Source organism: Epinephelus lanceolatus, chromosome 21 (assembly GCF_041903045.1).
Source record: "Epinephelus lanceolatus isolate andai-2023 chromosome 21, ASM4190304v1, whole genome shotgun sequence".
NCBI classification, from domain to species: domain Eukaryota; kingdom Metazoa; phylum Chordata; class Actinopteri; order Perciformes; family Serranidae; genus Epinephelus; species Epinephelus lanceolatus.
In genome coordinates, this window is record NC_135754.1 from 34,002,136 (window position 1) to 34,240,701 (window position 238,566).

A 238,566-nucleotide genomic window follows, 5' to 3' on the forward strand; every position below is an offset into this window, starting at 1 on the left:
TCTGTTTTTCTGAGTATATTGTCTAGATTCAAATCATCACAGTAATTACGGAAAACAGATTTTACACATTAATTTTCTCATCATGGAGGGTACTACTCAAAACCGCTGTATGTCTTCCACTGCTCTGAGTTTGCTTGGCTTGAGACAGGAAGTCTGTGGAATAAACTGGAGGTGAAAGGTTTTAAAGACAAGGACATTTACTAGAGTGAAAGCAAAAGGTAGCTTCAGGGGAAGGGCAGGATTGAGTGTTTTTAGAGCTTAATAAATATTAGGGACTAATACCTCCACCTCTGCTGCTTTGACCATTTTATTTGTGAATTCCCCAACTCTATGAAAATGTAATACTAATCTAATTCTCTGGAAAGCCCCTTTACCAATTGAGTAATCACCCGACTTTAACACTATGCCTCATAAATCACAACATGCTTTGCATAGCACATTTGCGTGATGAAAACACTGGAAACTGGAAGAAAAGATCGAATTCGGAGATGTTTTTATCAGATGTACTGTAAATGGTTCAGCTTCCTTGCAGCCAGTTTGAAAATAGCAACCACTGCTTTCTTGAAAACTCAGAGATTCATTGAAATGCCTGAAAGTCATAGTGAAAGTTTTGACACACGTAACATTTAATAACCCAGTCTCTGGTAACTCAAATGCTACATCATGAGTCAGACCTGTGCAGGCTCACATACCACTGTAGAAAATGCAGGTTGTAACTTTTGGGTGTTATGTCACTGTGCATTAATCACATATTATCACTGTATCTGACTGACTGCTGGATATGAGTGCATGTAGAGGAAGAGGATATCAGAAAGTGGCAGAGGAAACACGGTGCAACCGCCTGTCTGACAGGAACAAAGACACTCCTGTAAGATAATCTTTAAGATAGGTTTATTGCTGGCGTCAAAGGTAGTTCACCCCGACAAAAATGTATACAGGAAGTGCTCTCCTCCCTGGGCTCTCTATGGTCCCACAAAATGTTTTCTATCAGATGGCATCAATGAGAGCAGAGCACCCAAAAAATGGAAACAGACTTCAATGGAGGCTGAACTAAAGACAGAAAAAAAGGTTGTAAATCATCAGAAAAACTTTTCCTTTTCGGCTTTATCCAAGTGCCTTGTCAACCTGGTCTCACTCCCAACTTCTCACACCCACACACAGAGACACCCTTTAGCACCAGTACGAAACGTCCTAGACAGTGGCATTTGTTGATGCTCCAAGCGACTACGGTGGTGTAAAGAGCAAGAAAATCTGGAATATGGCTCTGGATTTTCACCAGGGGCCTGCTGTTCATGTCTTGTGTGAAACCAAAAATCTACCCACATACAAGGAAGTAAACCTAACTAGTTCAAGTTCAAGTTCATTGTCATTTCCTCGTACAGCGAACATGGGAACGAAATTGCGCTTTCTCACAACACCGAGGTGCCATTGACACGTACAAGTATAAAAATCTGAAGATAAAAAGTTAAAAAAATATATACACATCACACATATATACATACATGTGTACATATATACATATTCATAAAAAAACACATGTAGAATGTAAAATATAAGACGGGACATTTACAGTGGAGCCCTGGACTAAGAGGCATGTGGTAAGTAGGTAAGTAGTTCTGAGTTTATTTTGAAAAACACTAAGCATTTAACAAGCAGAAATTGTACATTCCTGGTGTAAATTGAAATTTATTTTGAAAAGAGCTGCTGCAGGTAACGTGCTTAAATTGACACGCTGGGAGTTGGGAGTGAGAATATGTTGGTCTTGTATCCTGTATCCTGTATCCTGTATTCATGGGCTCCTGGAAATCCAAACACACAACACAACAACTGTCGCTAAACTATTGATACACAAAACATTTCCTGTTAAAGAATTTGTTGTGCATGTGTGCACATTTCTTTCGTTTAGTTTCTGTCAAAGCATGTTTGCACTGATATGCTTTCATTTTTTGGGAGCTCTGCTCTCCTCAAGGCTTTAAGAAAAAACTTATTCTGGGTCCATAGAGAACAGTTGCTGAGACAGTTTGGAGGAGGTGCACATCCAAAATGCTCTGCAAATGTGAAAAACACAAGTGCAATAGCAGAAAACACAAATGTAAAAGCTAAAACGCAAGTGAGCGTGAAACAGGAAGCTATTATTTCTATGTTGTTCATGTCTTTATATTTTCAGATTTAGTGTTTTGGATATGCAGTTCCTTCGAACCATCTCAGCCACTATAATAGAGAGCATCTACAGTTGAAATTGGTTTGGGGTGAACCAAGATGCCGAATCTGCCGACCTCTGCTGCAAAAAGAAAATTATCAGTCACTTGAGGAAACCAGAATTTAAAATTCAATCAGATGATAGGAGCTCAAAGTGATGAGAGCTATGAATTGACCATGAAAATTCAGCTAATTGAAGGAATGTGACGTTAAGTCAGGTTTGATCTGTTTGATATTTTCAGGCTGAAAGGTCACATGTGTGTCAGTGGAGCGTCAGTGCCTGAGAGCTGCTGCTTGTTGCCTTAAGCTTACACATACCCTCTCTGTGTTTATAGGGGTTAGCGAGGGTTCATAGGCCAACAAGAGAGTGCACACTGCCCCATTACTCTCCCACCACAACACCACAACACTCCCCTCTCTTAAACAAGCTCTTGGAGAAAGTGGCAAATGTCTGACGGAGTCACACCGCAACATGTGCCAAAGGAGATGTCTACGGACTCCTCTGGGGATCAGGGAGGTGGCGTCACACCAAAGGGGATTTTGGGCTGTTTCTGAAGTTTTGCAAAATATCCTTAAAAGTTCACGTAAGAACAAACAGCTTCGTATCCTTACTTGAACTTGCATCACAATTGTACATATGTGCATCCTGTTTCCATGTTTTTTCAGGCAGCCGCAATAAGCAAGGAAGACTTTCCGAAAACATGGCTTAATGTTCTTTATGTTGGATTGTCATCTGAGAGCTCAGAGTACAGCTGCCGGTCTAGTGTTGCCCCACGATGGCTGGGGATGTCTGACAGGACAGAAACCCACCCAGCATTGATTACCAGCTAATTATAGGCTGAGGAAGTGGCAGCTTGTTTGTTTCTGGGTTGCTGAGGAATACATTTGCACTTCACCAGGAGTTCATGAGCTATCAAGTGCGAATTCCGCTGAGCACTAAGTGCTATCTTTTCCACCTCACTCTATCTGGAGCTCACAACATTTCTCCATTCTCTTTCCTTACTTAATTCCACCACCCTCTGTTTTCACAGCCTCTGTGGGTGGTGCCTCCTGAAGCCCTCTTTCACACCCGTGTGGAGATTTGAATAAACATATGTTGCGTTAATTACGAACCAGTGGCATGGTGCGCCTCAGACAGGAAGACGTTCTTCAGGAGCCACTTTGGAGAGCCCGAGCTCCAGCTAAGTCGCTTTAATGAGAACGTTTACATAGTGATTATGAGGAACTACAACCAGGCTTCATCACATTTTCACCATCGTCTTAATAAACTTGTCAACGCCTTTGCACAGTGTAGCATCAGAACATCCTCTAGGAATGCAGCCTTATAGTATATGTTGGGTTTTCAGTGTAATTTCTTTGTATGATTCAGGTACCAATAAAGTACTTAGAGGTTCCTACTGGTACTTAAAGGTCCAGTGTGTAGGATTCAGGGGCATTTATTGGCAGAAATGCAATATAACATTGATAACCATGTTTTTTTTAGTGTATAATCACCTAAAAAATGAGATTGCTGTTTTCGTTACCTTAGAATGAGCCATTTCTATCTTTACAGAACAGGTCCTCGTCCATGGAGTCTGCCATGTTGTGCTACAGTATCCCTGAATGGACAAACCAAATACTGGCTCTTGTAACATGTTCTCATCCCAAGTCTTCACATATCGCCACCTTGTCAGTGGACTTTCTCGTCTACATATTACTTGCTAGGCATCCTCTTGCATCTGCTGTTGACGTTCCAGGACAATGTACCCAATGCTTGGACATCAACAAAAGCACATGGTTAAGTTTAGGCAAGAAAAGCACATGTGAGGTTGAAAAAATGGTCCCCCCCAAAGACTGGCCCTCTGGGTGAAAGTCCAGGTTTGTTTGACCACCCCTCCCAACCGCACATACAGACTTTTCAGCTTTTTATTTTACGATGTGCCCAGTAGCATTTCAATCTGGTACTGTCCTGTGGCGTATCATACCGCTACGACAGGTGCCACTGAGCCGTGTTATATACTTATGCTGCCAGTCTGTGTATCATACTGCCACAAAAGGTGCCGTCCGGCCAACCTGCAGTGTTTTGTAACACTGCAAAAGGTTCCGTCTGGCCATGTTACAAACTGACGCTGCCGGACCGCTTATCATACCACCATGAAAAGTGGCTTTGGCATCGGTGTCTGACGCTGAAATCACTTGCAAAGTGGCGATATTTAATGACATCAGAATGAGAACGAGCTGGCTCTAGATAGGGCCATTCACGTCTTGGCATTGGCCCTTGTAGTTATTCACATTTGGTACATGGGAGAATCAGCTGCAACATCACTGCTAAATCCTACACACTGGGCCTTTAAATGTAGACGCAGTGGAGCAAAACAAGACTGTGGGGAACAAGGAGTAAAAAAGTGAAAACTATTTCTCTAATTTTCTTTTTTCTTTTCTTTTCTGTTAAATCCTGGATAGTTCTACATCGTTGTGCCTCTAAAAAATATTTAAATGTGAAGGGTACATCTCGCAGACATGCCAGTGACAACAAGCCAAAAGGTTTGGGAACAACTGCATGACAACATCAGATTTTTGAGTCTGTGCTGTAGTTCATCAGGATCGGCAGCAACTTCTTCCTTTTCAGAAGTTTTACTATGATACCAGGACTGCTGAGTCGTTCTCACGTTTAAGTAAGTGATAAATCTCCCAGTCCATCTGATGATAGCGTCATATTTTTTAATTAGTCCGCTTGCTATGAGCACCAAACTGGTGTTCAAGTGAAACAAATGCCACAGCTCAGCCTGTGCATTGGGTTGATTTGTGTACTGTCTGTCAGACATGCCATGCCCACCCAAGACGCAGATATTTATGGCCGAGGGGTTATGCACCCAAAAGGCACATTTGACTTTAAAATGAGCAAGGAGGATAACAGAAAAATGACTTAAAAACACCACAGTAATTATTATTTTGATGCTAGAAGGAGGTTTCATGATAGATGCGCGTAGCTGACATACAGAACATAGGAAGTGCATATTAACGGCAAGCATATATGAGTTTGACATAGTGAACATTGTGGTCATGAGTTAGAGCAACATGTAGCCTCCTCAGGTTTCACATGGGGGCTGGTGGACCTTTCCAGTGCAGAATCAGCGGGAACAAGCTGTAAGCTAAGCAGTGTCAACCTGAAAACTTTATACCTGCCTGAAGGGCTCAGTGTGTGGCACAAGAACGAAGTCTCACCCAAAGACGTCTAAAAGGAGAAAGTGTTCAGACGAGACCGTCCTCACAAGAAAAACGAGAGCATCAGAACATGTCCCAAAACAATTTGTTCACGTTGAAACAATGTCCTTTAGCTGCAATAGAAATTATAATCCTTGTCTGTCTAGACAAAGGAGGAAGTTAGGTGACGTTATAGAGCCACATAGTCTGAAGAAGGAGGACTTCAACGGGATGGAGGGGTCAATAAAGCTTTGAATTTTAATGCAGGAGGCTACTCTTTCTTTCCTCTTTCCAACCAAAAGTAAATACTAAGTCGGTATATCTATGAAAAGTAATGCACCAAAATTGGTATATAACCCACATATCATGAGCCAGTAATTTTTGTATAACCCATTGATCAGGAAGGCTGCAATCATATGACCAATGTGCTGTCAGGAGTAAAGAAGGAAGTAGTATAAAAAGCAAAAGCCTCCATAACCAGGAAGGCTGGGATGGTGGTCAAACAAACACAGGACTTTCCACCAAGAGACCAGCATGTGAAACCTTGAGTGATTTTAAGGTAGGTCCTCACCATGTTTCTTTTCCTAAATCTAAACTACGTAACTTTATATTAAGTACATAACATGACGACACCCAACCATATTTCTTTTCATAAACCTAACCTATGTAGCTCTACATGTAAGTACATACATTACATTAATGTATATAATGTTACAACAATCATGTGGTGCTAATTTGTTAGATATAATTCGAACCACCCCTGTATTCGATCCTTCTTATTCCCAGATATACAAAAAAACTGACCATTTTGTGTGGTTTTGCTCACAGCCAACCACCACAATCATTCTTTGATTTCATGCAATGCGTGATTGGGTCGTTACTGCAGCAGCTGCAACCCATTCAGTCTGTGACGAACAATGTGTTTGACACAGTTAGCAGTTCAGCGTGCTGCGATGCCGCACACTACACGGCTGTGACGTCTGGCAGCCTTTTACGCAACTGAATGCTCCATTCAAATGATGGGTATCAAATGAAGTAGTTTATTGTATTGGTACCACTTTAAGGGGACAGTTATTGGTACTGATATCGCCATATTTTAAAACGATACCCAGTCTCAGCAGACTTTTTTTTATAATTAAACCAGACCATGATGCTTCCTTAACCCCAACCAAGTGTTGCCAGAAAACCTGCACCCACCAATACCCATAAAGCTCAGTTCCAGAACTGACCCGTTATCCGTCATTATGTCTAAGTCAAAGCCGTAACCGTTCATAAAAGTCCCGCACCTGTGATTAAACACACGCAGGCTACAGTCACTCACATTAAGCTGGGTTCTCTGTTCTTGAATTACAAATCCAGCAGAGGAAAAGTTTCTTCCAGTGGCTGGGCTTGATGCCCAGATGGCGAAAACATTCCACGCAATCACTGCCAGGTCACGAAACATTTTAACATGCTCCTTCCCCACCATAACACCTCAAAAGGATCCTCCTCAGGCTTCAAAGTTTCATCGCTGGAGTCCTCCATGTCAGTGACGAATGTATAACTTCAACTTATATCACTGACTTTCAAAATAAAAGAACTGCGGCTTGATAAGTGATTTAGATGTCAAAATATTCCACATACACTGCACATCTTTTTAATTTGTTTTATTCTCAAAAATAAATATATATTTATGTTCTCACCTGCTGCCCAGCCACATGTAGGTTATTTTTACCTGTGCCCCTGAATTTATGTATATTCATATTTTTACCCATTACACAGCTTTTTGCGGGTTACCCTTTGGGTACCCGTGCACACCCAACCTGGTACAGGACTCTGCCTCATCATAACCATTCTAGTTCAGTATATGCATGAATGGTGCATGAGAACAGCCTGTAATGTTTCATAACCCTGTAGATTTTTACAAACAAATACTGGTGGGAAAAAACTAAATATATTGTAAGTGATATCATGTTCAGTTTCCACAGTTTGAGATAAAAATCCAGGCTGATTTATGGTTGCGGTAAGACAGGCTTGCAGTGGCAGTTGTGTAGTGTAAAGAACACAAAACAAGAGCTTGAGAGAAATGTTCAAACCCTGCCTTTTTATTCTCACCTCCGAACATCTGGAATACCACTGCCTGAATCAGGTGTTGTTGTCGATTGACAGCTTTTGAAAGCTACAAAACTTATCCCCAACTCCAGCACCAGAGAGGTGTTTGGGGAGGGGTTCTGCCATCTGACAAGCCCTTCGTCTGAAGCCCACTGAGGCCTTTTAAGGTCAGCCAAGAATCCACAGTGTCATCCAATACGGATCCAATAAAACTTCTGTTTTATTTTTAACCAGCTAATGACTCCAACAATCTGTTAATCATCGCCACGTCCTCCTTTCCATGGCCATCCGTTTTAATTGAGCGGTCGCGGTGATACTGTTAATGAAGACATGTTAAGACATCCGCTGATGTGCCCGTCTATCACGTCTAAATCTGTCAGCCCACAGAAGCCGTGTACGAGCCAACCGCACTCGCTTTTACTACATTCTTTTACAGCCGTCGAGATTTTACATCCGTGTCCAGTTGCTTCTCGTGTCTATAGGAGGGGGATATAACTCAGGATGTGTTCACCCATATAGACAGGCAGCAGCACAGAGTTTGGTGCTTCATTAAAAATGTGTTCTCCTGTTTGGAATATTTAAATGTCCAGCATGTTTCCCTCATGTGTGTGCACGCCAGAGCCAGCTGACCTGCTAATAACACTTCCAGCAGAAAATGAAAGCTGATTGTGCTTCACAAGGTGATGGCCCCGAGCTGTTGCCGGAAGCAGGGAGAGCAGAGTAGAGGAAGTGGTGAGTCCAGCCGGAGGTGGTGGGGGTTGGGGTGGACACGCCTGGCTGGCCGAGGCGGCGGCAGTGTCGCTCACACCGTTGCCCTCCCGCCACCGGTGTCAGCTCTGATGACTTCAGCGTGTGCCCTTATGAGCTCACCTTGCTAGGAGAGACACAGGAAGTGGGATTAGAGCAGTGACAGTGTCAGGGGGATAAAACTGTGTCATACCTGCACTGGAGGGGGGTTTCATCTATTAATGTGTGTGTGGTCACACGCATGCAGCTGCTAATACCTCGGGGTTATCTCTTTCACCTGTGTTTGTGGAGCAGATTCTCTGTCCATGCTGGCTGACCAGTGACGGCAGAAATAAGTCACTAAAAGGTCTTAAAGAGCAGAGAAAGCTGCCGTGTGACAAAACACTTTCAGGTTCATCCAGCCTACATGATGTGTGATTGGCTACGAGCCGTGTGACGCTCTGACAACTACGTTTGTGAAAGTGAATTTTGCATATATGAGTGGGAGTGAAACCGTACCTGGTGCGTTCTGAGGTGTTCTGCTGCCACAAATGGCAACTTGTTCAACACCAAGATGATCAAAGTCATCTATATTTATATCTCACTGTTATTTTAATCATAGAGAATTATTCTCAGTTCAACAGTAAGACCAGTTTAAACATATTTATTGCTTGTGTCAGGAACATTTCAAGCCTTAAAAAGGTACATTCTGGTATTTTTCTGCCTGGATCTTTTTCTCATGTCTATTAACCATGGTGCTTTGTACCAAGGCAGTGTTTATAGCATATATACTGCGGGGACACATACTCCCAAATATTCAGATACAACATATTCTCCCAGCTCATCACAATTCCCTGCTTGTTCAGTGGACTTTTGGCATCTACATATGATGCGCTGCATATCCTGTGTGTGTCTGTCGCACGTTCTGGAACGCTGTTTCAATTTCCACCTTTTCAAGACACACTTTCGTTTTCACAGGAAATAAACAGTTAATGCTGGTTAGAGTCATAGTCTCCTTCAAAATAAACACCTCATATTTACGTTTATTTCCTTGTGCAACAAACACACATGGCTCAACATTGACATGGGGAGTGAACACTAAGCTCACGAGTGAAAGTCCTGTGTCTGTTGGACCACCACTCCCACCCACCGTATAAGGAACTTTCCAGCTCCTTAAGTTATGTTGTTCTCCAGCTGTGTTTCAAACTGATAAATCTTACCACCATGAAAGGATAGCTTTTCTCATTAGTGTCTGATATGGAAATTACTGACCTAGTGGCGGTAAAATTAACATTGGTAAAACACCTCGTATTACTGTATATTTTACGTTTAGTTTACTTTGTGCAACAAACGCACATGGCTCAACATTGATGCCTGAAGTGAACACCGGGCTGCTTGGTGAAAGTCAAACTGACACCATACAGCAGCGTATCACACCATTGTTAAAGGATAGCTTTTCTCGATAGTGTCTGATGCGGTAATCACTGATCAAGCGGTGCTATTTGATGACTTCAGAATGAGAACAGGTTGTAAAAAAGGGCCCTGAATAGATAGATAAAAACGGCAATTTCGCCGTCTATTGTGATAGTTTTCGTAAAGTGTTATTTACGTTATGTTTTTCTTAATGGTTAACGTCTCACAATGTTGTGCTAAATTCCTGTCTGAGCTAGCTAGCGTGCATACATTCCTCACATTCTGAGCATATTGCACTTATTGTGCTTTGAGTCAAGTTGGGATCTGTTAAACATTCCCATCAACTGTTGATGGGAAACTTATTTTTGTAACACCAAACCAGTGACACTTCACTTCAGTCATGCATGTAAAGGTAATGTTAATGTCAACAAGTCATTTGGCACCGGAACTAATTTATATATTTTATAAATATTTTTTATTTATATTTTTTTTCATTTGTTTCTGAACCACAACAAACAAGATTTATTATAGTTAAAAAAAAGTTCATTCACATTCACCCAGCAACCAACAATAGTGTTCATGGATGTTTATAACTAATGTTAATGTCTTTATTATGTTATTTGTCAGATAGCGCATGTGAAGTCTGAGTAAAGTCTCAACATTTTCTCTGTGTTGTGGTGCATGTGTCATTTATGTACACAGCAGTCACTTTCATTTTCTAACCCTGTATATGTGCATGGTGTACTGAACTTGCTGATGGATAAATACTATAACAAAATAGGAAATTAGTTTCCAAATTTATTTTATTTTACTTATTTTTCTTGTGGTGGTTGGGAGGTGGTTGACCCAGTGCCCAAATTTCTCCAGCAGATTTTGTCCCCCCAGTGTTGACTAAATGGTTATGGCCCTGCTTTGTATGCATTAAAAAACTTATATGAACCTCTGTTTAACATGTGTATGTCTGTTTTGTTTGCACACGACTTAGACACACACTCCTGTATTGTATTAAGACTATAATCTGACATGAATCTCTGCACAAGGTGGTTATCATTGACAAATAAAAGAAAGCAAGAAATATATTAAGAGTTACTGTAAATGGATTTCACTTTTTCATGATTTGAACACTTTAAGAAATTCAGTAAAAATAAATAAATAAATAAGTTGAGATTGCGCTTTGTTTCCTAAAGAGATATTTATAAATTTATTTTTGGTTCATTTCCATTTGACTTTACGTTCAACAATTGTAATAACCTAATAAGAAAATTTAGGCCATTTAATATTAACCTCAAACACCCTCATATGTCGGTAACAGGCGTATTAAAATCTTAAAAAAAAATCAGTTTGTAATTATGAAATTGAAAATGAAAATCGGGTTGATGACGCAACCTGTCACCTAGATTTCAGCTAAACTAACAGCTGATTTCATGAAAACGCTCTTTAAATACCCTGCGACGTTTTATTTCATTCATTATTTAAAAAATTGTCATATTTTATTATCGAATACGTGTCAAACTGTGTTTGCAGACGCGCTGCGAGGCAGTGAGGAGTCATTTAGCGAAAATAAAAAGCCATAATTAATCAGTTTTCTTAATAATTACAATATAAAGTGATCGGAAAATCTGTCTGAACACAAAGCGCAACATTCTGCTGTGGCGTTAAATTATATCCTAAAATAAATTAAATATATTAAACAAAATTAGTCAGATTATTTGCCTAATTAATTATGGTTTGAATTCATCTAATTGCAGATTAATTTACTGACTCACCAATAAATTATTATAATAAACAACATAATAACATTAATTATTTCTGTGGGCACATGACCCCTTGAGAAAAATGCAGAAAAATATTCCTAATATGGATTTTGCGGCGTTTAATTGTAATTTTACAGCTGATATTTTTTTGCAAATGTTGTGTTTGTATTTTAAATAATATTCCCCTAAAATGTATTTAATCAATTACAGTGCCTGTTTTTTTTTTTTTTTTTTAAAGGGCAGTGTGTGTGTGATTTGTGCTGCGTTAGTGTGTGATGAGTGGGTGGCTCTTTCATATCTGGAGCCTATCAACGTCCTGCCTCTGCATCAGACACTCCTCCAATATGACCACTTGCAAAATGTATATATCATAAGTTAGAAACCTGAGCATGTGTTTGAGTCACTAGGAGAGACTCCACACGTCAAAAAAGACACCTGCTCGGGTAATAAAAAAAAAAGTTTATATTTAAAGTGTTTAATGAGGCGGTGTGAGGGATGTTTTATATTTTACATTCCAGGCTGTGACAGACTGAGACAGCGAGTTTTAAAGTTTGTAGCATGTCAGCGCGCTGTGAGTGACAGGTGAGGAGAACAGTCCGCGCTGTGCCGTTTTGTGATTTCTTTTTATTGTACATGCTCTTACTGACCTGGACGCACGAGCGGAGCCTTATGACATTGCGCACAGACCGGGAGCGGGGCTGCAAATGGGCGGCATAGGTGGCAACCTCTACCTCAGCATGTTGAATGGGACTGAAACGCAAACTTTCGGAAAGAACCCCGACATCAGCAGTCACCTCCACCGCGGCGGCAAGGATCTAGCCGAGTTTAAAATGGGGATTCAGGACGCGAGGTTTTACTACCCGGACTCTGTTCCGAGCGGGCAGGACACTCTGGCTCTGCCGTACCACTCGGACCAGGCGGTGGGAGGGTACGGAGCGCAGCCCGGCAGGTTTTACGCACAGACCCTGAGCAGTTGCCCGTACGGCGGCGTGCGGTCGCCGCCAAGAAGCGGAGCCGGGCAGGGTTATATCCCAGCGGCTGGAGACGGGTTTCCCACAGGGGGTAAAGACTTGTACTCTCCTTCTCCGGAGGCTTACCCAGCGAGCTTTCAGCACGGCTACCAGCGGCCGCCTCTCTACCCTTTACCTGGGCTACAGGTGTGCGGGAAGACTCAGGCTCTGCTCAATAACTACCCGCTGTGGGCCAAGTTCCACAAGTTCCAAACCGAGATGATAATCACCAAGCAAGGGAGGTGAGTCTAACAGACAACTCCAATTATTCTTATTTTTCCACACTCACAAAAATGCCCTCTCTTCGGGTCACATCTGGGTACAAAGGTTACAGAAACTACAAATTACGCACCGCTGTCCTTTTGGTTTTAAGCGCTTTCTTCTGAACCCACCACCGTCTTATCTCCATGATAAGCACCCACCGCTACATCTCACTCACTTCCTCCAATTTAACTTGAAAGATATTTTTTTCCAGAGAACTAAACAACACTTTACAGCCTCGTCATGCCGATCATCCAGAGGTCAGAGTTTACTCATCTTTTAGCGTCTGTTTACTTTGGAGGCATCACTGCCACACCACCTGTCAGGTGACGGAGGTGCCGGCATGCAGCTTTGTGGGTTTTTTTTGAGTTGATGGGAATGACCTCTGAAAATGTTTAACGCTTTGCTGCTTTTGCGCAAAATTGGTCAGAGCTGAGTCATAATTAGAGCAATAGAGACGAATCTGGGAAATGTGCTTACAGTAAGTTATTTAAAATGCATCTCATGGCTGGTGATGTAGGATTTAAAATACTTGAGTTAATAAAACAAACACTGTTTTTCTTTTTGCAAATTAAGTGGAGCAAGTCAATAATTTGCTTTGGGCCAAAGTTGTTGAGGAGCCAGAGAAAATATGAAGTGGAGCTGATATCAGTTGCAGGCTGAGTTGCTGGAAAACATTTTGACACCTCTGCTTGACCTCTAAAGACACCAGTCCCAACCAAGAGGGAATTCAAAGTCTAAAAGGAGGGAAAGCATTTTAAATTCACCTCTTTGTGGCGATAAAAGTGGACTTTTAGGCAGCATTTTGCAACACTGGCAGTTAAATTACTTTTCTTAAATTATTTATCGTCAAACATCTGTTAAAGCACCCTCCCTTTGTGTGATTTTAATATCAATAAAAGCGAAAAAAATCAAACTTTTAATGTCTTATCTCTACTCACACTGAGAGGGCTTAAGCAAACTTTTTCATAGTTACACCTCAACGCGATATCTGGGGTAGGCGGCTGTGGAAACGATGGCACTGAAATCGAGATTAAAACACGTCGAGCGTTTGGTGAGATCTTCTCGGAGCTGCTGACCGGAGAGCAGAGAGGAGGAGACGGCGCTGCCGGGCCCCTCTGACGGGTCACCGAGCATTAAGACGCAGTCATGTCGATGAGGATTAATTCACTAATACGCGACACTTGTGTTTGACAGAAGGTTTCGGGCCATCGCTTTCTCATGAGCCGGATCTGCGCACAGAACAAGCGCGCTGTCACATAATAGGACACTGATATTTCCACTTGCGACACGTCTTATTTGAATTTAAATTCTAATTAGAAATAATCTCATATTTAAACTTATTTTTGTGGTTGTTTTTACGCATTTTGAGTGCGTGTTTTTCTGGTGTTAAAACCGAGGGGATTCACAGTTTTAAACCAAGAATTTCAATTTGCCAGCTGCAGGTCACAGTCTTGCAAATGACTCCCCTTTGACCTGCTTGTTTCTTTACTTTCTGGTTGACTCCTGCAGGTACACCTGCTGTCAGGGTTATTCTAGGTGCACTTAAATTGTCTGTTGGCCTCTTTGAAGTTCAGTTTGTTGACATTTCTCTTTCCTTTTCTTTTAAACCTGAACACAAGAATTGCAAGTTGCTCTGTTTGCATGCATCACCTTACGGCATGATCATTTTAATCACGTGGATTATTTATGAAATTGACATTTTTGCACGAAGCACGTTTACTGGAAATTTTTGTGTGTGTGTAGTTTTTGTGAAACCAGAGAAAGTTTCAGGTAGTTTGTGCTGCAAATTGGTGTTTCCTTGTTATTTTTCTCCAAGTGTGTGTGTGTGTGTGTGTGTGTGTGTGTGTGTGTGTGTGTGTGTGTGTGTGTTTGACATAACTACGTCTGGCAGTTTGCTGTCCAGAAACACAGGTAATTAAAACACATGACATACTTTTATTTTAGAACATGTTGTTTCAGCTTTCTCTCTCTCTCTCTCTCTCTCTCTCTCTCTCTCTCTCTCTCTCTCTCTCTCTCTCTCTCTCCTCTCTCTCTCTCTCTCTCTCTCTCTCTCTCTCTCTCTCTCTCTCTCTCTCTCGTCTCTCCTCTCTCTCCTCTCTCTCTCTCTCTCTCTCTCTCTCACACTCTCTCTCTCTCTCTCTCTCTCTCTCCTCTCTCTCTCTCTCTCTCTCTCTCTCTCTCTCTCATCTCTCTCTCTCTCTCTCTCTCTCTCTCTCTCTCTCTCTCTCTCTCTCTCACACACACACACACACACACACACATTAACACACACACACACACACACACACACACATTAACACACACACCACACACACACACACACACACACACACACATTAACACACACACTTGTCAGACTTTTTTTGCACAAAAGTGTAAAAACTACCTGCAGTAACAAAAGGAATGGGCGCGGAGGTGTCATCCTTCCACATGTGACAAAGAGGCAAATTTTTCATGTTGTGCAAAAACCACAAACCTCACAAATTTCAAAATGCTTTCCCTCCTTTTATCTGAACCCTCACATGCAGAAGTGCAGATATCCAGCACATTAAGTGATGGAAGACTTTCTTTAAAAACAACAAAAAACTCCTGCAAGATTTTGGAGTTCAGCAGAGAAGCAGTACCAAGAATTTTTTCAATATCAGAGGCGATATCCTTCTTAAATTTTCATCTTGGGTTCAGGCTGCTACAATAATTTCGCTGTGATTTTAGAGAGAAGTCTGAGGTCTGCAATGTTAATCAAAACCTTGGTATCTATGGGAGAAAAAGGTGAAAGAAGCTCTAGAGGAAAAGTATAGAGAAGGGTCAAACACCACTGAGTCTTTAGATGGCCACGCTGAGAAGGTGAGGCACCTTTGAAGTTCAGGAAGTAAAAGACTAGATTCTCTTTTTTTTTTTTTGCTGCTTTCTTCAGCCTGCACTAGACACCGGGTGCACAGCCCTGACAGATCTCTCAGAAGTTTTGCTCACATACCACACCTGGGGCTTTGAAATCTAGAGACATTTTCATGGCCTGTGGCAAAGGGGGGCCGAATTCATCTGCACTTCTCATGAGCTAAATTCGGATCACCACACTGGTTGGGGCCATTTCAGGCTCTGCTGTTTGACTCATGCACCAAGGCAAAGTTCATTGAGGCTGCACACAGCAGGGCATCCAAGTCGATATAAACACTGTGTCAAAAGGCGTGGGTTTACTTTCAACACCTGGGGGGACACATATGAAACTGGGGTTTGGGGTTCTCCCCCAGGAAATTTTGAGTGTCGAACACTTAAAGCAGTAGTTCATATTTTTTTAAGTGGGGTTGTGCGAGGTACAGGTGTTACATACAGTAGATGTCAATCAGCATGTCCCCAGTTCTACTGCTGTGGAGGGGTCGGCGGTAGACCAACAGCTCCTGTGTTCAGCGAGCTAGAATTACTGACTCAACTCAATGGAGTCTGGTGACTTTGACAAGAGCATTGATAAGGAAATGAAGCAGTTAACAGCTCTCCCGTTGGAACGGACTGTCTGACGCAAAGGTACAGCAGTGAAAATACTCCTAACATGGCATACACATAAACTTTTTTTAGGTGGCTAAAATATGTTTTGTTGCTGACCCCCACCCACAGCTGTACGCTGCTTAGCTTCCGTGTCAGACTCCAGCCTGCTTTCCCCAAACTGGGGCGTGCTGACTAAACGTCTCTGCTGTATCTAATACACTGACTGTTGATAAGCACCTCATAGCCTACAACCCCACTTCAAAAAAAATCCAAACTATCCCTTTAATCTCCTGCAATGTGGTGAATTTGTATGCAACAGTTTTTTGCTTTTCCCGCATCAGTGTATAGTGGTTTTTAATTCTGTCAAAATAAAAATCTAAGCCTGCGCACGGGCGCATTTTCTGTTGTCAAAGAAGCTGAACAAATTAAAATGAAAACAGCCAAAAGATGCTTTAGATGGGATTTTTTGATAAAGTGAAAAAGGAAATAAAGTGACTAAGATTGAAAAGAGAAAGTGAAGCTTTTTTCCTCATTCATTTGTTTTACCAATAAGCTGATCCCACACCTGGGCTGTGTGCAGTCTGGATATGAGTCAAGAGGACAAACTTTTCCCTTCCATTGTTTCGAAGAAGCACATTCATACAAAGGGGACTTTTTCTGGAATTAAAAACAGTTGAATATTTTATTGCTGCCATAAAGACACATTTGTATTTGTACACCTGACATGTGCCTGAATGTGAGGAGATCTAAAGGCAGTTAATAACTCCCAAGTCATGCTCACAGAGTTCTGCATGATCATACTGTGCACTCTGTGTTCGAGGAAGGAGATAAGACTGACTAAGTTCTCACCACGCGGACACCCTTCAGAGAAATAATGCAGAGTAAAATTTGGACTCAGAGGAATCATGCTCATCTGCTTGCTCTGCTCCACTGAGTCCAAACTGTGACATGTATCAGTCTGATGTCTGGTAGTGTTTTTTAGAGAGGAAATAATCCTTCTGATTTATGTTGGCTCTGAAGAACTGAAGGTAGTTATTTACAGAGTTCTGCTATGAGTACAAGTTTAGCAGAAAAGCAGAATTGTTCACATAAATGGGGGATTTTATGTGGAACATATATTAAGCACTTTAATCTCATAAAATAATTTAAATTAGGATGTAGTATTTTAAAATGTACCACAGCTGCTAAGTTAAGCCTACATGTATAGTCACTGAATATTTCTTTCCAAAGTAGGCATGTCATATTTTGGAAATTATCACCTTACACCACCAAGGGAAATATAGTGGGCGTCTTCTGTTGTGCCAGGCTGCAGACATCTCAGTACAGTGTAAAGCAGTAATGTGAGACACGTCAGTGAACAACTTTAAGGAGGATATTTCTTATCAAAGCACCACAAGTAGTAGTAGTTCTAAGGAATATATGGAAGCTTTGTGAATTAATTCTCGTTCTCTGTGTATCTGAAAGCAGAAGTGGGACTATTTCAAGGTTTTAAGAATATGACTTGTCACTTCCTGTTCAGCTGTTTATGTGTGCATATAGACAGCTTTTCGCAGAAACATCTAGTGCCAATATTTTCTGATAGCTAAACTTGTCCTTCCCCCTTCCTGTGCAAATAGCCTCTTCTAATAATTGATTGGTGAAGTCCACCGCTGCTTGAGCCATAGGCCAGACTCTCTATATTTGGTTTCAGAGAGGGTTAATAAAAACACTGAGGCTGAGAGGACCGAAAAACACACTGCTAATTTGTTGTGTGATTATTGACATGCCTTTGTTCCCACACATGAGATTAGTCTTTTAACTTTTGCCAACAAGTTCCATCAAAATACCAAGACAGACTGAATGTGTGTGTCTCTGTTTCTCTTTGCCATAGAGCTCCACTCTCATCCAAAAATGATTTTTCAAAGTTGATATTTGCACATCCAACTGTCTAAAATGTAACTGTGTGTTAGGGAGTATCTTGAGAAAAGACGATCCTGCGCATTGCTCTTGCTCAGCATCACAGTTCATTGGTTATACTAACATTTCGGATCCTCTGGACCTTCCTAAAGAATATTTTGTCAAATGATTAGTCAAATACTCCAGACGAAGATCCAGAGGGACCGAAATGTTAGTATAACCAATGAACTGTGATGCTGAGCAAGAGGCAGTGTGCAGGATCTTCTCATGTCCAAAAACCTATTAAAACACATTAATGAACCACACTGTTGCACCGGGCGACATGTTCCTTCATTACCATGAACACACACACACCGCGACAAACACTAACCCTGTCTCCCAGAAATGACGTTTGTAATGTAAACTAAACTGCTTTCTGAATTAGGATGTTGTGGCAACGTAATAGCTACTTGGATCATGTTCTGAGAAAACGTGTCTTTCAGGAAACACTACGTTCATGTACCGTGTAGACTTCACAAGGAAGATGGTTGGCACACAAAGTGCAGGATCTTGACACTAGAACCATGGGTTTGCGTCCACACTCCTGTCTTAGGTTTAGGTAACAAATGCACTTTGGTTAAGGTTCGCAAAATATCGCGATTTCAGTTACACTGTAACATAAAAAAATGGACAAAGACTCTTGTCTTAAGGCCCAGACACACCAAACTGACATCAAAGAACTAGTGGCGACGAAGGCCAACTGTTGCAATCAACAACACATCGCCTGTGTCTTGGCCAAAAAGTCGCACCTGCAAAGACTACAGCTAACAGCCAGCCAGCACGTCTGTTCTGTGCCTGCACGACAGGAAATAACTCTCCATACCACCAGACGACGGTAGTCTGTACTCATCATTGAAAAAGGGGAAACCAGAGGAGCGGCAGGATGGATTCAAGATGCTAGTTAGCCAGTTAGCACATTAATACCACAACTAGTTGTAAGAGCAAATGATATTTATTGTGTTTTTTGATCTCACTCCATCTGACTTTAGCCATTTGTTTACTTTCCTCACTTCCATTTCTCGTGTTGTGAATGAAGTTGAACCACTGAGTTGCCAGCTCAGATGCCGATTCAACATGCTGAATCGGCCACACAAAAAGCCAACAAGGGCCGAAGAGGACCCACGGTGGGTGACAGATGCTCACCAATGACTGACCATCAGCTTGGTGTGTCAGGGCCTTTAGGTTTAGGCAACTAATGCACTTTAGTTAACTTTGGGGAAAGATCGTGGATACCGCATTGCAAGATTGTCAACTGACAATTGAACTACAACTGAACTACAACTGAAATACATTGTCAGAGAACATTTTGCTGATATGTTCAGTATCCTCAATTTTGTGTCACAAATCGACGTTTGGTCATGGACTTTCCACGTTGAGATATGACGTGCAAGGTACCCTGGGTGTGTCGGTTATTGGCGTTCTGGGACACCGTGTCAACTTCAGCCTGCTACATGTATTGTCCGTTTTCACAGAAAATGTACAGTTTGCATTCAGTCTCTCTTTCAAAATAAAAGCACTACAATGGCACAACACTGCAAATTGGTGTTTTTTCCTTCAACAACAAACGCACATGTTTACATTGTGCTTACACATGGGAAGCAAACACCGGCCTCCTGGGTGAAGGTTGGTGGCTGTTGGACACATCCACCTCCCCTCTCACCCACCATAACTCAGACTTTTGCCGTTTAACTTTCATCGTTGTCCCGCCGTATTTCCCAACACCGCTGGGCGCTGTTAAACAATAATGGCTTTTTTTGTCTTTGTCTCACGCCAGCAGTCACTGACCGACGAATCTGGAGTGACAGCACTTTGGTATTTGACAAGAGTTGTTTCAAATTGTTGTATATAGACTACAAATACTCACTAGAACAGAATGTAGATTAATCCGCTGCCAGAATAGTTACCAATAAATGCACAATTTCCTCCTGTTTGAGTAACGTTTCATAAAAACTACAGTGCCCAGCTGCTTCAGGAAAATACTGAGCCTTTTTGTTTTAAATTAAATTATATAATTGTGACCTATTTTAAAAGATTTACATTTACATTACATCTTGATGTGAAAGTCTGAAAGCATTGATTGACGTGTTGTTGGTTTTGGTCTTTTCATAGTATTTGTAGATAAGAAAAATAAAGAATCACAGCAGTCATTCTTTATGAGGTATGAAGCAATCAATCAACACTATCAGATGACAAACTGCACTACACAACAGTAATTTCAACACGTCTAGTCACTGAATTCCTCTGCAATAAGCCAGAGTGTCTGTGTTAAAGACTGCTTGTGTCCGGCAGCAGCTGTAGACTGGCATGTTTTCGTCACAGATGATCAAGCGTACGCACGGTGACAAAAACTGGACCTGAACTCCTGTCCAGATGAATCAGCGGGTGCGCTCATGTAGAAAAGTCCTCTCCCTGGTGAATATCCAGTTCCTCTTCTCCTCTCAAGCCTCTGCCGTGCATCCCCAGGACAAACCCTCCACCCCTCCCTCCCTTCACTCCACCCTCTGCTCTTTCCTTTTCCCTTTCTCTAACCTCTGTTTCCCCCCCGCGGTTTCCCCTCCTGCGCCCTCTGTCTACCCAACCCCCCTCCTCTTCCTCTCTCTCCAACATCCACACAGTTTATTTTGATTTTTTTCTTTTTCTTTTTTTTTTTTTTTTAAATGTCACCACTGGTGGTACTGTCTCTGTATTACTGGCTGGTTCACCACGCTCATCTGTTTCTACCGTATTGTGTCTGAATAAAAACTACAGTTATGAGTATTCATGTGCGTATACACCTGGATCAGGCTGAGGGAGAGCCAGCCGCTTGTCGTTACTGTCAAGTTTCCAGTGAATCAGAGTGGCACATTGGCAGGTTGGTTAGGGAGTCTGTCTGGTAGCTGTAGAGCTGCAGGTTTGATTCCCACTGGTGTTGGAGCAAGTCCATGTACCAGTGCTTCAGTCTACTGCCAACAGACAGAGCTGTTTTCCTCGTGAAAATAAAATCCTATGTGTCGAACTAGTACGAAAGCAGCAAAGCTACTGTGTGCTTCACGCCACCATAACTGCACGCCATCATGTGTTTTGTGTTTTTCAGCTTCTGTCTCTGAACTCGGCAACAAAAAAAAAAAAAAAGCCTGAGTGCCGCCCACGCATGCAAATACCCTCTGTGTTGTGTTTTCTATGGTTTCCCCCCTTGCCAAGTTCTGATTTCCTATAAAAGGCTCAGTATAAGTAAATTGACAATATCAGTGGAGCAAAAACGATAACTGCTCATCCACTTTCTAGATTACTCTCACACAGTGTAGGTGGGTTGATCCATTCATACGCCAAACAGCAGAGTTTCTGTTTTCACTTGTATTAAACAACAGCAATGGAAGAGGAGCCCTTTCACCTGTTCTTCGCGAGCCACTAAAGAGCTGCTGCCACGATTTTGTTTCACCGAGAACTATGATTGATTGTTAAACCAGACTCACCATGTAGCCAGAAAGACCCAACTGGGACCGCTTGTGGCTCATGGCTTGGTTTTGTCTTACTGCTGAAGGGTAGGAAGACTCTGTCTGTGTGTGTGTGTGTGTGTGTGTGTGTGTGTGTGTGTGTGCGCTCAGTCCACAGGCATAAAGAGCCATCATTCAAAAACACAATCCTGAATGTATTTGTCCATGTGAATGTTTCTTTGACTTTTAGATCTTTTTGGAAGAGCATGTGCAGAACAAATTCAAGAAAAATACATGCATAAGTTGACATTTTAAATCAATAAACCAAAGACATAGGGTAAATATTATTGTTTTTGATATATGGCAGTGTTAATATATTAGTATGTGCAGTGTCTGAGTTGTGTCAGGCTGAGTATTGCATAAATACTTGGGCCAATACGATATCTGAGTTTCAGTACTCAAGCGTTTTTGACCTCCTGAGACCCTGCGTCCTCATATCCTCCTGAGGCCCAACCTTTTGTTAGGTGTGCATTTTTAATTTCTCCTAGCTGTCTGGGATCAGTAGGGCCCGATAAGTATAAAAAACTAAACGTGTCAAGGATAATAAAGTCCCAGTGTCTTCAAACGAGTCCTTCCTACAGTATTTAACAGGGTCTTACTGTTGCTACAACTGGTCCAAACGTCCACTAGATGGCACAAAAAAGTGTCCACGAATGAGGACAACAAGTCTAACTTAAGTAGAATGAAATATAAGGTCAAGTAATAAGGACATTACATTTTGGGTTTGCCGCACCTTATACTTCATTTTGCTTAACTCAGACCTGTTGTCCTCGTTCATGGACACTTGTTTGTGCCATCTAGTGGTAGCAAAAGCACAATACACTAATTCATGTAAAAACAAGATGGCTGCCATCTCTGCCAAGTCAGTCTGCAGCCAACCCCGACACAAAAGTGGACAAGGTCCAAAACCTGATCACATTATGTGGTTGAAATTTGTTTATTTCTGCTTAACAATGTTTGTAGTTTGATATGGCACACATATTTTAGCAATTTTAGCAACAGAAACAAGCTAAGACGCTGTTAATTAGGAAGTACTCCTTTATTGGGACTTTGTGTTACTGGAGCATTTCACACAGGCCAGACAAAAAGGATGTTCCTTGCTTGGTGTATGGAGCAAGTAAAATTCATTCAGAGTTACAAATGAACAAGTCACAGACTTTTAGATGTGGTGTGTTTGCAATTTTGTTTTTGCACAGCCATGTTCAGGTGTTGAAATGAATAGTTGTGAACAGTTTGACTTGAATAGTGACACCCTAACCCACAGAGTTACATTTAAAGTTTTGTTTTTGCAGTACCATGCTCAACCACTGAAATAAACTGTTCTATACTTTATTACACACTTGTAACTATAAAAAAATAGGACATCATTTTTTACCCCAAACTAGTTACTGTTCAAAGATAGTGCATAGTTTTTTTATACATATCAGGTTCTTCTAATCCCAAATAGCTGGGAGAAATTAATATGCATACAAAACAAAAAATTGATGTCTCAAGATGTTAAAAAACAACTGGTTCAATGTAGTTTTTGTCCAATGTTACTGAACAGGAAGAAAAAGCTATTACTAACTATTTTCAGCAGACTATGGTAAGTCTAATAAGTATTTGGTGGCAGACATTTCTATTTTGTGGTGTAGTGTGTCATCTGATTCAGTTGATTTCATGTTTCATACCTCATAATGGACATGACTGACGTTATTCTACATTTTTATTATTAAGTCAAATAGAAAACAAATAAGTCGGCACACCAAGCAGCTCTGGTTTAGAAGGATTTTAATACAGAGTGATGCTTTGAGCCCACGGCTCTTCCTCAGACTTCTGATAAATAGAAGAAAGTCGGCATCTTAAATACCCATGTGACGTGGCACACTTGTTGCTTATATTAATAATAAAAATAAACCAAGAAATGCATGTGCACATTTTATCCCACATATAAATTATATTCTATTTAATACTAGTCCATACCCATTGGTAGCTTTGTCACCTTCTACCTATGCCAATCCTCAATGCCTATGTGCAGTTTCACATAGATTGATCATGTCAGTGAGTAGAAAAACGTGGGACAGACAGAATGACACACTGACAGTTTCCGTGATTATGTACAGCATACCATACCATGACTTAGTCATACCAAACATTAGAAACAAACAAACAAACATTGGTCCACAGGGGGAGCCACAGCGATCGGTCACATTTTAGCCATTTTGAAGCATTTTTCTGTTGTTATAGCGCCACCCAGTTGCCAATTAGAGTTAAATTTCTCCAGTCACCTTGAGGCGTCCTGTTCTACATATCTACCAAGTTTAGTAAAAATCCATATGGCGGTTAGGCCTAGATAAGAAATTAGCTCTCTAGCGCCCCCATTTTTTTTGATGGGGTCAATAATGGAGGGGTCCCCTCAGATTATGTGTGGTCATATGCCTACAAAGTTGCGTGGTGATGGGTGAAACCCTTGAGATGTTATACACCTTTATGTGATGAGCCACGCCCTCCACAATATTCATTGCCTTATAGAAGCTCAGTTTTAGTAAGTTTTCCAACTTTTGCCAAGAGGGAACTTTAGATATTGGTCCCTAGATTATGTTCACCCAGTTTCATGCAGATCGCTCAAACTTCCTAGGAAGAGATCCATTTGAAGTGTTTTTCAAAAAACTCAAAATGGCGGAAAATCTACATAACCGGAAGTTATGGGTTCTTGAGGCAAATGTGTTCCTCATGAGGAGAGGCATCTCTGTGCAAAGTTTCATGTCTCTACGACATACGGGGCATGAGATATGCCCATTCAAAGTTTGCAATTTCAATCGGTTGCTATAGCGCCCCCCTTTGGCCAATTGATGTAATATTGCTTCATTGGCATCCTCCCATGACCCTCTACCACTGTGCCAAATTTCACATGGACTGACCAAGTCAGTGAGGAGAAAAACGTGGAACACACGCACACAGACAGAGTTTTCATCATTATATAGTAAGATTACATGTTATTTTTCTACATTGCCAGACGTCTTTTTTGGGTCCAGCACCCACTCTATGCATTCTATCATTTTTCAAAACTTTCAGACTTTCCTACACTTTCTATGATGGCAATTTGTTCCTATGGTGAAGATGTAAATCTTAAATAAAATAGGTCACATATACAGTTTTTTTGTTTTTTGTTTGTTTTAATGGCTCAGTAAACAGTTGGTCACCATAGTTTTATCAACCGTAACTCAAAACAGAGCAAAATGTGCATTTGTTGGGCTCTATTTCCAGCGGTGGATTAATCTGCATTTTGTTGCTCTAGTGAGCATTTGTGGCAGCACCACGGTGTGTTTGAGTGAGCCAAAATAAACTACAGTGTGTGTTCATGGTAACAAAGGAACATGTCACCCAGTGCAACAGTGTGGCTCATTGTTGTGTTTTTAATGGTTTTGGGGCACCAGTGGAGCTCTAAGACACAGAGGAAGAAGCTATAGGCTGTCATGCACACGTACTACTTGTTGATAGATTTATTGTTAGTTTTGATCTTATTCTTGGGATCTGTTGACAATAAAAAATATTAAATAAAATGACCAGCAGCATCTTTTAAAAGCTGTCTTAAGAGAAGTACAAGAACTTAACCTAAATCAAATTGTCAAAAATTGGAAGCATTTTTATGTTGCCAATTTTGGACAATTTTAGTGAACGTCATGGAATAATGCCACCTTTCCATACTTGACGATCTTTAATATTTTCTGCCACGGACACATTTCAGTCTGAATGTATTAAAGTTTAATACCCAGTGTCAGAGTAATGTCACCATGGCCTCCTGCAGAAATAAAAAACAAAGCGATCCGTTACAGCAGCTGTCACTACTGCCTAACTTTATAAATTCATTGTGTTCGGGAAATATATTTTTAACCGACTCTTTCTGCTGTTTAAACGCATGCATGTACACACACACACACACACACACACACACACACACACACACACACACACACACACACAAAAATCATCAACACAGACGGACCCTCCAGGTTTTCCACTAGCCTGCTAACAGTAGCCTCGAAAGCATTATCTCTTTACACACCTCGCTTGTTTTTACACCACTAAATGACCACACAGCTGCAGGGAGGACACATGAATCTCCATCCAGACAAGATAACGTGTTTGTACTTTGCCTAAACAGCGCTGCAAACATGTAGTGTGCTTTACATGTTTCAGAATGAATTATTATTAGAAGTCTCACCCTTGTTTTTGACCAGCATCAGGAGATAAAATACTTTAGACATGATCTTATCTACTTGTTCCACCCACAGCAAAAGGCTTAGAAAAGAAAGACGAGGGCGTTTCTGAAAAGGAAGGTTGTTTTTTTTGTACAGTCTTTGCACTTGTACAATGACTAATTTAAGAAAACACAGTAAATCACCTTCTTGTTTCTGAACTCTTTCGATTCATTTGCAGTGACATAAAACAAATAACTTTAAAAGCATGTGATTGTGCTGCAAACATACTTCAGGCAGGATGTGTGGTTTAAAATAAAACTCACTCTTCACACTGGTCTCATCAAAGGGGGGTGGATAGCTGGGGGTGATTGCTGCCCATCACTCATTACAAATGCTCCATAGCCTCAGGTGCTATTAGCCAGTGCAAAACAGCTGGGCCAAAAGTCAAACATGTTGCCCTGATTTATTAACACCAACTACACGCTGGGGACCTCGTATAGACCCAGAGTGCAGTGCATGTTCATATGCAAGCACATAGCATGAATGAGAATGAAGCAAATGAATCGGTCCTCTCTCAGAGGTTTATTTAGAGTGTATTTCTCTTAAAAGAAATTGTGACGAACACTCATTTGTTTTCTTTCACAGAGTTAAATGAGAAGATCAGTACCACTCTAATGTCTCTACACTGTAAAGCCAAATCCATCAGACACAAAATTATCATGTGAAGTAGACACAAATGTCCCAGCTTGTCCAAATAACATAAAAACATTATGTTCAATTGACACAAAAACTCATCCCTTATGAGCTTGACATAATTTTTATGTTAAGCTAACAATTTTTGATATTTGAGTTCATTTGACTTAAGTTTATAAAGCTGATTAAGCCTATTCAATTTTAGGCTAATTAACAACACTATCACTGTGCACTTAATATATATGTTTATGGTTCAATTAAATTAAAAAATGGTTGTTAAAACATGTACTCAGTGTTTTTATGTTTATATGGCACAGACTTAAATGCTCAAACAACGCAAAAAAGTTTGTTAAAATGACATAAAATTTCTGTCAATTGTGTCTAGTCTTCTTAAAACATTTATGTCACTGTATTGTACTAAACTAAAAGTTTTGAGTGCAAGACATTTCCAAAAAAAATTTAAACTGAGTAAGTGAGTGGGGTTTACAGTGTATGTTAAATATAAAGCAGGCCAGGATACAGTTAGCTTAGCTTAGCATAAAGACTGGAAGCAGGGGGAAACAGTTAGCCTGTTCTGTCTCAGCACATAACCCTCACAACTTGTTGGTTTTAGACTTTTTAGAGTTTTTGTATGGATCAAACAAACAAGACATGGCTTAATTAGCAAGCTTTCGAGGTGCTGACAGGACAAAGTTGTCGAATACCGGCATTTGGACAGTGACTTCCAGCGTCAGACATCAACCACAAAAGCTGTCCTTTCACAACGGCATGATACGTGGCTGGTTGCCGTTATTGTGTAACAGGGGGAAATACAGTGGGACAACACTGTAAGTTAAGGGGGTGAAAATCTGAGTATTACGGTGGATGGGCCCAACAACCACTGACTTGTTTTTTTCTAAACCAAACCACATATTGACCAAATGTATCCACGTGCATTTGTTGTTGAAGAAAAAAACTTTGTGGTGTTGTATCAATGTAATACATTTCTTCTGAAAGAGACTGTATGCAAACCGTACATTTCCTGTGAAAACCAAGTGTATTTTGAAAACATACAACACATGTAACAGGCTGAAGTTGACACGGTGTCCCAGAACGTCAGTCAATGCAGCCAGGGCACCTTGCACGTCATATCAGAGTGAAAAGTCCATGACCAAATGTCGACATGTGACAAGATTGGAGTGAGAATGTGTTGGATAGGAATATTTTTTATTTAATTTATTGGGCCATGTTGATAGCAATAATGTGGTTTTGTACAGATATCCATGATTAATCTGACTGACTTTGGTGATCCGAGAGCCTTTCCTTTAGTACAAACAACAGGAGGAGTTTGGTGCATAAATTCATGGTCCCCAGAGAATGAATCCTAATGAATTACTTTTACTGCAGCACCACCATCAAAACAAAACTTTGATTTGTCCAATACTTTAGTTTTGTAGGTATTTGGTCACAAACTAAAGACAAGCCGATCCGCCTCAGCTGTATTTTGTGTTTAGTGCTGAATAGCAAATGTTTGCATGCTAACACTCTAAATCAAGATGGTGAAGGTTGTAAACTTACTAAACATCAGCATTTTTGTGTGTTGGCATTCAGCTCAAAGCATGACTGTACTTAAGTACAAACTCATAGCTGCACTTAACTGTAGACTTTTGGTCTCGTATACCTTTGGACAAAGCCAGACTACCGGTTTCCAGCCTTTATGCTAAGCTAAGCTAGCCGACGTCTAGCCGTAGCTTCATGTTTAGGCCTACCATACAGACATGAGCGTCATCAGTATTAGCGAGAGGGCGAATCTCTAAAATGTCGCTCTTGCAAAATGGTGCTACTTCGGGCCGTTTTCATTCCCGACTCGTCAAGTAGCACTGCTTTATCAGTGGACGTCCATGTGAGATACCGACGCACAAAGGCACTGTTCACGTCATCATGAAAAACACACTGACGACAGTTTGTTACACCGCTGGCAACAACGTAGTATAAAGAGCAAGAAAGTCCCTGTAGGGTGGGTGGGTCAAACAAACTGTGGACTTTCACCCGCGAGCCAGCTCTTTTTCAATGTAAAAGTCAGTGGAGTTATTTTAAGAACACAACAGTGTGCTAGTATGTGTAGCATGCCTCAGTGATGACGTATGTCACGTGACACGTCATGTGATGTTAAATGACTTAAGTAACAACCGTACGTATTTTAAGCCAAGCCATGATGGTTTATTTTAAACCTAACCACGTGCTTTTGTTGCCAAAACTGAAGGAAATGAACGTAAAAACAAGGGGTACCTAGCACGTCATATTTTAACGCTTACTTCCACTGAGAAAGTGGCAGTATTTGACAAGTTGGACTGAGAACATGTTGGCAACTCAGTGCAGAAAATGATTTTGTTTATTTTGCTCCAACATAAAATGGGAACACCCCAGCAGGGTTAGTAATCCTGCAGCACTAAGTGCTTCTATCAACACCTCATGTGCTCTGAACGTGTCGAGTATGCATGAATATGCTGCTGCAGACTGTCACAGCTGTCTGTGGCTTTTCAGAATTCGGTGTCCATGTCTTATATTTATGTGTGTGTCTTTTTTCCTCTTGGTTTAACCCAGCCTGTCCCTCTCCTTCCGTGGGCCGTGGTGCCCAGGGGACGCCCTGACCTCCCGGTTACCTCGTCTCACTGAAGCCCTCTGTGTTCAAACTAGTTCAACATGTAAAGCTCCAGCAATCAGTAGCAGCTTCTGAGGCATCTTTTATTAACAGCAGCATTAAATATTCACCTTCACTCGCCCTGTTACTACTGCTCCTGATTCTTCAGCTGCTGGAGTAAAGAACAGGAACAGGAATCTCCCCTCTGCCTGACTTCAATACATTACTATCCTTAAAGAGCTCATTGACATCATTATTTTTTGCATTTGATAATACATAAGACTTTGATTTTACCATATGGGAAGGACTTTTTGTCAAAATATGCAGTTGGTTGGGAGACTGCTCAAAAGAACCATTAGTGGCACAAATGATTTGTACAAACATGATTTGAAGGAGGTCATTATGAAAAACATGTCAGACTAGGAAAAGCTGACCAAAAGACTATCTGCCATGTTATTAGTTGCATGTTTTTTCCACCGTCAACAACATGGATCACTTTGCATTGAATAATTTGTCAGAGTGGATTTCTGTTACACTTCTTAGTCTTTCAAGGCAGAAAAAAATGGGGTTTTTTTGTTTGCAATTCCTAAATAATTTAGATTTATTCCAACACTGACTAATCATGCTTTTCCTTGTGTTTATGTTGTGTTTATCCAGGAGGATGTTCCCCTTCCTGAGCTTCAACATCAGTGTTCTGGATCCGTCTGCTCACTATAACGTCTACGTGGACGTGGTCCTGGCTGATCAGCACCACTGGAGGTATCAGGGCGGCAAGTGGGTCCAGTGTGGGAAAGCGGAGGGCAACATGCCAGGTAGGTTTCAAATCAGAACACATTCTTTTTCCTATATGTGCCATGTTTAAGACTGGGAACATTTTCATGATTAAAGAATATAAATTACAGTTATTAAAGATACATGAAAACACAACAAAAGGGTGCCACAAATTACTTTACTCCTGAGACCCGAACTTTTGTTTGGTATGCTTGTTTTATTTCTCCTAGCTATTTGGGATCAGTAGGGCCCAGTAAGTATAAGAAACTGTCAAAACTAAACACTGTCAACAATAATTAAGTCCCAGTGTCCTCCAACGAGATGATAATAAAGTCCTAATGTCTTCAAAGGAGTACCTCCTCATTAACAGTGCTTGTTACTGTTGCTAAACTTGGTCAAATTTGTTGCCATATCAAACTACAATCATTATTAATCACAAATAAACAAGTTTCAATCATAAAATGTGATCAGGCTTTGGACCTTGTCCACTTTTGTGTCGGGGTTGGCTGCAGACTGACTTGGCAGAGATGGCGGCCATCTTGTTTTTACATGGATTAGTGTATTGTGCTCTTACTACCACTAGATGGCACAAAACAAGTGTCCACGAACGAGGACAACAGGTCTAAGTAAAGTAGAAGTAGAAGGTCAAGTAAACCCAAATTGTGATGCCCTCATATGAGGACACAGGGTCTCTCTTAGCAACTTTCTGATATTTAAAAATAAGCTTAAACACTAATTGGCCTTCCCACAGGAGAAGATGGGGCATTGTTTTGACCAGTTACATACTTGGATGAGGTCACGATATGCAGTCTTGGAACCTATTAGCAATCGGCCTAATGACCATTTACCCACTGGGGGCAATGGCCATAATTTTGAGGGTTCCTTTGTAGTCACTAGCCAGCAGATATTTGGGCCAAGACTTGATCTTCCATGCCATTGTTGACAATTTGATCAGCAACGTGAGACTCTAGAATGGTGTTGAGAGACGACTGATCTCTATAAACAAATACATGTATCTGCATCTGAACAAAGCTGATAAATTTAAGGTAAAGGACAATCACTGACAATAGCTGATGGGTTCTGAGACTGCACTGAGCGTTCTGCCTCTTTCACTCTCCAAATTGACTTTTTATCTGCATGCAACCATAGCCTGCTCAAACTTGATTGGTCAAAACAGAAACCAGAACACTTACAAAACCAAAATTTTGTCCCGTAGCCTTTACATACTTTATTCATATGCAGATATCTGTTGATAGAGATTACATGACATGCAAGTCCCCGAAAGTCTTACGCCTCCAACTCTGAATGACCTTAGGATCGTTTTTATTGTATAAATCTGTTTCAATTAAATTATTGTCCTTTTATTCCATAAATTAGGTTTCCTGCCAAATGACTGTGTGAAAATCAAACCATATAGTCAGTGGATTCCTTAATTACTAATACCTGAAGGCTGGATGGTAACCATGTTATTAAGAGACAGATTACTAAGTGCTCAAGTAGTGTACTTTGAGCTACTTTTACCTAACTGGAATAATTCCAATTTATGCAACTTAATACTTCCACAAGTATTTTTCCTCAACACATGAGAGAAATATTGCACTTTGTACTTCACTAATTTTATTTAAAAAGTTTGGTAATTTTGCAGATTCATGTTAGGAATAGAAAATAAAAAAACGCAAATTATCTATCTATCAAAATAAATGATTAACTTTAATTAAAATTAGTCCCATGTTTACCAGCTCCAACAAAAAAGCGATGAACATATTGCGTCAATAATTATGTATTATTCTGAAATCTCCTGTATTTTAATGCATGACCTGTAACAGAGCTTTAAGCATCACATCATTTGGAATTTTATTTTGAAAGCTTTTCAGTCACATATTCTTGCCATTTTGAGCTGCGAACATGCCGTGTCACTCAGATTGTTTCTCAGTCTTTAACAGAATACTCCTCCCAAACACGATAACCTTCTTAAATCAGGCACTTACCCCAGTAAATATAAGTGATGGATTAAAAAAGTACATGCTCACATTTCTTCCTGGAGCTTTCAACAGAAGATACTGACACAAAGTAGATCGAACAGCAGCTAATGAGCATGAAACCCTGCATGTTGGTCAACAGACTTCAGCTCAGTGCGTGCAACATGGAGGATCTTGAGGAAGTGGTTCATTTAGCAATATCGTAGCAAACCTACATGCATACAGTAGGGAAACCAAAACGTGCGTCATGATGCACAAGTAGTCTGAGAGGTTTCTGTGGACATTTTTTTTTCTTTTTCTTTTTTGTAGTCAGCAGCTTCATCAGACATTCTGCAGGGAGTGAGTAAACAACACAAAGTATGCAATATTGGGTGACATATTCCTTTAGAGCTGTTGCAGACTGGCCACAATTCTGCAGAAGTTTAATCATGGAACTTAAGAACTTCTTCATGTCTTAGAAAAACATCTAATCTGGAACTACAAGTGCATTTATTTACATTTATCATAGATTATATCAGCCTTATCAAAAAGCATATTTTAATGTAACTTTGTTGTTCCATTTTCCAGCTAAGGAAACCATGAGTATCAAGGAACACAAATTTGGAAGAGAGGGTTATTTACTGTATGCATGTAGGTGACACAATGAGTGAATCCAGGCAACAAAAGGAGGACTCAACACAGACAGGTAGAAGACAGAGGGAAACTTACTCATGATGTTCAGGAACAGGCTTACAGCTTGGCATCAGATCCAAGAGGGGCACAACCGATCAGCTACAGGTTCACATGGCCGGAAAGCAAAGGCATACGTCAGCATCCTGTCAGGGAATGAGTGGAAATGAGCTGGTTGTGTACTGCAGGGCTGATGAGGGAAACTGGGAACAGGTGAGCAGGTGGATGAGAAAGTCAGGTGACTGGCACAGGTGGGAAGGTCTGAGGGCATCTGGTGGATGGATGGAGAATGGCAATGTGAGAGGACTAAAGGGAGGGACTGTAGACTCTGTGATAGATGGTGTCGTATCAGAAGGAAGAGACAGTTTTTAGAAAATCTTGTGCATGTTTAATGAGAGGGTAGGATGGATTAAATAACCTGTTAAATTAGTGCAAATGATATTTAATAAAGTTGATAAACTGGATGATGTTGTATGGAGGGAGGGTCAGGTTTCAAGAGCTAGACTGATAGATTGGCTAATATTAGCTTATTGCAGATAGAAGATACACTTTATTAATCTACGGGAAGAAATTCTTTTTTTTTTACTCTGTTGTCAAACACACAGGTCCGAAATACACACACATGCACAAATAAGACCTATATATGCATTAAATGGAGAGATGTCAGAGCAAGTTAACCAATTAACACTCCATATTTGGTCTGGGCGAAGACTTGAGAAGGCAAACTTCCAGTTCCTGACCCAAGTCCCTACGGACTGAGCTACTGCAGTCCCGATATATTGTAGTGGTGTACATGTGGGCTGATAAGTAACAAGATGGTAGGACAGAAACGCCAAACTAGGCTCAAGGTAATGTAAAAAGTGCTTCTGTTGCGTAGTTTGTTCACCACAGAGAACTGGCAAGTTGTCAACTGCACTGTAAAATGTTGAGTACTGTATGTATCGTGGTCACAGTTGCTTGAAATAGCAAATAAATGGGATGCGTTTAGAGATTGTTAGAAAAAGCATGTCATCCCCACTCTCTCCACCCCTTTCACTCTACATCTGTCATATCAAATAAAGGCAAGAAAAGCACCCCCAGAAATATCTTTAAAAAACACTGATCAGCCCATAAATCAACATGTGATTTCTAAGATTTCAAATATCGATATGAGCCTCCAGAATCCAGGATCTGTTGGGCTAGACTCAAAACCACCACATGGTCACTGTCCAATTCAAATCATGAATCTCCAATTTTGGATTATGCAGATAAACTTAAGGTTAAACTGTTTCTTTAAAGGTTGGAAGAAGTCCCCTATTTCATAAGCTAAATAAACTATAAACCTATTGGATGATCTGTCAAGCACAAACTGGTGAAGGACTCACAAAGCAGACTCACAGATAAAGGGTCTTTAATCAGACTCAGATCAGTACATGCTCAGGCTCAGTCACACAGGCAAAAGTATCCAATTTGATAGGCAAAAACGGTCAAAAACACACTCACAAGGAACATTAGGGAAACGCTGGAACTCTCTCTTAAAGGTAAAGACGACCCAAACAAGGGGAAGACAGGGACTTAAATAAACTAAGACGAGGGAGCCAATGAGACACAGGTGAAACACATTTGGGCGGGGCAAGTAATCACAAAGGAGGGAAACTTGCCAGGACGTGGGATCTGAAACGAGACGAGACAATGGTTACCAAAATAAAACAGGAAATATAGAGATGACAAATAAACATGAATTTAGGCAGCTTGACGGGTCATGACGTTATCTGTAAAGTGCATTGTCAGTAAGTTGAAATAGCTCGTTAAAAGCTGACATTTTGGAGACACGTGGTTTGTCCTTTGACGGACTGCATTGGGGTCATTGGGAATTCACTAAAGTAAATGTCTTTAAGGGACGTGAAAACATCTTTCTAATAGTTACCTGACTTTGGGCATGAAAATGAAGCTATCATTACCCACCTTGTCTTTGTCTGAACTGGTTGGACCCTACTTTTCCATCATCCATAATACCCAGAAGTATCTTCTTAGTACTTTTTCCCTACTTGAACTCCCTGTAAGTATTTAAATTGGTCACCAAATGGGCCTCCCTTCATGCTACCTCCCAGATATATTGTGATATATCAGTGTTAAGTTCAACCACTCATGATACACATTGGATTTGACCTGTCTGTCCTTATTTTCTATTCAGTTTTGTAAAGGACACAGATTTGGTTTTCATGTCTCCACATCTCATTCTCCTTGTTCTCTCATCCTCTGTTCAGTCATTATTTCTTCCTGTTCACACCTCAGATGAAAAAAAACCCCGATAGCAAGTCAACCAAGACGATATTTCTTGTGTGATTGATGATAGACAAACCACAATTATATAAATGAGAGACACTGTAAGGTGTTGTCACACATGTGCCAGGTGTTGTGGAAAGGTGACATGCTGATGTGCTATAGTTGTGGAAACTGTGGTGAAACAACAATACTCAATTAGATCTAATAGTGCACTTATGTGGTGTGCTGGTAGAAGGTTAGCGGGTCATTGTGGTGACGCTGTGAAAAATCATGGCGTCGAGACAGTATCCTGCAAGAAGAAGACATAGAATGTGAAAGGAAGGAAAACCATATTGTCCCTGTTAGCAGAAAATAGTCACTCTTTCCGACCAAAGAATTTTTTTATGTAAAATATTATGGAAATTTTTTATTACAGCAGTTTCTTGCCCTCACACTGAATAAACACACACATAAAAGTGATTTATTGTTTTGGACAAATTTTGGCAGCTCATGACATCCACAATATCTACTGCTGTTCACATTACATACTTGCATACACTGTGAAGAGTTAGTTGCAAAGAAATGTTTTAATGCAATAAATAGAATAATAAAAATAAATGAGACTGGTCTCTCTTTTCATATAAATAATATTAAGTACCAGCAGGGAGATTCATTCGTGTGCACAGTCTATAACATTTGAATGAAGTTGCAGGTTTGTAAATGTGGCTGATGTTAGATTCAAGTCACTGAATGCGTAAATAAAAGTGGTTTTAGTGGTTTTCTCCGCATGCAATACTTTCAGAATGTTATTAATGTTTCTCACGGTATGCTTTTGCACTCACAGGGAACAGGATGTACATGCACCCCGACTCTCCCAACACAGGAGCTCACTGGATGAGACAGGAAGTGTCTTTCAGCAAACTCAAGCTCACCAACAACAAGGGCAGCACCAATAATGTGGCACAGGTAACGTTTCCTGTTCTCTGCCTCCTCTAGCTTTTGTCTTTCCTCTAATACTTCCTTCTGTCTGTGCGTGCCTGTGTGCACCAATCAGCCGAAACAATAAAACCACAGGCAGGCTAAGTGAGTAACAATGATCATCTAGCTACAGTGCAGTGTTCTGCTTGGAAACCTTTGGTACTGGCAGTCATGTGGATGCTGCTTGATACGCTAAAAACCACCCAAACACTGTTGCAGACCATGTCCCGGCCCCTTCATGGCAACTTTCTGATGGCAGTGGCCCCTTAGCAGGACAATACACAATGCCACACTGCAAAAACTGCCTCAAGAATGGCCTGTGGAACATGACAAAGAGCTCAAGATGTCAACCTGGCCTCAAAGTTCCCAAGATCCCAATCTGATTGAGTATTCATGGGACATGCCGGTGCAAAAGAGGTACCCACAATCCATGGTAGAACCTCCTCGGATCTGACTTAGCTCTGACTTGTCAAGGCAAGGACACAGGACCTGTCATGGGTGTCCTGTAGTGTCTGGCACCAGGGCGTTCGCAGTGGATGCTTTGAGTCCTGTGGGTTGTGAGGTGAATGGATGCTCCATCAAACTGTGACCTGGGGAAGTTGGAGGCCAGATGAATGTTTCGAGCCCTTTGTCATGTTCCTCGGACCATGCCAGAGCAGTATGTGTGGCATGGTGCATTGTCTTGCCTGAGGGGCCATCAGGGAGTGCCGTTGCCATGACAGGGGGTACTTGGTCTGCAACAGTGTTCAGTGTTTTGGCTGATTGGTGTATATGCGTGTATATTCAGTGGCTGAAGCTATTCATCATTTTGACCACAAAATCCACGCATCACATTAAGAGCTTCTGAAACCACTTGTTTTGTATTTGTCGTTCTAAAATCTACGCAATAAATATGTGCTACATACACTGTTAATTTTCCATATCCTGCTTCTGACATACGCCAAGTCAAAGTGACTCACATTACTGGTTGTCACAGTGGAAAAGTGCTCCGAGACGCAAATAATGTTTCTGCAACGTCCCCAGTTTGAGTCCTGCCAAGGATCTCTCCTTCGCCCACACACTTCCTGTCTGAATCTCTTCTGTTTTCTATCAAATAATGGCAAAGATATCTGAAAAGTACCTGTGTCTCCTCTCCAGATGATCGTGCTCCAGTCGCTCCATAAGTACCAGCCTCGTCTTCACATCGTGGAGGTGAAGGAGGACGGCACTGAGGATGCCTTCCTGTCATCCAAAGCTCAGACCTTCATCTTCCCAGAGACTCAGTTCATTGCTGTCACTGCTTATCAGAACGCAGATGTAAGTCGCGCCAATCACAGCAAGGTTTAGTTTCGTGTGTGTACTTGTTTCTATGCAAGATACGATCAACCTCGGCTCAGTTTTCTTATCTTTCATCAACTTTGCTTTGGAAAAGGCCTCAGAAGAAAACAGACATCATATTCTAAAGTCCTGTTTTTCTTTTGTCTGTATGTTTGTCACATTTTGACAAACAAGAAGCGATCTTTTACTTAATTCAATTCAATGTACACTCTTGTCTATTGTTAGAACCACTGATTTCGTAACACTATACCAACATCTCTTACCCACCCTCTAAATGAGGTCTGGCATTCAATGATTCATGTAAGAGCAATGTTTAATGTGATAGAAGCTTTGGTTTATGCATGCACACATCAAAAATGCACACATACTAATTTACATGCCTACGCTCTACTATAAGCGTTAACGTCGGTTACTATACAAGTTCAACCAAGAGTCAGCTCACCTCAGCTGACCTAAGGACTGTAGCTCTTTGCTCCCCAGTATGTGTTGTATATAGTATATCTTTAACAGCTGTTCAAATACAATATGTAAGAGTTCCTGCGATGCAAAGCAACATACACTCGCCCTGTTTGTATGTTTATTCAATCATTATATTTGTGCGTGTGTGCTCACTCTCTGGCTCGAAGGATGAACTCTTTCCAACGACAAGAAAAGAAATTTCATGTCATCCTAATTAATTATTAGCCAGTGACCTCCTCTCTTTCTGCTCTCTTGTTTCTCTTACGTGGTTACTCACTCCTTCTCTTTTTCCTGTGCCTACATTCTCTCATTGCCCTCCTCCTATTCCTTACACAGATCACTCAGCTGAAAATAGACCATAACCCCTTCGCTAAAGGTTTCCGTGACAATTACGACACGTAAGTAAATTATTTTTAAAAAGCTGTATTTGTAAAAAGTGCTGTAAATGCTCTCCTTTTAGGGAGGACACAGCTTTATCTGAACGTTGAGTTTGCTCACCGTGAATAGTGAGACTGGGTTGTTGCTTGAATGTCTCTGTTTTAATATTGAAATAGATGCAATTACTGCGCAGCTCAAGCATGCTGCAGTGAAAGGGTGTGAGGGGCTGTGAGATGTTTGATAGATAGTTTGAGGTTTGGGCAGGAAATAACACCTTCTTTTTTTTTTTTTCTTCTCACACTCTCTTCTCTTCCCCTCCTCCTCACTCCTGCCTAGGCTGTACGCTCCTCCCGACTCTGATCGCCTCACCCCCTCCCCTACTGAGAGCCAGCAGCTGCTGCCAGGGAGCTGCTACCCCCAAGGCTACCTCTCTGAGCAGTACATGAGCCCCCTGCAGCAGAGCCGCTTCTACAGCCGCGAGCCTATCAGCATGGGCCAGCAGCACAAAGACCCGTCCTCGAGTCCTGGTCCTCACAGTCGCTGGTACCTGCCGCCTCAGCAGGGTGTGGCCCCAAATCGCCTTGACTTCACTTCCTCCTATGAGGGGGACTTCTCCGGAAACGGTTTCTACAAGCCTTTCCCCTTGCAGACATCCGCTCACCATCCCCTCAGCTACTACCCTGAACATCCTTTTGCATCTACCAGCGTGTCTGTATCAGGAGCCACCTCAGCGGGCTGGACCACCAGCCGGCCCACCCCTCAGTACCTCAGCCACCCGAGCAAGCCTGGCCCCAGTCTGGGCTGGTTCAGACCCATATCGTCCTCCTCATCCTCCTCATCATCTTCCACATCACCTGGCAACCCCCGGCTGCACCCGCCCTCGCTTCTAGAGCCTCTGCAGCCGCCTCTGCTGCAGGACAAGTCTAAAGACACTGTGGAGGTGGCTGGGGAAGACCCCTGGCTCGAACCTCCCTCTGTGAAATCAGCGGCCTCAGCCGACTCAGGCCTGTTTGAGGGTGGCGTGGGGGACAACAAGAAGAGGAGGGTGTCGCCATACACATCCAGCACTGAAAACTCCCCACCTCCGCGCAGTGGAGAGGTCTGCGAGAAGGACAGCAACAGCGATGCAGACTACTATGGCTATTACACCCACTGAAGACCTCACACATCACCACAGCCTCCCCCAGCATCCTCCCACACTGCTCTCATGGACATGCTTTTGTCTGTCCAGTCAGGTCATGATAAAGGGCTGGAACAGTCTCCATTTTTGCTGCAGACAAACACCAGAACATGCAGCTTCATCCACTGTCACATCGCAGTATGGCCAGCCTCTCTATAAAGTCCCCCTTCAAAGTGTCGAATGATTACAGGAGTAACTTTCAAGGTTACTGTCAAAGTTTGTGTTGAACACGAGTGGATGTGACTGGGAAACTGCCCCGCAGTCACATAAACACCACACAGACAAACAGACCTGTGACTTTAGCCTTCCAAACATCTGGAGATTTGAGAAAAAATGATCTGCATATCTGCTTGCTGACAGACGCCTGCAGGGATTGTCTGTTCTTTCTGCATCAAACACTCTGTCTGTCTGTTTTGCTCTGTCTTGTCTCTGTCTGTCTCTTCCTTCTCACCCTCAACCTTTCACACATACTCTCACAATATGCTCACGGTCATTTCCCCTGATGATTCTGAGCTGAAATTACATTTCACGCACAGTCTTCTCTCCAAATCCAGCTCAATATGTTTAGTGTAGCGCCGACCAGTGGCGACAGAGGAGCATTGCAGGGGCTCACGGTACACAGGCCAGAGTGTCTGAGGGAGCTGATGTCAGGAGGTTAAGAGGGTTTAACAAGCACATGTCCTGAAGCACGGCCGCTAATCTAATTCAACCCAGCTAGGACAGCCTCTCCTGTGTGTTGATGTTAAGTAAATCAACAACCGGTGCAGAAATAGCCAGTCCTTACAACTGGAGACAATCAAACACAATCTCACAGGTGTTAAAGAAGAGCTTTTATCTCTGAAGTTCCTATGAATTTCAATCTGGAATAACAATTTACAATTCATAGTAACCTGCTGCCCTTCTGGGTATTTATAGGGTGAAGCAAAATCTTCAGTCTGTTTGCACTGTAATGTGATTAGATCCTGCCACGACATGTCAAAACACAAAGATAGATAACATCAAAATGCTGATAAGCAGGATAAAATCTCACCTCAAACTTAACTAAAAAAAATTTGAGAGAGAAAAAAATCATATAGCTTCATGTGATTGGCAAGATTAGTCGATGAATTAATGACACACTTGACAAAGAGGTTAATCTACAAATATCTTGATAATCTGTTAATTATTTTAAGCAAAAATGCCCCAAATTTCCTGGTTACAGCCTCTAAAATGTGCGAATTTGCAGCTTTTTTAAATCATACGTGTAATTTAAGTGAAGATCTTCAGGTTTTTCTTGGTCGGACAAAAAGAAAAGACATTTGAAGTTATCACTTTGGTGAATTATAACAAGAATGTTCACTATTTCTAACATTTTATAGACAGAATAATTAATCGTCAATCAAGAAAATAGTCCGTAGATTCATTGAAAATTCGATAATAATTTGTTGCAGCCCTAAATTGGAAGAAACATCAACTTACTTGTTGTTTCCGAAGCTTTCCACCACATCTCATGGCCCTCTTCAGTGAATGGAGTTGCTGGTTGCCACAGAGATGATGTCGTTGTAATCAGGTGACCTCAGTGTGCAACTTCAGTCACATGATTACTTGGTCAAATACCCTCCCCCTCCTGTTTCACCCATGACACCTTATTTCAGAAAATATATGTACTCAGCAGTGAGAGACAAATACTTTTTTGATCCTGTTTAAAATGTGCCATGAATCCCACATATGATGTTTGTCAATTTAATAGATCCAATTTCAAGTCAAGATATTCTCAGTTTGTCGTAATAATGTTTAGTTTTGTGTGGAAATGCTCAGTGAACTACATCTCTCAACCTACACCAGCTAGCCAACTAGCTAGCTAACTTGGCTATTATCGTTGCAGAAATGTCACGATATCCTACCTGATGCGTTTTATCCAGCGACTCCTGGTCTTATCAGCCAGGAAGTCAAATAACGAGCAAGACCTGTTGGTCATGTGAGTTCATCCCGATACAAAGCACACAGGCGTCATAGATTCAGGTAGAGAGCAAGCTATCACCTATGCTACTTGTGTCGTCACTTCAACTAGGTATTTTCACAGTCTAATACTCCAACCGTATTTTGACAAATTGTAACTATCTTTACTTGCAAAATTGTCTTTTAAATTGACAAACATCATATGTGTAACTCATGGCATTTTTTTTTTCAAAAAAGGGTCCAACAGCAGGGGAGAGAGTTGGGATTCTTTGTTTAAAGACGATTTCTGGCATTAGATGCGAACATCCTCGCCAATCTTTCTCCGACTGTACGCTGACCCCTGGTTGACGAACTTTGACCTCTCCCCAGCCCATGCAGTGACTGGTTTTGGTTGCTCGTTCAGTCTCTTCTCCAGGGTCGTTGCCATTCCACAGATGCCGTCATATACCACCTTCGTTTTCCTGTCTTTAAGAGCTGAAAGCGTTGCTAACTCCTTGGCTCCCAGGATGCAACGTCGAAAGGCGTAGGGAGGAGGGAGAGGGTTTCCGAAGGTATTTGAAAACCTGGCAAGCAGTTCTGATGAAGCACACTGGCAGCTTTACAGCACGAACGTAGCACTTACTTTACAAACCCTTCGATGTGATGAGACTGCATCTTTGGATCAAGCCGTTTCAAACTGCCCCTCAATGGGACATCAACCGTCGGAAAAACTACAGATATTCATGATTGAACTTTTCTAATTCTGGGTCTGAATCAGGTCTGTAAACTGCTAGAAATGGTACTAGAATATGATATGTAAAGGGAGGGGACAGGAGCCTGCAAAACTACCAGTCACACAGTGAAGAATAATGGTCTTGGAGTGGAGGTGGATGTAGAGCAAAAGGTGTGAGCATCTGGTGGAAAAAGTCTGCCAATGTGTTTCAAGGACATCAAGAAGTCGCACCAATTTGTCACAAAAAAACAGAAAATGCTCAACCTCTCCTCGCATTTGCTTTAAAGTCATTTAAAGACCTGGATAATTAATATAAAACATTTGTACATCTTAGCACCAGGCATAAACAAGGCCAACTGGACACTGCTTGGTTTCATAGAGTGAAAAAAGGCCCCATCACAACAAACGCCCAGCCCCCAGCTGTAGTCAGTGGATGTGAAAACGCTCCTGTCACCACACACACACATAAACCCCACAATCAATACCATCGTCAATAAAGACGTAACTGGAAAACAGTATTGGCAGAGAGAAGTGTGACAGCTTAAAACACACAAACACAACCTGCACTGTACATGAACGCACAGTGTTCGCATTACACAGCAGGGGCAAAAAAGTGGGTCACTCACGATGGCTACATGCACCTGTAGGTAAACGGACGAGGCACTGTCACCCTCACAGCCACGATAAACAGGAAGCACAAAGTGACCAGACAGACACCCTGAATTTCCCCCCTCTAGTCTTCGAGCCTATCACGTCGTGACACCGGCTGACAAGAGTCCCGGCTCCCTGTCCTGGTGACAGAAATGAAGAGTGAGGCTGCAGTCGGCGCTGATCAGAGATCTGCTCCTCATTCCTCACCAGGTGTGCTAATGGCCTCAGACAACACTGGAGGCGACAGGCAGGCACTCGCTCGGTGCAGTGCAGGGTTACTTTAGTCTTTTCAAAGGGAGAGATGAAATTAAAACTAAATCTGCACTCCTGAAATGCCTAAAATGAGTTTACAAAAACTGCACCAGCAGCCTGCACTGTGTATACTACTGTATATCTGATTATAAGCTTTATCTGCTGTAGTGAAAACAACCACACAACAAAAGATAATACTACTAAAAGACAGTTTCACATGTTTGATTGATCCCACTCTTGTTTCTGTAACCAAAAACTGAGCTAGAGCCAGGATGCTGTTAGCTTATCTTAGCATAAAGACTTAAAGTAGGGGAATTTGCTGGCCTAGCTTGTCGAGAAACACACGTAACCCTTACTGAAAAGCACAAATTTTCATTTTCACACTTTAGTTTTTGTACAGAAGAAACAAAGAAGATATAAAGTGTTAATTTGTGATCTCTTGACAGAGTCAGGCCATCTGTTTCTCCCTGTTTCCAGTCCTTGTGTTAAGCTAACGAACCATCTCCTAGCTTTAGCTCGAAGTTAAACTCTCGGTAAAAAAGTGAATCATATTTCCCAAAATGTTGGACCAATCCTTCACAGTTAAAGACAAAGAAGATATGACGAAAGCACATATCAACTTGCCAAAAGTACCAGTGAGAAATTGAGGTCATGTCATCAGGACTGCTTCTGAGAATTTGGGGGTTTTAGGGACCAGGGGAAGTTATATGTGGGTGGTTCAAGTATTTATAGACTCTATATATTTAAGTTTTAGGCCAGCAAAAATAAAACTAATGAAGGAGTTCCCCTCCTGGCAGCGTGGGGACGACTTTGAACACACATTTAGACCTTCATGTTGGGAAATTAAATCTACAGAAACAGATAAAGGTTCAGTGTGTAAGATTTTCCGGGATTTTGTGGCTTCTAGTGATGAAACTTCTCCCAGTTTGGATTCCTTCAGTGTTCATTGTTCAGGAGGTTTTAATCAGGAGCTGAATTATCCATGGAGGTCTCTTTGTTTCCAAAACAAGCAGACATACTTAAACTGGTAGTAACACTGAGTAAAGCGGTTTTACATAATAAATCAGTGTTTCTAGTACACTGTACAGCATGATGTAGACAGGCCGCTAGCCCAAATGTGTGCTTTCTTTTTTCTGATCCAGACGTTCAGGAGGTTTTTACCAGGAGTCGAATTATCCGCAGAGGTCGCTTCCTCTTTAAAACAAACAGACCCGGTGATTTAAACTGGTTTAAACACTGAATAAAGCAGTTTCACTTTAATAATCAATGTTACCCGAAGCTCGTCAGAGACTGGCCGTTAGCTTAGCACTAGTGATGTGTCAGGAGGTTTTTACCGCAAGCCAATTTTTTTTTTTACAGAGGTCTCGTCCTCTCCGAAACAGACTTGGTTATTTAAACTGGTAAAAACACAGAATAAAGCAGTTTCACTTTAAAAATCTGTGTTTCCCGAAGCTGTTTGGCTCATCAGAGAGGGCCGTTAGCTTAGCACCTACTAATGTTTGCTCAGTTTTTTCTGATTCAGACATTCAGGAGGTTTTTACTGGGAGCTGAATTATCTGCAGAGGTCTCTCCCTCTATTAAACAAACAGACCCGGTGGTTTAAACCAGTTTAAACACTGAATAAAGCAGTTTCACTTCAATAATCAATGTCCCCCGAAGCTCGTCAGAGAATGGCCGTTAGCTTAGCACCTGCTAATGTGTGCTCATCTTTTTTCTCTACTTAAGATCCAGACATTCAGGAGGTTTTTACCAGGAGCTGAATTATCGGCAGAGGTCTCCTCACCTATAAGACAAACAGACCCGGTGATTTAAACCAGTCTAAACACTGAATAAAGCAGTTTAACTTTATAATTCAGTGTTTCTCTTATTCAGTTTGGCTCGTCAGAGAAAGGCCGTTAGCTTAGCACCTGCTAAAGTGTGCTCATCTTTTTTCTCTGCTGACTTAAGATCCAGACATTCAGGATTTTTTTACCAGGAGCCGAATTATCTCTCGGTCTCATCCTCTCCGAAACAAACAGACCCGGTGATTTAAAGTGGTAAAAACATTGAATAGTTTCAAGACGGCTGCTAACTATGGTGGCCAACGTGATTCTTATTTTCAGGTGATTATATACTGAAAATTATATTTAATTTCTGCCAATATTCCCAATAAATTTTACACACTTGATCTTTAACTGAATTGATAAAATGTGACAATCTAAATAATAAGCCAATTTATTTTTCAGCCTTTGTTTTTGGTGTGAGGTCATATTTCCGAAGGGGGTAGGGCTGTGCTGGGTGATTGGACTCAAGACTTAGTATTTCTATGTATTTTTAAAATCCTGGCTGCGGCGCTATTTGCCTTAAAAAGGTTTCACATGTGACACAAATTAAAGCTCCTGCCTGAACTGGTGTTACACAAGCATTGTCTAAACACTGGGACTGCAGCACTAGGCTAAATGGTCTTAAAGATGTTGATGCAAAAAGGACAAACTGTCTGACAGCTCAGTCCTTTATCTGAACATTTAAATAAAGTGAAATGGTAATGAAGTGTTAGTTTTATGCTGGAAACAGAACGGATATATTGTATGTAACATTTCCCAAAAAAAAAAGATGTGCTATTTAATGTTTATGTTGACATCTGTCAGAGGAAGAAGTGATGATGTACCTTGATGAAGGTGTACGATGGACAATTGTTGTTTTAAGTGCAATTAATAGAGAGTAGTTGAGAATTAATGACGGCACTGCAAAAACAATGAGAGCAAAGTTTTATGTGATCACTGGTGGACGATGTCAGTTATTTATTTTTATGTGCTGTGGTTTGGTCATGTGGTTCACTCCTGCACCTACATCACATCAAACAGCAGAAAAAAAACTGCCTCAGGAACGCCCCCTGCTGGATAACTCAGCTATTACAACCAACTTCAGCCAATCCCTGATGTTTAACCTCTAATACCTCCATTTCCCATGAGTCTGTGTTTCCCTTGAACTCACACTTCCCTCGGTACGAGCGTAAAACTGTGTGGGAACTGCATTTCCAGAGATTTTACTGTATAATATAGAAATAGAGGCGTGAAGAAGGGAGACCAGACAAGGTCAAGCATGTTATTTTTTTGTGTGTGATCCATGTGCACTGTAAACGTCGAGGGGGGAAATAATCCTCCTTTGACTCTTTAAGAGCTTATAAATTGCAAAAATAAGAGATGGAGATTTCTGAATGGGGAAAATTGTTATTTATTAAAAAGGTGGCATAATTGTGTATTGTATTGTTGTTTTTTTATTCATGAAATTAAAGCTTACACATGACAAATCTCTGCTGTTTTGGTGAGTTTGTTTTTATTTGATGCAGGTAGGATTTTTTTTAATCGACTGAACAAAGCAGCTTTTCAAAATGTTGCAAATCCAATTCATTAAAAAATGATATGTGAATTAATTTTAATCTTTTTCAAACAAGTCTTACTCACATCTGCAGCTAATAAACTGATCCCACTGAAAAATAAAAACACAGTTGTGATGTCAGCAGTTTAATTTACTGTATAAATACAGCGTGTATGTTTCCAACCAGCTGGATATTTTTCTTACCATAAATGACATAAAAATACGTACAATATCTTCTCTTGTAAATATGTGTATATACTGAGTGTTGGTTATTGTTATTTCTTAAATAATAAATGTTCAAAAATATCAAATAAATGTAGATGTTTCACCAGCATTTGATCGATGTTAGCAATGATCAAAGTATTTAGACAGATACTGTCTTAAATGTTATCATTACCTCGTCTCAGTAATGTGAAAGTCACAGATACCAAGTTTGAGTACTTCATATGCATTTCATCAGTACTGGTGCACCTCTAGATACGTAGTAAATATACTGTAGCTGTGGCTGGATCAGCCTGCAAGGGAGCTATTTCCTACCTGTAAGGAAATAATCTGGGAGAACACAAATTTGTTTAGGCATATGCACCAAGCAAGTTATTATTACTTTTGCTGGAAGATCTGTACTTCCTCCACCTTGGCATTAGCTTAAAAACATGTGTGAAGAGCCCTGAATTAAATTTGATTTCTCACGTGAAGAGCCGATCTCTGGAGCTATGACTCACCAGGCAATATCTTTTTGGCCGTTGTCCTTACAATGACGGGATTGTGGGTCATTTAGCTCAGGATATTCCTCAACCTCAACAACGTGCCTCTCCTCATCCAATTCTTTGTCACATAAAAATGTTTTAAAAAATGACAATTATAATTATAATCAATTATCAGAACAGCAGCCGCTTAATTTTCTGTCACTCGACTAGTTGTTGCAGCTCTTATCATTCATTTAGAGTCATGTTTGTGTCCACCTGATGGATGTAAGTCCAACATCCACTTTCTTTTAGCTCTGTTTTTGGTCTCCACCAACTCCTGAGGGAAAAATCTGTCCATTATGGTAAAAATATCTATAATAGCTGCTTTATCTTTATTGTAATTTAGGCCTAGTCCACACAGACCCGTGTACTTCTGAATGCGAAATTTTTCGGGCCCCGGTTTCACACGAGTGGTGTGATAAAAAATATGATATCCACACGAAGCCGCAAAAGCTGCTACCAAGTGATGTAATACACATGACAAAGCAGTAGGTGGCGATGTAAATTCGGTAAAATGGAAAGGCCATTTTAACCAATCAGAAGTCAGAGTCAATACCGAAATAGGGAAGTGCGGAAAATAAAAACAACCCGATCCACAAAAATAACGCGACCTAATTCAACAGCAGAGGCACCTGAACGACCAACTGCACTACCACGGAAGCAGCGACGGGCCTGCCAACGGAGGTCCAGATCCAGAACCTCCGTTGGCAGGCCCATCGCTGCTTTCGTGGTAGTGCAGTTGGGGTAGCTAGCAACAGGAGCTGCCTCCTTCGTTGGTCGTTAGGTCAAGCAGCTGGATATGCCATCCAAAGACAGCAGATAGCATGCTCACAAATAAAGTTAGCACCGGCATGTTTGTTTGGTCTGCCATTTCACTAGCTATTTACCGTCACTCTGACGTCAAACATTGGAGACACGTAATAAAATACTGTGGTTATCCTATCTACACACAACCACTGGCACCGGAGTCTTCCAAAAACTTCACCCTGGACTCCAGTTTCAAAGAAAGTTTCGGGGGCCCAAAAGTGCGGTTGCATGTGGCCAAACAGCCAGCTCACATAGAATAATACACAGTTTCAGAAGTACCTTAGTGGTGCATATTCCCAAACAAATCTTCAATAAATCAAATTACCACAAACCAACTGGCCCCCTCATGGGTCTGGGGCCCTGGGGCAGTTGCACCCTGACCGTAGCATTGACTTCAGTACGTTCCAACATTCAGTTGTTCTCATCATAAAATGCAGTAAACCGGTTGAGTAGGACATGATTTGATTGACTGTTTACATTTAACACACTAATATATACACTTTAAACGAGATTTCATTGTCATCTCAAGTCATTTTTTCATGTTAATGTCTGCAGAGTGTGCGTCACATGATCAGTCTTTTCTGCAGAAACAATTTTTCCATAGAAATTCCCAAAAATAGACAGATATATGCGGTTATTTAAGTAGCCTAAAAAATGTTTTAAATGCATTAGAAAATCCATCTTGATGAGAAAGTCTTTCTTCACCTGCACTGGATGCTGAGTGACTTCACTGGTCTGAAGGGACGGCCAGGTAGGGAGGTTTCCCATGAGCCAGTCATGGGCGCTCAGAAAGAATGAGAAGAGATCAGCAGCACTCTCTCCACTCTGCACATTTCCTAGAGCAGTTCATACACGCTGCTCAAATATCAATTACTGATATTTTTCAATCTCTCTCTCTCTCTCGTGTTTTTTTGTCTGGCATTGCTCGTCGCTGTCGTCTCATCACCACATAGCTGTGTTCTCAATATTAGCAAAACCTGGATTCTCTCTGAGCTTCCAGTATGTTCCGTTGGTCAACCACACGTCCCGTCCACAGGAATCTTTGGCTTTCCTACAGAAGGAGACAAAGAAGAGGAAGAAAAATAATAATAGTAAAGAAACTCTGATATTGCTGGTTCATGTATTTGCACAGGAACATGGTGAGAAAACAGAACATTTTTAACGTGAATCTGTAAGAATGTAAATATACTGAGTAATATGGGCAGGTGCTTGCTGAGGCAGTATTCATTGATTAACAATTTCAGTAATTTCTTAAGCAATAATGGCAGAAAATTGATGGTTCCAGGTTCTCTATTGTGAGAATCTGCTGCTTTTCTTGGTCTTAAATTATTTCGATTTTTATGTTGTTGGGTTTTGGACTGTTGGACAAAACTCCACATTGCATGAAGTCACGGGGATCAAGAACATTTTTCAAAGATTTCTACTGGTTCACACATTAAAACCTGGAGTTTCTTGGGCTGCTTTCAGATGCTTTTAGTAAACCTTTATTTATTTATTTATTTAAACCTTTGAACCGCAAGCAAATCGATATGATTTCTTTGAGAAACAAGGGGGTAAAAGGCAATGAGCAACTTGGTAAGAAATGTTCTAGAAACTACAAAAAAAATTTCTAGTTTTCTTGTTTGAATTTTGTCTTTTTATTAATTCATTGCCAATTTTTGGGTCATTTCTTCTGTCGTTGCTCCTTGCCTTCTTGCCAATTTGCTCAGGTTTAAAAGGTTAATTGAATAAATAATCTCTAGAATAATTGAAAACATAAATAATCCTACAATGCAGAACATGATTGTGGTCCACACCATATAGCAATAGGCTTCAGTCAATAAAGATGTAAAAATAAAATTTCAGTTGAACAGAGATGCTTGCAATCTTTCAGTTACAAAAAAAAAAAAAAAACGACAATTATTAAGAGTAGAGTTACAAGGTTCTTTTAAAATGAGCAAATAAATAATCCAGGCCCAGATAAAAATCCAACCAAGTAATTGAAATAAAGTGTAAAGATATTCATGCAACCAAACATTTAAGAATTAGCATTTAGTATTATTAATACAGACAATAAAGCATGACTATTTTTGGTCTTTATTATGCTTTTGGACAACTATCATTTTTAGTCAGATCAGCAGAAAAATGGAACTCAATTGTGATCCATATCGCTGTTTTTCAAGACTATATAATGAATATTTTGTATGTTGTTTAATATGTGTGGATGTGCAAACTGTTTTGTTTTTGTTTTGCTTTTAATTATTCATTTTGTACTGTCTGTATTGAACTGCCTTTTAATATTTTCATGCCCAGAGACCACAGGTGCAAATTAGCTTCATAGCTAACTCTGGCTCACCAGCTATGATGTGCATGGCTCCTAAGGTAAACGAAACTAAGCTAAGCTAAGCTAAGCTAAATTAAACTAAGCTAAGCAAAACTAAACTAAACTAGGGCTGACCTTCGAATCCATTTATGGACATTTGAAGCTTCGGAGCTCAGAACGAATTTAATTCGAAGCATTTGACGACGGGGGGGAATTTAACAACAACAAAAAATATGGCGAAAACGTAGTTTCTTCCAACACTAGAATTAAGATAAAAATATTCACAAACGAAAAAAAAAAACAAATGGTCGATGATAAATAGTGTTTAACTTTTGATTGAATGCTAAATTAAAACCCTCGGCGCACACTGCAGCACAATCAAACAGATGCAACTCAGAGCATCCGAAGTGGCTCTGACACCAGACTCAGAGCGGACCGGTGGAACTGGAAAATGCATATTAGGCCTACTAGTTACTACTTACGTTTTTCAAGTGATTTCCCAAATTTGTCGTTGAGTTGTGATATGCCAATTGCTTTTGGCAAATCTGGCACTCTGCTTTCTGGGGGTTGTCGGGGCATATTTTAAAGTGCAACCACACATCTGATGACCTCTTGGACATGTCTGCCAGCTCTGAGTGCGTTCGTTGTCAGTATCGGACTGGTGGGGGTCAGTGTTGCGTTTAAGGCCTCCCCCCAAAAAATGGGAAAAAAGCGCCAAAGCTTCAATTTTTTTTTTTTTTTTCCACAATCGAATCCCATGCCATCGAATGAAGCTTCGGAGCTTCGAATTTTTTGGGTCAGCCCTAAACTAAACTAAACTAAGCTAAACTAAACTAAGCTAAGCTAAGCTAAGCTAAACTAAACTAAACTAAACTAAACTAAGCTAAGCTACATTAAATTAAACTAAACTAAACTAAGCTAAGCTAAGCTACATTAAACTAAACTAAACTAAACTAAGCTAAACTACATTAAACTAAACTAAACTAAGCTAAACTAAACTAAACTAAGCTACATTAAACTAAACTAAACTAAACTAAGCTAAACTAAACTAAGCTGAGCTACATTAAACTAAACTAAACTAAACTAAGATAAGCTAAACTAAGTTAAGCTAAGCTAAATTAAACTAAACTAAGCTAAACTAAACTAAGCTACATTAAACTAAACTAAACTAAGCTAAGCTAAACTAAACTAAACTAAGCTAAGCTAAATTAAACTAAACTACACTAAACAAAACTAAGCTAAGCTAAACTAAGCGAAATTAAACAAAACAAAACAATTATTTCGTATCAAACAGATGTCACAGGACATAATTGTTTGTTGCTTACTTGAAAAAGCGTGGAACATGTTCTTCCCCTCTTTTGATGAGCTCTTTTCTTCGCTCCCTCTGAAACTCCTCTATGTCATCTTTCTTTTTGTCTGCTTCATCCACCTTTCCTTCCTCCAGCATCCTATTAAAGAAGGGAATAATTAAAGAGTAATTTAACCACAAGTCCACTTTCTTGGGTCATCAAATTCACTTCATTATATGTAGATATATAAAGGTTTCATTTCAAGCTCTGCTCACCTTTGGTCTGGGCGCAGGCGGCTGTCTGTAGGGGGCAGGAGAGGGAGCAGGTCTGGGGTGAGCTCATTCAGCTCCATGGCAAAAGTAGAGAAGCCATAGTACAGCTGGTAATCCTTTGGCTGGGGATCTGTGGGGTGACAGAAGCCTCTCAGGTGAGCTGCTGCGCAAACGTGATGTCTGGATTTACTCTGATTAGCAGTTTTAGAAACAGGGAGTGCTTGATCATTTCACGTCACGTCTACGTAAACCCTCAACCTCTACAGCAGAATCTCAGCAACACATGAAAACCTCAAGGACAAAGACGCGTGGTAAACACGTCCTAAGTCTTGTTTGCGATGGACTCACTTGGCTTCCAGACACATTGCGGCGTGGGCAGAGTGTCGCAGAAGATGCCTTCATGCCACAGACCTCCGAACCGGTGAATGACGCTCCCACTTTGGTCCAGCACCGTCCCCTGCACCTCATTCTTGTTCGTGTCTGAACCCCAGTAACGAGACTACAACAAAATACAAACTTCAGTCAGTCAAACCCTGAGAAACATCTTCAAACAGGAAAGGTCTGAGTGGTGCAGGAAGTCGTCTCACTCACCTTGACGAAGGTAATCTTGCAGGTGCAGATGTTACTTTTGAGGTTGCGAATAGTGACCTCTCCGTAGTGCTCCAGGTAGCGCTGCTGACTGAGCACGTTATGGATGCAGGTCACTACTTTGTTCCACTCATAGTGGTCTCCATACCTGGACACAGCACAGACATTCAGTGATTCATCAGGCAAGAACACCAAAGTGAGTTCCTTAAATATGAATGTTTGCTTAATTTCTCTGTTTTATATATAATTGTAAACTGAATATTTTCATCTATGGAATCATCTACACACTGACTATTTTAATATATTGGCTTTGTTTGCCTCCCTTGACAGTCCTCCTGTGTACTGAACCAACCTTTTGACCAGTAAAGACTGTTATTTCACCTGAACTGTCTCCAGAGTCGTGCGTTTGAGTCCACTCTCCCTGGTTCACCAGTTGTTACAAACTAATGCTCCTGTAATGTCCATGCCAAATTAAATAAACTAAATTAAACTACCTTTTGGTTTTGGACCATTGGTTGGACAAAATGAGCAATCAAAAGAAGTCAAGTAGGGTTTTGGGGAATTATGACGAGCATTTTTCATCATTTTCTGACATTTTTTAGACAAAAAAAGCTGATTAACAGACAAATCAATGAGGAAAAAGTGGCATTAATTAGACGCCCGGTAGCCCAATCAGATACATATTATGTAACTGCAAAGTCCCTAGTTCATTTCCAACCAGGGACATTTGTTGCACATCATACCCCACTCTGTCTTCCAGGTGTTGTCTGTCTCTCTTTTCAATTTTAAGTGTCAAATGAATGCAAAAATGTCAACGAAATACTCAATAAAAGAAAATTATCATAAATTTTAGGCAGAATTCAGTTAAATTTTCCGATTTTTAACACAATTTGGGTGAATTTTCTTTTAAGTAGCACAATATAAACATGACAACTTTCATCATGCATTAGTTAATTCATTGTTACGTATACATGGTCTAATGCTGTGGCACAAGCACAAGAAAAAAATATATATATATATTTTTAGGTTTGTCCTCACTGTTTCATTTTAAAACTGCAATATCCATGCAAAGTGTTTCATGTCTCATTGATCCCAACCAGTGGAGAGAACCCTCACTGTTTCACATCGAATATGATGTTCACCTACATCTAATGGCTCGTGTTTTGCCTCATCTAACAAAGGCATCGCAGTAAATTTGCAAACACAGATCACCAGGTGTGAACCGTTTACCTTGGGAGAGTGACATTCACCATTCCTGTCGGCAGAATCTCCAGTGACTTCCCCCAGAATTTATTTTTCCATCGCTGGTCTGCTCAGGAATATAAACAAAGACGTGCTGTTGAGACTTTACACGTGATCAGTTTTTCAAATGTATTTGAGGATAAAAATACATTTGATTAACGCCACTAACTGAAACATGAAAAAGAATCAAGTCTGGTAAAAGAAGAGGAGTCTCACCTTGCCAGAAGGAGAAGTTGTCTGAGTCTGCGTGGCAGGCAGAGATGGGGGGATGATGGCAGACCTGGTGACGTACGGAGATAAGTGTTGACTTGGAGACACAAACTCTTGCTGGCTTTCAATTGCCATTTTTGCTATTCATCTTTATCAAAGAGACGTGACACATTATATTGTGCCTCTAGCACTGGAATACCCTAATGCAAGACAGCTAATGTTTTTGGCTGCACCAATATTTCATTGTCAGTATCTTTCTGCCATGCCATTTTCAAGATCCATTTCTTTGTCGAGGACTGGCATTTAATCACTTTTCACCTGACTGCTGTCACGTCAAATTAAATGATTTGTGTTCATTTTTGATAACATGATTAGTAAGTGTGATTTATTAAAGCAATAAATCACTACGTGTTGACTTGTGCAGCTCTGTGTGTGTGTGTGTGTGTGTGTGTGTGTGAGCTGCTCAGTTACAGAAATGGGTGATTCATCTTGATTTTTTAAATCATGGGAGCTAAACAGGAATTCCCCATTGTCTCCTTTTCAATCTTAGAAGAAGGCCAGTTTACATTACTGGTCCCCTGTATTAGCCACTCAGAGATCTTAAAGATATTCTAGAACAGGATATCATCTAATAAACAGTCTCTCCTGAGATACCTGCTCGCTGATGAGGCGAAAGCCCCGGTCCTCTCTGATGCACTCGTAGGTCTCCCCCAGCACCGGGTTAAAGGGCTTGTAGCGGTTTCTGAACGTTGCGGTAGAGTAACCAGAGATGGCAAAGGCAGCAATGTAAATCTGTAAGACAGGAAATAACATGAATCATTTTTCTAATCTTTATTTCATCGTTTAGATTGGCGCAGGCCAGCCTGGTCGCCAGAGAAAAAAATTCTGGCATTGTACGTCTCTGCAAACCATGAATACGCCACATTTGTACGTTTCAACATTTCTTAAGTGAGCTGACTTTGTCATCAGGAGGTGCAGGGGATGGTGGATGGCGTGTCTACAAGGCGACACGCCTGCCAAGCTGCAGACCTCTGTTCAAGCCCAACAAACAAGAAAACAGGTTGCGTTTTGGTGAGTCATTGAAATGTTTCCAACAGCTTTTTAGGCACCAAATGTGGGTCTCTTGTAGCAACCTGTTGCTGCTTTTTTTGCTGGGATAGCACCACAATATGCGGTTGTTTTTTACAGAGACATTGCTGCTTTTCCAGCGGGTATTTTGCCCCAAAGTCTGGGTATTTTAAACCAAAACATGAAGTTATACCAGGTATATCTAGGTATACAGGAAACATCTGAGGTGTCATTATATTTTTAGGAAACGCTGTCAACAGGTGCAGATTCATCAGGGTGTCTACAACAACTCTAACTCTGTCACATTACTGTGTCAACATTGTTTCCCATCCATCTCATAGAGTATAATAGTCCTACCATCCTCTGGTAGGGGTCTGCTGTGTTGTTGGCAGTATCCAGCAGCTCACTGTACTCCAGCTCTTCACACAGTCTCTGCAGCAGGTTAACAGGCTCATTGAGAGGAGCAGGCATGGACACTCGAGCCAAGTCTTTACCTGAGAGCAAGAGAAAACATGCATGAGCTATGTGTCAGAAATAATGTCTGTATAATTGTAGTGTGTTGTGACTTAAATGTCTTGCCTATGTTATTGTAGAGGATGGCCATGAGGCCCACGTGGCTGTTGTCAGGACAGTGAGCAGGCAGCTTAGTTCGCCGGCCGGTGCTCTTGGGAACGACACTGTTAGGAGACTTGGAGATGCTAGCACGGTACTTCCTGGTGGCCGATGCTGTGATGTTGGGGAAAGGAAATAATGTCAGTCATAGCAAAAGGGCAATCTATTTCTATTCAGGTAATAACAAGAACCATGTTAGCTTGTTAGCATGCTGATATTTGCTAATTAGCAAACATTTTTGACCTGATAATGGTGGTAAAGGGACAATTAAGGGATCACTAAAGCTATTACAATTCATCCCCTGAGGAACATGAATGTCTGAACCAAATTTGATGGCAATTTATCCAATACTTGTTGCAATATTTCAGTAAAAATTACACTTTGACACACTGGGAGTGGTATTAATGCACAAAAAAGTGTCTTGCTTTATGAAGTTTAAAGTTTCCAGAGAAAAAAATCCACATACAAACTGATTCAACCCAGTCACTAAAACAAATGTTGGCAATGTACGTGTCTGCAAACACCTATATGTTACATCTAGACTAGGCCTATACATTATTATGTCATGAATATGTTGAAACTTTACATTTCTTTACATTTCAACAACGCTGTGGTTAATTTGCAGCCAGGAGGCGGCAACCTTTACTCTCAAACGAGCCTTTTTTGGCCAAAAAAAAAACTGTCTGAAGCCGCGAAACATATTTGACCTTCCTAATACAGTTAACACAGCCTTTTAGGGCCAAATTTTGCCGATCAACATTACTAACAGATCTAAATGAGCATTCATTAATATTTTTTAGCACAAGGTGGCTCCTCTGCAGTGGGCTATTTTCGATTATTTTGTACTTTAGCTTTGCAACTTTGACGATGAAAGCAAACAAATTTGTCCACACACCATATAATTCTCAATTCTTCCCTGAGACTATTCCCTTTTTAGATTTGGAATCCACAGCTAGCCTAGCTAGGGAGAGTCAAGACTAGTGTAGCCATCACTATTGATGATTTTAGTGGACAAGATGCCAGGCCACAGACGTATGACACACATTTTAGTTAACAAAATGTTTAACATTTTTTTTAGTCGATGTATAGGCTACACATTTCACAGTTGACGAATGTAAGAATCACAAGCTCGGTCTCACTCTGAAGTTGGGCAGTGACTTGTGGTGTCAGAGACCAACTAAAAAGGTGTCCATTAATGTTGGCATGATCCGCAGCCAGTTGCTGTTATAGGATAAGATTCTAAAACCAAACCCTGTTCTTTTGTTGTTGAAGGAAAAAAAAAAAGTCAGTTTGCGATGTTGTACAGACGTAGTGCGTTTATTTGTGAAAGAGACTGTATGTAAACAATACATTTCCTGTGAAAACAGAAGTGTATTTTGTGTGTCTTGATACGGTGTCCCAGAACGTCAACAACCAACACACCCAGGGGACCTTGCACGTCGTATGTGGACGTGGAAAGTCCATGACAAAACATCAATATGTGACGAGGTCGGAGCGAGAATGTGTTGGAATCACTTGAGGCCTAAAAAAATAATTGAAAATTTAAAAGCTTATTTAAAAAAATAACGGTTATTCATTTCCATATAATTTTCTGTCAAAAGCCACAGGCAGCCATTGAAGAGCTAAAGAGCCACAGGTTGCCTACCCCTGGTGTAGGTACAAAAAACACTTGGCTACGGTATGAAAAAATCATGCTATTGCTTCAAATAAGCAGTGCCACAATCACGGCTGGAGAAGCCACTATGTCTTGCTAAAAAACACCCAGTTTTGGCGCCACTGTTACTGCAGGAAATGCCACGATATCTCACTAAAAAACGTTCAGTTTTGGTGCCACATTCATAGCTGAAAATGACGTCAACGTCTCGCTAAAAAACACCTGCATTCATTGTTTGTAGGTCTCAAACAGTGGCCTCCACCTTCCAATGACAAAGTAAGCTCATATACAAGTAATCAGAACTACATCACTTTTAAAAACATTTATATGATATGTATGAAGTGTACAAATGCACTGTATCATGAAGAAATATACAAAGCCAGCTTTTTTTCTGCCGACTGGGCTAATGGAGAACAGCTCTCACAGTAAATAGCTCTTTGTGACCTTTCGTTTTCCTTTCCGTTAGCATACTGATGCCACTGGTAGTCTGAGCAGATGAAACTAATTAAAATGACATATTTTACTGAGTGCCTATATACCCTACATGCACTGCAAAGGGACATGTACCCACCATGTCCTTCCTCTGGCTCAGAGTTGGTGGTGCTTCCATCACTAAGTCCTGATTCATCAGACACCTCAGAAGAACTGCCACAAAGGATGTCATCGCTGGCGTCAAAATACTCCGCAGCCGAGTCTGCTACTGAGGGAGGCCCGTGGGATGAGCGCCTCACCACTGCAGGCTGTCGACGGAGAAAGAGAAAAAGGAACAAAGAAAGCCAGCCATCAAGAACCCACATGGGAATATGTGCCAGAGGATACAGATGACAGGTGCAGCATGAGTCTTACCTCAGCTAATGTGTTAGACTGGTGGATGTTGTTACTTTCCCAGACTTCCTGCATTTTCTGCCTCTCCTGGGACAGAGTTTCATGTACTGTCTTCAGGGAGGCAAGCACTGAAGACGAATGAGAGAAGAAGTTTCAGAGGAAGTTTGGATGCATATTCATTTCAGATTTATGTTGATATGGAAGTTTATATCTCTGTGGACCCTCTGATCTTGTCTTGGATTTTGCTCACCCACCTACGATTCTACCTTGTGAGAATCCTCTCTACCTGTGTGTATCATGCATGTGTCTGTTTTCCTCACCTCTTAGCGACATGGCGCAGATGTCCTGCTGGATTTTCTTGCCCTCAGGCGACGTGACAGTAGGAGGGGACAGCTGGGAGTAGACGTATTCAGGGATAGAGGGGACTGATGTACCCAGGTGAGGCGAGCTGTTCAGGTGACTGGAGGACAGCTATGAAGGGGAACAGAGGAGAACGGAAGATGGCTGATTCATTGGCTCATTTATTGATCCCCCTTGTTATCAGAGTCATCTTGGGTTTACGGGGGCAACAGGCGCAGTACCTTCGTGGAGCCCTGTTGTCACCATCAGCTGAGAAATACTCACAAACTTCTGCTTTTTACACTTCTATTTTTGTACGGACAAACAATCATGTCAGGGTTGCACCATAACATCGGTACATCATTGGTATCAGCTGATATTAGCTTTAAAATGAACTATCAGAATCAGCCAACATACTTTTTCTTATTTTGCATAATGAATGAATATTACATACATTATAAAGTATTCTATTTCATGTCTCCATCTGCTGGTGGGCCGTCACGGTAAGAGTATGCATGCATAATATGATGTTAATTCCACAACAAAAGAGACTTGATGATCACGAAAATCAGGTAAGGAAAAAAGTGGCTATATGGGTATCAGTATCGGTTATCGGTCAAATAAGTTGTTACACATCAGCATAAAACATATCGACAAAAAATCCAATATCATGCATCCCTAAATCATGTTATGACATGTTAAAGTGGAAACAAACAACCTTTCAAGCTCCATCAGCACCATTGTCATCGTTTCGCCCTGTTTAGGGAGTTAGCGCTGCTTCTAGCCGCTAGCTTAACCACCTCCACGTTGAGAACCTCGTCCAGATGACTCAAACACTCTGAATTTCACATCAAGCCCCTTTAAAGCAAAAAACCTGGCTGGTCCCACTTTGATTAGTGAGCTTTAGAGGAGCCGGTTGGCAGATTTTGCTGCATCTGAACAGAACCAGGCTAAATGTTTCCCTCTGTTTCCAGTCTTTATGCTAAGCTAAGCTAACTAGCTTCTGGCAGTAGCTTCATATTAACCGTACAAGCATGAGAGTTGCAGTCCTCTCATCTAACTCTTGACAATAGAGAGAAGAAGTTAATTTCCAAAAATGACAATAAAAAGTATGGTACATTTTGTATTGACAGGAAAAGTTGCACAGCGTACACTGACGGACATCTGTCATTACTTTCACATTAAAAATAGGATTTGTCAAACACAGGTGTAACTAATTTCATTGTACCATAACAATCTTGTTTTAGTGTTGTTGCAGTGTGTTGTGTTATTTTTGTGCCGAGAATTACCAGTTAAATTGAACTGATCAAAATAGAACAGATAAATTATGAATATTAATTAGTTGCACCTGTGATTTCCTGTAAAATCAATGCTGCACAGTACAAATAGATCAATATCATAATGGTTTTCTAATTAGGGACTTATTAACACTTGGAAGATCAAGGTAACTGCTTTATGCTAAGGCTCAAACCTGGACCTCTGGTGCCACAGCTCTGCAGGTTTTCTGTCCTACTAGCTAGTTAAAGGGACAGTCCACCCAATAATCATACATATATATTTTCCCTCTTAACTGTGGTGCTGTTTATCAGTCTAGATTGTTTTGGTGTGAGTTGCAAAGTGTTGGAGATATCAGCCATAGAGATGTCTGTCTTCTCTCACATATAATGGAACTAGATGACGTTCAGCAAGGTCTGTAACTTGTTGTGAGCAGTTTCATGTAGGAGCTGTTTTCTTTCTAGTGAACTATGTTGCAAGATGGAAATATTCAGCATTATAAACTTAATGAAAATGTCCTGGATAAGGCATTCTTATCATCCTTTCTGTCACTTGGTTGAACATTTTGTTCACTATTCTGCCTTAGTGTGAGCGATAAACGTCATGAAGGGGCACCTTTTTTCCTTCTTCTTCCTGTTCCTCTTTCTGGGGAACATGTTTCTTGTGTTACTATGTGAAACCCGAGCTGCTCTGGGCAAACTACTACAAAAAATATATATGTATACATAGTACTGGGGAGAATAAAGTTGAGAGAGTCCTCTCGACTTAAGAGTGCAACATCTACACCCACCAACTGTATGACAACACAGGAGGAAGTGTGCATCAACTGCTAGCTCACCTGGCACCACTGAGCTAGCTATTGTTACAGCTTAGCTGAGGAGGATGCCATTAATATTTACATCTGGCGCTGTCATGAGCATGAGTATGAGCCTCTCATCTATGAGTAGATGCACACTTCCTTCTGCATGGAGATACAGATGGCAGGTGTAGTTCAGTAGAGAGAAATTTCATGTATTCTTAATTTTGGGGTGAACTGTCCCTTTAACCTTTTTTTTTTTTTTTAATTTGAGGCATTTTGTGTTTAAATCAGATCCCTGTTGTCCGGTAAGAAAGAAAACTATCAGAGCTGTAGGACTACTGATCTAGCATCTAAACAATAGGCAGGTTTACATCACTCTGTACTTTACTCACTCTACAATCAAACATTTTAAATATTACTATGCTTTGTTTTGTGGGAAAAACAAGACACCTGATATATAAAATAATATAAATATTCAGTGTATTTAAAACACATTTACCATTTTAACCTGAAAAAAAACTTTTTAATGTCATTATTTATGCAGTCACAATTCATTTTCAGGAAATGGAGAACACAGAATAATCTTTATGAATCAAGATTTCTCCCCCCATTGCCAACTCACCGATTTAGTAATCCCACGAATAGGCTTTGGATTAAAGAAAAGCCCCAAAATGTTACAGAAGGGTCGGGATGTAAATAACTTAAACCCAATATGTTCTCAAACAAATTACCTTTAATCAGTCAATTAGTATTTTAAATCAGCTGAAACATTACTGTTAAATTATCTTGAATCAACTCACAAATGAATGTAAAGCAATAAAACAAATACTAATGGAGTTAGTATGTTAACTAAGTTACAGACCATTCTTACCATTCCCAGGGCCTCCACTCTGGATAATGTGCGAGAGTGGCCCCACATCTTCCCCGACCTCGACTTCTTCGGCTTCTCAAGCGACAGATTCTGGATCACAAGATGGAATATTATCATAAATAATTTTATTTTCCTGTGATGTTGCCCTGAAAGGAGCTGCTCCAAACTGCACACCAGTCTACCTGTGTGCTGATGATGCGCTTCAGGTCTCCGTTAGTGAAAGCCTGGCCGGCCTCCAGCAGCTGCAGCCTCTGGATTAAGCGGTTTAGCTCAGAAAGGTCCACACAGCAACGGTTCAGCTCTGGAAGAAAACACGAGAGGTATATTTATTTATTTATTTATTTATTGAGCTTCTGTGCATAATTAATCAGATATGATTTGTGTGGTCATGATCACATTTTACGCTAAAGAAGACTTTACAGAAACACCTGGAACACAGTTTGTTTACACATTTAGACCCCATGAATCTTTGCAGTTTAAATGGTGAGAATGATCTAATAGTAAGAAAGTAATAATTTCTCTTTGATTAGGGTTGATGGAGACAAACCCAACATTTATTACATATTAGGCTGATGAAAAACTACATGCTGTCATGCAGTTATCCAGAGAAGACAAAGTAAAATGTCATGAATAGAAACAAACGGCACATTTTCAGTAACTGTTTTGTCTTAAAGGAGTTCTATTCGATATTTATAGCAAATCTGTGATTCAGAAGTTGTCTGCACATGGCTCTCAACATGGCGGTGGCTGAGCTGGCAGCTAGCAGCTAATGGTGCTAACAGCACAAATAGGGCTAACATCAATAACTGTGCCGACAGAGCTAACTGTGAGGGGAGCTAGAGGATGGGTGCTATGCTTTCACAACCACTCCATCCCAGTATTATTGGTAACCACCATATGAGTGTAGTGCAGAGAGGCAGTGATTAGCTAGCCAGTGGAACACACACATGCACTAACATTAACACATGGCTGGACTGTCTACCACACTCCTTCTCAAACTATAGTAGATGGTGGAATAAAAAAGTTAAATATATAGATTTAAATATATATATAATGCTATCAAAATACCATATAATTTCAAAGGAAAACACTTAAACTTTAGCCATTTTTAAATAGGAGTTGTGCAAATTTGCAGGAAAGCCCAATCAGTCTTTTTTCAGCATTGGCAGTATCAAAACAAAATCGGGGAGTGCAGCAAAATGCCGCCTACCTACTTTTGTTTATACAGAATGTGCCTTTTTCGGGGCAATGGGGGGGCGTGAGCAAGTAACAAAACGTGTGGTTCAGCGTGTGACGTAACCAGTGACGTGGGAGGGAAGCCACAGCTGGTCAGTCCTTCGGCGATTCTCTCGTAAGTCGGCCTGCTCTTCACCGTCCCCGTCATCTGACGGTTAATGGCCTCTTCGTTTGAGAGGGCAAGGAGGGCGCACAATTCCTTGTCTCCCCAGTTGCTCATCTTTACAGTGTCTGTCAGGTTTGTGTTTCCTTCTTGCTACTAGCTGCTCGCTAATTCCTGCTATCAGCTGTTTCCTGTTTATCCACCACCAGTGGGTCGCACGTGAGGCGTCATCAACAGCTCCTCCCACAAGCCTTCAACAGCCCCTCCTGTTGTGGAAGGCCGCCTTAGTCTGTTTAAACCAAAAACGTTCCGGCAATATGTCTACCCTACGAGGGGGAAAATTGGGCACCTTGGATCAACTCGCCAATCCGGCTCTGTGTGTCTAAACGCTCGCAGCTTGCTGGCAAAACGGCCCAACGTTCATGGAAAATCTGGCAGTGTAAAAGGGGCTTGAGTGTAGGTGCTAACGGCCACTTAGGCAGTGCCAGTGAAATCTGCACAGTGCCTGACAAGGTAAGATTTTTCTTGAAATCCACGTTAAGGCTTTCTTGAATTAAAATCAGTTGCACAACACTTTATCTCCTTATCTTGGTCTTATACTTAAGGAATCCCTTAAAGTTAATTAAACCATTGCACAAAAGACTTTAGGTATCACAAGTTTAAGAACAAGCAAACAAATGGTAATCATGGAAAATGTAGTATTTTACCACTGTAGAATTTTTCAATGCAGTAAATGCCTTAACATTTTTACTTAACTAAGGAAACCTTATCCGGGGATTCTGTGCAACACCCTTAAGTAAGTACATCATCTTAGGAAAAATTATGTCTTAAGTGTCATTACTTAAGGAGAAAACTTAAGGTGCTGTGTTCGACTGGCTCCTGGTCCTTGCAGTGTGTGAGTTTTGGGGAGGAGTGCTAGTTCCCATGTTACCCCTTTGTTCAACATGGCTTTAGCTGACAGTCTGATATTTTCTGAGGCAACATGTGGTGTAAATTGTTTGAGAATCGTCTACCACGAAAACAAACTGTGAAGTTCAGATTACAACACACACAGAGGTAGAGTGACGCTCTCTGCTCAGGATGCCATTACTCCCTTAAATCTTTATTTAACAAATAGTTGTTTGCTTCTATATGAATGTTCTCAATGTCACACAGAGCTCAGTTAAGAGCACCTACAGATTTAGTATTGCTTTCCTAAAACACTGTCAGACTCAAAAGTATCACAATCAATGCAGCAGAACCAGAGATATCGTCTTTTTTATTCCACACATTCATCTCCCTTGTCCTGGCGGCTACATTACCCACAATGCAACTCACGTGAAACCCCTTGAGTACATTTATCAGCCACACTGCTCCCTCTGGAGCCACAAAAGCCTTTATCGCTCCTCTTTCAGGAACTCTTCCATAGATTATCCAGGCTTTATTCAAAATGTGTTTCTATATGATACAGTATATAATATTTATGACTCATACCTTGGACACAGGTGTCTGGGTCGTGACTTTGCTGCAGCCAGGCCGACACTTTGCTGTTCACAGCTGTGTTATCTGACGGCAGCACGAGTGCTGGAGCTCCTGCTGAATCCACCATGCCTGCAGAGCTCTGGTAACATGAATACAGAGGGAAGAGGATACGAGAGTTAGTCTGAGTCATCTGTAAAGATTGTTGTGTTTCGTTTGACTCTGTTAATTTGATAGTCACCAGATCTCCATTTCTCTGCTCATGTCCGGCCACAGTGCCTTGGGACAAAGTCTGGAGGAGGCTGCTGTGAACGTGAGCTGCCTCGTTCTTCTTGTACTGGCGGTGGGCTTGTAGTTTGGTCACCCAAATGTAGAAGAGTTCGTGGCTCTTTGCCTTGCAGAGACAAGAAGAGTCATATATGTGTCTTTTTAATCTAAAGACACACTGTTGATTTGTGTGATAAATAACTATGTTTACCTTCATGTGATAAAGAATGTCCCCTGCATCCAAATCAATCCGATTTGACTTCTTGTTTATCGACATGACTGCGAAGCTCAGATCTAGAGAGCCCTGGACTCGTCCTCTGGAGACCTTTAGTGGAAAAATGCACATACAAGTGTTTAAATCTACAGCGGTAAAATATTGTGTTATTAAATATATAGTTCACTTACATCATGTTGACTTTTGGAGTAACGCAAGTTCCCTGCTTCCAACACAAAGTATCGCTGAAAAAAGAGATCAATAATCTTTTAATAAACTTTATAAAGTCAACATGTGGAAATAAAAAACAACAGAGTGGACAGATTTCTCACCTTGTGCCAACCTTTCAGAGGCCACTTCCTCCTCTTGAGGAGATATCCTTCACAGATGCCTGGGGTGGTCATATCCTGAGGGTTGTCACCTCCTGCGTGCATTTCTGCCTGAGGGTCGTCAATCACTTCCCAGTCTTTGACGATCTATGGACAGCGTGAATGGGAAAAATCCTTTTAAGGAACACTTCACCCACAAAATGATTGTACTTTGTACATCAGTAAGGGGCTAATACACACTTACAAAACAATGCTGGGAAGAATCTGCTCTGCACTCAGAATTTAAGGTAAACAGGTTTTGATACTGTGCTAGTTATGGTCACTTAGCAACCTCGGACACAACCTGCCTCTGCACCCTTGAAAGTTGGCACAGAATAACACCCAGCAACTGGCCTCACGTCTACCAGGCGGTTATATATGCAGCGTGTGCACGGCCCCTTGCTCACCCTGTGTTACCTCAAATTTGTGAAGAAAACTCTGATTTCTCACATGCCTCCATGGTGAACGAAGAATCCAAAAATGTAGAAAATTCTTGATGAGTTGAAATAAAAGGGGTCAGCGTTTTTTTTTTTTTTTTTTTTTTTAAAAAGCAGAACTACATCAAAACATCCATTTACAAACTCTCACACAACTCATGCACTATAATCTAAGTGTCTTTTATCCAGCTGTGGCTCAGTACGTCCTAAATCCATCCCCCCCAAAAAAAGAAGAACGCTTCTGCACAAGCAACCTTATGCGTAGCAGATGCCCACCCACGGATGCTCAGCTACCTGTATATGGAAGTGTTTTAAAAAGTAAGGTTTAGCAAATTGCATATGTTTGGGAAGTACTGAGCATACCACTGGATAAATTAATATACTGCACAAGCTGTGTGAGAGTTAGTTTTGCTGTTGATAAACATGGACCCCTATGACTTTAATTCATCAAGAATTTCCTTTGTTTTTGGTTTCTTCGTTCATCTTGAAGGCATGCAAGAAAAAAAAACTTTTCTTCACAAGCTCAGCGTAACACATGGTGAGTAGTTGATATGCAAATTATCAGTTTGTGGTTGTGGTATTCCTTTAAGTTTAAGGTTACTTGGCTACCAATATGTTATTATTTTTAGTAACTGTATTGACCTCTAAGAAAAGCACAGCAGCAAACACAGCAGACTGTGTAAAGTGAGTCCTAATCTATTCTCTATTATACATACAGTACTATGGTGAATTAAAACTGTCAGTGTTTATTATGAAAAACATCTGGCTCACTAATCTCAGTGGTTTTATACTAAATAATGTCTTTAATTTAGAATAAAACAGAACATGTCAGATGTTGTTTTGGGCCTCAAATGAAAGAAGGATGTTGTATACTGTTTTTACAACAGTTTTGTTCTGGCAGCCTGTAGTGCTGTTATCTGATATATAAACATTAACTGATACGAATCCGAGTTCTGACCGGTGTCAGACCTTATAGGAAGAAAAACAATGCACATACATGTAATCCCCTTGTTCAGGTGAATGGTGACTCACCTGTCTGGAGTGGCGAGATGACAGAGTGCTGCTGCTCCTAGAGTGGGACGGTTTCCACGTTGGTGAAGACTTCTCCAGGCCGCTTGTCAGCGATTGGCTGCGATTGAGTGAAGATCCGTATGAATCCATTCCAGAGCGCTGACCTTAGATTCCCCTTCCCACTGTGATTGGCTGGTTGTTGAGAGAGATCCTCTGCAATCTGCCACAAGCCCCCTGTAGTGTCAGGATCAGAGGGGTTAGCCATCATTATTTTATTTTATGTTATGTTATGTTATGTTATGTTATTTTAAATACTACACACATTAAACACACATTAAACATGGCTTAATAGAGACAATTTCAAACACAAGTTCACAAATCAGCTTCACTATAACTCGCAGCATTCACAGACAAACACTTGTCTTTATCTGGACACATTTTCCCCACAAATACAACATGCTAACGTTACTAGCGCCAGCCTATGGCATTTTACATTGTATAAATTAGCCTAGCAGCTAGGGAACTTTTCCTCTACTCATATGAAGCCAGGGACAACAGCAACATTTAACAAAGGTAACGTTACAAAATTCAGCTCCATTACAACTCACAAGGTTCACTGACAAAACAACTGTCTTATAGTAAACACATTTTCCAAACAAATACAACATGCTAACATTATTAGCAAGAGCATATGGCGTTTTACATTGTATAAATTAGCCTAGCAGCTAGCTTCATATGAAGCCAGGATAAATCACACACAAGACTTAAAATGCTATTTTTGTGGAGGTTAGGTTTATTGTCTTCACAATTTATTGTTTATCTGTGAAATTAAAGTAAATAAAAGCTTTGTCTTCAGGTAAATATTCCATACATATGAACATTAGGAGCAGTTTCTAATATAGTGTATCATAAATTGAACTACCAAGCTGTGTGTGACGTGATTAAAATTAGCTCCACCTCGACCATCTACAACATTAAAGTACTGCTTAAATACATCAATGATAATGACCCAATGACACTGACAGGGGCCACTCTGCATAAAATCAACTTCAACATTTGATACTTTAAGTACATCTTGTCCTGTACTGCCACTGTACTGCTACTTTAACATATGTTAATGACGTGAATAGTACCTCCAATTTTGCTTGTTTTGACCGGCCAACAGCTCAAAATCCAAAGATATTCCGGTTAATGTCAATTTGAACACCTATGATCGCAGCGGATCCAACTCTGTCTGCTGATGGCGACCACGTGATATGATCGAAAGCTCCAGAATAGCTACTAAATAGACCTGTTGTAGTGAGATTGTTTTCTCAACAAAGACATTCAGTTTACAGTATTATACACCAGAGCAAAGCAGAAAATCATCACATTTGAGGAGCTGGAATCTTTTTCTGATGTACGTATGACTTTGGATGATTGATCCATTCAATCATCAGTCAGCAAATCAGTAAATCATCATATCTTAAACATCATGGCCTGAGTAGAATACAATGCGCATGAACTGGTGCAGTGTAAAGATTCTTCAACATCTTACTTTTGTCAAATGTTGTAGGCCTACATATTAAGTTTGATGCTGTTGTTTACAATGAGCTCTATAATGACCCATGAGGGCGAGACAGCTCCACGAGCAAGAAAGCAAAGTGAAAGTGTTAAACAGGCTCAGGAGACGAGATGGGACTCTGAGTAATCCAGTTACCTAACAGAGCTACCTGAGCGCACTTCGTACATCCCGGATCTTCATCTAGATCACACTGGATCTCAAAGTCACCCACGCTGAGCACAAAACTGAGTGCCAAATTCAGACAACAGACTTTTCAGACGGTATAACTCTAAACAAATACAGCTAAATTATAGTTTGCCTCCAGATCCTCTTGCACGAGCAACTGAAGTTTAAAAACCAGAATTATCTCTGCAATAAAAGTGAGACTATAGACACAATTGTCAAGCGTTTTCTTTGTAACGTGTTTGAGGTAAAAAGAGGAGCAGGTTGTGAAGATGTAGAGTCATTCTTGTGGTTACTGTGTCACAGAATAATCTGTTAATCTTAGAGCTTCTGAATGTGGGTGTGGCGCTTCAAAAAGATACAGATGTCCCATGACATGCAACAAACTATATTAAATACTACTGTATGATTTTAAAGGTTATAACTAAATTTGAGATCATATTTTGTGGTGCTGCAGTGCAACATATTGGCATTCTTGTTATCTCGAGTAGGAGAATTTGTTCAGCATTAAATATTTGCGATTTAAATACCACACATATTTTTTTATGCCATAATGATTGATTGATTAATTTAGGCTCTTGTTCTGCTGCATGATTTTGCCCACGCTGGTGTATCAGCCACTGAACAGTATGTGACGCCACGGCCAATACCACCTGCGAGGAGAGGATTACCACCCTCTGCTTAATTGGTTTTTCAGGGGATGTTTTTAGCCACTCGGACATGGAGGAGCACGAGGCAGAGAGCACTGACACAACATGAGAAGTGCAAAGATGATGACCACAGTCACAGCTTGACAACAGGGAGAAAAAATAGCATCAAGTACTTTGAAACTACTCACTGAGATGAATCTGAAATGATTGTAGCAATATGTGGTTTTCAAAAACAAGTTTACAGACATAAAAAGGGGATAAACTGAAGATTTTAGGCTTTTTTATGAGTATTTGCAACATTTTCTGGTGTGCATTTAGTTTGCAAAGCTACCTGTATTCACTCAAGTAGTGAAGTTACTGTATGGTTTGTATTTGTGACGTCAGCCTGCAGAGAATAATCACACTGCAGGCTTAAAGACAGTGAGAATATAGGCCATCTCAGTGGATCCAAAATGAATGGGACGTTACACCCAAACTGATATCCCTCTAAATCTGGGCAGAAGTGGCCCGGCCGGCTGTTACGTAAGGGCAGGAGAGGATGAGAGTAACTGACCTCAGTGATGACAGCATGTGGTGGAAACAGGATGAAAGGATTTGCAGGTTTCTGAGCTCGCTTACTCAAGGAGGAACACAAGAATATTCTACAAGTAGAAAAAGTGGTCTCACTGGATGGCGGCAAACGTTACGTTACACTTTCCACAAAGCTTTAAATAAGAGTGCAAAGGATACTTTAAGATTTAAAGCTTCTGCAAAACCTTTTAAAATCTAATTTATTATTTATAGTAAAGCATCTGAGTTTGATCCCTTTTAGGAACTGTAGCTCAATCCTGAATCAAAATTAAAATGCAATAAAGCTTTTAAAAGGCTTTTCACGCACACTAAGTATCGACAATGATTTATGTCCAAAATGCCACTTTTCCTTGTGTGTGTGTATCTGAGCTCATTATATGGAAATGGAAGCCAACAACACAAATCAAATGAGGTGAAGGATGCATCATGCCAGAGGATGGAGTTAAAATGCAGAGATTATGACGGCTGTAATCTCATTTTCTGGCATAAAAACTGCAGCCAATAAAAGATCACTTGAGGATAAGATATTTATGAATGAGTGTGGAGAGGACTCAGTATGTTTGTACTCCAAAATCAGAGCTGAGGAAATAATTTAGGTTAATTTATATCACCTGGAGAGAAGAACACTGACTTCCAGCAGCTCTAAAAGTGTGATTGTTTGCACTGACAAAGTGCAATCAGGACGCAGCTACACTGATATATCTAAGTGAAATTAATTCAGTGTGAGCAGCCAGTCTGATTCACATCCTTAGTTGATGTTACACAAGTCCTTTGGGGCACATGGGAACAATTCAGGGCTGCACAAGCTCTTATCTAAGGCTAATTAAGATGTCACTCAAGTGGAAGTTTGGACTATTTCAACCAAACGTTCTTCTGTTTTTTCAGGGGGCATTCAAGACAGAGATATCTGTATGTAACATTAATATAATATAAATTATATCAAATATTCTGGTGGCAACAGTTATCAGAATGAACCCAACTTCTACATTTTAGTTTCTTTCTGATCGAGCTAATATTTAAAATGTATAAATGAGTCTTACCTGAATTTCACCTCCGCCTCTCATCATCTCCCGCAGCCCTCTGCGCCTGATTTAAATCCAAGTGTCTCATTTGGCGTCAAACGACCTGCAGGACAATCAACATTTCCACCGAAAAGACAGCAAAAAAACCGATAAAACTACATGTTACATGCACAGATAATCACTGACTGTGATCACATAATCTCAGCCGCCGTGCCCTCTCTGCCGGTGGGTGACACGAGCTCCCTCCAAATCCCAAGGAGGGCTGTGCGTCGCAGGCGGCGCGCGCCGTGCGCAATGTGTCCCGGGCATTATCCGCATTAGTTGGAATTACACAGCGTCTAGCGGGGATGTAGTGGAGGGTAAATGCAGCCAGCCTGTACACACTACACACACCTAGTTGAATCTGTTGTAAAGCACAGGGTGGGGTCTTAATAGAGCCTTAATAAGTAACTTTAGAAATATATTTAAAGGTGAAAGTATGTTCCTGATTATTTGAAAAGCATCATGTTGAACATTCACTCCAAGTCATACTTTACCCTTTATTTAGCATCACTCCAACTCCAGATATTGCTCCAAACTGCACTCCAATCAACTGTAGTTTCTTCAGAGGTCAAATCTTCTTCCAATTTTCTGACTATTGGGAGCTCTCCCACACCAAGAGCATCTGTTGGCATCTCAGCCTCAAGAACATGTGCTCCAGTAAAGTGTGAGATGTTCATTTGAATAGAGACAGAGGGGTGGAGGGGTGTTGGTGAGGTCAGTCTGTGTATTGGGGGTGTGAAAGGGAGTGTTCACACCACTTGTTACCTTCTCTGTACCCATGACAACCTGTACTGAGTAAATGCTGTTAATAAAAAAGATCAAATTATTTTGATCTCTCAATAAAGTGCATGTTTACTTCTGAATCTCTGTGTTTTCAGTTTGGACACCCCCTCTCCTGCAGGGGAGTCTGGTGTTGGAGGGAGCGCCCGAGTCTGTCTCCCTCACAGAGGCGGGCCATAATAGACTAACTGACCCAGATTAACATGCTGTAATCCGCAGATTAACGTATCAGGATCTGTGACCACTTGTGTTTATTTTGGCTGGAGTGGTTTTCATGATGCCACTTTACAGCAATTCTGCCACTTCAGCTACTTTGGCAGAATTAAATGTAAAGGTTCTGCATTTAAAGGGAAACTTTCTTATTTTTCAACCTGATTTTTGATCTTTACATGAAGGTAACACAGCCTGTTGGGTCTAAATTAGCCTGTCAACATCATTAATAGGTCTAAATGAGCATTCATTAATTGTTTTACCACAAGGTGGCCACTCTGCAGTGGGCTCTTTAAGATTGTTCCATACCTTAACTTTGTAGAGTTGGCGGTAAAAGCAAACAAACCTGTCCATACTTTATTGAAGTCTTTATTTTCCTTCAAGACTTTCCCTTATATAGATTTGGAGTATTCACAGACACTTGTTTCCAGTGTCATGGCAGCGGCATGGAGAACATTGGCCTCCATCCTCCTTCAAACATTCAAAAAAAACCCTGCAACTGTGTGGTCAGCTTTTATATTATTACTACTTTAGTCAAAAGTGCAAGCAGATGCGGAGCAAAGGGAAACCTACTGCAGTTAAACAGCCTATGATGACTCAACTACACAAAGATCAGGAGGAGGTTATGGGGAAGTATTTCAAGGAGGAAGACAAGAAATTGGAATCCATAGTTAGCCTCGCTAGGTAGACTCAAGACGAACTACTTCTGCTGAGGTTTGGCAAAATTCAGAGGAAAAGGTGCGAGGCCGTAGATGTATGACGCACATTTTACTTGATGAAATGTTAAAACGTTTTACTTGTTAGGTGTATAGGCTGCACATTTTTACAGTTGGAGAATGTAATAACTTCTTGAGGTTTACAATGGTGATAAATGAAAATATGTACGTATAATTGTCATAGCCACATGGAGCCACTGCAGAGGGGCAAAGAGCCGCATGTGGCTCTGGAGCTGCAAGTTGCCGACCTTTGGACTAAGTGATTCAAGGGAAAAACAATTTTTGAAATTGGTCCAGTATTAAGCAAACTATAGTAAAAGCGAAACAGGCTGCAACACAATCACTCAGAAGTGTTTGCACCATCAACACACGTCCACTACAAGTGTTTGTTTTGCAACTGACAGGCGCACATTGTTATACTATGTGTCCCAAAACATTATGGAGAGGATCCCTACAGAGATAGACCTGTTTGTTATAGAGTAAGATCCATTTTGTTTAACCACAAACAGCCACGGGATCGTGATCTCCAAACACACCAGACTCCATTTAAATAAAGAGTAATTTTAGCGTGTATAGAGGCAGCATGTTTTCAAATCCACCTGGGTGAATTAAGGGTTTATTTTTCCAAACCAGAGCTGGTGATTGTCGGAGCAGTGGAAAAACGACGCAAGATGTTTTTTGCAAGTTTTATTTTGTTTCTGTCGACTTTGAATGAAGTGTGTTTTATGAAGATGAAAAAGATGTTTTTATAAATGGAGTCTGGTGGGTTTGGCGATGGAGATTTTGGGGCTTTTACTGGTTAAACAAAAAGGTGCATTTCTGTAGGGATCCTTTCCATAATGCTGCCAAAAATTATATTAACAATCTGAGCCTGGCCGTCACAAAAACAAGCACCTTTAGTGGACGTAAATTGACGGTGCGAACATGCCAAGTAGCTCAAACTAACATTAAAAATTCAAATGCGTCTTACAAATCTTGCAATTCCTAAATCCAAACAAATGAGACAGAGCAGCCGACTGTATTGAAATATTTTATTCATGTGTGACTATATCCTTAAATAAATGTATTGCTTGGGTGACACTGACATTTTCGCAGCACTGTCCATCCAAGACTTCCACTGACAGGTCGAGATGCACTAAAATCAGTCAAGTCTGCAGACTCCTTCGTTCACAGCAGCCTCACTGCTCCCACAGGTGGATGCACATTGAATGACTGAGTTGAATTTAGCTCCAGTCAAACTTTAAGATCGTGGCCACCAACTTTTTTTTAGGACGAATCTTAAAAGTTTGAAGTGGAACTTTGGTGCTGATTTACAACAAATTCTAAATATGCATCCAACCCATCCGTCCCTCGTAATTCCAAGCAGCTGGAAATCTGCAAGGTGAAGGTCCCAGTCATTCCCTCCGCAGCTCTACGAGGCCTCCTCTGCTTTAGACGCTTCCTCTGCGCCGCTCTCCGAGCTCTGCTGTTTGACATACTGCTGCAGGAGGGCGGACAGGTGGGCTGGCTGGCGGTGCAGCATGGAGGCTGTTTGGGAGGTCAGCATTGTCAACCCGCCGACCAGTTCGCCCTGGACGACGGTCATTGAGGATAGTTTGGAGTAGTTCACCACCCCCTGTGCACTCAGCAACGTGTTGTCTATACAGGCTCCTGTTGAGAGGGGAGCAATGGTTCAGTGGTCACTGTCTGTTCAATATGTTTTTCAGTTAAATGCAATGAGATTCAGATGTGTAAAATATGAATTTCATAATTTCATTTTAGTAATTATGTGAATGAATTTGTGTATAACTGCATTTTATTTTAAAGCTTTATTAGTTCTCTCTCTTAAACTGATGCAAACACACTTTTAGGACATGAAATTAAGTTCCTGTTTGTTAGTATTTTGTTACTACACTGCTAATAAATTGTCTTCAGCAAAAAAAAACCCAAATCACAATCAAAACCCAAATGAAATAAAGCATTTATAGACACACAATTTTTATGCAAGTTTGTAAGTTCCTGAGGCATCATGTCATGTATGTGCAATCTTAGTCTGCAGCAAACATTATAAAATGATCACTCTCCCTCACAAAGTTCTTCCTTGCATGCAGACACAGAGAATAAACGTACCCAGGAGTGTCATCTGTGGGCTGCCCCTCAGAGTCACCAGCATCTCCTTCACTTTTGTCTCTTTACTCACAAACAGAACTGTGGGACAGAGGAACAGAGGAGCCATGTTGGAGTAAACACTGTCTTTTAGGAAGGACCGCATCACCTGAAAGAAAGCACGATTAAAGATTAGGACAAACTAAGATAAAAAAAGAAACTAAGATTTCAGGGTTTCAGAGTTGTTTGGCATGATATGTGTTTTACGTAAAGGAAACAGATCTCAGTCACGTTCTTAGTGGCTGTTTTACTAATAAGCAGCAGCTACAGAGATGATGCATGTTTCACAGCCTGAAATTCATTTGTGGAAATAGATTAAGTGAGACTAAAGCCTAGTTCACATTACACGATTCTGACGTCGCAGAGGATCTTGAGAGCCACCTTGGGTCGGAGGTGAGTCGGCAGATAGTCTGCCACAACGAGTTCTCATGTTTGAACAAGCCTACGAGCAAGTCGCCCCCTCGTCTGTGACTGGGACTGGATATCTGGCATGCTAGAAAACTGGAGAAGTGTGACACGACTGACAAAGAGCATCAGCCAATGAGAGGCGGGATACGTCCCACATCAGCACGCAGTAGGACGGAAGAAATGTGAGGAGGACGAGTCAAGCCGGCAAGCAACAACAACAATGGCGGCGTCCACAGGATCACGGGGAGCGCGTAGTGTTTGGACCCAGGCCCTGGAGGCAGATCTGATGCAACACTGGGAAGAATTATCCATGCCTTTACGATGTGTCGTCTCCAAGTTAAAAAATGTAGTTTGGTGACGTCACCGCGTTATCTGGGGCTCAGTCGGCGAGGGCTCGGTGGAGAAATCTTGTGGTGTGCACACACAGGTCATAACGCAGTTGGGGAGACTCCCACTGACAGAAACACACGTCGCCAGGTATGAACACTTAAAAGATTACGATAGTCTCCGCGACACAAAATCAGGGTGGAAATCGTGTCATGTGAACTAGGCTTAAGGCAGGAGTTTAACCACTTAACGCCTAATTGCATGTAATATCTCCTGATAAACAAAACAATAACTAGTAACCAACAAGTCTTCTGATGGCAGAGAGTCCATCTGTTGGAAACAAACACATAAACACCACAGATGAAACAATTCTATTATTACCTGGTTGGGGAAGAACTTGACAGTGATGCCATGTTTATGAAGTCTGTGTCTGAGAATCATCATGTCCTCAGAGTTACTGCCGTTGTTCTGGACCACAGCGATCATCTTAGACTCCTGGAACACGGCTTTCACATTCCTCTTCATCATTAACATGAACGGACTATCCTGGAGGAATAAAAGAGTGTCTCATATGAAGTGGAGCTTCTAACCTACGGTCTGAGACAAGGAAAAACAATGGTCCCTCCTTCATTCTATTATCAGCCATGGTGTGAATACTGCTCCAATGAGTGCACAAGGTTTAAGGATGACGGCAATGTATTTAGTCTAAAGATATCATCAGAATTTCTGCTATATTAATGCCAATGTGATACCTGAGTTTTCATATTCATACCAGCAAAACTTTTTTACTTGTTGTGATACCTTAGTTTGAGGGGGAAAGCTGTAGACTCTAAATCCTGATGAAACTGGCAGGTATTATCAGGTCTCAAATCAATCTAACTCCAAGACAGTGTTACAGTCATAAACATGCAACTACTGAAAGAGTACGGTATTCATCAGACATTAGAGTTCCTGGATTATCTTTAATGAAAGAGTGTCTGAAAATTGAAGACTGGGAACTATCGCTATAGCAGCAGATTAATGTCCATGCTTTTGGAATAAAATGTTTTGGTGTCCATAAACTTGTAGTGAACACATGATATGCAGCACTGGCAATCCAACAACTCACTAGCAGCCTTATCCAATATATCAGCTCTTGGCTCTTTATGTGTGTCAGAGGAAAGATGAGAAGGGGATGAGTGTTACCTCCTGCATGTGTTTGCTCTTGGATGGATAGGCTCCTCGAGGAATGACCCGTTTGGGAGGAACGTACTGTGTGACAGCCATGAGCTTCTGTTTGAGGAAGTGCATTGGTCGCATGTGGCGTGTCACGGCTTTGGAGCCGTGCCGAACACTCTGTGTCAGGGGAAGCCATCCTGAAAGACACAACATGTGTTAAACACTCGCTGTACAGAGAATTCTTACCTACATACAAATTTGCAACCTCAAGGAATTTGCTGTAGCTTTTGATGCCATTGCAACAGGCAGCTTGTTGCTTTATAGGACTGTAGTTCGGCCTGCAGCAAAATACATGTCTTTCCTAGTCATACATTTCCACACTGACATGGGTTTATAAATGATATATATCAGAAGAAGGTTGGGAGGTATCCTTCAAAATTATTCATAAATGCTAACCTGCCACATATAAAAAAAGGACAAACATACACTTCTCTTTCTATGATGATATTCAGCAAGTTTTACACCTATTTTTACAGCTAGACATCTGGCAAGACCTTAGCAGATTTGTCTTTCATCTTATCTTTAAAGACTTGGTGATTGGTTTCTTCAAAAACTCAAGAAAAAAGCCCATTAAATTAAATAATGATGTTGGCAACTTTGTTCTTCTATAAATGTAACTTTAGCAATAAAATCGCTTATCTTATCGTTTTTATAAAGGATGTTCGGCAACATGAAAAACTACTTTAAAATTCGAGTAACAAACAAGCTAGCATGACTCTTAATATCGGTATGATTTATAATATTTTTGTCTGGTTTGATATATCCCTGGCTCTTTTGATATGGTTCTAATTGTATACTACCCCCCTGTATACGAAATATGTATTTTGTTATTTAGTTTATTTAACAGAAAAGACTAACATCTGCTAACATAACAGACAAGCCTGAGGCAGCCGTGCTAACACCGGCTAACTAAACACAGCTAGCTTATCTAAACCGCTGTTAAACTGAAGCGCAGCTAACACTGTTAGCTTTAAATAGTTCTATAAAAACAGGTAATAAAGTACTAACTCATTACAGACAGATAGCTAGCGTCAGAAATGCAGTATTAAATCTACATTACCCTGTTTCGGTAGTAATTTCACACACAAGGTCGCCGCCATTTCTAACAGGAAGATGTTGTTCAGGAAGTGACGAAGGCACAAGTGCTGCATTCACTGTCATCTCGGAAGAAACAGAATCATAATAGATAGTTGTGGAAATCGATCCATATCCAGTGGCGGAAGAAATGTTTCTTGACTTAGGTTAAAGAACTAATTATACTATATGAAAATATCCTGTTACAGTAAAAATACTTTATAGAAAATGTTATTTTATTAAAAGTGAACAATTATAATCAGGAAAATGTACTTAAAATCTTAAAAGTAGAAAAATGTCCCTGTTTCAAATAGGCCTACGATTAGTCTATAAATTACGTCATTATATTATTATTATCATTCTTATTGTTGTTATTGTTATTATTATTATAATTCATGCATTAATGTAAAACTACTGTTGTTTATTTGTGAAGCTGAAACCATTAAATGTTCTTACATAAAAAATGACTTAAACCATCAAAATACTTTATGTTTAAAGGGATAGTTTGGATTTTTTTGAAGTGGGGTTGTATGAGGTACTTACTCATGGTCAGTATATTACATACAGTTGATGTCGGTCAGCACATTCCTAGTTTGGAGAGGCAGGCATGTCTCCATGTCTGAGTCTGACATGAAAGCAAGGCAATGTACTGCTGTGGGTGGGAGGCAGCAACAAAATTAATTTAAGCCACCTGAAAAAAGTTCCACCTAATATTAGTGTTAGTGTATGCTATATTGGGAGTATTTTTTACCGATTTACCTTTCCATCAGACAGCCTGTCCCAATGGGGAAGCCATTAACAACTTCCCTGTCTATGCTCTCGTCAAAATCACCAAACTCCATTGACAAAAACAGCAATTTTAGCTCACTGAACACAAGAGCTGCTGGTCTACTGCTGCCGTGATCAGTTAGTTAGTTTGTTTTACTGTGTGACTTTGGTGGTGAATCCAAACTAAACCATTCAACCGCCAGAGTCACACAATAAGATAAATAAAATAACTGTTGGAGGCAGCAGTAGAGCAGCAGCTCCTGTGTTCAGCAATGTTAAATTACTGTTTTTCTCTATGGAGTCTGGTTTGGAAGAAAGCAAAATAATGACTTAATTTTCTTGTTGAAAATCACTGTCTGACAGTAAGATAAAGCAGTAAAAATATTCTGACTATAGCACACACTCAAACTGATGTGGATTTTTTCAGGTGAGATTTTTTTTGAGTAGATAAAATGTGTTTTTGCTGACCCCACTCACAGCAGTGCATTGCTAAGCTTCTGTGTTGGACTCCAGCCTGCTTCTCCAAACTAGGGGCATAGCAACTGACATCTACTGTATGTAATACACTGACTATGAATGAGTACCCCATACAACCCCACTTCAAAAAAATCTGAACTATCCCTTTAATTTTCTGTCAGTCAACTAACTGTTTCAACTGTACTTGTATAAACTGTAGCTTAATTTGTTCAAAAAACATAATATTTTAAAACCTCTTCATATGTTTTGTATGTGAAAATCTTAATTTGTAACTCTAGTGAAGTAAAAAAAAAAAAACATTCCCCCTGAAATGTGGTGGAGTATAAGTATAAAGAGGGTGTTATTTATTTTCATCTTATTTTGTTAGTTTGCTTTCTTTTGGTTGCTTTGCTTTTTAAATATTTTATTGTCTTGTGTCTGCGTGGTTCCAGTTTTGTCATGTGAAGCACTTTGGGCTGATGTTTGTATGAAAGGTGCTATATACATAAAGTTGAGTTGAAATTTAGACTTTTTTTCCCTTTATTTCACTCCATGCATGTCCAGTATTTACACACCTAACATAAATAAACAAACAAGACAAACAAACAAAGAACTATGCATATATACACATATGTACATGAGGGGTTTCAGTTCATAACTGTCACACAGAGGTTTTCAGTGTCCTATATATGTCCAATGTTCTTTGAGCTTTGGTGTAGTGTTTGAATATAGTGGTGAATTTCTATTTTTGTATCCTTGGTTTCCTTTGAGACCATTTACATTTGTGAACATAATATTTTCCATACAAAATCAACAAATTCATAAAGAAGTTTCCCTTGCCATTAAAGGGATAGTGCACCCAAAAGTGAAAATTCAGCCATTATCTACTCACCCATATGCCGAGGGAAGCTCAGGTGAAGTTTTAGAGTCCTCGCAACACTTGTGGAGATCCAAGGGGAGAGGAGGTAGCAACACAACTCCACCTAATGGAGGCTGACGGCGCCCCAGATTCAAACGTCCAAAAACACATAATTGAAACCACAAAATATCTCCATACTGCTCGTCCGTAGTGATCCAAGTGTCCTGAAGCCCCGACATAAAAAGTTGTTTGGAAAAACCTCATTTGAACTCTGTTTTTAGCCTCATTGTAGCCTGTAGCTCTAACTGCCTCTCTGTGCACCGTGCTCACGCATGCGCGCGAAAGCACGTGAACACACATGAAGGCGGTGCCCATGTCTCATGGTCTTGCACAAGCTTGTTTAGATGCGTATCTAGAAGTATTGCGTCGGAAAATTATGATGGAAACGCCAAAATTCGAATTAAAATCCCCTGATTCGCACAAACTAAAATACGCTCGCTTTAGCCGGGTTTTGGTTGATTTAAAAAAATGTTGATTCGCAAAACGGGGGATGGAAACAGTTATGTTTGAATTAAGTCTGATGTAGCGCACCTCTCTCCATGGTGATATCCACACTCCGGGTCAGGAAGGCGGTAATGCATTTACAAGCTGGTTGTCAACCGCCAGAAAAAGTAGAAGAAGAATGCGAGACTTGTTTTGTTTCCGGTTCTGCGGAAAACTCGTGCAAGTTCGTAGTTTTCCCGAAAGTCCGTACATTTAATGGAAACACTACGAACTTGCGTGAGTTTTCCGCAGAACCAGAAACAAAACAAGTCTCGCATTCTTCTTCTTCTACATTTTCTGGCGGTTGGCACAATAAGAGAATACCCCACACTTGGTACATTCAAAACTCATCTCAAAAACTGGCTTAAAACCAATCAACATTGTAATCATCACTAATCTGTACAGTTATGTGGTGCGTGTCTGTATGAGTGCAGACCTGCACCACATTTCTCTTCAATTATCATACACTCATCCCTTTTGTATTTTGTGTCCTGAATGTTTTCTGCCTTGTCAAATTTGATTGTATTGTATGTTTGGTTTTCTTATACGGTACTGATTAGCAGAACCCCAGTGGCTTGGCCTATTCCAGGCGACAGGAATGGACTGACCCAACTGGGCGAACAGATTTATTTATATAGTATACTACTTCATATTACGCACTTTAAATAGGCAACCATGCACTTTAAAAAACTGATACTGTAAATTGGCACTTTGCACTTCATAGACCCATTAGCTGCTATGTTTGAATGTGAAATCCCCTGTTTTTTATTGTTGTTACTTCCTACTTAAATTGTGTATTTTTGTTACCTGCCAAGGGACTCCGAATGTGAATTAGCGTTGTGCTAACGTCGGCACATTTACACTGTTTTTACTGATGTTCATTAATGTGCATTGTCCCTTTTAAATAAATTTTAAAATTTTTTTTTAAAAAAACCAAAAAAAAACTGATTAACAGGGTAAATTAAATGTATGAAACTGAGACTTGCAGCACTTGAGTAAATGTACTTGGTCACATTCCTTTGGGATCAGAAAAGTACAAATAAAGTACAGTTGATCTAGTGTACATGTGGTATTGATTTATCAGCTGTGTGTATGAATGCAGAGAGGACCGCTCCGTTGAGCCAGTCCGCCGTTTGCTCACACTGTGCAGCAACAGATCTACACATCACACACGCGCAGCTCCACTGTATCAGGTTACCTTCATGAGTCAATCCACATGGTTTGAGATCAGTGAAGCTGCGCGGCCCACTGGAGTGCACTTTGTTCTTCTTCTCTGCTTCCAGACAAAGGGGCGGAAACGATACAGTTGAGTGTAGTCAAGCTAGCGGCTCTGTGTTTACCTACAAATCAAGGCAAACAGCGACGTTATCGATACACAATCACGACGCAAAGACCACCGTGTTGTTTTATATCACTTCGGGTGGAAGTTTAGAAAAAATATATTAAATTGTAAGTCACCGGTGAGTTTTAATTTTTGTCTTCCCTCCTCCCTCCAAACGTGTCTCGGTAACGTTTGGATGTGCACGAGTCTTGACGTTAGCTAGCCGTTAATGTGCATGTTTTCAATGGGGACGGACACTAGTTAGCTCAGGAGTCACGTTTCACACCGGACAGCATCATTGTTATAGCCGACAGACGTCCACAGGAGTGTGTGAGGGGCAGGAGGTGCTGCTAACGCCAAGGCAATATGGAGGAGACACAGCTAGCTGCAAACTGAGGCTCCCTCCGAGGCTTTGTCGTGCCGTGTGTTCTTCTGGGTCTTCTTTAACACCCCTGAATGGGATGTATGTTGCATCACAACTATGTGATTTTAAACTATGTTAAAGCATAGCATATGATATGAACATGAGCTGTACATTGACTCACTGATAAAGTATAGTAAGCTGCCGCCAGGTGCTGCAAACGTCCTGTGCACTGTTGTTGATGCTGGCACCGCCATGGCACCGTCTGCCACCGCTGGATTATCAATTAGTAAAGTCATAAAAATGTCATTTATTTACTCTTTGATGAGGACAATGCACATGTATTAACATGGCTGTGAATGTGCCAGTGTTAGCTGGCTGGTTAACTTGCAACTTTGGTGGCTAGGAGATGTTTTGAAAGCAGAGCAACAGAAGAAATGCAGAATGCATGCAGAAATGAAGCATCAACACACATTTATGAAATATGCAGACATGCACAGCAGCAGTAGGCGATAAGACTCAATGGAGATCTTGATAAAAATGTGAGAAGATGCAGCTACATGTAAGTAAAATGGTGATATGACACTATAAACCGTGCATCACAGAGTTGTAAGACACACCTACAAAAGAAAATATCATTATATATGTACTTTAGGCCACATTTTTATACTTGTAACACCCCCCCCCCCCCCCCCCTCTAAGAGATCCAGTGAGCTTACACCATGTCATAAGGTGATGGTACGTGGGTAACTTCAGGCAATGCAGATCAGGCAGTCTTTGACACAACCATCATGCACACAGTGGGTTTTTAAAAGTACCAGCGCAACACTCAGATTGCTGGTAATCTCCATTGCCTCACATTGTTACCCTTGTATCCTAAATAAACCCAATGCTGTTCTCTCCTCTCCACCACGTTGGTTCTCGCATGCTTCCACGATGCAACAATCTTGACGTTGACCAGGAACCTGCTGGTCCCCAGGTCTACCTGATGAGTATGAGCCTGACTACAGAGCCCCCTAACGATGTTCCCGCTGTTACAGAAGGTTTAATATAATCATTATTTCTCTAACATAAATGTCTCTGTATCACTCTGTCCGTGTGTCAAGAGTCGAGGAGTGAGTCAAGTAATGTGTGGCACTGTAAATGTTTGTAACCCATTTGAAACGGCACTCGACAAGTGTCCAAAACACATGTGAACGTCTTAAACTCTCAGTATTAACAGTTTTAAATTTACAAGGTTCAGCAGCCATTAAAAGGGTGGGTGTCTCCAGGACCAGTAACTCTCTGCTCATTATTTCTAACCCATCAGAGAGCAAAATGACCACAGCCGAGAAGAAGGACAAGAAGCCAGATGAAGTGGCAGAGGAAGAGGAGGAGGAGGAGGAATACGTGGTGGAAAAGGTCCTGAATCGGCGAGTGGTGAAAGGAAGAGTAGAGTATCTTCTCAAGTGGAAAGGCTTCTCTGAGTGAGTGTTTTTGGGGGAAACTCATCACTCATCCACTCCATCTTTTCCTGTCATTATCCAATTTAGACGTTCCTCTAAATCAGAGATTGCATCAAAATTATAACCGGTATTTTTTACAGGTGACTATGATATTAATTAACTGCATTTTCATGCACTTGTGTCGGCAGGGAAGATAACACATGGGAGCCAGAAGACAATCTGGACTGTCCAGATTTGATTGCAGAATTCCTGCAGTCCCAGAAATCAGCACACGACGGAAAGAGGAAGGCAGCCGGGGATGCAGATGGAGACGAGAGTCGAACGAAGAAGAAAAAAGACGATGTAAGTCACAATTCTTTGTTTCTGTTAAGAGTCCAAAAATGGTCTGTCATTCATAAATGATATTGGGGTTAATTAAAGAATACTTGACCCGCAAAATTACCATCTGTATATCAGTTACTCACTGTGTGTTACCTTGAATTTGTGTATAAAACTTTTTCTCAAACGAAGAATCTAAAAAGGGCAAAAATAGTTCATGACCTAAAGTAAATGGAAACCACATTTAACAACAGCAAAACTATACTAAAACATCTCTTTGCAAACACTCGCACAACTCCTGCAGTGTAATCCAAGTCTTATTTATCTAGTCATACGCCCAGTTTTTGCATTTTTGGGAAGTGTTTGGGAAGTACTGAACATACGACCAGATAAATGAGACTTGGATTATACTGCACGAGATGTGTGAGAGCTTGTGAGCAGATGTTTTAATCAGTTTTGTTGTTTTTAAACGCTTTCCCCGTTTACTTAAATTCATGAAGAATGTTCAACTTTTTTGGATTCTCCGCCCACAGTGGAGGGGTGCAAGAAAAACAAAGTTCTCTTCGTGATTTAAACGCAACTTTGGCTGCGTAATTTACATACAAATTGTCATTTTGCAGGTGAAGTATTCTTTTAAGGAACCATATTTTCTGTTAAAAGTTTCTACTGAACACCACAAAGACGACAGCCAAAGGTCTGCTGATCACCAACATGCATGTACGTTTTACATCTGCACGAGGACACAACTAATCTGTGTCTGTTGACCAACTGTGGAAACCAAACCAAGTAGTCTAATATTTTTTGACACCACTGTAAATCAGATTCAGCCTCGTCAGTGATAACGTGTAATATGTAATAATATGTCTAATAAAAAAGTTGTACCCGTCACTGTTGAGCTGTTTTCTTTGCTTCGCTCTGCTGCTTGTTGAAGAACAAAAGAAAAGGCAGAGGCACAAAATAAAACCCTTTTTGATCCACACAGCGTGAGATGGACATTTTTGTGGGCAGAGCAGTCGCAAACATTGCCAGGAAAGAACAGTAAAACACAAACCAGCCACAGTGAGTCGGTTAGATGAAGAGTTGCAGGCGACAGGTGTTTATTGTAGTTTAGGCAACTGTAAACCACATCAAGGCTCGCCACATCACGGGTTCGTGATAAAGCAGGATGCTGGTTTCCCGACCATATGGGAGTTCAGGTGCACACTTTGAGAGCGCCTTTCTTTGGGATAAGTCAACCAATAACAGACTCCCTCCTCCACATGTAGGATACCCTTTGTGTGGTCACACACCCACTATACAGTACAGGCAGCTCTCAGGATGAATCCTGAATGGCTGGACTTTACAACAGTCACGCAAGCAGACCAGGAAGTCTTGAAATTGGTCCAGTATTGAGACACTGCTCCAGCTGCAGCAGCAAAACAGGCAGCAATGTAAACTCTACGGGCAATTGTGCACCATTAATTTACATCCACTGGAAGTGCTTGTTTGGCCACTGATTGCTCGGATTGTTTTTAGAAGTATCTGACTACATTATGGAAAAGACTTTGCAGAGGAATTAAGTCCACCTTTCCAACCAAGTCTCGCTCAATGAGAAGTCTTGTTCTGAAATCTTGCGAGAGGTGGAGTAGACAGCATAGCTTAGTGTTATCTATGAGGCTTTGTGTATCATGGCTGAATATTAACCTGATTTTGGTGATGTGGAAAATTTTGCAAGATTTTAGAACAAGACTTTAACGGATCAGCGAAAGGTGAGGAAAAAGTATTTACTTTCTCTGTTGGGTCTTTTCTGTAATGTCAGACTATTGAAATAACAATCTGAGCCCATCGGTAGCAGCAAGAACTTTTAGTTGACAGTACACAATTACCTGTAAAAACTGACCCTTAACTAAGTCCTGCTACTGGACACAGTCCAATCGTAAAGTAGCATCAGGCCGGCTCAGACCAGGGTCCGACAACAACCCAGCTGTGCTCCATTGACTCTAATGCAGTCGCTTCAGATTTCCTTCATTTTCAGGCTGGTTTTGTGGATTAGAGCTAAATGTTGTGCCTGGGGCACGTCGTGTATTAATGATACTCGTTACCTGGAGAGGTTGGAAAAAGATATACGTTTCTTCCCTGTTCCAAAACCAAAATTAAACCCTAAAAAGTGTAGGGTTAGCTAGCTAGCTACTGAAGATATAGCCTGCTGAATATATACACATGCTGCTTTTGCTTTTTAATGATTACAACAGTGAAACAAAGACCGACCCTGCTGTACAGGAACTGGTGAAGGGAAGCAGGGACACTTTGCTCATATTCAACCAGCTGTGTGTCGTCACATGGAAGCCAAACACTGTTCATCTGCACACACCATGATGCCACACAACTGGTTCAATATCAGCAAAGTTTCCCTTTATGTTCATTGTCTTGTGTGGCGATCAGCAGTGATGTGGTGGTTCACTTTTACACTGTGATCTGTAGCCTATAGTTCGGCTTTAGCTTCTAACTATCTTTGTCTTTTTAACCTGTTGTTGCTGCTGAGTCAGTTTGACATCCTGGATATATCCTTCAAACACAGACTGCAGACCCCTCTGTCTGCTTCTCTCTGGAATCACTCTTTCATTTGTCCAAAAATATGTAATATTTCTTCAGGGAGTGCAGTTAGTGACAGTGTGGGCTCCATGCTTACTCTGACAGCTTGTCGGACCATCACAAAGGGGCGGGGCTTAGCAAAAAGGCAGCCTGTGTCGCCACTGTAGCTGCAGCAGTCTCTCAATACTGGACCAGTTACAAAAATGTTGTCTCCACTGATCACTTTGACACAAAAACATGGGTAAAAGAGTCCAGGTTAAAAATATCAATAGTTCCCTTTAACCTCAACTATTTTGATGATTTTAGTCATTGCCAAACATTGTTCACCATCTTCTCAAACGTGAGGGTTTGATGCTTTTCTTTGTCATACACTACAGTAAACTGAATGTCGTCAGGGTTTTAGACAGTTGGTTTTAAGAAGGAAGACGTGGAGACATCACTTTGGGTTGTCAGTTTCTAACAGACATTTTTCAGTATTTTCCGACATTTTACTGACAAAACAACAATCAAAAACATAAAGTACTCATTGCAGCCCTACAAATATGTAGAAGGAAAAAGCTGCACACAACCATATGAAATCTTCAAACATTTGCTCCACATGCATTCAACCACAAGTTCAATATGTCTCCTTCATTTTCTATTCTCTCAGCAGTTTCCAAAGCTGTTTGTGATTGAAGTTGTATTCTGTCATTTGATCCTCAGACAGAGAAGCTAAGGGGCTTTGCTCGAGGACTGGATCCAGAAAGGATTATTGGTGCCACAGATTCCACAGGAGAGCTCATGTTCCTCATGAAATGGTTTGTATGCGCCGCGCGGCACACTATCTGCCGGGCAGCTGTTGAAACAGGAACGTTAGCGACTGGATAACTGCCTCGACTGTTGGGGAAATAAAATGCTGCTATAAAATATTTGTCTGTGTGCGCCAGATGCAAGTCAGTTTGATGTGTGTGTTTGTGTTGTTCGCCCATGCAGGAAAAACTCTGATGAAGCTGACCTGGTGCCGGCGAAGGAGGCCAACGTCAAGTGTCCGCAGGTGGTCATCTCGTTCTATGAAGAGAGACTCACTTGGCACTCGTATCCCACCGAAGACGAGAAAAAGGATGACAAAAACTAACACAAGGGGCAGGGGAGAGAAAGAAACTGTAGTTTTGAACTTCATTGTACTTTTGATGGGATTTGGGAGGTTGGGGGGGGAGGGGGGACAAGCAAGACATCATCGGACTCATTTGTCTTATGGTGCAGTATCACTCATTTGATTATACTTTTATCTGGATATAATCTACCTGTAAATATGCTTCAGATTTGCTTGACAGCTGAAATGTTAAACACAGTGTTAATTTACAGTATTGACTTGAGTTTTGAGAAAGCCTGTCGGTCGTTTCAGTATCCTTTTCACACGGCATTCGGTCCAGTGCTCATCATCTTGCTATGACAATGTATCAGTGAGGTGATGTTTTTATTTCATTAGTGCGCCATTTTTTTTATACTTGGTTCATTAGTGCTTTCGACGGCAAAGCTGTGTCCATTAGCTGTTTCCTTAGGACTTGTTTGATGTACGGTTATCAGCTTTTCAGTGATTGATCTGGCTATTGGTAATCTTTGTAGTGTTTTTCATGACTATGTCTTGCTTGTCAGTTTTGGACAATAAACCACTTTTTGTTAACTCTGTTTCAACTGGGATCACTTTAAACGTGACAGGATTATTACGCAGCAGGGCTGCAACTAACGATTCGTTTTAGACTCATCATATTGTCAATAAAACATATGGAAATAGTGAAAAATGCGCATCACAGTAGCCAAACTGATGTTGTAAAAAACTGACAGAAATAAGTGAGAAAACCATTGCCTGTATCTGTGCTGTGGATGTGCGGGGCTTAATGAGGTTGGGCGGGGCTTAAACAGGATGGGCGGAGTTTAAAGCAAAAGTTGAAATTTAAACCTCAATTTGATGTTGGGTTGATCGAAACTTGCTATATTTATGTTTTATTAGAAAGCTATTTACGGAGCAATCTCAGTATTGAGCTTCAGATCATTTTTCATTACAAGAGTACGAGTCCAAACACAGCCGAATACTAAAAGTATTAAACAGAGTGCTGCAGGGATGATGTCTGTTTGTAGGCTAACACGGAATTAAACAAAGCCCCACTTCCTTTGACAAGAGCCTATCGTATTTTTCCATTAGATTTTGGATCATTGCAGATACTAAGCTCTGTGGCAAACAAAAGTCTGACACCAGTTCTGCTCAGCGAGATAAAGTTCACAAATAAACACCACTTTATCATTTTTGAAGTGTAAATGCAATCATGAAAAGTAAAAAGCCAAAGTTGGGCTATAATTGAACTACACCACGGTCACGTGACCTAACGTGGCCACCACAACAAGATTGCAAAGCCATGTTTGGCGTGATGAAGTTCTGTTGTTCAGCTACTTGTTAGCAACCGTCATTTTCTAACACACCTAAAGGCTTCAAGATTATCACCTGGAGCATTTACTGACAGTGTTGCACGGTATACCGGTACTAAAATAGTACTGCGGTACTAGAGTATTCCAAACGGTACTATACTGCATTTGGAAAATACCGGTACTTTGAAATTGATTCAGTTTATTAATTTAGTGAATTTATTTTACTCATTTATGCACACAAACGCCTTTCTTGTTCCTATTGGAGCACAGATTGAACAAGTGGTGTGTATGACAACACCTGTATCAACATTCGCAGCTGGCGCATGTGAAAAAAGACAAGAAAAAGTCTGCCTCGCAAAGGGAGACAACACGAGACAACACAAACTTGGTGGGACATTTGAGCAACCAAACCGTGACGTCCGTACCGAGGTACTTACCGAACCATGATATTTTGGTACCGTTACACCCCTACTATTTATTGTTCTAAAGGTTTGTATCCAAAAGGACTTTTCCTTAGGAAAAGTACCAAAGAGTATCGAAATTCATATTGGTATTGGTACCGAAACAAAGATTTTGGTATCGTGACAACACTATACTGACATACTTCATGTTGTAGGACAAAAGAAAGTCTCTCATGCTGGTGTTAACCACAGACCTTATTTCAGACATCTAACCAAAACCCTTTATAAAGACCCACTGACTTCAAGGTGAGTCAACTGGAGTGCAAAAATGCTAACTCATCTCCAGGTTTTAGGAGTCATTCCTGCAGTACTCTATTTACTGTAAGGCAAGAACGTCATCACATCTTTTGCGTTGAGCTCCAAAGACAGTCGTGCTCCTCTGAATTTTTGTAACTAGGCCCCCAACATTTCAGGTCAATATGGCCACCTTTAAGGGGAGACTGGCTGAACAGGTTAGCCCATACTGACATCTCTACGACTCTTCACTGACAGACCATGGGGAGAGTCAAATGCCCTTAAATTCTTGTAAAGAAATAGCCCACCACACTGGGGAAAGAAGACGCCTTCTGCCGCAGGGTGTGGAAGATAATGTTCTTCATTGACATTAGTTTTTCTTATAGTATAGAAAACTTAGTTTGTTCAACCCCTTGCAGTTCGAAGCTTGTTGCAATGAACACACTGAGCGTAAACGCCTCTGAGGATGCTTCTAGCTTGTGCATCATCTACTGAGGTTGACACGAGTATAAACTAGCAATCATCAAATGTTTGGTTTTTCTTTTTTTGAGAAAGTACTTAAACATTTGATCGATTATCAAAATTGCTGACCTTTTTCTGCTGACCAACAACTTGATTAATTGACGTATCGTTTACAGTCCTGAAGCCCTTTCCAACAAGCAGGTCTTTCAAGTCATCAGGATAACTTTGCAGATTGAAACCTGGAGCCCCCCAAAATCCAGATAACTATAGACACCTACTTTTTGACCCGTATTGTACAGTATAACATATGCAACTAGAACACAAGAGTCACAGGTGAAAATAAAAACACTTTATTAATCAATAAAAACAATTTTTGATTGCCGGCAAATATCTCAAAACAGAGGGAACTACATCCAAACTGAAATTAGAGGGTTGAGACTGTTATGGAGACATTTGACAAAGTACATAAATCATGACAAACACAAACATGAAAATATTTACATAACAAGACAGACAAAAAAAGTGCACTAAGTAGTAGCAATACTAAATAGTTGGTGTCGCACTGGGTTACACTGAAGTGAATGTTAACCAGAGTTTCATGCCTGAATATCACATTTAATGAGGACATTTCTCCTTTCAAAAACAATTGTCTGGACATCATCTTAACGTTGCGACTTCAGTTCAGCCTCATGTAAATACTCTAGCCTAACCGCTATCTCAGCTGCAACCTATCTCAGCTACCTATTTTTCTTTTTTTGTTTTTAAAACAGGGCGATGTGACATGTACTGACAAAACTTCATTCAAATAGACAAGTAATAGCACTTCTACTTTGAGAACGTTTCCCTCCAGTTCTCAAAACATTTAAAGTGAGAGAGAATGAGATTGTGAAAGAAAGGCATTCAAATCAAAGTGGCCGTAACGCACACCGTCATTGCACGCGTTCAAATAACTTCTATCTCATGTAACGACTCGGCTCACTTTGTCATCAACACAAAAAACTTAAAAACACAGGACTCGTAATATTCAAGCCAACACCTCGGCTTTACAGCAGTTTAAAAAAATTACCTCAAGTGGCTTTCAGTTGGCAAATAAGTTACTTGAAAGGGATATCGCTACACCACAGCGACAACTGAGCCGGTTTTAAGTTAGTGCTTAAAACAAGGCATCCAAGAGCAAAGAAAACATCAACAAATGATCCATAAATCTGATCTGTGATAGCCTGGAGTTGGTGGTAATCATACAGTACTCTCTGGAGCTGAATGCCCACCACAGTATCTTCAGTTCCTCCCGTTTACCGGCTGTGTGAAGTTTTAAAATCAACAAAAAAAAGAGTGTAGACTTGTACATAAAGCTGATGTGGCTAGACCTATAACCTTGCTTATACTACAGATTATGAACAGTTAATAAGAGCCTTCCTAAACGCAGCTCCCGTATTTAAACCTGCAGCGAAGGAATAGCGACAGACACGGCAAAATGCATATAGCCAAGCCTTTTAAAGACAAATTACAGTGCTATGTATAATTTATAAGGAAGTTGATACATTTTGCAATGCAGTGTGCCTCCTCCCTAAAACCTCCGTCTGCTCCTCTTGCAGGACTTCACCTCCAGGCCCCTTTTAGCAGTGGCCAGCCCAGGAACACAGCCTCTGACTCTCTTCTTGTCTCAACATCCTCCTTCCACACATCAATCCCTTCAGGGCCTTCTAAACTTAGATGCCGCCGACAAACTGACTCAAAAACTGGAATTTGCGATACACAAACCAACAGAATTGGAGTGCAGTGTTTTAGCATTTAAGATGTATTCAGATCAAGTGATGTGCACCATACAACCTTTGGTTAGGATCGGTGTTAATGGCATCCTAAAATGATGGACTTCCTTTAGCCTTTGGTATCTAAACTCTCCAACAACCATAGATGCTGTTCTTTGCCTGAAGATTTGCAACTCAAAAGCCTCAGTGACAAAAATCACTAAAAGTCTCCAGGGGTGGGGTGTGATCTGTCCTTTAAAACCTTCGGTGCATAGGTATTCCAACCATCCTCGCTGACAGTGTTCTTTTACTCCCACTTGTCTCGACACCAGTCCCTCGTTTCACCCTACACATCTTCTCCATCCTCAGTGGTTTGATGCAAAAGGATCAAGAGCAGCTAAAATTTTTCTAATAGCTCATTTTATGTCCTTTTATATCCCTCGTCTCCTTGCTTATTGTTTTCCCCCGTCTAAATAATGAAATATCAGTACTCAAACGAAGAGCTACTTCTGCTTCAAAGTTGTTTCCAGGAAAAAAAATGTAGGAACAGATTGAAAAGGGAGAAACTAATGCAGGAAGAGTAGTCAACAATGCCATTTTTCTACTCACCAGAATCTTCTTAAAGGAAAAAAGGACATCTCTCTTGCATCTGCAGAAATCTTTCTTATTGATTTAGCAAAGTGATAGAATAAACAGCAGTTTGCCCCCCTCACTTCTTTTTGTCCTTCTGTTTTTTCTCGGGCTTTCGGTTCTGCTCAGCAGTTGTCACGCCACGGGGCATGATCAGCACGCTGCCGTCAGCGCTGTACTGGAGCGAGTACTCGCTGGGAGGATAGGGCCGGCCCTCCTCATCTCGTAGCTGAGTGAACACCTCCTGGTACAGACTGTGCATCTTCTGCTTCATCTGTCGGATGGAACGGATGAACTCCATCTTCTCCTTCAGCAGGCGGGACTTGTCGCGCCTCAGGTCTTGGACGCCCTGCTCCAGGTTTATGATGGTGTCCAGCTTGCGCTTGCGGCAGTTCTGGGCCGCCATCTTGTTCTTGCCGCGCCTGCGGATGTCGCGGATGAGGGCAAGCTGGCCTTCACTTAGGTGGTGCTTGGCTAGAAGCTCGTTGAACTCTTCCACAGGCAGGTTGATGATCTTCTCGTTGGAGAAGGGGATTTTCATGGCCCGGGCTCGGCGTTCGTCACGACTTGAGTGCTTGTCGAGCAAGTCCTGAGGAGGCTGAAGCTTGTTGTGTTTGTCCCGGACAGTCTTCTTCCCAGCTGAAATGGGGAGCTCTGGGTGCTCGGTGAACGCAGAGGAAAGCGGCAGGTTGTAAGTATGATTGTGGCTGATGCTGTCGAGCTGAGGGAGGCTGTGGAACTGGGAGGGGTCCTGATAGCTCATACGGCAGAGCTTACTGTACTCAGGCTGATAACCACCAACAGCACCTTCCTCTGTCTCCGCAGTAGCAACCTCAGAGTCGGTGCTGTACCCCACAGCTCCCTCCTCGGAGAAGGTGGCAGACGTTGAAGACGAAGACGCTGCCGAAGAGCAGGATGTCTCAGAGCTGCTTGGGGAGGCGGGGCTGTGGCTGGAGTCCAGGGAAAGACCAGAATCTGAGTCGAGCTCTTCCTCCAACTGGGAAGCTTGGGCCTGGCTGAAGCCCTCCTCCATGGCAAGATCCAGCAAGCTGATCTCATCGAGCATGGACTCTTCCAGCAGGTTGCTGAATGGATCGGGCAGAATGGGCGTGGATGTAATGTTGGTACTAGAACTATTAATGTGTGGAAGAAAGATCCCGGTCAGGTTAGTGGCTCCAAACGTGGAGTTGATGTTGCTGGAGTTGCTGGAAGAAAATCTGAGCATGGTGGTTCTTGGAGTGATGCTAATAGAGTCCAACTGGGGGTTGAAAATCTGGGGGAAGTCTTGGCTGCAGCTGGGGAGGGACGCCTGGTGAAGGCTGACGTCCTGGTTCACCGGTGTTGAGGGAGTAGAGAGTCCAAAGTTTCCCGCGGTGTTTGAGTCAGTCGTCCCACTTGTGCCGCTGTCAGTGCTGGAGTTGCTGTGGGGCGAAGTGCTGTTCACTTCCATTGCCTTGAACAGAAAGATTTCATTAAGTACATACAGGTTTCTCAAATTATAAAGCACATTTTCGTGCTAAATAATTATGAGACAGAATAATAATTTCTATGGTTACATTTTTTCACACTCTGACACAGTAAAGAAGCGGCAAGTTTCATACTTCCAGATGTGCTTTTTCCTCATCATTTTCACTGTTTCGTTTTGGACTTACCTCAACAAATACAACACAAATACAACAAACAAATACATCTCACATGTTAAAAAGCAATTTATTTAAAAAGGGGACGTACCTGTAGCTCCATGATGGCCATAATGTCTTGCCACTGCTGCTCCAGGTCTAACTGTGGCTCCGCCGGGGGCAGCTGTGGTGCCAGAGGAAGGCCCTGAGACGTGGAGGGAACTTCTCCATTGGGAACTATTTCTGAGGTGCCAACCGGGGCTGGAAACTGTTTGGACACATTACAAAAACATTGAACTCACTTGTAGTTTTTTCACACCAATGAAAAAAGCAATACTGTGCAATGCATTAGAAACAACGAGTTTTATGTTTTTACTTCAGATTCTTCTCCAAAAGGGAAAGTGGCCTCCAACAGCCTCAAGCACTCTTGTAGGGACAGTGAAGTCTGTGAGCCAAGACCTGGGAGCTAGGCAACAACAACAGAAGAGATACCAATACAGTCAAAACTATTTATTGTTGTAGGGCACTTGTAGCTCAGTTTATCTGGTCTGGTCCAATAGAAGATGAAGCTGTGTATTCGTCTTCTCTGGTGTCACAAAGAAATAACTGATTGTGAGTGCAACTGGACCTCATATATCATAAACAGCAACAAAAGAGGCATTCCATAGCAAACTATTATAGGAGGATACTTACTGTGTGTGATCACTACTTTACACTCACTGTGTATTGACTCCCAAACCTCTGTTTTAAATCTGCTTCTGATTGTTTGGGCAAAGTCTCTAGCCTGACATCACCAAACCAAGTTGCAAATGCCAGTTAGTTGGGAACCTCTCAGTTCATTTCTGATTTCCAAGGGCTGCAGATCAAAATGCCACTGGACGCAATAAGACAGACCGACAACCAATTAGGTTAACGAAACGTGACGTAGCGCTGAGCAACGGACAAATGTGAACAGACGACAGCGTGCAGAGATGAGCTGTGATGGTGTAGCATCAATACCTGAATGAGTGGTCACTTTTGCCATCAAAAATTGAAAATAGTTTTTTAACAGAAAGTTCCACATCAGCCATAGCCATCTTACATAGGAATTGTGCAAATTTGCAGGAAAGCCCAATCAGTCTTTTTTCAGCATTGGCAGTATAAAAACAAAATCGGGGAGTGCAGCAAAATCCCGCTTGCCTACTTTTGTTTATACAGAATGTACACAATGGGGGGCGTGAGCAAGTAACAAAACGTGTAGCTCAGCGTGTGACGTAAACAGTGACGTGGGAGGGAAGCCGTGGCTGGTCAGTCCTTCGGCAATTCTCTTATAAGTCAGCCCACCCTTTACTGTTCCCGTCACTTGACGGTTAACGGCCTCTTCGTTTGCGAGGGCAACGAGGGCGCGCAATTCTTTGTCTCCCCAGTTACTCATCTTTACAGTGTCTGTCAGGTTTGCTACTAGCTGCTCATTCCTGCTATCAGCTGTTTCCTGTTAGTCTACCACCAGTGGGTCGCACAGCTGCTCCCTCAAGTCATCAACAGCCCCTCCCGTGGCGTAAGGGCGCCTCGTTCTTTTAAAACCAAAAAGGTTCCGCCAATATGTCTACCCTGTGCAGTGGAAAATTGGGCAACTCGCCAATCCGGCTCTGTGTGTCTAAACGCTCGCAGCTTGCCGGCAAAATGGCCCATCCTTTAGTTGCTTCTTCGAAGTACATAGATGGTGCTCCTCTTTACTAAGCTAGGTTCACGCTTGTCGTAAGGTCCCCAGCACAAGGGCGCGCGAGCCAAAAATGAAATCATCCCATATTTTGTGTAAAGCACGAAGACATGTCAGCCATCGTATCAAAGCCCAGTATTAGATAAACGGCTGTGATTGGCACGACCAGGCCGAGGTCGGCTGTGAATCTGTCTGAACAGGAGAGGGACCAGATGCATCTGCCACAGTAAATAAAACATGAGATAGCAGATTCGTCTGGTTCCCAGACTAAAAAATCTCTGCTCTCACATGGTGATCTTGCATGAGTATAGGCTATGTGAGGGAAATCAGGAGATCGCTACAATCAGAAGATGGATTTCTAAGCAGTAGCTATAGGCCTGTGTTAGTCTGCTTTGCCTTCACACCACAAATGAACCACACCAGAGTCTGATTGGAACCAGACCGGGACCACCTTGACAATCGGGATTCTTGGTCTGTTGCAATAAGTGCGGGTTGTATGGGCTTTTACACCAGCCTAAACATACTGTGTGAAACAAGCAAATGTAGAGTTTGTTTAAACCAAACAGGTTCCTTACAAAAACATCCGTCATCTGTTCTTTCTGCTGTTCTGTGTCTTGTTTTAAGGCTGAGGCACATTTTTATAACCTCACATTAGTTTCTGGCATGATCAAAATCCTGCATTGTTCACAAATATTCTGTGTATTCACCTCCTTAATGTTCAGGTACTGCGCTCAAGTCAGACCATCTTGTCTAATAAAATCTAAACAAGACAAGAACAACATTTTTGTTTTCTTTATCTGTGTAGGTTCATAGAAATGTCACAGATGCCACAAATACCACGAATGCCAGCTCTGGACGAGCCACACCTGTGTGCATCTGTAGTTTTACAAAGATTACATTCATGTGTCACGGGGCTAATGATTCTGAACGGCCTCTGAACCACTGGAAAATTCTCTCCAAAGTTAAGCCCTGAAATGATTTAATAGCATTTCAACTTTATAAAAGCAATGGCCGTATTTGCTTAATTTCTCCCTCCACTGTCTAAGACTTAACTCACTGACTGACGTGACACAACAATGAGATGAAACTCTTAAATTCAAACTGAGCAATTTTGCAAATGAACACAATTTTTCAGCCCACAATGTTCTATGCAAATGGTGAAATGAGACTAACTGGAAATGTCTCCACATGAATACAAACTCGTATTCAGCGGACGAAATTATCCTTTATCACCAGTGTGCAGCTCCCAAGTTTCTATTTTCTTTTATGTAATATTAGACAGTTAAATGTACCACCTCCCACTGGATGAAACACTAGGATACAGAGATCCATTTAGTCTACAAACCTGCTCTGGGATACTCTCTCCAGTCTCCCCGTCCACTGGCTGAGCACCCTGTAAGTTTACTCCATTCCTCCAGCTCTCTTGTTCCTCATTGCCGTCTTTGTTCTCATGTGGGTTGGGCTTCTCCTCCTCACTCTCCTTCTGTCGGTTGCTGTAGTTGAACACTTCTCTTCCTGCACCAAGGTCGATGTCCTGTCTCCACAGGATGTCAATCAAGTCAATGTCCTGGAAAAAACATACAGCAACCAATGAGAAATGGCCCTGTGCAGAGGACAGTTAATCATGTTGACATTAAATGCATTCAAAATTAACTCGTACTGAGCTACAACTGAAATCCAACATATTTTTTGTTTATTATTTACAGTAATAAACTAGCAAGTTCACGGGTTATCTTTTACACAAGCAGTTTGACTCATTATTTCATAAGAGGGGTAATTTTGGTGGATGATGCAACAGAAATGTAGTCAGATGCTGCAACCATGACAGAAACACTTTGACATGGTGGTTAACATGTGATCAGAAAGAAGTCATAGTTCATAACAGTCCAACAATGACTTTGTGTGACCCCTAACTCCATTCCATCGATATGGTCATAATGTGCAAGGTTTCTCAAAGAGGAGCTATTATGCTTTTCTTTATTTTGTGTCTTATACAAAGTGTTACAGTGAAGGATGTTTTTATTAAACGTGGCCACAGTTTCAAATGATGAGGTAACTGTATGTAGGGGTAATCCCTGTGAGCAAAAACCTCAGGCTTCAGAGTGCAGTGAATATTCATTTCCAACAGTTCCAGGCACACTACTGCAAGTGTTTACAATACGTAGCCTACCCTGCTAAATGTAGCTACATGCTAACATCAGGGAAATATGTCAACTTGATTGCCAATGTTGAACATTTCTCCCCGATCTCAGATTAGATTCCTGCTCGAACATGTGCAGCTGTGTTTAGAAGCTTTTACTGGATATTTTTCACAATGCAAAGTGCACTAACTGCAAGCTGCTAATGTGCGTGTAGCTACATGCTAACATCAGGGAAACCTGTTATCTTGTTCAGCAGCTTATATCGGTTATTTTGTAATGGTAAAAGTGCTTCTATACTCTGTTACAGTCATTCTCCGGCTGAAATGACAGCACAGAGATGCCAAGACACGGAAGACCCGTAATCGCTGACCAATCAGAGCAAGCTGGGCTTTTGAGGGTGAATACGGGTGTTCCAGCTCTAGTGGAAAGCTCCAGTAGTTCCAGTAAAAGCTAAAAGGAACAGTGTTTAAGATTTAGAGGGAGTAAGTGGCATCTAGCGTGAGGATTGCAAACTGCAACCGGGAACAGCTTCTCCTCGTTAGAGTTCCTTAAGTGCTTCTTGTTCAGAAGGTTTTTACAGCAAGCCCAATTATTCTTAGAGGTCGCTTCCTCCCCAAAACAAACGGTACCTGTGATTTAAACCGGTAAAAACAGTGAATAAAGCAGTTTCACTTTAAATAAAAATGGTGTTTTCAAACACTCGTGTGCAGAGGGGCTGCTGAGTACGGTGGCCAACGCGAAAACGTGAATGGCCCCACCTAGAGCCAGTGTTTGGTTTGGCCATTCTAAGCTACCGTAGCAACATGGTGGTGCAAAATGGTGATTTCAGTGGATGAGGACCCGCTCCCCACGTAGATATTAATGGCTCATTTTAAGGTAACAGAAACACAAATATTCTTATTTCTAGGTGTTTATACACCAAAGAAAATATACTTATTATATTCCATTTCTACCAATATATCCCCTTCAATCCTACACACTGGACCTTTTAATACAAGCAGAGATGTACCAATACCACTTTTTCCTTCCTGCTACCGATTCCGATCCCTAAGCCTTAGGTATCTGCAGATATCAAGTGCCGATCCGATACCATCGCGTAAAATAAAAATGGATGGGATATGAATTGTTTTCATTATTATTATCCAGTGTTGACACAGATCAAGACACGGGTTAAAGTGCAGCCACACAATTTGGTAAAAAGACATTTTAAAGGCTACAGTAGAATGCTTTTTAAACTCCACTCTGTTTCCATTTCGTTTGCCTGTAGCGTGAGTATGCGTAATGACCTGAGGCATTACGTGGTATCGGATTGGTCATAGAATGTACTCGCCGATACCCGATACCACATTTTAGGCAGTATCGGAGGCATTTCCGATACTGGTATCGGTATCGGTACAACTCTAAATACAAGTATTTTAAACAGTAAAATAACTACTAACAACAATCTATTATACATAGAAATGTTTAAGTGTCACATGTAAATGTAAAAGAATATATTGTTTTCTTTAGTGTTGATTTCAAAGTAAATTATGGACGATGAGTGTTTGCTGTGTATTTCAAAGTAGCACTCTTATTACAACATTAACTGTTGTATCACAGCTGAATCACAGCTGTAATGAATGTGACTCAACTGGTTTTACTAAAAATATCTGACACTGATAAAGGACCAGGGCTGTGGTTTCATGAATTATACTGGTAAACGCTGTCAAACTCAGTGTATGTTTTAATTTTTTGGAATACAGTATAATCGTGTGTTTTACGCTCCCATACCCCCAAATATTTATGAAACTGATACTGACTCGCAGTATTTTAAGTGAGTAACATTGATGAAAACAAACGCTCTCTGAATATTAATTTATTTCTGTTAACATGTGTGGCTTGTGATGGTTGCTACTTAGAAGACACGTTCACTACTAAATTAGAGCACCAAAAATATGTACATCCAAACTGTAATTTGTTAATTGTTGTGCATTATGAAATCCTGCTCTTCAAATGTATTTGTGAAACAGCAGGTGACTGTGGTGACATGAAGCACCTGTCAAAGGGAGGTGTTTGCCCCCTCCTCCTTCTGACAGGTGCTCCCCAGACATAAGCAGAGTGAAGGATGAATGAAGGTGCAGTACCTCTTTGGTGAGGTCGTCATTGCCATCCCTGCTGCCCTGCTCCTGGTTGCCCTCTGGGGCCACAGCTCCCAGGCTGCTGTCCGCTGCGTTCAGGTTGTACGTGGATTCAGGTGCTCCACTTCCTCCCCTCATGGCCGGGGTAGCTTCAGGGTTGTTAATGTCCTCTAAGCCGCCCCCATTGTCCAGGGTGATGCTGGGGCTGGACTGGCTGCTGGTGGACACCACAGTCTCAGAGTCACGATGCACTAGCCAGGTGTTGAGCTCGGTACTGGGCACAGAGAGGCGATCCAGCTGGCGCACCTGGTTCAGCAGCCGTCTTGTGGTGAAGAAATGGTCGAGGTCCACACTCTTTGGATGGATGCCATAGCCGTCCAGCGTGTTGCGCAGGTTGTGAAACTGTGTCTGGGTGTAGGCTGAGCTAGGGCCCAGGATGATCTCTCTCAGTGGGGGCAGCTGATTGCTTAGATAGGTGTCAACGTCCACCCGCACCCCAATGAGACTCAGAAGGATGGTGAACTGAATCAGGCCCTCTGTGAAGTACTTTTTCAGGTAAAGCATTTCTTTACAAAGGAACAAAAGGTGAAAGTAAAAAATAAAAACAAAAATGGGGCCAACTAGCTCGGATCAATACCTCTGTACTTGTACTAGAAGACGGAGATAGATACATGAACGTAAAAAAGTGGTCAAGGACAGTGAGGGGAAGGGGTCTTCAACTGGATTCTGAGTGTTTAGAAGGCATGTAAGATCCGAGATGGGGTTTCCACTCTGAGAGACAGTTGGTGCACAAAGCTTCGTTCTTTATAAGGTTCTCATGTTTCCACTCCTGACAAAAGTGAGAAATGACATTTTATTAGAATCAGAATCCAGTTTAGGAGACTTTGCTTTGGATTATTGGTGCATTGCTTAAACATATTCAAAGACAACTGAATTAACAATTTAAGCATGTACTGCAAAAACTAAGAGACCGAGAGAAAAATATAAAAATAAAACTATAATATTGTCCAAAGAACGTGCAAAAACTCACAGCACTGAGTGAAGAAAGAGTGTGCAATGTACAGATAACAGTCCAAAAGATGTGGGTTAATGTAAAGCACAGAGACATAATATTGTTATTATTGTGTTCTTATTATTATTATTGCTCCACAACAAACTATATTATCTTAACATCATAAATGAGACTAGTTTCAGCCCTGAGACACCCAAGTCTTACCTTCCTACATTTGCATAAAACACATGTTAATGACGAGAAAAAAAAAATCAGGACTTGCTAGCCCACTGCAACCACTCCATCCTCCCAAGACTAGAGAAGTGATGTCGGCTCGCACCGCGCAATGCCTTCTCCTTCTTTGAAATTCAGCAGCCCAGAGATGGTGAACACACAGCTTTAGACATCACCCCACCCTTGACAGGACAACTACTTCTTGTGGGTGCTGCTGAAGGTGAATGGGAGAGTCGAGAAGGCTCGCTGGGCTGGCTAGCACACGCACCAAAGACAACGTTAGGTGGCGGGCAGGGTCCCTCCCTCCTCCCGCACAGCTGCGCCTATCTTCGTCCTTATGACGTTTGCTGTCAGCTACATTGTGTTTTGAGACCCGGCGTCTGCTGTTACACACGTATTACCACCTTATTACGTAACGTACAGTACAAATAATACGCCGTGTCGCCACGTTAAATAGTTAGCTAGCATCTTTGTTTACCCTGAAAAGTGACAGGTACCCCTTCTGGTATTTTAGCACTACCTACATCAAACAATCTCCCTAGCAACAAGTGGTGAAAAGATGAATGACGGATTGTGCAGCCATTCGCGTCGGCTCAAGCGCGGTGACGACACATGACTCCAGAAAATCCCGACCAATAGGAATGAAGCGTGGGCGGGGCTTAGAGAAAAAGCTAAACTACTATTGGAACTCAAAGCCTGCACTGTTTGCTAGCCTGTAAGCTAGTTTGATGCTAACCATCATAAGCATTCAACTACTTTTAAAAGTAACTTGTGTATGAAACCGAATCACGCCACCGTGTTCAGTCATTTACACACAAATGCTACTTATTCACTCATGTGTCCGCTAGCGTTAGCTCGCGCCACGAATCACTGACAATCCGTGTATCGGCTTGTGCGTTATTAGTTAATTGAGTTAATACTCACTCGTGAAGATTTTGCGACTGTATCTTCATGCCCAAAAGTCCGCTACCACCTGACAACAGTGAGCGAGTCTTGTTTTATTAAATGTTCCACAGTATTGCTCGACATAGCATTCCCCAGCCTTTCCTCATTGAATGGCCCACCATGACTTGCAAAATTGCTAGCTGGCCCGGCTAGCCTAGCAAGAGCCGCTTGACACCAAAACACGCTTTCACACAGCGCATGCGCAGAACATTCTAGTAGCAAGCTTTCATCAGCCGACTGAAAATCCCCTGCTGATAATAATAACACACAATGTGCACCAAAATAATACAATGTTTTAACACATTTAGTGGGTAAACAACTTAATTCAAACAACTAATTACGTTTTTTTATTCAAAATAAATCAAGAAAAGTGTGTCATACAATTTTACTAATGTTAAATGGATTATTTTCACACAAATACTTATTATATTATATACATAATATAGTTTACAAGTCTGTACTGTACCATACTATATGACATTTGATATTCTATTTACTGCTGTACTATCAATATGATGTTATACTTGAATGGAAACCCACAAAACACTTTATTAAAATGATGATGTAAACTTGAAAATGAAAATGTAATTCAACCATGCAGTATAATTTTTCATATATGTATGTGTTACTTTACTAAAAACTAAAAATGAAAATGCATTTGCCTAGTTTGCATTCCATGTACCGGGTGATGTATGACCACATTAAAATATAACTTTAATTTTTCAGTTGTACCCCGCTCTACAATGGAATATATTCACATGCTGAATCAAATTTGAAAAAAATTAAAATGCAATATGAAGAATGTGACCTGTTTTTCCATTTATTACCAACAATAAGAAAGGTGTGCACTTAATTAACGTGGTTTCGCAATAATTTTTAAGAGATTTAAGCTGAATAAGTACATGTCTTATGTGCACTTTATTTTTTATATACCCTTAAAATGTATTGCTTGCTTTATTTAATATGCAATAAAAAGAACTATATTTGTTTTTTTGTAGTAGTGGAAAAAGTATTCCAAATTTTTACTTAAGTAAAAGTAGTTAAACTACATTGTAGAAATACTCTGTAACAGTTAATGCCCTGCATTTAAAATTGTACTTGTTTTTAATCAAAATATACTAAAATATACTGAAATTAAAAGTACTCCTTATGCGAATGGCTCATTTCAGAATCATATATATTATTGAATTTTAATTGTTGATGCATTGCTGTTGCAGCTGGTAGAGACAGAAGATTTATTCTTTTTAATATAGTTGAATAGCTTAACTTATATATATATATATATACATACAGTACAGGCCAAAAGTTTGGACACACCTTCTCATTCAGTGCGTTTTCTTTATTTTCATGACTATTTACATTGTAGATTCTCACTGAAGGCATCAAAACTATGAATGAACACATGTGGAGTTATGTACTTAACAAAAAAAGGTGAAATAACAGAAAACATGTTTTATATTCTAGTTTCTTCAAAATAGCCACCCTTTGCTCTGATTACTGCTTTGCACACTCTTGGCATTCTCTCGATGAGCTTCAAGAGGTAGTCACCTGAAATGGTTTCCACTTCACAGGTGTGCCTTATCAGGGTTAATTAGTGGAATTTCTTGCTTTATCAATGGGGTTGGGACCATCAGTTGTGTTGTGCAGAAGTCAGGTTAATACACAGCCGACAGCCCTATTGGACAACTGTTAAAATTCATATTATGGCAAGAACCAATCAGCTAACTAAAGAAAAACGAGTGGCCATCATTACTTTAAGAAATGAAGGTCAGTCAGTCCGGAAAATTGCAAAAACTTTAAATGTGTCGCAAAAACCATCAAGCGCTACAACGAAACTGGCACACATGAGGACCGACCCAGGAAAGGAAGACCAAGAGTCACCTCTGCTTCTGAGGATAAGTTCATCCGAGTCACCAGCCTCAGAAATCGCAAGTTAACAGCAGCTCAGATCAGAGACCAGATGAATGCCACACAGAGTTCTAGCAGCAGACCCATCTCTAGAACAACTGTTAAGAGGAGACTGCGCGAATCAGGCCTTCATGGTCAAATAGCTGCTAGGAAACCACTGCTAAGGAGAGGCAACAAGCAGAAGAGATTTGTTTGGGCCAAGAAACACAAGGAATGGACATTAGACCAGTGGAAATCTGTGCTTTGGTCTGATGAGTCCAAATTTGAGATCTTTGGTTCCAACCGCCGTGTCTTTGTGAGACGCAGAAAAGGTGAACGGATGGATTCCACATGCCTGGTTCCCACTGTGAAGCATGGAGGAGGAGGTGTGATGGTGTGGGGGTGTTTTGCTGGTGACACTGTTGGGGATTTATTCAAAATTGAAGGCACACTGAACCAGCATGGCTACCACAGCATCCTGCAGCGACATGCCATCCCATCCGGTTTGCGTTTAGTTGGACGATCATTTATTTTTCAACAGGACAATGACCCCAAACACACCTCCAGGCTGTGTAAGGGCTATTTGACCAAGAAGGAGAGTGATGGACTGCTGCGGCAGATGACCTGGCCTCCACAGTCACCGGACCTGAACCCAATCGAGATGGTTTGGGGTGAGCTGGACCGCAGAGTGAAGGCAAAGGGGCCAACAAGTGCTAAACACCTCTGGGAACTCCTTCAAGACTGCTGGAAAACCATTTCAGGTGACTACCTCTTGAAGCTCATGGAGAGAATGCCAAGAGTGTGCAAAGCAGTAATCAGAGCAAAGGGTGGCTATTTTGAAGAAACTAGAATATAAAACATGTTTTCAGTTATTTCACCTTTTTTGTTAAGCACATAACTCCACGTGTTCATTCATAGTTTTGATGCCTTCAGTGAGAATCTACAATGTAAATAGTCATGAAAATAAAGAAAACGCATTGAATGAGAAGGTGTGTCCAAACTTTTGGCCTGTACTGTATATATATATATTTTTATTAACCTGCTGAATTTCTTTATGTTGCAACAATACTCTGGATCTGAACACTAAGTTTACCTTATGTGCACTTTGTTTTTATTTATCCTTAAAATGTAAGGGTATCTTATGTCTGCTTTATTTAATATGCAATAATAAGTCATGTATTTGTTTTATGTAATAACTTGGTCTTGGTTCTGTCATCCTTGTTCTATGTTGATACATATTCCAGTGAACAAAAAAAAAAAGATTAGAATAAGTAAAACAAAATGATCAGTGCAGCAGAAACAGGTTAAACGAAATACTTCACCCACCAAAATGCCATCTGTAAATCAATCACTCACCTCAATATGTTGAATTCATAAGGAAGTCTTTCTCACACGTCTCCACGGTGAACAGAGAATCCAAAAATGGCAAACATATTTGATAATCTGAAGTCACTGTGGACCACATTTAACTGCAGCAAACTATATCAGAACATGTTTACAAACTCACACTCTACTTGTGCAGCATGATGCAAGTTTCATTTATCCAGCTGTAAGCTCAGTACTTACCAAAGATATTGCGTTACCTTGTGGTCAACCCCTGTGACCAAGACTGAAAGTGAAAGCATTGGTAAGTTTCAGTTTTTAGTCTCCGTTGGTTTGTGTTCTTCAAAAATTCAACTTAACATGGGGCGAGTAATTGATATACAGTTGGTAATTTAGAGGGTGAAGTATTTCTTAAATTAAGCATATAGTGGATGCATTCATAAATGAATTAACAAAGTTTACACAAGCATACACACACACACATACACACACACATTCGTAAAATATCAAATGTTTCTTATTCTGTTTTAATTTTTTTTAAAATAAGTAAAGAGCACACAAGACTGAAAATTAAATACCACTTTTATTTCTCCATGTAGATCATGACAAAATAATTTCAGTAGACATCTGTGATGTTCATTATATGTTCACCCCCATCAGGTTGACGGGCCTGTTGTGGTATCGCTTTGAAATGTCAGCTTCAATCTGCAAAAACAAAAAACAATTTACAGTCAATACTCATAATTACCAAGATCTTTTAATGTGTAACATATATTAATTACGAGCCATATTTATGTTCCCTTCAATTATTCTGCCACTGTAAAACTTCAGTGATCAGATTAATGATCTTGTGACAAATGTTTACTGGGATGCTCTGAGGGGTGAAAAACAGGCTACACACTCTCCTCTTTCTAGTGAGCTGGAAAACTGCCAACCCAGTGAACATAAATAAACTGAAATAGTAATCCAATACCATTTTCTGGAGTTCCCGGGTGCGCCCTGCCAGCAGGTCAACACGAGGCTCCAGTCTGGACTGCTCCTCCAGGGCTTCCTGCCTTCTCTCAACCATTGTGGCTGCCTTCAGTAGCAGGATGTCTGCCTGCTTCAGCTTCTGCCTCAGCACCTCGGACACACGCTCAACATACCTGAGCAACACATTTCATATATTAATAAAAAGAGAAATGATTGTTTATGCTGACTGAACTGATACTGTGAGGATAAGGTACAGCAGCGTACCGTGGCGAGGCCTGGATCATGAACAGGTGCTGCATCCGGAGAGAGGTGAGGCGGCCCAGGAGGTCCTGCACCTCTGACAGCATCTCCTGGACGTGTTCACGGGTTTGGCCTTGGATGACAGAGGGGGCCATCTGGAACTGGCTCATAGCTACCACGTCTCCCTCCTCTCCCATCTCACTGATGCGCTGGGTTAGGAACACCTCCAGCTGTACAGACACATGGAACAAGTGTCTCATGTTTGGGGCAAATCTAATAGATGATCTCATCCAAATACTACTCAGCAACAGTAAACATGGTGGCCCTCCTTCAAACAACCTTGAACCCCACGATTCAATCTACTGTTCTGTCGTCTTGCATAGCCAGGCCTACCTCCACAGCGCTGTGTCAGCGCTGGAGAAAGGTCTGGAAGCACTGATATTTTTTTGCTTTGGGAGAAAGAAAGGCTCTAGGTTGTTTTTATTCCTCTAAACCACAGTCTTGGACAGCGCTAAGCCCAGAACGCAGCGATGGAGGCCTTGCAAAATGGTAGCATGCAGATAGCCAAAGAGGGGTGGGGGGCGGCCGAAATATAAAGCCAACGACAGGCTTATAGTTGCAGGAAGTTGCAGGCTTCCACAGTCTACCTCTGGTGAATCAGACTAACTTTTCTGTGACTGTCAACTTCCCTGCAGCCTGCAAGCTAAACAAATACTGCAACTTCCTTTTACTTATATTTGTGATGCACACACATAGTCCTTGTTGTTTGCAGTCATTGAATTTGCACATGTAAACATGTTAAAGCTGGGCTAGGCAGTTTTCCTAAGCCCCTCCCAACAGCCGAACACGGGTATATTCACATGCTTCATACAGTAACCTGTACGAGTACTAGTCATTCAATCATCCTGATTGTTCTTGTGATCACGATGCCGCTCTATAGAAGCAGTTCTATGAGAATAACTGTCCTGTTTACTTTGCAAACTCGTGAGCCTGTAAAGCTCCGACATCACACACTCAGTACATTTACATGCACAGTTACATCGAGCTACAGTCACAGCTCAACTTGGCCATTTAACTGGACTACTGTCCTTGTCCCAGTATACAAGCATGGGAGGGGAATATATTTATTGACCAAAGTATGTCTGACTCCTCTATGACAGGTGGAGATATGCCCCTTTCAGCTTGTTAGTGGAAAAAACTGGATGTTTTTATGATTGACCTATTACCTCACGACCAAACAACAGACAAACAAGTTAGCTACAGTTAGCTAGCAGCTAACTGCTACCATGGTGGACAACTTTACAGCTCTGTACATTTCGTCCATGCTGTACGCTTTACTTGTTCTTCTTCTTCTCTTCTTCTGTTACTCATTTAAAGCGATTCGACTTCCACCATTGAATCAGACTCTCATCATCTGAAGGGACGTGCATGCTCATGTGCATTTGTACAACAGCCAATAGGAACGCCCTCTCTCTGAAATGACCTGTGATTGGCCACAGTCTCCCCTCACACAGGCTAGATTTTCTAAAGCCTGAACAGAGCCAAGAGGAGGTGCAGACGTCTGGATTTCTCCAAAGACCAATGACACCAAAAAAACTGCCTACCCCAGCTTTAAGATACAGCCATAAAAAGATTATTAAAGCCTGCATCAACAGTTTTTTGACCACTTGGGCACAGGTGAAACAAGCTGTACAGATAATACAGACACACCACTTTATAGGGTTGAAATGTTGAAGCTGGTGGCAAACTTATTAAAATCACAACTTTGGTGACATAATCTCAAACATAAAGATATATAAGAATATGCACAGTCTAGAGTAATTTGAAACTAGCTGACTGAAGTCTTCACCTCCATTAGCTCATCGATGAACTGGCTGCGTGACTGAGAGTTCTCCAGAACAGTTAAGGCATCCTCGCCCCTTGCCACGCCCTCAGGACCTGCAAGATGACACACATATCTTCAGCAAACAGATATTTAACAGCTGAGAATGTGACACATGTTGCAGCTGTAACGGCAAATTTAGAAAATAGAAAGAAGGATAGTTACAGTCAGCGCCCGCGTCTACAATTTCGATTTCAATGGGAGCTGCTTCACTGTCACCCCAGTCAATCCCACCAGCACCAGTGTCCTGTTGCGGGAGGCAGACAGAGAGTGGAGCTGTTAGAGCTGTGGTTCCCAAACTTTACTGTCTGATGTGTATTCACAGACCCTATTTTAAGCTTCTTAATTCAACCACTTATCCTTTTAAAATACTTATTTCACCCATTCATTTATTTTTTTCACAACTTATTTCAACTACTTATCCATTTTTAAATATGTGTTTTAACAATTAATTCTTTATTTTTAACAATTTATTTCATCCATTTATCTGTTATTTTAAGCTAGCCATATCAAATATTTATCTATTTTAAGCTACTTACTTAGCCATTTATCTGTTATTTTTTAGCTCCTTATTTTGACCATTTATTCATTATTTTAAGCTACTTACTTCAACAATCTATCCATTTTTAAGTACTTATTTTGACCTGTTTATCTATTATTTTTAACTACTTATTTCAACTATTTATCTACCAATTTAAGCTACCTTCTCATTAAGAGAGATTTTAAGCTACCTACCTAAGGCTTTATCTATTATTTTTCCTATTTTTTTCAACCATTTATCCATTATTTTCAACTATTTATTTCGGCCATTTATCTGTTATTTTTAGCTCCTCATTTTGACCATCTGTCCATTATTTTAAGCTACTTATTTTAAGGCTTTATCTATTATTTTTCCTATTTATTTCAACCATTTGTCCATTATTTTCAACTATTTATTTCGGCCATTTATCTGTTATTTTCAACTATTTATTTCGGCCATTTATCTGTTATTTTTAGCTCCTCATTTTGACCATTTGTCCATTATTTTAAGCTACTAACTTCAACCATTTATCCATTTTTTAAATACTTATTCAAACCTATTTATCCATTATTTTTTGCTCAGTATTTTACTGTTTGGTCATCATCTTTAGCAGACAGTTCCAATTTCTTTTTAACCCATTGGCTTGGGATCACATCTGTAAGTAATGCTGAATGTTATCAATACCAATAAATGCTGAATGCAAACTAGGTATTAATATAATCTTTTTGTAGAGATTGCACTTCATTTATTCAAACATCTACGTAGAAAAATTTGAATAACATCAGGTGAACACAGTGTGTAGAAAATCAATCTGCAGATTTGTTCAGCTGTCTGACCTCAGAGCTCGGCTCCAGGCTGATGCCCCAGTCTATTCCCTCCTCAAGAGCGATGCCAGCAGTGATGCCCTGAGTGTCTGCACTTTTGCCAAAGTCGCCCCAGTCGATCTACAGCGGGGTTGAAACATCATACAGAAACATTAAGTCAGATGTGAGGAAAACTGATTGTGAATTAACACATTAATATACTTATTTGACCTATTCTGGCATTAAACATCTCGCAGTAGCACAAAGCTGCCACGTGAGTCCTGGGGCTGAGTTACAGAAATGTTTCAACACTAAAATATATTATTAAATGTGATAATCTGAATTAAGGCGTGATCTATAACATTTAAATGTACAACAACATTAAGATGGATTTAAGATTTTAAAAATACAGAAAGACTTTACTTAAGTTCTATCACATGATGATCCTGATTATTACATAACATAGAGACAGTGCAACCAACCGAATCATCTGTGACTGTATCAGAAGGTGGTTCCTCCACAACTGGCCTCTCAATAACTGTGGGAACACTCCCTGTTCTCCACTCGTAAAACGTTGTGTTTCCTCTCCTCTGGGCGAATGTGAGCATGGGCAGGACGGGTTCAGACCTACAGATAACGACAGGTGAGCAAATAGGACAAATGATTAAGTTTCTCAAGGTTTTTAAAGTTACAGAGATGTGTTTTACACTTCATTTTCACTGCTGTTAATAATGTGTGTGTAGACTAAAAACTAATTTATTTTATTTTATACTCACCACTCACATACAAAGTTTGTGAAAGCAGTATAAAATTTGATTTGCTCCTCAAACTTTGCTGCATCCCTCCCGACTTCCTCAAGAACTGCTGGTAAGTCTTTGACCAGAGCCTGAAGCTCTCGGGCCACATTTTCTCCCTGTGAGAGGAAACAAATCAACAGGATGAAGAATGCAAACACAGAGAGCATAAGAAAAGTGTTTTAATGTTCTTATAATGTTCTTGTACTTACTGTGATGCCGTACTGTTTGCAGGCAGCATAGTAGCGTTCCCTCAGGTCTGCGGCCGAGCTCTGACACTCCACTTCCCGCCTGCTCAGCTCCTGCTGCAGCTGCTGGGCTTTGGCCATCTGCTTCCTCAGAGCCGGGCCTTCATAGCTCACATTGCGACTCAGCAGGCTGGCCACCTCCGCTGGGACACACAATGAATTCTTTATTTATTAATGAATTCTATACATGAAATGATTTAGATTCTATAATTGGATGTTATTTCCCCATGTCCTATAATAGGGGAAATCATAATGATATGCATAAATATTTTATAATGGAAATTATCTGAGCAGCAGCAACAAAAAATACTGTTTTCACAAGTTAGAAAAAGATAACTTTGGACTCGCTGGTCTACAACAGAATGAGAACAAGTACTGGAGGCACAGTCAGTTTACTTGCATGAAGCATGTCTGTTTAAGGAGGCTTTCACATCAGGGACCTGGGCCGTGATCCAAGCACACTTGTCCAAATCATTTGATTAGTGTGAACATTGTGTGCTGTACTTGGGCACAGTACATTCATCCGTGCCTGGGTTCACTTGAAAAGATAGTCGTAAATATGTTTGATGTGAGCATGGCTATGGCTCTAATCAGGTGTGATAAACTTAATACAAGTAGTAGTCAGCAAGTAGAGGTGCAAAGGTCTTTTCAACACTGCTGGTATTCTCCCAAAATCTCCTACAATCTCGACCTCTGGACTGCACGGCCATGGGTGATAAAGTTGGAAGGACAACAAGAGGGTCGTTCTTGACACTGTCTCCATAATATAAATGACAGCAGCCATAATGTTAAGGTTAACTCCACTGTGTGGGCTTGGGATCTGGCGATTGGCGCTCTTTCTACACTGTAGCGACAACGTAAGCAAATGTCACATAGATGATGATGTGGGCGTACTCGGGTACTGAAAAATATTACTAGTGTTAAAGCTGAGCAGCAGGGGACTGGAGAGGGAGACAATCATACTTGGACATGGTACAAATCAATCGTACCAAAAAGGAAAGATATTGAACTTACCCAGATAGACATTATCTGCCTCATACAGGGACACAATCTCCTGCCAGTCCTGTGACAACAAACACAGAAACCCCAATTCAACTCTCAGTGTTAGGATGGTGTCAGTAGATTTAGAGCAGAGGAAAATAGGATGAATAAATCCTGTCCTTTGTGGTACTAATTAAACTCTGGCCAGTCCTCAGGCTGTGAGACAATAGCAGTTTGTCTGAATCCTCTCACCTTCATCCTCTGAGATGAATATCTGCCAAAGATGTTCTTGGAAGAAGCCTCAGTCCCCTTCAGTATCTCCACTATCCTCAAGCAGTGAAAGTAGTGAATGTCTATTGATAAAAACAAACAAGCAAAACAGGGTATGACAACTTTTAGGCATTTATAGAGAGGATGGAGAGCAGAACAGATCAGAAACTAACAATTACTACACAGGATTTACGCTACGTTAAATAACAATACACATACTAATACAGCTGAGGGCTAAAGCTGTAACAATAAGGTGTTTATAATTCAACAAATGTGACCTCAAATAATAAGGAATGAATTATTCTCTGAGTCACAGAAGTGGAAAAAAGACGATTTTGTTGCAGGACTAAGTTGTAAGGGACTGAGACAAATAACAACAATTACAGCTGTTTACTATATATTTTCAGACTCCTTAAAGAATTTTTAACATCTAGTTAAAAAACATATTTCTTCGGCTGTGCAGCAATAAAGATTTTTAAGCATTTTCCCAAGCAAGATTCCCGAAACCAAACAAAAACGGTAGCTGGAAATATCATGACAACATACAACAATATGACATGTAAGACAATAAGACAGTGTAGCAAACAAAAAATGGCTGTATTATAGGACACAAGAAAATTACAAATGCATTATTGTAAAGGCAAATATAAAATACAAAAAGTAAACTTGATCAAGACAACTGTTTCTGATATCATATATTTTTTATATAATTTGAATTCACATGTTCCTTTTAAATCAAGATAGTAAGAAGTGTTGTTAAACAACCTCCTGGATATCTTCCAGACAAATGGGCACTCATCTCTGTAACCTTAATGTACTGATAAAATATGAGAGGCTCAATCTGTGGCTGTAATGGACCTACAGGAGCCGGAGAGAAGCTGCTTGATCTCCTCGTTCTCTGGCATGTCCTGGATGGCAGCATTGATCTTCTCTCTGATCACTTTGACTGCACTCTGCCATTTCAGATTACAGTGACGTCGATCCAGCAGCCAGTCTGTGGACACAGATTCAACATCAGTAACATCTGAGCATTTGGCATCATTTAATTTATTTGTTACAGGGAACAGTTGGTGGAAAAGAAACACAAGTAACAGTGAAAATAACATTCACTCAAGTACTTTATTTCAGTACAAGTCTGAGTTACTTGTAGTTTACTTGAGCTTTGATTTTATGCTACTTTTAAACACTCCAGTACAATTCAGAGACAAAATTGCAATTGTTATTTCACTACATTTGTCTGACAGTTTTGGTTACTTAGAAATTACAAATGTTTATCCCCTTCCTGTCCAGTGAAAGCCATGTATCTTCAGATGTGTTGATGTTAAATGTTTGTGATAAACTAAAGGATTGTGTGTTGAGAGAATTCTCCTACTACTTCAAGCTAAATAAAATCTTTAAAAACCCTCTTGGATCAGCTGGAAAATGCATCGTCACAAAGCTCCATCACAGGGCTGTTTTTCTGACCCCATGAAAAGTTGACTTTTTTAGGGATTTGTGGTTGTCACAGGACAGTGATGCTGCAAACATATGATGATCTCATATAATCTGATGCATTGCTGTAGACTGAACTCCCCAACAGTACATAAAGGAGTAAAAATAAGCACAACCTATGACATCTATAGCATTAAAATGCAACATACACATTAGTGCAGCTGTAATATTCATCCAAAACATCATATATAATAGTAAAACACTTTAAAGGAACATTTCACTGCACAACGAGTAATTTTACTTCACATACTTTAAGTACATTTTTTTGAGACATACTTTTCTGTAAGTAGGGTTTTGAGTTCAGGACTTTTACTTGGAGTGCAGTGTTTTCACAGTGTGGTATTAGTACTTTTATTTCTGTATCAACACGTTCAATTAACAGCAGCACATTTAATTTTAGTATCTTACCCAAAAGCTTGCTGGTCTGGATGTCGATTGGAAGGTTTTGAATATTCTGTTGAATAAAGAAAACAGTCAAAACATTAGTATTTTACACTTTAATCGCTATTTCTGTGGCGGTGCATTGTTCAGGGAGAAGACACTGCATTTTATGTAACGTTTAACAGCTGCACAGAAAGCAGAAATTCTCAAATAAGAGGACAAACTGTTCTCATTGCTTTTATTTTTCAGTTAGCTGGACTTTGCCTGCGTGACAGCTAGCTAACGTTAGCTAGCATGCTACATAGACACCGCGTCACGAGAGACGTTATCTCATCTTACCTCCATTGTTTCTTTAACTCTCCGAAACGAAAGCACTTCCGATAATTTACGGCTTCATTTTAATTTATTTAACAGGTTTTTATTCAGATGTACTGTCACCATACGGACTTCCACTGTTTATGACACGTTACGGGAAGGAGAGCCAATAGAAGGAGGTGACATTTTAGTAGCCAGAAGGACTGACCAATGAGAGTTCACTATGCTGGTGCCTGCAGCTGATTGGTGGAGGGTGTAGCCTCTGATTGGGTGCAGGTTCACAGTCTGCCAGGAGAGGGCGGTGTAGAACTGTCAACACACCAACTGCCAGCAATGAAAATTAAATTAAATTAAATTAAATTAAATTAAATTAAATTAAATTAAATTAAATCATAATGTATTATATTATATTATATCATATTATATTATATTATATTATATTATATTATATTATATTATTCAGTTCTCCATGCAGCTGGTAAAGGTGGAGCTAATTTTAACAAATCTATATTCAGCTGAAAAGCCTAATCTGTAAGATTCATCATAATTAATTTCTAAAATTATAATTCATATAAATAATCAAAATCTGCAAAGTAACTAGTCACTACAGCTTTCAAATAAATTAAGTGGGGTATGAGTATAAAGTAGCATAAAATAGAAATACTTAAATATTGAACAAGTATCTCAAAATTGTATTAAAGTACAGTACAGTTGAGTAAATGTACTTAGTTACTTTCAACCACTGCTGTAAAGTTACTACTGTTAGATAAATGTAGTGTAGTTCAAAGTAAAACTTATTAGTCTACTAAATATTACAGTATATTAGTTATATGTTTCTCTAAATAATTCAGAAACACTACATGTTCTTATATAGAATAGAATCTGTAGACCATTTTAAACCCATGTGCATGGATACATGTGTGTACAGACAATTCTCCAGTCATCTTAACCCCCTAGCATCTATTTATTTGCCTTCTATTTCCCATTATGCAGCTTCAAAGTTGTTAAAATCCAGTGTTTGACTCCATGTTTTTATGGCTGTGCTTTTGCATCAAAGGGAAATATATTAAATGTTTTGTGCATTATTTTGTGCACATTTCCTCTAAATTCAACCTGGCATATTTGGTGTACTTGGGGATCTCCAGCAGAAGTTAAAATCAAGTTTTTAGTGTTTCATTCATGATTGGCCCACCAGTGGACTGCTGCTTTTTACGGGGTTAAAGGGCAGTTTTCTGTCATTCAATAATCTCTTATATGCTGACATTAAAAAAAATAAAGGAATAATATCACATTTTGGTGTCTTGTGAACTGAAGCTGGACAGAATGAAAATGGCCCTTAGATCCCTGCATGAGCTGCAGGAGTGCCTCTCCAGTGGCCTAATTTCAGGTCATTTGAATGTAAACCAAACTTGCAAAGTAAGCGTCCATTCACTGTCTGTGATTTTACGCAACCCATGCAAAACACCGGGGCCACTCACCTCGTTCAGATGATGTTTCAGAGCCTTTACGACTCAGAGTTATGTAACAGGGACGAGAAAACTCAAACACAAACTTTATTCTGCGTCCAAATTCCACATTAAGACAGGACTGGGTTTTAAAGTGAGGCTGATAAAGGGAATTTATTTGCAGTTTGGAGAGCTGCTCGCCTCTCAGGTTCACATTACCCCTGATGTCAGTAATCTAGACGTGGACTGGGCCGGCCTTAAGAGAGGCCTCTCTAAATCACATGGTTGCAACATTTACTCACTCATGCACTTAGCCGGGGCAGGGTTGAGGTGTGTGTGTGTTTGAGGAGGGTGTGTGCAGGAGTGGAGAGAACAGAGGGTCAAAGTGACAGAGAGGGAGAGAGATGCTGCACCTGTGCATGATCACCTGAGAAGAAGACGAAGAAGAATTAAAAACAGAGAGGAGGTAAAGAATTTGTGAGCATGACGGAGGGAAAGTTTCACATCTGAGAGAATCTCCTTCAGCCAGCTCGTCATCAACAAGGTAAGAAAACATATTGGAAAGCTATTTTGAGTCTCTAACAAGCTGCTGCAGAAACTGCTGTTGGTTTTACATGCTTGACAACAGAATGCACATTTGACAAAGAAGAGATCCAGAAAAAGCCAAAGTATGGGTTTAATTTATTGACAACTTTCTAATATGTTTGTTATCTTTGTTATCTTTGTTAGGCATCGGCCGATGTTAGGCATCGGCGACAAGACTCATTTTCACTGTTGGTCCTGGTGTTTTCACAGTCTAAAACAATGCAGTTGCAACAACTAGTCAAATACCTGCAACTATACCACCTAAAACTGACCGTTTTTAAGCAAAAACATTTGTTCCAGGTTCTCAAATGTGAGAATTTACAAGTTTTCCTGATCTTATATTATAATAAATCCACTGGACTGTCTGTCAGATTAAAAAAGACATTTTAATTTGCCATCTTGAGCATTTGTATATTGTTTACTGATGTTTAATAGAGCAAAATGATTACTGATTATCAGAAAAAAAAATCCTCTGTGGTTGGAGCCTTACAAGATGGAGACAGGCGTTAAACGTCTGACTTTAAGACATATTAGAAAATGGGAAATAAAAAGGTAGAAACACATATACCAATCAATATGCTTCATGTTGTCGATATGTAATTTCAACTGATGCTGTAGCTCCTGTTATGTTTGAGCAGTCATGAAAGCAGTGGCTATTGTTCTACATATCACAAGTAGGTCTCAGGTCTTTGGAATCAGCCCCAGAGTCAATCCCGAGTCCTAAACAAGTCATAATGTCCCTAAATGCACTGAAATTGTAACAATAGAGTATACATCTAATTGACAAAAACCACTAAAGCTTTTTAAATATCATATTTATTTGTTAAAATAAGTCTGTTTGAAGTTGTTGCATCTCTGTCTCAACCCGAGCATTTCGGCCATTGCAGTCTTGTTTTTGTTTTTGTAGCTAGAGGTGACCATATTTGCATGAGAGGTTCATCAGATATTGTCACTTTGTCTGCGGACTTTTACATCTACATATGACACTTCACTTCCTTTTTCACAGGAAATGCACAGTTTCTACTTGCTAGATGCATTCAGGCTTTTTCAAAATAAATTTACGACATTGGTGAAAGCCTTGTTTTTACGTTCATTTTCTTGTGCAACGAAAACATGTGGTAAGGTGTACGCAACAAAAGCAAGTGGTAAGGTTTCAAAAAAAAAAACATCATAGTTTGGCTCCACATTCACACAGGAAGCTAACAGCGAGCTCCCGGGTGAAAGTCCAGGGTTTGTTGGACCCATGTACCTGCCCCCCGCCTACCCTAGGGGCTTTTCAGCTCCTTATATTATGTTGTCAAATGGTGCATTTCATAATGCCGCAAAAGGTGCCTTAGTGCGTCAGTATCTTATGTGGACATCCACTGATGTAGCTCCAGTATTTGACGACTTCAGCAGGTGGCCACTGCATCGATAACTGCCGCTACGTGGTGCGTATCATACTGTCACAGAAGGTGGCTTTGTGTGCCGGTATCAAACGCCCAGATCGCTGACAGAATGGCGGTATTTGATGAGTTCAGATTGAGAACAGGCTGAATTAGCTATAGAGACCAAGACTGTTTTTTGTACCAAGCTGCAAACATGTTTATTTCTACTGTAAGTTTGGGCATTTTAACATGGGGGGTCTATGGGGACTGACTGGAGCCAGCCCCTAGTGGCCATTAAAGGAAGTGCAGTTTTTGGCAATTAGCGTCAGCTTCATTTTTCAGCCCCCAAGGTTGCTGCTTGGTCTAAAGTAAAAAAAAAAATTGTGACTTGAGTCTGACTCAAATCCAAGTCATGTGCCTTGAGTCCATACGTCTGTGATATAGTCATCAACCCAGTAACATTTTTAACCCTTGTTGGCATAATGTCCCATTATAAGCACACTGGACATTTTAAGAAAAGCTAACCTTCAGATTTCTGTGACCTATGTGTCCACAAAACAAACACCAAAAAGGAAAATTTGCATTCTTATAAACATCAAGCTAAAAAACACCCTTCATCAACTCAGTCAACTTTGCTGTTACGGGTCAACAGTGAAGCTGGCACCAGGGAGGAAACCTGAGAATCAAATGAACCTCCAGCTCAATTATGAGGGCAGCTCAGAGCTCGGTGCCCTTGGAGCCTCCTCTCTGTCTCTCCAGCTCAAACATGGTGCTATTGAAAGGCTTTGCAGCTGGTTAGTGATTTCCGAACGTGGCCACGGTGTTCCCCTTCCCGCTGTGATCTCTGAGCTGAGCTGCTCACCCACACATAACAGAAAACATGGTAACTTATTAAAGAGAGCTATGGAGGGCCTCCTTTGTGTCAACAGGGCTTTTTGTCTCAAAGGTCACATCTAAGTCAAACATGTGAAAAGAAATATGTGTGCATATTGTACCGCTATGTTCTCTTAGTTAACGCGGTGTGAAAGTGCTGCCTGTTCTGCAGAAACTGCTCGACAAAAAGTAAACAATACCATGCAAATGCTCAGCAAACATTTGTTATACAGGAACCTGTCTTTTTTTAAATACTAAACACGTCCATGCTGCCGAAATCAGCCGGGAAAGAAAAGGGTTGCTGCAGAAACACTACCTATTACCTGAGCATCTGTAACAGCTCTGAAATGAGTGTAATTAAGCAACACGAGGCCGAGAAGTCACATTACGTCCAGAATAATAAAGCACAAGAGCTCTTATGTCATAAAATGTTCCCCTGAGCTTCTATTCTAACTCTATCACAACATCAAATCAGTCCTTTCCTACTCTGTGTCTTTCCTGAACCCTGCCTAGTTCACGCCAGGTGCCCAAACATCACATGGCTCAGATAAGAGTGAGATGAGTGTCTCTGCAAAGGGCACGGACTGTGTATTTGCATAGGTGCCACACGATAAAATGACCACACCAAAGAGGATTAATGTGGCTCCATGCTTCCTGTCAGGCCTCATAAAGCGTCTGTGGAACTCATATAATTTAGATTACTAGCTACAATTTCACTTTAACACTCTTTATATTTATTTACAGCTCAAAGTTTGAAGTTTATTTCTGTCAAAATGCATTTAAAAAGAATTCAGTTATATTGGTGCACAAAGAAAAACACTGCTTCATCAGCTGTAACTTTGCGTGGGTGACGTATTGTGTTTCTCAGTTCGCATTTGGCTCAGGATTCTAAATATTTTCAGCCTACATTTTGAAAGAAATTATTAATATTCTTTCATATTTTAAAGGTATAATATGTAGTTTTTCCACATAAAAATGTCTAAAAACGACTAAACCAATATTATATATTTTGTTTAGTTGTGTACTTTGATTATCAGAAATGTTTCCGACAATTTTTCAAACCCAGATAAATACGAAATATTAATAAAAGTTACGGACCGTGTCATTAGGTCGCATGTCAATGGCCACGTAACTCCAGTTACCATAGCCATTAAATGAAGGAGAAGAAGAAGCAGACCGGATGAAACGTCAGAGAATGAACGTTACTGTTGCTAGGCTAAGCTAACTCGTCATGGATCATGATTATGCATTGACGGTTGCTGCACCTTCTGACACCGAAGCTGTCCCGGTAAACAACCCGGTAAAACGGAAACGTACGGGTCAACCAAGCGATCCCAGAAGAATTTGGGATGAGAAGAGAGCTGCCACGGTCGGTTTCGGTTTCACGGAGTGAGGAACGTCAGATCTGTATCTGTTATATGACTATAACTCCCATGATCCCACTCTACTTCGTGACGCCATCCAGCTCCGTCTTCTGTTATTGTTTTGGTTTGAGACCCCTAGCGGGCAGAAAATTACATATTGCACGTTTAAAGGTCCAGTGTGTAGGGTTAGGGACATCAACTGGCAGGAATGTTATATAATATTTATAACTATGTTTCTATTAGTTTATAATCACCTGAAAATAAGAACTGTTGTGTTTTAATTCCCTTAGAATGAGCCGTTTACATGCACACATGGAGTGGGTCCTTTTCTATGGAGTCCACCATGTTGTTTATACAGTAGCCCAGAACGGACAAATCAAACACTGGCTCTAGATAGTACCATTTGGGTTTTTGTGTTCTCCTACATTCTTCGCACATGGCAGAAGTTTCAGCTCTGCAACCTTGCTGCTGGATGCCACTAAATCCTGCACACTGGATCCCCCAGACTACCACAGGACAGACAACCATTCACACTTACGCATAATTTAGAGTCACCAATTAACCTGCACGGCTTTGGACTGTGGGAGGAAGCTGGAGCACCTGGAGGAAACCCACGCTGACATGGGGAGAACACACAACAGTTATTTTTGTTATTGATTACTCTTGCGATTCTTATCTTGTGTAACTGATTTAACGCTTGGTCAACAAAAGATTAGAAGAGGGTAAAAACTGCTCTCATAATACCCTAGAACCTCAGGTGACTTCATCAAATGTCCAAAACCCCAAGAATATGAAATTTACAATAACATGAGACACACGTTTTTGGGACATTTTTGCTCGAAACATTTCTGAAATTATTACTTGATTATAAAAATAGTTACTGATTAATTTTCTGTAAATCGACTAATGTATTAATCAACTAATATGATATGAGATGTCAATCTTGACATTGGAAATAGTTGGACAAATAAATAAATAATCTTTACTCAAGAACTTCACAACAAACTCAAGCTTCTAATGAAGACAATGAGATTTGACTGAAAGCTCTGGGAAAAAGGCTAGTAAGTGGACCTTGAGTTAATAAGTCCTGTTTAAGTATACTTTATACGACGGATCATAAACCAGTTTACGACCCAGAGACATCATGAGGAAGTTATTTTAGTAATGCTGTTGTCAGGAAACAGAATCCCCACAGCTTCCTGCCTACATGATAAATCCATAAATGTGAATTACTGTTACTGAAATCATCCAAATGAATAATCCAGAGGTCATTGTGTCTCGCTGACGGCAGATTCCCCTTCACTCTGCTGTTACATAACGTGTGTCCGAGCTCCTGGTTTGGCTTTAAAGACAACAGCTTGCTTCCTCATCAGGCCTTTTTGTTCTCTGACTTCATATCAGATCTCACGGTGGAGGGACAGAGGATACTCTTCAGTTTCTCATTAATTCATCAGCTGAGAGCAGAGTGTCAGGTGTCCTGCCCCCACTCGGTTACACCTGCTACTCACGGAGATGATGAACAGACGCCAGCCATAGTTACTGTCTGCTCTCTGACGATGGCTCTGATGCAGCTGTACAAAAACATTATTATAATATCAGTATATCAAACACAAATCAGGACATGTGTTAAAGACAGCTGACACCGATATTAAGGTTACGGTCAGTAACTAAATAACTGCTGTGTTTAGGCACAGTTTTTAGGTACTTTATTCTATTCTATTCTTTATTTCCATTTGATGCTACCTTATATCTCTGCCTCTCTACATCTCAGAGGGAAACATTGAACTTTTTACTTCTCTTTTAGGCACAAATACCACTTGGTCAAGGTCATGGAAATAAGTTTTGGCTTACTTGGTTTTCTGGGCACAATCCTGGCTGGACCCACTGCAATTTCTCTGTAATTAACAACTTTTCGCGCAGCTGCTGGAAAACCAGCAATGACTCAAAAAATCACAGGTGGTTTTGTTGTTTGTTGGTCTCGAACAGTGGTCTTAAGTTAGGCAGGCATCTCACCTAGGTGACTTTCAACCCTCCCCTTCCAGATGACAAAGAAATGATACATGTAAAGTGACTTGCAGAAACGTACACTGCTGACATTGTCTTCTAGCAGTCTGTCAAAATAAAAGTTCTCTGCTACTTTAATGTTTTTATTTTGAGGGGACAAAAGCACGTGATTTAAATATTTCAGACTCTAAAGTGCAAGAGACAAGATGGGCCACCAGCAGCTCTACCGGAGTCACCCCAGAAAATTTGAACAGGGATCCCGATCCTGCCGGGTATGCGCAGTCTGATCCATAAAATCCATAAATATGAACTCAACATGTGCCACAAATGCTTCAGGCAGTACGCTAAAGACAGTAGGCCCTTTTACACTGCCAGATTTTCGGCAAATGTTGGGCTGTTTTGCCGGCAAGCTGCGAGCGTTTAGACGCACAGAGCCGGATTGGCGAGTTGATCCAAGGTGCCCAATTTTCCGCCTCGTAGGGTAGACATATTGGCGGAACCATTTTGGTTTAAAAAGAACGAGGAAGCCTTCTACAATGGGAGGGGCTGTTGATGACTTGTTGGAGGAGCTGTTGATGACGCCGCATGTGCGACCCACTGGCGGTGGATAAACAGGAAACAGCTGATAGCAGGAATTAGCGAGCAGCTAGTAGCAAGAGGGAAACACAAACCTGACAGACACTGTAAAGATGAGCAACTGGGGAGACAAGGAATTGCGCGCCCTCCTTGTCCTCGCAAACGAAGAGGCCATTAACCGTCAGATGACGGGGGCGGTGAAGAACGAGCCAGCTTACGAGAGAATCACCGAAGGACTGACCAGCCGCGGCTTCCCTCCCACGTCACTGTTTACGTCACACGCTGAGCTACACCTTTTGTTACTTGCTCACGCCCCCCATTGCCTCGAAAAAGACGTATTCTGTATAAACAAAAGTAGGTAGGCGGCATTTTGCCGCACTCCCCGATTTTGGTTTTATACTGCCAATGCTGAAAAAAGACTGATTGGGCTTTCCTGCAAATTTGCACAATTCCTATTTAAAAAGGGCTATTGGCTTCGTCAAGCTGGACTAAATGCCACACCCTCAGATGGGTTCAGTGATCTCCGTAAGCTTGGCCAAGATGAGAAGATTCATTGATAATAAATATTGAGGGGGACATGTCCCCCGCTTCCCCCCTAAATCTACGCCTGTGCAAAGGAGGAACCTTCTCAAACTGCTTTACTTGCATTTAAGGTGTCTTTTACAGCAAGGAAATAAGGAAGCAAGCTCTATTTTGATGGGGTTTTATGCACTCTGGCTCCTCATTCACATTCAAAGTGCAAAAAAAATTCCCAGTGAATCAATTTAAGTTAATTGTGGATTAGAAAATGGTTAGTGGGCCATCTGGCACCTTGTTGCTGGCCAGATTTGGGCTGCGGGCTGCAAATTAAACACAACTTAAGCTTGATAAAATGTTTAATGCCAAGTGTAAATATAATAATTGTCAATAAAGTTTTGTTCTCCACAGTTCTAAGTGTGTGCTCTGTGCCCTTCAGCTCAGTCCTCCAGTCTGTGTTGGTGCCATGGCTGAACCAAGCTGGTGGAAGCTGACCTTCTCACGCAAGAAGAAATCTGAATCCAAGGTCCTGTACGAGATCCCGGCTGAGTATGGCAGCAACACCGGTAACAAAGAGCACTCGAGCAACAACCCCCCTGCAGACCACATGGACAGCCACTTCAACGCCAGGCTGGAGAAGATTGTAGATAAATCTGCCACCAAGGGCCGCCACGTCAAGGTGTCCCACTCCGGACGCTTCAAGGAAAAGAAGAAGGTCCGCGCCACGCTGGCCGAGAACCCAGATCTGTTCGCAGAGAACAACCTCGGTGACGAGAACCATAAAAAGAAACCTGAGAAATAGCACCAAAACATACTTGATCACACGTGTCATATATTACCTGTAAAAGCTTAGATGATAAACATACACAAACACAACCCTGTGGCTGTACACGTGCAGCGTGCAGCAGACACCACACCCAGGTTGATACTGGAATCAATGGACTCACACCTAAACAAACAACTGGTATCAGCACAACAAAGTAAACAAAGTACTGGAGACATTTTTATTACGTCTCATTTTCTTGTTATTTATCTCCACAATCTGCCTAACCTCATGCAAACATCCTTATGAATGAACAGTAACGTTATTGTAAATTAACTTTTTATTTTTATTATCATGGATGTAGATTTTTGGGGGAATTAAACCTCCTTTTTTATGTCTTACATAATCAATACACAGAGAGAAATATGTGTGTGTGCAGTGCGACCAAAGCACAGTCAATTTTTATTACATTTTTATGACCAAAGCAAATAAAGACTTGATTTTGATGTTTCGTGGATACTAAAAATGTTTTCTTTATAATAAATGTACCAAGATGAGTTAATATAAAAAGAGTTCTTTGTATTTGTGCAGGGATATATCCACAGCAGGTGTGTCACAATCATTTGCACCTGCGTATCAATGATTTAAGGGCCTTCGTGTGTTAATCTTGGTTTCAGGTGACCGAGACAAGTCTGTGTTTTCACCTGAGCCTGTGTGTGCTGGTTTTGTTGACATGGTGATAGTAAGCAGACACCGACACTTGATACGCAGCACCGTGCTCCTACTTTTTGTAACATGGCGCTTCTTACATCAGCTCACAGACGGACTCTAATCACTCAAGACAAATCCACTAATCAGCTGCTGGTGCGTGAGTTTGTCTTTGAGTCTGTAACTTATTGTTTTGTTGATCTCTGACGTCTGCGGGTGTAGAGCTGCTGCTGACACCTGCTGGCCAAACACGCACACACACTCGTCAGTTACAAATTAAACTTTATTTCTGGCTCTATTCCACCATTAATTCAAATCAGCAGTAAGAAAATAAACAACAATTTCAATCTCATGTAGTACAAGACACATAATACACATCATAGTTGGCACAATTTAAATTAGCAGCTCTTTTAATCTCATTGTTAAAAGGCAGTCAGACCAGCACTGCTACAATCAACCCATGATGAAGTTAAGGTTTTAGTAACGCTGTGTTTTATGGGTCCTATAGTTTCCTTTGAGTTCTCAGAAAGACGCTATACAGCAGAATGTTATCTCGTACTTATGAGGAAAATTGAGACAGATGATCAATAAACTTCTGATTAAATATTTGAAATCAAATGTTCACATAAGCAGGATCATCTTCAGTAGCGGCTCAGTGGGTCAGGTGCACATACAGAAATGTAAAAATCTTCTTAAATCAAACGTAGAGAATTAAGTTTCACATGACAAATATAAAGAATGAAGACACCCAGTGGTCCCTTTATTATTATTATTATTATTATTAGATACACCTGTACAATCTTCTGCAACTCAATGCCACAGCTCCGCCATAAATTCCACTTAACAAACTTTATAATGTTTAGTTTTTGTCTGAAACGTGTGAATTCAATGCATTTATCACTAAGGTCATTGATAAAAAAGCAGTGTTGTAAATAGGGCCGAGCAATATATCGACACTGTATCAATACTGTGACATGAGACTAAGTTTTGGGTATCGTAATATCTGAAGTGTTGTCTTTTCTTGGTTTAAAAAGCTGCATTACAGTAAAAAGATGTTATTTTCTGAACCTACCAGACTGTTGTAGCTGTTTTAATATTTTCCAGTCGACAGTCAACCCTACAATATCGTCTCAATATCAAAACTATTATGATATTTGAACTTCTCGATATCACTGAGCCCTAGTTATCAATACTGAGAGGTGTTCCTAATTTTTGTCCTCTCTATTTACATTAAATAACATGAATGCTAAAACATATCACTGAATTAACACCTCTACGTCATAAAGCATCATACAAGTCGAATTTATGTCAGAAAAATATTGGACTGCATTAGATTGTACAGGTGTACCTAATAAAGTGAGTGTATTTATTTGCGTTTAATAATACTTCACCCACAAAATGACTGTTGTACATTTGTACGTTACTCAAAGCACGTTATGTTAAATCTGTAAAGAAACCTGTGTTTTTTCTCGCATGTCTTCACGCTGAGCGGAGAATCCAAAAAAGGCGAACACTCTCTTACAAACAGAATAATCCAAGTCTCGTTTATCCAGTCGTATGCTCAGCACTTCCTATACACAGGCAGTTTCACTTCAACTTTACATTGTGAAACACTTCCACCTTCGAGTCGCTCTGCGTGAGCACATGTCCAAACACACGACTCAGCCGTGCATGAGACTGTTTGTACCGAGGTGTTTTAAAACATGATGTTTTTGCACAAATGTATGTGCTTGTAAAGTACCGAGCATACATGGATGATACTGTAGGAATGATGTGAGAGTTTGTAAATAGATGTTTTGAGTTTGACTGTTGTTAAGTTTCATCCTCTGTGACTTCAATACAACAAGAATTTTCCCAGTTTTTGGATTCTTGGTTCACGATGAAGGCATGCGAGAAAAACAAAGTGCACTTCACAAATTTAAGGTAATGTGCTGCTGTGAGTAACTGATATACCGATGGACATTTGGCAGTGGAGTATTCGTTTTTTAAATGGATCAACTGCCCTGAAAATCAATAACTGCTCATAAACTCAACACAACTGTCTCAGAATCTTCTATTTTCCCTGTTATTTATCTCTATAAACAGATATTTGCACATGAATACAGACTCTGAAGGCAACAGAACAAGAATTTTGGTATCGAATGTTTTCTGGTTTCTGTTTGTAGAGGAGCATTGCACAACATGGTTGAGCAGGCTTTGGTTGCCTGCAGGTGAACAGTCCATGTAGAGAGCAAAGAGGTGGAACACATTGGCTGAAATGCAATCTTGGAATAAATTTCGCTTTTTATTGGCTTTTTAGTAATTTATCTGCATATATATATGAAGATATCTGTTTATAGAAATCAGCCAACGTGTTGTCAGGACCTGTCTCAAGTTGGTAATCAAACTGTAAATGATGATTGGCACGATTGCTACACTGGAACCCCTAAAAAATTGGCAATTGCCCCCAGAGGCTAAATCGTCTTCAGATCAATAGCTGACAGGCTCTGAGTATGCCCTCTAAATTACTTTCTGGATTTCTAGCAAACTTTCTTGGAACTTAGGAAATCACAGACCTGTAAAATCAAAGCATTACTAATTATTCCAACACTGAAAATAGACCACAGGAAGTTGTATCAACAAGTAAACTAATTAGAAGTGGACAGATTGTATTTTTCAGGACATAAGACACAGTCTCCGTGTCCTACAGGTTAAAACACTGTTGAATAACAAGCGTAACTGTCAATCATTATTCAACAGGACCAGGTGGAGTTTGCTCCCTTTATGTAAACTACACAGCATCTTTTCGTTTCATAATGCCTGGAAATGTAAAGTTGTACAGTGCAGTCAGGTTATATCTGTTATCCACCATATGTGTTCTGACATCAAGAACATAAAGTTAATGACTCCTACACACAGCAGCACCTATGTCGTCAACATCGAATGGTTTGCATCAGGGCCTAGAGATCTAGAGATGAGCGCATCAATGAGTTTTCTTCCCTGAATATGAAAGTCAGTTGAGGTGCTTCTCACGGGGACAGTCGCTGGTACACCCACCCTCCCTCTGCAGGGTGCTGGAACTCCCCCAGCTCGGACTCTCCATCCTTTGGCCTGGTGAAGACGATGCGGTCGTGAAGTCTGTTGGTCTGACCCTGCCAGAACTCAATCTGGTAAGGCCTGACGATGTAGCCGCCCCTGTTCACACAGGACAGAGAGAGTATTAACAGAAGTTGTATGCCTCTGTCAGCCAGTGAAGGTGCACTTTAGATCCATGTCTGTCCGGACCCATGTGTGTGAAGCATCCACATTTTTGAATCTGTAGCCTCTTTGCAGTAACATACGTATTTGAAGTGTTTTCTACTGTCATGGCTGCAACTTTGTGTTTGATCAGAGTCAGCTCTACGTGCCAGACAGTCTTGCGTAGCCAGACCTTTCTCCACAGCGCTGTATGTTAGAGTAGAGAATTGTTGCTCTACAGTATCGTAACAGGCTTTTCTCACTGTTCACTATGTTTTTAGACCAAGGAAGCAAGGAAGTGAATACGTAGAAAATGGGGGACAATTGCTTTCAATACGACCCAGGGAAACCTGCAAGAAAATGTGCCAAAGCTTCTTCATCTTTTCCACAATTTTAAGATTTTATAGTCTGATTTGATGCGAAGAATAAAACGTGATGCTCACCAATAGTCAGGCATCGGCACCTCTGTGTCTTTGTACTTCTCCTCCAGTTCTGCATTTTTCTGCCTTAAATACTAAAAAGAAAAGACAGTGAAGATTGTGATTTGAACATGGACGTATATCCATAAATGACGCAGTATAGTTTCGGTTCTTACGTCTCTGTTGGGAACAGGTGTGCTTTGTCGGCTCACGACAGCCCCGATCTGGCTGCTCTTCGGCCGGGAGTGGAAGTAGTCACAGGAGCTCTGGAAGGGGATTCGCTCCACGGTGCCTTCAATGCGAATCTACATATCAAACATAAAATTTAGACAAAAAGTTTTTGAGGGGAAATCTATTAAGATATCATCAGTGAGATAAAATTTGGTGAGCACATGGAAGATGCTGACCTGTCTGTTGATGGGTTCCCAGTAGAAAACCAGACATGCGTATGGATTACTCTCCTGTGGAAAGAGAACAGACACCAGTGCATAAAATACTGAATATTAAAAATACAGTACTTTGTACTCGAGCTGCACAGACTGCAACAAGTTATCACTGAAGGAGCTGAATTACAATCACACAAGGGAAATAACATCATCAATAACTGATGTAATAAATAAATAAAATACAATCCATACAATAAAATAGAAACCTGACTGTAGGAGAAAATTAATGGGCGATAAAAACAAGTCATAAGACAAGATAAGTTCAAGACTGAAGGATCAAACAACAAGTCCACCTAGACTATACACACAAGGGCTGCAACTGACAGTTATTTTTATTATTGATTGATCTTCCAGTTATTTTCTTAATTAATTGATTGATCGTTTGGTGCATAAAATGTCACAAAACTGTGAAAAATGTCCATCAGAAGGTTCCACAGTCAAACTAAAACCCAAAGATATTCAGTTTATTATCAGAGATGACCTACAAATATTTCCTTTAACAATTAAATAATTTCCAAAATGTTGCTGATCAACTTTCTTTAGATTGTGTAAATAATTGAGTGAGTAAATATCAGTCCAGCTGTAAACCTAACTTTAGAACAGCATCTCAAAGAAATTCATAAAATAATTAAATATTTTACAAAATCTACTCATGAAGACAAACACAAAAACTATGGAATTATTAAAGAATATTGAGCAGATTAATTTGTTAGTATAAATTAGTCAGATTAATTTTAATCTGTCGGACAAAGCTTTGGTATAAAACATATTCAGTATTTTACTCATATAGCAGGGTGCTAAATTATTATTTTTTGACCAGTGTTCAAATCTTACCAGTCATTCAATAGACTACCATTGTTTTCTGGGTGGTAAGTGAAGCAAATCTACCAACACATGCATATTTTACAAACATTCAGCTGGTGGATGGTGCTAATTTTGGGGCAGTTTTTGGCTTTAATTGACGGGACAGGTAGGCGTGAAGGGGGTTTGACGTGCAGCCACTAAGCCACCGACGCCCCGTTTATATGGCACGTTTAAGAACCACCGCAGTTGACCCAAGTGCCTTACAAATTAAAAGAATGACACACAATATACAGAAATATAACATTTACACAAATAAATAAACAGAACAACACTAGTAAGAACAATTACATACATTAAAAAATATATATATTATAAAATATTAAAACCTCTACGAGCAGTCAAAGGCCATTGAACACATGTACATTATAAGATTTGTCTTATAAGTGTCAGTGGAGGGGGAGGATTTAATTGAGAGTGGAAGGCTCTTCCAAAGCTTTGCTACCACAAAGGCATGATCTCCTTTACCACCAGCCTCGATCGTGGGACAGTTAAAACCAAGAAAAGCAGCTTTTGAGAAACTGGAAATGGACTTAACTCAATGACTTGACTCATGGTTTCAGCACTATTGTGTTTGGTATCTGCTCAAAGCAATATTAAATCATTCGACAATATTTACATCTGATGCAGCAAGAATCCACACAGTGAGGACTGTAAACCTCAGGAAGGGAAAATAAATAAACAGTGTCAGCCTCAGAAAAAGCTGGTTTGACAGCCGCCATTTTAAGGTCACATGAGGTCACAGAGAGCCTGAACGGCTGCTGTGAGACAATCAGACAGAAGCAGTCACTCACCAGCTCAGAACCCTTCCTGCTCTCGTAGTTGGTGAAGAACCGGAAACCCTCATTGCTGTAACCTTTCAGGAGGACCATACGAGCAGATGGACGTCCATCTCTGTGCAGACAGACACATATAAAGTTGACATAAGTGAACAACTAAAAAAGAAATTTAATTTCAAGAGGCAGCGTTGCTTACTTGGTGGCTGTGGCGATGCACATGGCGTTGGCCTCTCCGATTTCAGGGCACTTTGTGGCGTCATCGAACCAGTTTCCAAACTGTTTGATTGGGTCCAGAGATACCAGCTGACTCTCCTCGAAACACTGTCAACAACATCATCAATCAAGTACCGTCCTGAGGTAATAATTTGAGGTACTTAGCATTTATGCAACTTTATACCTCTGTTCCAAATATTGTACTACAAATTTACAGATTATACAATTTTTCAACCCCTTTCTGTCCAGCGAAAACCACGTGTCTCCAGATGTGTTGATGCTGAATGTACAGCCACAGCACAAATATTTGATGATCTTAAAGACCATGATGCATTGCTGTAGACTGAACTACCCAACAGGATATGAAGTTAAATGAGCACAAGTGTGAACATCTACAGCAGTAAAATGCAACACACTCATTAATGCAGCAGTGATAATCATGCAATTGCATCAGGTATAACAGGAAAACACTGACAGGGTTTGACATGCAGGACTTATACTTGCAGTGGAGCATTTTCACAGTGAGGTTTTAGTGCTTTTACTCAAGTAAAGGATCTGAATGCTTCCTCCAGCACTGAAAAATACAGATATTCTGACATATACCTCAAGCAGGCCTTGAATGCCAAAAGTCAAAGTCAAGGTCTGAAACATCTGGGGAGCATTAAAACAGAACCCTGCTGTATCACACACTGTAATCAAGGCAACCAGTCTGATTATAAACGGTGCACGGTGCAGTATTCGCACACCTGACACTGGATCAAAGGTGATGTCATTATAACCTTGCAGTTACACACACCAGACAGTGGAGTTGGTTATATCACTCAATGTCTTTCCTTCTAACACAGCCTTCTGCATGCCGCTCACCTCCTCATCTCCTTTGTATTTCTTCCTCATGTTGCTCAGGTCCATGTTTGTGCGGTCACTCGTTGACTTCCTGCAGAGGTTCAGAGCACAGACGCGTTGTTGAGCCGCTGTCACGGAGGCATGTAGCGGAGGGTTTCGACCAAATACACTAAACTGCCTCAATAATAAATTCGCACTGAGTATGCGCCTCATGCTTACCAAACTGACGCTCACGTAACAGTGCATTTTTCCCACCCGCTTTGCGCCAAGTCCCGCCCTGCTGCGCTGTGATTGGCTGGTGGTCGTTACCCGGCATGTTCCGCCAGCAACACGAGTTACACAACTGACGTTGACGATAATGTCATAATAACACAAAATACAAAGGTATTTTCAATCCTTATATTATTATACAATCTTTTATTTATGAACATTTGCTTCTAAGTAAATGTGTTTATAATATAATCACATAATCTTTGTTCAGTTAACATTTAACACTTAATCTTGAACTGTGTGTTTCAATGGAGACAAATGGGGGCAAAAAGGGTTGAGAGATGTCCAAGATTAAAAAATAGGCAAAAACTATTTAATATTTAAGCAGTTGCATTAAAATACCATTTTTAAAAAAAGGAAAAAGGTAATTGTTATTATCTTGACATATGCCCTTCAGAAGTATCAGTGTTTTTCCTATTTTGTAATAAATTACTGCACAATTTTCTTTACACAAAAATGGAAAATATCATTATTATTAATATACAAAATTTATATTACAAGGTGCAGTTCTTGTGCTCTACATCTCTCTCTATCTCTCTATTTCAGCTAGCCATTTCAGAATCTTTTTTTTTTGTTTATTTTTATTTATTATTTCTTTATTTTTACATTTTAGTTTTTGCAAAAAGAGTGCCAAACAACAGACCTATATAAAAATTATGTGATGAAAATGAAAGGATTCAGATAATAAATAAAAAAATAATAAAATTTATTTTGTCTTTAAGGGTTTGTCTAGTGCTGAATAGTTTGCATGTATTGTGGCATTTAATTTATAAAAACTTAAAATACAGGTTTTCTTCATAGAATTTACTTTTGTGAATGTCAAATTATTTTTGCTTACTGAAAAAATACATAAATAAGTAAAATAAAATAAAAACAACACTGAATAAAATAAAGTAAAACAACAAGATATAGACTGAAATGCAGTAAAATAAAATAAAATAATAATTTATAATATATACTTCCCATTCCGGTGTAGGCTCGCTGCTCTCACCCAATGATCACATCCAGCCGATGTTACTAACCAATCACAGCACAGCAGGGCGGGACTTAGCTCAAAGCGGGTAGGAAAAGAAAATAACGTACCGGAAGCTGTAACGTCACAGCGTGACGTTGCGGCGGTTGACGCCTGCTTATGACTTGCGAAATGGAGAAAGGAGCTGTTCGGAAAAAACAACAAGCCTCCTTATTTGAGGAATTTGTAGTTCAATAAAAGAAGAACATCAAGCAGCGGGGCCACACCGACCACAGCCGGCTGGAGACTAACGTTGCCACATCGGCCGACATTTTCCCCGATGAAAGTAAGTAGTTGTTGGCTAGGATTAGCATTTAGGTTAGCATTTGTTTTCTGTAAGTTAGCTAACGTTAGATTGTTTAGAAGTGGTGATTATTCGGGTCAGACAGCTGGTTTACGTTAGTGTTTGGGAAGTCGGTAGCTTTTATTACATGACATGACATGTGGAGTAGTTGGGGGGTTTAAACCATAAACTGTGTACCCTCTCTCCATCTTATTTTATATTTATGTTACTTTGAGTTTCTTTACACCCTACAAGTAGACTGGATAATAAATATTGCCCACAAGCTGTTAAATTCTGGCAGTTTCTGACAGTTATTTATGAAATTTAAACAAATTTAGGACATAAAACACTAAATGAGGAAACACCCACCAGCTAGAACACATTGTTCGTTTTGATGTTGAGTAGCTGTGAAGTTAGAGGAAGAAACGTGGTGATGGAAGTTAGTTTCTGTGTGTTATTGATCAGCAACACCGTCTGAAATCTATGTATTTTCAGTTGATTATCAGTTCTCAAATGTGAGGATTTTGTGTTAATATTAAAAATATATGTGCTTATGGTATAGTCAAACTAAAGACTAATTTGGAGACATCACCTCGCACATTTCTTTATATTTTCTGATAATTTAGAGTAAAGAACTTATTGATTAATAAAAAAAAAAACATCCTGCAGGTTACTCAGTAATGAAAATAATTTGTTTTAGCCTCTCTTTTTATATCTTTGCTATTTATTCATTTTTGGAGGGGCTGTAGTCAGACAAAAAGGCGATTGTGAGACATCATCTTTGATATTTCTTTCTATCTTTTGACATCTTATAGTGAACAACTAATTGATTAATCAAAATAGTCTGCAAATGACTCTATTATGAATTCGCATAAGCTATAATTGATACATGCCTGTCCTACGTGTTTGTCTCTCTTCATATCATTGCAAATTTATTGAAGTATTTTCGGGGCAGCTGGAGTCAAGACAAAATTGCACTTTAGAGACATTACCATGGACGTTTCTTTGTGTTTTGTGACATTTTATAGCAAATAACTAATTGATAATTCAAGAAGACAGTCAACAGATCACTCAATAATCAAAATAATTGTTAGTTGCAGCCCTAATGGGTGACATCAGTCCTCACTGGTGTGCCACTCCTGATTATTGGTATGTTTTTCTTTTAGCAGGCTTATTTTTATGGGTGTGCTAGACTGACACTAGTTTAAAGGAATCTTGGCCTACCAGCTGTAAAGTATCTGGGTTATTGGCTTCTTATGGAGGATTTTACAAAGCAGCAAAGAGACTCAACACACTACTATAAGTCCAGAGGAGGTCACTTTGCTTTAAACTCTTTAAAAAAGCTCTTTAGAGTCTGAATCACCAGCCATAACACCTTAATGACATAGAGAGATGCATGCTAGTGTGACTCAGTGTTTTTTCGCTGACCAGCTTCTCTTTTGTTGGATGAGTCATCAGCTCATGACAACACTATAGAAGACATGCAGTTTGATCTTTTTAAATTTCCTCCTCATTGATTTCTTCTTTCGTTGCAGTGCAGCACTCAGTAGGATGATCAGCAATCAAGAAGAGGATGTAAGTAACCCCCCTGTCTTTCTTTTTCTACACTAAATCTAAATAGTAATTTCTAATGTCAGTTCTCTTCTCTTTTAAAAATTTCACATAAATGTCAAAGAACAAAACTTCCATTGATGAGTTTACAAACATTTGAGGAACTTCCTCTCTTTGAAGAGATCAGAATCAGAATCAGAAATACTTTATTAATCCCCGGGGGAATTTGTTGGTCCATGTGTGGTAGCATGTGTCGTGTCTGCACGCTTATCTACTGTACTGATCTCAATCTGTTGGTTTGAGCAAAACACACAAACACCAGTTTTTATTTAAGCTTGCAAAACAGTGACTTTGTTTGTGTCCTTTTAGGAATTTGTTGCAGTGCGGGTCCAAGATCCCCGCATGCACAACGAAGGCTCCTGGAATTCCTATGTGGATTATAAAATATTTCTACATGTGAGTATTAACATTTACACTAGTATATATCCGGTCATTTTAGCGTGATCTACTTGGGAGCTGAGCTCAGTTTTCAAGCAGAAATGTCAAACATTTTGTGGGTTCAGCTTCTCTCCATGTGAGGATTTGCTGTTTTTTTGTTGTTTAATTTAATTGCAAATTGAGTATTTTTAAGTTCTGGACTGTTGGCCAGACATCTGATGGCAATATGTTGAGGTATGGAAGATTGAGAGGTGCATTTTTTGCTATTTTCTGAAATTATTTCTGGAAGATAATCACCAGTATAATTAGAAAACAAGTGAAGTTGTTGACTTCTAATGCGATTGAACGCAGATGAAAGACATTGAGGACTATTTGTGGTTTAAAGGTGCTACACAAATAAAGTAGCCTCACCCTAAAAAAAAGAATATTTGATGATACTCGCCTGATAAGAATTGCTAGTAGTTTTAAACTATTAAACCTGTCTCATACAACAAAATACTTTCAAAAGGTAACAGGAGATTTAGACAGCCTGGAGCTTCACATACTAATCCCATAAGACTTTTGAGACCCTTTCAATTTGAGTTTAACCAAACTCCAGTCTCTGTAAACCTCTGTGTTTGCAGCAGCATGGATTCCTTACATTTTGTTTGGACAGGAGTTGATGCTGTTGTCTGGGCAGCAGCCTGTGTGTTGAGGAATGCTGTGTCAGCAGCAAGGCTCCAAGCCCAGACGGATGTGCTATGAGGGTGTTGACTCATGAAATTGGCTCAGATCACCTGACCTCACATGATCTTTCATCATTTTGTTTGTCGTTGATATGCTGTTGTTTTTTTCCACAGGTTAAAGTGATTCCCAAAAATGTACTCAATGTTATTATTAGAATTCCAGAAAATAGCTTTTCTAGATTTCTTATCTTCTCACTGCCTTTGTCACCTATCACTAAACCTGCACAAGTAACTATTTCAGCTGTTGTGTAAGGCCTAGTTCACTGGTAGTTTTAAAACATGGGTTTTCCTCCCTAGTTCTCAAAAAAAAAAAAAACCTGACCACACAGGGACTGTTTAAAAAAAACCCAACAAAAACAAAACTGAAATGCTAAACCAACGAGTGGAGATTTAACCCGATCATCCAAAAGTGAAGATGATGTTGGCCAATCAGAAGCTAGACGGCTAGAGGGCTACCTGCAGCAGTGACCTTGGTAGCTTATTCTGATGCTTGTTTTCCTAAATATAAGAGTAGAGTAACTGTATGTTTAGATGTAAACAGACTAGAAACACCACTATTTTGGCCACGTCTCCCACTGCACAAAATGTCACCTCATTTGTGAGATTTCATAAAGGAGATAACTTTGCACACGCAGATATCACAAGGTAAAAACTCAGTTTTTCAGTCTAGACGTCAACATTGAAAACAGAGCTTCTGAAAATCTTCGCCCTGGAAGTAGTGTTACAAAAGATCTGTTTCAAGTTACTTAAGATGCAGTTTGTGTGTGGATGAAAGGCTAAAAACGTATACAAAAAACTACATAAACAAATCCTGTGTATGTGTGGACTAGGCCTTACATTTTTAACCTAAACACTTACTTATATAGACTATTTTAAAACTCCTAAAAAAGACACCCAAACATGGCTCAATGTCTGATTGCTCTTCACAGTACAACATGTTGGGCTGCAGCCAACAATTATATTCAATATCAGTTATCCTGCAGATTAGTTTCTCAGTAAACTGATGAATTATTTTGTCTATGAAGTGTTAAAAAGTGAAAATTCCTGTTATAATTTCCCATAGCCAAAAGGCACATCATCTTGTTTTGCCCAACCATCAGTCTCAAACTCATATATATTGTGTTTACCATCATATAAGACAAAGAAAAGCATTGTGTACTCAGGTATGAGAAGCAGGAACCAGCAAATGTTTGGTATTTTTGCTTGAGAAACCACTAAAACAATTATTCTATTATCAGAATAGTTGGTTGTGGTGGAAGTACTTTTTCTTGACTTTCCCACCAACTCATTGCACTGTGGCTTTAAATGAACTGACTGATGGAAACGGATGCATAATGAAGAAGTGATGTTTCTGAGGACTTTCACCTTCTGATGGAGTTTGTTTTTGATGATGAGAACTTAACCAACACTTCTTGTAATTGATTACGAGCGGTCAGAAGAGAGCTTGTGGTGCAAATCAGTTGACTGTGTCACACATTACTGGAACAAATCTGACGTGATAACGTTTTAGTTCTGCCAAAAAGTCAACAGCAGAGTCATTCCAGTTACATTCGTCACCAAATTTGAAAGAACAAATGTGAATACACTGTAATACATCAAATACAATGTAATAATATTGTAATACAATTTTAGAATTAAAGGATAATTAATGGGTAACCAAGCACCATGTCCATAACTGGTTTCTCTTGAATATGTAAATCTTTCAAAACTGGTCACACATATTTTGTTTGAGTTTAAATTAAGGTTCAGTATTTTGCTTAAAAAGCTGCGCACTGTAGTTTTTATCCAACAGGAAGATGTAGTGCATTTGTGGGGACTATTTTCAGCTGTGGATTAATCCATATTTGGGGCTCCTGTTGGACGCTGTCTGTCAAGTTTTTTGTCAAAATTGGAGCACTATGACACAGAGGAAGAAAATATATTAGCTTCTAAAAGTCATTTTGGTTTTGGTCTTCTTTCTTGGGATTTGTTGACAATAGGAAGAATGTAAAATATTGCCAGGCTACCCTTTAATGGGATTTTACACTGTCTGTTTGTACAGATCCTTTCATGGCTATTCTGTTGTCAGGGGAACAGCTTTGGTCCCTGTTTACTTCCTGTCAGCTACGGAGGAACCTATTGAATAGCTTCATGTCAGTTACTGCACTGACAAACATCCCAACAGGAAATAAAAAGGGACCCACTGACAGTGTTTCTGTTGTGAAGTTAGAAAAGTTAATCCAGTATTGTTGACTCTAATATGTATGTTTTTTTTAATTTCCAGACCAACAGTAAAGCCTTCACGGCGAAGACGTCCTGCGTGCGTCGGCGCTACAGTGAATTTGAATGGCTCAAGAAGAAGCTTCAGAAGAACGCTGGTTTGGTGTAAGTTGTGAAAAGTGACCGGCTTGTCCTATTTTTAGCTTCTTTTAATGTCCTTTCTTACGCAATTGTGGTAAAAGAGAAACGCATAGTTGACACAAATTTGCCTGCATGCATCATCCTTTTCTGAAGTTCACCCACGTGGCATTTCTGGGTCATATTTATTGTGGCAAATATCTACAAACATGGTTACTTTTCATCCTTGTAGGCCAGTCCCAGACCTTCCAGGAAAATCCTTCTTCTCCTTCAGCAATGAGGACTTCCTGGAGAGGAGAAGGAAAGGACTTCAGGCCTTTTTGGACAGGTCAGTTCTTCAAAAAAAAAAAAAATCTCATCTGCTGTGATAAATTACAGTTTTGTAATGCAAGCTACTGTGAGAGGTAACTATTACCTTTTGTCCTGGCAGCGTGGTGAACATGACAGTATGTCTGTCAGACAGCCAGCTCCACCTCTTCCTGCAGACTCAGCTGCCAGTCGGTCACATCCAGGACTGTGTGCAGGGCCACACTCCGTACACTGTGACGGAGGCCATCCTCACCTACGCCTCGTCCAATCGGGGCCTTGCTCAGGCTCTGGAGGACGACTCCATCAAAGAACCGAGTTTGACCGTTTCGTATGAGTCCATGGAGAGGTATGAGGGATCTAAACTACTGATGTAATGTGGCAAAAAAACTGTTACCTTTGCATTTTCTCTTCTACTGAAGTGTATTCTTACTGTGTCTGTCATTCTATAGTTGATATGAAAAAATCTAAAATGTGCTGCATATTTTCAAGGATTAAGCACTATGTATTGAAGTAAAGAAATCAATGCTTTTTTGACAAGAGTTTGATAGAATATTGTTTCCACTTTAATATCATTACAGTTAATATGAAGCTTTATGAAGCCAGTTAGCTTAGTTTAGTGCAACTAACGGAAAAAAGGGGAAACAGTTAATCTGGCTCTGTCAGAAGATGACGAATACACCACTACCACCTGCCTGGCCAAGAAATAGTCCAACACACAATCCCCTCTAAAATAAAACCTTGCGGTTTCCACACTTCTGTATTTGTACAGAATAATTAAATTACCGAGTATTCATTATTGAGCTTTAGAGGTGTTGCTAGGCGTTGTAGTCAGACAGAGCCAGACTAGCCATTTTCAGTCTGTACGCAAAGTTAAAGCTGCCGGCTGTAGCTTCATACGAACACAGACATGAGAGTGGTATCTCTCAGTGCTCTGCAGGAAAGTGACCAAGCAGATTTTCCAGAATGCAAGTTCCTGTTTTGTTGTTACTGTCAGTTAAAGTAAATGTTTTTCTTGCCCACTCCACAGCCCAGCTCCTCATCAACCCACCTCCTGCATGCAACCTAAAGAGACCTTCTGTCCTGAGCTTTTGTCTTGTGGCGACCCTGACCCTCTAGACGACTTATTGGAGGTCTGTAATAAGGACACAGTTGAGTTTGAGCACAAGGAGAAATCCTCAGTGAAGGTCCTCCAGAAGAACAACCACTTAGAGGCCATTTTCGAGGACTGTTCCCCGTCAGAGGTGACCTTTTTCCTGGGTGACAGCCAGGATGTCCCTGAGAGCCTCAGCCTTACAGAACAGACCCAGCAGAGGAGCTGTCAGATACAGACACCAGTGGAGGTGCACTCGCCCATGGGGGCTGACTTTGAGGAGAAATGTGGGGTGGACAGCTTGCTTGAGGAGGAGTGTTCAGTCAGAGAGGAGAGCACTGTGACATTAGATACAGAAGAACAGAGTCGTCCTCATTCAGACACAGAGGAGAAGGCTGAAAGTTCTGAAGAGGCAAAAATAGAGAAGTTTGACTGTGAGCCAGAAAAATGTGTAAATTCTGTAGTAACTTTAGATTTTAAGGAACAGGGACCAGAAAGTGAAGCTGGATCTCAGCAGGAGCTTCTTGACGTTGTCTGCTCTGAGAAGCAGGTTTTAGAAATTCATGCAATCTCTGAAGTTAATGGTCATGACCACATTGTTAGCTCCGAGGTTCACGCTGAAGATGTCAGCTGTCCAGAGGAGTTTAAGAGCTCAGACGGACAGAAAGAACCAGACGACGAAAAAAGTGATGAATCTGAGAGCAAAGAGGAGACGACACTTGAGTCAGAAATCCATGAAGAAGACATTGTTGAACAAATGGACCAAGTCGGACAGGAAGTGGATGTGGTCAGGACCAAAGATGACAGCAACGAGGATAGCCACTCATCTTCCAATGAGAGCATCGTCAAGGTCAGCGATGAAGAAAGCGTGTGTGACGAGACCGAGGACTCTTTCCAGGCTGCAAACGGCTACATGAAGACGTCTCCTGAGGAGGTCACTCACTGGTCAGAAGTAAAAGTCTCCAGCAGAAACATTTTAGACCTACACATGAATGGATGCCCTGTGGAAAAACAGGACATATCCGCCCAGGAGGACAAAGACGTGCAATACATAACTGACATCAGTGACTTTAGTAAATCTCTGGACCTTAACTCGACTGTAACCAGTGGAGATTTGACTGAAAATAGTGACTTTAGAATCTTAGAGAGAAGCTGCACGCCTGGCTTGGCTGATAGTAAATGCACAGAGCAGGAAACCTTGTCCTTGCTGTCTTTGGACGCCTCAGAGGAGACTCATGAGGTGGAGGTACATTAGTGACAGCTGAATGGCACCACATCGCAGAACCCAGAAAATGGATAGTGGAAGTTGTCGTCTGCCAAAGACACATTCGATCACACACACACACACACACACACACACACATACACATCAACAAGATGCATAAAAAGTCTGCTCATTATTTACAGTCTTCACAGCGCAGATGATCCGGTCTGTCACACATGTTATAGGTCTAACTTTTGCTTTTAAAAATAGTATTCCATTTTAAAATGTGCATCTTCATTTACACTCAGGTAAACTAAACATAGGCACTGATTTTATCCTCTGAGGATGATGATGATTGGCTTTTCAGGAACAGCAGAGGGTGCTCACGTTCACAACAGCATCATCATGGCGTTGACTCATATAAAGAGCTAAAGGTTTTTATTGTTGTGTAAACATACAATGTGATTTCATAAATGTTTTAAGTTTAATGTGACTGCTCTGAAACCTAGGCGTTACTTTGTGGGAGAACTGGTCCAAAATATGGAAAGAATATACACTTGAATTAAAGGAAAGATTCACATTTTGTTTCAGACTATATTGACACTGTATGTACTTTAAAAGACACTTTGGTTGCTTTAATTGATCCCACTGTCCATACTGACCGTCAAGAGATACCTTCTCTATGAAGAAAACCAAATTCTGGTCAAAAATGTTCAGCATAAGCTAAAATGAAGTTTCAGTAGTCTGACGCAGACAAGTCTACAAACATTGAGGTCTGGACAAGATCTCCTCACAGCCAGTATGGACGGTAGAAACAATTACAGCAACCAAAAACAGTCTGAATCTATCCTTACAGTCACTGGAGAATCACACACAGCCATTATCACTCTTATTTACAGCCTCACTTAATGTGAAACCCATAAAAACCCTGCATATTTTAACTGCGTCCTATCTAATCCCAATATTGCAAGTTTAAAAAGTGGCTGTTCTTAAACATCTCGAAAATCCTGTTATAATCGTCACATCCTGTTATGATGCATAGTAACTCTAGCTGGCTTGATTTGTCTACAGATGAAACAGAACTCAGTATCACAGATTTACATCAGTTTGGTTAAGTAACATGTTTGGATTGAGGCCAAGCGTACATCTAATGAGTGGCACACGATGTTCTCAACAAATTGTTTTACAGGCAGGGAGAGAGAGTAAAGAACGAATTGTTCAGCCCACGAAATTTGGTTATGTTCATTGTATTTTATGTCATTATAATAAATGATCAGAATAAGAATTGGAACCTCTGTGCAATGGACACACCGGCACCTTTACAGTGGTGTAATAATAATGTGATAATGTGCATTCTTGTAATTTCAGTAACACTTTCTGCTGTTACTTGATTTTTTTTTTTTGAAGCTCAAAACTCCCGAAAGAGGAAACACCATGGTTTACATATACTAAGCTTTATCGTCAGTCTGGTGCACAGTTTACATGTAGTTTCTCCAGATTATTGAGTTCATGTTCTAAATAACTACCATTTTTCTTTGTGAATCACTACATTTAAACAAAGTATACTTCTGTGGGCACAGTCCGAAAAGTCCAGTGTTTAGGATTTGGGATCTGTTGGCAGAAATGGAATATAATATCCATAATTGTGTTTTCATGAGTGTATAATCACCAGAAAATTAGAATCCTAATATCTACAAACAGAGCAGGTCCTCCTCCGCGGAGTCATCCATGTTGTTTTACATTAGCCCAAAATGGAGAAACCCAAACACTGGCTTTAGACAGGGCAATTTGAGTTTTGCGTCGCCCACACAGGAGAGGTCTCAGTTCTGTAACCTCACTGCTAAATGCCACTGAATCCTACACAGTCGACCTTTAATTCCAGTTTGTCTTTAACGTGGCTGCAGTTTGACCTTGACATTTTTTCCTCACACTACAGCTGCTGCTTGTGATTCTAATTATTTTGGTCCATTTAAAGAAGGGACCCAGAGATTACTGTGCCGTTGCACAACAGAAAGCTTCATGAGTCACTTGTCCCGTGTCACAGCCGTGGGATCTGGTAGGAGGATTGTAGAGTACTGGGTTTAGCTTTTTTATATTGTAAATGAATACAAGTTGGGGTTTTTTTTGGTTTGTTTTTTTTGACAAGTTGCTTTCAAAAACATTTTTTTAAAGAATGTTCCAGCTTCGGAGGAGACCTCAATTTTATAACGTGGATCTACAAGGGCAGTGATAACAACCTGAGTGACTGTGTCCATGTAAATCTAATTTTATTTCAAATAAATAGTTTTTCTTCTTTACTGTGTTACATGTGACTGTTTGTGGTTTCTGTGTCCAACCAAACACATCTCATGCCTTCAAGACAAGATACTGGAGCAATCCTGCCACCCAGTGGCTAAAAATAAAGCAGTTTAATAACCACACATCATTTCAACCGAACATCAGAGACAGGCAGTAAAGGCTGTTACTACTTTGGGGGATTTAGGTGTGAAATATACAGTGCAGCTTTAAAATATTTTACATATTGTACATAACATCTGCAGCTTATTAAAATGTAAGTCAGGGATGAAACAAAAGAAAACGAATGGTTATTTATTGCTCATTTTAACCAGTGAATTTATAAATGTATCAGTCGACAATAATTATAATATAATTTCATTATTCATCATCCTGTTAGTTAATCTTCTGAATAATCAATCCATGAAAAATTAAAACAAACAGTCTGAAAAAATCCCATCATTATTTACCACAGCCCAGTGACGTCCCCTTAAATTACTTTCTTGTCAAATGTGCAGTCAAAAACACAAATATATTTAATTTATAATGATATAAAACAAAGAAAAGCACCAAACCACGTCTGAGAGGCTTTTGTTGGAAAATTACTGAAATCATTAATCAATTATTAAAGTAGCTGGTGCTTAATTTTCTGACAGAGACCTAACTGATTGATCGACTAATTGTTTTAGCTTTAGTTTGCATATTAATATTGTAGATAAGACCTGTACAAATAGTCCATAGTGTACAGGAATAATTATCACCGCGACAGATTTACATGATATAACTTACAGTCTCATTTTTCCAATGACAAAAGATTATCTGATGAGCGGTCTGTGAAATTCATGGCCGGATGTGTCAGCAGCAACACTGTAAAAAAAAAAAAAAAAAGTATGTAAGTATATGTATAAAAATAAATAAATAAGCACACTATCAGAGAAACATGCATTAATAATTCAGGATTCATTCTGAGCTGTGCTTATCTAACAGTATTAGGGAATCATTTTCTTAAATAGGACAACCGACGCTGTAATCATGCGTTTGCTGCACATATTTATTCTCACCCATTGCCCTGCTCGGATGGCTTTATGCAGTACTTCTTCCAGCCAGCAGATGCCATAAATGGCAGGTCAACGACTGAATATACCTCAATGGCAATCTGGATGAGTACCAGGGGGACTGTTTCTGTGTATTAGGCCACTGTAATGGTCCATAATGCTGATGATAAGAGAGTGCCTCGGTACCTGTTGGAGCTCAGAGGATGTAGGCAGGGTGCAGGAAATCCTTGGGGACGATACCCACAGCGCCATTCAGCTCGCCGACCCACCAGCCGTGAATGTTGTACTCCTGCAACCCAAAATGAACAAATAAACAACCGTGAGTCTCCGAGGGGTCCAAGGACAAGTAAACGAAGCAGGATGAAGCACCAATCTCACTTTTATTTGATCTGAGTGCACCGTTTGTCTCATGTTATTAACATTAGAACAACCATTTAAATGATTTGAACGGCAATTACACGTGGCCTCGATCCCTTCCAGTGGCGACTAAAATAATAAGGTTAAAACTGTATAATCTGAACTTTAGCAGAGGGAATCCAGGAGAGTCTAGATCCCACCTGCGAAACAGTCATGTACAATACTATGACAGACACTGGGGTGCATTAGCCTCCAGGGTTTTCTTTCAAAAATGGGTAAAAAGGTAAACAAGACCATTGAGACTGTGTCTAAAATAAAACTGCTTTTTTTTACTGCTCAGGAGCCATAACAACAGCCTGCCTGTTCCCCCAGACTAATTATGACAAGACTTCATTTCTGCACTGTGCTTAAAAAGGAAACAGCAAACAGGAGTCTTCCATTTACACACAGAAAAAGATTAAATACTCGGCAAATTAAACTGGTGTCTTACAAAAATAAGACCTCGGTGAAGTTAATAAAATCACGTCTCCCAGTTTTAATATCACCAAAAGTGCAATACCTTGAAGGCTTAAAACAAAATAAGATGCTTTAGAAAATGATAGTGGATGTTTTCATTCTGCCTGGGTGGCATTTGCAATAATTTGGTACATTTGGCTTGAAAAAATAAAATACTTTGCATCCATTTGGAAAGTTTTAATCAATTAAATTCAAAAATTAAAATCACATACTTTGTCATAAAAAAAAAACATTTCACCTGACTTGTTTCTGTAATTAAGAAATACAATGCCCCCATTTAAACTAACTAAATAAAAATAAATTTGTGAGCCAAATAGGAGGAAAAGTTTCCTACAAGAAGGTGTTGATAATGAAAATATAATTTCGACACACTGAGCTGCTGTTAGAGACTAAAATCTGATCTTAAAAATAAATGTCACTCCTTAAAAAATAGAGGTTTAGTGTAGCGTCTCATTATGTTGGCTGAACGCCTTAAGCAGCATTTTACAATCTGCGTTTGTGATGTACCTTTTGCAAGTATCAAAATTAATTGAATCAAATTGTGGGTGAGATTTTATGTTGCATGTAATCATCAGTGAAATAATCGCAATCAAATTCATGTTGGATAAAATTCACACACTCCTAATACACACATAAAGGTGACTTAGTTAAATAATAGACATTAATTAGAAGTGAAAATATTCTGTAGTCACGGCCCATAAAGAATTGAAAACATGCTGATATTTTAGGCACATTTTCCACATCAAAAAACTCTGAATTAAGACAAAAATTTCATTCATTCTTGCATTCAGGAACTTGAGTCAGATTAAGCACCACATGATCATCTGATCGCAGCAGTTGGGCTCTAACTAGATCCGTACTGGATCAATATTTGGCCAGAGATCAGAGGGGCGTCGAAGCCCAGCAGTAGGAACAGAGGAGGCACCAGCCGGCCGTCATTTCCCTGCCCTGATGGAATGAAAAGCCTGGCCACTCATCTCTCCTCTGTTCTCCAGCAGATTGAGAATGGCTGCGTGAACAGTTTATCTCGGGGCTGAGGAGAAGATGAAACGCTAAACTACACACAAGCACATACTACGTACGTGCGAGCAGACACATGTACATGTACGTTTTACATGTCTGAGATTGGAATCGCTTCACTTCTTGCTCTAACAGGTTCTAGTTGTGAAAACAGACACATACTCCGACATGATGAATAGCATTTTGTCAAAGGTGCAGCCCATCATCAGGACCTGACACCTCCCTCCAACCAGAGGAATGAGGCCTGCAGCTAATGAGAGGGGTTTGGACAGCAAGGATGAATGGACCGCTTAGAAAGTGATAAACCACAAGACTCAAGTGTTGTTACAGCACAAACAGGTACCCACAATAAGCAGATTGTCCATCCAGGCCTCATCGTTTTCCCCTACGAACCTCGGTGACAGCTCACACTGGGACGCTCCAGTATGCTTGGCTCTCTGACAAACTCTGACTGACAATTCAGTGTGTGTTTGAGCTCATAAAGCAGGGGGAAAGTTAAGGCCAAAATGGCCTTTTTTATGCCCCCCATAAGACTGTAGAGGGAAAAGCCCAGTTGCGGAAAGCTGGCTCTGGTTCCCATTCGTGATAACGTGAACAGAAGAGGAGGAGAGGGGAGACAGACGGACGGGGGGAGGCATCGCAGAGAGGGAGCGAAACAGTTTTTCTCTCCCTTGGGGGCGTCGCAGCACTATTCCACCAACCGTAGTGACAGAGAGTTTTATTTATCTCCGCGGCCCATCTGTGCAGTCGGTCTCAAATTCTCCCTGAGAAAGGTCTTTTGGATTATCAGCGCCGCCATTTTAATACAACTGCTACATCACAGAGTGGGCGCCAATGGCGGTGGAAGTCTGTCAGGCGTGCAGAGTCCATCTTCCTCATACTTGAAATGGGTTCATCCAGAGTACACCTGCTGTAATAGGGACATTCCAAGAGGCGTGGAGAGTAAATTATCCAAATGACAAAAACTATGCTAACTCCTCAATGTCCTCTTCCTTCTGTTTGTTTTCCTCTTTTTGTCTTTTAGGTTGATTTGTTTTTGTGATGTTGCATCTTAAGCTGTGAAATGTTATGGTTGGGGCAAAGAACAGGCATATCTCGGCTCACTGTGGCAAGTTGTTGGTCTGAAATGGAAGATGTTCCCTCCAAAATGCTCTGGGGTGAGAAAAATCAGGCGTCCTCGAGCGGCTGAGTTCTGGGAAATGTCTGCTTTTATCTCATTAACAAGATGTAGCAGGACACACAGTATGTTGTCACATATCACAGTCGGTGTTTGCTGCAACCTGGATGCAGATCAAATCTGTGTGGGAGCAGAGGGAGGAAAAAGGGGAGGGGGCCAAACAGCGCCGTGTCGTGGCGGCTGCGGCGCGTTGACTCGTTGACCTCCCGGTGACTCCTCCACCGAGAGAGTGGGAATGAGCGTGGGCGGGGCTGGCACTGAGAGTGGGTTGCCATGACAACACCTGCAGTGTACCGGCGCGATCGTTTATTTACCACTCAGGGGGCTGGCTAATGGTGGCATTCTGATAGGCCCATCGCTCATGTTCCCGACCGGAGGACGGATTGACAGCTACCCGAGCCTGAAGCGAGGAGAAGGTGAGTCGAGGTTGGTTGGATTGCGGTAAAAGACAACGGGTGAGGCGGGTGACGCCATCATCACCATCATGTGCCTAAACAAAACACAGCTTTAATGTCTCTCTTTCAGAAAACACCTTTTTTCTTATAGTACAATTCTGTAGAGGTTCAGACTGCATGTCCTCTTCTTACTCTCTTTTCCTTTCTCATCTTGTTCTCACACACATGCGCTCCCAGATGAAACACACACACTCACACACACACACAATCCCAAATGCATACAAACTAGGGGGAGTGCTAATAAGCCTGACACATGAGGCATCTTTCCTCGGCCACCAGCTGACTGAGGCAGGCCTTGGGCGTGATGGAGCGCAGGAAGTCTCTCATTGCCCTGCTGCTGAACCCGCCGCCTGGGTGTTACAATCTCTCCCTCCCTCCCTCCCTCCCTCCCTCCCCATTTCCAACCCCCTCCCTCCTTTCCTCCCCTTTCCTCTCGTTCCATCTCTCCTGTAGCAGCCTTTCCGCTTGCATCCTCTCTGTTGTTTTTTTTTCCCCCCTGCATTTCTTTCTCGTCTACATAGACTCATCAGATACACTGCAGCTCTCTGCAGTTCTTCCATCACTGGTCACTCTAACAAAGAAACATGGACAGCTCCACCAGGCAGAAGCCCATGATCTGTAACCCGCTATTAGGTTAGCGAGCTCTCCTCGCTGCCCACACAGGTAACACCTCACGAATGAGCTGGCAATACCTGAAACTGTGCGGGGAAAAGCGCTTATTTTGGGGGCAGTTATAAGGATTCTGTGCCAAAAGAAATCTTGTCGAAATCCATCCAGAAATATGGACGATAATTCCACACAACCAGAGATCGAAATGGCTACTTAGTGTCCGTTTTTTCCAAGTGGGCTTTTAATTAAATCAGTGAATTGGCTTCAAATTGGAAACATGACAGAGCATGAGAACGTTTGAAAATATCTCAGGGACGATGAGATTTAATAAAAAGAAAACCTACTCGCTCCTTTCTAATGCACGCCTGGGATTACAGATAGCTCCTTAACTTAATAGCAATTTAAAGTGGATTTGTGTATGCCACTGAGTGTCTGTAATGATGGCTGTTTACGCCGCCCCTCATTTATAATAATTAAGCAGAATGGATTGGGGGTGGGTTGCTCGGACGCGGTTCTGGGCTATTGGCTTGGGCTGAATAATGACCTACTGTAGTTGACCGGGGGATGACCGCTGCCTCCTGCATGACCCCAAACCCCAGACTCACCCCCTGCTACTTTGGGTGGTAAATAGGATGTCTTGCCTGTCTATAGCGTCTTGGTGTCTATGGCCACAATAGCAGCCAGGGGTCTTTAAATGGGTGTGTGACAGAGAAAAGGAGAAAGGAGAGGGGGGACAGGGTTCACACAAAAGAATAAAGGGATCCACCCTCTTTGTCTCTCTTGCTTGACTTTTCCCATCTGATTGTTTGCCCACTTTTCCTTTTCTTCAGCTGTATTCAGCTGTTGTGACCTGTGGGCAGTGGCCCAAAGCGGCTTGTTAAACACAGAAGAAGCCTATGACCCTAAAATAAGACTGTCACAGGTAGCCTGGATATAAAACGAGTCGCGTTTTCAACACAAAATGAGTTTTAGAATCTCTTCTTTCAATATTTATTATCATAACTTGTATTTATAAGAGGCTATAAATCACAACAATAAATATAAAAGGCTGTAAATCAGCTTTTGGTGTTTGTGTAAGTTGTCTTTAATAAAACTGTCCTGTTACAAGACTCTGTGAGAAACCGCCACAAGGTGTCAGTGGTGTCCATGTTCTCATTGTCTCTAACAAGCAGCTGCAGCTGAACACTTTGGCCAAATGTGATGTGACGCTCTGCTTTGGGAGACGCACTGGATTGGCTGGCCCGTCTCCCTCTCTCTGAGTTTTGGTTGGACGACGAGTGGAGAGGGAGAGGAGAACAGGGCGATGGAGAGAAAGAGGAAGAGGTGGCAGCGGTGCTTGCCAGAGTTTTAAGGACCCTGGATGGGTTTGTGCCATAAATCTCTTCCCACTCCATCCCGCCGTTCTCCATGAGTGCCTGTGGGAATACAGGAATGTGACAGCTGACCTGGAGAGCCCATGTCTTTTGATTCTGGATACATAAATTAGAGGGCAAGAATGCAGGACAACCTTATGGTTCAGTGTGGGACATGGCCGACAAAGTACACAGGCATTACACGTGTCAGGGAGAAGTGAAACAATAGCTTTAAGCCACAGTGATAAATTAATCTGATACCGTTATGACACATTGTAAATCCTTTAACAAATGTCTTGTTACATGTTACAGGATATGATGCAATGGAAATGTGTGCGAAACATCTCAACAATTTCAATCGAGTTAAAAAATCTGAGTGTGATATTGCAGAAAACCGAGCTCACCAGTATTTGTCATCACACACTAAAATGTCAGTGTAAAGCTATAATGCGCATTAGAAAAATGCAAGCTCTCAGAAATGAAATGCCAGAGCAAAACTCACAAGATGGATTTAACGGTGTGTTTCTACCTCATGTATCAGCGCGCTGAGCATCGCCATCGAGCTCTGCGGAAAGCAAGTTAGGCATCGCTGAAACCGGCGGCAGAGGCACACTACGAGATTAATTCTCTTGAACTAATGGGATTCATATGAGTTGTGAGGTTCCTAATTTATTTACTTTGTCAGTGATACACAGATATGCACGCACACACACACACAGCAGCACACAGGGGAGAAAAAAAACACAAATACAGTAAAAATGCCCCCACTTTACAGTAAGTGAGAGATCAATAATGATGGATGAGGGCCTTTTATACAATCGGCATGTTCTCCTCAGTTCACAGCCATATGACACCACGCCTGTGGCTATCCCATTCTGCACTTCAGCAGTCAATCACATCCCAGCTTTAAAAATAACAGTTTGTTAGCACCATTGATTTAGCACTTAGAGCGTGTCCTTATTACCTTGTAATTATGGTCAGTGTTGACATAACAGCACAGACAACCAGGCCTCCCACCCTCTAAGAGAATTTATGGGCCCTGGTTTTATTACGGCCATTTCATGTGTCTGGGTCCCCAGTTAAGCGACAGACTTGAGTTCTAGCCAAGGGCCCGTATTTCACTCATCGAGGTCAGGGTTCTCAGGAATCCCCTGTAAAACTGAACGCTGGTGGGGGCCTGCGTGTACACACAGAAGACGCAGGGAAGCCCTCCCCAAGGGCTCATTAAAACAAATAGCCGATTACAGGCTATAATCCAAATAATGCTATTCATGGGGGAGATGTGATGCTTTTAAGACGTAAAATGGGACACGGGTGGAGTCGTGTCGTCACAGCAAACCTAACACTTCGGAAGCAGTCCGGAGATCACCTCTAAATAATTTACAGCCAGACCCTCTCTTTAAATCCATTAGAGGATAGTTAGAATACTCTCTCGTCGTCTGTCACTGTGTTATGACTTCAGCGTACAGCTTGACAAAACAAGAGTAATCTGTGTCATTAAGATTGTGAGATACTAAAACCAAGTCTTGCTTCCAACCTGGACTTCGTTTGCTTTTAAGGTCTTCAGTGGAGCAGTAATCCGATCCATACAGTGAAAAGTAATACGCCAGGCAGGGCTGAGGCTGTTTGAGGCGGATCTGTAGCACCGAGCCAGGTCCCCTTTGTTTCCCCAAGTACGCTGCCTTTGTCATCCTTGCGTGAAAAATGGACACGGCTGTTTTGACATTTTCCCCTATCAACCAGCACGCACAGACAGAGAAGGCTGGCATCTCATTAATCTGGCACTGCCAAGAGAGCCTCAATTAAAAGTCCATCTTCTGCGAAGAGCATAATTCACCTGTGCCATATCTGCTCTTACAAACAAAAGGCTTCATTTCCATCAGCACAAACTGATAGCGTTTATTTATCCATCTAAACCTAAAACCTTGACTTCTTTAATGCACTATGAAAGTAAAAATTATTGTTTCTGCACTGAAGCTAGAACATATTACAAATAATTAAAATTCAGTAGCTCCAGCTGCTGATTAAAGATGCAGGAAATACATAATGTCTCAATCTTTACCACATAATTACTGACAAAAAAGCTGAATATACTGTAAATTCTTCCTCCCTCCACTCTTCAGATAATTTAGCCTAAACACAGAACATGATGATTCAATTTCAAACCGACCAATAGAAACAGTCTGGGAACAAGTCCCTCTACGCTGCAGAGTAAAAGTGCCCAAATTACAAGCCATTGATTTCCAGTAGGGTGGCTTTTCACTGGTAGATACTCTGCATGTAACTACAAGATGGCCATAAAACATGAGGAAATAGATTGAGAGAAAAAGAGCTGAGATGCAGGATGGCTTCACCTGCAGTTTATGTCAAACAGAAAGGAAGGGCTTCGCATGGCTGCCTACTCAATTAACCCCTGTGATAGAGGCTCCCATAATGAACAACAGCACCATTACGCAGCGCCCGAATGGCACTTCACCCTAGTGGCCTGGGAATAGACAATGCCACTGTTGGTGCTTCGCTGCTGCATCGAGACATGAATGCTCGCTAACAGAGGAATTTAGACGTTGGGGATATCAGCATGTTCAGAAAGTAAATGGGGGCATAGTGATTACTGGTATTGATGTTGTTTAACCCTTAAATAATTACATATTTTACACATCTGCATCACATTTTACTCATTTCAAACTACTGTAATTGCTCCTATAATTACGTCTACGAGTCAAGGGTGCAATCAGGAATGGTCCCCATTAGAGATGAATGGCAGATCAGTAATCTCCCACTCCAACTGACTGGGAGAGAGTGTGTCCAGGACGCACAGATTTCTAGAAGCAGTTTAAATAACCTCTCGGATTATTTTTGGTTGATGATGGTGATGCTGACCTTGCTAATGACGTAGATGAGATCTCCTCTCTGGAAGGTCAGCTCGTCCGGCTCGTCGGCCTGGCAATCCCATAAACCCTGGTAGTAGTTAGCGTAATCTGATGACGAAGCTGAGAGGAAATGCAGAGTGCAAATTTAAATAAAAGAGCGAGACAATGTTCTTTCCCCACTGTGAACTATTAAGCTGGACATTTTCTCATTATTAGTAGAGAACTGTAATGAGGTTCTGACCTGGTTTGTTGTTCCTCTCGCTGTTCTCATCTGTCGGGTCTGGAAAATCCTCCTCTAAATAAACAAAACAAAGCAAGCACAACAAAATAATCATGGCAGAACATTTATCTTTAACTGGCTTATGAGTAGGAAACATTTTTAAACTAGACATCAGGACCCAAACATTTTTATTTTTTTTATCTAAATTGCAAATTAATGATAAGAAACATTACCTTCTGCTCAAGTACAACTATTTTTCAGAGGGTTTCTTTTTGTGTCAAACATTAGGGACAAATGTGCAGTAAAAAAAAAAGCATCAAGACAAAACAAAACAAACAAAAAATAAATAAAATGGATCATCAGCCGATCCCTGATGCAGCACTGCATGACACAAGATGTCTATTTTTCTCTAACCAGACTGAACTCCACGATGAGAATCAATTTGTTCACATTTATCAGAGACCCAAGCGGGAAAAGTTAAAGAGAAAGAGGCTGTCTTTAACGGCGCGCAGAGGCGGACGTGTCATTGACTGCGGGGCGTGGCACCCGGTGGTCTGAGAGGTGACACAGTGATATGCCTGCCCTCTGTCTCCCACATCCATCCTTAACAGTAGCAGGCTGACAGCCACGCCACAACCCAGCAACACTATCCACCTTCCAGCACAACCTGCGCCTCTGCTTCCAGGAAGGACGACACACACAGAAACACACACACCCTCACACACACACACACTATATATCCACATGCACATTCGTGATTAGATTACAGTTTGGATGTAAAAAGTTTCTTATGTGTAAATGTTAGGATGTTACTTTTCTCCTTTTTTCAAATACACACTTTTAGGTTGCTGCACATTGCATGATTTAAAAAAAACTTCTTTAAAATGCAAACGACATCATTATGGCGATCTAATGAAATATGAAAACACTGTGCATTGTTACAAAACCAAAAAGAGCACAGGGAGTTATTTAAATTCTGTTTGCAAAGGGCCCAAACATTTGTTCAGCGCTCTTCAACTGCTGTACAGAAGAGCATCCCTCAGTCGAGAGGCCACCGCTATGGGCCAACGGTTTCTATATCAAAGTGATTTAATTTTCCAGTCAATAAAATCAGTCATCAGCACCAGAGCCAATTCCGCCATCGCTCTGCGTTCTGCCCGCAACTGAGCCATGTTCGGAGTTTTGCTCCGACAAAACTGAGGGGAGCTCATCACAGAGAAAATGATGCTTCACTCTTACTCGACATTTCCTCACTACTTTGGCTGCTGCACGTGCAAAATGTATCTGACAAGGGTGCAAATGTTTCATATTTCCCACGCATTTAATGTTAACAACTTTTGGAAAATAATCTTAAACTTCAATGACAAGTCCTGCATGGTAATCTCAAACGGTCATCTTGTAACAAACAAATTAACGAAGACGAATATTTCTACTTTTTAAGAAAAGATTTGTCCTCAACTACAAACACAAACAGCTTTCCTCATCTTTTGTAATCCTGATTTATGAAAATAACCACAGAATCAAGTAACTTAACAGTGTAGAAGCTTTAAGTGAGCAAAGAGAGGTGCAGAATGATTGATAAGTGAAGGGGTGAGAAAGTGAACGAAAGAGCCCGTCATTCGATATGCCATCTGTGGTCAGAGTCTGTACCTCTTCCCAGATGGCTTTGAACGCCGGCGTGACAGTCTGAAGACTGATTTCCCTCTCACCAGTGATTTTGGCAAAGGTAATGTACTCACTGAGTGAAACAGAATCTTGATGTATCTTATTTAATAGAAAGAGTGATGGACGACGGCCCTGAGAAGATCAGATCACCCCTTTTGTCCTTCTCAGGATCTTGTAGCCACCCTGACACATGGGACTGTCTCCCCCCGTCGGTCAGGACTCACACACACACACTGTCTCACAACATTCTCAATCAAACTCTAATTTCTATTAAGGATGTGACATTAAGAGCTCCAGAACTATTTTAAGCCCTGAGAGATGCAGTTTTTACTTCCTTTCAACTAAATTGCTGTTGCTAGGCAATTTTAGCTAAAACTCTGCTTAGTGGATTGAATTGTAGGCTATTTGTTGCCTGGCAACATTAGCTAATTGGACGTTCTATGACAGAGCATTCGGAACTACTCGGCTCTCGCTGATTTCAACAACATAACTGTTTCTCAACAGATGGCTCTCAGTGAGATAAGGAGGAAGCTGATTTCTAGTCAGCGTAGGGAGAGTCTTCCCTTCCTGCCCTATGTGCCTCTGCAGCAGCCACCTCAGTCCTGACAAGCTTATTAGTGTTGCTTGATTTAAAATGAGTGATCAGTCTGGGTGTTGTGGTGGTAGGGAGGTACCTGGCAACACAAATTTCACAGCCAGGGGAGATCATCACAAATATTTCTTGCTGCAAAAATCCCTCAGGGCTCGAGTGTGTGTGAGGCAGTGTCTATTTGTCTGACTGAGTATCATGAGAGTTTGTGCGTGTGTGCAGCCTTCCTGTCTATTCGTCTGTGTGTGTGTGTATGTGTGGGTGGGTGCTCGTGTGTCTCTGCATGCGAGGTAACCACATCCTCATACCTGGCAGCATCTCGTAGATATCATCGTCCTCCTCGTCGACCTCCCCCGTCTCATGCCCTCCTCCCAGTTTGCCGCTCTGAGAGACCTGGGCAGCGCCTGGCCGCGGAGGGAGAGGGCCGGTCACCCCCTCAATGTCATCATAGGTCTCCTCTTCCTCTTCCTCGTCATCATCGCAAGGGATGGAGGTGGAGTGGAGATCTATGAGTGGAGGAGAGACAACATGATGGGCGGCGTTAGCATCAAGATGGAGCGCAGCGTGGCACAAACGACACGCACATGCATTAAAGGGTAAAGTAAGAGAAATGTCTGAAGGGTCCTAACTGCACAACAGGCTGGGACACGTGCCACATCGCAGCAGTGACAAACACTGGAGGCTTTAATGCTGCCTGCAGTTCAAGATCATTTTCATTATCTATTAATATGTTAATAATATTTTTTGATTAAGCAATAAATTGCTGAGTCTGAAACCGCCAACACAATTTCCCAGTCGATTCGAAGGTGACATCTTCCAAATGCTTATTTTGTCTGACTAACAGTTCAAACCAAAAAACAGTTAAAGGGAGTTTGAATTTTTTTTTTGAAGTGGGGTTGTATGAGGTACACCTGCATCACCCTCAGTAGATGGTGACCTACGCACTCCCAGTTTGGAGGAGCAGTTAGAAGCGCCACCACTAAAGCTAAGCAATGTATTGTCGTGGGGGGGCAACAGCAAACTGTAATATTTCGAATATTTATACGGGTCAACTTGCCATCAGAAAGCTCTTTCTAGCGGGGAACTGAAGCCATTACATCGCTCTCTTTAAGGCACTAGACTCCTTTTACCACTCAGGACATCAGAGTTGGTACTTATTGTGCAGGGTTGGGTACCAAAACTGTTTCTATACGACCGGTACCTAACTGACCAAATAATATCACAAATTTTGTCTCCTCACTTCGGTGCGAGTGTGTGTGTGTGTAGTGAGACAGAGAACGAGTGCGCAAAAAGGCGTGTGTGCTAGTGACAGTGACAGTGAGGCTGCACTGACCAGAGCAGAGAAAGTTCAACATAACAGTGTACTGTGTGAACAAGTTATTTGTTGTTAGTAATGCTGTAACACCCAAGTCAGGGCCTTGTGTCTTGCTTGTCACTGGCTGACTGAAGTGAAGGGAGTTAGCCCCGAAATTAGCGAGCTAAGTTAGCCTCGCACTGGAACCTGACCAGGCTCAGTTAAGGTGGACCAGCTATTTTCCTTGTAGTGACAATATCTGCCACTCCTGAACAGATAATGGAGGAATGTCTGGCTACGCAGTCTCTCCTGAGTTGTTAGAACTGTAACTTTTATTTAGTGTTAAATTAGTGTAGCTGAGTTTTATTCATTAGGTGAATTTGTTGACAGTATTTTGTCTTTATCTGTATTTACATATTTAAGTATATTTTAAACTGCTTAGCCTTATATTTTAATGTCACTGACTGTCGTTTGTGCTTTATTTTTTATAAGTACTAGTTCAGGGACTGTACTAGTATCAGAAAAAACTCAACCAATACCCAACCCTATTATTGTGTAAATTTGGTGTTTTAAACGGTTAATTTAATTTCACCAAAGTCACACAATAACACAAACTATCTATCTAACCGATGGAGGCAGCAGTAGACCACCAACCCGTTTCCCATGAGGTAAAATTACTGTTTTTGTCAAAAGAGTGTGAAGAATTTGAGGAGAGCATAGACAGACAGTGAATGTATTCAAAATATAGCAAATAATTAAACTAATACTGATTTTTTTAGGTTGCTAAAATACATTTGACTGCTGCCCCTGTCCACAGCTGTACATTGTTTAGCTTCCATAGTGGTACTCGTGTCTGCTTCTCCAAGTAGATAATACACTGACTGTGGATAAGTACCTCATATAACCCCACTTCAAAAAATCTAAACAATCCTTTTAATGTACAATTATATAAAAATATAAAAGCAGCCAATCCTGACATTTGAGAAGTCAGAACCAGCCAATACCTGCCATTTATGCTCGATAAATGATCCCCCAGCTTTCCTCTATATATTCTGTTTATCTTTAAAATCTGAATTTGGGTTGACCTAGTGATTAAGAGTCATACAATATAAATGCATCATTTGTTATATGTCATACCCCTCTCTCTCTCCACTTGCATTTCCTGTTTGCATTTCTACTTTTATTATCAAATAAAGACAAAATGCTAAAAACAATATTTCCACACAGTTATCAAAAATGAGAGTACATGTTAAAAAAAAGTCAGCCTTGTTCTCGAGTTAATGAGGAGGTAGAGTGGGTAAATAATAATCATCTACATGTTCTGGATCAGACTGCATTTCGTAGTAAAACTTGTCTGGAAGGAAGTAAGACAAACTGCAGAGTGTCTGTTACTTCCCGCAAATCAGCAGCCCGGCCCAAGCCCATTTTAGAGTAGACTAGGCACGACCGCTCTCTCAGATGGAGGAGCCGTCTCATTGCAGGCGACTGGCCACTGCAACACAGGGTATCAGGTCCTCTGCCGTACACCAGCGGCCAAGCAGAAATCAATGTCACTGGAGGATAACCAGAACGTCTACCAATCAATTTCCTGTAAGTTGGAATTCGGTAGGAGGGTTAGGGGAGGAGTGGTTGTGGTGGGGGTTGGAAGAGAACTAGAGCTACATGATGGTGCACATGACATGGTGGGTGACATGTGGAATGAGGAGATTCAGGACTGGGCTGTGCAGTTAGTGATGGATTGGGTGGTTTTCTTCTGAGTCAGAGATGATAAAGGGCTCCCTTTCATTTCTGACCTTTCTGCCCCTCGACAAGCAAACTTTAGTGGAAAATCGAGAAAAAAGAAGGTTGGAAGGTTTATACTGACTTTAACTGTATTTTCCAATTAACCTATGTGGCTTTTAAAAAGTCAACTCAAGTCAATTTTATTTATGCAACCCAATATCAATTTGTCTCAGAAGGTTTTAGACATCCTCTATCCTTAAACATTTCATTCAAATAAGGACAAACACAAAAAAAATGATTCAAAACTTTAAGAGAAGCAACAAAGCAGAGAGCGCTCCTCTGGAAATAGATATCAGAAAAGAATTACAAAGAGATGCTGGCTTACCTCTAAGTACAAAATTGATTTGGTCCACCCAGTCTCTGGCCTCCTGAGGACTGCTGGCAGTGAACTAATGGGAAACAGTGGCAATAATCCTGAAATTATTATCACATCTAAGGATGCATTTATACGGAAATAAAACTCCTGACTTTTAATCTTCACTTCAATACACCAGCTCTCTTCCTTGCTGCCTATTATGGAAGAAAGAGAGCAGAAGGACATGTCCATTTTTGAAATGATCAGATCTAAAATATTCAATTAAGACATATAAATTCTGAGAGAATGGGAGAACTGTGTTACTATCACACAGTATGATAGCTCATGTGCCATAAAGATAAAATGTGTTCCAAATGGATTTAGATTAAAGCCCGACTGACAATGGATTTTTGAGGCATATGCATTCGAGTATCATGATATGTTGTGTGGCAATATTGTTTCAATATGCAGATGCCAAGTATTGATTATTTTAATTATATAAATTAATAATATTGCAAATACAAATCAAACTTTTGACAGCCGACTAGAATATTAAAATCAATTGCTTTTTCAATCCACTACATATATTTTACTGCAATTAAATTGATTGAAGGAGACTGAAAACTTTCCTATGTTGCTAGACAAAACAGATGTTGACTAAGTTTCCTCTGGGGAATTAATTTGCAATTGACAAAAGGTAATAAATTGCAATATATCTCAGCATGTAGGCGAATTACAAAACTTTCAAATCGCCATATTTTACCGTGCCTTGTATTAGTATAGTGACAGTATCGTATCATGGGGCCTTTGGTGATTCCCACCCCTATTAGATAATCAATTTTTTTTTTTTTTAACATAATCCCATATAGAACTTCAGCTGACTGTGATTTCAATTATTATTTAATCTGATTATTTTCTCCTTTAGTTAATAATTTGGTCCATAAAATGTCCTAAAGCCCAATTTAACATCCTCAAATTTCTTGTTTCTTTCAAAAGAAAAAGTCCAGATTCAAAAAATATTTAGCAATATACAGCAAATATTCACATTAGAAACCCCTAACTCTGAAATTTTGGCACCTTTGCTTAAAAAATGAAATTAATCGACAACTTTCAAAATATTTTCTGGTTAATTTTTGTGTTTATCTACTAATCAATTAACTGACTAATCATTTCATATTTAATCACATGATGTATTTTTGATTAGGAGCCATACAATTTATTCTTTAAAGACTTGTGACGAAGATACCTACTGAGCGGGATATTTTAAAGTAATAGGAAAAACCTGTTAGTGCCCTCTAGTGGACCAACTATGTAATGGTTTCAAAAACACTTAAAAAATGGCACTATGTACCACAATTTCATGTCACTTATAATATACTAATATACACACAGATACCAAAAATATGTATCTGTTTGGGGTGTACCTCAGATTGAGATAGCTCTCCTATAAGAAAAAGGGGTATTTTTTTTATGTGAGAACACTCCCACAGCCTCAAAGTTTTCCAGAACATTATCTATCAAACTATATTCCTTTACTTGAATCTCCTGACACATGCTTTTATCCATAATCTTAACAGTCTTGTTGTGGAAATACAGACCTGGAAAGCTCGTCGTCCGGGGCAAACAAGCTCAAAACAGCACATCTTTTTGGAGTCTTTTCTCAGGTTGGTCACCAGCTGCACACCGTAGTCATTGATATAAAAGGAGCCCTTCTGCTGCTTATCTGCAGGGAGGAGTACATGTGATAGGATGTTATCTGATTCAATTTACAAACCTGTGCTGTTTCTGTGTGTTGCTATTTCAAACAAACCTTTTTCACTCCCAAAGTAGTAGAATATGGAATTGTTCAGAACACACCATCTCTTTTGCCACTCTGAGCCGAAGAAGCTGTGATCTAGAGACAGAAGCCCAAGAAAATTATCATCATAAAATGATCATCATCAATCATGTGAACATTTGTTCATATATATTTTAAATGAATTTTTATGCTTTATTTCATTCTGCTCAGTTCCTGATTTTCCTGAAGTCATTAAATTGTCCTCATGTAGTCAACACCACCCATCCAGTACTCCAAGTCACTAAAACAGAAGTCGACACTACTTGATAAAACTACTTGACCCAGGGCTGTTATCTAAGGGGGGGGATTTACCTCTTCGTTTCTTCTCCAAGTAGCCTTGCTTCAAAATGTTGCCGAGGTCTTGGGCTGCCACAGGAGGGATGTCACCGAAGTCTGTGAACAGAAGCAGTTTATAAGTTTAACAGACAAAGAAGCCCAAAGTGACTTTTTTAAATGTCTTGTTTTGTCCAGCCAATCATCCAAAACCCAAATATATTCCATTTATAATGATATAAAAGAGAAATAAGCAAATCCTCACATTTGAGAAACAAAAAGCACGTACATTTTGACAGTTTTCTTGATAAACTTTCTGTCAAACAAATCAGTTAACTGAATGATAGTTTCAGCACTAATTCCTAATAAGCTGCACTTAAAATGTTCTTCATTGCACCGGACACACAAACACACACCATGAATATAAAGTCTCCAACCCTGTGGATCAAATACATCCCAGCGAGGCTTTAGGAAGCTGGGATCGATACATTTACAGTGCTGCTGAGCACTGCAGTCCATTCATCTGCTCACATTGCACTTTTAATGGGAGCAACCTTCCTGTGGAAATCCAAACAACTCGCTTCAATTTGCAAAGTCAAATTTTATACATGATAGGACAATGGCATGACTTAAGAGGCTTTAGTTAATTAGTGCAGCTGTTAGGGAAGTACTTCACAAAGTATTCAGCCTACTGTGCTGTTTGTGCTGAAGAGAAGTAGATTTAAAGAGGAACTCCATACTTATTTTACATTGTACACATAATCACATATGATTTTTATGATGTTAATATGGGTGATTTCCCAAACAATGCACATATTCTGTTTAAAAGCAGCTTTTTTTGCTCCAAATTAGCCTGTTTGTCTCTGCTTGGATTTGAGTACTTGGCTAGGGTTGCATGACTGGATGAATATCTTGATGACTGGCTGAGTACATAGCAGGCAGGGGTTTTTGGGGCAATTTTCGGGGTGATTTTTGTTATTTAATTTTGCTAATTTTATGGTCTGCCTCCAAAGAACAAGTGAGAGCCACAGCTCAGCAGGCAGCTAGCACAGCCCTAACACCAAGTGTGGAGATAGGTCTGGCTATGTGAGACTACTCAGCACCAGACTCTTGTTCAGCGAGCTAGTCCAGAAGCACAAAGAGAGCGGGAAAAACAGTGTGTGGATCTGGTGTATTTTCACATCTTATTCTGTGAATTAAGGGTTGATTTTGACCAAACCAGAGTTGGTGATGGTGGGAACAGTGGGAGGCTAATAAGACGGTTTTGGTGAGTTTCATTTTGTTTCTGTCAGGTTTTAATAAAGTGTGTTTTATGAAGAGTTTAGGCAATTAAGCTAGTCTTAGTCTGGCGAAAGAGAGAAAATTGAAGCTGTATGGTTGTATTTTTCAGTTTGGTTAGAAAAATGGGTGTGGAATATTTCCTGTCTTGACATTTTGTGAGTTTATTTTGTTTACTTAACAAAAAAAAAAAAACAATCTTGTGGAACATAGCAAACCCAACGCTCCCACACATCTCCCAGCTGAAACTACTGTGCTACATTTAGAACTTACAGAGGTATTTAGGTGTGATGCACAGCGACGTTATCCATGATCAACAGCAAGGCTATAGAGCTGCAGAGCGTCTTGTAGTCAAGCTGCCAGCTGAGCTACAATACAGGTACCCACACAGTGACTCTATCAAAGGGTCTTAAATGTGCTTCTAGTGACGGTCAAAGCTCCACACCAAGTCTGAGACAATGTACAGTCAGTCTTTCGCGGTCCCCCCACGACCCTCTGTGTCACACCACATAGCCACGAGGCCACACTTCCTGCAGTTGCTAATCTCTTACACCTCAGTTGCATTTTCTAAATACGCTAGGAGATAGAGTTCTAGCAAAATGTGGGGGTGTAGTGACTCTTTCAGCTCAATTTGTTTCTCATTTTATGGACGACATGGTGATGCAGTGGTTAGCACTGTCTTACAGCAAGACGGTTCCGGGTTTGAACCTGCCGACTGGCTGGGGCCCCTCTGTGTGGAGTTTGCATGTTCTCCACGTGTCAGCATGGATTTTTTTCAGGTGCTCCAGCTTCCTCCCACAGTCCAAAGACATGCAGGTTAATTGGTGACTCTTAATTGAATGTGAGTGTGAATGGTTGTCTGTCTCTATGTGTCAGCCCTGTGATAATCTGGTGACCTGTCCTCGCCTCTTGACCAATGTCAGCTGGGATAGGCTCCAGCCCCCCACAACCCTTAACAGAGTAAGTGGTTACAGATAATGAATGAATGAATGAATGAATTTTTACCTTTATGGTACAGTTGAAATCTAACCAGAAATGTTGCACAGTAATTATGGTATTTGACTTGAACCACTCAAAGGTGCCTTAAAAACAGTAGTTTTAACCAGATGTTCCATGTTTAAGTTAGTTTTGAAGTTCTGGTTATTTGACCTATTTGCTAGCCTTTAGCCATTAGAGAGGAACTTGTTAAGTTGACCCCAGGTCAGCCTCAAGGGCCAGCTTCCGCTTTGTGTTTCAACAGGGGTACCTGGCTTTTCCATGTGTCAAAAACAAAGCTCAGCTCCCCCTGAATTCATTAGTCAACACGCATTAGCCTTGCAGGGGGAAAAAAGCAAAGGGAGAGCAGGAACCGGCTTTTTAGTCTGAAACACAGGAACAATTTAAAGACCATTTACACTAGTCAGTGTGACACCCCATTCAGACCACTGATGACAAGGGGAATGCCTGGAGTCCATCCCCCTCAGAAAGGACCTGTTTAACTGCTGGGAAAAACCAAACATGTCATCCCACATCTGGGTCCTCCAGTTTAAACAAAGAGCATCCCCCAACATTAGACAAACAGGAACCTCTCTGTCATTCATAAAAATCAGCAACATGAAAAAGCAGCTGAATGCACACTTGATGCTCTCTTAAGGTTTTTGTTTTGAGTCTATTCTCAGTAAATTTTGTCTGGAAAAACTTTAACTCTAATTTTGCCCGGCTAACATTGCAGAGATTTAAGTGGCAACAATCCTGTGATCCCATAACCTTACACCGCTTTAGCTCCGACTACGTAATGCTCCCTGATGCTCTCTCTCTCTAAAAGTTGTTGTTTTCAGTCTATTCTTGTTGGGTTTTGTCTGAATAACTTTGATCTAGAGAGCAAAATAAAGCTGATATTGGCTTTTTTTTTGCTCGGCTAACATTCCAGAGATTTAAGTTCACAACAATCCAGCCAGTGATCCCATAACCCTGCACTGCTTCAGCTCGTGGGCCTGACAGATGAGCGGGTCATTCCAGAGCAGAGCCCCAGACACCTCACGGCACTAACACGCTCACATATCATCAGCCTGCCTTTGTGGATGGACTGACCGGTGACACTATAAATACAGAGGTGCTAAGGACTGTTTTGTCAAAGAGAACCTGATTCAGTACATCATAACAAACAGCGGTCATTATGCTCCTGCACCTCATCTATCCGCCGGCAGTCCGTCCATTTTTTTCCTGGGCCTGCTTCCCTGTTGCGGCCCACTTCTAATCCCCTCATCTGTCTGCTTCCCTCGCTCTTCATTTATCTCAAAGGTCGAGACCAGCTAATAGATGAGGAGGTACAAAATCAACACGGGATCACTCTGATCTGCTTGAGTCAATAAACATTACACATTCATGCGTGTTTAACACTTTACCGCCGGCTGACCTGACCTCACTTGACTGTCCCGATTTGTATGCATCTCAAATGCGGGTACAACTTTGGGGAAAACACGTACACAATAGTTCTGGATTCTTCCACAGGGTAGCAGCACAACCTAAAAGCATCATGCTGCTTAATGCTGCTTACTCAAGTCCCTGAACCCACCCTAAACAAAAGCACAGTCTGATTGGTCCTGAGTTAACAATGCCTCCTTTAATGAAAATTACACACTAACACCTCTTTGGGACCCATGCAATTTTAAGTGGATATTCAGAGGTAATGTTATTTGAAAATGTGTAATTAAGGGCGTTAAAAAACCCCAACAACCATCATGGTGTTTGAGTTTTGAGTTTGACTACAGGCATGGAGAGACACATTAATGCATCTAATTAAGGCCTCATCAAAATCGCAGACAGACGGCACTCTTTCATAAAAATCATAAATTGAGTTATCAATTATTCAGGGCAATGCCTTGACTTCATTTTCATCCCTTTTGCGTTTTAATTAGCACCATCCACAGCTTTGGTATTGACATTAATTTGATGGCAATTTATTGATATTTCAGCATAACCTATTTAGCTGAGTGCAATTACCAACAAAGAGAAGCAGATAGATGTGATGTTAGAGTGGCATCACGTGCTTTGTAAATCAAGGTGAGGAGTTGCTACAGGCTGCGCTAACTGAATCTAACTGCTGTCGGTGGTCATCAGCGAGAAAAGATGCGAGTCACCCCATTTCCAAATGGGAGGAAATAATCAATAGAAATTGACCAGAGATATGTCTTTAATTGATCCCGACAAAGGGACATTTCTGGCTGACCTGGGTGCTGATAAGTGCTCCGTTCTGTTGCCTCCCTGAACTTGTGTTAAACTCGGGGGGGAGATACACAACAATGCATCTGAGCTGCCAGCGGTTTGCCACAGCCGCAATCTCTCATTTGGTTATTCACACTCTCTCAGCATGGTGTTATGAGCTCAGCAGTTGATCCCGCAAGAAAAGGCTGATTTATGTTAGCATGACCAGAGGGAGTTAATGTATTCTCTCATTAAAATCCACTTTACTTAGGCTGAAAGTCAATCAAAGGCTGGATAGAGAGTGAATCAAAATGAAGGGAAATGGTTGGGTGGGAGGACTAATATGTTACATTAGATCTAACGGTGGTCATAATGCAACAAAGATGTTATGAAAACACAAAAATGCAGTGAAGATGTTGATGGTGCCACAGAAGATGGAGAGGCTGAGGGAGAGCTTTAGTATCTTTTCTGTGAGACAGTAGAAAGGCAGAAAGGAGCGACAGCAGAGGCAGGGTTCAGTCTCAGCAGGGGAAGTTGTACTTCCAGAGGGTCTGAACCACTATTGTATCCCCAGCCATAGAAACATTTAAGCCAGCCAGTTACACAGAGAAAGACTGAGATGAAGGGAAAAAAAGCCCTTCATCACGATAAAACATTTGGCTTCTAACAGAGGCTTTTTCTGTCTTTCTTCTTTTGCTAATCTGTGCCAGTTTTTGATGTTACCTTAAATAATGTAAATATATACTGTATATAATGTAATACACAGTGTATGTGGTGTTAAAGATGTCTTGCTGTATTAATGTTTGACGCACAAGCAGTGTGTCGTGGATGGTTGTAAGATACGAAAATAAAAATCCAACTTTTAATATCTTTATCTTGCTCTGTCCATCAATATCTCTCAAGTGTATCTGAAGTCTGCTTCCCTGTGATGTCTAATATTGGCAGTCATATGTGCGCTATTCATCTTTTTGAGTGTGTGTGTCATGCATTCTTCATATTTGCTTAAAGGTCTATATTTCTGCAGTCCTTTGTGCTTGTAAGGTTATACTGTATTTGTAGTAGTCTGTCATGTTTAGTCTAAACTGTTGTTGTGAAGAACGCTGTGTGTGTGTGTCTTCTATTGGGTTTCTTTTCAGAATCGGAAACGGTTTCATTGCCAAGTAGGTTTGCACATACAATGAATTTGTCATGGTGTTTTGGTGCACAACCGAAAATATGAAGAGCTCTACAGTTGGTGCGGGAATGTGCAAAATATTAAACATGAATTCATAGTGTATTTTACGAAAAGTGCTTTGATGTTTGTTTTTGTCTTTTGTGGGGCTGCAACTGAAATTCTCTATTAACATGTTGAATTTTTTGTCTTTATTTATTGTTTGGTCTGTAAAATATCATAAAATAGTGAGCTCCTGGAACTGACACTGATATATTTAAACTGCTTGTTTTGTCCGACCACTGGCCCAAAACCCCATGACATTAAATTTTATTAAAATTTTATTATAATAATCAAGAAAACCAGCAAATTTTAACATTTAAGAAGCTGAAACCACTGTATTTTTTGTATATCTGCATTAAAAAATGAGTTTCAATGATTATCAGAACTGCTGGTGATTTATTTTTCTCTTCCATCTAATCAACACATTGATTAATAATTTCAGCTCAAGCCTACTTTTTGTTTGTTTCTTTAATTTCGTAACATCAACCTGCCCAAGAACTGAGGATGGAAATTATCCTTTTGGTTAAATCTTGCAAATGAGTATCACATCTATGTTATTTACTGTATGCTGTCCCCAACAGACATATAAATATATTACTAAATAAATAAATAAATAAATAAATAATCTTATTTCTTAATCCAGAGAAAACAAAACATACCGCCAGCAAGAATCAGGAAACTAAGCTACGGGGAAATACATCAGTTACCAATGGCCACTCTATGGGATTAATATATCTACTGTATTTACAAGCGTGAAGAAGAGGTGACCCCCCTCACAGCACAGGTAGGAATCAAAATCAGCGAGTTATCATATGTTTTCTTTCTCTTGTGCTTAGTCCTTGAGCGCGGGGGCTCTCACACAGAGGTATTGCATTGAATGCAGCATCAGGGGGCAGGACCTGACCCCCGTGTGAACTCTGCTGATGAGGTGAAACAGAAGGCAGAGAGAGGCTCCCCGGCCCTGAGGGGGCTGCGGGGAGGAATGCTGCTGACTCTACAGACGAAGCGAGAGAGACCGCAATCCTCTTCGATACCGTCCTTGATTAGGAAAAAGGATTCACTCAGTGCACCTTCACCCACCCTGCGCTCAATCTGCGCGCAGGCCAAAGCTAAATTGATACATTTTTCCTCATTAAAGTAGGAGGCCTTTGCTGTGCGTCCCTCCAGCGAGGCGGCCGTCAGGAGGGAGGAGAGAGACTGAGAGGCACTGAGGTTAAGGGCAGAATGTCTTCCCTACCCTCCTCTCCTCCCCGTGATTTGATTAGGACTTCAGTCATCGATACATAAACCGTGTTTAGAACCTCCTAATGCATGTGTTTGAACCAAAGAAAACATGCAGTGCATTATATCAGGCTGCATGATGCCTGTATCGTCGTCTAATAATGTTTAATGGGACCGGGAATTTATGCAGGAGTGATTAAGGATTTTTTTTTTCTTGGATCAAGGCTGTCAATCAGGTTAAACAACAGATCTCTGAGTTGAGATAAAAGCTTTACGACTGAGCGAAGAATAAAAACTTTAATATACACACAAATGATCAGGTAAATATTTTATATCACATATTTGGATTATGAAAATTCAGCTGTATTGCAACTTTAATGCAGAGATATCTGCCATGTCTCTGTTTTATTGTCTGACTTCGTCTGTTACACTTGATGCAATTTGGGAGGAAAAAATAAATACAATTCTGTGCCTCTACCCAGGATTAGATGTCAAGTCATTCTAGGCTCAGTTTGGCTCTATTCCTACGTTCAAACATCACAGGCCGACCACTGTAAAGACACTAAGGGGCTAAATTTACTATGTGACATCGGCTTCCCCCTGGGCAGCCATAAGCAGCGTATACAGCGACCCTGAATTTCCCTTTTCTAGATTTACTACCACTATTCAAATGCTTAACTGCAGATACAATGATCCTCTAATCGCTGGGGATGGTTTTCAGCTGCTTCACTGACAGAGACCGAAAAAAAGAAAAAGAAACAGTAGTAAGAATATAAATACCAACAATGGAGGAGTTGGGGCCCACAGGAGAGCCTGCATATCTGTGATAAAAACGGGATATAACGCAATCAACGACAGAGCCTGGAGGAAAAACACTCAGAGAAAATCGACACACTCGCTCTCTGAATGTACAGTTATTGCAACTTTAAAATGCTTCTGTTATTTCCACTAAAATGCTTTAAATATAATTTTAGCAATAATGGTAAGTAAATATGTTCGTGAGGACCGTGTTATTGCACTGTGCTTTCTGAGCAATATCTCATGCCTATTACCTTTTTATATAATTGGTCTTATTTTATAGGCATGGCTGTTACATATTATGCCAATAAACAATTATATGACACTATCATTCTTTGACTCCTTTCATAAATCACCGGCAAGTCCAACGGGCAACAGGTGTCACAGAAAAATAGTCTGTCGATGAAAATAATAAGGCCAAACTCTCGTCGTAATCAGAGTCTTGCTTAAATCTCAAGAAGTTGGTAAATTAATATTTATTTTAATTATTTTCAGTGGACCAAATTATGTTTTTTGTAGATGTTTTCACTTATTGGGATATAAATCAAATCAACTGTTCCCATTAATCAATAAAAGTTGATGATTTGGGCAAGTTTTTCCCAATTAATTTTTTTTTACTTTGTTCTAAAATTCACTGTTAAAAGTTGCAAAAAAGTACTACTAATTATTAATTATATTTTAAGCAGGTCTCCATTCAGTCTTTCAAAAAAAAATATGAGTAATGGCTGATTAATTACTATGTACGGCCTTTTTCGGGACAAATCCGAATCTGCTGCAATTCTGTTTCTGCATGTTTTCCTATTTCACAACAGGAAATGTGAATGATTTTTAAATAGCTCTAATAAAATAAATCATTTATGTATTGTGGCTGAAATAACTTATTTAAAATTAAATATAATACATTTTTTTATATAACCAGTTAACATTTACAGGCGGGTAAAACAGTAACTAAGGGAAAAAAGTACATATATTTTTCCAATATGTATCATTTCTTATTATTTACCAACTTTTTTTGATTCTCTTCTTTTTTTTAATTTTTCAAAACATAAATAAGTAAATGAGAATAAAATAAATAAAACCAAATTGTTATTGCTGTGCGTCATTCAGAGGAAACGGTAAATCAACCTCTATGACAGTTACTGCGACAGAAGTCGTTTAAAACGGATTCTGTGACAAAATACAAATAAACACATAAAAAACGCAGCGCTATAAAGCAGCAGCGACAATCATGATTTAATTTATGTTTTTCTCAACATTTTCAACTTTTTTTATTATGTTTGCATACATTTTTTTGTACGGTTTTACCACATGTAACTAAAATCACAATCACTGAATATATCAAATTAATCCAAATAGCCTGAATTACTAAATTTAAAAATAAATAATTTAGCCATGTTTATTTAATCCTGGCATTTTATATAAAATGTTGTCACTTTAATTGTAATCCATGCTGTTAGAAATTTACATTTTGAAGTTTATTGACTGATTGCATAATTGTTTTTTTTTTTAATACAACTAATTATAGTTTTCATTCTGCCAAACGGTATGAACAGAACGATAAAATGTTTTTGCAATCAGCTGACTTCTTATTCCATTTCTTTGAGTTAAGCTAACTTACAGCACAGACCAACACAAATCAATAGTAGAAATTTCCATTGTCGAATAAAGACAACAGCACACAAGCCCACGGCAGCCCTGTCCCACTTGGCACACACGCACAGTGCTGACTTCTTCATGCCGAGCAGAGCCCCGGTGTAAAGAGGGATGCATCCTCAACATCCTCAAGTAACTCCACAAGGGCATGTTAATGACCTTAAAGTGCTACATTACAGCAACAATTAAACAGAGGGATCCCAGAGGCATTGGGAGCCGTCGTGTCACTGTCTGTGTACAGGCCAACACATCTCTCCCGTCTCCATTTATTTCCCTAAGAAATCAGCAGGGCCACCTGGGCTTGGCATTGAAACTTCATTCATCTCCAGAAATGGATTCCAGTGGAGGGCAAAATCAAATTCTCATTTGCAAGGCAAGGGGAGAAAGAGAGGGAGTGAATGCAGGAGGTACCTGGGAACGCTAACCTCTGGGTGAACCCGCCGCATCTGATAGTTTTGCTATTTGTCTGTGACATTGACAGCTCTGGGGGAGATTAGGAGCCACCCTGCCCCAGCTTCCCACTTTGCATTCTGCCTATGTGCCTCTTTACAGATGGACTGCTGCACATTTACCTTCGCTTGTTTTCCCTGGGTTTCAACACGGCGCTACACCAGAGGCAACGGAGGGATGTAATTATATGCAATGCAACAATAAAACAAAGCAAATGAGGGGAAAGCTGCATCAGAGGGCTTACAAACCGCGAGGACGCAAAAACTACACGGTGTGGCTTTTGGTGGGGGTGAAGCCGGAGATGAGAGTGATGGATGCCCTTCGGTTAAATACGTCCAAATCCCCCCTTCAAGCCGCTCTCTTCTTGCCAGGCAGTGTGAGTGAGTGTGTGAGAGAGAGTGTACAAGATTAATAGCGTAAACAGCGAGGGAGAGAGGGAGAGAAAGGCAGCAGGGAAAGAGAGAGAAAGAAAAGACTATCAGCATCTGCAGCAGCACAGTAGCCCTAGGGGAATAGTGTGAACTTTTGAACCCTGGTGGCAAGCAGTCGCAGCGACGCACAGAGCCTGCTCCTGCCTCGTAATGTGTGTGTGTGTGTGTGTGTGTGTGTGTGTGTGCGTGTGTACGTGTGTGTGTGTGTGTGTCTTTCTAGAAAAGCACACAGGCTGCAACTGAGAGAGGAAAGGAAAGGAGAGTGAAGGAGAATGAGGAAGACTGGAGGTCATTAACATATTCCTCGCTTCCTTGCAAACGAGCTGCCGCTATCCAAATGTCACGAAATCCATACACCGATGAATGCCGTGAAAAATTAATCTCCAGGCAGATATTCTGACGGATAGATACAGTAGATGGCTATCAGAGAAACTCCAAAGAAACTTCGTGACTGATGGGCGGTCTGTGACAGGAAGGCCAATCATTCTCTGGACGGAGTGCAGACAGGTCACAGGTTGGTCAAGCAGGAGGCCAAAGGTTAAGAGTTCAGTACGTGGGCAGACAGCATGACCACAGGCCAACAAACCTGCAAGAAGGTCATCTATGCAGACCCAAAATACTGTCCAGGTGCTGCATACAAATGAGAAAAACTGGGATAACTGCTACTAAGTTTATTCAGCAATGTGTCAACATTTCTGTTTTTTTTTTTATGTCGTCTCTTCCTCTGTGCAGCACCCAGAAACTTGCTCTTTTCTCCATGACTTAATTTGACTTCAAACACTGACAAGGGGCCAGTTTGGCACTTTAAACATTGCTGATTAACCCTCTAATGGAGCATCAATCTGTCAGCTGGCATCGTTTTTTCCTATTTCACCAGCCAAGAGACCCGGGCATGCACCCCCAGAAGCACTTCACTTTATATAGCTTTCTCAAGCTTCAGCCAAAATGACAAAATTTAGATTTAATATTCTATTTACCAGCACAGTGTAATAATGTTGTTACTGTGCATTGGCTCCTCATATTCAAATGAGAAACAGGCAACAGCGAGACATAAATTCAAATTGGTTATCCTACTGCATTCTGTTGCAAGTAATTGGTTTAGGAAATTGGGTCGGCACAGTAATCACTGACAGGAGTTACATTCCTGCGTTCTTTAAATAGGCCTGTACAACAGAACACATCTACCTTTAGTGCACGTATTATTAACTGATTAAGGACAAGAAATTAATCAGCAACTATTCTGATCTCTGATTCATCGTTAAACTCTAGTTCCAGCTTCGCAAATGTATGAATTTGCAGCCTTTCTTTGATGAATGTAACAGGAAACTGAAAATCTGTAGATGCAAAACACTTTCAAGACCGTATGATTAATAGACTGCTCATGAAAATAATCAAAATAATTGTTAGATGCAGCCCTACCTGCCTTTATGTCAAATTAAGCAATCTCCAAGACACTTTACAGATGCCAGATTCAATGATGTAAATAACACAAACTGATAAAGTGACCTGATACGAGTGTAGCAGAAAATAACATGCACATGCAATCTTAGTTTTGTCACATAGACTATAAGGTGCACCATAATAGAATCATTACGATCACAAAGAAGAAGACGGATACGTATCAAAAGCGTCATCTTTTCTGCACGCCCTCCTGAAACAAAGCTCTTCCTGCAGTGCTCTGTCATCGCTGCAGCTTCCCAGCAAACATCCCAGAGCGCCCAGCGGTGCTCCCCCAATCAAAGAAAAACAAACAGGCCATTTCAACTTCATAAACTTGACCTGCAAACAGCATGACGGGGCTAAAAGCCCCACATCTCCGGCTGTCTCCTGGGGTGTATGTGTGCATATGTATGTGTGTGTAAAGTGATTATACACGCCAGAGGGAGAAATCTGTGCATGTATTTGTTTGTGTATTTAAAATGTATTGGAATGGCAGAGAGTGTGTGTGATGGTAAAAAAAAAAAAAAAAATGTGTGTGAGCCCCAAATAGCGCAGAGAGAGAGGTGGAGGGTGGTAAAGGGGGCAGACGAGGCTCGGGTGAGGATGCAAGTGCGGTCAGGTCATCGGTGCGGTCGGCGGGTGAAACTCAGTTCACATTACCATGCAGACACCCGGGCTAACAATGGAGGCTCCATCTGTTCCTGTCAGCCATTACAAATCTGGTGTCACCCAGTCCGCTGAAGACAACAGGCCACCGCATCTAATCAAACGGCACAGGCTCCTCCTGCGTGTAAAAGCAGCCATCGACTTCACACTCACTCACTCTCTGGTTAGGGAACACAGAGCAGCGAAGGCAGCCAGTCGATTACCACGGATAATACATTCTCCGAGTCACAAAGTCTCTATTGTGTACAGTAGCCTCAAATAAAATGATACGATTAAACTCAAGAGAAGAAAAAAAAACTCAATTTTCTACCTTCTCCTTAAAGCCAAGTGCTTTTCTCTAAATCACAAAATTACCATTCATTTTTGCAACAAAAGGTATTCTGCTGATTTCTGCGTTAAAGGGAATAAAAGGAAATTCAAATTGTCACCACGGATGATTGTTCCTCCAAAAATGCCACTGATTTCATTAAGTGGTCATGCCATTATTTCCCACAAACACTCCCTCTTCCATTGAAGCAGACCGCCCAGCAGAAAAGTGCGAGCCATCTCTTTCAACTGGCTGTGAACAGAGAATGAACTATGAACTCCACATGCCCTTTAAGTGAGGACACAGGCCATTCACTACGCTAACATGGTCGCAGCAATAAAAAGACACAGCGGCTGTGAGGTGTAAATTTGTCTTATGGAATCAAATGTTATGATTATTGATCCAACAATAAAATGTGTGTTTTTTTTTAGAGGCATAGCTGTTTAGTTGGGAGGGACATTCGATATTCAAAGCAAAAATGCAAATGAACAGAAAAAGAAGATTCTGGTAGTGCTGCATAATTGGCTATTTCTCACATTTAACACCAACAATGGCGTGACACAACGTTCCAGCTTTAACAACTATCGCATCCACAGTAACAGACGGCGTAGTTTGTGGTTGGGCGTGTTATCGTTATAGCCTTAAGGGAAATTTTTTAAGCATTTTATTGTTTGATTTTGTTTGTTTCCCCAAGGAAATCTCGCCTTGTTTATTCTGAAATGAACAATTCAAAAAAATGAATTATCATTGTCTTGTGGTCTATCTTCCCACCATCTGCCGTGATTTGTTTACTCTATTTTTCCAAAGTTGAAGAGAAAGGCAGCAGTTACTCTTCTGTGGGCAGAGGACGGAAGAGTTCATTAAGACATTTCCAAATAAGGGGAACGTTTTTGACTATATCCAGCTGGCACTGGTATCACAAAATGACTGCAAATGGAGACAACATGCTCCTTTTTCTTCTTGGGAAATTCCACAAGATTCCCTCTTTACTTCAAGAAAGGGGCTGAAGAAGAAAGCAGAGGGGCACCTGAGGCAGCCAAGTCAATAATGCCCACCTGCGGCATGTCACGTCAAGGACTATTAGCTGGCGCATTGAGTCAGAAATACAAAAAGTCTGAACAGGAGGGAGGGCAAGTCCGAGAAGGGAAGATAGAGAGAAAGATTGATACAGGGAGAGAGGGATGGAACACACATGGCCCCTCAGGTACAGTGTTGTATTTCAAACCCGGTTGTGAAAGAATAGAGGGGCTCGGGGTCAATCAATCACTGCATTAGCCTGCAGCTACAAAGCCTCCTCTCTGTGTGGGCCTCCATGCCTCCCACAGTCCACACATACAGCTCAAGGGGACAGATCAGGAGCTGAGGATCTACCACTGGAGGGAGCTCTAGGTCCCCAATCAGGCCTTTGTGAACTCACCAGCCCCCTTTTTCCTCAGCATCAGGACAGCGTACCTGCACACTATCCAGGAGGAGGAGTCACTGATGTCACCGGAGCCAGGCAGAGAGGTAGGAGGCCAGTGAGGGGTAGGGGGGGATTTCACAGATGTGGTCTGTTTTTCAAATTAAAAAGGCGAGCAACAATATACAGCAGAAGGGTTCGACTGCGCTTCCTGTGGCGAGGTGTAGGTGTGTCAGTGAGGAGGGCGAGGGTAGTTTGTTAAAACTGCATTTGTTTAGTTTTCTCAGAGGAATACCGCATTGTCTCCCGTGACACCGACTCCTCCTTATTACCTTTTCCTTTGTTGGTGCAGAATTCCTCGCACACTGTAGCCTTTCAGCAGAAATACGCTCACAGAGATAATACAGACGTGTACGTCCCATTATTAGGGTTAGAATTTCTCTCCATTGTCCTTGGTTAAACTAGATGATTTGAGCTTAAAGCTGCATATCACCTGGGCTGCTGTCTGCTGCTCAAATTCATAATTCTTTTCTCTTTTTTTTCCATTTGATGTTGTGAGGGAAAAAGCCATCAGTGCTGCTTTGCCGCACATAGACACCCACATTAAGAATTAGGCCTTTTTGAGCTCAGATCTCTGCACTGCGCAAATAGCCCAAGACCACACACACACGCACACACACACACACACATGCACAGAGGGAATCAGACTCAGGACTATTGTTAACTCACACTCAGGGGCTCCATCATCCTGGTAGTCAGAGGCCACTGAGGCATCGTCCGAGCGACCCAGACTGGAACTGCGGTTGTCATCAGAACCGTCGTCGTCTCTAAAGTCCGCTGAGTGTGTGTTTGTGAGAATGAGTATGTGTGTGTGTGAAAAGGAAAGCGATAAAGCAAATGTGAGTCAAGTAAGAAAAGGCTTTAAAGGCTTAACTTTCAGTAGTACATGATAAATCTGTCACTAATTTCTGCACTTTGTAGACACAGCAGTTTGTGATATTTCGATGATAAGAGACTTGGGGTAATTTTACTCACATAGGAAGGGGAATTCTTGAGGGTGTCTGTAAAACCAAAATAAGCATATACTTTAGTCTTATGCATTGAGTTTTCTGTGCTTTCATTATTTCAACTCAGCTCCAGTTCTGCTACAGAATTTCAGCAATTGTTTCCTGCAGAGAAAACCACAAAACCACACACATCTGTGCCAGAGCATGCGCCGCTTATATCAAGCAGCGCAGGCTACGCCAGTTGAGCTGCTTCCGGAGTAAACTATCACACCTCATGCAAGAGTTTCAAATCATCCAGATCAAAACAGATTATTCTGTGAGATCTTTAAAAACTTGTAATAACAATAAATAAGAGCATGAGTGAAATCTTGAAGGTGACACCATTAGACTAAATGAGTTCCTTCAAATGTAATTTTGCTAACTGTGTTTAAAGCAATTACAGCAACAATTACGGTTCTTGTGTGGTATTAACAGCAAAAGTTAGGTAATGATGGCATGAAATTACATTGTGACACTTGACTAGTAAAGCTCGCTAAACGCTGATTTAATCCTGCTTCTAGAGGTAAAAATCCTACCTTACATGGACGACCCTGAAGTTATTCAGTAAGACTCTCCGTGTCTCTTGGGCACTTTCACTGAGCTCTTCATCTTGAAGGATATCTGCTACAAACAGCTCACAGTCTGAGGAGCAAAGACAACACTGTAAACATGGCATTTATGACATGTTTTTCCAAGGACACAAGGAAGGAAAGATTAAAACACTGATTAGGCTTAAAATGTTTGTAAGAGACAGAACCCTCATCATTTGCTCACACTGGCCTTCATGTATGAAACAAACGTACGACACAAAACTGGGCGTACAGTTATTTCCACACAAAGCCTTGCATTTATCAATGTGGATGTGAACAGAGGCTACGTTCAAATCTCACATCAGGTCTCAGCTTGTGTTACGGTCAGCGTGAATTTGTGGTGCAGGCAGCACAGTAAATCTGGCTGAGATGGAGAAACGTTATTAGACCATAATCTGACTGGTATCTAAGTATTTGCAGCCACATATTAATAACTTCAAAATGTATAGCCACCATACAGGCGCACGCTCTCTATCACAGCTTACAGTTGCCTGGCTCTGTGGGACTGGCTCCAGACTGACCAAAGGATGAACACCAGTGGTGCCCGGCTCTAATTTATCCAAAACTTTTCTTCTTCTTTTTTTTTTAACACTGACAAACCAAAGCATGTTTACACCAATTATCATTAAAACAACATTAAATGAAACAAATAAACCCTGCAATAGTTTAAATAATTAAATACTAGTAGCCTATGGGTTATTACATTATTACCAGTGTCTAGCTCAGACGCAGGTGGTACATCTGTGTCTCTTCCGCCACCTGTTATGCCCGAAATGGAAGCAGACCCCATATGCAGTTACGTGGGTCAGCTATAAGCTTTGATATGAACAGGCTACTACAACAACATCAGTGTTATATAGAGACTAATATTAGCTATTAATATATGTATGCTAGTTCAGTACATATCATGGATATATGAATTAAATATTCCACCCTCAGCTGGTGTTTGATTTTCCACTGTGACGCTGTTGACCGCAGCAGTGTTTTCTTTCCATACTGTATTTTTCCGACTTCCTATGATGCCATTTTCCAGGCTGCCAAATAGAACCAGAACTAGAGCCAAGTAGGGTGACGTCTGTGAACGGATCTGCACTGGTTTGTATGTTAGATTGACAAATGAGGGCCACTGTTTACCAAGATAAAACCCCATTATTAGGAGCTGCAGATCACAGATCAATCTGTCCTCTCCAGGTATGACGGTCACTAAATATTTTGACCTTAGAGTATAAAATTAAAAATAACAGTCTGAAAAGTTTCGTACTTACTGAAGTCACAGCAGATGGACACAACAGCATGACCATGTGTAAAATATAATGCATTCCAGCACCACAGCCTTGCCGTTTTCTTCACAACTTGTTTCTACGTACATATATTTTAATAATCTGATCTATGTTTTCTCAGTCAGGGCTTCTCCTTTACAAAGCTTCATGTTTTGGTGTTCACCATCTCTACTGTACATACCAGTCAGATGGCAACTCCTTAATAAAGTCTCTCTGATGCAAACGAATGAAATTTAAAATAATTCAGCCCTTGTGAATTTATTGGGTGTTATATATAATGGTAGCTGGCGACCACAATATTCAAGCTGTTTATAGTTTTACCACCTAATTGTTTCTTCAGAGCCTAAAAACAAACTACTCTTTATGAGGTTTGACCGGTGAACATGTAGTCCAAAGACACACAGTACAGATAAGACATTACTCTTTCAAATGTCTATACAAAAGAAGTGGTTATGATTAATATTCTTTTTCACTGTGGTATTGAACTGGACTACAAACATGATTTAAGTAATGGAAATATTACCCAGTAAAGCAATAGCTATGTTTGTAAAACAGGTTGGTCTACATCACTTATCTGATTCAATTTCTTTATGTCCTCCCGTGTTACACAAACAGACAGACACATGCAAATGTTCTCCCAGAGGTGCTCTTTGCGGGCCTGGCAGGCAGTACATGCAAATTAAGTAAAATGCTGTACGGTTTACAGTCTATCATAGGTGTCGAAAAATAGGTTTTATGTGTTCTAGTTTTGGTTTTCATTTCAGCAGAAGTAACCACAGGTGCAAGGTACTGTGAGCAACAAGATAAAAAAGACAGTTGTTTTAAGGGTGTAGTTCACTTAACTGTCTGTGTTCACAACCAGTCGAATATGTCATTGGTACATTTTGAATGCTCCCAAAAGCATGCCCGCTTACACTATATTTCCACAGTTAAATTCCTGTTTAAACAAAGATTGCAAGATAAAACGGTATTGTTTTAAAAATTATAATTTAAAGTAAAAGACTGAGACATTACCATCCAAAAGGCGCCTAATTTCAGTCGGGATTGTCCCCATCCCTGGCATTCACTTCTCCGACTCGAGACACTTTGGTTCGCTGACTTTTCAGACTTTTTCTACCCCTTCACACTTTGGTTGTTACTCCACAAGGCCGCCTATGTGCACCTAACCTCTGTCATACTGTTACAGCTCCATGGCAAAGACAAGAGCCTGGCACAGACTCGCATCTAACCACCTGTGTCCTTGTTCTGCAACTTAACTTCCGTGCATGCATCTAGATTTGCACAAAATAGGGAGGAGCAGGTGCACAGATGACAACTTCCTCCACACTCTAGTTTCTAAGTCAAAGCAGATGACAAGGTTTGACTGACAACGAGAAACCCCCTCTATGTGACCTACAAAAACATTGTCTCAAGTCAAACCTCAGGAGGGGAAGTGATCTTGTACATTAGATACCTTTGGCAGCACTGTAGTCTCGCAAAGCTGCCCGTGATAAAGATGTGAACAGACATCTTATGTACATGTAGGTGTTTGTGGTGAAACACAAAATGAGCAACTTGAAACACTTGAAAAAAAAGATAATGGAAACTCTGAATATGACTGGTGCTGAAATAACACGCATCTCTGCGTCTTGTATGTGGATGTTCATCCGTCCCTTAATCAAAGGGAATTTTCCTTTTTTTTTTTTTTTTTAAATCACATGATTTTTGTTTGTAAAGCTTGCCAACTTATGTGTCCCTGTGTCATCATTTTTCAGTGTCCTGTTACAATTAGAAGTGCTATAAATAATGCAAAAAACATACCTCTGTCCTTCAACCAAATGACTGTGGGCACACATGCCCAAGTCGGCAAGCATCTGGACTCCTGAAGTGTTCTTGAGCAAGACAGTGAATCCCTGCCAGCCAGCTCCAGGCACGCTGCTCTGTTGCTGATCTTGTGCGGCCTGACCTCCCTGCAAAGTGGGAAGAGCGAACAGACAATTTCCCCACAGGGATCAATAAAATACCACATTAAATTGAGGGAAATAAACTTATCAACAAAATGGGATGCCCCTTAGGTGTTTTCTCAATTGAAAAAAATCTATTTAAATCTCAAAAACAGTTAAAATAATATCTAAATATCATTCTGAAATCAAAAACTGCACCCAGCTGCAACTACTGCGAGGCCAGCAGCAGGCCAGCACCCCAGACACTGGTGTATTGGAGAAATGATTCAGCATTACTGAACTGTCCTTTATACCTCCAGTATGTACATCGTTATACCCCTGATACAGGCTAATGTTTTGGTTAGGTGCTCCTGTGTTTTATTTTTTAAACCTGAACCTGTGGCCAGTATTGTTCAGCCTGGGCCAATTTAATCCTCCAGAATTAGAGTGGAGGGACTCAAACAATGGTGTCTGGTTTATACAGTATATCAAAGTTTGGTGGTGAAACAAAGGTATTTTGGAATAATTGTTTTCTACCATTTCACCAATATTTATACAGCCACAAATAACGCCTCTTTATTCTACTAAAAGTTGTCTGAAAGTGGTTAAAGTAATATTTTACAGAGCCCTTAATACAATTTCCCTGGTTAGCTATTACAAGCATCAGCTAATGGAACTTTGTTCTAGCTAACGTTAGCTAATGTAGCTAATTCCAATAATTAGAAAATGCCTAGCTTATTTAAATATTTCAATTAAAAGTATGTATTTGTTTGTTTGTTAAATACGCGGCTGAAGGTTATACTGTACCCACATTTTTGTCTGCTGTCGCCGCATCAGTGGTCATCGCACTCACTTACGGAATTAACCGTTTAGCAAGTCACACTGCCAATTAGCTTAATGCTAACCTGCTAATAGGCTAAAACCGTTAGATCGGTTATCGCAATTTAGCGCCATCATTCTCTTATTTTAGATCACTGTGAAGGTTTCCTGTGAGCAAGCGCTTACCTGTCTACCATTCTGACATTGTGCAATGGATTTACGTCGATTTTAAGAGGCTAAACTTGTTTCCAACTTGTAGCTAACAGTTAGTCATTGACAGCTAACTTAGCATTAGCTGACCTTCATAGCTAGCTTGTTTAAGGTTACGTGACCTTTGAAGACAACCGACATTCCTCCTCTGACAACAATTATTCCTGGGTAAGTTAATATATTTACCATCTGAAGTTATAATAAAGGTGGAAATAAGTTTAAAAGGTGGTTTTACTCGAATGTACAAAATCTAAATATGTTTTTACACGACTTTTGTGCCGGCGCTGCATTCAGGTGCTATTATTCTACATAGAGATGAGTGAAGTTGTAAAATCGTAAATTAGTGTTGTCGTACATTTAGACGATGTTTTTACAACGATGATGACGATTCTTTTTATAAAAATGTTTCTGTTTTACTGTACACTAATTACGACTTTGATAACGCCAGTAGAAAATAGTTTTGGGTATTATTATATTTTTATTTTAATATAAGATATGTTAGCAACATTATGTGCAGATACCCTTTAAGATGCTGTGAAATTGTGTATCAAAATTGAAGTGTATTCACACAATGGGGGATCTGTAATAGAAATCAAACGACATAAAGCTGCCTTGTGCTTAAAGATGAGTAAATATCCATCAAGTGATGTTTTAACAAAGCCTTGCAACAATAAAAGATATAACAGCTACGGCTCAATTACTAAATCAGATAAACAAATAGCTGCATAGACATGCTGTCAAATTGGGTATCAGAAATTCTCCCTTTTACTGTTTAAATTACAGTAATCACCATTTTAATGGCTCTTTGATTTAAGCTTGGAATCTAATTAGGGTATTTCTGACAACACGTGAGCGCAGCATCACTAAATAGGTTCCTCACTTTATCTGACAGGACATGGATGAATGGTTTATATTACCAGTAGAGGGTAAACGGCAATGGGATGGACTGGACTGGCCTTTTGTAAACGCAGTTGACATTAGTGTAGAGGAGGTAGTGGTGGTAGTAGTAGTATAATACTAATAGAAATAGCGGTGGGCCTGGCTATCGCCTTATTGATCTTGTATTACTGAAACACTACAAGGAGAGCCATCAAGAAACCAAAGCTCAATCAGACACTGCTCACATCAACAGAATACACCAGATATCACTCAAGACTATGTTGGACTAATGTGTATTCAGGCTCACAAGATAATTATTTCATATCCTAAGAGACATCACACACACACAGAGGGTCTACACAACATTAATTGTAAATGTAAAAATATAAAATGCTGTGTCTGTCGACAATATGCACATTGGATCTGATATTTTTAAACATGTAACACAGAAAATAAGAAATTCAAAATGTTTTCCAGGTCCTGCAGTAATCTCAAAATCATCTCCTCTCTTCTCTTCTGAATTTAAGTGAAATATGGCACTGCTGTTGCATCTGTACTCTTTAAAAAAAACTATAATTTCCCACATAGTCAGAAAGCAGCAGCAGCAGTTTCCTTTCATGCATGGTCCTAATTTTATAATTTTCAGTATTTTTCATTCTTCACATTGAATGCTGATGCTCTCCTTCCCTGTCACTTCTCTACAGGAAGCCACGGGGTCAGGGCGAGTTGAGTCCCATGTCAGAGTTGTCCCCACGCTGACCTGCGCCTGACTGGCCTCCCAGCAAAAAGCCCCTGTGAAGGTAAGAGGAACTGGGGGTCCCCTCCCCTGGAAAAGAGGTTCCCTCCCCTTGACAGCTCCACAGAGCCCCAGCCACCTGCCTGCTGGGTCAGCCCCATATGAAAAGGGAAGCCCTTTGTAATCCGACGGGGATTACACCACCCAACAATGCGCCGCTGAAAGAGCGACAAAAGCCCTGTATCAAACACAGCTGAGGGGGAGCAAGGCTATGATCTCCCGCTACTACCAACACTGACTCCTCCGCCACCTCTCATCTCCCCAAGAGGCTCCTTCCCCCCTTAAGCATTCGCTGCCTCTGTCCTCCTTCTGCCCTCTCATCTTTAGGATCTGGCCTTTTATCAGCGCATTCCTTTTCATTTGCATTGCGGTGTGGGGAGGGACAGCGGGTCTCTCTGATCTGATAGCGCCAGGAGAGAGAGTCAGGAGGATCCTCAGGGCATGAAGGGTGTGTGTGAGTGCTGAGTGTGTGTATCCTGTCCTGCAAACACACACACAGCAAATTGCATTCTCAAGATACGCAGAAACTCTTTTGCAGTCCAGAGGGACAAATAGTGAAGCACCCATGCCTGTCTTTCAGGCTCTGTTTGTCTTTATCTGTATTTCAGAAAAGGAAGTGATGTGGTTCAGGGGCATGTTTTTACTTAAACGTCCAGTGTCTCGGATTTAAGGGGATATATTTGCAAAAATGGAATATAATAAGTGGATTTTCTTTGGTGTATAATCACCTGAAAATAAGAATTGTTGTGTTTTTGTTACCTTAGAATGAACCATTTACATCTACATCCAGAGCATGTCCTCGTGCACAGAGATCGCCATGTTGCACTGACATGTTTCTACAGTAACCCAGAATGGACACACCAAACACTGGCTCTAAAAATGTGGAACTACTTTATTGAGTGTTTTTACTGGTTTAAATCACCAGATCCATTTGTCTTGGAGAGGAAGAGACCTCTGCGGATAATTCAGCTCCTGTTAAAAACCTCCTGAACATCTGGATGTTAAGTTATCAGAGAAAAAAGGTGAGCACACATTAGCAGCGGCTGGGCTAGCAGGCCATCTCAGACAAGCCAACAGCATTGCAGAAACACTGGTTTGTAACGTGAAACTGCTTTGTTCAGTGTTTTTGCCAGTTTACATCACAGGATAAATTTGTTTTGGAGAGGACGAGACCTCTGCGGTTAATTCAGTTCCTGCTAAAAACCTCCTGAACGTCTGGATCTTAGGTCATAAGAGAAAAAAAGTGAGCACAAATTAACAGGTGTCAGGTTAGAAGCCTGTCTCGAACATGCTGAATAGCATTGGAGAAAAACTGATTTGTAAAGTTAAACTGCTTTATTCAGTGTATTTACTGGTTTAAATCACTGAGTCTGTTTGTTTTGTAGAGGAAGAGACCTCTGCAGATAATTCGGCTCCTGGTAAAAGTCTCTTGAACATCTGGATTTTAAGCTATCAGAGTAAAAAGTTGAGCACAGATTAGCATCTCTGACAAGCCCACAGCATTGGAGAAACACTGATTTCTAAAGTGAAACTGCTTTTATTCAGTGTTTTTACCGGTTTAAATCTCAGGGTCCATTTATTTTGGAGAGGAGGAGATCTCTACAGATAATTCGGCTCTCACTAAAAACCTTCTGAACGTCTGGTCATCAGACATAAAAGGTGATCACAAATTGGCAGGTGTCGGGTTAGAAGCTTGTCTCCAGCATGCCAAATAGCATTGGAGAAACACTGATTTGTACTGTGAAACTACTTTATTCAGTGTTTTTACTGGTTCAAATCACTGAGTCTGTTTGTTTTGGAGAGGAAGAGACCTCTGCAGATAATTTGGCTCCCGGTCGAAGTCTCTTGAACGTCTGGATCTTAAGTTGTCAGACAAAAAAGGTGAGCACACATTAGCAGGTGTCAGGTTAGAAGCCCGTCTCCAACATGCCGACTAACATTAGAGAAACACTGATTTGTAACGTTTAACAGCTTTATTCAATGTTTTTACTGGTTTAAAGCACTGAGTCTGTTTGTTTTGGAGATGAAGAGACTTCTGTGGATAATTCGGCTCCCACTAAAAGTCTCTTGAACATCTGGATTTTAAGTTATCAGAGAAAAAAGGTGAGCACACATTAGCATCTCTGACAAGCCCACAGCATTGCAGAAACACTGGTTTGTAACGTGAAACTGCTTTACTCAGTGTTTTTACCGGTTTAAAAACCTCCTGAGAACAAAGAACACTGAAGGAATTTTAACTCTGAGAAGTTTCAGCTGGTTGCAATCTGCATTCCTCACCGCTAGATGCCACTAAATCTCACACACTGAGGAATTTGTGTCTAAAATTCTGTAAGAAAGCTTAAAAATTGTACCAGGACTTAAGTTATGGATTTTACTTTTACCTCTTGTTTAAAAAAAAACACAAACCTTGCCATAAATCACTCTGTAAGAATAGGTGTCACCTTTCCAACAGCAAATATCTCAAGGTGCTCAAACGTGGCCCTAATTTAAACATGTCAAAGCATATTCAAACCCTTGATAGAATAAGAAGGCGTTTGGCCTGATTCTTAAGGGTCTGTTGTAAATGTTTGTGTTGCTCGAGGAGATAAAAAGAGGTAGTTTACTTTTAGGATTTCCTCAGAATCATTGTATTCCCAACCCACCCATTGCTCAAACGTGTCAGCGTAGGGGGGCTCTGGTGGCGGCGGAGTAAAAAAAGCGATGATAGATCGAGGACACAAAAGACAGAGGAGCAAATGTGTTGCGCTAAATCTACAACCTTCAGTCAGCCACATATTGACTGACTCGGGAGGGTTACCTCAGCTTGTACTCGAATCAATGTTAGCCCCTGAGAGCATTGAATAGAAAATCATTCAAATTGTATTATGTTAGGATATATGAGCCATTTCAAAATATTAATTCAGCATTATTTGAGGTGTCTGTTAAGGATAGCAGTTACAGCTCGCAGTGCGTTGACTCGACTGAGTGATTACATACCTCTATTACATGTGATATATGAATGTGTGAGAGGGACCTATTTTTCATTACCAAGACATTGTCCCTAGAGGCAGTTGTTAAAGAAGAATCTGTGAATTATCCCCGTGGAACAACTGGCCCTTGTCATGAGCCGAGGAGAGAGGAAAGGGAAAGGAAAGGAAGGGAAAAAGGGGAAGCACAGCACTATTGATAGCAGTGGGATTGAGAGACTGGAAGGACGCCAGAAGAGTGTGTCTGCCTGCGCTTGTGATCCTGCACACTGCCGCCTCTCCCTCTGTCCAGTTAATTGGAATACAAAGCAGAGCGGGGTCGATGAGAGAGTGGTGAGGACGAGGAGGGGGGGAGCTGCTGTCTGTCTCCAGCAACGCTCAACCTTCACTGCTCGCTGGGAATTGACTGGGGAACCAGCAAGCGAGACCGACACACTGTCACTGGTAAAATGAACTGTCACCTTGCATTTCTCAGCCTCCTGGCAGCATCGAATTGGCCGCTTTGAACCATGTGACGTGACACTGATTGAGTTCTGGTTTTCCCCCTCCTGGGCTCTAAAGGAAGAAGCCGGTTTAATTTCAAGTGTACAGCCTCTCCATGCAAAGTATCCAGGCAAGGGGGACATCACTGTGTGGGCAGCGAGCAGCGCCCCGAAGCTGCATCTTTACACCAGACCTTCCTATTATTCCTCACCACCCCTCATTATTTCATTGTGCTGCTTCGTTACGCTGCCTCTCAGCTAGTCTTGTTTTTCTTACGGCATATAGTCATGGCGGTCTGACAGGCACACAGAGGAGGAAAACTATTAGGGGTAGCCATTTGGATCCTGGAGGCAATCCCAGGGAGTATTAAGACGTTAACCCTGGCCAAGTCACTTGTCTCTCTCAGTTACTATGCTGATGGAGTGGGGAAAGGATGCAGTCACAGGGGGGACCCAGGAGGCTGGGGCTTCAGGTCGGCTGGCGCTTCCAGATCCAATAGAGCCTGACTTGGATGGGGGAGGGTTGTCAAGAATCTCCCAGCCTGGGCTAAAAAGAGCCTCAGTGCCATAACAAAGGAAGACGAGAGTGTGCCATTCATAACTAGGCAGCGTCTCTCCACAAGGCTTCAACAGTGGAGAAATGTGGAAGTCAAATAAATACTGGGAACATTTGACAGAATTAAAATCACCCATGTGACTGTGATTTCTTTTGTTTTGTTAGTACTAAAGACATATAAACTGTCTGCTTTTATAATGACATTTTCCAGTGTTAACTTCTTGCCAGAGCTTTTACAATCCCTCAACTGATCAACAAAAAATTAAACTGCAACTATTTTCTCTCATCTTTAAAATGTTTTCAAGCAAAATACCAAACTTTTTATGTTTCCTGATTCTCAAATGTTGGGTGAAAAATCAGTACAACATAGTACTCCGATATTTTGCGTGGCAATATTATATCAATGCAGCAACACCACATATTGATTCTTTTATTAAATAAATTATTATTATTCCACTTTTGGTAGCACACTAGAATAATAAAATTTAGTGCTTTTTCAGTCCACTAGATACAATTTCGCTGCAATAAAAATGACTGAAGCGAGATGAGCAGACTGAAAACTAACTAGATGAACAGATGCTGACGAAGTTTTCCTTTGGGGACATAACTTGCAGTTGAAGAAGGGTAATAAATCTTGATATATATTGCAGTATTTGTTAGTGCAATACTTAGAATATCACACAACGTTTAAAATTGCAGTAATATTGCGTCGTGGTGTAAGTATCGTGACAATATTGCGGGGCCTCTGGTGATTCCCACTCCTCAAAATTGTTGCTTTTAATTGTCTTACATTATAGTAAATTGAATATATTTTAATTTTGGACTGTTGGTCGGACAAAACAAGATGTTTGGAAATTGTGATGAGCATTTTTCACCCTTTCCTGGTGTTTTCCACACCAAAAAGTGACCCATCAAGAAAGGAATCTGCATCCAAATCGATAATGAAGATAGTCGTTAGTTGCAGCCCGGCCTCTTACATTCCGGTATTTCTTTTATCAGCCATTGAAGGCCTTTCTCCAGCTTCATAATGAAACACCAGGGACAATGATGGAAATATGGCTTATCATTCTGTCCCTGTAAAGGTCTGATATGTGTGACTCCTTCTCTCCCCCTCTGTTCTTTTTAACTCAGGCGTCTCTGTGCTGGACCACCGGCCGCTGCGGGACCTTTTCTCCCTCCTGGCTGTCAGTGCCTCATTCCACATGTTGGATCTGGATCTCAGTCCTCCTGGAGATTCAGCCTTTCCTCTTGTCTCTCTCTGTGTCTCATGCTCCTCTCTGTGTGATTGTAGTCTACAGGAGTACACAGAACACAGGATTCAGGATGGAGAGCAGGGCGTTTGGCTCAAGCTGTTTGGTGACACCTGTATATTGCAATTTTATCATGTTGGTCTGTTCTGTGCACACGGCATCTAATGCACGCCTGCCCGACCAGGAGGAGGGATCTTTCCTCAGCTGCTCCTTCTGAGGTTTCCTTATCCAAAGCGAGGGTCAGAAAGGACAGAGGGTGCTGATTGAAAAGCCCCTTAAGGCAAATTTGGGATACTGGGTTTGGACTTCATATGTTTTATTTTATAAATACATCATAGTATTGTCTGTTTTTTAAGCTTTAACAGATGCTCCATTTATCTCTGCATCTTGTCAGCACATTAAAATACGTATTGTTTATGTGATAGATAAATGGCACTAACCTAAATGGCTGCGTTTGATATTTAGCAATAAAAAATGACTCCTCTCTGGTATCTTTCAGATGAACCAACCCCCCGTTATCCCATGAATACTGTATCTGGTTTCCCTTTGAAGCCCTGGGACCCTGCAGAGTGACATGCGACAGAGGAACTGGTCAAAAACCAAGGAAGTGAGCATGGCAATAGACTTGTAAAAGAGCCTGCAACAACTGCAAGCAGCATGGGGTACAAACAGCACTGGGCTGACTTCAGACAAAGTGCAGAGGGAGGCGGGCCGGCTAAAGATGTGTAAGATATCTGAGGAGAGAGAGGTTTGCTGCTGTATGTATTAATAGTCCTCATGTTTGTGCAGTCAGGTGTTGGCGCTGCGGGGTTTTTGATTATTTTTGTGACCATAAATGATCTTCTTTCTTCTCCTCCGGTGTTCATTAACCATTTTCCTCTCTTCTGCTCTCCTTGCCCTACATTCTCCGGCAGAAGGCAAAGAGAGCTGCGCTGATCCGAAGGTGAAAAACATCCTCCTCCTCTTCCCCCAGCTGAACATCTGTCTCCGTGGTGTTGGCTGCAGCACCAACTCTGACACCTCCAGATGGAGAGCCCGCTGGGAGCGCTGAGGTATTACCTACAGAGATGGCAGGGATCACACCTCTGGAATGAAGTCCCACACTTGTTTTCTGCACCGTCCCCTTTTTTGTTGTTAAATCTGTCACTATTCACCATATCGATTGTCACCTCGCCAGTCCTTGGCCTTGTGACTCTTCGGGAAGCTTTTCAGCTTTTAAAGTAACGCATGACAACAAACCTCTCAACCCTTTTCTAATTTACAGTAATGGGCCGTATGGTATTTCAACTGTAACTTCTATTAGTGGAGCCGTATTAATTTTTAATATAGTTGTGAGAGAACTGCATACTCATGCGGATGTATTTCAAATGATCGCTGATTTCCATTTCCTGGAAACATCTTTTTTTCTCCATAGGTCCTGAACTTATTACACTTTTTAGTTTGCATGAACCAGAACATTGGCTAAATGGCCTGTAATCTCTTTAGTCTAAATATTAAAAGCAATACCTGCAAAAATCCAAAGTATGAGAGGCCCTAGAGTTGACTTCTGCGAGCCACTCTGGTGTCTTGACAGATTGACTCTGCATTCATTTGTGCCTGAACTCTGCGTGAACCTCAGCTTTAGGAAAAAGGGCACCAACAGGCCAGTGCTGCTGGGGCAGAAACTGTGTGTGCAGACCCAACACCCAGTGCAAATATTGAAACTGCTGCCCCTCTTCACCATCACATGAAACTAGGTGGTCAGGTCCGGCAAACGTTTATCTTTAGGTGAAGCCACAATGAGCACTAAATTAACATTTTCTGATTTTTAAAAGGAAAACGCGATTGTTTAATGAAAAGTATTTGACTGAAATTATTTAAAATACAAAGTGCATGTCATTGCAACCTGTGTCAGCTGTCTCCAAGCAGAATTTGGGTAACAAATCAAGGGTGAGACCTGGCTCCCTGGAGTTTGTTGTCATGTTTAGAGCCCCTGGAGGTATTTGGAGGTGAAAAGGTCGCTGGGAACCACCCCATGTGTTGTGAAAGATGCCTCTTGTCACATTATGCAAGGGGACTTTGGTGAGACTATTACTAGAGGTGAACATAGAGAAGAAGTTTGCAATTGCATTCATATTTAGAACAATTTATTATTATGTACATATATATTTTTTTAAATATGAAGAAAAGACTTCAAATTCTGTCACAAAATTTAAAGTTTGATTGGACTCAGTAGGATCATCAGCATCTGTCACAGCCTTCTTTTTACATAAACAGCCAATACAACACTTTTTTCATTGTATAAACTTTATTAAGCTAAATCATCACAGTTGTTGGAAAATACCCTGTAAATAAATAGTGCAAACAATGACACTGAATGCTTCAGTGCTCCAACACACACAAAAAAACATAGCATGGGCTTATGATAAGAAAATTACAGATACAAGAAGGCATGAAAAGACATTTGAAAAAGTTTCTCCAATGCAGCATTAATCATTGCACGATATGCACATAAGCAGACACAGACATACCCTGTATACTTCAAAGTCCACATGCTTTTTTCACAGTTTTTCTGGAATGGTGCGATTGAGGGAAGAAGTTAAAAACTGTCTCCACAGATTGTTTTTTGTTTGTTTATTTCAGAAGTCCCATCACGGTTAACAGTCTTTCCCCTTCGCCTTTGGAGAGGTGTCAGGGCCGCAGAGTTTCTCCACAGGTGCCGCAGCGCTGACCAAAGCGCAGCCCAGTTTCTCGCGTTTCTTCTGCTTCATCCTGCGGTTCTGGAACCAGATTTTCACCTGCGTCTCGTTCAGCTCCAGACTGGCGGCCACCTCCACCCTCCGCGCCCGCGTCAGGTACTTGTTAAAGTGGAACTCTTTCTCCAGCTCGGTCAGCTGCTTGGTGGTGAAGTTGGTGCGGATCACGTTGTGCTGGCCGGGTACGCCGAACTCCGACAGGACAGCTGTGAAGAGAAATGGATGAATGAATGGATGATGGAGGGAAAACATGAAAGTCATAGAGCTGGAGATGTGATGATACATGTGAGAATGAAATAGAAAAATGCACAAAACATTAGTTGCCAAATATAATTTTTCAGATCCATTTAGGCTTCATTATATCAACTAATTTGCGTATTTACGCACAGTTTACGCACCGTGAGTCAATATTACCTGCAGAGGTCTCATGGGTTTTCTAAACGGCACATCTAGCTCTAATTCTCAAATCTGTCTGCGGATGAACAAACCTGTTTTAGGTGGATTCCTCTTCACTTTCATCCAGTCGAATGTTTTAGAAGTTTCCTCCACATGCTCCAAATCCCTCTCCTTACTCTGGGGCGGTAACCTTGTGTAAACACTCTCTGGATATTCTTGCTGCCTCTGATCCCCGTTTCCAAAATGTAGATACTGGCTGCCTGTTGCAACACCAGGCCCACAGCTGTCCCCGGTGTAGGGAGCCATGTTTGTTCCGATTGGTGAAACCTGCGCATGAATGAAGCTCCGGTCCTGCTCGGGTGCGAGGCCGTACTGGTGATGTCCGTACTCCAGAGGTGACCCATACATGGAGTTCCCCGGTGTTGCAAACTGCAGATCCAAGTTGACGTGTGTCTGGTGATGCAGAGGGAGGCTTGGGCTCTGGTGAGGCGCAGAAGTCGCAGCAGCTAAGCGACCGTCTGGTGCGTAACTATCACTTGTTGCGCACGAGTTGGACGACATGTATCCATGGTTCAAATTGTGGTATCCGGCCTTGGCACTGAAAATATTTGCTCCCCGGTTGCACACGGGGTAGTCTAAGTATGAGTTCATCCTGGACCTGGGCCTGTTGTTTGTTCGCAGCTGATCAAGACCGAGCAGTCATTAATCGGTGCTCCCTTTGCCCTAACCTTCTAGGTAGTATGTCAAAGCTGTAAAACTGCCTTCCACCCTCATATCACCTTCCTGACACACCATGTGACCCGCTAAACGCCAATGGCAAAGGACCTACAGCACTCTGTCAAGTCTGCAGGCTCGTCCATCAAACGGCTCGCATTTACATGACAAATGCTTCAATCAAACTCGCTCATCCATCTGATAAGAACACAAACATCAGGACACTTTTTCAGACTGCGGTGTTACAGCAGCTCAGAATGAAAAATTAATCACAAAAATTAAAATAACCACCATATATCTAACATAATAAGAATAACGAGGGTAATAATAATAACAACACAGATTTAGTATTAGAAATGCGATAATAAAAATGGCCCCCAAAATAATAATAATAAAAAAATAGGGCACACTTCATTTATTATTATTGTTTTGAAGGTGTCAAAAGTTGCTGCAAGGACTGCTAAATTATTCGTCTGACCAAATCGGAATGCAACTAAATAAATACACAAGTTATGCTGCAATATATAAGAAAGTACAGGTATTTTTTTCTTTTAATTTATGCAGTTTTAGCTGTGAAATTCTTTTTCTATTGCGCACTAATTTGAAAGCTTGAAACGAAAACGACACTTAAAACTCGCTTTAAATGGATAAATAAATACGAGTTTGCTCAAAAGGTGCATTGGCTTATTCCCAAAACATTTCCTCGGCTTGTCGCCGACTCCAATCCCGCAGACAGACTCTGACTCCAAAGCAGCGCAGTGAATTCAGTGATCCATCATGCGCTCTTTTTACAGATTGACAGCTTGTGTGGCCCACTCTGCCCATAAAAGAACAAAAGACACATTTAAGAACCATATAGCTTCTTCTTTCTTTCTAACGACACCAAGACTATAATGTAATATCTCCCAAAAAGAACCCTACACTCATCCGTACAAGGACCCTGTAATTAAGTAAGAGTTAATGTAATGTTATAGACCTCAAGAGCTAATTAAGCTTTAAAGAAAAACCCGGAAAGTTGCCATTTATTCCCACGCTTTGGCTGCATTACAGTCGTCTTCCTGTAAACTGGCTCATAGAGGAGTATTTACTGTGGAGATGTGGTGAAATCTCAACAAACTGCTTTTATTTATGTAGCTGAATTAACAGCAGCGAACATTTAAATGGAAGATACACAGGGCTGAGTGTCTCTGGGAAAATATTTAGAGGAGGCCCATGCGTAAAAGTTAACACAACAACTGATAGAAAGTGATTAAACTTAAATAAATAAGACTTGAGACTAATGTTTAGATTAATTAGTCTAATAAATAAATAATAATAAATACATGCACAAGACGGATCGGTGGAGTCGAGGGTTTCAAATGTTTCTGCTACAGATGAGTCAGTTTCGGAGCTTGCATGATTCTGTCCTGAGTGCAGCTCTGCGGGAAATATGACCCGTTAACATCCACATTTGAGTCTGTTGTGCGCGAGGTGGTGTGCGTGTCGTACTGCGCATTGAACTGAGGGCCGTGCGTAAAGCTTGGAGCTGGATATTTGGAGTATTCTGCCGGGTACGCCGGCTGGGACTGGTGTTGTTGAGACTTGAGCGGAGGAGAGGCCGGTTGGTAATCCCCGCCCAGATGGACATAACCCAGGCTCGATAGAGTGGGGCTGCCCGAGGCGGAGGGGGAGGACGGGGGTGAGGAGGAGGAGGTGGTGGTGGTGGTGGTGTTGGTAGCAGTGAGGCCCTGCACTCTCTCGTCCTTCTTCTGCTTCATCCGCCGGTTCTGGAACCAGATCTTGATCTGCCTCTCGTGGAGGTTGAGCAGGCTGGCCATCTCCACCCGCCGCGGCCTGCACAGGTAGCGGCTGAAGTGGAACTCCTTCTCCAGCTCCACCAGTTGCGCGCTCGTGTACGCGGTGCGCGTCCTCTTGGAGGCCGGGGTCGCGCTCGGACACTTCTCGTTGACGGTGCAGTCTGTGGAGACAAACAGGAAGGTTGAGCAGGTTGTAATCACGGGGTGAAAGAGGTTAATGGGAGGTTTGTTTTCTCTGCTTTTTATTTATGACCTCGAGAGGATCCTAAATATTTTTCTCTGCCTGCTTTCACTGTGCAGGTACCTTGTTTACTGTCACTCCTCTGCTTTATTAGCTCACTCTCTTGTTATAACATCATGCATGCACGGTTAACATGGGTGTAGATATCAGGACGGATGCAGGGGACACATCCTCCTCAATATTTAGGACATGTGCATCTGTCTCCACCTGTAAGAACATGACAAAATTAAAGACATTTACACCCTAAATTAATGCAGAAAATTCACAGATTGGCGCACAGAAATTCACGCCTGAAGCTCAAAATTTTCTGATGGACGACCCTCTAACCTCCCATTTCAGTGCCTCCCCCCATGTTGAAACAAGACCTACACCCTTGTCAGTCAACCTAAGCTGTATAAATAAAGGCTAAATAAATAAATAATTAGACAAGAGGCAGAGAAATCACCAAAAAAAGGCACAAAAAGAAATCACAAAAACCAGGTTGTTTACAAATAACTTAGAGGTCATGGTGTTGCATGAGGAATGTATAAAGAGGAGGAATCTGAGATATTTCAAAAATGGTGACCAAAAGTTTATCTGGCATGTTATTTTTTTTTAGAAGTGGAACAAAGACACATGTTTCATGTCAGCATATGAAATGAGAGACTTGGGGTCCTTCACCATAACATTTTGAGCTTCACTTAATTTCCTGCATTCTGGTGGATTTCCATGCACCATTTTCTTTGCCTTTTCTGCATTAATTCATGGTGGAAATGTCTTTAATTTCATCCAAACAAAAGTCCCCTGCAACAAATGCACATGTTCTAAATATTAAGGGGGATGAGTCCCCTGTGTCCCTCCCAAAATCTAAGCCCATGATGGCATGTTTAGGGAACGGAAGAATCTAAATTTGAGAAATGGTGACCAAGAGTTTTAAGGTCTCACATATTTGTTTTTACATCAGAGATATTTGGAGTTTTTACTCAAGGCACAAATTTAAAAAAGGCCTCTGAGACAACTTGTGTTTAAAAAATTACACTTAAAGGGACAGGTTATTATCAGGCCTTATGAAAGATGAAATGAAGGAAGGCATTCATATCAATGTTTCCTCTAAAACCCAATTTTTCAGTGGTATTTTGGTGCAGTTTTATTTGTATCTTCTTCTACATATTGTCAGTCATTCCTGTCTTTAATTGTCTGTTTATGGTTTTTGTTTTGAAGACCATTTAAATAAATGTTATTCTCATGTCATTGTGATTTTAAATAAAACAATATAAGCCTATAAACTCGTGTGTGTGTTTATCCTCCTGCTGCAGGCCTGACTGTCGGTTCATAGCCACCTGACCTTTTGAACCTGGAAAGAAAAAATATATAAACTAATTTCCTGCATTAAAAGAGCTCCTTACAGGGGACATAAATGAAAAGGCCCTTTTCTTTACGTCATACAAACCTGCGATCCTCCTGCCGTGTTTCTGATTCGAGGGTCTGGACTCTTTCATCCAGGGGAAAATCTTTTTGCTCAAAGGGAACTTGGGGATCTGTTGCTGCTTTGACCTCCGGCGCTCAAACGTCTCCACTTGCGCCAACTGCTGGTGTGCGGCTGCGCACCCGAACCCGCTGACATCCTCCAGAGACTCGCCGAAGAAGAAGTCGTGATGCTGGATGTTTTGTGTCGCACTGGTTCTCTGCATTTCCATTAAATGTGCACCGGGGCCCCCTTTGACCTTCTGACGGAGCGCTGGCAGCCAAATGTCACATGGCAGGTTTCCAGAGAGCCCTGCAGCTTCTGGCCTGAGAGGGTAGAAAAAAAGACGGAGACAGAAATCAGGGAGGAGACCACATGATCCATCTTATCAACTCAATAGTATGCTGACATGAATAGCAAGCCTCTCCTGGCCTGAGAGGCAACGGCAAAATAAGAGTTTGGGGGAAATAGAGCCTGTGGAAAACAGCAAATGGATAGTAGAGGATAATCTGCGCAGAAATCAAATTAATTCTCATTTTTATACCCTTTACAATCACTGTACACCTCACTGGCTTACAACAAGGCTTATTATCATTTATTAATTGTGTTGTAATGCAGATAAAATAAACGAAATATAAAGATTTCAGGTTTTAAAACGAGATTATTTCCAAAGAATTTAGCTTGCTTTTAAAAATAATAAGATATAATCAATTATGGCAGCAAGAACAAAAGGCAAACACTCATAGTAATCAGTCTAAACATGCAAACATAAAAAAGGCACATAAAATAAAAAGGCATTTTAAATAAATATAGGAATAAATACATTCTTTTTAAATCTGTTTTCCTGGAATTACATCAGGCCTGCAAGTGTTGATAAATAACAGGCTTTGCTCAGTTAATGGATGGTGCTGTCTGTAATATTTTCAAGGAGAAAATAATTAAATATTATATCACAATCTACTAAAAAGCTCATCCATCTCTATCAAATGCAAAATAATACACAAGTCCATTGTGCGCTGCTGCTGCAGCTGTTTCTGCCCTCAACTGAAACAAAACGCGATTTAAAGGGAGAAAAAAATCAACATCTTAATTAAATTGAATTCAACAGAAACAGAATTATTAAGCAGCAGTTTTTTTTAAGGGCGAAGAGAGAAAGCAGCGAGAGAGAATAAAGTCTGGAGGCATGCAGCTTTATGAACTCTGGTTGAACCGCGGCTGGAGTCAGGCTCGTAAATCATAAAGACACATAACCCAGTCCGCGGCACAACACCCGGGCTGCCTTACCTTCACAACCTACATTCATCCCGCACTGAAACAATCCGCACGCAAACAAACACACACCACCTTCCTCTCACCTTTTTTTTCTGTTTGGTGAAGACAAAAAAAACACCTCTCCGGATTAGAATAAAATCCCCGCAGAGGAAAAGAAGCGCCTCTCGCATTAGATGATGATGTGGCTTTGCATGCCAGTGGGGTGAAGCGGAGTGGACAGTGTTTCTGCAGCTCACACCGCCCTGCATAGCACACAATGTCAGCCTGTGTGTGTGTGCGGTGTGCGGTGTGTGGTGTGTGTGTCTGTGGAAAAAAGAAAAGCCTTTCTGCTGATCATGCAAGCTCGGTTTCATATATGGAAATAGCCCCCTGCAATAAAGATTTTCTACATGGGTTTACCTCTACGTCTTTATGGCGATTAGAGCAGCATGGAAATCCTAAAAGGTGGCTCAGCAGAGGGCCAGGAAGAGCTGGAATGTTTTGGCACTGGAGCCCATTTTAAGTGGATTTAGATAAGGAAAATGATCTGTTAAGAAGTCGCCTCCCAACACTGTAACATGCATTAAAACAAGCCCCAAAAAGCTTCTAGTTTTGAGTTGCATTTGAACACACAGACATGTCTGTTTTCATCCTGGGAACTTGTCCAGCTCTGTTATAATAAATTCAAACATCCCCTTTAGGAGCGATGCCAGCGGAGATGCCATAAATTACCTCGGCAAAGAAACTATTTAGTCTGGAGAGTTTTTTTTACACACTCACATACCAAGTGCATTACGTCTTGTTTATGTAATGAGATTTTTTTTTTGTTTCTAATTTAAATGAGTGAGTCATTTTAAAGCACTAAAGGGGAGGCAGACAGTGGTGGTCAGCAGCAGCAGCAGCAGCGTCCATTAAAAAGTTGATCCTGTAATGAGGCCTCGGTTTGGTTTACACAGTGACCATCAGACTGCTGCACAGCATCGATTGGCGCTGCTTTGATGTCTCATCTTCGTGTTTTGCTCGATCGCTTTGATTGGCTCTGAAAGGTAATATTTAACTGAGCAGCGTTAATTAATGCAAATGAGCACCTTTGATCTCTGAGCCGTGCACCGTCAGCCGAGAGAATCTGGACGCAGACAGACCACATCTCTGTGTGTGGTGTCCAGAAATAAAAGTTTGAAGCTTCTTATTTCATATAAACTAAATTTGTGCAGACTAGCCTCTTAACCAAAGTTTGTTTGTTAGAAAATCAAAAATGCAAATAAACAAATAAATAAACATATAATTGTAATTTGATCTGTGTCACTATCTTGATTTAAATCCGATTATTTTAAGAGAATTAACCCAGTTTTCATTGATATGTAATGGATGTTTGAAGCACTTAAGTCACACAAGTACCACTAACTTGATTTTTAAGGCAAACCAAGTACCTTAAAAAAATCTCATTAAAGGTACTTGTTTGACTTATGTAAAGTGAAAAAGGCATTGCATGTTATACTAACAAATACTTATTCAGTTTAGTGCACTTACAGGCAAGTAACTAAAAACAAACATGGAGTAGCCTACTTGATAATTCACTTGAGATGTTAGCAGACTACTTAGAGTCACTATTTCAAACAACTCATTTATTTAAGTTGGGCTGACTAGTGTCACATGTCCTGCAACCTATTAATTGTATTTACTTGAACAGCAATCTGACTAAATTGTTAAAACCATGTGAACCGATTGCCTCAACAAACAGCAAAGGTGCTTCTTTGGCTTACGTAAAGTGGAATAGGTACTGTACGTTATATTAACTAATAATTAAAATGAATACGTAGAATATCTTGCATTTGTTTTTCAAACAACTCATTTATTTAAGTAGGGCCGACTAATGTGACATTTCCTGTAACTTAGAATGTCTCAATTGTATTTAGCTACTTGAACAGTGATCTGATTGTTAAAACCGTGCAAACCGATTGCCTTAAAAAAAGAGCAAAGGTACATTTTGGATTTAAGCAAAGTGGGATATTGTTATACAACAAATACTTTTTAGTGTAGCTATTACGCTAACATGCGAGTTTAAGTAACTAAAAAAAACAGTAGGCCTACCTGATAATTCTCCTTCGGATGTACGGTTGAATTAGTTGACTACTTAGAATTACAATTTCAAACAACTTAATAATTTCAAGTCAAATATATTGTGTCTGTATTCCAAACAACTCATTTATTTAAGTTGGGTTAACTAGTGTGACATTTACTGCCACTTGGAATTTCTCAATTGTATTTCCTTGAACAGCAATCTGATAGGTAACTAAAAACAAACAATAAGCCAGTGGAGTAGCCTACTTGATACTGACTTGAGATGTACTCTTGACTTAGTAGACTACTTAGAGTCACTATTTCAAACAACTGAATAATTTCGACTAAAATATGTTGTATTTTAAACAACTCATTTATTTAAGTTGGGCTGACTAATGTGACATTTCCCACAATTTAGAATTTCTCAGTTGTATCTAATAGAATAGCAATCGATTGCCTAAGAAAACGTAAAGGTACTTGCTGGATATAAGTAAAGTGGGATTGTATGTTGTACTATCAAACTAGCGTAGTGCACTTACACTCGAGTTTAAGTAAACTAAAAAAACAGTAGGTCTATGAAGTACATGATAATTTGACTTTAGATGTACTCTTGAAGTAGTATAGACTACCAGTTAGCTCTCATTCCGAACTTGTCAAACCGCTGCTTTTTTTAATTGAAGATATTTTTGGGGGCTTTTTGCCTCGCCATTTGATAGGACAGCTCTAGCGTGGGAGGGGGAAGGACGCACAGCAGGGGGCCAAGGTTTGACATCCGCAACTGCTGTGGCAAGGACACAGCCTTTGTACATGGGGTGCCTGCTCTATCTGGTGAGCTAGGGGGCGCCCCAAACACCACTGCTTCTCACTGATCTGGACGTTAGAAACCAAAGCCCAGAATCATCTTTCGCAAATACACACTGGGTAGCAGCAGCTGTTGATGCAGTGGCCACCAACCAAAGTCGTCAAATACCAGTGCTATGTCAGTGGAAGCCTGCATATAGGATACCGACGCATAAAGGCACCTTTGGTGATGTTATGAAATGCATCGCCTGGGGGCAGTTTGTAGAGCCTAAACCTAACCATGTGCTTTTGTTGCACAAGGACATAAAGTAAATATGAGATGTTTTACAGACATTGCAAGTTTATTTTGAAAAAGACTGTATGCCTCTAACCAGCCAAAACTGTAAGTTTCCTGTGAAAATGGAAGTTTATTTTGAAAAAACACAATGCAAGTAACAACATAGTGTCCAAAAATGTTAACAACAGATGTAGGAGGATACCAAGAGTGTCATACGTACACGTGAAAGTCTACAGATAAAGCAGCGATATTTTACAAATTGGGATGAAAACTAAGTATTAATATTTCAAAACAACTTAATGATTTCAAGTAAGATATCTTGTGTTTGTATTTCAAACAACTCATTTATTTAAGTTGGGCTGACTAATGTGACATTTCCTGCGACTTAGAATTTCTCACTTGTTTTTACTTGAACAGAAATCTGATTTGCTCGTTAAAAGCGTGCTATATTCTTATATTTTCACTTATCTTTCCACTCTTGCAAGGAGCACCTGTAACGCAAATAATTTCACCTCGAGGATCAATAAAGTATTTCTGATTCTGATTCTGATTCTGATATGGCTGCAGTGTGAGAAAGGTGATTTTGTTTAGTTTCATTTAAAGACAGGGTTGAGTTAAATGTCTCTATAGCTTCACATAAAAGATGAAAACTTGTACGCACATGCACTCAGCTGCCACTTTATTAGGTACACTTAGCTAAACCTAATAGTTCAATGCAACAGTCCTTACCCTTGTATTCTTAGTGGAAGGTCCATTTACTGGACAGTTCGAGGAGCTTTCAGCCACATCCCATGGGTTTTACAGTATGTATGCAGTTTCCACTGTTAGCAATGACAACTGAGGCAGCTCTACACGCTGATGAAGACCATGAGAAGTGGCATAAAGCTCTGGAATTTTTCTTTTTGTCAAACAGCTTCATGAAGCCTGTAGTGTTGGACTGTATAGAGCCATACTGAGAGGTGTTTACTGTATATGAATGAAGGCACATGCAGGTGTACCTAATAAACTGGCAACTTAGCATATATCGTAAAACTTCAATTAATAGCGCAGGCTATTATTTGTTTAAATCCCTGAACTCAACAGGCCTATAATAGAGACAGGCCTTTAATTCCTTTGACACAAAACTGTTGCTCAGCAAAGGAAATATGATCAAATTGTTTATTTGAACCAGTGTGAATATTACTTGTATAAAAATTAGGCTTTAAGTAACAAATCATGTGTTATGTTATGACTCTCTGTGTTATGTTATGACTCTCATTTCATGGGACGCAAGGATTATGACACCCGGCATATCGCCACAACACCACTTTATCCTGTTAAAACAATATTCATAACTTGGATTAATTCTTATGAGAAGCACTTTTGATTCTTTTGATCGGTGGACCCTTATGAACCAAAGAAATATGAATAACTCACAGGGTAATCAAGGAAAGGATGCATATTCTGACTGTATGACTGAGCAAACACTGTATAGCATCTCCATACTGACAAAAGTTTAAACATTTACATTTGTCTGTGCGATCTAAACAGCTAACTAATTAGGTAGCCAACAATCCGGTTTTATACATCCAAAGAACCACGCGCTTTTGTTGCCTAAACCCAACTACGTGTGTTAGTTGTTGGAGAGAAAAAAAAAGTGTCAATGTGCGATGTTGTACTGACATAGTGCTTTTATTTTGAAAGAGACTGTGTGTAAATGGTAAATTTCCCGTGACAACTGAAGTGTATTTTGAAAGAAGACAATACCTGTAACAGGCAGAACACAGGGTACCTTTCACATTGTTTCTGGACAGTCGGAGTGAGAATGTGTTGGGAATCCAGACCAGGCCTCTAATTGAGACAGGCCTTTATTTGGCAAAATGTGCAGCCACACTAAGCTAGTAAAAGGGGCCGGGCGTTTAAATTAAGTTTTGCACTATATGCAGTGCTGGATTGTAACTGTATTTACAGATGCTTTGACAAACTTGTACTTTACTTTTTTCTGCAACTACTGCACAACATTTATCTGACACTCGTAGTTAATTTTACATAAAAAATATGATATGCCTACATGAGGGCGTAGGTTTAAACTTAATATTGAAGGTGACATATGAAATGCCAGAAAAATGTGAGCGTCAAACACTTTATTTCCTGCATTCTGAGTTTTTATGCACCAATTTCTGCCTCAGTTCATGGTGTAAATGCCTTTTATATTGTCAAATAAAAGTCCTCAGCTACTTTTATGTTGGTATTGGGGGGACAAATGCATGTTTTAAATATTAAGAGGGGCATGTCGTCTGCATCCACCTCAAAATCAGCAGCTGGTCATGATATGATGAATCTACCCAGTGTGTAAAGAATCTCAAATTGGCTCAATGTTGATGAGCTGCAACATTAAATAGGATTAGTTAGTGATAGAAACACAATAATATCATTCTGCATGAGTACATTTTGCTGATAATACTTGTGTTACATTTTGAATTCAGACTTTTACTTGTAATGGAGTAGTTTCAGATTGTGGTATTTCTACTTCCAAGTAGCCCGAAGCATCTGAATATTTCTCCCACAACTGCATATGTGTGCCATAAATCTCTGCGATGGCCTATATGTGGCCATAAAAAGAGCCGTATAAATACAAAGAAAATCAGCAATAAGTGCCGTCTTCAAAAGTCTAAACTGTCCTGTGATATATGAGGCAGCCACAGGAGAAGATGAAGAAGAAGAAGAGGAGGAAGAGGATGCAGATGGACTGACATGATAAGTCAGTGTACAGTATAAATATAAATTCATGTTTGATCCCTGCGGCCTGCAGTGAGGTGACAGTTATTATTCAGATGTGACAACATCCCTGAGCTGCACTTTACATCCCATCTTCATCACCACGGTGAGCTTTGCACTCTTCAGGCTGCCTGTCTGGACTGTGATGGACATGCACACCCCACACCCACCCACCCACCTCTTCCTCACCCCACCTCCACCCCTCCATTCAGTCTGCAGGCCTGCTGACAAGCCTCTCTTGACAATTAGCTGCAGGAACCACGTGTCCACAAGGAGGAGGATTTATGTCTCTGAATTAATTCAAGGCAGTTGAATCAACAGTAGAAGCAACTTCCCACAGCTGACACAAGCAACTAAGATAATAAATACATTAAAATACACAAATATAGGATGAAAATGCAGCTAAAATAAACAAAAAACAAAGATTTTAAGCACCAAAAATGGCAGCTGCGTTAAATGTCCCCATCTGGATTATTAAAATAATTCAACTTTTTAAAATCAAGATCAAAATCATAAAGAAATCTGAATTTTCTACACCAAATCAAACTTTTAAATGTCTCTAAATCCCATGTCAGGCCTTTGACTCTCTTGTGGCAACATATTAATTTAGAATAATATATATAAACACTTTGTAAACTGTTTCTAACACACTATAATGTAGTTACTGACAGATGCAAGTGTTTATTAATGTTTTTGTCAACAAATATAAGTGTTTAAGCTGGTGTATGTACACATAATTAATTATAAACTCAACAATAATGATAGAAAATACCTGTATATAAGAGAAATTAGAATTACAGACAAATACTGTGCATTAATAAACACTTAACTTGAATAAAACTGACTTTATATCCAGTTAAAACCACATTAATATGCGTTATAACCCATTTATTACTGCTTATAAATGCTTACAGTAAAGTGTGACCCATATCCGCCTGTAACATGATTATTCTCCCAAATAAAACCCAAACACATCTGCACTTTTCTTATTAACACAGTGAAACAAATATTAAATCAACTTACTTCTCTCTCTAGGTTTCATCTTCTCCAGCCACAGATTCTCCGTCCAGTCCGCCTGAAGTCTGTTTGTTGCGATGCTCCTCACATTTCCCTTGAAAGCTAAAACTCCTCCTCGACCATACAGGCACAAGCGGAGTGCAGTGAAAAGAAGATAAATGATGTGCCGAACAATGCCCCACATTCAAGGGCCTGTCCTGCAACTTTCACAGATGTCATATTCTCCAACGATCTGCAGCTACAAGAGAGAGAAAAGGAAAACACTCAAAACAGCGAATGGAGTCTGGCGAGGGGCCCTGCGGCTCGCAACAACACTGTGAACACACATTACCAGGCCCGTAAACGTCACACATGCAGCAGTATATAACATTAAATTACACTGAAGGACATGCAGACAGCAGAGCGTCTTTTCTCGTCTTTTGAATGAGTGCTTTTCCTCCCCTCGAGGTGAAGTGTCATCACCTACATACTCCCCAAGACGCGAATTTGTGGCTGCTGCTATATTTACACAAATTCGGATCTACAGGGTATATATAGATGACAGCTGGCCAGCGCCTGCGTGCACGAGGACAGGAAGCTGCAGCCCTCCTTAACATAATGTGAAAATATTAACGAACAATACACTTATTACTTTATAAAGCTGTCTGCAAATGATAGGCCTTCATGTTTGTAGTGATGTAGTCTTTATAAAGGGGTAATAACCTGCTATTAACTGCTTTATTAATGCTTAATAAATCAATCCGTTATAAGCATGAATAACAGCGAATTCTGGGTGGCTGATGGTTATTCTTTGCATTGTGATGATAATAATGCGGCTGTAAATGTTGGCAATGCATTTATAAATGCTCATGGGCTTAGTGATAATAATAAGATGTCAACTCTGCAGCTATGAATGCTCATAAGTCTTTGACACACCAAGTGGGCTGTTATAACCGTTAATAAGTCTTCATTAAAGGGGTTTAATCATTAAGTCTGCAGTTATAAATGCTCGTAAGTCGATATTAATTAAATGGGTTGCATGTTATCAATGCTAATAAGTATTAGCCCTAATAAAAGGGTTAAATAAAGTCTGCACTTATAAATGTTAAGTCATCAGTTAAAGGGTTTATTGAATCATGTCTGCAGTTATAAATGTTAATAAATCATTAATAAAGACATGTATTAAGTCAAATCAGCAGTAGTAAGTGTTAATAAATCATTAATAAAGGGGTTTATTAAATCAAGTTAGCAGTAATAAACGTTAATAAATCATTAATACTTAGATTTAATCCACCAAATCTGCAGCTGTAACCTTAAAAACTTCCTTAGTGAATGATTTAGGGTGGTAACACACATAAATTCAGTCGTGAAAGTAGAACCAAAAACACTTTCGTCCAGTACACCTACACAGATTTGGAAGAATATTTTTACAGCTACAGCCTTTGACCTTAAATACTTGTTGGTCATAATCCTGAGTTTCATTTCCCTTCAGGCTCACAGTGGAGGAAGACTCACATCCTTTATTTACGTAGAAGCACCAACAATGTAAAAACACTAAAGCTTCTGCATTCCAGGTCCAAACTTCAGTAAAAGTATGAGCAACACAACACTTTAATATAAAAAGTATTCTGCAGAAAAACACCCATTGACTTACATATTATTGTAGACATACTAGAACAGCGTGTTTCACTGTAGCTGCTTTAACTATGAGTCCAGTGCTTCCCAATCAAGGGGTCTTTAAAAACTTTTAAAGGGTCAAAGGATAAGTCTGAGGGGTCGTGAGATGATTAATGGAAGAGGAAGTTAATATACACAAATGTATTTTTTGTGTGCAAATTTTTGGTTTTCTGTGAAATATTGAATAATTTCACGTCTTTGGGCCTCAAATTATTATTTAAATGAAACCACATGAGAAGTTTGGAGGGAAAATGTTTTTTTGGTGGGACTTCTGACAGCACATAGAAATCAGAATCATGACAATCAAAAAACTGACTTTTTGTAACTGGTCACAAGCCAGAAATATTGAAAAACCACTATAGTTTGACCTTTGAACTTTGATTTATTATAAGTTTCTCCTCTTTCTTGTGTAAAATCTAAATATTAAAACTGCTGTCAGATAGAACTGCAACGATTAATCGCCCAATTGCCAGCTGTTAAATGAATCACCAACTAATTTGATAATTAATTAATCAGTTTAAGTCATTTTTTAAGAAACAAAAGTAAAAATTCTCTAATTCCGGCTTCTTAAATGTAAACATTTTCTGGTATCTTTGCTCCTCTGTGACAGTAAACTGAATCTATTCCATTTGAGGACGTCATCTTGAGCTTGACATTTTATTGACCAAACAACTGATCGATTAATCGAGAAAATAATTAACAGATTAATGGACGTGAAGTTGTTGCAGCCCCACGGATCAGATAGGGGACTGTTCGTTACTTATGAGAGAGGAGGGGGTGGTAAAAAAAAAAAAAAAAAAAAAAGGGACGCATACCAAATATTTTTTTTAAGCACTAGGGAGGGACTTGTATTTTTTTTATTTCAGTTTAGGGGAGGGGCATACAACTTTAAATGTCTGTATTTTGTATTTTTTTATGCCTTCCAAAGGCATGTTTTCTTTAAAAAGTGCCAAAATTAAACAATTTATCACAACTAGAAACTGTAAAAACAGAAATTATAGTTGGATTTTTTTTTTAAATTTCTGACAGTCCTTGGACACATCATGTGCAACAAATACTTCCCTCGGAAAAAACATAACATAATCTGAGCTTAAAATAGATCTAATTAATCAAAATCACTTTATTCTACATCTCATTTAAAATTTGGCTGAAAATAAACTGTTAGGAACAAACCAACATGCACGACAAGAGTAAAAAACAGAGGCTTTTTTCAACTCTGTCTTCAACTTTTAAACTTCAAACATCAAAGGGTAAGTTTTAAAAATCTAATAAATCATTTGTAATGGAAGGAGGGTCATGCATTTACCTCCAGTCACTCAGAGAGGCACAAAGAAAAATATTTGTAGGTGTAGCTGTAATGAGGTCACACTCCAGCCACCCCGTCCTCTGACATGTAAAGAACAGTCCCTAAATGTAGTGATGTAAGTGGCTCAGATTGTACTCAAGTACAAAACTTGAGTGAATACACTCAGCTAAAGTGAGAAGACATTCAGTCTGATAATCAGCCTCAACATCCTGAACCAAAAGACAACCTGAACCCTCACACACAGTTTCACTCTCAGCTCAGAGTGCAGGATTAAAGGTTCATTCCGCCCACTCAGCCTGGACACACCTAAAGAGATCACTAATAAACACGCGCGGAGTGACTCTGGTGTTTCTGTGTCCTGCTCTGTGACACTACACGCTCAACATGATCAGACTCTGAGTAGGGACACACAGAAAAGACCATCCATCATCAGCCGGGGCCGGTCTGAGGCGCCCTCTGCTGGCACAACATCTGCATCACATCACACACTCACACACACATGCTGCCCAGCCAGATGTTGAACATCCATGACACGATAAACTGGCCTCCCCAAAAACCCACTCAGGGTGACATTTGTTTCATATATTTCATCAGTATGATTTAATGAAGGCGTTAAATCCCACGTGACATGTGCTGGGGTTTAAATGGTTCCTGATATGAAGTTATTTTATTTAATTGTAAAATAAAGGCATTTTCTGTGCTGACATTTATTTTAGAGCTTATTTGGGAATTTATTATTTACGTTAACTGCGTTGAAACAGACGCTGCGTCAGGAAGCAGCGTTTAAATGGATTTTATATCAAAATTATGACACATATGTGGTTAAAAATGATGTTTGGTGGATTATTATTATTTACTGTATATGTTACACTTCTTTCTATACACGTGTCAAAACTCTCAAACGAGTCTTGTTGCAAAGCAGAGCGCACAGAGGAGAGCATTTGGCAAATTTACGCAACATGTTTACAGTGATCTAGATTCTTAAATATACTAGGAATAAAAGCATATATGTCTATAATCTCATGTGCAAAATACACTTTTCTCCCTCTCGATCGTGACAGTGCAAAGTCTGGCAGCAGTGCGCTTCCTCCTCCTGACGCATCTGCGGCTGCAGCAGTCTATATCGTCTCCTGACCCAGCGATGATCCCCGCCGCCATGAATTATGCATGAGATCCGGGTACAGATTACCCCTATCAATATGCAATACTCATTATGCTGGTTAAATTGCCACTTAATAGTTATGAATATGTGGAAAATGTCTGGGACCCATATAGCCCACCACTGGTTTTAACTTTTTTTTTCTCCTCCCTTTTTACCTGCAATGAAAAGACTTTGGGAAATATTGCACAAGTCTCATATAACCTTTAGTTTCCTGGAGATAATATCATTATGTTTTATTAGACAAATGCATATAAGCCCACGCATGTGTAGGCTATAGCCTGCAGATTTCTTTATGTTAAAGCAGTGAAGCCTGTGTGTCCAGCTCAGGGTTGTCCGAGACTTCACCTTTGGCCGCTCTGTGACTTGACACATCGGCATAAATCACTCCAGGAGCTCGCTCAAGTTCGTTTCATGTCACTTGCATAAAGCCTCGAGTTAAAGCCGAATAATTAGATTTTTTTCCTCCTAAAACATTTTGCAAAATAAACCATTTAGTGTGTTTATTTATTTATTTTTTAAACACAAGAAACTCATGCACAGCTGCGCAGAAAAACAGGCCTTAAACGCCTTTTGTTCCCAACAGTTTAAGCTGATATTTTCATTTTAACAAACATTAAAAGTGTGAAATAATTGGAGTTCCTCCACTTGCAGAAATGTGAAATAAATTTGGATTTTATCTCAAATTGAAAGACAGCATTTTTAAAATAAATCCACATATTTAACCTGGCATTTAAAAATAAAATTAAAGCACCAACAATATTTTTATGGAAACTGTTTTCCCAAGTTTTCCCAGCAGCTTAAACTAACTAAATATAACTGGAGTCCACTTCCTTCCCCAGTCCAGCCTTTCCAGTCCCATCCATGCAGTTAAGCCGTCACTTTCATTCAAGGTTGTGAATTATATAGTACATTGTCTACTCCCCAAAACCATAAAACCAACTTTATGGACCTCACGTGACTTTTCACAGTCTGTAAGTAATATAGGCCTATACAATCTTTGGTAAGGGGGGATTTTTACCAACTTCAGCCTTGCCTATATACCTGTAAGCCAAAGCCACTCATTTTTGGGGGATTTTATCACCAACAAATTTGGCAAGCGCGCACCTCGCTGCAGGACAGAGTCAGAGGAGGTAAGTTTGAAAATGTTTTCTCTGTCACTTTGTCTCTGCTACACAGAGCCCCAAAAGATGTCGCCTTAAAATCTTTGTTCGTGTGACACTTTTATAATTCGTGCAGGTTAATCATTAGTGGGTTTATTTTGGGTCAGGAGCGAAGCACAAGTTTTTACGCAGCTGCTTCTTCTTCCTCTTCTTCTAAAAAACAAACCTAACTATGACGTGTTTGTATTTAATGACAATACAGTCGAGACAAAGCAATTGGGAGAAACTTTTATTTCCAAGCGCTATGAGTTCACTTACAAATACAAAAAGCTTATTGGCGAAAAAAGCTTACATCACTGCCTATCCACAGAATAACCCTTTGCACTAAAAATTTATCACATTGACAGGTTGAATACATTTGCATTGCTCATAATTATCCTAAACAATAATAATAATAATAATCATAGATGCACAAAATATCCTAAAGCTACACATTGGCTTGAAACTTTATGGATGTGGCCACAAGATCAAAAATAGCAGTAAAACTGACACTAAAGCGCTTTGAATGGCCCCGGGATACATTACATTCAATGAAGAGCAGCATATGGTTTGGAAACTTTTCTTCTTCTTCTTTTTTTTGTTTGTTTGTAACTGTACAATGAATTTACTCCTGTTAGACCGTCAAGAAGTCACAATAAAGAGCTCAAGTTGAAACACCTTCAAGAGAGAGAAAGAGGGAGAGACAGAGCAAAAAGCATGGACAGTTAATACCCCCAATAATATTTACATCTTGTTTTCTCCAAACAGGACATCTAAGCTATCATAGAACAACAACAGGGAACTAAAAATGGCATTTTTAAGACCACAGAATACTTCTTTTTCTATCACAATGGCATGCTGGAAGGTGCTGCGCTTTCAAATAGCTTTACAGTACTCATGGATTCTTTTTTTTTTTTATTTGTTTTTTACTTATTCTTTTTTTTAACTCTCCAACCAAAAGTTATTCAGTTGTGGAAGGCGCTGCCTCCTGTCACAAGACTCATGCTTTTCAGTTTATTGTCCTTCTTCCACTTCATCCTGCGGTTCTGAAACCAGATTTTGATCTGTCTTTCGGAAAGACACAGGGCGTGGGCTATCTCTATCCTCCGCCGCCTGGTTAGGTACCTATTGAAGTGAAACTCTTTCTCCAGCTCTAGCGTCTGGTACCGGGTGTACGCGGTTCGGGCCCTTTTCCCATCAGGTCCAGTCATATCTACAATTTTACAGAAAATCCAGAAAATTAGCAACTGCACTGAACAACAACAACAAGAGCAGAGCAGGAGGAGAGGCGAGGTGTGCACTGCGAGACTTTGAGAATTTGGCTTCACCATGAGGGTCACACACCATGGAATGATGCAGGGATGGAAGCATGCAACCAACACGACACATAACAACACTCACGCGGCTATAGCTGCCTGTCTTATCTCGAGCCAGCCTGCACACATTTAAATCCACATTTCACAAGCTCTCAGGCTCCAGCTCACCTGCACCCAAACAACCCCATAAAGACTTTACAAATACTGCCTCTTTCTGAATCATCCACACCGACCTGCTCACTCATGCAACACTTGACAGATTTATGACACACCATCAGCGTGACATCCTTCACAACTAAATATTATTAGAGGTGTAAATATACCATGGCTTATGTGCAGTTTCCGCATCCAGGGGAATATTTGTGGCGATTGGCAATCATTTGATGTGTTAGTGGAGGAGGTGGCGTTGGGGTCCTGGTGCTGCTGCTGCTGCTGCTGCTGCTGCGCCCGTGGTGCCGTGCTGGAGCCGCCGCTGCTGTGCGCGCCCTCCTCGGTCTCGGAGGCGACGGTGGCGTCCTCTATCTCCGTGAAATGAGCGTTGTTGCTTTTGTTGAGATTGTTGCCGCTCGAGGTCGAGCTCCGGTCAGAGGGAGGAGAGGGGCTTTTTAGTTCCAGCGGCTCCCGGCTGGCCGTGGCGCACGACGGCGGCACCGGATCTGGAGATGAGAGCGAGCAGTTGGGTGTCTGTCTGTAGCGGGCGTCCGGCGCGAATCCCCGGGCATCCTCTCTCACGGCCCCGAAGTGGCTGCCGGTGTTGGTGCGGTTCACGGTTAGGTCCATGCCATTGTAGTTGTAGCCGAAAGACCCGGAGTGCATGGTGCCAGGGTCTCTGAAGGAACCGCTCACAGCGCCGTTAGTCCCATAATTTAGTAACTGATAGTCGGAGCCATTTGGATAGCGCCCTGAGAACGAGTTTACAAAGTAAGAGCTCATTTGCTTGGATTTTTAAAGCCTCGATTTGTAGATCTTTGTCGCTATAATCCTGTGTGCTTGCACGATTTATGGATGCAATCATGAATTATAAGCAATGAAGCCCTACTGTACTTTGCCAGGTATGCGGCCAAATATGGGAGAGCGTTCGGGAATCACGTGCCTTTGTTGACCAGTCGTAAATCCTCACTGATGACTTCAAGAGGTAATTCATGCTCCATGGTTACAAATGATGACGAAATAATGGTCGTTAGGCTCCAGTCAATGGTGCCTCCCCGCTGCGCCCCGAGAGCCGCGCAGGCAGAGAGCGCCATCTTCCGGACAGAGGCGGTAGCGCCCCGCCGGGACGCGCTGTCAGGCCCTGGAGTCATCCATCATTTATGTAACGCGCTGATAATATAGGCCACAAAAGGCTCAGGTAACACATAACAGAGACTTATCAGCCACACTGTTGGCAGCTTAACGTGTAGAGTGTCAAACTGGAAATTATTTTAATCTTTACGCAGCTTTTATGTGAATTTATCGTCTTATTTTACTGGTTTATTGTGACTTTAGAAGCGGTTTAGCTCCCTGTAATAATAACACTAATATCAATACTGCTGCTTATTATAATAATATTATTCCTTGAGCACAAAGGACGCCACGAGATTTTCCAATATACATCAAAAAGCCTTTATTTCTATGTACAATTTCCTAAACAAAATATTGCACACAATATCCAGATGTGCATTGAACACAATGTGAACAACAATAAATAACATGTAACATTTCTCATCTGTACAAATGTCAGTGTTGATGGCACAGCTGTAAACAACAAGCCTAGAGACTATCATAGAACAACTAACACCACAGGATGTACAGTAGGAAGGACAAAAAGCCTCTTTTTAATGTCATAAAATAACACAAATAATAAGAAAATAAAACTCAGTAGGCCTACGATCATGAGGTAACGACATTGTCAGAAACTAAACACTAAAAATTATTTACATTTTGGCGGATTTTTGCATAGTCCCCTAAATAAAACACACACGAGCACAAGGACAAACAGAGGAGGACCTGATTTTAACCTAATGCAGACATTATCACCGTGCAGATACTGAAATAAAGTCTATCACTCTACACGTCTCTAACATGTGATTTGCAGCACTTTATCTACAAAGAAATAATACATCCTTTTTTTTTTATTATTTTGGGAGTGTGCACACAAACACACACACACATGCCTTTCTGTCAGTGTCCTTTTAGCTCTTCTTCTCCGCCTGTTCCTCCTCCTCGGGTGTCTTTGAGGGATTGAGGAGTTTGTTCTCCTTTTTCCACTTCATCCTGCGGTTCTGAAACCAGATTTTGATCTGTCTCTCCGTCAGACACAGGGCGTGGGAGATCTCTATCCGGCGCCTCCTGGTCAGGTAGCGGTTAAAGTGGAACTCCTTCTCCAGCTCCAGAGTCTGGTAGCGGGTGTAGGTCTGTCGGCCCCTGCGGCCACTGTTGCCAAAAGGACCTGGAGCAAAGGGAAAATAAATGAAGGAATTCATGAATTAATAATTAAATGTTTGTTTTAGGTTAACATCGAAAGTGTAGGAGGAGAAAATCTACCTGAGAGTGCACTTGAAATCTGTAGTGGTGTGTCTGGAAAAAATACAATAAAGTGGAAATTCAGATTTTTGGTGTATTCTAACTCCAAATCACAGTCTTGTAACATTCAAATATAATATTATGTTGTGTATAAATATGAGATCATGATATATTAATTAACTGTACTCTATTGTATACATTTTTTAAAATTTTCTCCAATAATATTCCTGTACAAGCCTCTTGTTATTGGTGCACAAATGTCACTCAGCAGCTTAAATTCCTTTTTTAAATATATACCACTATATTTTTCTATAATATTTCTTTATGATACACATGACACACCACATAGTGAGTTTATAATGATCTTTACATGTGTTTTATTTTTTAAAAAAATCTCCTAAATAATGTTATTAATGTAGGCTACAGTAGGATGTAGCGTATAATGTGCTGCGTAAAAGTGCCCTGATGGCGTGTTTCCTCTCTTATGACAGCACTGTATTGTTCTATAGAATTACAATAGGGATGTACAGTCAGAGTCACACTGCGCAGTGATGCACAAAGCTTATATAATGTCTCGTTTTTGATATTTGTAATGAAAATGTGTTTCTGTTTTGGACATTAAATCGCAGTTCAAAGTGTTCCTGCGATATTTAGCGTCCCTCTTAAAGTGAAAAAAGACCCATTCCGGAGATGCCATGTGACACTAAGAGCTTTAAGTTGGAGCTTGGGTGGTGTAGGCCAAGTCTGTGTGTGCGTGCGTGTGTGCGCGTGCGGTGGTGTATGTATGTGATGATGATGTAGCAGCCAAAGCCCCGAAGGCGCATGAAGATCCGTGCGCAATCATCTCAAATTCGGCTCCGTAATGGTCTAATTATTTGATGTTTCTGCTTCTAAACGTTAAGTCGATTAAATATCAGTGTGAGCACGGAGCTCTCTACAGCTGACAGGTAACTCTGTGGGGCTCGGGATGCTCACTCCATCACGCGGAGACTCTTTTTACCTCCAGGCTGCGTGACAACAACAGAGTTTAAAACGTTTGTACTCACCGGCGGAGCAGGCGTTCATCCTCTGCATCCACGGGTAGATCAGAGTGGAGGACTTGTCGTCGATGCTGCTGCTCATACTGACAGTCTGCTCCGGGCACTCCGCTTTGCGCTGCTCCTGAGTGACAAACAGTGGCTGGTCGTCGCGGTTCGAGAAAGCGCACGAGCCCTCCGCGTCCTTGTAGAAAGTCCCGACCGGGTTGTAGTCGCAGGGCGCTCCGCCGCCGGCCCTTCCGTAGATGGCCGCGGCCGCTGCGCCCGTCTGCTGGTAATAGGACGCCGGGTAAACCTTCTCCTGCATGTTGGCTGCTCCATATGTGGCCGCGTTGGAGTAGTGTCTTAACGGATCGGTGTATCCCGAGGAATATAACGGTATCTGACCCAGGAGAGAGTCCTGTCCTCCCGGTAGAGACACGGGAAAAGTTGAGTTAACAAAATAGGAACTCATTGGGTGGACAACGGGGTGTATATACTCCGGAGGAATATGATTTGTTGTCTTTTATAGTCCAAGTGGTTTTGCCATTACTTTATCCGAGATTTGGTTTTTGCTGAAAGGGGGGGTTGTGAGGTGCCACTGAATACAGAGGGGAAGTGTACCATCTGATCAACCTCTGGCCAATCACCGCCGTCTGTGCTTGCACTATTGCACCCATGGGGGGCTCTTGTTGCGCGCAGGGGTCCCCGGTGAATCGAAATGAAGCGCTCGAGCCTGTCGGTCTTTACGCACGCTCACGCACACACTCAGAGATGCTGCGACTCACAGAAATACATATAGCCTACCCTTAAAAACACACTACATATAGAGCAACTGTTTCTGTAATAACTTCCAGTTTTATGCAAATACAGTCCAATAAAGCAGATGGACTTCTTCCTCTCCGTTATAAACAAGCACGCGTGCACAAACTCAACCACTCTCTCAGGCGCACACACACACACACAAAACGAGAAAAAGCATCGCAATGAAACGCCAAACACTTTGCGCATTATTTCCATTTACGCACAAACGACTGGCTCCTTCTATTCCCTCCTCTTCCTCCAACCTTTACTTCAATCTTGTTGAATAATCCAATAACTAATAAACACACAAACACACTGTGAACGCAGCTGCCACACACCCCACTAATGATATTAATTCACTCAGATCCACGCAGGACAAAACACGCGTCACTAACGCTGATATTTCACTTCTTTGAAAAAGGTGTCCTGATTTCTGATTCAACACCAACTGTGACTGAAGTCCATGAAGACGCGCAGAGGGCACGAGGGAGGACACGCGCTTCCACACAGATCATCACCTTCATCATCATCTTCCTCATCCACCGTGAAGTGGAAACTTATTCCTCATTTTTTTCTGTTACACTGTGTGAGTATGAAGGTGTGAGATAAGTCTGCATCACGATCCAATCACCTGTCAATAACTGTATGTAGAAGTAACCAGGCAGATCAATCAGCTTTACAATTAGTGCAGCTATTATTTTAATTATCATAATGCTAATTAACATAACTAGTAGTAGATATTATTCATATTATAGTCAATATGTATCAATTAAATAATATAACTTGCTTAATTTTATTAACAACGCTCAAATTTATTGTCTGGTTCTGCAGTTAAAACCTTTTTTATAGCTTATATTAAGATTTTACAGCATTTTCTTGCAAAAATCTGACACGAATTTGTTACATTAAGTGTTAGAATATATATTTATAATGTTTTTAATTCCATAAAATCAATTTCTACCTTTTTAATTGGTTTTCGCTTTTGAAAAACTCCCCCGATTGAATAACGGATGAATAAAAATAACGAAATAAGGAAGTGTATTGTTGGAATAATGTGAAATATCAAATATATAACAGTGTTTTGAATGAAATAGGCAGGAAATAAATATCTATAGGATGTTCGCTTGTATAAAAATGAATAATCCCCTTTTCGTATTTCTTTTTATTTAAGCTCCAGTGCGCTGCCGATGTTCATATTATTTATTTTTGATAAAAATCCGCTTATAAATCATTTAGATTTAAATGTTTAAATTAAAAAACCTTAATCTTTGGTTTCTATAAGTGAACCCCTCTCAACCAGGCCGCAGTCCTGCAGTCTGACAGCTGATGGACATTTGGGAAATGCACACAAACAGACCCTCAGATTAAACTGTACACACAGAAAGACACCAAATAAAGAGACAATCCCGTGTTTTCATAAGATCACATGATCTTATATAAGCTCCTATAAAAACCGCAGTGTCAAACACGACGCATGGAAGCGCTGCAGAGGCGCAGGAAATGCAACAAAATGTTTACAACGGTTATTATTTACCACAAAATCAAAAATAGGAAACAATCAGAGGAAATTTTTGGCAAAAATCAGGAAATATTTGGATAAAAACGAGGCGAAACAGCTCGACGAGGAGACAGCGCGGCGCAATATCAAACCTGGCGCACGTCTGACGCGTTTTTCAGAATAAAATAAGAGAATAAAATAATATAAAATATCATATAACAGAATTAAACCTCTCATAATAATAACAGGTGGATAGATTTAGCAGATTTTTATGGAAAAGCGCGCCTAAGCCGCAGCATAGGCCCCTGTATGACCATCATCATCATCATCTTCATCAAAGTCAAGCCTCTGGCTCCCAGCCGAAACCTCTCCTCATTATATAACATCGTTAGTCTCCAAAAGGCCTCAAACTTTGGAGCATGTGGGTTATTTCCACATATTTTTACGCACATATTTCGGCGTGTGGCTGCAGCATGTCACGGGTTAACCACACAGATCAGCAAGTGGTTGTGAATCGCACACAGCGTAAGGAAAAGACACAAGGAGAGGAAGCTTTGGATAATTGCCATTTCTTTGAGACTGATCTTCCCGTTTGCAGAGATATAAACATCAGGCCTACAGTGACAGTTGAGCCACAGCAGCGCTGCAGCGGCGCACTTGTGCCGGAGTTAATCGCTGACATATTAGAAACATGGTGCCCTTACCTTTGTTGATAATCCATCATATCCTGTGTGGGTGCCACTCCGCAGAAGACTCCTCTCACCTTCCTCTCAAGTCTGTTTCTCCCCCAAAATGTCCCACTTTTGCTCAAGTGATTTCATGAAAGTAATCCCACCATCCAGGAGTGTGATGATCCCTCATTTTCACGAACATATAGCTACACAAGTACAGCCACATTAACATGGCGCACGCCGTCGCGCGGAGGCTCCATCGCCCATTTTTTTGGTGAAAATGACGCACGTTCACGGCGCCTCACAACAACACCGCGTATTGCATAAACAAAGAGCCAAGAAAAAGGTTGTGTTACTAGTGTTAAGTGAATGAGCGGTGGAAAACAGCAGCTGCAATATAACCTCATGGGAAATAAGTTCCCATTCCTGCTGTCCACATGACCGCCAGCGACCAATCCCGGAGCCCGGCGAGTCGTAAACTTCCATGGCAAAGTTGTAAATTTTCATAAACAGCAGCCGTTTTTGTGCTTTAGACATGCTTTCTCATCGCCATCTTTATTTTCTCCAAGGCCTGAGATGTGTGAATTTGATGCAGGACAAAAAGGGAAAAGTGTAAAGATGTGGGAATGTGGGAGTATTTAGTGAGGTTGAGATGTGCACTTGGTTCTGTTCCAGCTGCTGGTTTCTAACTAAACAGGTCTGTACAGCTTCTAATTGTTCTCTAATCACTGCTGTAGCGTTATCCAGTTATTTAAGAGCTTTAATCAGAGAAGATTAGACGACTTGTGCTCCAGTCTACCTAAATATTAAACCCTGAGGGATCCATTTCTTTACATTTCACCTTCAATACGCACCTAAATAATCGCGTAATCTTTACACCTCCAACGCGCATGATGGATCCTCTTTGCTGCTTAAATAAAATGGTTCCAGGCTAAAAAAAGATTTGTGCACTAAAGACTATTAGGGTCTCTCAAAATGGAGGACTTCCCTTCAGTCACCGCAGATCAATTTGGCTTTGACCATACAGGCCAAAGATGGAAATGGTGCTCGCAGTCCTGAGGGGGATTTTAAGGTCACAAAAACTTTACGCGGCACATTCTTCGCCAACTTTTCTATTAAGATGATCAGGAGAAAATTAAACTCCCGTCTTGGAGTCGTTCAAAGCCAAATTAATTATGAATAAACTTATTCCTAGCTTTATTTTTAATTATTTCTAATGTATTATTTCCGTTTTGGTTTGTTTAAAACGCTCCTTTTTTCAGTAAACATCTGGTTGTTTCCACCAACAAGGAGGATTTCCGACATTTATAGACGCAATAAAACCATAAATTCTTTAAATGCAACCATCCATCCTCCGCTTTGATTTGTTTTAGGACGGAAACTCCCACAAAGTGACTTTCGTTTTCTTTAAAATGTTTAATTTGGATAAAAAATACTTCAGAAAAGTTTTCACGTTAAGTAAAAGCCTACCTTCTGTTTAATCTAAATGTGGTTCAGTAATCATAAATGTAATTAGGCCTATAATTAAAAGCTGTATTTATTTTCCTCTGCTGGCCTGTGAGTTTCTGTCTCATCTGCCGTGTTTTTATATTATTTCAGGTAAAAAAAATAAAAACAAATCTTCGGTGCTTCTGCAGGCAGAGGCCTTGCTGCACAAGATTTATTTATTAAAATCTCCTTCGATTCAAATCAGGCGACGGATTTAGGTTTTATAAGCTTTGGGCGCCTGATTACACATTTACAGCTCCTTCTCGGTCTCTTGCACGACTCCAGTAATAATCATAATATATTTCTGCACAGTAACGCTGCACAGAACTATTTTCTGAGCTGCTGAAATCACCCGGCTTCTGTTGTTTTAGAGAATTCCGTCTTTTTTTGTCTCTTTCTGTCTTTAGTCTGCGACCAACACAAAGAAACCGGATGCTGAGATGCTGTAAAACTTTATGGCCTCTTTAAACTCTCAGTGAAAAGCTTCAAGAAGAAGCTACACAAACAACTGCGAACTTATATCCGATAATTAATTAATAACTTTGCTGCAAAAATGAACTATGCAAAAACAAAATAATGAAAAAAATTAAAGATTTTTTTTATAATTGTAATCATAAAACAATAATATAATCACATATTAAAAAAATAGAAATACTAATTGGACTAAAATCATTTTTCTTGGGAAACTAATGAAAAAAATTTCAAGATGATGAAACTAAATCACATAAAAAAGAGATAATTTATTGACCATTGGTGTAAAAACAAAAAATACTTGAGTGCACAAATTTCCTTCAGAAAAGAAGTAGAAGGCCTTAATCTAATTTAATCCCTCAGTTTATCTTCAAATAAGTTTGAATCCTTATTAATACTAATCTAATATTCACTTGGCATCATTGAGCAAATATCAGCTCATATCAACTTCATATTTTTAAAACCAAATGCAAAAACTTTGCCAACACCATAAACACAGTTCACACTGGAGCCTTACCCCTTCCTGCTGTCTGTACTGTGCATATTGTGTGTTTTATTGCACGTATTGTGATTTATTATAAAGTGTTTGGACCAACCTGTGAGGCTGAAAGCAAATTCCCACATTTGTGGACAATAAAGACTATTATTATTATTATTATTATTATTATTATATCTGTATCACACATGCTGTATGGTGTTAAACCAGGCTCGTCTGCTTTTATTTTGGCACTGTAGGTGAGGTTTGTTTGAGATGATTCATCCCCAGAGCAGAATGTAACACATATGTGAGCACACACAGTGGGTAGAAAAAGTTAAAAAGCCATAATGTTGCAGTGCTGGAGGTTATATAGTGGCAAGCAGAGTAAACTGCAGGAGTCCAGATATAAAATCTATGTACAACCATGAGATGCTCATCGAAGGCACAGTGTGTTTTTGTATTTTCACAGTTTTAAAGCCTCTCTACCTCCAGGTCTCCTCAGGTCCCGTGTGTGTGTCTACTGTGGTTTTAATCCTGCGTGGTGGTCCCGCTCCTCACTGGCCTTTACCGTGCTGCTGGGGGGCTCTGCGGGAGGAGTTGCGGACGACGTGAGAGAAGCCAGGCCTCCTGACCTGGGGCGGGCAAGTGGCGACGACGAGCAGGCTCTGCAGGGCTGTGGGGTCATGGGACGCGTAGGCGCAGCGCGGGCCCCCTTTTGGGACGTAGTGGATGATGGGGATGCTGGGACGGGGACGGGTGTCCGTGTAGGAGCTGCTCCGGGTGTCCTGCCTGAGAGTCAGAGAGCCTCCGACTGGTGAGGAAACAGAGACGCAACATCTGAAATATAACTGTGAATAAATGGACAACAATCTGTTTCCTGTTGTTCTTATAAGATGAGATAAAACTTTATTTCAGAGGGAAACTGTTGTGCAGCAGTCACAGTGCAAACAGATACCCAAAATACAAAACACTGCCAACAATATGAACAATCTTAATGTTGACTCATACCTAAAAGTACTTTTAATTGTGTGTTTGATAATGTGGCTTTGTGGAAGCTTCCTTTGTGATTTTAAAATTCACATAAAACAAGACAAAGCAGTGCAATAATAATAAATACATTTAAATTAGGAGTAAAAACTAATTATTGAAGTTGAATGTTATTAATATTTGTGTAATGCACATGATGGACACAATAAAGAAGTCAAATTGAGAGTATCAAAGGCTATTTTCTTACTTATTAAATTAATCGTCAAGTAATCTGATAATTGATTAATCAATTTGAATATTTTTTCTAAGATTTTTTTTTTTAAATCTCTGACTTTAGCTTCTTAAAAGTGAATATTATTTTTTATTTTCACATGTTTCTGTCCTCCTCCTCTACAGTAAACTGAACATCTTTGAGTTGTGGACAAAGCCAGACACTGTACTTCATTATTTACCATTTTCTGACATTTTATAGACAAAAAACTTATTGATTAATTGAGAAAATAATCAACAGATTAATTAAAAATTAAAATAAACATTAGTTGCAGCCCTAACCTGCATCAGGCAGTTTTTGTGATATTAAATCATATTTTTCTTAAGCCAGTTTATTCATTTTTAGAGTACAGTGGATCACACAGCATTTAATATATATATTTTTTGTAACACATAAACAAAATATAGCCTACAACAAACAGGGAAATATAAATACTGAATGTACAGCTGAGGAAAAAAGCAGCTTGAAATACTCTGCAAAAGAAGAAACAACCAAGAAATTAAAAAAAAAATGAAATACCTGCCTTTAGCTGCTGTGTTGAGGTCGTGTCGTGCAGAGACGTGTTGTTTACCTGGCCAGTGTATCCGCTGGGCGCTGATGGTCCTGCGTATGTCTGCTGCTCTGCTGTGGCTCACTGGCTCCGACTTGTTCAGGCTCCTCTGGTCCATGGTGGGCCTGAGCAGGCGCTGCTGAGTCGTGTGGGAGTGGATGTGCTGCGATACAGCGCAGATATTATTATGTCATTTTATTCCCACTTCCTGATGATGTTTCATTAGTGCTGAAAATTATCAATGACATTCACCACCAGGCCCTCTCATGTGAGGAGCAGCCTGAGTGTTATATAATCGCTAACAACGACCCGAAATCTCAACTGTTAATAAGTTTGCATTCTTAATATGATGATGTGAGTGCTGCAGCAGTTCTGGGGCCGGTCTGCAAAACCCCTGTTTATTGTTAAATTAGGATTAACATTTAAACTGAACTATAAATGTGGATTTACATCTGAATACTTTTGATTTTTAGTTAAAACCAACAGTTGTGTAAAATCGCATGGCCTTTTAATACAATATTTATTTGAAAGAATTTCTCTCTCACATAATCCTGTGCAAAACTCGAACAATATAAGTCTGATTAGTTGATTAATCAATAAGTTGTCTGAAGGACAATTAGCCAGCAACTGGTTTGATAATCAAGTAATTGTTTCGGTCATTTTCCAAGCAAATACTCTGATTTCAGCTCCTCAAATGTGAGATTTTGCTCATTTTCTTTGTCTTATATGACAGGAAATGAAATGTTTTTAGGTTTTGGTGGGTCAAAAAAGCAAACCATGGGCTCAGAAAAAAAATAAATGGTGTTATTTTCACAATTTTTAACATTTAGTATATTGACAAATAAGCTGCAGCCATATCTACAGTGTGAAAATGCAAAATGGTTAGAAAAAATGTTTTTTGGGTTTTTTTTTTTTTCACACCTTTGGGACATTTTTGAAGTAAATAAATCTGAATAAATTATTTTTGTATTATTTCTTAAAGGGCCAGGGCATCTTGCATCCCTAATGTCTTGGCTTCAGAATTTTTGGATTATTTTAATTAAATCAGTGTTGTCCTGTGTTGTCTCTACCTGCCGTGACATCTGAGTGCATTGCTGCTGCTGCTGCTGCTGCTGCTTCGTCCGCTGGGGAAACTGTGTCAAAGACTCCAGCTAAAATTAAAGAAAAACAGGTGCAGTGACTGGAGGCTGACATAAGCAAAAGTATTATCGTTTAACTGACAACAAATGAGTGAAAACTGAAACCACACTTGCACTTATTTTCCACAAACTCTCCAAGGTATTGGGGTTTATATTTTGGCAGTTTATGACACACTGAAGGGGAACACAGTACCTGTATTATCTGGGTCTCACCTTCACCTGCTGTTGTCTGTGATGAGGCTGATGACTCTGCTGCTGGGTGCAGGCATCCTTGGCCTCCTGCAGGACTCCCCCTCCGTCTGCTCGGCCCTGCAGCAGCTGGTGGATCTTGTCCACCACTCCTAGCTCCTGCAGTAGCTTCTTTCTCTGCAGCAGCGCGTTGACCCGCTCCTGCTCCTCCATGTGTGTCTCCTCCTCCTCCTCTTCCTTCCTCTCCTCTGTCTCCTGCTCCGGCTGCTCCTCCTGCTTCTCCACTCGGACTTCGGCGGCTACAGGATCCGCCGACACACTGGACAGACACGGCTGCGGAAAAATAAAGAGAGACATTTGATTCAATTTGTTTTTATTGCCTTACTGTGTATGTATGCATTTACAATATATTAGCAATTACTGTCACTGGATAACGTTGATAACACTGTTTGTTTTTCCCGTCTTGACAATAAAAGATATTTGAATTTGAAATGAGAGACGTCCAATAAGAATTATCTGCAGGAATATTATTCTAGCTAATTTAAATTGGGCAAGAGTCCATTTGCTCAAAGGGGTCAGCCAGAATATGAAGCATTCGTCATAAGACTGAAGCTGTTTGACTCCCTCTTGTGGTTTCATGTGGACACTGCATGTTTAATGATGGAGCCTCACCGGCTGCAGGTCACAGTCAGGGTTTGAGTTGGGGGGTTGTGCTGGTCCTTGTCGGGGTTTGACCCTCTCCCCTGCCGTCTCCCCCTGCAGGTCTCTCCTCCGGCCTCCCTTCAGGTCTCTCTCTTTCTGCTCCTGCTTCAGACGCAGCTCCTGCAGTTGTTGCCTGAACATAAAAATACACACAGAAACTTTAGCATCTTTCTAAGACATTAAGTCAAAGGATTTTATAACAATAATGATAAACATTTACTCCTATTAAACCCCTTTTAATCATCAAATGCATATCTATCTTTACTGCAATTATTGTTTTAAAAATTCTCTTGTGTTCTTCTCACTTCTACAATCCTGAAGCAAATCCCAAAAATTACAGTTATTAAAACTGAACTGATTAATGACAAAAGAATAACAGTATTTAATTATTTATTTACTCATTCTTTAAAAATGATTATTTTACATTATTTGCATATTTATGTTTATTTCTTCTTCAAGATTCAGTACTTTAGTGCTGTGCAACTTAGTTGTTAGGAATTTGACTCAGTGTGCTCATGTCAACGATCGCAGCATCACAGTCACGTAAGAAGAAATTAAAACACATAGAGCCTAATAAATAACCTCCACCCCATAAAACATTGGTAGGCGTTTGATAGGCTATTAACGGTCAAAGAGCAAAGTCTGGTGCACAACAAGGACAAAGTGAGAGGTGATTTAAAGTAAAGTAATATTGCTTTGCTTTTGTAAAGTGCTGGTGTAGAGTGTTTATTTATTTATTTATTTATTTTCTTTGCATAGTTTAAGTCAGGGGTGTCCAAACTTTTTTGGGTGTGGGCTATGTGAGGTATGACCATGTGAAAATACCTGGTGGCCAACTGCTTCTTGCATTACAGAGGTTATTTAAAAAACAAAACAAAATCACGTACAAATGAGACAAACTGTTTTGTCTTTCAGTGAAAAGGTATTCAACTTTCCACTGCTGCTGAAAGTGGCGCTTCTCACTGTCGACTTTAAGCTTTGCTGTGGCCATGTCTGCTAACAGGAAGTGTCTGTTGCTGTGTCGTTTGCTTGTTTACCGCCTGTTTATGGAAACCCATTGGTTCTCATTGCCATGGGACTTGTGTATAATTTAACTTTTAAATCTATTCTAGACAATAAATCACAATATTTTCAGTTGAAAATTTTGTACAAAATATTGCCTACAAGAAAAACGCTTTTTATTTGGAATATGGAAGATGATGAAAATTGTCGCTTTTGTAAATCTTTTGGATAAACATTAAGAAATAGCTGGCATTGCACTCAATTATGTTAAATATGTGCCCTCAATAATAGTTGGTGAACTGGGAAATAGATGTCCTAGCATTGTAAACACTGTTATTTTGTTAGGCAAGAGATTTATTTTTGAAAGCAAAGGAAAAGAAAGACTGACACTTCCCACTTTTCTTGCGCTCTTAAAACATTATTTTATGTTGGAGGATATTACTGCTAACAGACAGGGAACAAGGAATGATTGTGATAAAAAAATGGAATTCATTAAGGCCAAGTCTAGAAGAATGATGAGATTTTTCTATTTATTTGTTTGTCTTTACGTTTCGTATGTTTGTGATGTTTTGTTATGCTCTCGTTTTAATTGTTGTATTGTTTTGGAGTGGTTTTGTTTTATTTTTGTGCAGTTTCATGGTATTTGTCTTGTTTGGATAATTTTAATATTCAAAATAAAATAAAAAAAGAAGTAAAAAACAAAAACAAAAAAACACATTGGTTCCACCTGCAGAGTTCCTACTTGGTGCATGTCTACAAACTGTATGATAGTCCTGCCATCACAAGGTGAACAGAAAATGCAACGCAATCTTGCTTGAATATCGTGTGGTGGGCTACATGAAGTATATTTTGAGGGATTAAAATCAGAGATTTAAAATCAGTCTGCGGGCCACGATTGGCCCCCAGGCCAGACTGTGGACACGCCTGGTTTAAGTTATATAGCCCCTGAATGTTATCTTGACTACTGACAAAAACTAAAAAATTATCTTTATTCAAAAATGACAAAAGTAAGAGCAAGTCTCCACCAAAGTACATTCATAATTTTGTTAATTGACTCCACTAGCCTTCATCATCTATGTCTCAAACTCAGCGGAGGAAACAAACTCAGTAAGCTACATTTACTTAAGTACCGTACTTAAGTACAGTTCAGTTACTTGTACTTTACTTGAGTATTTCCATTTTCCAATACATGACTGCTACATTTATCTAATTACTTTACAGATTCAGATTAACGACATGAAACATAATCAACAAGCAAATTATGATGTCTTATTATAGGTTATGATAAGATGAGACCGATACCTGGACTAAATTCACAAGCTACCCAACGGTATATAAAGTAATTCAATTAACCCCACCTTTACCAGCTGCAACACATTAATGCATCGAAAATTACAATCCAATAATATATAATATTCAGAAATGGATCATACTGCACAATGAGTACTTTTACTTTGAGTACTTCAAGTATATTTTGATTAAGTAAGATTTTGAATGCAGGACCCCACTTCAAAACCCCACTTCAAAACAATCTAACTATCCCTTTAGAAGATAAACAATTTATCAAAATTGGTACCGATTAGTGAAAAAGAGAAAACACACTGAGCATTTATGCACAAACTGAACCAAACTCCCTCTCCTTTTTCTTGTCTTTCCACTGTCCTACTTTTTCTGCATAGACATCATCATGAAGTCCATGCAGAAAGAAATCTCTGTGCATCACTAACAGCCTCTGCTCTTCACTGAACTGTGCTGGGCATGTTAAAAGCATGCTGAAGGTACCTGGCACACTCCTCTCTGGCCTTGGATGCTGCCGTCTCCTGAAAGAGCGAGCTGCTGTGTTTGAAGTACTTGTCGTATTTCTCCCCTCCCTCTCTGGGGTAGATCCTCTTGAAGCCTCCCAGGTGTTTGGCCTCGTACCTCTCCATCTGCTCCACTGTGGCTGCCTGGCACTGACGCAGCTCCTCTGACCTGCACACACACACACACACACACACACACACACACACACAGTAACAGTCACCTGCATGTGTCTGCAGGAGACACACAAATGGTGTGTTTCCTTTCCCAAGGTCATACACTTGTTCCTGTATCTGACAGAACTGTACCTGGCTTCTCTGGTGCTGTTCTGCTGCAGCCTCTCCTTCACCCTGCGTCTCTCCTCTTTGGTGATCTTGCGGCGGTCGCAGGCGCCCAAGTTGATGAGAACCAGAGTGTCATACAGCAGCGCGTCCTTCACCTCGCGGTCCAGCTGCGAGTCGGTGGTAAAACTTGGGGAGTGATTCACCTGGAATACAAATATATTAATCGATTTAAACTTCTAACAGGATCAGGGATTTCCTGAGTAACATTTTAACTCCTTTAACTTTATTACAAACTCCTGCTGTGCAGCCAGATTCTGTTCAATACCACGGACATTTATTTAAAATTTTAGTAGAGACGCTTACGTTTCTAAAGATACCAAATATGGCTGAATTTAAGGGAAATGTGTATAAAATGATGCACAAGACATGCAGGGGTAGGATGTAACTAAAGGTGGATTTATACTTGTGCATCAGCTCAAAACACTTGTTTTTGCTGGACACAATTTCCCCACAAATACAACATGCTAACGTTATTAGCACAAGCCTATGGCATTTTACATTGTATAAATTAGCCTGCGACTAACAGAGATTTCCTGATTTCCTCTACTCCTATGAAGCCAGGATACATCACACACAAGACTTAAAATGGTATTCTTGGGGAGGCTTTATTGTCACTGACATACTGACATTTCTGTGGAGGTGCACGTCATCTACGCCATAGACTCGATTTGACACAAAAGTATAAATCCCGCTCAAGGACATTTTCTTAAGTTCTGTGCTTAACTAGAGGTACTTGTACTTTACATAAGTGTTTTCATTTTATGCTATTTAAACCTCTACTCAACTACAATTTGGAAGAAAATACTCCACTACATTTATTTAACAGATTTAGTTACTTTTCAGGTTAAGATTGTACAAAAAATGAGCTCCATGCCATCAAGCGAATACTTCTGACATGTACTTTTACTTCTGATACTTACTGAGTACACTTTGCTGATAATACTGCAATTTTGAATGCATAACGTATGTTTACTTGTAGCTGAGTAATTCAGTTATTTGAATACATCTACCTCCACTGAAGACATGAAGAGTATTTCAGTTTGATGGAAGCAGTAGTAGCCCAGCAGCTCTCTTGTTCAGTGATGTAAAATTACTGTTTTTGTCAATGGAGTCTGACTCTGAGGAGAGCTGAGATAAGTCTCACTTCAGTTTCAGTTCCCTGTCGGAAAGGGCTGTCTGTTTGGGGAATCCCTGAACATATGACTGGGTAAATGAGACTTGGATTACTCTGTATTTGTTGTTTACGAGTTTGTAAATGTTTTAATATACTTTTGCTGTTATTAAACATGGAACATTATGACTTGAATGCATCAAATTTTCTCCATTTCTTGATTTCTTGTTCACCATTGAAGCATGTGAGAAAAAACAAGTTAACACAAGGAGAAGTAACTGAGCTTGTTATAGGACAAAAAGGGTAAAATTGGATTGACATTTGACACTTCTGAGAACCTGAAGATGACAACAGTTAATCTGCATATTTATGGTTGATATATTAAACAGAGAAGTCATGGTCTCTCACCTCCAGCACCCAGGGTCTGAGCCGGTGATCCAGCAGTACATCGAAGCCCAGGATCTCGAAGCAGGCGCTGCCTGTGGTGTGGTTGGGGAAGCACGTGTGGTAGTTATGCTTGAGGATTGGATGAGCAGAGATCAGAGTCTTTATGATGACGTCCTCAATGTCATTCCACATCTTGTCTGTGTTGCAGCTGATGGACTCCAGGAGCTTGTTGAGGGTGGACAGCTTTCTGTGAGACAGTAAACAACAAACATGCAATAAATATACAGTATTATAGGTAGTATTAGTGCTATGACACAACAAGCATGTTGTCTATGTGTTTACCGTTTGCTGCCTGTGTCCTCATCACGGACAAAGTTCTCACTGTTCTTGTTGATGGAGTAATTGGTGAGATGCATGCACACATCATCCTGACATGAGAGAAAGATACCACGTACGAGAAAGAAATATACAGATTGATAAATAGAAAATAAAAAAAATATAATAAATAATCAAATAGATAAATAGCACTGCAGGTAAAAGGAAAAATATGGGTTTTTGATTTTGTGGTGAACTGCCCCTTTAATAGCTTTCAGACAACAATAGCACAGAGGAAAAAATACTGTATATCAGGCTTTGATGAGCACACAATATTTGTCAGTATAGAATATCACCAGACTCAAACATTTCTCACCATGTTGCCGTGTGTTGGTTCGCTGTACTTTGTGGTGCAGAAGCGAGCCAGTCCCTCCTTGAACATGAATATACTGAATGGGTCACATGACGTCACCAACACGTAGATTCGCAAGTCAAACTTGTAACCGTCGATTATAAAAGGCTGAGGAGGGAATACAAAACACGTTTAAACATCAACCTGTGTGTGTTTCTTTCTGTGTGTATGTGTTGTTGAACAGACTCTCACCTTGGAGACGTAAACCTGGCAGATCATATGTTCTCCAGGTTGAATGTCTTTACTTGACTTGGTGATGATAATGCCTTTGCCTTGGCAACCAGTGTCTGGCTTACATATGTACGTCTTGCTTTTTTTGGCCCTGGTGTAAGCTTGGAAGTCACTGTAACTGCAAAGTGCAACCAGATAAGGAGTTAGTATGTTAAGACACGCAGAGAGAAACAAGATATGAGAGTAAAATCACAGTGAACAGTGCAAACTGACTCTGCAGGAAGGCACCACGTTCTGGGGAAGATGTTGTAGTCTTTGGGGAAAAGCTTCAACATACGGTTCATGTTTCTTGCCAGCAAGTCTTTGCGGCAGATCTCACTCATCCCTGGGAAATGGTTTATTTTCTGCAAAGACAAAAGAGACACACACACAACTGTGTTTACAGCCGAAGTGTTCAGTTGGCATGTGAGAGGTTTTATGAGGTATTTTATGTGCAAGATTTACACAGTCTGAGTGACATATTACAAAATAAACATCCACCTTATTCATTCAGAGAGGAACTGGTGCTGAATACTTCCTGCTCTAAATTACACAAGTAGGTTACAAATTAATTGCTTGATCTGAAAAGCTGTTATGAGCAATAAGAAAATGACACAATCTCACAATCTCTGTGGAAATCAGTATTTCTCATCATTTCATGGCCATATCAAGCAGAAGAATTTAAATTACATATTGGGATATTATAATTTGACAGAGCAGGATGACTGCTCCCAGCCCATTTATCTTCAGCTTAATTCATACAATTGAATTCAGTTTAATTAGTCCTCAGTGATGAGTGCAGTGATGTGGGAGTTAGTGTGAGTAAATCTAGTGGAATACCTGGTAACGCTTCATGTCCTTAACACGGTCTAAAGACACAGAGCAGTCGGTCCAGAACAGCGTCCAGTCGTCGCCCTCAAATGCCTCTCTGAGACCATATCTGCGAGCAGCACGCCGCACTGGGAAAAAAAACAATATAAGTGTGCTTTCCCTGTTTGTGTGTGTATTATTGAAGTACATGTGTATGGAAGCGTATTGCATTCACTTGACAAATAAAAAAAGCCCTGTTTTTCTGAGTAATTTTTTCTGTTTTTTGGAGTAATTCATTTATTTTTCTGTTTTTTGGTGTAATATTTCTGTTTTTCTGAGTAATTTTTTTCTGTTCTTTGTGGTAATTTTTTTCTGTTTTTCGTGGTAATTTTTTTTCCTGAACGAGGAGACCAGATACTTCAAAATCTCACAAGAAGCTCCCACCTGGCACCTGCAAGTGACCGGTGCCCGCGTAAAGTCAACAAACTAATGAAAACACCATCTATATGACTTAAAGACAAGAGTATCTCCCAGTGTCTCAAATCCAAAACAAAGTAAAACTGGATTAAACTAAACAAGCGGGTCATGTTTGCTTCCATTGTATCGAGCTCTCAAGAAAGGAATGAAAGCGTCTGTTGTCCTATTGCTCTCTTAACTCAGAAAAAAATACTCAGAAAAACAGAAACAAAATTACCGCGAAAAACAGAAAAAAAAAATTCCACAAAAAACTGAAAAAATTCCACGAAAAACAGAAAAATAAAAAAAAAAATTACTCCAAAAAACTGAAAAAATTACTCAATAAAACAGATGTTTCTTTATTTGTCAAGTGAATGTAATATGCTTCCGTACATGTGTCTGTTAAACTTTGCAAGGACTGATCTAGGAGTCACAGATTATACAGAAGCATAATGCATTCACTTGAGAAAAAAAATTCTGCTCTCATTTTTCTGAATTAACAAGGTTGTCATCTCATTAATTCAGAAAAACGAGCAGATTTTTTCCATGAAAACTTTTCTCATAATTGTGAGATAATAATCTTGTTAATTTTATTTTTTTCTCTCTAGTGAATGCATTACACTTCCTTAGGAATAACCATAAATTATGTAACAATAGATAGAACACATCTAAAATACACTCCATGGCCAAAAGTATATAGACACCCCAAAAAGTACACCCATATGTGATTGTTCAGTGTCATAAATCTGGTGCTCTAAAAGCCTCATCTCTTTTGGTTGCTGTCTGTCCACCCCATATTGAACCTGGCTGCAGGGGTCTGCTCCCATTTAGCCACAAGAGCATCAGTGTGGTCCAACACTGATGTTGGGTGATCAGGGGTCATATCCACAAAGCTTCTCTCCACTTAAAGTTCAGACTAGATCCTTGTAAAGATAAAAGTTATTCACAAAGTGTCTCAACCCTTAAAAGAGCTCCTCAGGTGAAAAACTATTAGGAGTAGGGAAGAGGACTTTAAAGAGGCTTAAGAGTTTCTTGACCAGAGGAGAAACTGGTGGAAAGACAAAGAGGCAGGAGAAATATTCTCCAAATGCTGACTGACAGTGAGATAATAAAATGCTCCAGATTAGGTCGAGCAGGGATAATGTTTGTGGTCGTTTTCATTGGTGATGCACTCACATCTCCCACCTGATGCAGTAACAATACAACACCAGAAATAAAGTAAATGGATGGACCTGCACCTGTTTAGCACTTTTCTAGTCTTCCGACCACTCAAAGCGCTTTAATACTACGTCACATTCACCCATTCACACACACATTCACACACTGGTGGCCGAGGCTGCCATTTAAGGTGCCAGCTTGTACACACTCACAACAGCCACTGGGAGCAATTTGGGGTTCAGTATCTTGCCCAAGGATACTTTGACATGTGGACTGGAGAAGTTGGGGATCAAACTGCCATTCTTCCGATTAGTAGACGACCTGCTTTATCTCCTGAGCCACAGCCCCCACAGAGTGCTCACAACACTAAGATATTAAGCAAAACACAACAGAGCAGCAGTGATGACTTGGGTCTGTCTCAGCCTTCCATCAGCAGAGTGATCACACTAACAATTACACCACTTTCACGGTCTTGTATTGTGACACAGTTCATCTCATTTCCACTGGGTGTCAACCCCTTTTTTAATCAACCAATCACAGCTTTTAAAAGAATGTGTCACACCTAGCAAGGGGGTCAACCACACCTTGTCACTAAGGTAGAAAACTCCTCCCTAGAAATTTTTACGCTAAATTGGGAGTATTCTTAGAATGTTTGTGAATACGGCCCCAGATGAGGGCTCTGGGCAGGCCAGTCAAATTCCTGCAGGTCAGACTGGGAAAACCAATTCTTTATGGAGCTGGCTTCCTACACAGGGGCATTGTTATGTTTAAACAGGAAAGAGGCCAACACACACGACGGCAGCATGCTGAAAGAGTGGTTAGCATTATCGTCTCACAGTAAGAGGGTTCAAACCCTGGGGTGTGGGAGCCCTTCTGTGTGGAGTTTGCATGTTCTCCCTGTGTCAGCGTGGGTTTCCTCCAGGTGCTCCAGCTTCCTCCCACAGTCCAAAGACATGCAGGTTAATTGGTGACTCTAAATTGTCCGTAGGTGTGAATGTGAGTGTGAATGGTTGTCTGTCTCTATGTGTCAGCCCTGTGATAGTCTGGTGACCTGTCCAGGGTGAACCCTGCCTCACGCCCAGTGTCAGCTGGGATAGGCTCCAGCCCCCCAGCGACCCCTAATAGAATAAGCGGTTACAGAAAATGAATAAATGAATGAGGGGCCGCAAAGTTCACAAACTGTTCAAAAATACAATTGTATGCTGCAGCATTAAAATGTATCTTGACTTGTACAAGGGAGCCAACCCCAAACCATGAAATAGGCTCACTGTTGGCCATGTAGTATATCTAGTGCTTCCCATCTTCCAACAGAGTCTCTGTTTCGCTCCAGGAATTCACGCTACACAACTTCAGTGTTTGTGAAACATGAACAGCTGTGATGGTGTGGCGTAATGTGGATATATAGTTGTGATTTAGACATCTTTGGCCCAAACGTACCACTTTCATATTTGCAGTTGGTGAGGTTGATCCACAGTCATCTGGAAGAGAAGAGAGACAGACAGAGGGACAGACATCTGCTTTGCTGCAAGGTCCTACAAATGCCTCATTACACTCAGATTCCTTTCCCCAAATGATGAGGACAAACGAGAACACAAAAAGTTAAGAGCCTCCAGGACAAGTTGCAAAATCATAACTGTCAGGGCGCTCAGAGGTAATGTACCTGCGATGGGACATAACTGTGGAAGTACAAATGGAGGAGATCCAGCAGTAAAGTACCTCTTTTTGCCTTTCCTCTTCTTCTTGTTGTTGATGGGCGGCGGGGTGCTGGTGCAGGCTTCAGTTTGGCTTTCGCCGCCCTCTCCTTCTCCCTGCTGCTCAGATTTATGTGCATCTTCATTTTTGTCTGGGCTGTCCACAGGTAGACCCATCCTGGGGTGAGCACAAACAATAACAAATGAGTTCATCTGACTGTGAGCAAATACAAAAAAGCTTGTGACTGTCTACACACACGCACACACAAATTAGCCCTCTTCTATTTTTGACACTCATTGACATGGTATGTTTATAATGGGATGTGCTGTGCAGCTTCACAATGAAATTCAATCAAACAGAACAAAGTACATGCTGTGAGTGAGCGCACGGACTCATGTTTCCGTTTCCATTTCTCTCATCAGGTGAGTGCTCTGGCTGTCGGCACATTGTCAGACGCTGGCATTCAAGAGTTATTGTGGCAGGACGAATACAATAGTGAGCAATAGGGCGACAATAACGAGGAGGACTTCAACCACAACTTAAATTTCACTATCTGGAACACCAAAAAGTAGAGCAAGTGAGGTCAACAATATACTGATATGACTTAAAATATGTGAGTCTTCAGGTTTTTATGTCCCTGTGATGAGTCTTACAAGCGTCCACTTTACCCATTTGTCATTTAACTCTGTTGAACTCTGTCCAGCCACAATTTCACAGTAGGAAGGTTCTCATGGTCACCTTTTTGGTCACCACTAATCAGTACAACATGTGTCTTTGGTGTTTCATAACCTAGTATCACTTTTAACACGACTCATGCAACATCCCAAATTGTTTCCCTTTTTCTGACACTGTTTACTGTCTACAGTAAAAGCTTTTTGAAAATGCAATGACACTAAAGAGACTGCCACGTTCCTTCTATCATGAGTGAGGTGCACATTCATGTTGTTGTGCGGTATTCTCCCACAATGCAATACTCAAATGAAATGGAGCAGGTGTTCACAGCTGGAAAGAATTTTAAATAAATTGTGGATGGTGTTGAAACAGCTCCAGAGAGATCTTGTTAAATAAAAATAAGTAACCAATGTTAAACAAAGACAGTTTCCTTTCTATTCGTGTCATTCCAGTAGTCACATACTGTGTCATTTCCTGTTAGCAGGGTAAAGTATGTAAATTATTTGTATACTAACTGCTAGAGAAGTTAACTCTTCCTATAAACAATGTAAAGACTCAAACTAAAGTAATCATTTAGGACCCACTAGAAGTGTGGTGTTGTATTTATTTGCAGAGACTTTGCCTTCTACCTGTATGCTCTTATTTTCTTCTTCATTTGCTGTGTGTGGGCAGTGCACAGGTGATGTCAGGACTTTAAAAAGTTTTATAGCGACCAGGTGCCAGATCGTAAGCAGCAGGCATCCAAGAGGAAGCTACAAAAATCGAAGACACAGCGCTGAAAGATGCCAATATTATAAAGTGGCTTTCACTTTTGCTGGTGATACTGTTTACAAACAGTAGCTGACAATTCCTGCCTAGTACACGTTTAAGAGTCTGCAGCCATGCTCTTGTGAGACTGCACTTGAGCTAAATGACCAGGTCAGCATGCTAACATGCTCAAAATGTATGTTCACCATCTTAGTGTACCATGTTAGCATGCTAATTAATGCTAATTAGCTCTTAACGCAAAACATAGCTGAGGCTGATGGGAAGCTGGGGTTTGGATAGAGTGAAATTTTGACCCTGAAGACGGCGTTAGAGGAAAAGTTTAAGCTTCACCACAATTCATGCTGAGGGGAAAGGGCACGTTTGTACCAACTTTCATGGTAATCCATCCTGTTTTTTAAAAGCTTGAAAGGATCATTAAAATCATGGGGATTCATCCTCTGGCATCCATAAATGTCTGTAAAAGCAATTCATGACAATCCATCCTGTTGCTGAGATGTTTCAGTCCAGACCAAAGCGATGGACCAATTGATCGTCACTTCCTTCCGTAGAGAGCTGCCTCCAGCATGGCTAACATTTAAAGTTTACAGGAATAAACTAAAGTAAGTTTACTCCTTTCTGAACCATCTCTGGTTCCACTTCTGTGTTCTTCTTCTGTTCTATCCGTCTGCACTCTGACCCGAGCACAGTGGCCAGCAATCGTCACGGCAGCGTCTCAGCTGTTCTCCTCTGCCTCCTATCTGGTGTCTTGTAGGGTTGAAGGTGAGGTCAAGTTGATTCCTGGTAATGATCCTGACAGAATGCTGAGGGGGGGTTGGCAGTAAGGAGGGACATCCCAGGTACACTGTGGGAGGTTATGGTGCTAGGTAACAGTATTCTGATCCAATGATGTGGATAATCCTGGCCCTGAACTGTGAGCTTTACACTGGGCCGAGACGCCCCGCTGACCTCAGCCCGGATACAGTTACAACCCCGCAAAGGATTTCTCCAAGGCTCTCCCCCAGCATGCAACAACAACAGGTACATGACAACAACTTTGTAATATTTGTCCTCAACCAATAACTACAGATCATTCAATATTCAGGCAACACCTTGGCACGCCACACTGGCACTTACTATTGTCTACCTTCCTATCAAAACTAACAGACTGCAGCAAAACACACCAATCCAGGTCGTTTGTTTAGAGGGAGTACGCCTGCAATTTAAACATCTAGCTCTTGTTGCTATGTAGATTGTCACTGTCTACTTAGAATTGCAAATTAGCACAGAACACTCTCCTTCACATTTAAACACTCACAATGAATGCTGCAACTAACTACAAAATTGTTACCGAAGCCCAACGTCTTGTTTTAAAACTCCCAATTTAGTCTGACAACAGTCCAAAAAACCCAAAGGTGTTTTGTCTGTGACAATATGAATAGAAAAGCAGCAAAGCTTCGCATATTTGAGAAGAAACAGTGCACAAATGCTCTCTAATTTTTATTGAGTTTTTAAATTATTAAAATCACTGTAAGCTGATTTTCTGTTGATTAACGAATTGATTATTCAGCCAAGTCTTTCTGCACTAGTTGCAGTCACTCTGGTTTCAATGATGTAACACACTCAGTTGCCAGTTTAACAGACACACCTTAAGCTAAAACTGATGCACTCAAATCCAACAACTCTGTAAAACAAATCCTCTCTTCATAAAGGTTAAATATATATATTGAAAAAAGTGTTGGATCAACTTTGTGGTCATCTGTCTGCTGTAGCTTGTGATGCTGTTGAATATAATCTAATATTCAGTCTGCCCTCATTTATATAAATGGAGTGAACATGAGAAAACAGAAGCAACATTTCATCTGTCCTTTATAAATTGGCAACTGCGTAACATTATTTGCTGTCACTGTCTTCATCTGAGAAATGTCTCTTACTCACCTGCAGTGTTACGCCTACATCTGTGAGGACAAAGGTGTTGGAAGATGCTGCCCCCCCGTATGGCCACCTCCACACGTCCTTGATGCACAAAGCTTTGTTTCAAGAGCCCTTCAAGACGCTGTCACACTCCTCAGCAGACAAACCAGTGAGCCGCATCTCCACCTCGTCTACCTCTGGATTCTTTGAAAGAAAACAGAGTAGATTCATATCATCACAAGGATGGCTCGGTTCAGATTGTCTTACACACTCAAGCAACGGGTCCAGCGGTGGATCTGGTGACCAATTAGAAACTGTGGGGACAAACACCTGATCCCTCCCGACATGATGGAGAGAAAATGAGCAGGAGCTCTCAGCAGGGAGCAAGAGGAGAGGGATAATCCCTGATATTTGTTCACTGAAATAGGAGATGTGTTTTTCAACGCCCGGAGTTGTTAAATTTAAATCTGTGCTGAAAAGTGGCGTGGTGGTGTGTGGTGTAAGTGAACAGGCTGGACATCCATCTTGTTGGCCAAGTTGAAACAGAGAACCTCCACTTGAAGCTTAGCCTTCGATTGAAGACATTAAAAATGGAGAGCATGCAGAAGGGGAAACGTTGGTCAATGAAGAATAGAAAGTAGACAAACAGGACGCTGTAGCTTGTGTTTCCCGATTGTCATCACAGCCGACTAGGTATCAGTCAGATAAAACAAGACCGGATGATAAGGAAGTGGAAGAACACAAAATGACAAAATCATGGCGTGGCTACAGTCATGTGCTGAAACTATTTCTTGATTAAGTTAGTCTTTCTCATCTGCTAAGCCTCCAGCACTGATTAAATTGACAAGTCCTGACTGTGTGTGTACTTGCAGGTATTTAAAGTGTGTGTGTGTGCGTGTGAGAGAGACAGAGAGATGGGCAACATGAGCTCTCATACAATTACAGAGCAGGGCAATTATCATTTAATGTGACACTGGTGTGTTTTTATAGACATATTAAATGCAGGTAGGAGAAGTTTGTGCACTCTTTTCTCTCACGCATAGAAATAGAAGGTCCGAGGTGTGTTGTTAAAAGGCAGTGACAAACAACCAATTTTTGTAATTTAGTTTTGCGTGTAAAGAAATACAGCTTTGTGAATTGAATATGCAAACTGATTAGTTTTTTAAATCCTGCTCTACAAGATCATTAATCATTAAGATCATTAAGTTTTGTGCACCATTTTCTAATTTGTTGTGCAACTGGTATCAAACATGCTCAAACCAGCTCAGGCCACATCAATAACATTAATTAGGCAACATGATCGGGTACAGATTGTACCTAAAGTCTTGCCAAGAAATCAGAATGATAAACACAATGACTTCATGAAAGGTGAGCTTTTGATGAGTAAGTAGGTGAGGATAATGTGTAGCTACAAATGGCACTCACAGTTGGCCATACAGTATGAGCCCAATGGCTCACAGCCAAACTAAAATAAAATTATGATATCTTCATCATTTTTAAAAGGAGCGCCCTCTGAATGAAATGTACCATGGAGAAAACTAAAATGAATCTAACTGATATAAACTGATTTCAATATAGTCGCAGTGGGTGAACCAGATAACATTAGCTTTATCATAAAACAATTAGAATATATAACAATTTAGATCTGTGGCAGTACAGTTTCCGCAGCTGGTTAATGTCACAGGTGTAGCACTGAAATCTGTGACCCCTTAGACGCTTTGACAATGGCACCACAGACAGTAATCTAGACACCTCTGGCCTCCATGTTTCTGCTATTACAGCTATCACAATGTGTCACCATATCTTTGTGTTCAGATAGAGTCACATTTACAGTATTTCCACAGCTGTTATCCAGTTTTTTTTAATAACAGTTATCATACAGGATGATAAAGTCACATGCAGTGGTAATACTGCACAGCTCAAACTCTTCATCAGGTCAGTCAGATGTATTTACTACTCACATAACAGTAAAAATGCACATTTGCTCCACAGCACATTGATTTATCAAAGAAAATTAAACTAAGGTTACTCAGAAGTAGTGGTGGAAAGTAAGTACATTCACTCAAGAACTAAACTTAAGTAGAAGTACCTCAAAATTAACTTGGGTATTTCTATTTCATGCCATTTTATACTTCTACTTTTACTTATTTGGCAGCTAAAGTTACTAGTAGCTTTTCAGATTATTTTATAACCCATCAATTTATAAAAAAAAAAGCTACACCTTGATAAACTATAAAAATGTATTAATGTACCAGTGTTAATAATCCAGTAATATGATAATATCACATAATAATATAGACTAAATCTCACAGGGCTGGATCTGCCTTGTGGGAACTTTTAATACTTAAAGTAGAATAAGCTGATAACATTGCTGTACTTTAACTTGAGTAAGTAGCGTTTTTAAAGGCAGAGCCTTTAACTGAGTTTAACTGAGTATTTTACATTTTGGTATTGGTACTTTTACTTGAGTACAGGCTCTTGAATACTCCTTCCACCACAGCTCCTTAATAGGACTTTAAAACATCTCAAAGTGTCTGGTAATTATAAAAAACAGCACTTTAGCTTAAAGACTTTCACGTTTAAAACATTCAGGAGCAGAATTAAAACGTAAAACATGTCTGAAATTTATTTTCACTCATCAACGGACACTTATTAATAATAAAAGACGCTGTTTAACGCTTCAGTTTGTCAGTATCTTCACACAAACCCAAGCTAAACCCCGCAGCTAACGTATAGCTAGCCATACGCTAACTATAGGTGCCGTGCTGTTGCCATGGCAACGTAATGCTGACTTCTCCCGGAGCGATGTCATGCTAACTACCGGCTAGCGACAGACTTCAAAAATCAACTTTCAAACGACTAAACACGTCATTAGCGTGACTTTACCGTTAGAGAAAAGTGTGTCCTCTTGTTCCGGTGAGTCCCAACAACCGAGCAGCGTTGTGTTCTGTCGTCGTTGTTGTTGTTGTTGTCGAGTGGTGTTGTTGTGTTCTTGGCTCGAGGCACGGAGGAGACGTAACCTACAAATGTAAACATGAATGAACTCGAGGCACACGCGCGCCCTGCCTGTTCAGATGGAACGGCCCCTTTCAGCCATCAGCCAATCACAAGCAACGGGGTGTGAGAGGTCTCGTCTCTGATTGGTTGTTGGCTCACCGATGAGAAAAGATGCATCTCCGAGATGATCCACAGGTGCACCTTGCAGCAGAGATAATGTATTCTGTTAAAAAGCGCATAAATGTTATACACATTTAGGAAATGTTTATCTGAAATAAAAGTTCTGATCATTTATGCCCTGAAAAAATGTACATATTAAATAATATTTGTAATTTGATTGCATAATATAAATCTGTTTATTCCTGTGTATGAGCTTTTTTCATTTTCTTTTTTATAAATTACATAACACTTGACTTATATATTGACTTTTTTTCTACTTCATATTTAACGTTGGTCATTGTTGCGTTTTACACATTAACATATAATATCAATATAAACTCCTTTCCCCACATACTTACACAATATTTATTTGTCCAGCATTGTTGTCCATCTGTTATTTTTATTTAGCCTACTTAAGAGCAATCCAAGAAAAGCCCACATAGGCTTATATGTGTACACATACTTTATACATTAATTGTGATTTTAATTCTGATTCTATCTTATATCTTATTTATGTTTTATTTTATCCCTTATTTTAGCTTTTAGGCTACTATTTTCTGTTGAGAACCTATTTTTTTTGTTTTTACGTGGATGAGCTTATTTTTCTTTTCTTTTTTAAAAAATACATATTTGAGTAGCACTGTTAGAGGGAACCAGCAATCCTCATTGTTGTTGGGAGACAACAATGCTAGTCCAGCTTACAAAATAAGTCATTGTCTTTGGGATAAAACATGCGCACTTATATGACAAATATATTGCAAAAACCAAATTAAAACGTTGTAATTTGTCATTTCTAACACCTCTTATTCTAGTAGTAATAAGTAGTTTGTATTTCTTAATTTTAATGTCAATTTGCAGCAATATTTTTTATTTAAAAAATTTAATTAATTAATTAAAAATAATTAAATTGAAATTAAATTAATTAAAATATCTAACATTACAGAGGTCAGTTCCAGTTGCACTTCAGTGGATGTAATTTTATAATTCTAATTTTTGTTGCCTTCGTCAACAGTGTTATAATAATTATATAAAGAAAAAGAGAGGACAGCCTCATTAGGTTAGATGTTTGTTAGTATTTAATTATTATTATCTTATAGTCTGTGCGTTTCCAGATATTAGTGCTAAAATCTCAGTCATAACATATCACACAGCTCCCATGTTGGATGTTAGGAGCCTGTCATGCACCCAGACATGTTTTGTTCGCTTATAAATGACAACTAAAAAGGCAAAAGTACAACCAGCATAACACCACCAATATCTACCCAACGTTTCTATAGTAGGCCTAATGTAGGCTAATACAATCACAGGTTGTATTTTAACACACATTCAGTGTTACAAAACAGGTTTAATGAACAGGGTCAGTTCCATGACGTAAAAGAGTTTGGCTCCCTCTTGTGTTTTAATCTCACACCGCAGAAGAGAGGAAAGAATGAGCTGTTTAAACTGGCCTACATTTCCCATAATGCAACTGCAAAGGGCGCAACTAAAGATGCCTTCCCTGGCAATTGGAAACACGAGCAAAGAGTATGATTTGAGCGCACATGAATCTAGCTGTGATTAATACCCTATTTGTGCTATTTTATTGTTGAATTCGTTTTTTCTTTGAATAATTATTCTAATGAGTGTCCATGTTTCCCGGAGTCCACTTAAAAGTA

At 40.6% G+C, this 238,566-nt stretch overlaps 15 protein-coding genes and 1 long non-coding RNA gene across 30 annotated transcripts; 5 read left to right on the plus strand and 11 right to left on the minus strand.

The window, feature by feature from the left end:
- The first annotated feature begins 11,733 nt into the window (after positions 1-11,733).
- On the plus strand, positions 11,734-40,175 carry tbx21 (T-box transcription factor 21). The gene is made up of 6 exons (XM_033612352.2): positions 11,734-12,618; positions 29,680-29,834; positions 35,530-35,651; positions 36,801-36,959; positions 37,776-37,837; positions 38,154-40,175. The coding sequence occupies exons 1-6, from the start codon at positions 12,071-12,073 to the stop codon at positions 38,971-38,973; spliced, it is 1,866 nt and encodes a 621-aa protein (XP_033468243.1). The 5' UTR covers positions 11,734-12,070; the 3' UTR covers positions 38,974-40,175.
- A 5,862-nt stretch (positions 40,176-46,037) lies between these two features.
- Positions 46,038-70,106, minus strand: osbpl7 (oxysterol binding protein-like 7). Of its 3 annotated transcripts, XM_033611971.2 has the most exons (23): positions 69,887-70,106; positions 65,922-66,134; positions 64,417-64,560; positions 64,276-64,329; positions 64,082-64,195; positions 63,845-63,997; positions 63,619-63,745; positions 60,989-61,107; positions 60,807-60,896; positions 60,558-60,581; positions 57,843-57,993; positions 57,544-57,650; positions 57,269-57,437; positions 55,011-55,157; positions 54,789-54,925; positions 54,018-54,155; positions 53,370-53,433; positions 53,142-53,220; positions 51,915-52,059; positions 51,672-51,822; positions 51,327-51,453; positions 51,088-51,210; positions 46,038-48,511 (listed from the first exon to the last, which is right to left on the minus strand). In XM_033611971.2, the coding sequence occupies exons 2-23, from the start codon at positions 66,048-66,050 to the stop codon at positions 48,403-48,405; spliced, it is 2,601 nt and encodes an 866-aa protein (XP_033467862.2). In that variant the 5' UTR covers positions 66,051-66,134; positions 69,887-70,106; the 3' UTR covers positions 46,038-48,402. The 3 variants fall into 3 exon arrangements, with proteins under 3 accessions (XP_033467862.2, XP_033467864.2, XP_033467863.2); XM_033611973.2 differs by lacking the exon at positions 60,558-60,581; XM_033611972.2 differs by lacking the exon at positions 60,558-60,581 and having other exon boundaries at positions 60,798-60,896.
- Positions 70,107-72,633: 2,527 nt separating this feature from the next.
- mrpl10 (mitochondrial ribosomal protein L10) lies at positions 72,634-76,898 on the minus strand. The gene is made up of 5 exons (XM_033610938.2): positions 76,775-76,898; positions 75,682-75,851; positions 74,878-75,042; positions 73,726-73,870; positions 72,634-73,266 (listed from the first exon to the last, which is right to left on the minus strand). Exons 1-5 carry the CDS (start codon positions 76,863-76,865, stop codon positions 73,028-73,030), a joined length of 810 nt encoding a protein of 269 aa, XP_033466829.1. The 5' UTR covers positions 76,866-76,898; the 3' UTR covers positions 72,634-73,027.
- Positions 76,899-80,680: 3,782 nt separating this feature from the next.
- cbx1b (chromobox homolog 1b (HP1 beta homolog Drosophila)) lies at positions 80,681-87,093 on the plus strand. Of its 6 annotated transcripts, none has more exons than XM_033610672.2 (6): positions 80,681-80,874; positions 82,058-82,139; positions 82,406-82,562; positions 82,730-82,883; positions 86,133-86,227; positions 86,403-87,093. In XM_033610672.2, the coding sequence occupies exons 2-6, from the start codon at positions 82,085-82,087 to the stop codon at positions 86,542-86,544; spliced, it is 603 nt and encodes a 200-aa protein (XP_033466563.1). In that variant the 5' UTR covers positions 80,681-80,874; positions 82,058-82,084; the 3' UTR covers positions 86,545-87,093. The 6 variants fall into 6 exon arrangements, with proteins under 6 accessions (XP_033466563.1, XP_033466562.1, XP_033466564.1 ...); XM_033610671.2 differs by having other exon boundaries at positions 80,681-80,863; XM_078163370.1 differs by lacking the exon at positions 80,681-80,874 and adding an exon at positions 80,896-81,198.
- A 2,224-nt stretch (positions 87,094-89,317) lies between these two features.
- nfe2l1b (nfe2 like bZIP transcription factor 1b) lies at positions 89,318-101,319 on the minus strand. 3 transcript variants are annotated; one of them, XM_033611574.2, is made up of 6 exons: positions 101,094-101,319; positions 98,951-99,773; positions 96,032-96,253; positions 93,364-93,453; positions 93,100-93,255; positions 89,318-92,821 (listed from the first exon to the last, which is right to left on the minus strand). In XM_033611574.2, the coding sequence occupies exons 2-6, from the start codon at positions 99,506-99,508 to the stop codon at positions 91,448-91,450; spliced, it is 2,400 nt and encodes a 799-aa protein (XP_033467465.1). In that variant the 5' UTR covers positions 99,509-99,773; positions 101,094-101,319; the 3' UTR covers positions 89,318-91,447. The 3 variants fall into 3 exon arrangements, with proteins under 3 accessions (XP_033467465.1, XP_033467466.1, XP_033467467.1); XM_033611575.2 differs by lacking the exon at positions 101,094-101,319 and adding an exon at positions 100,161-100,716; XM_033611576.2 differs by lacking the exon at positions 93,364-93,453 and having other exon boundaries at positions 101,094-101,318.
- A 3,569-nt stretch (positions 101,320-104,888) lies between these two features.
- Positions 104,889-113,390, minus strand: cdk5rap3 (CDK5 regulatory subunit associated protein 3). The gene is made up of 14 exons (XM_033610725.2): positions 113,246-113,390; positions 112,934-112,979; positions 111,897-112,028; positions 111,017-111,117; positions 110,798-110,846; positions 109,748-109,926; positions 109,518-109,654; positions 109,224-109,368; positions 108,775-108,882; positions 107,584-107,665; positions 107,386-107,474; positions 105,561-105,766; positions 105,298-105,469; positions 104,889-105,029 (listed from the first exon to the last, which is right to left on the minus strand). Exons 1-14 carry the CDS (start codon positions 113,249-113,251, stop codon positions 104,964-104,966), a joined length of 1,518 nt encoding a protein of 505 aa, XP_033466616.1. The 5' UTR covers positions 113,252-113,390; the 3' UTR covers positions 104,889-104,963.
- Positions 113,391-114,861: 1,471 nt separating this feature from the next.
- On the plus strand, positions 114,862-123,220 carry prr15lb (proline rich 15 like b). The gene is made up of 2 exons (XM_033610860.2): positions 114,862-115,210; positions 122,391-123,220. Exon 2 carries the CDS (start codon positions 122,418-122,420, stop codon positions 122,751-122,753), a length of 336 nt encoding a protein of 111 aa, XP_033466751.1. The 5' UTR covers positions 114,862-115,210; positions 122,391-122,417; the 3' UTR covers positions 122,754-123,220.
- A 467-nt stretch (positions 123,221-123,687) lies between these two features.
- Positions 123,688-130,444, minus strand: pnpo (pyridoxamine 5'-phosphate oxidase). The gene is made up of 7 exons (XM_033612190.2): positions 130,221-130,444; positions 129,340-129,464; positions 129,159-129,258; positions 127,465-127,518; positions 127,234-127,362; positions 127,082-127,152; positions 123,688-126,596 (listed from the first exon to the last, which is right to left on the minus strand). Exons 1-7 carry the CDS (start codon positions 130,410-130,412, stop codon positions 126,431-126,433), a joined length of 837 nt encoding a protein of 278 aa, XP_033468081.2. The 5' UTR covers positions 130,413-130,444; the 3' UTR covers positions 123,688-126,430.
- Positions 130,445-131,573: 1,129 nt separating this feature from the next.
- snx11 (sorting nexin 11) lies at positions 131,574-141,723 on the plus strand. Of its 2 annotated transcripts, none has more exons than XM_033611666.2 (7): positions 131,574-131,767; positions 133,300-133,339; positions 133,685-133,771; positions 136,742-136,842; positions 137,048-137,143; positions 137,246-137,470; positions 138,152-141,723. In XM_033611666.2, the coding sequence occupies exons 2-7, from the start codon at positions 133,316-133,318 to the stop codon at positions 139,467-139,469; spliced, it is 1,851 nt and encodes a 616-aa protein (XP_033467557.1). In that variant the 5' UTR covers positions 131,574-131,767; positions 133,300-133,315; the 3' UTR covers positions 139,470-141,723. The 2 variants fall into 2 exon arrangements, with proteins under 2 accessions (XP_033467557.1, XP_033467558.1); XM_033611667.2 differs by having other exon boundaries at positions 133,305-133,339.
- Positions 141,724-141,991: 268 nt separating this feature from the next.
- Positions 141,992-179,087, minus strand: skap1 (src kinase associated phosphoprotein 1). 3 transcript variants are annotated; one of them, XM_033611669.2, is made up of 14 exons: positions 178,941-179,087; positions 177,814-177,962; positions 174,680-174,785; positions 174,133-174,158; positions 173,827-173,934; positions 159,098-159,178; positions 158,759-158,842; positions 158,547-158,671; positions 156,979-157,042; positions 153,886-154,083; positions 151,345-151,398; positions 151,114-151,223; positions 142,934-143,036; positions 141,992-142,559 (listed from the first exon to the last, which is right to left on the minus strand). In XM_033611669.2, the coding sequence occupies exons 1-13, from the start codon at positions 178,949-178,951 to the stop codon at positions 142,944-142,946; spliced, it is 1,209 nt and encodes a 402-aa protein (XP_033467560.1). In that variant the 5' UTR covers positions 178,952-179,087; the 3' UTR covers positions 141,992-142,559; positions 142,934-142,943. The 3 variants fall into 3 exon arrangements, with proteins under 3 accessions (XP_033467560.1, XP_033467559.1, XP_033467561.1); XM_033611668.2 differs by lacking the exon at positions 178,941-179,087 and adding an exon at positions 178,747-178,784; XM_033611670.2 differs by lacking the exons at positions 177,814-177,962; positions 178,941-179,087 and adding an exon at positions 177,028-177,272.
- A 9,074-nt stretch (positions 179,088-188,161) lies between these two features.
- Positions 188,162-190,706, minus strand: hoxb1b (homeobox B1b). Its single transcript, XM_033611910.2, has 2 exons — positions 189,117-190,706; positions 188,162-188,834 (listed from the first exon to the last, which is right to left on the minus strand). Exons 1-2 carry the CDS (start codon positions 189,673-189,675, stop codon positions 188,530-188,532), a joined length of 864 nt encoding a protein of 287 aa, XP_033467801.1. The 5' UTR covers positions 189,676-190,706; the 3' UTR covers positions 188,162-188,529.
- A 133-nt stretch (positions 190,707-190,839) lies between these two features.
- Positions 190,840-215,148, minus strand: LOC117247382 (homeobox protein Hox-A3-like). Of its 2 annotated transcripts, XM_033611912.2 has the most exons (4): positions 214,487-215,148; positions 201,390-201,621; positions 193,205-193,545; positions 190,840-191,695 (listed from the first exon to the last, which is right to left on the minus strand). In XM_033611912.2, exons 3-4 carry the CDS (start codon positions 193,449-193,451, stop codon positions 191,106-191,108), a joined length of 837 nt encoding a protein of 278 aa, XP_033467803.1. In that variant the 5' UTR covers positions 193,452-193,545; positions 201,390-201,621; positions 214,487-215,148; the 3' UTR covers positions 190,840-191,105. The 2 variants fall into 2 exon arrangements, with proteins under 2 accessions (XP_033467803.1, XP_033467805.1); XM_033611914.2 differs by lacking the exons at positions 201,390-201,621; positions 214,487-215,148 and adding an exon at positions 194,575-195,752.
- On the plus strand, positions 206,469-217,496 carry LOC117247384 (uncharacterized). Its single transcript, XR_004500819.2, has 3 exons — positions 206,469-206,637; positions 212,706-212,870; positions 217,383-217,496. It is a non-coding gene; the product is annotated as an uncharacterized LOC117247384 (long non-coding RNA).
- hoxb5b (homeobox B5b) lies at positions 206,881-209,159 on the minus strand. Its single transcript, XM_033611911.2, has 2 exons — positions 208,286-209,159; positions 206,881-207,859 (listed from the first exon to the last, which is right to left on the minus strand). The coding sequence occupies exons 1-2, from the start codon at positions 208,893-208,895 to the stop codon at positions 207,612-207,614; spliced, it is 858 nt and encodes a 285-aa protein (XP_033467802.1). The 5' UTR covers positions 208,896-209,159; the 3' UTR covers positions 206,881-207,611.
- hoxb6b (homeobox B6b) lies at positions 209,551-212,240 on the minus strand. 2 transcript variants are annotated; one of them, XM_033611916.2, is made up of 3 exons: positions 211,511-212,240; positions 210,486-210,518; positions 209,551-210,390 (listed from the first exon to the last, which is right to left on the minus strand). In XM_033611916.2, the coding sequence occupies exons 1-3, from the start codon at positions 211,953-211,955 to the stop codon at positions 210,134-210,136; spliced, it is 735 nt and encodes a 244-aa protein (XP_033467807.1). In that variant the 5' UTR covers positions 211,956-212,240; the 3' UTR covers positions 209,551-210,133. The 2 variants fall into 2 exon arrangements, with proteins under 2 accessions (XP_033467807.1, XP_033467808.1); XM_033611917.2 differs by lacking the exon at positions 210,486-210,518 and having other exon boundaries at positions 211,511-212,234.
- Positions 216,692-236,931, minus strand: ttll6 (tubulin tyrosine ligase-like family, member 6). The gene is made up of 17 exons (XM_078163231.1): positions 236,642-236,931; positions 233,780-233,959; positions 230,450-230,602; positions 230,171-230,208; positions 227,150-227,268; positions 226,544-226,674; positions 226,292-226,448; positions 226,064-226,207; positions 225,715-225,800; positions 225,394-225,619; positions 223,839-224,017; positions 223,513-223,701; positions 220,699-220,861; positions 220,051-220,359; positions 219,769-219,849; positions 218,720-218,861; positions 216,692-217,701 (listed from the first exon to the last, which is right to left on the minus strand). Exons 3-17 carry the CDS (start codon positions 230,599-230,601, stop codon positions 217,445-217,447), a joined length of 2,373 nt encoding a protein of 790 aa, XP_078019357.1. The 5' UTR covers position 230,602; positions 233,780-233,959; positions 236,642-236,931; the 3' UTR covers positions 216,692-217,444.
- Between the last annotated feature and the right edge of the window lie 1,635 nt (positions 236,932-238,566).

Bases quoted from the DNA above. Each gene is read 5' to 3' on its own strand.
- tbx21 (XM_033612352.2), top strand. From the start codon at position 12,071: ATGGGCGGCATAGGTGGCAACCTCTACCTCAGCATGTTGAATGGGACT. The intron at 35,652-36,800 runs GTAACGTTTCCT...TCTCCTCTCCAG, and splicing joins GCACCAATAATGTGGCACAG to ATGATCGTGCTCCAGTCGCT. The intron at 36,960-37,775 runs GTAAGTCGCGCC...TTCCTTACACAG, and splicing joins CTGCTTATCAGAACGCAGAT to ATCACTCAGCTGAAAATAGA.
- osbpl7 (XM_033611971.2), bottom strand. From the start codon at position 66,050: ATGGATTCATACGGATCTTCACTCAATCGCAGCCAATCGCTGACAAGC. The intron at 60,582-60,806 runs GTAAGAATGGTC...TTTAATCCAAAG, and splicing joins GAGTGGAGGCCCTGGGAATG to CCTATTCGTGGGATTACTAA. The intron at 53,221-53,369 runs GTGAGACTCCTC...ATTCCTGAGCAG, and splicing joins CAACTTCTCCTTCTGGCAAG to ACCAGCGATGGAAAAATAAA.
- mrpl10 (XM_033610938.2), bottom strand. From the start codon at position 76,865: ATGCAGCACTTGTGCCTTCGTCACTTCCTGAACAACATCTTCCTGTTA. The intron at 75,852-76,774 runs GTAATGTAGATT...TGTGTCTTTCAG, and splicing joins GAAATTACTACCGAAACAGG to GATGGCTTCCCCTGACACAG. The intron at 73,871-74,877 runs GTAATAATAGAA...GCTTTCTTTCAG, and splicing joins TCAAGTTCTTCCCCAACCAG to GTGATGCGGTCCTTCCTAAA.
- cbx1b (XM_033610670.2), top strand. The intron at 82,140-82,405 runs GTTTAATATAAT...CTAACCCATCAG, and splicing joins TGTTCCCGCTGTTACAGAAG to AGAGCAAAATGACCACAGCC. The intron at 82,884-86,132 runs GTAAGTCACAAT...TTTGATCCTCAG, and splicing joins CGAAGAAGAAAAAAGACGAT to ACAGAGAAGCTAAGGGGCTT.
- nfe2l1b (XM_033611574.2), bottom strand. From the start codon at position 99,508: ATGCTTTACCTGAAAAAGTACTTCACAGAGGGCCTGATTCAGTTCACC. The intron at 96,254-98,950 runs GTACTGCACCTT...TGTTTTTTCCAG, and splicing joins ATGACGACCTCACCAAAGAG to GACATTGACTTGATTGACAT. The intron at 93,454-96,031 runs GTTTGTAGACTA...GTTGTTGCCTAG, and splicing joins GAGAGAGTATCCCAGAGCAG to CTCCCAGGTCTTGGCTCACA.
- cdk5rap3 (XM_033610725.2), bottom strand. The intron at 111,118-111,896 runs GTAGGTCCATTA...TTTTATCAATAG, and splicing joins GCAGCTTCTCTCCGGCTCCT to ACATTCACTACTTTCACTGC. The intron at 105,470-105,560 runs GTACGCTGCTGT...TGTGTTGCTCAG, and splicing joins ATGATCCAGGCCTCGCCACG to GTATGTTGAGCGTGTGTCCG.
- prr15lb (XM_033610860.2), top strand. From the start codon at position 122,418: ATGGCTGAACCAAGCTGGTGGAAGCTGACCTTCTCACGCAAGAAGAAA.
- pnpo (XM_033612190.2), bottom strand. From the start codon at position 130,412: ATGAGGCGCATACTCAGTGCGAATTTATTATTGAGGCAGTTTAGTGTA. The intron at 129,465-130,220 runs GTGAGCGGCATG...TGTTGTTGACAG, and splicing joins AATACAAAGGAGATGAGGAG to TGTTTCGAGGAGAGTCAGCT. The intron at 127,363-127,464 runs GTCAGCATCTTC...TTTGATATGTAG, and splicing joins GGGAACCCATCAACAGACAG to ATTCGCATTGAAGGCACCGT.
- snx11 (XM_033611666.2), top strand. From the start codon at position 133,316: ATGATCAGCAATCAAGAAGAGGAT. The intron at 133,772-136,741 runs GTGAGTATTAAC...TTTAATTTCCAG, and splicing joins ATTATAAAATATTTCTACAT to ACCAACAGTAAAGCCTTCAC. The intron at 137,471-138,151 runs GTATGAGGGATC...CCCACTCCACAG, and splicing joins TCGTATGAGTCCATGGAGAG to CCCAGCTCCTCATCAACCCA.
- skap1 (XM_033611668.2), bottom strand. From the start codon at position 178,769: ATGCGGCGACAGCAGACAAAAAT. The intron at 177,963-178,746 runs GTGGGTACAGTA...CCCACTTTGCAG, and splicing joins CGGCGACAGCAGACAAAAAT to GGAGGTCAGGCCGCACAAGA. The intron at 157,043-158,546 runs GTCTGTATTTCC...GTTTCCCATTAG, and splicing joins CCGGACGACGAGCTTTCCAG to TTCACTGCCAGCAGTCCTCA.
- hoxb1b (XM_033611910.2), bottom strand. From the start codon at position 189,675: ATGAACTCATACTTAGACTACCCCGTGTGCAACCGGGGAGCAAATATT. The intron at 188,835-189,116 runs GTTTGTTCATCC...TTCTCTTCACAG, and splicing joins GAGGAATCCACCTAAAACAG to CTGTCCTGTCGGAGTTCGGC.
- LOC117247382 (XM_033611912.2), bottom strand. From the start codon at position 193,451: ATGGAAATGCAGAGAACCAGTGCGACACAAAACATCCAGCATCACGAC. The intron at 191,696-193,204 runs GTTTGTATGACG...TTGTCTCCACAG, and splicing joins ACACGGCAGGAGGATCGCAG to ACTGCACCGTCAACGAGAAG.
- hoxb5b (XM_033611911.2), bottom strand. From the start codon at position 208,895: ATGAGCTCTTACTTTGTAAACTCGTTCTCAGGGCGCTATCCAAATGGC. The intron at 207,860-208,285 runs GTATATTTACAC...GTAAAATTGTAG, and splicing joins GAAACTGCACATAAGCCATG to ATATGACTGGACCTGATGGG.
- hoxb6b (XM_033611916.2), bottom strand. From the start codon at position 211,955: ATGAGTTCCTATTTTGTTAACTCAACTTTTCCCGTGTCTCTACCGGGA. The intron at 210,519-211,510 runs GTGAGTACAAAC...TATTTTTTCCAG, and splicing joins GATGAACGCCTGCTCCGCCG to ACACACCACTACAGATTTCA. The intron at 210,391-210,485 runs GTAGATTTTCTC...CCTTTGCTCCAG, and splicing joins GATTTCAAGTGCACTCTCAG to GTCCTTTTGGCAACAGTGGC.
- ttll6 (XM_078163231.1), bottom strand. From the start codon at position 230,601: ATGGGTCTACCTGTGGACAGCCCAGACAAAAATGAAGATGCACATAAA. The intron at 226,208-226,291 runs GTGAGAGTCTGT...TTCCCTCCTCAG, and splicing joins GCCAGGTTTACGTCTCCAAG to CCTTTTATAATCGACGGTTA. The intron at 225,801-226,063 runs GTGAGAAATGTT...CTCTCATGTCAG, and splicing joins AACCAACACACGGCAACATG to GATGATGTGTGCATGCATCT.